This window comes from Miniopterus natalensis, chromosome 12 (genome assembly GCF_054644295.1).
Source record: "Miniopterus natalensis isolate mMinNat1 chromosome 12, mMinNat1.hap1, whole genome shotgun sequence".
In the NCBI taxonomy this organism is placed as follows: Eukaryota; Metazoa; Chordata; class Mammalia; order Chiroptera; family Miniopteridae; genus Miniopterus; species Miniopterus natalensis.
The window spans coordinates 48,518,103-48,762,865 of NC_142092.1; the positions used below are offsets into that span (position 1 = coordinate 48,518,103).

Here is a 244,763-nt window from a genome sequence, read left to right on the forward strand (position 1 = left end):
TAAAACACAGAATGCTGGGCTCCACTCTCAGAGATTCTGATTTAATGAGGTTGAGGCAGGCTCTGGAAGCTGTATTGCTAGAAATTTCCCCAGGTATTCTTCCTTCCTCCGTCCCTTCGTCCCTCCGTCCCTCCCTCCGTCCCTCCCTCCGTCCCTCCCTCCCTCCCTCCCTCCTTCCTTCCTTCCCTCCTCCCTCCGTCTGTGTTCTGTCCCCTGCCTGGAGGACCTTTACTGCGTGTCCTTCTGGTCAGATCTTGCCTGTCCTCTGCACCCCAGCTCAAGGGCTTTTTCACAGCCAGTGCCATAGCTCCTCAGCTGGGTCCCATCTTTCCTTCCCGAGGACGCTGAGGACCCCTTGCCCTTCTCCTATGCCGCTTCCCCAGTTCTGCTGGGTCTTGGCAGATTTCATTCCGCCGGGAAAACAGACACGCGCCCAGGGAACACACGGAACTTCTGGGGGCGTGGGAGCCAGTCCAGCTCCTCATCGCGAAGCCGGCGTCAGCCGGGCTCCCTGTCCGTGCAGCTGGAGGCGTCCTCACCGCTGCTGTGCGATCTCCTCTCTCCTCCTCCACGCTGGCCCCGGTCCTGTGTGTTCTCCGGGCGCGTGTCCGCTTTCCCCAGCGGAATGAAGTCTCTCCGAGGGCAGGCGCAGACTGATTCGTGTACCTGCTGCGGAGCCTGGGGCTGTTCTACGGGAGGAGGGCTCGTGACTGCTTCTTGGCATTGAAAGAAGCAGATGGATCGGAAAACCTGACCTTGCGGGAAATAATCAAATAGCTCCTGCCCGCTGAATGCAGTGCTTGCTGTCTAAGCAGATGCTGAGTGTTTTGCCTGCTCTCTCTTTTCTATTAAAAAAAAAAAAAGTGGTAAAATATACATAACATAAAATTTACCATTTTAACCATTTTTAAGTGTATAATTCAGTGGCTTACGTACACTGTCCCACGCAGAACCCTTTAGAGTAAACCAGAACTCCCTACTCCCCCTCCCTCCAGCCCCCGGGAGCCCCCATTCTTCCTGCGGGTTTGACTTCACCTATTCTAAGTACCTCACACAAATGAAATCATTCCGTATGTGTCCTTTTGCATCTCGCTTATTTGTCTGAGCACGGTGTCCTCAAGGTTCGTGCCTGTCAGACCGTCCTTCCTTCCCGAGGCCCGATGCTCTGTTGCGCGCACCTCCCACTGTGCTTCCCGACCGGCCAGGGGCGCCGGCTGCTCCGCCTTCAGGCTGCCGTGAATATCGGCGTGTGAGCACCCGGCGGAGTCTCTGCTTTCGATTCTGTGGGCACCTACCGAGGAGTGGACTTGCCGGATCGTGTGCAATGCCCTGGCGAACTTTTGGAGGAGCCACCATACTGTCCCCCAGCAGCCCGCCGCTTCGGTCCCCGCCACCCCTTCCTGTTTTACGCTGGAGCTCATCCTCTGCCACAGCCCCCGGCACCCCCATTCATCTTCACTCCCCAAACATGGCCCTGTGTACAAAGCCCATGTGCCTGTCTCACTTATTAGAGAGAAAAAAAAGTTGCATTAATAGTTAAAAGTATGGTATTCCGGCCGGGGATGGCAGTGGGTGATTGATGGCCTCCATTACACCCCATTAGATATTTTATTCTTGTTAAATGAAGAGCAGCCAACTTTGTCAAGTATTTTTAGTTCCCTCTGGTCTTATTGGTCCGAGCTATTCTTCAGGACGGCCTGTAAATGGCCACATATGGCTGAGTGTCTGCAGGACGGATGGCCGTGCAGCTGGCGTTCATTGGCCACCAATTTACCTCGGCCGCCTTCATTGTGCGCCTGACAGCGCCGGGGAGCCTTGTAGATCTAACCAAATATATCTATTTTCTAATTGTCTATTTATCACCTTCTGGGGATTTGTGGGCCTCCTATCTGACGGCAAAGGGGGGATGGCCTTGAACAATGATCCTTGTCAAGGCCCTCGCTCGCTCTAAATTAGGGCCTAGTTGCTAAATAACTAATTTAGTCCTGCTATCAAGCTGAAAAAGTGGGTATTCAGCGCAAAGTGCCAGCTGGGGAATTGATTATGTCTTCTCTCAGCGAGTGTGATAAACCTGCCGCCAAGCCACTGTGGAAGGCCGGGGACGGCTCCCCGGGGGCTGTGGCATTTCATCACGGAGAATTGGCAAAGGTGCCAGGTCCACTCCCCGCGTGGCAGCTGAAGTCTGGGGCACCGGGCCTGCCCACCATGGTGCCCACAGGGAGTCTGGCCCTCATGGTACCCTCTTGGTCTATGGCTTCTGCTTGGAACCGTGGGGACATTGCATCTGTCAGACACAGGATCAAGTTGAGAATTGGGGAGAGAAGAGGAAGGTCAGCCTGACAGCCCAATTTCCAATTAGAGCGAGATTATTAAAGGTAGCTCGGGCCGGGGGTGGGGGAGTGGGAGGAAATAAATAAATGGGAATAGGAGGTTCTTAGGAAAATGTATTAATAACAACTACCGGATTTTGAGTAGAGAAGAAGGCCAGGTAGCTGAAAATGGAGAGTTATGGTTTACTGCTTGAGAAATCTAACAACTAAAACAATGGTGGCGATCAATTATTCAGCCCCCCGCTTGCACACACCCCCTGCCCCATGACAGGAACTGGGCCAGGGGGCTTCAGATCCGAGATCTCCTTGAATCTTCTCAACATCCAGGCAGATCAGGGTTCCTACCCCCCAGTGGTACTTGGAAAAAAAGAATTTCAGAAATGTTACCTAATCAACTTGTCAAAAGCTAAATCTGCCCATAAATATCCCCCCTACCCCAATTTTTTACCATGCCTGCAATGCCTCCATCATTCCTTCATTCAACTGGTCTTTAGTGAGTATTTTTCTGGGTGCTAGGGGCTGGAGGGGGAACTCAGTCAGGCCTGACCTGCCTCCATAGAGCAGATCGCACCAGTGGTTCTCCACACAATGGGACCCAAAACCCTGTTTGTAACTCAAGTCTTCTGAATGGCTCCTTTATCTTTCTGAAATTAAATTCACAGATAATACACTATACCTGTTCACATAATTTAAACAATCAACATAGCATTTTCATTGCAATGTGATGGAGAAATAAAAAGAAAATACTTTTAATAAAATGATATGTACTTTAATATTCAAATGTTTGCTCATAAGTGCACCAGAAAGCATCATAAAATATTCAGATGCTATGCTTACTTATAATGAATATTTGTGTTTTTAAAGAAGAGATAATTACCAACTGAATGTTGATGACATTTCCTCTCTATCTTTGACAATTTGAAATAAGGGCTAAAAAGACATTGATAAGTATCTTAGAATAGCTTTGAATGTGACAACTGCAAATGCAGACTGATACAAGTAGTAATGGGGACTAAAATACCAGGAATGGTGTTGTCACTGACGACGTTATTTTCTGAAATGTGAAAACTCCACATTGAAGAAAGTAAAATAATCTCTCAATTTCCATGGTGGTTGCATTTCTGGAGAAGACAGTGTGAATCACACCAAGTATACTCTCCTTGGTAGAAGATGAAGTTCAAGTCTAGATTGAGAGGATTATAAATGTTTTTGACCCACACGATGTCTGGTTAAAATTCAGATGTTGCAGAGATTTGAGACAGAGCACGCCTTGCCTCCAATCACTGGGAGTTGGTTCTGCTCCCCGGAGAATCCCTGAACTATATAAACAACAAGTAAACAAGAATATAACAAGTCATGATAACTACAGTGATCAAAATAAAACTGGGTGATGGGCTAGAGAGCGTGTGAGGGGCTACTTTGGACTGTGAGGGTTTCTGGTTTGGGTTAAGGGGTCCCTTTAAGCCCAATGTTCCTGGGGAGAAAGATGCAGAAGAGGCACAAGCATCCTTCAGAGGGCACATTATTCTGTGAAGAAAAAAAGAAAAGAAAAATGGAGGGTCAGGGAGTTGGCCAGCCTGGAGGCCCAAAAGGCTCAGGTTGGGAGCTGCTCTACCAATCGCTGACTCTGTGCAAGCTAGTTTTTTCTTTGTGAGCCTCAATTTTCTCATCTGTCAAATGGAAAGAATGATCACATTTCTGTCTTTCCAAGTTAATGAGAAGATCCAAAGTGAGGGGAGCAAGTGCTTTACACACTGCAACATTCTAACAGGCCTTGTTTGTAATGGGAAAAATTAGAAACAGACCAAAACCTCCAAAAAGGGGTTGGTTTGGAAAAATAATGGTACAATCACTGAATAAAACGTTGCGTAATCATTCAAATGGTGGGAAATAACAGTTAATGCTACAGAAAGATGTTCACAGGCGTTAAGTGAGAAAAGCAAGTTACAAATAAAGTGGAGAGTATGATCCTATGTTTGCAATGAACAGAGCAATAGCACGCAAACAAAGGATTGGAAGGATGTATACTGAAGTGACTGATGCTATTCCTGGGGATTAGAGCTGATTGTAATTTGCCTTTGCAGCTCTGCATCACTGTTGTAATAAGAGAAGGCAGAGCTACAGTGGACCGGGCTCTGGGCTGGGTACCATTATTTTAATCCTCGTGACAGCCCTATGAGGTAGATATTATTACCCCCATTTTATAGGTAAGAAAATAAAGCCCAGAAAGATTAAATGACTCACTGCTGGACATACGCCTTTTAAGTGGAAGAACAAGAATATAAACCCACAATGTCTAACTCCAAAGCGAGCCCTGAGCCTCTAGGCATAAGTTTGTAGCTACTTGGAGCTTAATTATTGGTTGGGCTTTCATGTCTCTATAAATGAAGTTAAAAAATGCCTAGAGCTTCCATTGCTCGCAGCCTGGCTGGGAGACAGCGGGCAGTGGAGGAGAAGGCGCTGTTTGTCCCGGGGCAGCACGCGGCAAACATGACTCCCTTTCTCTGCCTTGGGCCTGGGTCAGCATTACACCCTGCATCGGCCTCTGCCAAAACTGAAACCCAGCACGCTGGTGGGCCAGTCTTTTTTTTTTTTTTTTTTTAATTAAATATATTTTTATTGATTTCAGAGAGAGGAAGAAAGAGAGAGATAGAAGCATCAACGATGAGAGAGTCATTGATCAGCTGCCTCCTGCACCCTCCTTGCTGGGGATCAAGTCCCCAACCCGGGCATGTGCCCTGATTGGGAATCAAACCGCGACCTCCTGGTTTGTAGGTCGATGCTCAACCGCTGAGCCACACCAGCTGAGGTGGTGGGTCCTGAGGGAGATTCCAAACAAGGGCCTGGAGGGCAGCCCTCCTGAAGCCCCAACCTGGGAGGGAGGGTCTAGAATTTAGCTAGACTTCAACATCCCACCAGTCGTCCGCTAGCCACTCACCCATCGTCTCTCGGAAGAGAGAGATTTACCTTCTACCCAAGTCCTTACTAAGTCTCTCATGTTATGAGGCTCACTCCCAGTCACTTAGTTTTGACCCACAAAGCACTATTTGGGGATGACACATTAGCCCCCAATAACTTCAATCAATGCTGTGCTTCAAATGCTTATAAAGGTCACTTACTGGAGCAAAAATGGAGACAAAAACACTAGGCACAGAGTTAGTCATTTTTCCTTATAATTGCAAGTGTTGGATGTTGTAAACAAGCCTTTTAAAGACCCCTTTAAAAAACAATACACTAAGTGGTTACTTTGCAGAGCTCATGAATAGAGAATGGGTGCTCGGGGCTAGGAGTATAATTTCCAGTGACAGCATCATCCACGGATGCGAAGCGTCCTGTGCCTTAAATAACTTGGACGGAAGCGAAGGTGATGAGCCCTGGAACGCCGCGTCGGGTGACTCGAGCCGTGGCTCAAGTGGTGACAAAGACACCGGTGTCAAAGATGTATGTGAAGAGAATGAATATAATTGCTTCATGAATTAAATGTGAGCATGGAGAGAAAGCAATGTCTCTAAATATACTTGGAATTCACATAAGACTATATTAATATGTTAATGGAAAAGTAATGTATTAATTCAATTAACATTCAATACAATAATTTCAATGAACATTAATTTATAATTAGTACATTGGTCTATTAATGTTTTATATATTACTTTAAATATATGTGAAACTAAATTTTTAAATGTATTGAGTAGGTAATATATTCTTAACTATATTCTTAAAACTATATTCTTAAAAGTTTGTACACGCAGGTTGGTCAAAGGCTTTGCACACAGTGAGGCAGCCTAAGGAAGAGAAGAACAAAGCGCAAGCACCCCCCAGGGCAGCCCCTCCTGGGGCAGGCTGCTGGCTCAGTGGGGTTGGCTTCAAGGGGTTAACCAGTTTTTCGCTCAGTGTTTCCTAAAATAATTTTGAAAATATATGTTCCTTCTTGAACATTTTAAAGCTGACATCTAGAATATCTTAAACAATTTTAAGTAACTGGAAAGAATGTAATGTCTGGTGTATAAATACAGAAATTGTAAGCTAAAACTCTCACATTGCTGTTTTAAATGTGTCCAATAAAATACAAATATCATAGCAATTTGATACCCACCACCATCCTTTGAAAAAATACACGAATGAGCTCTTATTTAACAGTAGGAAATTGTATTTCCAATCCACTTCCCCCACAGAATTTAATTCTAATATAATGTACTTTTATGCTTGAAAGTCTTTTATTGATTTTCCTATCATACTTCTCTGCAACAAAAAGATGTATATAAATTGAATATTTTTTATTTCCTATGACCATAAGTCTCTAAGAATTAAAAAAGAATTCTTCTGAACTGAGTTATCATTTTAACTATTAATAATATAAATTTGATAAAATAACAGGAAGGCACTGCAAATGTTGATAATTATTAGTTAAAAATTTTTGGAAATTTTAATGAGATGGATAGGGCCAGAACCACCTCATATAGCCACACAGTCTGTGCACAACAAAACTCCAGGGAGCACTGTTCACGTGACTATGATGCAAATGGCAGCCCATGGGATTCCACAGTTGTATGTGGTGGCCTTGGACTTGGGGAGTGGTGGTGATAAGGCCCTGATTAAAGGTGACATTGAGAATGCCATCTGTTGAATTGTCCCTTTATTTGATGCCCCAGAAGTTTTGACTCAACAGGACAATATACTATACTGAGATTCAGGGCCAGCTGACTTCTTTGAGAAAAGATAACAAGCTTTGGGACCACACTCCATTCCTAATTTCTTTCTGTCAGACCTCTAATTCTGTCATGATGTTTCGTTTTTCTTGTATTGCCATCAAATTATTTTTTCTTTCAGAGTAATTGTAGAATTTCAAGGCAATGAATTCTGGTCATGCCTATAACATTAGCATCATTTATCTCGTTCCTATCATATACTAAGTGATTTTCCTGGGATATTGCATTTCATCCTGCAAAGTAAGCAATGTTGGCCCCATTTTACTGATGAGGAGACTGAGGCTCACTTGCAAGGTCGCAGCTGGCAAGTGATAGAGTCAGGATTTGAACCCAGGTCTCTCTGACCCTAGAAAGTAATTTCTATGCATGGAGACTCTTGAGCTAGCTCCTGTAGGCCTGTCCCCTACCTGTTAGTACCCTCTAAAGTGTAGTATCTGTCACTAAACACAGCTTGGAGTAGATGGAAGCACAACTTTCCTAGATCCACATGTGGCATTAATGCAGAGTAAAGACTGGAACCCACTTTGCTGTGTGGCTTGGAGCAAGTCACTTACCCTCTCTGGACCTGAGGTTCCTCATCTTTAGAAAAAGAGCATGGAGTGGGTGATTTCTTGGGGACTTTGTACTTCCAAAGTCTTGTGCTTCAAATGCCAGAGTAAATTTAGGGGCTTTGTGGAGCTGCAGCCCATCAGATATTCTCCCCAACTTGACCTTTTCTTAAATTCATTTCATTAATTCTCTTATTCATAAGAATGCATTTTCATTTCATGGTTCCTATGTTTAGTGCTTTCTCCTGATGATGCTTCTCTTCCCCGGTATAATTTTTTGTTCCATTAATTTCCAAGGACCATTTTGCCAGATCAGAGTGTTAAGAATCATTCACACCTCTTCCATTTGTCTAACCAACCGCTCATCCATTTCTCTCCAGAAATAATTGTATATGGTTCAATAAGTTTATTGTTCAAATCTGTTTACACTTTAGGATGCATCTCATCAGGATTTGCTATAAAGGGTAGAAGCCAGTTTCCAATTATCATTATTATGTCTATTTCTCCAAGTTTTCCAAATAATTCTTTTTCTTCATCTTTAGGAACTGTTTTTTGTTTTGTTTTGTTTTTTTTTTAATTTATTTTTCCTTCATATTGAAGATAGACTTTACAAGAAAAAAAGCACTAATTCTTTTCAATATTTATTCACCCGTTTTCCCAACTCACCTAGGCTAGTGAATCACCTGGGCATGATGCTGGCGTCTTTCCATCTCCAGCACAGCTCAGCCTTTATTCTGAGAAGTTCCCGTAAGGGCTCCCTGGTGTCCGTGACTCTATCAAGCTGCGGGCACAAGGGGCAGGGGAGATCTGAGGAGGAGCGAGGGGAGGCCAGAAAGAGAGGGAAGCAGAAACGGAAGTCTAGGAAAAAGAGCAGGAGAGAATTTACAAATGAAGACACTGCTGGTCTCAGGACAGAGGCAAACCGGCTGCCAGACCAGACCCAGGCCTGCCTGCTCCCGAGCCCTCCCAGAGGGGGCCAGCACAGCAGAGCGCGGGGCCTGGGACCCGCAGAGTGGGCTCCAGTCCCGTCCTGCCTGCTGCTAGCTGGGGGTGTCACGCCCCCCCCCACCTGCCCTTAGCTGTGAAAGCGGGGATAACAATAGCTCTTGTTTCATAGGGTCATGTGGGCACTTCTTTACCCACCCCTGTATTTATGGAGTGTGGTCAGGGTGGGGTCTCCTGGAAAATTTGTTAGGACTACCGGACAGCCCTCGGGGCCCTTGAGGGAGCCTGGGAGCCCACCAGGCGAGGAGAGGGGCGAGGGTGGGAGCCAGAGGCAGGTGTAGCGCGGCAGGGAGGACTAGGGCTCAGTCCCCCAGGAGCTGGGGGGGGCACCCAAGGTGCCTGCGCGTGATGAGTGAAGTAGCGCCTGCTCTGCTGTGCGTAGCTGCTCCCCGAGTTCTTGACCTGTGGCTGCAGGCTTCCCGGAGGCCCTGGGGAGGGAGGCTGGGGCCCAGGTCCCGGTGGTTGGGGCACCAGGAGCCTGGACTCACCTGAGTGGGGGCCAGCTGCACGAGGGTCTGGAGTGAAAGGACATGAGGCAGGGGGCTCGAGATTTTTCTGAAACTGTCTCCAGCTGTGTTTAATAACTTTTAGCAAGTATCAGGATCAGGGGGATGAAGGAGGGTAGTTTATTTCAGACTCAGGTATCTGGGCTCCATACCTGGAGTTGATGAATCAGTTTGGGTGAGAGACCAGGAATGTGCATGGTAATAAGAGCCTACATTTGGGGTTCCCCCAAGGAGAAGCACCGCCCAACGGCACCTTGGCCTTCTGAACAAACTTGGGCTTTGGCAGGACTCCTGCAGCCTCAGCTGGGGGAGCTGCAAGGCTTCTCACAGGAAAGGAGCCTTCCTCTTTGGGTCCGAATGTGCTGATATTAGTAGCTTCCCAGGACCTGAAAACTTTGCGCTTCTTGTCGAATCCGTGTAGCAGCATGGACCGGGTTTAAGGAGCCGTAGCCTGGTACATAATTTCAATGAAGCTTTGAGACTCCGGCCAAATGTGCCCTCAGCTGTTGGAACAGTCCAGCAGGGCCAGTGGACATATGCATCCAGTGTTTGTTGGTGGCGGACACTCAGGGAAGGCAGGGCATCGACAGCTTCCTGGCACTGAGAGCGGAGGGACCCCTGATCCAGAGGGGACTTAGCCCTGGGAGTCCTGACAGGCTTAGGGGTCCGTACAGGGGCAGGCCCTGGAGGAGGTGGAGGCCGTGTGGGGGGGCAGACAGAGGGGAGTAGGGGGGATGGGGGACTCTCGAACTTGGAAGTAGGGTGATCACTCATCCTGGTTTGTCAGGAACCTTCCAAAGCAGGGAATTGTATTCTCCTGGGAATGCTGGGTGCTCAGTGGTTACCACAGAGGCTCTTCCCATCCAGGATTGGATGTCAATTCTGGTGCCACCATTACTGTGTGATCTTGGGAGAGGCTTAATTGCTCTAGGTTTTAATTTTCTGATCTGTCAAATGGGAATAATATTGCTTCCTTCCTAGGAGGGTTTTAGGGAGGAGTATATGACATGATGCATGCAGGTAGGACCTTAGTATAGTGCTTGGCACGTTTATTCACTTGACAAATATGTTTTGGCCACTATTGCCATATTTCACTGTATTTCATTGAATCTGAGATGCATCAATTATATGATGCACAGTGACTGATCTATTAAGGGAAAAAATGCTGCCAATTAAAGTTGGACCTGTGGCTGACTGCAAATTGTAGTCTACTTTCAGAGATGCGAAACTGTGAGAAAATGCCCACCTTAGAACCAGTGAACCGGCGGCTTGCTGGGAGCTGCTGAGGCTACAGTGGTGAGTCAGGCACTGCGGCTCTGCCTTCGCTCAGTGTGCAGCTCAGGGCAAGGCTCTGGGGGTGATGATTTTCTAAATACCCTGAAGCGTAAGTATGTCTTCTTGAAGAATGTGACAGGTAGCCTGTGTTCAGTATAACATGTGAGGATGAGAGGGACAGTTTCAGGCTCTGCGGTGTGCTGGAGGAGAAATTCTTGGGTTCCCATCTGGATGTGACTGCTTTGGGACCCAGTGCCAGTCATCAGTGGAACTCTCTCAGCCTCAGGTGTAAAAAGAGGGGTTGATTCAGCCCTGAGGCCCTTCAGGGACCCCATAGTTTACAAGGCAGCAAAGGTCTCTTCCCTCAGTTCAAGGAAACCTTTTTACAGTCAGGTGGCCTGACAAGGGAATGCAGCCTTCGCTCACGGGAGGGGGGGGGGCTGCAGGGGTCCGAGAGGCCCACTGGGATTAAACGGGAGCTAGTGAGAATATCCTGCCTTCCTCTCTGTTTCCACCGCCGTTTTGTCTGGAGGAGCACAGGGCTTTCCCTCCATTGTCTGTTCCCTCTTTGGGGAAATCCCTTTGCAGGCTCAGGAATTGATCAATAAACCATAACAGCACCTGCCCCACCCCCAGCTTGATCAGCTTCCAGAGGAGGCTTCTGGAAGGCCGGGTGTGGGGGAGATGGGTCCTCCTACACCCAGGGGTGGGGTGGGGGTGCCAGCTTCTCCCTGTGCCCAGAAGCGGCTCTGAGAGCAGGGGAAGTGCAGCCTGAGGAGGCTGCTCCAGGAGGCGACCCACGGGGTGTTAAGGGTTAAGGGGCAGCTTGACTGGGCCCTTAACCAACGCTGAGGCCGCAAAGGGGAAGCACTCAGTGGGGGCCCCCTGCTGGAAACCTGGGGTGCTTGTGGGAGCAGAGGGTCAGGGTCAGAAACCTGCCCCCGCCTGGTTGGGATGCGATTGGAGAGCTCACCCGGCAAAGATGCAACACTTGAAAATAAACATTTAACTGTGCTGTTTTGTTCTGACTAGATATTGTTTTCATTGTAGAAAATCTGAGAAAATTCAAAGGAAGAAGAAAAAAATAAAAATTTTTAAAAAGTCATGGCAATTTTGCAATCTAGTTAACCTTCCTTAAAATTCTGGTGTATTTTCTCTCAGAATCTTTTTCTAAACACAGGCCTAACCCTTTCACTTGAGAGGCCCAGGGCCAGAGTTCGATTGGAGTCTCACAGACCATATGTTTAAATATTTAATATTGAAATAATTTTCCTAAAAGTTATTTTCTTCTAAAATATTCAAAATTATTAAGATAAAAGGCAAAATTCAAATTACGATTAGTAAATATTAAAAACTTAGATTAAAATTATTCCAATAAAGCTGAAATTTTTAATTTAATTTTTAAACACTTGATTAAGTTCAATTAAATATTTAAAATAGTAAAACTCTATGCTACTTTCATGGCTAATCTACATCCAGTTATCAGGTAGTATTATGCTTCTAGATCTACACACATACAAATCTAAGAATAAAATAAATTATTGGCTACTGTGAGATACTCCTCAGCTGTATGTGCAGCTGTTGCAAATATTGTGCTAATTAGTGAGTACCTGTGAAACCACGAGTTAGAACAGGAAGAAAAGCAAGGACATGGGCACTTGGCACTACTGGGAGTTGGTATTTTGTTATGCAAGAAAAGATTGCATTTCATGCTATCTGAGAGGAAGCATTTGACAAATTAATTTGTCTTTTCTCTTAAGCACGTCCACTGCTCAAAGCTTCCCTGTCCTCTGAAGCAGTATCTGTCTCTGATGGCAGCACAGGACAGCCCACAAAGTGCTGTGGCGTCGGGATTCAGTCCTTTGTCTTACAGACAGAGGGCAAGAGATGAGACACATTTCCTGGGACTTGAATGATGTTAGTCGCAAAGTGATGTTTAGGGTTATGCTGGGCAGCACCGATCACCAGATCTCAAGTAATAGAAGTGCCCATGTGTTCTGTAATAATTGTGTGTGTGTGTGTTTACGAAATGCAGACCACCCTACATCGTGGGATTCAAGGCCGGGATCACCTTGCCCAAGCATAAGGTCTAAGGAGATTTTATATATATGTATATATTAATTTTATAATTTAGAAACATACTATATTATTTCTCCAGTTTTCTATCATGAACATTTTCTTCATAAATATTCTGCTAAAAACTTATTTTTAATGATTGTACAATATTCCATAAAAGAGATGGGTCATCATTTATTAAACCAGCCCCCTGCCGTTGAAATTTGTATTGTTTCCAATTTTTCTCTCTTATAAACAACACCACGATGAACATCCTTGCGCTCTTCTGAGGTCCACTTCTGGAAGTGGCATCACTAGGTCAAAGGAGATATACATTGTGTGCATAGAATTAAATCAGGGAAGGGTCCCTTTAAAAGCCTTATGTTGAATTTATAAACTCTTGTATCCTCATTTGTTAAGGTTTGGTTCCAGGGAGACTCATGCAGGCAGCTCTAGAATTGGTCCAGGAAGTGGAGCCTGGAGTCCTGGATCTCAAGTTTCTCTGTAAACTTCGGCAAACCTCTTGCTTGGATCTCAGTTTCTCTATTGTACAAAGAGGAGTTGGACTAGATGTTTTCTCAGAGTATTTGTAATCAGCAGCACTGTGATTCTGGGAGCCCACTGGCTGGTTGAATGGAGCCAAGCTCAACCCTCTGTGGCTCCATCCATTAGACCACCCTGCCCCCTGCTGGCCAGTTGCTAGATACCAGTCCTGTTGCTGAACTGCCAGGAGACACCCTGGACATTTGCTGGACTCACAGCAACCAATTGCCCACCGTGAAACCAGCAAGCTGGGAGAGGGTGGAACAGTGGCTGCTGTTTCATTTCTGGAAATTGTATTCTTCAGGCTATGCTTTCAAATATCCCATTTCATTCATTTATTCAGCAAATGTTCCCAAATTCCTCCTTTGTGCCAGGGTTGTGTAAGGGGGCTGGGAACTTGTGTTTTGCTTTTGAGGAACGCACTCTAGAAAGGACAGAATTGGTCACATATTACTACCATACAGAACAGAAAGACAGGTACAGAGGAAATGCTTCAGACATTTAATTATGCCATTTATGTAAGTTGGTTTGTTGGTCTATGCAGGAAGGATTGGACTAGGCCAGTGGTTTTTACAATTCATTCTGCTGCAGCTTCATTTCCTACAATTATATCCTTTGGGATTGTGCCAGTTTCTTTCTTTCTTTCTTTCTTTCTTTCTTTCTTTCTTTCTTTCTTTCTTTCTTTCTTTCTTTCTTTCTTTCTTTCTTTCTTTCTTTCTTTCTTTCTTTCTTTCTTTCTTCTTCCTTCCTTCCTTCCTTCCTTCCTTCCTTCCTTCCTTCCTTCCTTCTTTCTTTCTTTCTTTCTTTCTTTCTTTCTTTCTTTCTTTCTTTCTTTCTTTCTTTCTTTCTTTCTTTCTTTCTTTCTTTCTTTCTTTCTTTCTTTATCAAATCTTTTTCTCAAACAAAAATAAACATAGAGAGCCTTATAATATGTATGGCACATATGTGACATAGAGTCCTGTTTTTGGTGAAGGGTGGAGACAGAGGCAATGTCTGCCATCAGCCTCCTGCTGAGCTCAGGGCACATGGTAGACAGGTCACATTCCGGAGGAGAAGCTCAGAGGCAGGCCCACCTGGACAGCCACGCCTGGAGGCAGCCCTTTGTCAGAGGTTCATCTGAATAGGAAGGAAACTGGAATACACTGAGCTAGATCCTGTGCAAGGAGCTTCCTTCTCTGATATAATCCCCTCAACAACCCTCTGACACAGAGATTATTAGGACTATTTCACAGATGAGAAAACTGAGGCTCTGAGAGGGGACCACTGAGAGGCCCAAGACTACATAGTTAGTGAAAGGTAGTGTGGGGACCTAGATTCACCAGTCTGAAGGCTTCATCCAAAGGCTTCATCAGTCTGAATGTCCACTTGGGCCTGGGTTTCTACTACCTTGAGCCAAGGGGCATGCCCTGAGCATGGGGTCAGGACACTGGACTCACGTCTGGGAACATAAGCTCCCCTTATAAGTAATTCTACGGGCAATTCTGATTTTAATTCTCAAGAGCCTCTGTTTTCTTATCTGCAAAATGGGGCTGAAAGCCCCAGACCTACTCGCTGGGTAAGTCTTGTACCCCCCATTGCACATAGAAAAGGGGTTGTTGGTAAGGTTTCACTGGCCCAGCAAGCTGTGGGCAGCCTTCCAGGAAGAATGGTGGTGACAATAGGGCTTGCACATGGGGCTTTTCAGGGCCTGTCACAGACAAGGGCAACTCATCCCTCTGGAAGGTGCCCAGCAGGCAGGGTGGTGCATCAGGGCAATCTAGCTCTAGCTGATGGCCATTTAGTTTAATTCAGTAGGTGTTCACTGGGCAATGGTCCTAGGACAAGCCCTGAGCAGGTGATGATGGCAAGGCATGGTGGCCCCGTTTCAGTGACCTCACGGGCCACGAGGAGAGATGAGTATGTAAATAACATAAGAGAAGGCAGCTCGTAGTCGGGACCAGGAGAGAGACATAAACATGTGAGTGGGGACACTGATAAGGGAGTGATGGGCCCTGGAGAGGACCGTGGACTCATAGTCCTCTATGTGGTCCACTTTCCTTAGCATTTCCAGTTTGATTCTTACTCCCATGGGGGGGCGGGGGAAGCAAGAATATTAGTACCATAAATAACTTTTTCTCTTTTAAAATTGAGAATGGAATGGCCACTGTAAACATGCAGAAGATGCAAGCAAGCGAAAGGAAGAAAATAAACGTCTTATGAGCCCACTGTCCAGTGACTCCCTATTGTCAATATTTTGGTGTATTTCCTTCTAGTATTTTTTTCTCTAAGACTTCACTCGGCATCCTGTTTTGTAGCCTGCTTTTAAAACAAACTTAAAGCTGAATAATTTTGTGAATGGTTTTGGAGAGCTAAATGTTAACTTGGATACATAGTATTTGTTAGATGGTTGTATCATACTTTAACCAGTCCCTAGAATAAAATTCTTAAAATTCTTACATCTTTGTTCACGCAGTTAATTATTTCCTCGGGATGAATGCCTGGGTTTGGAGCTGCAGTGTCAGAGGGTAAGCTCATTTGAACAGCCAAATTTGCCCTCCTCGAAGGTCATTCTGATTTATATTCTCAGCAACAGTATATGAAAGTGTCTGTATCTCCCCACATTCACCAATGCTGGCTTTTATCATCTTATAATTTTTGTCAGTTTGATAATCAAAAATGATCTCTAACTGGTTTAACCTGTGTTTCTAAGATGATTTAGGGATTTTGAGCATTTTTCTTGTGTTTACAGGCCATGTGTGTGTGTCTTTCCTGGTAAAATGTCAGCTTTGTGTTTCCCTGACGTATTTATAAGATCATCTGATGTACCAGGCCAGAAGATGGGGACCCCCGCTTTATTGATGAGGCTTAGTGAGGGTAAGTGACTTGCCCAAGGTCACTTGGGCAAATAAGTGCTGGAACCGAGACCTCTGCTCTGGGCTTTGCAGTCACTCTCGAGTACTTTGCCCACTGCGTCATGCTGATAGATGACCCTCTCCTATGGTTCTGGGGGGAAAAAAATCAAGCCTGCCTTGTTTCAATTTAGTCTTGATTCTTAAAATAATCTATCCTGTAACATACAGTAGTGTTAGCAGAGAAAATATGTTCCGCCACTTACTGCTAAAGGAGCTGGAGATCTGCGTGGGCTATGACCCTTTAAGAGTGTGCCCTCCATTCTGATAAATCAGGTCCTGGAAGACCGTGTGGGAGATTAGTGCTGACGTGTGTCGGGGACAGTTAACACAGTTATTAGCAGGACACCGTTGTTGCAGACAGCTGGCTTAGCGTGCATACAAGCTCCTAGTGACCCCAAGTCACAACTGGACTCTGACAGCAGTTTGGACTGGGGGATTGTCCACCCACCCAGCCATACCCCCAGGGACAGCTCTTCAGTGCCCACCCATCCACCCTACTCTGCTTGTTGGTCTTGTGGTCACTTGCAGTGCTGGGGGTTAGAAAGAGTGTATTCCAAACCTGGCTCTGCCATGAGCTTACCTGTGACCTAAGCACCTCCCTGCTCCTCTCTGCCTCAGTTTCCCCACCTATCCAGCTAGGGTGTTGTTAACAATAGCTTCCAAGGGCTCTTCTGAGTCTAGGTCAGCCTCCCCTCCCCATCTGTCCACCCCTGTCCAGCCCCGACCTTTTCTGACTCTTGGCTGCCCGAACTCTGAGAAGATGCAGACCCTCCTAATGTACTCAGTGAGACCTTATCGACCTCTTGTCTAATCTCAGGCCACACACTTGAGTTTGCAAGAAAGAAGACTATCTTTCTCTCCAGGGCTTGCTTTGTCTTTTGACCTGTCATTCAGTGAATTCCAAGTGATCTCGTTACTTTAGGGTGTCTCTCCCTACTCTTCATCTGCCAGATTGTGTCTAAATTGTGAGTTGGAGCTCACTTAGTGCCTTGGCAAAATGAGTTGGAGGCTGGCTTTGTTCTGGGAGACACTCACCCTGCCTGCCAGCCCTTAAGACACCTCAACCCTGGGGGTCCCTCCCTCCCAAGGCAAACCTCTCTGGAAGTGGTGCAGTCGCAGCTACAGAGGCTACTAAAGGACACGGGACAATCCAGCTCCTCTCTCCTGTGGCAGGAAGCTACATGAGACTTAGGAACGTCACACACAGCCATTCCTCCCCTTCCCCTCCTGCCCACACTCGAACTTGGGAACTCTCCCAGGCTTGTGCCTCTCTGCCCTGGCACTCACCCCCCGAAGAGGCCCAGGTATCCCCTACTTTCAGATCTCTCCAAATCTAACTGAGACTTGTATTTTCCCTATGACTCCAGGCTTAGCCTGAGGAAGGGCAGGGTTCCAGGCCCTTCCCAAGGACCCCTCCACAATCTCACCTCTGACCCTCTTCTCTCTCCCAGCCCAGAAAGTTTTTAATGTCCTTTAGGATAGAAAACAATGACTTTGACAAATGATGCATTATTCCCAATCCTTTTGTCTTATACCTTTCCCCTTATTCTTTTTTCTTTTTAATCCTCACTGAGGATATGTTTATTGATTTTAGAGAAAGAGAGAGAGAGAAATTGATGTGAGAGAAACATTGATTGGTTGCTTTTTTTTTTTTTTACATTTTATTATTATTATTTTTTAATTATTTTTAAAAATTTATCTTTATTGTTGAGAGTATTACAGGTGTCCCATTTTTCCCCCCCAATTGACCCCCTCCACTTTGCTCCCACCCCCTCCCCAGGCCTTCACCCTGTTATTGACTGTGTGTGTCCATGGATTATGCATATATGCATATAACTTCTTTGGTTAACCTCTTCCCACCTTCCACTCCCCTTACCTCTTTCCTCTGAAATATGATTGTCTGCTGCATGCGTCAGTGTCTCTGGATCTATTTAGTTCGTCAGATTCTTTTGTTCATTAGCTTCTTCTTAAAGAAGACCCTTCAACTTTCCCTGTAGTGCTGGTCTAGTGGTGATGGACTCCTTTAGCTTTTTCTTACCTGTGAAGCTCTTTATCTGACCTTCAATTCTAAATGATAGCTTTGCTGGGTAGAGTAATCTTGGTTGTAGTTCTATGTTTTTCATCACTTTGAATATTTCTTGCCACTCCCTTCTGGCCTGCAAAGTTTCTGTTGAGAAACTAGCTGACAGTTGTATGGGTGCTTCGTTGTAGATAACTAGCTGCTTTTCTCTTTATGCTTTTAAGATTCTTTGTCTTTAACCTTTGGCATTTTAATTATGATGTGTCTTGGTGTGGGCTTCTTTGGGTTCCTCTTGTTTGGGACCTTCTGTGCTTCCTGAACTTGTAAGTCTATTTCTTTCCCCATGTAGGGCAAGTTTTCTGTAATTATTTTTTCAAATAGGTTTTCAATTTCTTGCTCTCTTTCTTCCCCTTCTGGCATCACAATAATACAAATATTGGGCCTCTTGTAGTTGTCCCGGAGACTCCTTACACTCTCTTCATATTTCTGGATTCTCTTTTCTTTTTGCTCTCTGGTTGGATGTTTTTTGTTTCCTCATGTTCCAAATTGTTGATTTGATTCTCAGCGTCCTCTACTCTACTGTTGATTCCCTGTAAATTATTCTTCATTTCAGTTCATATAGCCTTCATTCAAATTGTTACTTTATTATGTTATCGATTTTCTCAGTTATTTCCCTAATAGTCTGCTTAAACATCCTCATAAACAAAATTCTGAACTCTGTATCTGTTAGCTTGCTTGGATCTATTTTATTTAGTTCCTCTCCTAGAGATTTCTTGTTCTTTCCTTTGTGACATGTTTCTTTGCCTCCACATTTTGACTGCTTCCAGGTGTTTGTTTCTATGTATTAGGTAGAGCTGCTATGTCTCCTGGAATTTGTAGAGTGGCTTTGTGTAGTAGGTGTCCTGTAGGGTCCAGTGGCTCAGCCTCCCCAGTCACCTGAGCTGGGCCTTCTAGGTGCTCCCCTGTATGGCCTGTGTGCACTGTCCTGTTGTAGTTGAGTCTTGGTTGCTCTTGGTGTCACTGGGAGGAACTGTGTCAATCAGCTGTGAGGACCAGCTGCAACTACAGCCAAAGAGCTGCTGTGCTGGAGACACCCCTATGGATCAGGATTTACTTCAGTGGGCCTTTGGTGTTCACCAAGTGCGCCCCTTGAGTGTGTCACTCGTGGCTGTGGTAGGGTTGTAATCCAGCGTGGTCGAGTCTGACCACCAGGTGCACTGTCTCTGGGGCCTCCTGGGAGGTGCAAAGTCAGCCTGTGCCAGTGTTTTGCCCAGGGCCACCCAGCATGAGCTTCACAGCAAACCGTAGTTAGCTGCTACTTTTGCTGGGCTTGGCGTTGTCCAGGAGAGGCCAAGCTATGAGCCAATGCAGGTTGCCGCTAGTGCCTGGCCTGGGGCCACTTATCAAGCCGTATGGGGCACGCTGCTGCTTGTTTGAGAGATTTTAGGAAAGTCTTAAGCATGAGGCCCGAGAGGCCACTTGCACAGAAAAGCCCCTGGAAATGGCCTGGATGAGCTGCAGGTGGGGAGGGGCGGGGCCTCCTGGAATCACGGGGCGGGGCCAAAAGTGCGAGTCAGGTGCTGGGGATTCAAATATGCCGCCTGCCCGCTGGCTGTGTGCGGGGAGGACTCGCCAAAGGAGCCATGGCCTCTGCCAGCCCTTCTGCCTGGGAGGAAGCCGCCCCTCCGCCTCTCGCCCCGATTCCAGGCAGGTTAGTTCCCCCCGAGTGTCCCAGGTCCTTTCAGGCTGCTGCCCGGCGCTGGGCTCAGAGGGAGCGCGTCGGAGTGAGTCCGTGCGCGGGCCCTTTAAAGGACCTGCCTCCTTGTCAGTCAGTGACAGTCCCCGCTGGTTTCACAGCCCAAAGTTCTGGGGACTTATTTTCCTGGCCCTGGAGCCCTGGGCTGGGACCTTGATGTGGGGCTGGGACCCCTCGCTCCTCTGGGAAACCCCCACCAATGAGATTCCCTCCCGGGTTTACTCTGCGGCACCGGGTGTGGGCCCGCGGCCGTGTCTCCGGGATTCAGTCCCGATCCGCCCGCGTCCCCACCCCTCCTACCGCTCTCGGTGCTTCTTTGGTTCCCTGGTTGTGGGGCTTCTGTGCAGCCAGATCTCAGGGGCTCTGAGTGACAGTGGTTCTGTATTTTGTTGTGATTTTGATGTGGTTGCGGGAGGCAGCGGGTGCAGCTATTCCCTACGCCGCCCTCTTGTTTCTCCCCTTGGTTGCCTGTCTTACACACCCCAGCCTGGGATCGAACCTGCATCCTAGGTATGTGCCCTGAGGGGAGTCGAACCCGAGACCTTTCAGTGTACAGGATGACGCTCCAACCAACTGGGCCACATGGACCAGGCCCCCATCCCCCGTTCTTTTTCATTGCTCTCTGCTTCTGCTGAAATAGCCTTGTTGCCTGTGGTGCGGTGTGAGTGAGGCAAGAGCAGAGTTGTAAGGAAACACGGAATCAGACACCCCAGGAAAGGGATCGAACATTATCTGGCCACACGGAGACAGAGCACTGGGGCAGTCTGCAGTGCATCTGTGACTGACCTCAGCTAACCCACTCTCCCTTTCTTGGAGAGACGTTCAGATACTAGAAGTCCAGCTTTTTGGGGAGGGCGAAGGGTATCCACAATTTACTCTCCAATAGTCAGCACCAGCAGGTAGAGTAATGACAGGGTTTTCTCCATAGATCATACATTCACAAGGCACCATTAGCTTAACAGTGAGGAAGCCTCTGGTGTGTTCTCTGGAGCAATACCCACTTCACAGTGTAAACAGGTACTTGTAATTCTGGAAGGAAAGGCACAACTTGGCAAAAAAAAAAATTTATTTTGGATCCTAAAGTCAGGTGCAATAACTCAGAGACACACTTTTGATATGTCTTAATCTACATTTCCACGATGAAGGGGAAAGACTCTTTCACCTGGACTTTAGGGTCTTTCCTTCTTCGTCGTTAAACCATTAGAGCAACATTTCATCGTCTGCTTAATATTACATATACAAAAGAGGAGATTTAAAAAATCACAAAAACATCTTGAACAGCCATCTGCTCCCACCAATGCACCAACTCTTAGGTTTAAGAAGGGACTCGGAACACTTCAGTGGCCATAAAAGAGGAAAAGAGAGAGAAAGTCAACAAAAATAAAAAATTGATGTGGTAGATAAATTAAAGCTCTCACACCCGGGACTTGCCTGTTCCAGCTTCGCAGCCTTCATGCGATGCTCAGGGGAAAAAAATCTTCATAATTAGCTGGCATAAGTCACATCAAGGAAACTTTCTGGAGAAGGCCAGGGCTGCAGGTCGTTGGCCAATTGGGTCGTTGGCCCATTAGGTCATTGGGGTTAGTCTTCCAAGAGAGATTCTGAGGTAGCTCTACATTGGGAGTCCCTGTGAACAGTACAGGTTTGCTGTCTAAAGAGACTTGATTCATCTGTGAGGACAGGCACAGAGAGTGCGTAGGGAAGGCCATTGCCTGCTGCCATTTTATTGTGGAGTTAGGCAGACAGCTGGGGGTTTGCTTTCGCCTGGGGATGTTGATGGAAGTACCCCTTGAGGTTGCCCTTGGTGGTGAACTGGTGGCCACAGACAGAGTACACGAAGGGTCTCTCTCCAGCATGGGACCGGAGGTGTATCTGCAATGAGCTATCGGTCCCCCAAACCTTGCTACAGTACTTACATTTGTGCCTGTAGAGGGCGGCCTCGTCTTTGGGTTTGACATCCACTGGGGACACATTGGGTGGCTTCTCTTTCCCTTTCTTGGATGGATCTAACGCCACAGTGGAGAAAGGACTGTGGAAGAGCACAGAGCCTAGGGCCTGAGATATCAAAGCACCTGGGAGGCATCCGGCCTCAGGGCAAAGGACAGCAGCCCCAGGGACACAGAGCTTGTGGTAGAAGGGATGTTTGCCCGAGGTAGCCTGGCTTGTTTCAAGGTATCCAGAGACAGAGCCTGGCTTCCAGCTTTCTGGCTGAGCAAAGCCATGGCCACAGAAACCTGCTGGGACAAGTGGCTGCCCAAGGTCTTCAGGTGTCGGCTCCTGCTGTGCCTGAGTGGAGGACATGGGCAGCCCACATGTTCACCTGGCCAGGGATCTGCTTGGCGAGCTAGATCTGCTGTAGCTGCTGCTGCTGCTGCTGCAGACACAAGATCTGCTCCAGGACCCACGGGATGCTGTTGGCACCAGGCAAGGGGGTGGAAAGCACGTCCACACCCCCCGATTCACCGCCACCGTGGTGCCCCGTAGTGCTTCAAGAGTGACGCTAGTGTTGGCCACCTTGCCTTTGGGTAAAAAGCTTAAGTGCTGGAGTGTGGGTGGTAGGGTGGTCTTCACCTTTACGTACAGAACAGACTCCGCCCCAGCTTCTCTTTATGTCCCCTGAGCTGCCACCATCCTCCCTGTGACTGTCCTTACTGCTTGGACGCTGTGGCTGGTGGCTAAGCACAGCCCAGAGAAATCTTCTGAAGGTACCCACCCCTCACTGTGGTTCACGAGGAGGACAGGTGGATGTTTAGTGTAATTTTTCTTATGTTCCAAGAACTCAGAGAAGCTGAAGAACTCTCCACAGCATTTCTCACAGATGTGAATCTCCTCCTGAGGAGGCCTTTTCACTGTGGCTTGGTCCCCATTCCTGTCATCGCCAGCCCCTGGGTGGTTCATTGGAGCACCCGGCCCCCCCGGGGCCACACCTGCAAGCTCCAGGCTGGCTGCTGGGGCTGCTGCTCGCCCTGCCCTGTCCTCCGCGGAATTGACCTGTCGGGTTTCACCTGCTTGCACCTCGGCATGGCATCGGGAGAGCCTCTGTTGTTTCCCCACTCCTAGAAGTCCAGCATTTCCTCAAGTAAAAACCATCCTTATACATGTGCTTCCTGCTCCTCTTGCTCCTGGTCTAAGGCCGAGACCAGAGTAGCCAGGGGGCTTCCAGGGTGCTGGCAGTTGCCTGGATCACGTGGCCCAAGAGGGTACTCCTGCACCACCCCAGTCCACTTCCCCTTCTCTGCGCATCTGGTCACACTTCCTCAGCCTGCTTCTGGCCACCACAAAGGGTGGAAGTGGTGTTCAGGTGGGACTGCGGCAGGACAGTATCCTCTCTTCAGCTCTGGTTAGCAGCTCAGATTCAGCTTTGGGCCCCACACTTTATTTTATTCTAGTTTTTAAATCCTCACCTGAAGATATGTTTTTATTGATTTTTAGAGGCAGAAAGGAAGGGGGGAGAGAGAATGGGGGAGAGAGAGAAACATCCATCAGTTGCCTCCCAACCTAGGTATGTGCCCTGACCAGGAATCGAACCCACAACCTTTTAGTGTATGGCAATATGCTCCAACCAACTGAGTCACCTGGCCAAGGCCACACTTTATTTTATTGTGTTTTTTTTTTTAACCCTTTATTGCTTGCTTTTATTATTATACAAGCAATGCATATTTGTTAATAAAAGTCATAAAACACAGATAAACAAAAGAAGAAAATAAAAATCTAGCAAACCCTATTTTGACTTTTTGGGATCTACCCTTATTTTTCATTTTCACAGAAAAGGGATCTGACGATATACATTAGTTTTCATTTAAAATAGTTCTGAAACCTTTACGTTGTGCCAAATATACTTCTGGGACATCATTTGTAGCAGCTACGTAGTATTCCAGTAGGCACTGAAATGCAACCAACCATCCCTATTAATGGGCATTAGGGGTTTCTAATTTTTTTATATTATTAAACTGAACAACATGAAATTTCTGACATTTGGCTATTCTTGACCTAAGAAATGGCAGTGTCATATGGTTTGACCTAATGTAAGTAACACCATGACGAATGTCATTAAGACTAGTCTTTGCACAATTTTTTAATGACTTGCTTGCATTCCTAGACATCCCTAGGAATCCATTTGCTGACTCAAAAAGAATGCATGCTTTTAAGCAGACCTCCACTTGAAAACACTGGCCTCAGGTGTATGACATCCAAAGCAGGCCCAGAGAACCAAGGGACAGGGGTGAAGAACAGGTTTAGGCTGTTGGGTACCTTGTCAAGAGGCCTGGGCTTGCCCTCAGATGATGGGGCGGAAGTCCCAGCTGCTTCCCTCACTAAGGTGTCACCCCGGCCCGCACAGAGGTGGGACTCACTCTGGAGAGCCATCAGCAGGGTTTTCATAATGGGATGACTGGTGCTTTGTTTCAGAGATATTGGTGGCTTGGGCATTCTGAACCCTGTCCAACTTCCAGCACCCTTTGAAACTGCCTGATCTTAGGATCCTCTGAGAAACCCCCTTCTCCTGGGAAAGGTGACTCAGAGATGAAGGCTTTTTAAATGACTCACAATTGCCTTGGTGGTTTTGAACGGTTAAGAATGCGACTTAGCATTGAGGATGGACCCAGGCCTGGCTGTGGAGGGAGGTTCTGACGGATTCTGTGGCAGCAGACCTCTGGAACCACTGAAGCGTGCAGGCTGAATTTTAAAAATAATTGTCCTTTTTAATGATGTAAAACATGTCATCTAGATTAAAAAATAAACACACTTTATTACTTTCCCAGTCCCTTCTTCCTCCCTCCCAGGGCCAGATGGGGATTGCGTGAATATTTCTGGCGTATTTCACATATTTAATAACGCCCTTGGAGGTTCTTCCAGATCTTATGAAAATGCGGGATTGAACTCTGCCCATAGACTGTTCACAGAAAAGAAAGCCGGCGGTGAGTGTGCGCGTGAGCGCGCGCTGGGGGCGGGCACGCATCCTATTTGGGAAGCAGCTGGGTCTACAAGTCAAAGGGCCTGTACTTTTCCTCTTGAGCAACAAAGGACATTGTTTCTCCGTCTCCCACCCCTGTCCCTGCCTTTTGGGGGTGGAGGAAAGAAAGGAAAAAGAGAAATCACCGCAGCTAAGCAACCCAGGGCAGCTTCTGGAGAGGGCGAGGCCTCCCCGAGACAGCTTTCGGCCAGCTCTCTGGAGTTGCAGCGACTCCAAGAAAATAATTAGGGCTCTAATGTATCTGTACATCTGCTCTGTGGCTAGTGCAGCCCCCAAAATCGCCGCCTCTCGGTTCCCGCACGCGGAGCCCTGCTGGAGCCCGGGCAGCTTGAAGTGGCCAAGCGCGGGCCGCCTGGAGGAAGGAAAAAGAGAAGCGCCCGCACCGCAAGGTCCCTGTCGGAGTGGGGACCCCGCCGGGCTGTCAGCCCCGCGGCGGCAGAACAATGGCTGGTGTGCGCGCCTCTGCGCCCCGCAGCCCCGCAGCCTGGAGCCCCGGGGGCGCACGCGGGTGATGGGCACCTCCCGAGCCGCCCGGGCCCGCGGGCCTGACAGGCGCGCGGCTCCTTAATGGACTGCGCGAGGGTTGTGCGGGAGAGGTGCGCGGTCCCCGAGGAGAGATCATCAGGCAGAGTGGTCCCCGGAGCGGGATTTATTAGCAGACAGGATGGGGAAGTTGATTAGCCTCCGCGCTGCACGGACAGCCTGTCAGACGCGCCTCTTAATCCAATCACTTACCTGTCGAGAGCGCCCTCCCGCCGCCTGCCTCCCCGCACGGCCCTGGCCTGTCCCGCCGCCCGCCTCCCCGCACCGCCCGGCCGGCCCGGCCTCTCCCGCCGCCTGCCCCGGAGCCCGAGGCTGCGGGCCTGCGCCCACCCCGCGCAGCCCAGCTCGCTCGCGCCCGGGACCAGGCGACTAGAGAGCGAGTCTCTGCATCGCTCCTCGCCAGGTCAGCTCCCTGAATCTGTCCTGCTATGGAGACAACCTCCAGGTTGCTCTTCGGGACTCACAGGGCTGGTGGTGACTCTCTCCTGCGGGGCAACCTTACCGTCGGGGGCCCTCTACTCCCCACTTAGGAAAATACCTGCTCTTGGGTCTTGTCTCATTTGGCCCTGATCCCCCTTTCCAGTGGCATCCCTGCTGGTCCCTCTCCTTGGGGCCTCTACTTCATGCAAACCCACCTACTCTCCCCATTTCTCTAACCACTCCTGCCTGCCTCCTGAGCCCTTGCTCCAGTAGTAGGGTCTGGCTAGAATGCTCTCTTTCCTCCCCTACCCCCCCACCCCCCAAATCCAACTGTCCTTGGATGTCTTGCTCACAAGCCTAATCTTCCCTGCTTACTGCCTTCCTCCTTACACACCCAGGTAATCTCTCCCTTCTGTGAAACTTTATCTGTGCCAGGGTGAGGACTCCGGTCCCCAATCCCTTCACTGCTTCCTAGCTCTGTGACTTTGGCTGAATGACCTCACCTGGGCCTCCCCCTGCTGGGATGGTAACAATAAGATTGTTGTAGGTTGTTGTGGAACCAAATGAGGGGGTGCGCGTAGAGAGCTGGGGGTGATGCCTGGTGCATAGCAGAGCTCAGTGCTCAGCATTTGTCTGACACTACAACAGGCAGTGTGGTTGTACCTCCTTCACTGTGCCAAATGCCATCATCACCCTCACCTCTGCTGTCTCTGCCCCCTTTCAACACCAAGTACACAGAATCTTTTACAGATGAGCTGGCTAAATGTTTGTTGAGTGAATGAAGGAACTGCAGCCACACTGCAGACCAAGTATGATGTACCATCTCTCTGGGTGATGACCCCACGAGGCCCCATTTCTAGTTGATCTGACGCTGGGAGAAGCAGGAAGGTGAGGGACAGGGCCCTCATCGGCTTTTGTGTGGCAGGCATTGAGATGTGTGGTCTCTCCAGCTCTTGTCAAGAGTTTAGGAATTCAGACTCTATTGATCCGCTGCATCTTCAAAGCCATCAATCATCATTAAGAAACAGGACCTGAGCCCCTGGATGGGGCGGCTGGTACTGGGTAATTTACAGGATTTTACACACACACACACACACACACACACACACACACACACAGAGATGTGGCTAAGAGAAGTCATCTAAGACAAGCACTGAACATTTAGCAGGTAGGCAGGGAAAGAACCTAGGAAACTTAGAGACCGAAGGTAAGTGACCAGGAAATACATCAAATCCCACTTCCTGGTGGAATCACAGATTTTCTTGTGGCTGATTGCAACTATCTAATGAGCATTTCATTTTGGAAAATGTGGAGGCTGAGGTCTTATCCAGGCCTGCCACCACCTACTAATGCCTGTCTCTTCTGGCTGCTTACAACCTGTCCTTTTTCCCTGGGTCCGTGTCAAGGTCACTGGTCTTTGGTTTGAGCCACCTTTCTTATTTCCCTTTAAAAAAACACACAGAATAGCATTTACGGGCCACAGTCATCAGGTAAGGCTCCCATGCTTCAGTGTTTTTCAAACATTTCTAACCATGCCTGGGTAATCTTGGTGTGGCAGAACACACCATTGGCCTGGGCTTCAGAGCATTTGGAGCCTAGTCAAGCCCTGCTACTGATTAATTGTGTGATCTTGGGGGGCTGGAGGCAGAGAAGGGCATTTAACCTCACTGAACTTCAGTTTCTTTATCCATCAAATTGGAATAATGTTTAGCCTATTATAACAGGAGGAAAAATGTAAGGGTAAAATGAGGTAACTGATAGGAATGTGCTTTTAAAAGTCAGTACTATACAAAATTAAGGCAGAATTCCTATAATGAAATTATCCCTAAATACTGATTGTCTTCAGTGCTGGGTGCTGGGAAGTAGAGGTGGCTAAGCATCAGCCTTTCGCCAGTAGGTTCAAAAAAGGGAGAGAGACAGATATGGGGACACTGGCTAAGGCACTAGGCAGGAGGAAGTCAGTGCTGGGAAAAGGAGATGGCAATGAAACCTCCCCTCCCCCAGCCCTGGGGCTGGCAAGGCTTCAAGGAGGAAGGGATTGGCATAGTTGGGGAAGAGGGTGACAGGTGGAGGGAACGGCAAGGATAAAGGCCCAGGGGAGGGAAGGTAGATTGTGTGGTGGGCCTCACGGCTGATGAGCGCAGCCCACGTGGAAGGGTTCTTGGCAGGGAAGTGACAAAGTCAGGCACATTCTGGAACTTTGGGAAGATGGCAGGCTGTGTGTGAAGCATGGCTGGAAGGGAGGCAAGAGGCGGGGAGGAAGCTACTGCAAATTCCAGGGGAGATGGTGAGGCCTGAGGACCTAGGAGCTGGGGCACCTAAGGAGGAGGACAAGAGGGAGCAGAGGCAGGAGTGAGGTGATTGGGGGACCCCCATGGAACAGAGTTGAAGAAACCCTAGTCTGCATTATAATCCAAACAGGTAACAGCCTGTTTGCAGAGAGGCCTCTGTCTATTCAGAAGCCATGGACACTACTCTGGTGCCAAGGCGAACATTCACAAATGCCTGTGGCCTGGAAAGAGGACTTTTTATAGCACAAATGTCTCAGCCCTCTCTCATCAAACCAGGATACAAGAAAGAACCTGTATCCTGAGAACCATGAGGAAAGCCTAGAGGGTGGGCTTGGAGTCAGATCTGGCTCCTCCTCTTCCAGCTATGGAACCCCAGACAAGGGATGTAACTTTCAGAGGCCCTATTTTTACAATGGGGAGAACAGTAATAACCAACAATGTATTAAGTACTTACATGAGTCAGGCACTGTGGGGTTCTCACTGAGGCTAGGGGGTGGGAAGGGGACTGCTTGTCCAAGCCCCTCCCACGCTGAGCCTCCCTCTGCCCAGATTGTGGGCACCTCCCTGGGTAGGCAGGAATAGGTAGGATGTGACACTAGTGAGGAGAATAAATTTGCTCAGGTAAAAACCCCATTATTGTGGAAACCCTACAAGTTTCTAAGATGATTATGGCTTTGAACTCATTCTAGAGCCCCAGTAGTAGCCTTCCAGGAGATATTCTGGCTGCACTTGAATGCCTCTGGAGTCAGGGAGCTCATTCTTCCACTGACATTCCTTTGTATCTTAGAGCATCTCTGACCTTAAAAAATAAAAGGAATGTTTTAAGCCAAGTGGGCACAGATTCTTTTAGTCTAAACTAAGCTCTGATTCTTTTAGTGGCCTCTACTGCTCCTCAAACTGCCTGCTTCTTTGATGCAACATTGCCAAGGGCCTTGAGTTCCAGGCCAAGGAGTTTTGTCTTTATTCTGCATGCAGAGGGAGCCCTGGAATGCCCCTGGGCAGGAGGACTATGATCAGGCAGAGCTCTGCTCAGGAAGATGACTCCACTGGCTGGGCTGGGGCTGGGGTCCTTGATTGAGGTAGGGCAACCTGACATCTGTCTCTCTGTATTCATTAATGAACTTGAGGGCAGATAACCCAAGGCCAGTGGCCATGGGTATGGACTGAGAGGAGGAACATGTAAAAGTTCTATCTTAGGGTCATCCCAAGTCTGGGTACCATGGAAACCAGAACCTCCCAAACCCTGTTGGCCCTGTGGAGTGTGTCTTTCTGCAGAACCAAAGATTATAGGCAGATGCAGGAACCTGGGGCCTTGGGTGAAGGAAGTCTCCAGTTCTCCTCTGGACCTGAGGCATCTGGGGGCTGTAGCAGATGGCCATGGTGAGCACTGGTGTTCAGTGGGAGAGACGGTCAGCTCTCTACCCTGAGATCAGGGCTTCACTGGCCCCAAGTTCCCTTCTGACCTTTGCGTTCTCCAAAAAAAAGTCAAGGTGATGACAAGACACATCTATTGCATCTCAGCCATCATTGCAGTTGAAAGATGGGCCCGGAGCAGGTGGACTGCTTCAATTATGATGGATGAGGACAGTGACAGCTCTCGGGAGAGCCGCGGGAACCTGGCAAGTGCTCACTCAGCTATGACTCCTCTGGTAGCAATTTGACAAGATCAGAGCACTTTATGGAAGTGGAAAGTTTGGGGACCTCGGGGTTTGTTTGGCTCAGGGACTCTGTCTGATGAAACCCTCTGCCAGCAATGGCAGGTGGGCAGCTCTCTGAGGAGGCCCAATGTGGGGGGGCAGGAGCAGCCTTAGGGAGGGCCTCTGCCTCATGGGGCCTCCTGACCCTGAGCTCCAGGCCTGGAACTTGCCTGCTTCAGTCTCCTCTAGCTGCTGACCAGGGGACATCAACACGGCTATCGCCACAACCTCATGGCCAACTGGGCATCTCCTCTGAGCCAGGCCTTGTGCTGGGCACAGGGAGACAACAGTGGAGAAGAGTCACATCTTGTCTCATGGATGTGAGTCCTGCCTCATCCTTCTGTGCAGACTGAGTGAAGAGAGGGCCTGGGACCGACAGCCCCCTCTGTTGTTGGCTGTGAAGCTCCTCTTTGAGTTTTGGTTTTATCATCTCTTTTTGTGCTTGGTGGCTGGGGGTTAAGTCAGGTAACCTATGAGGAGCACCCAGCTTGTCACAGGTGTTCCATCGATGCTGGTTTTCCTCCCTCACCAATTCTGTTGTCCTTTGGTGCATTTCTTTATTCATTCAGCAAACTTGGTGGAGCACTTCCTGTGTGCTAGGCACCAGGCTTGGCCCCCAGAAATTAGATATTGCTCAGTAGATGAGGGGCTCACAGCTTTATATACTTGGAGAATGAGGATGTGGTTGGGTCAGGCAGCCTCTTGGCCTCACTGCCCTCGGTGGTTGCTGGGTGGAGGTGTCCACCTTGCAGAATGATAGCTGGCACGGTTCTGGCCATAGTGCTCCTGGACCCCTGTGCCGTCCAGCCATGAAGCCTCCAGCAGGCACAGGGAGCTCAGCAGGGAGAAGTACTGCTCATCACAGACCAGATCCCCATTGAGCTCAGAGGAGCCCACAGAATCAAGCCCAGAAGCTTACTTGGGCTCTTGCCTCTTTCTTCTTTTTTTGCCTGATCTCCTCCCTAACAATTATTTCAGGGCAAATAAAGCAGATCCAATCCAGATGCTGCAGGCCAGGCTTGTGAACTGAGGACTCTGGTCTCACCTCCCCCCATGCCCATCCTGTCATCACCATTTCTTCTAGTCAAATCACCTCCAATCCTTCTAAGACTAAGAAGGTTTTATGAAGTCTCTTTGAACTTGCCAGGTTCATGTTTGTTGAGTGGAGGTAAAGAGCATGGGCTTTGGGGTCCAGATGGCCTGGATCTGATCCCTGGCTTTTCCACTTTCTAGCCGGGTAACTTTGGACAAATCATTTAATCTTCCTGGGTCTCAGTTTCCTCACCTGCAAAGTAGGGATTATTATAATGAGGAAAAATGAGATAATGTATTTGATGTTTGAAGAATTTTTATGGTGTTTCTGTCCAGTCGAGCATCTGTTTTCTCTGGGAAGTGCTCCCTGTTGCTTGCAGGGGTGCAAGTCAGAGGATTGCACTTCTGTAGCTAGAGCAGGTGGCCAAGTGTAGCTAATCAGAGTCTGTCCTTGGGATGTTAGACTCTAGGTGGGGAAGGAAGGCCTCTTTCCTCTCTGCTGTAAAGATACAAGATGTAAGCTTAAAGTTGCTGGCAGATATGGTTCTGGCCTTGGGGGACAGCTGAACCATCAGAAAAACTCAAGCATAGAAGTGGGGGGAGAGAGAGCCCCAATGGCACTTGAATCCTTAGTCCAGTGTCGTCCCTGTCCTTACTGTGTTTTCACTATTTGAGTGAAAGCCCATAACACTTACTTTTTGGATTAAGCCAGTTGGAGCTGGGTTCTGACACTTGGAACCAAAGGATTCCAACTCATATAAATATATTTAGCACAGTTCCTGACTCACTAAGAGGTTGCTTTCAGAATTAAGTCAGGCTCTATGCAGCTTGGCACTGGTGCTGCATTTCTAACTCCGTTTACCTCTGGCCACCTTGTCATGAGGACTTGTGTATCCTCCCTGCCACCCAGCCCAGAGTCTTGGGCTGCCTGCATGAGGTTCGAGGCCCGGGGGTGGCTTGAGGCCTGAGCCTGTCAGGCGATGAAGGCAGCAGAGCTGGCCCACGGACTGCGGCAGCCCAGCCTGCAAATACCTGCCACAGGATGCGCCACAGCCAGGCTGCCAACATCCCTCACCCATGTCGGGGCTTGATAATGAACAAGTAATTTATGTCGAGGAGTCAGTGGAGCCTGTCGCAGGCTGGGGCTGAAATGTTACTACGAGAGATTCCTATGAAGGTCATTGCCCTGTTCTTGTCGCTGTTCAGGGTTGACTGTAAATGGCGTCCTCTTAGAGACGGCCCCCTGTTCTCCTGGCTTCTTTTGGGGGAGAGGGGCACACCTTTGAGAAGCTGGGCAGAGACTAGCACTGGGATTCTTCTGAGCCATGCCTTTGAAGTGGCCCTGGGATCTTTGCAAAGCCTGGCCTCAGGTTGCTCATGGATGAGAAGGGGAGACTCGGAGTGGATGGTGCTTGAATGGCTGTGCAGGATCTGTGAGCGGGCCGGGCGGGATTGGGCATCCCTCTCTGAGGATAAAAAATGACTCCAAAAGCCTTGTGTGAATTTATTTGACTCAAAAGCCAGGTGTGATAGGAGTAATGTTCTGGAGAGAAAGTAACAGAGTATTTCTTTCAAGTGCATGAAAAGAGAAGAGATAAAGGAGAAGGTTCTGGGTTAGTGAGTAGGTGAACCATTCAAACTCTTCTTATGGGACTTAGTTTCCATACCTCTTAGTGGGCTAGAAAGCCTTTGCCATTCTGGATATAGACAGAGCATGTTTTAATAGTCCCATTTCATAGATGAGGAAACTAAGGCTCACAGGTTAAGTCATACAGCTTCTCTGTTGCTCCATCCATTGCCCAGCTTTTCTAGCTGTTCATAGAAACTATGGGGCAAGCAGTCTCATGGGGTCCTCCCCTGCAGAAGCCCAGAGGCCCCTCTCTGCTCCTCCATCATTTCAAGTGTTCCTTGGAAAATTGTCAGGTTGACTTCTGCTGGAAGGGGGAAGGCACCCCTTGAGAAAGGGTCTGTCTCCCAGAGGAGGTCTGTCTGCTTGTGTGTACATTGCTTCAGCTCAGTTGGTCCAGGATCCATGGGGGGTGTGCAAATGGGATCATCGCCCACTCCATGCACCACGAGGTCCCTTGTCAATAGCCTCCTTTCAGCTCCATTTCCCCTCTCCACACTGGATGCTGGGTTTTCTGGCCTGAAACATGATTAATACACCCTGAGCTAAGTGCCACGGCTTTCTTTTCCTCCCCGGAGAGGACTGCATTTAAATATACTTGAAGGTCCTATGAGGGGGATGAAAAATAAAGAATAGAGCAGGAATCTTGATACTAAAGAGAGAACATGCCAACACAAGCCAATGAGTCCTGCTTGCTGCTCACCTCACAGCTGTGAGCCAAGCCTGCTCTGGGCAAGGGGGTTCTGGGTGACCATATCACAGGAGCTGGGCAGTGCCCACTGGGTAGAGGAATGATGACAGCTTGGTTGGCCCCTATTGCCTGGGCTTCTAGAAAATATCCCTAAACCCAGATTTCCCCCTCAGGTACTGTTGGTAAAACTCTGGGGGGGCAGGTAGGACCTGGATTATCACACCCATTTCACAGATGAGGAGATGTGGCTCAGAGGGAGAGTGGAGGGGACCAGAAGCTGGGCTGCAGGGCTCTCATGCAGGCCGTTTATGCTGCATCTCTGCCCACCCAGCTCCCAGCAGCAGGTGCAAAGAGGGCTGCCCAGATGCACAGGGCTTTGGGGCACCTGGTCAGATGCTCCCTCAGCAGGGCAGGGGGAGGCAGTGTCTTTCTAATGAGCATCCTTGTCTCTAAGAGCATCCCCATTACCAACTGGGCATATTTTTACGGGGAGATCTGTAAAATATTTACGTTTACTTTAAGGGTTTGGGAAAATAAAGCCGAAAGGGGAGCGATCTGACCCCTGCCTCCCTTGTCTGGCTGGTGGTCCTTTCCCTGCCTGTTTCTCATGACTGGGCCCGTCCCTGTTGCTCACTAACTACCTGCACACCCCGGAGTCAGGCAGACCAGGTCCAACTCTCGGCCCCACCACATTCTAGCTGTGGCCCTGGGGGAAGTCAGCTAACTTCTCTTAGCCTCCACACCTTCTATAAAAGGGGAGTAATAATTAAGGTGACTGTTGAGGTGACTCAGACCGGGACACTGTGTTGGGACAGCAGGCACAACCCAGGGCTGCCCTGGCAAACCAGGTCATGCGGGCCCTCAGTGGTAAGGGGAGTGCCTATTCTGGGCTGTGGCAAGGATGAGATGACAAAATGCGGAGTAACCAGCATGGAGCCGAGAGTGCAGGTTCTCAACACGACAGCTTTACTCTTACTACTGCACATTCTTGTCATCTCAGGACACTCTGCGGCCTTATTGTTAGGCTGAGGGAGAACGAAATAGCCTGAGCTGAGATCTCTTACCTTGTGCACATGTATCATCCCACACAGTGCTGGTGTTCGGCTTCTCCTCTAAGGCAGGGCTTCGGGAGCGATCCTGAAGGCTCCGAAATGTCCGTGCCCAAGGCCTCTGACTGTGATGGAGTGAGGTCATGTTGGTTACACAAGGTCACTGGCCATGACCCTGGCAGACAAACATCTCTAAATTGGGGACGAAAGTCACATTTGTAGGTTTATTTCTCCGGTGTCTTCTGCTAATACTTTCCATTGCTTCCTATAGGTTGTAGGTTGTTAGGGTGATGGGTGGGGAGCAGGAAAGATGGTTCTGCTCAGAGAGGGTTGAGCCTAGACAACCCTTCTCAAAAACTCACTCCTAGGAAGTGGTCCTGATGTCATACCCTGGAAAATTCCTGAGAAGCTCTCGAGGGGTCCCAGTAATTAGAGAAACCATAGAAGAATATCGAAAAAAGTAGGAATTCTGCCCTCCCTGGGTGCTGTTAACCATGGTGGCCACTTAGGCCAGGCCTCCCAGTCTGGTGCGAGTGCGCATGTGGGCTCTGCGGGAAGGCATTTCATAGGTAGATGCACCCAGATGTAAATTTATTTTTCTTATAAGTGGGCTTTTCTTCTATCCTGTGTCCCTGTTCTGCCTAATGCAGAAAAATCAATCTAGTGATTTCTTACTCAAGTCGTTATTTTTCAGGGACTTCTCAGTGACTCTGTCATACTCAGGATTGCTCCCCTGCCAGGGTTTTCTCTCTGGGTGAACTCTAAGTGGTGGGGAAGGAGCTGTTACTGTGCCTTAATCTCCCTGCTTTGATCCCCTTTATCCCTTCTGGCCCGCATGGGTGGGCATCTTTGTGTACACTGAGTGTAGCTGCACCCGCCCTGGGAGCCATCCTGGCCATGGAACTCTGATTGGCCCATGGCCTTCTCTTCCAGCTAACTTCCCTGTCCCATTGGGGAGCCATGAGAATTTTCTGAATGTCCTGCCATGCGGTCTGGGGCTGCAGGACACTACGTGGGGTTGGGGGCAGCACTGGCCCTGTCATGTCTGGGCACACCACGTCTCCCACTCTGTTCTCTAGCAGCCACCTCCTTGACAACACTGGGTGTTGGCACAGAGGCCTCTGCTCTGGGGTCTCCACACTTACCTGGGGGCTTCTAGCATCTCCTCCCCTCCCATGAAATTTGGCCCAAAGAGCAGAGTTCAGGGTTCTCCCACACCAGCAACTGATCTAGAACCTCATCTGCAAACTCCCTCTCCCCACTCCAGGCCCAAGTGTCTCTTCTCTCATCTCTGTGAACTGGGGTAACTGGTGGATTGCCCAGCTTTTCTATGCTATACCTGGGCCATGGCTTCGGAACTTAAAACCTAAGAACTTGGGGCTTTTATTTTTGGTCCTATTCTGACAACTACCCTCTGGTAATAATGGGAGTGGAGTGGGGCATGACATGCTCTAATGGGAGGTGATGATCATGGGGGAAAGGGATGTAGGGGAAACAATAAGCATAAACCAATTTGTATCTCAAATTCATGTCCTATCACAGAGATTTACAAAAAAGGAGCGGTATTGTATATAGTGATTTATATGTCAGGACTATTTACCAGTGTCATTACATACTCTTTTAATAATACCATTCTAATGACTGTACCGCATTTTATTGTATTACAAACTTCCTAATCAAACCATTTCCCTATCGTTGGATGTTCAGGTTGTTTGCATTTTTTCACTCTCAGAGAAAAATTCTGGGATGAGTGTCCTTGGACAAAATCCTTGTGCAGATCTCTGTTTCCTCAGAATACACACGTTTACTTTAGATAAACATTTGAGGATATCCCCACCTCATCCTGACACAAGCTCTTGGGCATGTTTCCACAGACACAGGCATGCACACACAAACACACACACGCAGAAATACACATAGCCACACAGACTTGAGACTGTCTGGCACAAAGCTTGGCACAGAGCAGTTGCTCTAATGAAAGTGTTCAGTGTCCTAGGAGAGTGGCAGACACCAGGCAGTGGAAGGGCAGAGGAATCAGTTGTCTGGGAAGCTTGGCATGCTTAGGATAAGGTGGCCTGGGAACTCAGCTTTGAAGGAATAGGAAAGTAGGAACTAAACAGAGACAGAAGAAAGGATAATCCAGGCAGTGGAAGTGGTGTGGGCATAGGCCTGGAGGTGGGGAAAAGTAGGAGTCTTGCTGGGGAAAGGTAGGGTGGGTGCAGGTGTCAGAGACAGGTCCGAATCTGCTCAAGGAAGGAGGTGCCCCATATCTCCAGTTCTTGCCTGACTTTGAAAACTCTAGTTGGGCATGACCCAGCTGCACCAGGAGACTGGTGGGTTGAATTGTCAGATAAAATACAGAGTATCCTGTTGAACTTGCATTTCAGATAAAAGTGAATAATTATTTTAGTATAAATCTGTCCCAAATAAGCATGGGACATACTTATACTAAAAAAATTATTCATTATTTATCTGTAATTCAAACTTACCTGGGAGACCTGTGTTTTATTTGCTAGATCGGGCAGCCCTGTATGTAAAGATGCAGTAATGCTGCAGCGTCAGAGGCCTCATTACCATTTTTTGGGCCATTGCTTCATGAGCAAAGACAGATCGAAGTGTGTGAATCCCCACCGCACCAAAGTGCAGATAAACATGACGAACGGTAATGGCTCCAGAGGAGCCTACGGGAGCATTTCCAGGCGCAGGTGAGTGATGGGCGTGCTGGAAATGAGCATCTGGGCCCTGAAGCTCAGGCCTCACCTGCCATTCCTGGAATGCGAGGCTCACAGGGCGTCTCTTCTGCAGGAGTGAGGCTCAGTCTGGAGAAGCAAGGCTGGAAGCAGTGGTTGGGTTCCCAGGCTAGCCCACTCAAAGTCCATCCTGCTAATAAGAGGCAGAGTTGTAGCAATATTACGAGAGAGGCTGGTGTGGGGGGCTGGTCTGGAGCCTTCAGCCCTGGCTGCAGTGGTGTTTGGACCATGGTCTCATGGGCCATGGGGGGTAGGGGGAAGGAAGCAGGGGGGTGGACATGCATATTAATGGAAACTGGGGCATGATTAAGAAGGCGAGCTCCCCCTCACCTCTTCTTTCCATTGACACAACTTTAGGGGAGGAAGTATCATTTGCTATGCACCAACTAGGAGCTTTGGGTATATTATCTCAGAGATGTAAATTGAGGATCAGAGAGGTAAAATAACCTGCCTAAGGTTACATAATTCAAAAACAGCAAAGCCAGGACTTGACCTATGTCTATGTAGCTCCAAAACCTTGGTTCTTTTTTTCTGGGCCATATTGGAAATAACTCCCTGGGAGCTCTCAACATGGGCTCCAGGATCTGACTTCAAGATTCCACATTCCTGACCCTCTGAGCTGCACACAGCTCCCAGTCCAGACAGTCCCAGCATGGACTAACCACAAAGGCACTTGCTTAGTCGGTGCTAGAGCTGGTGGCTATCTTCATTTTCCCAGGAGGGGCTCAGTGTTGCTTCTACTTTCCCCCAAAGCCTTCCTGCACCACTTTCACCCCTGAGCTACTTTGTCTCTGGGTTCTTGATTTGCACCTGTGGAGAGCTCCTGAGTGAGGAGGGGTCAGTTCTCTCTTCCACCCTAGTGTTCCGAATGTGTCCACGGAAGGGAAAGAGATGGAAGCTCCACAGGCTTTACCAAGCTACAACAGTCCCAACAAGGAGCGCTGGTGACAAGACATCCACTTGCAGAAATGCTTATTAGTCTAGACTGAGTCCATCTGCCTCAATTGTTTAATACTTGATGCCTCAAGAGAGGGATGGTGTATTAGTCAAGGTAATATTAGCTGCTATAACAAACTTCAAAATATATAATGGCTCAAACACAACAGATGTTTATGTCACTCCTGTAAAGTATCAGACAGATGTTCTGAAAGGTGTAGGGTTGCCAGAAAAAAAATATAGGACACCTAGTTAAATTTGAATGTCAGATAAGCAATTTTTTCTTGTGTAAGTCAGACCCAAATGATAACTGTCTTCCCAGTGATCCCAAGGGCCCAGAGCTGATCCAGAAAGGTAACTGGGTTTGCCTCTGTCCCCAATTTGTCCCCTAACAAATTACACTAACCAGGGACATGCCATACCCAACTGCAAGGAATACTGGGAAATGTAGTCTATCTAGCTCAGAGCTCAGGAGAAGTGGAAAGAGGTTTCATGAACAGCTGGCCAGTCTCTACCATTTTTTAAAAAATAGGCTTTTAAAAAAGACATGATGCCTTTTCTGGAGTCATCTTTTTAAGACTAGAGTTTACTTCAGCAAACATGCACTCTAGGAGGGAACCTGTGCCTGTGTTTGCTAAAGATAGTCCTTTTTCTGCTTCCCTTGCAACAAACAAACAAACAAAATTTATTTATTCTGTGTTGAGGATAGTTTTTTCTAGACACAGGATTGGCTAGAAATGGGTTGTCAAGTTTTATGTTCTCAAACAAGGAGCAGGAGGGAGAGTCATAACTTTGAGTCTTGGCATTTAACAGACCTTGACAGATCTTGGTATAGCCTGGTACCACCTATTAGCTGTAGGACTTTGGACAAATTACTTAACCTCTCTGAGCTGCATTATCTGTGAAATGAGCTAATGGCATTTACCTAATGGGTTTCTGTGAGGACATAGCCTGATCCAACACTTGGCATGTAACTGGAGCTCAATAAACAGGAGTGACCTCTTTGTACCTGTCCTCTCTATGTTTCTGTACCAGGGACCCAACTTAATCCTGAGCTGAGCCTCTGTGGGAGACTGACTGGAGGGTCCTCCAGGAATCTGCCTTGGGCACAGAGGAGAGCCAGACCCTCGTCCTCAGCTTGGCAACAAGCCTGGGGTCATCAGCAAGGAGGTGTATTTGCCTGACAACGTTTCTCTTGGTCCAAGTTCATCATAGATTCATGTCTTGGGCGTGTGGGGAGGGGGTTGCAATGGGTAAACACGGAAAGGCCTGCCCTAATCAAACCTCTGCAAATCATGGGAACATAAGCCTCCCTGCAACACCAGGGTGAGGGAGAGGTAGTCCCCACAGGGACGAAGGCTGCTATGGACCACTTGAAGCTCTGGAACATTCAAGGTAGAGATGACGCTGCCTGTCGGAAGGTGGCCTAAAGGTGGCCCCGAGGCAGTGGTGGGGTGTTCTCCCATGACTTGGCAGGAGCTGATAGGACTTGCTGGGAAAAATACACGAGTTCACCAGAACTAATTAAGGAGGTGCTGGAAGCCCCTGGGTGGAGCGGGGCGCAATGAAAGTGAAACATTGATTACCAGTAATGATGTGACTCTGTTTTAAATCCAGAGTTGGTGTGACTGGGGTGACCCAGGTTAAATCATCTGCTTCAAAGAATAGTTCCCCCAACTACACCTGATTGCTTTTTGCATGGTGCGTCTCCCGGCTCCCACCCTCCCTTGACTTGCCTTCCCCTGGGGGGTCTGTGCCTTTCAGGAGAAAATGGTTTACCATCCTTGACTCGGACTCAACCTCTTGGTTCTTTTTCTGCCTGCGCTCCACACCCTTCCGATTAGGGAAAGATTGTCTTCTGGTCTGGGAATCATTAATTTTGGTTGTGTGGCTCTTGCCTGGCAGAGGTTTTTCTGCTCTGAAAAACTCCGATTATAAATAGTTCAATAATGGATGTCCTCCTGAGTTTAAGACTCGGGCTTATGTAATTGGAAATCTGGATGTGAAGCAAGTTAAAGTTGATGCCATAAAGACAGTAAAATAATTAATCACTTTGCTCTGTTTAATAGATTCAAGGGCAGGAGAACAGCCTTGCGGCCAGGGTGAGTCCTCAGGAGTGGCACTTGCTGTCATGGTGATCTTGGCAGGCACTGGGGGAAGGGCTCCAGAAATCAGCATCAGGGGTCAGAGGACGGGGCTTCCCCAGGGTGCGCCCCCAAAGCTCACCGAAGCCCCGCTTGTAAAGGTGTCAGGCGTCTGTCACTGGCTGCTTGTCATCCCCACTCCCCCCCGCCAGTGGCTCCGGGTCCCGGATTCTGTTGCAGTGAGTGTGTCCGCACGAGCACGCACACGCACACGCGAGCCTGGGCCAGCCCACGCAGCTGCCCCCGAGCGCAGTGCTCTGGTTAGAATATCCCTCTGCAGCCGCCGAGGGCCTTCGCGCGCCCCGTCTTGTTTTATCCACAGCGCTCCGGGAGCGGGCGGAGCAGTCATTCTCTCCCTCTCTGCTTGTCCTCAGGGAAGGGGGGCTCGGCCGGGCTCTGGGGAAATGGCCCATCTCACGTGTCTGTCCCAGTGACACAGCTGGCTGGGGGAGCCCACCTGGGCCACTCCCCAGCCTGGGCGCCCTGGCTCTGCCTCCCTGGGTCCCTGAGGGTGGTGCCTTCCCCCGAGGGAGGCTGCCCGGAGCCAAGGCCCAGCAGGGAGCTGGGAGAGCTAACACGATTTGCTCATTTATCGTGTGCCAGGTAGCACTCTAACCACTGTCACACATGACTCTGTTTATTCTTCAAATCACTCTCTGAGGTAGCTGCTGCTATTGTCCCGCTTTAAAAATAAAGAGACTGAGGCACAGAGAGAACAGGAACCTTGTGCGAGGTCGCACCGCTAGTAAGCGGTGGAGATGGGGTTTGAACCTCTGCTCCTAACCGCTGTACCCCGTGGGCTCCTTGGAAGCCTGTGAGCAACCCTGAGGCTGAGCTGTTCTCATACTGGGCTTGATGCCTCCGTGTCGAGCTCAGGGTCTGGCATGAGAGGGGCTCCGGGAGCGGTTTGATGAAGGGCTGGAAAGCCCAGCCGGCGGGGTCAGCTCCTAACCGGCTTCAGGCACCGATTCCTGTCACAGGTGTTTCCTGGCCTGGATCAGGCCCCGTCCCAGCCCTGAGGGCACAGCGGTGGGGTGTGGTGGGGCAGATAACAATAAAGGGTCTACTCTCACTTGGCGTGTAGAACGGATTGGGGAAGAGCAAGGAGGCTTTTATTGAGGTGGCCTAATTTTCCTCTTCACGGTAACTGGTAACTAAAGGGGGTTTGAGACAAAGCAACGTTCACAACTTCAAGCCGAAGGGCAGTGCATCAGAGGATACTTAGCTGAGCCCTAATCTTCTCCAGGAATATATGGCTTTGTGGCCTTGAGCAAGCGACTTTCAAGACAGCCCAGGAGTGGAGGGAGGAGAGAATGTACATGGAGTGTGTCACAGGCCTTCTGCCCAGGTGCCCCCCACATCCCAATGCATTTCTTCACTCCTGTCTGAGGCCAGTTTCCCTTTCCTATTATAATCCTGCCACCCCATTTTCCCAGCTGGGTTATTTTCCAGTCCTGGGTGCCTGTGAGACAGAACTCAAATTCCTGGATTCCTCCATTCCCTTGCTGTAAGCCCCAGCCTCTGGCTTTGATGCTCTGGTTTCTGAGAGGCATTTGCCTGCCAGCAATCTGGTTACCTGAACCCACAGTTGAAACAGGATCCAAACAGTCCACAGCTGGTCAGCCGTGATGGGACAGGAGACTGAATTGACTGTGATACTCCAGATGGTGGAGACCACAAGAACAGGGACTGGTCAGTTTCTACTCATCACTGCAGTCCCAGCACCTTGCCTGGAATGTAGTAGGTGCTCAATAAATTTTTGTAGTATGGATGATGCTCTTACCATGTTTTCTCAAATCTAAGGTACCATCACCTGTAAGAAACACTGTCAATTTGTAACTTTTCAGAAAAGACAAAAGGTAGACATGACATTAAATATGCACATCAACTGTAAGATACATCCTGATGATAGGAATACTAAAATGTGAACAAAAATGCATGCCTTTGAGAACCTAGGACTTGTGTGAAAACAATCACAATAACAATCACACAAGTGATTCCAGACACTGGTCAGTTTGCAAACCGACTAGTGTGGCCAATTTGGCCGTGAGGGGCCCATTGTTTTTCCTTCTCCTGCCGGTGCTGTTTTTATGTAGACACATCCCCAGGCCTGTGGATCTCTCAAGCCCAGTTTTTCTTTCCTCCAGAAAGTAGCCAGAGGCCCCCGTCAGCAGCTGTGCACGGCAGAGCTCCCTGTGCCTTCTCGCCATGACTTTGTAAATGACCAGCTCCACAACATATTTTCTTTGGAGTTTATAGGAACAATGGAAGTGACATAAAACTATGCAGCCAGATTCAAATGAAAGGACAAATGTAGTTGGCCAAAATGAACAATTATAGGAAACAAAGGGAAAGTAACGATTAAAGATCTTTCATTACAGCCGGCTAATTATCATGAGTTCTGGACTTAACTGTTCAGGCATAGAATTAAAAACCTTAATTATATTGTCACCTTTGTCTCTCAGCTCCCATTGCCACAAATGAATCCATTTACTGTAAGTGCCGCTGATGAGCAGAAATTGATGGCAGTCCCAGTGAGGTGGGAGAGGGGGCCTGGGAGTGGGGGTGGGGGTGCACCAGGCAGAACTACCAGGCCCGCACAGCTGGGCGGCATCTTCATTCCAGGGCATTATAAATTAGAAACACTTTTAATGAGACAAATACAGGTTTGATGGATTTTATGATTTCTTCTCCCCTTCAAACCTCTAACAATGCTCCTCCTCTTTCTCCCTCTCTATTAGAGCTGCCCTCTTGTTAAGTGATTGTGTTAATGGTCTTCAGAGACAGGCTGAGTGTGGGAGGACAAGGGGACTTCCCTAGTGAGGGCACTGGAAAGCTCTTCTCGCCGAAGGAAGACAATTCCTGGCTGTTGTTCCAAATGGGAGCCTTTTAAAGCCCAGAGCAATGAGTGGAAATGCGAGATTACTTTGAGAGAGGGAAATTGGAAAAGAAAGCTGCAGGATGGTTTGAGAGATAAAATCCTCAAAACCAGCCAGTTGCTCTGCTTGGGAGGCCAGCCAGTTCAGTGAGAGAAGCCAGGCGTGGCTATTGGAGGTGGTCAAGTGGTCAGTTTCTTGACTTCAGGGTGGGGTGGGGTGCCGCCAGGAGTGAGGAGCCCTAGAATTATCATCAAACACAGCAGTGGTTATGGGCACCAACTCATGAGCCAGACTGCCTGGGCTTAAATCCAGGCTCCATCTCTTTCTGTATGACTCTGGGCCAATTACCTAACTTCTCTGTGCTTTGATATCCTCATCTGTGAGGTGGAGCTATTGAGAATACCTACCCCATCGGGTTGTTATGGGGATTAAAAGAGTTAAGACTCATAAAGCACAGAATAGTGCCTGTATTGTAAGAAATACATAAGTGTCAAATATATCAGGTTAGAAAATAGCCCTGAATTCAAATATTGTCTCCCACTTAATGGCAGTGTGACCTTGGGCATGTTACTTAACCTCTCTGAGCTTTAATTTTTCTTTTTTTTTTATAAAGCGGGATGAACCACCATATATACTGCAGAGGTTTACACTGGGGAGTCGATGAGAGAATAGGAGTGTGCAACTACTGTGTACTGTTACTGTGTCAGCCCCAGCTCTGCTGCGAGCCAGCTTGGATTTCAGTGCTGTGGGGAGAAAAGGCAGGTACACAGTCATGGAGAAACTTAACCTAAAATAAGGCAACCACCATCTGCTAACATACTCAGTGGCTGTGGGTGTCCTGGGTTGGGGGCATTCTAAAGGCAAGTGCTGGGCACATAGTAGGAGCTCAGGCACTGTGGCTATTCTGTTTGGCCCTCCTGCGTGTCTGAGGAGGGGGTTCAGGCACCCTTGGTGTCGGTACTCCTATCTCCTATCTTTGGGAGAGTCGGGAGCCTGTGTTGCCATGGTGATGTGTAGGAGTTAATGGGATGGAACTCCTCAGAGGGCCAGCGGTGGGATGGCAGAAGCCACCGCGCAGTGCTAAGATGCCCAACACAATAGGGTAAGCACCTTGGCTGCACCGGTTCACCGCCCAACCCAGCTCGTGGGGCTTTCTGGCTCTGCTGCCCAGAGAGCAGGAATGAGAGTTGATGCCAACGGCCTTCCCCCTGTATGTGTCTACCTCTGTCCCCCAGGACAAGGACAAGAACGGGATGAGCAGAGAGGGGAAAGGGGGTACCGATTAGAGGTAGGAAACAAGGGACAAGAGAGAAAAATGCCCACCCTTAGTGTGTGGAGGATCCTCCCTCCCCCTCCCCATTCCTCAAGTGAGGACTCTAGGCAGATGGGTCTCATGGCTGACCAGGGGCTTTAATATCCTTTATTCCATTTGTTTTTTCAAAAGCCCTGGGGGCAACCCAGGCAAGGCTGATTATCCTCATTTTACTGATGAATAAGCTGAGACTCAGTGAGGTGATGAGCCTTCCCCAGGGTCAGTGACAGAGCTGGGATCAGACTGGAATCAGATCCTATGTCTTTTTCCCTTAACACCATGAGAAATGGTGGGACTTTGCAGTGGGGGACAGGCTGAGCCCCATGTTGCCCTCACTCTGGGCCTTTCTGTCTTTCTGGCCCTAGCTTTTTGTGCAGAAGCCCAGGATCCTTATCAGCTCTCAAATTAGGTCTCTGATGACCAGGTGACAACAGCAGCTTGCAGTTGCTTCATCAGCAGGTCCAGCCACACGCCCTGAGTAGAACTGATGGGGCAGTTCCCCGCTGAACTCCCTATGAGACCTTGGGTCAGATTCCCGCCTCTGAGCCTCAGCTTCCTCATCTACAAAATGGGCACAAATATGACTTGCTTCCCATTTCACAGGTTGGCTGTGGATGTTGTGTGATCAATGGAAGGATGAGAAGAGTAGGCCCTTGGCCAAGTCTCCAGAAATGATACTGCAGAACCAGCCTGCCAGTCAGGAGGGCGGGGAGACACGGAAGCAGCTACCAGCTAGACCCCCAGGAGTAAGCCCCTGCCTCACCTTCACCTGCCACAGGCACTTACACAGTGCATCTGATCGGCTGAACCTGTCATATCTGGACCCTTAGCTGCAAGGGAATCTGGGAAATGTTGCTTTGGGCCTTCTTGCCTCTATAGCGCAGGAAGGCCAGCTGGAAGTGGGGGGGGGGGGGATGTTGAGCACTAAGCCACCACATCCACCATGTAGCCATGAGGCCAAGGGTCCAGGACCAAATTGGACCAGGAGGCTTGTTTACCCAGGGAGAACCTGCCCTTGGCCAAGGATCCTGCAGTGACCCTGTTTTAAGAAAAGGAGCACTGTACTTAGAGTCCAGCGTCCTGAGATTCTGAACTCCATCAGTGACTGGTGGGTGATCTTGGACAGCTCATTCATGTATATACACGTATACACCCTCACGCCACTTTCAGTAGGGCTTGCTTGAAGGACTGATGGGGAAGAAACTCTGCAGCTGAAGCTGGGGCTGAACCCGCGTATTTCAATACATAAGATCTTGGTCTCTGGGGTCAGGTCCTTTGCCATTTGGGTCACCATTTTGTGAGCTCGCCTCATTCTGCTACTGTCACTGAAAGTCAGGGCCCAGGCATGGTTTAAAGCATGGTGGGAATCCACACCAGACAGGCAGCCACTCATGCGCTCTTCACACTACTCTAGAGCTACTTCAGAGCTGGAGCTGGTTACCCTCTTAGGGGTTGCGGTTACCCTGGGCCCCTCCTTACCCAAGACAAGGAATTTGCATGCAGAGAGGCAAGGTAATGAATGTGCCCCAGTCATGGGGCTGAAGGTGACATCCTCTTCTGCCACATATGACCTGGAAGGCTACTGGCCCCTCTAAGCTTCTGTGCTCTCATCAGTAAAGCTGCCTTCCTAACAGTGCCACCTCAAGGGTCATGATGACCACACTAAGCACTCACCACAGTGCCCAGCACTCAGTACAGGCTCAATAAACACCTGCTCCACTGTCATCAATGTTTGTGCTTCAAGTCAGTGTCCCTATAGATGTGCCATAACCAGTGTGCCATCATTCCTTTGCCTCTCCTTGGGAGGGCTGCCCCTGAGCTTACTGAGCCAACCATATGTTAATCATTTAGAGCCTGACCAGGAGCTGCCCTGGGGGCTGAGGAAAGGAATGGGCAAGTGAGCAAACTGGACCAGAGCTTCTCAGCCTTGGCTCACATTAAGAAATACTGATGCCAGCTCCATGAACAGGGATGGGGTATAATTAATCCACTCTGGGGCCCCAGGCATCATGTTTTATTTATTATTTATTTTATGGCTCCTCAGTGATGCCAACACGTGATGGGGGATGGCACATGCTGGGCCAGGTGTTCTGCTGCAATCTGATTGGTTAGAACAGAGTGATGGCCCTTACATGTTATCAGAGCCAATATGTGGCTTCTCTGAATCCTTGCAGGATGGAAATTAAGATCCCCTATTTCTGGATGAGGAAACAGAGGCTTATGGGTCTGGGCAATCCTGACCCATGGGTCTGGATGGGCAATGAGGGTGTGAAAGAGAATAGTTTTCGTGGTCTTGCCTTGTCAAATCCCCAGGAGGAATTTCTAGCAAGAGGTGCATTTAGCTCTTGCAGGAGCTGAGGGTTTGGACTGCCTGGCAGGGCCAGGCTGCCGGTCCTGCATTGCTCGGATCCCAGCGAGCCCTTGTCTCTTGCTGCAGGGGGCAGTCTCTTCTCTGAGGCAGCCTTCAGCTCATGCAGCCCAGGCAGACAGGCCTGGCGTGAAGAGGAAAGAATTCCTACCTGGAAACGAGTGTAGGCCCTTCCAGGGGACCCATCCGTGTGGTTGCTTCTTGAACACGGCATGTCCCCAGAGCAGGTTGTCACATGCGCTTGGCCTAAGATGGGCCACTCGGTCCTCCCAGTGAGGATTTCACCGCTCGCCCCTTAACTGGGACACATTCATCACACTGAGTGTCTCAAACATTGAAAGAGATGGGATTATAGACGGCGCCAGGAGAAAAATGGAGATCAAGCTCCCGAGTAAATGAATTTATCCATTCCCAGACCCAGGTCGGACAACGACGGCTGGGGGAAGTCATTTATCTCTTTGAGAGATGATTTTAGAAATACAGTCATGGATGTGTCAGATCTGTGCTTTGCAGCTTCGGGGCGGGATGGGAAGCATCCCCGCCAGTGGACGACAGCAGGGGGCCCCACAGTGGCCGCTGCTCTGCCTGACAGCGGGGTCCAGGCATCGGGTGCTAATTACCGCACCCTCCCCTGAACTGGAGTCTGTGTTGTTCCTCTTCGCTTCCTTTTGATTATCTCAGGGTAATTTTGAGAGAGCCAGGGACGAATTTAAGCAGAGCTAGCGCACACATTATTACGGCTTCTCTCTGGGCTTAAATGGCTCTCTCGAAATAGGCCTTTTTATTTATCTTCTCCTCTCCTCTCCTTAAATTGTGGCCCAGCCCTAAAGGCGTGGATTGATTGTGCATTTCCTTTGCCTCGGAAAGAGCCTGTTCATCACTTCTGTGGGGCTGGAAGTAGAGGAGGAGGTGGGGATGCTGGGGACTTGGCTCCTCTCACTGACCTCCCCTGCTCGCTCAGACCAGAGGCAGCGCTGCCTCCAGCTCTGATCTGGAAAAAAGCCATTTCCAGTTTGCCTAAGGGGCTGGTAGTGGTGGGAGTTTTTGTATATTTCCTTACCAGAGGATGGAAATATCCTCAGTTTAGAGGAGGGAAGCTGCATTAGCCTCCTGGCCACCAGCTGATGGCTCAGTCAGAACAAACAGGTCCTGGGTCCAGGAGAGGAGGCTGTGCCTGGGGCACTATCATCAGTCGGGAATCTAGGAATTTTGTTCCAGAGCAGTGATTTCGCCCCTGACTTCTGATCTGGGCATTAATGGCAAAGCTGGGAAGACAGGCTGGGTAACTATACTTTCTAGAACATCCTTTTAGTCTTTTCTTGATCTTGACTTTGTCAACATTTTCACTCTTCGACAACTTTGGGGAAGGTTGTCAGAGAGACAGAGCCCACACTGTTCCTTGGCCTGTGTCCCTTGCTGATACAGGTGGTCTTGCAGACAACATGCCTGGCTCAGGGCACTGTGGGTGGACTTAGAGTCGGGGGGAATAATGCCAACTGGCTCTTGGGGGATGTTTCCTGGATGGCCCCACTGCCATTGCCCTGGGCTTGGCCAACCTATTTCTCATTTGGCCACATTCCGGCCTTCCTACCGGATACCATGCCTATAATGTGATCCATCCAACCCCATTCCTTTCACAGGTCTAACCAACAAACAGAAGAATTCACCCTCTTTTCCATACATGTTTTCCTTCCTCCAAGCCTTTATCTGAGCCATTCCTCCTGCCTCTAATTCCTGTTCTCTTCCCCCATCTAGCTCTCTCCTTCATCGCACCTTCTTAGGCTCCGAACATGGCAGGTGCTCACTCACTGGGGGGGGTGTGTGTGTGTGTGTGAATGTTGCTTTCTTTGTAAAGAAAATTATTGTGTTTTTTTAAATGTTAAAATGAATTAAAGTTCATTTTGGAAAAATTGGGAAATACAGACAACCTCTCAGAACAAAATAAATTATAACCTGGAATCCTACATCCACTGTGAATATTTTGATGTATATCTTTTCCACCTTTTTTCTTTCATTATTTTTTTTATTTCATACACAGACACAAGAGAGAATAAATTCAACATTCCCCTATGTACCCATCCTCTCTTTTATCAATCCAGTAGTTTTTCTATCTGTTTTTGAAAATTTAGATTTAAATACTTTGGGATGATATTGTACAAATTGTCCACACCGTTTTTAAAGCTGCTCCCTCTTACCCCCCACTTAATAAATCACAAGTCCTTTTCTATGGCTGAAGAATATTCTTTGAAATAATGTACAATAGCTTATTCAGCTAACCAATCTCCTATTCTTGGACATTTATAATTATTATAAACAGTAGTACACATCCATGAGTATTTACAAAGAATAAATTCAGAGAAGTAGAATTATAAGGTCAGAGAATATGGACATTGATAAATCCTGTCAAATTGGCTTTTCAAATGATTATCCTCATTTCCATTTCCATAGCAGCACATGACAACATCAATTTTAATGCATCTTAGGGATCATTGAGTATTTTCATTTTTATAAGACATTGTTAGTTATGACGGAATGAATGGTAAGAGCCCTTTTAGGGGAGTGATAAGGTCTCTTTGAGATGCTGCCATCATATTGCCACTCTTTGTGGCCAGTTCAGATCCCACTTCCTCTGTGAATGTGTGTGGTAGAGGGTGGGTGTAGGGGCAGAGGGCTCACTTCCAGACCATCTCAGTGTGGCTTTTACACTTCAGCCAAGCCTGCCAAGTGACCATGCAGCCAAAGTAATCACCCTTCCGTGGGCCAGGCTAATGTGCTCCTCCCTTGCTGCTTGGATCAATACCGTACTTACTACAGATTCGCTAAATGAGCCAGCGCAGCTGGGAATGAGCTTCCAGAGACAATTACTTTGGAAAATGCAGCCATATTTTAGTGGGCACCACATGCATGAAGCTCTTTGCAAATATCAATATATATTTGCTTGCCTGACAAAAACAGATCAAACCCAAGTCAAGAGATTAATCCAAATGATTGGACGGTAAATGATTCTTGTTGTGCAAAGTGGGGTGAAGCCTTGACCTTTTCCATGGTTGCTATTGTTCAGACTGTCTGGATATAACCAGCCTGGCAAAATCGGCTGCTTGTTGGCTCGTGCTGTCTTCTGCAGATTTATCGCAAGTAGAAATAGTTGATTCTGTTGCTGATAACCATTCATATTTGCATAGCGTTAGCTCACTTGTGATCTTTACCACAACCTTGGAACAGTCAATAAATGCTTATTTAATCAATCAATTCATTCATTTAACAAATAAGTATTGAGTAGCCTTTATGTACTGGCATTGGTCTAGAACTTGCAGCCTGGTGGAGCAAGACTGATAGTAAACAAGAAAACAATCGAATGGCTAAGTAATCATGCAGGCAGGGAAGTGCTACGAAGGGGAGGAAAGATGGTGCTGTGAAAAGAAACTATGTGGCTTGGTGATGCTTTATTTCGGTGGGTGGGTGGAAAAGGCTTCTCTGAGGAGGTGACATTTAAGCTGAAATTTGGAGGTTGACAAGTGAGCTGGAGCGAGTCGGGATCGAGCCAGGGCAAGAGCAGCCAGGAGTTCTAGGCTGAGGGACCAGCTCGTGCAAACGGTCTGAGCTGGGAATGCGATCAGCGGTTCCAAGGACAGGACAGGCTGCCATGTAGGGCTGGAGGGTGGTGAGAAAGGGAAGAATAGCACAGTCTCAGATGGAAGAAGCAGCCAGCAGGCAGACCACACAGGGCCATGTGGAGCATGGTAAGGCATTTGGATTTTATTTTATGGGAGGCCACGAGCCATCAAAAGATTTTATAAAGGGAAGGACATGATCCAATTTACATATTTAAAAGATCATTCTAGATCCTGGGTAGGGAATTAAAAATATTCTATTCATTTTGATAGCTGGTTCCAGAAGGATAACAGATGTGAGGAGATAGGCTGGCAAAGTAAGTGAGCCTTGGGTAGGTCCTCTGAAGCGCTTTCTGGGATGTGAGGGCCTGCCTAGGCTGCAGGCCCTGGTTCTGAATTTTTTTTGACTTCACATTTCACCTCCCAGTTTCTGTTTCCCTTGGGAGGGTTTGTTATGGGTATGATTCTTGGCCCATTAAAATGGAAGGCAGCCCAGGCTGGTGTGGCTCAGTGATTAGAGTGTCAGCCAGCGCACCAAAGGGTCACGGGTTTGATTCCCGGTCAAGGGCATGTACCTGGGTTATAGGTTCAATCCCCGGCCCTGGTAGGGCGCATCGATGCCTCTCGCTCACGTTGATGTTTCTCTCTCTCTGTCTTTCTCTCACTCTCTCCCGCTTCCTCCCTCCCTTCCACTCCCTCTGAAAATTGATGGAAAAATATCCTTTGGTGAAGATTAACAAGAAAGGAAGGCAAAGAGTGGCAGGAAAGAGAGGGAGCCAGGAGCCTTTGAGTGGGTGTAACAGGGACCTCAATCATGTTATCCCGGCCCGGGTGCTCAGCGTGCTAGCTCTCAGCCTAAAGAACAGCGTGGGAGCCCTTCCTCACTATGTGCCTGGGCCCCTGGGGCACGGTAGGGAGGTGCCCTCTGAGGGGAGCCTCGCAGGGAGTGGGGCAAAGGCTGTCCGTCCCTCAGCCCCTGGGCTGCTGGTGGGCAGAGCTCATGGAGCAGGTGTCCTGGAGTTAATCCCCCCCCCCATTCTTCCTCTTGGTACTTTTGTCTTTTAGTTAGTAACTTTGCTTGAAATAAACCTTTTATCTGAAAGGCATCGTGAATTTCCCTTGGGAGTGTAAGAAATTTGAGGGCTTCTATTAAATTCTCCCTGGCCCCAGAGCATGGGGAACCATGTGAGGCCTGCGCCATCCCCGAGCTCTGGTGACAATGGTAATGCCCATCGCTCTCAGGAGCCTTTAGCTGAGGCATCACCGAGACGGCTCACACCACACGGGTGACCTCCAACCGAGACACACCAGCAAGACGAGATGGGGCCGGGCAGCAGGATCACATCCTGGGCTGGAAAGTGCGTCTGCTCATTACCCGACCTTTGCTAAGTACACCAACTAATGGAGCGAGAGACATGAAGGATCTCCACAGGCCACGTGGAAATGTAATTCACACCCAGCTCGCGGAGGTCACAGTAAGTTAGATTAATTTCCAGCCTGTCTTTCCGTCTAACGCTAACCTTTGCCTTACAAAAAAGTTCTCTAAAAGAGGTAAGTCAGTGTTTATTCAGCATTTGAAGGAGTATTAATCCAGCAACCCTGTTGGAAGTGTCCTGATTTCCTTGGGATTCGGCCCAGGAGACTGTTTATTGATCTTTTACATCAGAAAGGATTGTTCTGGGTTTGAGATCTATCAAGTATTAGAAATTCAAACAAAGCTATTTGGGAAGTTCTGTTTGATGAGGGTTATCAACAGAAAGAGTCGTTGGTTCGTCGGCCTCCTTGCCCCCCTCCGCCACCTCTCCGGGGGACTGCGCCCCCTCCGTGGGCCCTGAGAAGCAGCTGGGCGGACCCTTGCTTTCGCCTGGGCAGCTTTGTCCTCATGCATGGCGGTGCATGCCAGTCCCCCACCTGCTCTCTTTCCACGCCGCCCTCCCGGCCTAACCCTTCCCTTTCATTTTCCATGGTCGCTCCTGTCCTCTCTCCCTCCCGTCCCCCCTCGTCTGTCTGCTCCTTTCCTCCCAGTCTCCTGCCTCTTTCTGGCTTTGGCTCGTGTGCTCCCTTGTCCACCATCAGTGTTGGGAGCAGCGACACTACCAAACGGTGTCCCGTCAGAGGCTCTGACACTCTCCGAGCCTGTCTTCAGCTGCTCTTGGACAGCGCGAGATCCTCAGTTCTTCAAGTTTACCAACCATTTTTTATTCATAGCCCCCCCCCCTTTTTTTTTTGGCCTGAAACTGCTCCCCCCCCCCTGCTGTGGGCTGCCTCCTAGGTGGTGGGAGTCGACGGTGAGTCCTGTGTCTCTTCTCTGGCTTTCAGGGTTTTCTAGAATGTGACCCAGTGTTCTCTCAGCCTGTGGCGCTCCAGACTGGAAAGCTCTACGATTCTTCTGGAAGCTTCCCTCCCTTCTGAGCACTTTAGCAGATTCCCTGTGGGGCTTGAGGGAAACGGAGGGAGAGAGGGGGGCTCTGAGGGTTTTTGCAGGAGCTCCTCGAAGGGCAGAGCTTCAGGGACCTGAGATGACGACTCGGAGGCGTCAGAGGCGCGGGGGAAAGATCGGGGGCTCAGCTCTGTCCGAGTTAAGCTTGAGGCCCCCTTAGCCCTCCGAGCAGGCAGTGTCCCCTGACTTGGACCCCAGGCCTGGAGGGCAGTGCAGGAGCAGGCTGTGGGCAGGTCAGTTTGGGGGTTGGCGTCCTGAGGGGCTGTTGCAGGGGCTGCCCGCACCCCCTAGAATGCCATAGTGGCCTGACTAGGATGAGCCCCTGTCCCTGAGGCGGGGGGCTGAGGAGTGGGGGCTGGAGAAGGGGGGCTGGACTAGTTGCCTCTAAGGCCCCCTCTCACTGTGATTTGGGGACTTTACGCAGCACAGGGCTCCTCTCCCCTCACTCCTCTGGGTTCACACACCTCGTCCTTGCCCGCTTCGTGCCAGTTTGTTCTAATCCTGAGATGCCCCTGGCACTTCTCTCACTGTATTCTCAGTCTCCTCAAACTTTTGAAAGATCTTAGTAGCGTGCCACCTGAAGAGGAGAGGGGCATTGACAGATGAATTCTGACAAAGATAATTGCGTAAGTCCTTTGTAGCTGGGCCCTGAATGTGGCTTCACACTGTCAGTTTTTATTTCATTCAAGCCTTGGAGCCGAACGTCCACCTGGAGGTGAGGGAGTGGTGGGCGATGAGAATGGGAGAGGGGTTGCAGGTCAAAAGCCAGATCCTACCCCCTGCACTGGGAGTCTTCCAGGAATAGGGACACGGGGCGGTGTCCCAGGGCTTCCTTTGGTCTGGGGACCGAGACAGTCTCTGGTATGGGTGGAGAGACAGACATGTGAGAGGCTTAGGGGACCACCACATTGGCACTGCCTGCCAGGCTGGGAATCGCAGCCTTAATGAACATTGAGTTTCTTGATGAGGCAGACACAGGCTTGTCCCCTGGGTTAGAAGAGGGAGCCACTGGCAGGAGGGGGGAGTCACAGTGACCTTGCAGAATTGCACTGCAGCCGGCTCTCCTCAGGATTCCTTGCCATCATAGCTGACAGGGGTCTCTGGGCCACCATTGCCTTTAAAACATGCCTCTCATGTCCAAGTGCTCTCACTCTCAATTTTCTCAGCGGTTGTTTATTGGACTCCCAGGGCTATTGGTGTGGATGTTCCCATGGATGGGCCATGTGACTGAGCCTTTGCCTGTCCTGGCCCCTTTGCCTGGGACTCACCTTCCTCAATGTCCCAACTTTCACTCTGTGAAATCCAAGTCATTCATCGGCACTTACTCTGGACCTCAGAATCCTTCTCAACACAGGCTCTAAGCAACTACCACCAAACAATGAGCGTTGGCAGGTGAGATGAAAGTTATTTACCATCTGTGATCTAGAAAGTGGGACCAAAACTTAATCAGCATTAGTGTTTTAGTGATATTGGAATTTAGTTAACATGTAGCCCAATGCCATAGGTATCGGAAGCTGGTCTGGCCCCTGTGATGACAAAGTTTTTCATAATTGTTTGGTATTGAACGTTTGATCGTGTGCCATGTTCTTAATTAGGTCAGCTTAGACTTAAATCGCCGACAGGGACCCCATCCTCTTGGAGGTCATGCTGAATCACCCCTTAGCTGGTTAACACCATGAGAAAATGCATATGGACAAATATCTGAATTCCTCACACCAGTGGCCCAAACATGTAGGTAATTATGTCCTGTCAATCGCTTCAATGAGCAAATCAGTCAAACCAGTGACACTGGCCAAACTGGCATCCTGAGGCCATCTCCATGGAGCCTGCCCCCCAGGGCTAACTGGGGCTGCTCCTCACTTCTGTTTGGGATGATTCCTGTACCCCACCCACCCCAGCCACCATTGCTCGGGATAAAGTCTCAAAGAGCAAGGGGTGCGTTGGAATGGGGGGGGGATGTTTATTATAGCTGAGGGCCCCTGAGGTGGCTTTCTGGAGAAGTAAGAGGAGTCAGGCTGGGAAGGCAGAGAGTGAAGGTGCATCCGTCAGTTACTTCTCCCGGCCACCCTGTCCTCTTCTGTAAAATCAGGAATTGTGCCCTATTGCACTCCAGAGCATTCTGAAGGCCTGGGTTTTTTGTGTTTTTTTTTAAATTTATCTTTATTGTTGAAAGTATTACAGATCTCCCCCCCCCCCATTGACCCCCTCCACTCTGTATCTCCCCCTGCTCCAGGCTAAAGGCCTGGGTTTTTATTCTATAGCTTTGGATGAGCAGACTTGAGAAGTCAGAGATGTTGAAAACCAAAAATATGGTCTAAAGGTTTATCTAGTAATCCAGCCCAAACTAGTTATCACTTGCTGGGCGCAGGGCACTGGTCAGGTGAGTTAAGTGAGCAAGAGCCAGTTTCTGCCTCCAGGGACCTCACATTTTAGTAAGGGACAAGCCTAGGATGTGTAGAACTGTAATATAGGAGGAAAGCAGGACTGCCCAAACAGAGGTGCAGAGGCTATCCCATAGGAGTCTGGGAGAGGGAGTGAGTATGTGTGTGAGTGTGTGTGTGTGTGTGTGTAGATCTGGGAAGGCTTCAAGGAAGTGGTGGCACTCAGCAGAGCCCTGATAGGATTTGGAAATGGAAAGGGAAGGACACTTCTCTGTCCTTTACTCAGGGCTTGGCACATCAGAGAAACCCAGGAAATGCTTGCTAACCCACTGCTGAGTCTCTGCCCATCTAGTTTCCTCCTTTGGGTCCCTCAGGCCATCATGCACTGTTTACAAAAATTAATCCTGGGAGCAGAATGGCAAAGACAAACACAATTCATCACTTTGTCAGAGATCTGTTTCCAGACACTGAGAGCCTAGCTAGGAATCATTTTGGGGCAAGGGACAGAAATCCACTTGGCGCTCATGTAGAACAAGGGAGTCATGAGGATAGTGAAGACTCAAAGTGCAGATGGGCCCCACGGAACTGGAAAGACCTCAGGCATCTATTTTGCACTTTGCCACCCACCCCTCACCCCTCACCACAGAGTGCTTGATTTCTCATGGTATGTCTTTAGGACTTCTATTTCCTTCTATTGGCTCTGCGGACTGACTTTTCTGCACATTCACCTGCTCGCAGATGACCGACCCATCAGGCCTCCACAACATGGTAGCTTCAGCCCTCAAGGCTCCAAGGCCTTCTTACTCCATTCACCGTGGCTATTGGCCAGTGTCAGAGTGTCCCAATTCCAAAGTGTCAAGGAGGAGAATCTGCTGGGTCAGCTTACCTGAGGCCTGCCCCAGCCCGGGAGCTGGGAGCCAGGGCAGGGTGGGCCCTCGCACACTGTAACTGCCCCCTTCCCAGCTGCTTTTCTAAGGAAAAAGGCAGAGAGGAAGAGATGGGCTTCTCCAGCAAGAAGAGCAGCACCTGCTGGGCTGTCACACACAGTGTGGGCACCTACACCAGCCTTTTGAGGACTTGAACTACACAGAGGATGGATTCTATTCCTGCCACTATCGGTGTGATTAATATAACATGCCATGAATAGTTTAACAAGCTGAGTAACAGTCACTTTTGTCTTACAAAGGGTACCTGGTCCCCTTTCTCTCTAGAGTTGGTCAGGTAATTTTAAAAGAACATTTTATGATGACGCTGAAAGAAGGCATGATGGCAGGTTTTATTCACACCCCCTTCGCTGCCAGGCCAAGCCCTTAATCGTCATTAGCAGCTCTCCTAGGTTCCTGGGGCTAGAGCTGGTCTCTAGGTACTGACCACCCAAGGGAGACACAGCCAGAGTTTGGACCTTAGAGGTCAGCTTCCTGTAGAAATAGATATTAAATGGTCATTTGCTCCCAGGTCAGCCCACAAAAGCTGTGTAATCAACCCTTTGTGGACCTTAATGGCCATTAAATACCAATGTCTCTACATTCATGTGATGGAAAAACAAATCTAGAAGCAAAAAGTTTTCTTACAGCTGGAAGGAGACACTTAGTAATCCTCTGTGGTCCTGCCTTATATGGGAGGCCCGGGAGAGTAAGGAATGTATTCAAAGTTACACAGCTCCTCAGTGGCGGGATTGCAGCTGCACTAACAACATAGCAGCTCCACTGGTAAGGAAACAAAATTCCAAGGGTGCAGAACTATGTAAGAAATAGGTTACTGTTAATCTTGAATATTGGTGCTTGAGAAAAAAGCAGGTTAAGTTAGATTAATAGGTGACTGTCAGATACCTTCATCAAGTTCCAAAGGGCCTCCGAATACCAAATACCTTTAAAGGGATTCAAGATTATAATGCATGAACCTATCCAAATAAATATGAAATAAAAAATATATAAAAATACAGATAGATGGGTAACTGTATCTAACTATGGATGTGTATATGTATGTGTATGTGTATGTGTATGTGTATATGTATATGTATATGTATATGTATATGTATATGTATATGTATATGTATATGTATATGTATATGTACAATTGACCCTTGAACAATACAGGAGTTAGGGGTACTGACCCTCATCACAGTCAAAAATTCACATAAAACTTTTGACTCCACAAAAACTTAACTACTACTAATAGCATACTGTTGACCAGAACCTTACCAATAACACAAACAGTTGATTATGACACATATTTTGTATGTTATATGTATTAAATGCTGGATTGTTACAATAAAGTAAGCTAGAGAAAAAATTTTATTAAGGAGATACATTTACAGTATTTATTGAAAAAAATCTGCATATGAGCGGACCTGCGCAGTTCAAACTCACGTTGGTCAAGAGTACACTGTATATATATCTAACATATATATATACTCACACATATATATACAGATAAGGATACAACTAGTTCTTTACTATGTCTGTCCTTTTCAGAAGTTGAAATTACGCTTCTTATTTAGAGGAATGTAGAGCAGTGCTGTATAATAGAACTTTTTGCAAATGAAGGAAATGGTCTATATCCAATATAGTAACCACTAGCCACATTTAGCTATTGAACACTTGAAGCGTGGGTAGTGCAACAGAGGACCTGAATTTTTAATGTTATTTGAGTTTCACGAAATTAAATTTAAATGTAAATAGCTGCTCGTGGTTGGTGGCTAGCATATTGGACAGTGCAGCATAGTATTATTATTAAGCTTATCAGCCAAAACACACTTGGGTGGGGCTCTCAGGTGGAACAAAATGGGGTAGGACAGGGATAAAAAAAAAAAAAAAGATAATAGAGACAAAGGAAGAAGTTTAATTAAAGGCAACTGAACAAAAGTTAGAGGGAGCATCTGAGGTGGTGTAAACGGAGTTGTGAACAGTACAAGGCAAAGAGAAGGGGCTGCTTGATATAGTCAATATTCTCACCTGGGCCCTCCTCTCTGTCTGTTTAATAAACGCAAAAGGCGGGGTGAAACAGCAATGTTCAGACAGTTCCATGTCTCAGCCACCAGGGGTCCTCATGGCCCAGCACAGCTTGGTTGCTGAGGTGAGAGGTGAGGTGTAGGTGGTGGGAGAGGAAAGACGAAGCTAAGAAAAGCCAGCCCCTGAGTGGGTCAAAGAAGAATGCAGGTAATGGCTCATTGCACCATGCTAAGCCCCACTTTAAGTACCTTACAGTAACAATCCCATGAGGTATGTAAGTACTATTTTATCATCATTTTACAGATGGGCAACGAAGGCACAGAGAAGGTAGATAGATAACTTGGCCAAAGACCAGAGCTGTTAAGTTCAGGGCTAGGAAATAACCTAAACAGTCCGGCTCCAGAGCCTGGGTTAACCATGAGCTCTGCTGCTCCCATGGGGAGCCTGCCTCTTCCTGGCTCCAGATCCCTGCCTAGAAAATGTAAGCGTATTGGCACTAAACTCAGTTATCTTCATTCCTCTCTTAGGAGTGAGCTGCTGGGAGGGTTTTCATGAGCTGCTGTATTCTTTTTGCCTTTTCTTTCCCTACGGCCCTTTTCATTCATTTGCACGTTCACGTGGTCAACAAGGAAACACGGAGCATACTGTGCGCGGAGGCTGGGAATACAAAGAACCAAAGGAGCCCACACTCGGGGACTTAACACTCAGTAGGAAAGATATGAAATGGATGGAAATACTGCTTTATAGGGTATGAAGGGCTGGCTGTTTGGGGACAGGAGAGAAACAGAGGACAGAGAGGACCCTGACCAGTTGGGATGTCCCAGGAGGCTTTTTGGAGGAGGGCCCTGGAGCTAACCCTTGAGACCAGGCAGCATTAGAACATGCCCATGCTTCCATTTTGGGTTTCAGCGCCCTCCTGCCATATGCTGACAAGATTCATTGCTACTAGGAGGATGACCCTCTACAGGAAATTCAGAACGTGAATTGTCCATTTGGTGCTGAGTCCCTCGGTGGTCGCAGCCTGGTGAGCTGGTGAGAAGCAGGCTGTTCAGGCTCCTCCTGCCTCCTCCACACCCTGACCTCCTTCAGACTTGCACAAACAGAGAGAATGTCCCTCCGAGGCCCAGCCTTCAGCACAGGCCTTGCCCACACTCCGGGTGCCTGGATTCCAGGGAAGCCCGCTCCCGGGGCCTGTCCAGCAAGGCTTGGAAGCCCAGGTCCCCACAGACCTGTTAGTTAATGAGTTCTGCAAAAACTAGGTCTGTCTGTAATCGAAATGGGAGTACAAGTCTCGCAAGGTCCCCTGAATTAATTCAGCCTTGATAGAAAAAGAGCAAGACAGGGTGTCCGTTCCTGCGAGCAGGATTCACGGAGAGGTTCTGTGCGCCATTGCTTCCATTTTGGGCCCCGTTGTTTTCCATCACTTCGGCACGGTCTGGAAAACATTCTCCAAGTGTGTTATTCCTGTCTCCTGCTGCCACACTGAGGCAGATGTTGACAACGCCCTCTGCCCACCCCACACCCCTCCTCTATTTAAATACCAGTCTGATGAGCAAAGAGAGCATTTAGTGACTGCTCCAGACTAAAAAGCTCGTATTATTTTATTCCCTTCTTAATCTCACGCAGTTTCCTTCCAGATGGGGACAGGTGGGTATAAAATAAATAAAGCTTGAATTACAATTGCAAGAAGACAGCTCTGGATATAGCGGGGAAATTGGATGTGGCTGGAAAATTTGTCCAGGTCCTGGTGTGTGTGTCCCCTGAGAATTCTCAGGCCACCACTACTACCACCCCCAGCTCAGCGGTCCTCCCAGTGGTCTGGGAATGGGGAATTAGAGTGACCAAAACTTCCCGTCTCAATGGAGAGGTCTGAGTACCCTGACTCAGCAAGGAGAAATTCATCACGGGGATCTTACCATGGCAGCCTTCAAGAGGCGCAGGCAATGCCAGCCTCAGGTTACCTTGCCCACCATACCTTGGACTCCCTGTATAATAGCCCATAGCCTTTGTACCATTCATCTGGGAGTTTTTTCTCTCTCCTGTTTTTATGTAAATGCCATCTCCTCTGGGAAGCCTTCCTTGATTATCCCGCCTCTGTGCTCTCCCCCAACTCTGCTTATGTCCTCATTAAATGTGTTATTGGTACCCTTCTGCACAACTGGCCTGTTTCCACTTTCCATGGCTAGTGACTTCCTGTACAGAGGAGGCCTTGGTGACATGCATGCTCGAGAATGACTCTTCTCCCCCTTACTTGTATGCTGTGTGATCTTGCACACATTTCTTACATCTCTGATCCTCAGCAAGTCCATCTGCAACATGGGACAATAAGACCTACCTTCCAAGGCTGTCATGAGGAGAGAATGGGATCCTGGCCCTTTTTTCTCTGTCTCACAACCCTTCACATCCACTTACTATCAGGGCACTGGCCCTCTGGAGCCGGAGAGACCTGGAGTTGAACCCTGGCTCCACCATTTTCTAGCTGTGTCTTCAGTCCTGTTACACTCTTTCCATGCCTTAGTTTCCATCTGTAAAATAATGGTGATAACCTTAGCCCCCCATCTCACACCCATGGGGAGGGTAAAATGGAATGACACACGTAAAGTATTAGCATGGGCCTGGCACAGAATAAATATTCCAAAGGTCAGCTAGTTTCACTGCTGTCGTTACTAAAATTGCCAGTTGGTGGGGACAGCAATATCAGCCTAGTGTAGGGTCAGTGAGTGTTGAGTATAGAAAGAAAAGGGAAACATTTTCATTCTGAACCGGGGAGCACTGGACGAATGTAACCCTCGATAATGTTACCTTCTGTCAATCAGGAATGATTAGAACACGATGTGGGTGATCAGAGAATGTGCCCAAGGGTGCCTGCCCCTTCCTGGCTGTCACAGTCCCCCTCAGCCTCCCAGCTCTCCTGAGTTCTGCCAGATGCAGGTGAGCTGGGGGTGACAGGCACTCACCCACTGATAGCCAGAAACTTAACCCAGAAGGAAAGAAAATCCATGGCTGCCAGCTCACAGGCATCCAGGAACAATTGCTAGTGAGTCAAGGTCGATGGCCAGACAGATAGGAAGAACCAAGGGAAGGGTTGGCATTTGCTGAGGTTGCTAATTTCTAAGCTCTGGCCTGTGGTGGAGCAGCACAAATGTGCTTGTGGAGACCTGGGCCTTCCAGCTAGGCTGTGATGGTGCAGGGCTTCCCTGAGCCGTACCCTAGAAAGGCTTACTAGCCCAGAGCCGTGTCCATGTTCATACCTATGCCTATGTCCGTATGTCTCTAATAAGGGCTTATTATGTGCCAGTTTACATGGGCCAGCCTATGCGATATTCAGTCTTACCCATGACATAGATACTATAGTTTCCTTACTATGAAATGAGGACAATAGCAGGCCCCATGGGCTTCAGTCAGGATCAGCTAAGTTATGCTGCAGTAATGAGCACCTCCCAGATCTCAGTGGCCTAAAGTGGCTTCAATCATATTGCAAAGTCTCTGTTGGATCAGCCAAGGGCACTGGTCTGTACTGTTGTCATTGTCACTCTGGAACTCAGATTGACAGGACAACCATTATGTGGAACACTCTGGTCTCTTAACAGAGGAAGAGAGAGAATGGCAAATAGTGCACTGACTCCTGGAAGTGACAGACTAGCATAGCTGCTCACATTTCATCAGCCAAAGCGGGTCATGTGGCCACATCTAACTCCAACTGGGTGGGAAATTGTAATTTGACTACACGCCTGAAGGGGTAACTGGAAATATTTGGTTCAACAGCAAAAGGCTCCAATGTCTCCTACTGGTGTGGTTTTAGGGATTGAATGAGTTCATGTATATTACGCACTTAAAACAGTGCCTGGCACCCAGGAAGCCCTGCATGGATATTAGCTAGGACCAGCACTACTATTTTTATTATTTGTTTTAAAGATGAGTAAACAGAGCACAGAGAGGCCAAGTAACCCACTCAAGGTCACACAGGTCCCTGGGAGTGGGAATTCCTTAGAGGTTGCACTCCTAACCGGTGCACTATATGACCCCACCCATGGAGCTGAGGCTGGGTCAAGTTGGACACACTGTGCCACCGAGGAATACCCAGTATATTGGGGGAAGAAAAAGGAAGCTATCATTTAGTGAGTGCCACATCCATGGTCTTACTGAGTTCTCACAGGAGCCCTGAAGTAGGATTATTATTATGGCTAGGATGGCTGGAACGGAAGTGCAGGGACAGAGCAGGGGCAGCCTGGTGGGGTCGGCTGCTCCTTGTTTTCAAGACCCCTGGCACTAGCAGCATCTCTGTGGGTGTGCTGTGCTGAGATGAGCTGAATTCTGTGCTGGGGCAGAAGCAAGGGCTCAGGACAGTGGTAACGGTGACCTGCAGGTGCTTGTCCCTCACTGCTCTCACCTGCAGGTCCCCCCTTAGATAATGATTAGACCATGTGTCCCTCAAAGGCAAGCTGGGCCTGTCACATCTCTGTCTCTGCCAGGGTAGCCGGTGAGAGTGGACAGGAAGAGGCTGGTGGAATGATCCGAGCTGAGCTGAGCTGAGCTGGCTTGAGTTGACCTGAAAACCTCGTTTTGGGTGGACCCCTGGTTTCTACCAGAAGGGGCACCTGCCCATATTACCGGGAAGTCTGACTTAAAAGGATTGTAGAAACACTATTTTATTCTTTTAAAAAATGTACAGCAAGTCATCAAGAACATTCCTCCGGAGTCCAGGGCTATTTCCTCTCCAGTTCACTGCCCCTCAAGCCAAATCCCAAGCCTGGTTTAATGAATATAGAAAACTCACTTGTCATTAGTTGGACAAAAGCTAATGGACTGGAATCCTTGAGGACAGTGGGTCTCTTGAGCAAATTAAACACTCCCCTTGCAATCTTGAAGTCTATGTTAAATTGTTTATCAAACGCTTCCTTCTTAGCTAGCATTAGGTGAAATTTCTCAAATTCTGGCCACTAGGTCAGAAAATCTTACTGAGCTGGAGACAGGAAGGTCATTTCAAAAATGGTTTTGTTTTGAAGAGGAAAAGGTGTATTAGTGAGGGTCTGGGGAAGGATCTATAAATACACTTCCCCTCTGGTGTCACTCTTGCCTTCTCTCATGGCAGACATTACTAATCAATCACATACTCTTTCCTATTAACTCAAAACAAAACCCACTTGCAAACCAGGGCCCAGGATAAGTGTGTCTCCACGACTTCGGTCATCAGAAAAGAAGATGTGTTGTGGGGCAGAGGAATGAGAACAGGGCCGGACATCATGAAACCTGGCCCTGATTCTGCATGACCTCCCACTTTGAGTCTGGTCCCCCTTTGCTCAACGGGGACTCCTCCCTAGCCGGCCAGCTGAGGCTCTCCTGAGTATGGTCAAGGTCACGGCTTGAGGAGCTTGCCAGGGCTGCAGAGCGCTGCCATTCCAGCTGGACTGTCACAGTAGTCCTGGGCACTGCTATTCAGCACACTCAGAAATGAGCTCTCCAGGGAGTTGAGGTAGTTCTTTAGAGGTTTCCTCCTCGTGGGGAAGTTGACGTTTGGGCCCTGTGTGCTTCATAAACACATGTGCTGTGGGGTAAGGGATGTGACTTGGGAGGATGTCTTGGGTCTAGGGCTCCCATAGCTGAGTCAGAGAAGCAGAATGATGGAGCATGGAAGAGAGACTATGGGAACCTTGTCGGGAGTGGCAGGGGTTCACGCAATTGTTCATTCATTCATTCATTCATGAACGTTTTCTGCCAGGACTCAACATCAGCTCAAGTTGGAGCTGGCTAACACCCTTATATCACCTTGCAATCTCATGGGTGACAGGGGCGATAGAAGAGGGCATTGCTTTGGAAGCAGGTCCTCCATTGACTAGCTGTGTGTCCTTGGGCAAGCCATTTCACCTCTCTGAGTCTCAGTTTCCTCATCTGTGAAGTAGGGGTAATACCTCCCTCAGAGATATATCACAGGGAGTAATTGAGATGTAAATGTAACGATGCCTGGGAAACAGTAAGCACTCAAGGAATGTTAGCCAGCTGCTGGGTATCAGGACCAATAACCTCAGCAAACGCTTACAGAAATGGAATTCAGTGCAAACACCCGAAAGAGGGGCGTTTGGCGTGCCGGAAGGATTGTTATATTTGTTCAGGGAGAAAGCAAATATTGGCCCTAAAACTGTAAGGAGCCTGCTAAAGGCTCAGAATGAGGCTTGAAAATTGAATAACTTCACTTGCAGGCGTTGCGTCAATTTCATTCAATTTGTAAGCACTCGTCTCTGTATTGAGCAGGAAAAGTGGATTCAGCTCCGTCAACCAGCCTGTTCCTGGCGGGTTGGGGGAAGCCACCCTCTCTCAAAGGCCCAGGGGGCTCAGCGCCTCCAGAGCGGAGTAACTGGAACTTTGGGTGTTTTTGTGATGAGTTGGGAATATCACAGGCTTAATCAGTGCCTTGCTCTGCTGTACTCGCAAATCAGGCCCCTGGAAAGGAGCGGCTTTGAGGAGGTGCCTCAGTCCCATGTTTGGGTGAGTGGGGCATTTATAGAGGGTGAATGAGGGCGTCCAAAGGCTACTCCCGGGGGCACAGCTCAGTGGCTTGGGAATCACACCCAAGCCTGATGGGGGCATGCCCACTCAAAAAAAGGCAGAGGGGAGGCGGAGGGGGTTCCAGAAGCAGCCACTGTTTCTCTTGGTCCTTCCTTCTTACCTGTTTGCAACACTTAACCTTTGCCCCTGAACATGCCCCTGGCCATGGTCAAGTACAATTTCTTTGGACACGGACATCACCGTAGAGGAATCTAGAACTGGATCTCCAATTGTTATTCCTGCCCTGGCCCATAAGTAAAGGTTTGAAACCAGAAACTTGAAAGGAAAGGAGATTCTAAACATATACGCCGTTGCAAATGACCTTATATATCTTTTTTTGGATCTTCTTTCTCCTTTCTCGCCCCTTTTCCAAACGTGCCAGTCCACCCGAAGTTCCACCAGGAGGCCTTGGTCAGGATTCCCCACCATGAGCCGCACATCTATAAATGGAGTGTTCAGGTCCAACAGTTGCTACCAAAGGCAGGAAGGAGTGTAAGTGACCTATATTCCTGTCCCTGGCCGCTGACTGCTGCGCGGTGACAGGGAGGTAAGAACACAAACGAGGCCCAGGCGTATGGGCAGGGCAGGAGAGGGGAGCGCTCGGATGGGCCAAGGTTTGCACTTGTCCTGCCCACCTCCTGGTAAAGGAGAGTGGGAAAGTGGGGAGGGGGAGGAGGGTCTCAGGAGAGAGTACCTCCCATCTGCAGGCGTTTGTGCTCAGTGAGAAGACAAGTGCTCAGCCCCGCCAGCCTCCCCCCCCCCCCCCGCCCCCACAATGGAACAAGCTCTGATTGTGTTAAATGTTGACTATTCTCGTGCCACAGCCCCGTGGGGACAGATTCCAGTGAAGATGATAGATAGACCTTGGAGGGGAGAGCAGATGATGTTTGAAAGCACAGCGCCAGGGGAGAGCCAGTCTGGGGCTGAGAGGAAAGAACACGTTCGTTTGTTTTTGTTTGCTTTAGCTGGATCTTGTTCAAGGGAAGTGGAGGGGATGTTGCAAAATGCCCTTTTTTGGGTCTGCTGTGGAAGCTCAGGCCTAAGGTAACTACCCTTTAGCATCCTGTGTCACAATGTCAGAAGCCCCCTCTCCCCGGCAGGCCTTGTGGGGTCTCTAGGGATGCAGGAAAAAAAATCAGATGTGGTGTCTGCCCTGAGCACCTCAGTCAGGGTGGAGACAGAGCACATAAAAAGGAGAGGATGCAGCGGGACTCAGGCTGTGATGAAGGGGGGCCGAGGGGTCATGGAGGGGAGGGGGTGACTGATGTATGTGTGTGCATGTCTGCATGTGTGTGTGTGCACGTATGTATGTGTGTGACTGGCAGAAGAAGATGGAAAAGATCAGGGAGGAGGGGATTCCTATATGCTTGTGCCTGGGAGGTCTGGCCAATAGGTGTTTCTTATGGGTGGTGGCCAGGACAAGGGTCCCATGCAGAGGAAAGACAGGAATAAAAACTGGAAAGGAAGCAGGCACCGGTTCATGGTGAACCCTGAGTGCCAGACCTCTCTTCTAAGGGCAGTGCGGAGACATGAAATGGTTTTATTAAAGTGAGCCACCCAGTGACATGGGAGTTCTAGGGAAATGGTCCCTTGGGATGGGTGGGAGGGTGATGGGTACAGAGGATGGTCAGAGAACTGTGTAAGAGGGGCTACAATCCCTCCCTCCCCTGCCCTTGGGGCCCAGGCTAACTTTGTAAAAAAAACAACAACATAGAAATAAACAAAATAAAACCATGGGGAGCTCAGGAGAATTTCCAGGGATCAAGGAAGTACTTTCTGCTAGGCAGAGTGGAGCGGCACAGCCTTATCCTTGGAGCACCATTATTCATTCGGCAGGCCAGGGTGGGGAAGACAGCGAGGCAAAGGAACAGGAAATAGGAAGAAAGGAGGCGCTGTAATCGTGTAGTGGTTGGAGCACAAGCTCTGAAATCAGAAAAAACTGGTTTCCAATTCCAACTCCACAGCTGTGTAACTTTAAGCATGTTATTTAACATTTCTTTATCAGTCAGGATAGTCTAGGTTACGCTGCAGAAACAAACAGCTCCAAAAATCACAGTGGCTTTAAATGACAGAAACTTTTCTCTTATTCACACTGCATGTTCTTAAAGGTTTGCTGGAGGCCCTACGCATAATAGTAATTTCAGAACCCAGGTGTATGGAAGCTTCTTTTCATCACTGCTCTGCAATGACTAAGGCAATGTGGAGAGAACATGGAGACTCCCTGGTTCTTAAAATGAGCCACCTCTCTTCCACCCACTTCACTGGCTGAAGCTTGCCTGGCTGTGCCTATCTTCACAGGGTGCGGGGAACAGTTTACACACACACACACACACACACACACACACACACACACACCCACACACACACACACACACACACACACACCCCCAATTTCCTTCCCTCTGAAATGGGAATAAAACCATCAACCTCAGGTGGGCATTGTGAGTCTAATGAGAGAATGAGAGAATGCATGTAAAGGTCTAGGTCAAACTCAAACAATAACAGCGGGGCAGGGAGGGGAAAGGTATGGGTAAAAAGGGCACTAAAAGGGGAATAAAACTAGTATTTACTGGTTTTGGAGTTTTCTAGAGAGCGTGTTTGATTTGCCCAGAAAAAGCCGCTGTGCCTGGCACAGCTGTACCTGGAGCTCTTGCTCTGCTTGTGACCCCAGGAGTCCCTGGTGCTCCTGGAAGTCCCGCTTGTGAGAGGCTTTCTGCCCTCCGTGAGTCTCAGGGCTGAGCTGGGTGTTCTCCAAGGCAGCCTCAGGCCTCCTCTCCAAGACTGTGCATTTCAAACACCGACCGAACGCCTTCCCACCGCCGCAGAGGCCCCACGCAAACAGCATTTCTATGCCAAGAATCAGTTCCCATTCATCACCGTGAAGCGCGACACCTGGGGGGGACTGGTAACTGAGACTGTGAGAGTCTCCAAAGACGGAATGTGTCTGCTAGAGCTGAGTAATTAGAGCAGTTTTCTGCACACATGCCTAATCTTTATTTAAGACATTTCACTTAGGTACACAGCGAAGTTATTCCAAAGTCTGTTAGATCTGAGGCATTGTATCATCCAACCATCTCTCTTCTCTGTTTTAGAATAGTGACTAAGCGCCCACAACCATAATTGCAAATATTTATTGAGACTACGTGCTAAGCCACTGTGCTCTGCACTTTACTTGATATAACTCATTTCATTTTCATAACAACTCTGTTATTCTTTCTTGTACCTGATCTGAGAAACTCATAGGATTCCCACGTTGTTTCCACAGGAAGGAGACATAAGTAATCTTTAAGGGGAAAGTAGTGAAAAATTGGAGAGTGTTTGGTCTGTGAGACTAAAAAAATAAATAACTATAGCTAATGTGTATATAGAGCTAACCATGTGCCAGGCATTGTCCTAATGCCTCTCGTGTATTAACTCATTAATCCTCTCAATAGGCCTATGAGAGAGCTACTATTATCCCCATTTTACAGTTGAGGTAACTGAAGTATTGAGAGATTATGTAACTCTCTCAATGTAACACCAATAGCCAATAGGCAGTAGAAAGAGTACTTTAACCCAAATAGTTAGGATCTGGACCACAATATCCTATCGCCTCTGGGGCCTAGCAATCTCAGTGTCTTAAACTATTGGAGGGGCTGTCATGTGGAAGATGGTGACAGGGAAGTTAACTAATTTCTAGATCAACAGAACCAGGACTATGGGTATAAACCATAGAGAGGTAGATTTGGACTCCACCTAAAAAAGGACTTTCCTCAACTAGTGTTGCTCAAAGATCAAACAGAGTCCCTTGCAGGTAATAAGCTCCCCATCACCAGAAGTCCTCAAGAACAGACTGGATGACCTCTCCCTGAGAGGCATGGCTGGGTTCCTTCCTTGGACTCAAGGTTGGCTTAGATGGCCTCTGTAATCCTTCGGCATGATGATTTTATGAACCTAACTGTCACGACATCTGAATATGGCAAAAAGTTTTTAAGCTATATCCTCTCCCTACTTAAAATTGAGAGCAGATGACATAGCTACATGAGTGGCTAACATGAAGGCCAGGACGCTTCCAGAGCTCAGTGGCATCGTCAAATCAAACTCATAGCAACACTATTCTGACACCTGACGATGATGCCAATAATTGTTGTTCCCTGGTTGAGCAATTAACCTAGGTTCACTTCATTGACTGTAAGTAGTATAATTTTCATTAGTCAAACCTGATTTTTATGCTTTTCTTTTCTAGCTTTATTAATTTACCTGACTTTTAGAGCAGTGCTGAATGTGGTCATTTTCTTTCTTTTTCTTTTTTTAAGTTATGATCTTATTGATTTCAGAGAGAGGAAGGGAGAGGGAGAGAGAGATGGAAACATCAATGATGAGAGAGTCATTGATCGGCTGCCTCCTGCACGCCCCCTGCTGGGGATGGAGCCCGCAACCCCGGCATGTGCCCTGACTGGAACTGAACTGTGATCTCCTGGATCCTAGGTCGATGCTCCACCGCTGAGCCATGCCGGCTGGGTGTGGTAGTTTTTCTTGATGTTCTGCAGGGTTTCCTCTTTCTTGGTGCAGCCACTAGAGAATGAGAAGCTGGGGGTGGGAGGTGGTCACTCATTCATTGGGCCCGGAAAGCCAGGCAAGGATGGGGGACACTTGACAGGAACATAGGCTAGATGAGCTTGGGCATCTGGAGGGAGCAGGCACCTGGCTGAAGAAACTGCAGTGATCCCACAAAAGGACCCCAGCGCCTTGGGGCCGAAGCCCAGGGCCAGGGGAAAGAATTGGCCAGAGACTTTAGTAGAGGGAAATGCAGGAGGCACAGTACGGACGAGATGAGGCCCATCCCTCAAATTCTGAGCTTTTTGTCTGGGTCCTCTGGGGCAGGAAGCAGCTTTAGGGGGTGGTCATAGGTTCTGGGTGCAAGGACAAGAAATTGGTGGTAATTGATGGGGAAAATGACCCAGCCCAGGGATCTCAGGAGCTCCTGTTAGCAAGTTCAGACCCATGTTCACAGACAAACCTCCCTCCCCACTTCCTACCCCCAGGGGAGTGGGGGGCACAAGGCTGGGACTCCACTCCCAGCATTGCCCCTGACTCAGCATGTGGCCTCGACAGCATCCCTTCCTTCTCAGGCTGGCTCTACAGTGGGAGAACTGGTCTAGATAGTCCCTAATGACCTTCCAGTTATAAAACATGGTGGGGGCAGCTCTCAGACATCTTCCCCTTCAAAAAGACTGTCAGGGAGCTGAAACCAACTGTGAGTCCCTCCCTCCTCCGCTCCAGAGTTGAGGATTTCTATGAACTGGACTTTTTGATTTACAGTCCCGAGGGCAAAGTGGTGCAGGAGGGAATAATAAGCTCTTTAGACTTGGAAGCTCCTGCAAGAAATGATAGATGTCCCCAAGGGAAGGTACATCCAGGAAGGTGTCCCCAGCCCCCAAGCAGGAATCAATCTCCCTGTCCCCTGAATGCCCAACACCTCCCTCATGGCGTTTTCTACCTGGTATTTCCAGCAGCTGCTTTTGTGTCTTATATTCCCCAAGTAGGTCCAAAGGCCCCTGAAGTCAGTGACCGTGTACCTAGCAGGCTCTCAAGTGAGATCCTTGGTATGGCTGCTGGCTGGCTGGAAGACAAGACTTCTCTGATTTTCAAACAAGTGTTCCGCCCCATCTTGCTGGGGAGATACACTAGGATGTGTGCTGCTTAAATGCACAGACGCATTGCTACTTTGGAGTGTTTGCAAACAGAGAAAAGGCGATGGCAGGGTTGGTAGATACTGCTCAGTCATCCCCTGCAATGCAGGCCCCTCGGCGCTGTTTCTGCACCTACAGCCCTGACTCGTTGACACCACAGAGCAGACCCCTGGGGGAAGGGACCTGTGCTGGCCCTCGGGCCTCCAGTTTCTGACTGCCAGCGTGTGGCAGGGCGTCCAAGAGCCCAGGAGGAACTGACCCACCACACTGTCGCCTGTCTGGCTCTGCGGGGGCTGCACAGACTGAGCCCCGGAGGCCCCAGTACCCAGGTCTAACCAGGGAGGACGGCTGATGGCTCCAGGGACCTTTGGCTGTGCGTTGAAGCACAAGCCTTGCAGATGCTCCCTCCTGCAGGGGAAGGCAGGAGAGAGACAAAAAGAAGAGAATAAAGGCCAATTGCTCGCTGTGCTTCTCTTTAACAAACTAAATGCTTATTGAAATCGAGATAAGCTTGACAGACTTTTGTTAGCAGGTTTGGGGCCTAGCTGAGAATATCTTGCCTTGAGAGACTTCCATTAGAACGACTCCACAACTAATAATGTGGTCTCTGTCACTTAACTCAAAAGTCCCTCTTGGACCCACACAGCGAAGCGTTAAGGAAATGAAATCCTTTTTTTTTTTTTTCCAAACATATACAGCTAAGTTTGATTTGTTGAGAACATTTCTTCAACTGACAAGTTACAAGCCATGTCTGAGAGGCCCACTGGGAACTTTCAAAATCTGAGCAGCAGTTTCTAATCACTGATGATCATTAGCATTTTAGTGAATAGATTTTTGATAAGAAAAATCTTTGCTCTGTGGGAAGAAAAAAAACCCTGACATTTGATAATGCAAACAGAGGAGCAATTTTAATTAGGCCTCCAGTCCTCCTTGGCATGGCAAACATTGCACAGGATCCAGATGTTTTCCTTCTTATAGGATGTGAACTTAAGGCGGTGTCAGGCATCGGTGCTGGGTACTATGCCACTGGTTGGATCTCCAGGGTGAACAATACTAACCACTGTTTATTGGGCACTTACTATGTGCCAGATGTTGTGCTGTTTTCACGCATCATCTCAATTAGTCCTCAAATCAGTGTGATGAGATAGCTATTATTATTATCATTCCCATTTTACAGATGAGAAAACTATAAAGTGCAGAAAAGTTCAAAGACTAGCCCAAAGTGAGCCAGCTTGGTAGTAGCGGAGACAGTAACCCAGATCTGAGTGAGCCCAGAGTCTCCATGCTTATCCACTGAGCAGTACTGCCTCCCAGGGGCCATTCAAATGGGGACAGATGGAGTGGACAGCGAAGAGCATTGGGCTCTCACTCTGGCTCTGCCACTGAGTGTGTGATGAGTTATGTGACCTCTCCTGGCCTCAGACTCCCAGTACATGGAATGGGGATGTGATCAGCCATACCTCCTTCGCTGGACTGTGGAGGGGCTCTGAGGAAGGGGTGGCTGTGCTTAGGAGAACATTTTTTCCTCTCATGGAACTAGACCCTGACACTTTGTACCTTCTTTCTGTTGATCTTAGCCTCTCACCCTTTGTGGTTACCCGGAAAAACTCTCATCTGCTTTCCCTGATGCTCAGAAATTTGTAATCAGCTCTTGGGTTTTCTCAATTTTATATTCTCCAGACTAAACACCCCTGATTCTTTCACCTAGTCTCCATAAGCCATGACACTGAGTTTCAATACTGTCTGTAGAAGAGATCTGTCATTTTCAAAATGGGGATAATCACGGTCATTGTGAGGATTAAATGAGCTAATGTATGAGATCAAGTCTGGCACATGGTGTGTGTGTGTACATTTGTGTGTGTGTGTGTGTGTGTATTGTCACCTGCCCAATTTCCATTATTCCCCTTTACTCAGCGACAGAGCCATGGCTTCACTTGGAACACCAGGGGACAACATTTCTCAACTTCCCTTCCAGATAGGGATTGACCCATAAAGTATAATTTGCTCTGATCCTGTGTGCCTTGCCATCAGTTTTCATGAGTGCATTTCAAGACAGAACATTTCCAGCAACCTCCACTCTCATTCCCAAAGCAACACTAATCTCAGTTTATTATAGGTCAGTTTGGTCTATTCTAGAATGAATGGAATATGTTATACGCTTTTGTGTCTGGCTTCTTCCATTTACCATAATCTTTTTGAGGTTCATCCATGTCACTGCACGTGTCTACAGTTCGTTCTTCCCTATTGCTGAGTGGTATTCCGGGCGACTATACCACAGCTCACTTACACATTTTCACGTCGATCGACATCTAGGTTGTCTCTATTATGGATAAAATTTCTATGACAATTCTTGTATCAGCCTTTTTGTAGACAGGACTTCATTTCTCTTGGATGAATACCTAGAAGTGAAATTGCTCGGTCATTGGGTCAATTTGAGCTTTTCAAGAAATTGCTAAACAGTTTTCATAAATGGTTGTACCATAGTACACTCCAAACTGCAATCCGTGCGAGTTACAGCTGCTCTGTGTCCTCGCCAGCCTCTGGTGTGGTCAGCCTTTATCATTTTAGCCATTCTAGGTGGGGTGGAGTGATATCTCATTGTGGTTTTGATTTGCATTTGACTAATGCTGTTAAAAGACTTTTCATGTGCCTGTTAGCCATTTATATGTCTTGTTTTGTGAAGTGTTCATTAGTCCGTTGTCTTTTTTTAAAGTTGTGCTGCTTAGCTTTAGTACTGAGTTGTAGGAGTGTATATATTCTGGATACAAGTCCTTTGTCAGATAAATGTGTTGCGAACATCTTCCCTCATTCTATGGCTTAACTATTATTTTCTCAATGGCATTTTTTTTTTTTTTTTGATGAGCAGATGTTTTAATTTTGATCAAGTCCATTTTCTCATCCCCCCACTTTGTGATTTATATTTTCTGTATTCTTTCTAAAAGATCTTTAGGTCACAAAGATATTTTTTTCTGTTTTCTTGTTTTCACTTTTACTTTTAGGTCTATAATTTATCTATCTTGAATTTATTTTTGTAGTCTGACACAGGGTCAAGATTCTTTGTTTTTCATATGGATATCCACTTGTTCCAACGCCATATGTCTAAGACATTTTTCCTTTCCCTCACTTAATGGCTTTGGCATCTTTGTTAAAAATCAAGTAACAATATGTGTGGGCCTCTCTCTGGACCTTCTATTTTGTTCCATGGATTTACCTGCCTATCCGTTCACCAAAACCATACTTTTTAAATTTTTATAGCTTTATAGTAAATCTTAAAATCTGGTAAGTTAAGTCTTCTCATTTTGTAATTCATTTTCAAGATTGTTTTGGCCACTATTACTCCTTTGCTGTCCCAAATAAATTTTAAAATTATCTTGATTGAGATTACAATGGATCTTTCGATCAATTTGGGGAAAATTGACATTATGATAATATTGAGCCTTTTGATCCAGGATTTTTTTCATTCAATTTTTAATTTACCCAACTTATTCAGGTATTTTTAATTCCTCTTGGCATTGTTTTACCATTTCAGCATAGAATTTGACATCTTTTGTTAAATTTATCCTTAAGCATCTGATGCTTTTGAATGCTATTATAAATGGTATTTATTTTTAATATTACTTTCTAATTGTTCACTCCTAATATACATAGACATGCAATTGATTTTTATATATTGTGATGTTTTAAATTCATTCATTAGTTCTAGCAGTAGTTTTTCTAACATTCCTTAGGATCTCTTATGTCATGTCATGTCATCTGTTAATAGAGAAAATTTTACTTCTTCCTTTGCAGTTTGTATGCCTTTTATTTATTTTTCTTGTCTTATTGCACTGTGTAGGCTTTTTCCCTTTATTGTACCCCAAAAAACTCATGACTTTGGTAAAAGTCAGGTTTTCTGCCTTTATTAAGAATTACAAATAATCAGTTGCAAAAATCCCTTCTACCCACAGGGTTGGTATTTTCCCAGACTTAAGAACAAGCTCAGTAATTTGGCTTTACTTTTCCTTCTTGACATGGGATAAAATTTAACTTGCATAGTAGTTATTAGTGCTGATTGCCATGTATTTCTAGTCCTCCTATCTTCTGGACACAAGGTAGCATTGCACTTCCTTGATACCTCATGGATAGGTGGGGCTGTGTGATGGGTTTCAGCCCATAAGTGAGTACTGAAATGACATGTGTTACTTCTGCACCAGGACATTGAATTACTATTAAAAGAGAGTCTCCAGAACTCTTTTTCCTCTAGTACATTAACCAAAGATGTTTGAGATGAAAGCTATCCCAATTGCCTGGATCTCTGAGTGTCTAAAATGAGCAGAGTCCCTTCTGCTGACCCACAGTGTACATGTGGCTTGAAGGAGAAATAATATTTTGTTGTTTTAAGACACTGAGATTTTGGGATTGTTTGTTATAGCGGCATTACCTAGCCTATCTTGACTGATACAACTTGCATGAAGTTTTAAAAGAGAGATGGCTAAGCAAAACGATAGATGGGGGCAATGTAAGAAAACACATTGTTTTCTTCTCTGAGTGAGACAAAGGACATATCTCCCCAGAGAAACCAGCAGTGAGCCAGAGCCCAGAGTCTTATGCAGGTCTTGTATACAAATAGATTCCCAGTGCACAGCACATAATAGAAATTTTTTATTTATTTTTTGTTAATTTTTTTAAACATATCTTTATTGATTCCAGAGAGAGGAAGGGAGAGGGAGAGAGATAGAAACATCAATGATGAGAGAGTCATTGATCGGCTGCCTCCTTCTCTCCTCCACTAGGGACTGAGTCCGCAACCCGGGCATGTGCCCTGACCGGGAATCAAACCCCGATCGCCTGGATCCTAGGTTGACGCTCAACCGCTGAGCCATGCCTGGCCGGGCAATAGAAATTTTTTAAAGGAGTGCTTGCTTACATTCAATTAAGCCAGAGTTCTCTTTCAGCTTGTGCTTTGCAAAGTGGAAAAACAGCATTTCCCTTCACTTTTCCCCACTACCTTCTCATTGCCTGCAAATGGGGATGACAAAAACAACTTGTCCTCGAGAATTGTTGGGAGAATTTGTGCTGATTACAAAACGCTTTGCAAAATGTAAAATACTATCAAAGTGGTAATTTTCTCCATTGCTCTGTGAATTGTAATAAATAAATATTGTTTTTAAAGCTGGCTCCTGGCTTGCTTTCCTGTGGCCATCCCATCAAACACTCTGATATGCCCGGGGTTATTGTCCACTCTGGATTTGCATGTGTGTGCATGGAGCTTGTGTAATGTTGTTTACTGAGGAGTTGATTAAGCCCATCTTGTAGCAATAAAACTTGAGAACGATGTCATACTCCATTGGAGAGGTGATGGGTCAGAACAACTCACTCAGGACAACTGCACTCTGTGCTCCTCAAGGGTAGGGAGGCTTGTTTCAGTCATTTCTGCAGCCCTAGTGTGTTTGGATTAGGGAACGTTCTCTGTGGTTATTAAATTTTTTCAATTCTTGGCCCAGCTTGGATTGAGGTCCTGGGTTCCTGTCTCACATTATCACCAGGAGTCCATGTACCTGCTGATGGTGAAATTCATGTTCTCTGACCACTTACTGTTGACCACATGCTGGGAACTATAAGGAATGTAAAAATGACTGACATAGTTCCTAACCCTAGCAAGCTCCCAGTTAGTAAAGAGCTAAGGAAGACATTCATTCATTCATTCATTCATTCATTCATTCATTCATTCATCCATTCACTCAATCACTTATTCAATCATTGATTCTATTAATACAAATTCCACTAATATTGATTGATGTTTCATTTACCATTCTAGCTACAAAACAAAGTCTCAGCTCTCATAGGAGCATATGTTTTAATAGGGGGATATAGGCATTAATTAAATAACTACAGTAATAAAATTTTTATTATAAACTGTGATATGCACTAAAGAAGTGTCTAGAGTGCTGTGAGCACAAGAAGACAAAGAAACAGATTTTGTCACAGGGAAGCAGCCAAGGAAGGCTTCTTTGAGCAAGTGACCTTCAAGTTGAGACTTAAAGGATGAATTAAGAGTTACTCAGCCTGGGGGTGGGTAGGGTGGAGGGGAACAAATCAGGGGGAAGAAACAATACACTTACAGGCTATATGATGGCCACAGAGGCGGGGTATATAACATGCTAGAGGAGGCCCAGAACAAGTTCCGATATTACTAGGGGAACGAGAAAGGCTGCCTCTAAGAGGTGGTGCTTGGGCTGGGCCTAGAAGGACAGGAAAGGCTTTCCAGAGAAAAGAGGAGGAACAGCACAGGCAAAGGCCTAGAGGTGGGAAGGAAGCCAGGGCAGGCTGTGAGGACTCTTGAATGCCAGGCTAAGGAGTCTGGACTTCGCCCACCGGTGAAGGGGAGTCGCTGAAGGTTTAGGAACATGACAGTGAAGTGATCAGAGCATGTGAGTGAGAGAGGCTCCTTCATTCACCCCAGGAGTCAGCCTTGTATGTAACCCAAAAGGATATTAAACCTCTGGCATTCCTGGAGCTCTTCTCTGCCCACAAGGAGAAGCCCTAAGGTTTTGAGGAGACAGTGCAGGAGAAGAGGGAGGGTGAGAGGTGAGGGACACAGGTCCCTAGTGGCAAGAGAATGTATGTGTGAGCACTGTACCCCAAGTGGCTCAGAGCAGAGGGCTGTGTGCGTGCCAACAGTTATGTGAATCAGGCTGACAAGAGAAAGGGCCTTGTATTAGTTTTAGACCTCTTTAAGGCACAGGGAAGATAATCCCAACTCAATCTAAAGTAAAGACTAGAGAGAATTAATTGAGCCATGGGACTGGGTACCTTCAGAGAATAGCTGAATCCAAGATATAAGGATTCTCTTTCTCCATTTCTTGGGTTTGCTTCCATCTATATATTGACCTCATTATCTCCCACTGCAGTTGGGCTTCCTCTAAACAAGTGAAGAAAAGGGCTGTTGAAAGCTCCAGCCTTACATTGCAGTAGAAAGAGGGAGTTTCTGTGTGTTAGTATATAAATCCCACGGAAGCACTCTGATTGGCCCTGATGTGTCACATGCCCATATCTTGGACCAATCACTGTTGCCAGGGGGAAGACACTCTATGGTTGGTCAGGCCTGTCCGGAGACTGACTGGCAGCCCCAGGCAAATCACACATAGCTGATGAGAACAGAGCTCCAATAGAAGCAAAGCTGAACTAACATAAATAACCGAGAGCCAACGTGGTCCTTTTCTCAGACTGTCTACTGTAAGGCAAATGACCCATGAAGACTGTATGTATTCATCCTAGTAATCTGGGGGGCTGGGTCATTTAAGGAGAGAATAATAATAATATACAACTTTTAAATGAGCTTTTGAAAACAGACATGGTCAATAATTTCCATACGACAAGATAAATTAAGCTGTGGAGTTCTGCTTTCAGTGGGAATCTGGCTGCTCCTCCAAGGGATTTTGATGCAGAAGAGTCAGTGGCTATGTTATTTTAAGGGAAGAGCTTTGGAGGAGGTCACGTGACCTGAGCTCTGGCTCTCAGCTCACTCTGTGATCTTAGATAAGTCTTCTCTCTGGACCTCAGTTTACCCATCTTTACAATGGGAGAGATGATGTCTGCTAGGTGGAAAGGCTGACAGAGTGGTATTTGGTGATCAGCAGATGTGGGATTACATTCCAGCCAGATGACAGAGGCAGCAGATGCCCTTGGCTGGGATGGGACCTTGGGGAGGCAGCTTTAGAGAAGGAGCTTGGTTCATTAGTAGAAGCAGAACATGTGAAATTCGGGGGAGCCATCCGGAGATTTCAGGGATAGTAGTGGAGGTGGGAGGTACCAACCAGTGCCCCAGATTCATGTCAGCCTTTGGAGGCCTCCTACTCTGGGCCTCTGAAAGAGCCAGGCCACCTCCAGGTGAAGCCACCTCTCCTGGACAGGCATTCTGCTTAGAAAAAGTTTTCACTGATTTTATTCCTTTGGGAGAACTCTTGGTCACTGGTTCTTGAAGGGTCCCTGACTCTCTGGGGACAGGGAGATGCCCCTGCGGTTCCTCTTTCTGCCGGCAGCTCCAGGCCAGCTTGGAGGTGTGTGGGCGTTGGGAGGAGGGGGAGGGGGACCCCCGGCAGGTGCACAGGAGCGCAGAGGGGCAGGGCTCGCATTAACACCCAGTGAGTGTGTGTTCCTGTTTCACTAAACATTCCTGGGGAAGCATTTCTCATCAGCAGGGGGCCACACAAGAGGACATTAGCGCTCACCTCTGCTTAAACAGGGAGACTAGCTCCTTGGGCCTGAATTTAAAGAAACTTAGGGTCAAAGCCTTTTTAAGAGGCTTGGGAACTGCTGAGAGGGGAAAAGAATGGGTCAGAAGGCTATAAAAATGAGTTTAAATTAAAGGAAAAAATGACGCAAAATTATCATGCAAGCGATCCACGGTCACGGTCCTACTTGTGAAATAGAAAGTGCAGGAGTGTCCTTCCAGGCCTCGCCCTTTCCTTGAGGGCTGGGGGCTGGAAGCACGGGGCTGGCCCCTGAGACTGGCTTCCCCACCCTTGGTCTTGATGTCCTGCCCAGCGGGGATGTGGGGATGTTGGGGGGTAAGTAGGGTTGGGGAGGGGACCTTGACGGTAGTGGAGCCCCGATGCGGAGCCTGCTCAGCGCCAGGCCCTGGCCTTGGCGGCCTCCTCTGGAAAGTGGGGCGAGGCGCTCGTGGGGGGCCTCCAGCCAGGGGGCCGAGCTGATGATGGGCACGAGGCAGGGGACGGAGGGAGCCGGCTGGAAGCTGGTAATTAATAAATGAACCGCCCTGGGACTGCCGCTGAGCAGCCTCAGATGACATATCTGTCGCGGGCTCGGCAAACCATTAAATGACCATTTTCTGACAGAACGACTTCCCCGCTGCCTCTGCCGAGCCGCCTTGACTTTCGGGGACATATTTTCTCATCTCACCCTCGTTTCTCCTCTGTCCCTTCCCCCACCTAGGACTCTGCCCTCCCTGCTGCGAGGCTGTCCCGGGTTTCCTTCTCTGCCCACAGCCTCTTGGCCTCCCTCTCACTCTGTCTGTGTGTCTCTGTCCGTCCCGCCTTCCCCCCACCCTGGCATCTCCTGGCGGCCCCCTCTGTCTTTTCCCAGTCCCTGGTCTTCTCATCCCCCTGGCTGCCCTCCCTCCCTCTCCGTCTCCCTCCCTCTCTCTCTCCCTCCCTCTCTCTCTCTTTCTCCGTATAAGATTTAGCTGCCCCCCCTTGTCTGGCTCAGCCTCCCCCCTCCCGCCTCCCCCCTCCCGCCGCCTGACGGCTCCAGTTCATTTCTGCCTGTTTAATTGGGCCCCGGATGAGTTTGGTCGACAGGGCCATTCATCATGTGGCCGCGGCTGGCGGCGGAGCCCGGGGGAGCGGGGCTGACAGCTCCGCCAGGCTGGGATGCGGCCTGCGTCGGGAAGTTCACATATTTGGGCATTAGTGCAGCTATTAGTTTAACAAGCTTCGTTTATCCTTGTCACTACCACTTCAGCTTCCCATGTAATCATTTGAAATGTAGATTACAGCCAGACAAATGGGACAGCGCGAGACGCGGGGTGGAGGCAGTGACACACGCTGCTCGTTAGGGCCGCCTTCCCAGCCCCAGGAAAAGCTTTGATTAGCTTAATATTCCGATGATTTTGGTGGGAAGCGCCAGTCGCCTGGGCCGAGCCCCTGGCTCTGGGCAGAGGTGCTCAGGGTGCCCCCAGATGAGGATCCAGGTCCTTCCAGGGTGGAGTTCCTCTGATCCAAAGACCACCCAGCCCTTGGAGGAAATATGTGGGTGACCAGGGCCTCAGACTTGCCCCTGAAGGCCGTCCCAAAGGAGTCTTCCTCCCAGGATGTGGCGGCTTCCAGACTCTGGATGCTCCCTCCAGCTCTGATTCTGGCAGCCTGGACCCATCTCCCGTGTGACCTGAGCAAGGCCTTCCCTGGGCCTCCTGTTCCCATCTGGAAAGTGGGGGGCTCAGATTAGGTCATGTGAACCCACTTTTCTCCATTCCCCTGCCAAGACCCCCCTCACCTTGGCTCCTCTGATGGAGTCACCCAGCTTCCAGCCATTTCTACCTTCACCTGGTAGATTGAGGTCTCTTTTCAAGATGTAAACTTGGCTGTGTCTATGTCCCGCCGGCTGTGTCTATGTCCCGCCTAAAGGCCCTCGTGGCCTCAGAATAAAGTCAGGACCCTGGCGCCGGAACAAGAGGGACAGGCAGTGGGCTCTGCCACGGCCCACCCTCTGGCTGTGCCCCTGGCCGCCCTTCCTTTGTTTGTGCTCTGCAGCCCCTTGCACCCCTGGCAGTTGTCAAATGCCCAGCTCTCTCGTGCCTGCTGTTTTCTCCCTGTGCCCCCTCCTCCAGCTCCTCCCCTCAGGCCTTGTTCTCGCCCGTCGGGGGCTCAGTTTAGATGTTCCTTCCTCCAGGAAACCTTCCCTCCCCTCCTTCTGCCCAGTGCCTCCCCTGTGTGAGTCCCAGAGCCCTGAGCCCCCAGCAGCCGCACAAACACACGGGATCAAATGGTTTGTTTGCGTCTCCCACGGAACTGTAAACGGTTTCCCACGAGGGGAGGGTCCCCTAGCGCAGAGCCTGGGCCCTGGGAGCTTCCCAGCCACTGTTTTTGGAGAGGAGGTGGAGAGGCCTCGGATGGAGAGGCCGCCCTGCACCTCTGCTCCCCCCGAACACCCGCGTTATGCCGGGGCTCCTTCTTCCTGGCTCCCTTCTCCCCTACCCTGCTGACTCTCCCTCCCCCCCCCCCCCCCCAGCTCCAGAAGGGTCAGAGGCTGGCTCTCACTGGGAAGTCAGTCCCTGTGAAAGTCAGGCCTCAGGAGAGAATGGCCGGCCACTCACATGGATCACCCGAGGAGTTTAATGATGAGGCTGTTGGAAGAGGCGTGAGTGGCGCTAGGAAGACCCCCCCCTTCCGGTGATGAGGTGTCAGGGGGGAGCTCTTACACCCCTAGGCTGAGGGGCGAAGGGGAGGGAATGAGGCAGCCAGGCCTGGAGAGAGGGCAGGAGCCTGGGAAGAGGGGCTGCAAGATGCTGCGCCCTCTAGAAGGCAGCCCTGCAGAACTGGGGGGAGGGGGAGGGAGTGGGGATGGGGCCTCCGACCTCTTGCTCCGCCCGCCCTCCTGTCTCTGGCTGGTGTCTCCAGAGGACCAGGGGGTCTGAGTGATGAGGTCCACAGAGGTCAACCTCCTGGGATACAGAGCAGGGCAGAGAAAGGGGGTGCTCTGGTGGCTGTAGGGGACAAGTGGAGAATAGCTCACATACACCCCCCCCACCTACTTTGCCTCAGGCCGACCCCGCTGCAGGGGGGCCCAGACCACCCCAGAAAAACCATCCCAGGACCAAGTGGATATCCCCTGTAGAGGGCTCTGGCAGTTGCCTTATACATCATCTTTTCACTGTCACGTCTCCCTGCCCAGCCCAGCTGGGCCCCAGCCCCCCTAAACTCTGTCTCTCTCCACCTCTCCCCCGCCGAGGAGCTTGTCTGCGCTTTCTCCCTGACACCTTCTGAATAATGGCACCGGACCTCGAAGCCAACGAGTCGTGAATCACAGTGGCTTCTCGATATCATAAAAGAGATGTTCTAAACCCCAAACATAAAGATCGTTTTATCTTTATTAATAGTTTAATGCATCTGAGAAAGCTATTTGACATTTTTTACACCTCCAACTCTTTCCTTCATGCATTGCTGGTCAGATTACACCAGGGTTCAGCCACTTAAATCCACTTAATAACTGACTAAATTCTACACCGAATTTACATTGAGCTACGAGCTGATTCTAGGATACAGATGAATTTTCTAGTGGGGGAAAAAAAATCCCACACCAATGCCCTGACTCCAAAGTTGTAAATCTGCTTTAATAATGAAAAAGAAATTAGTAAAAGGACTGGGACTGATGTCATGTTTAACAGTGCAGCTCAGACCGAAGGGATGTACCTTGATTAATAATCAGAAGTATTTTCTTCACATATTTAATTAAAGTGCCACACCTGCAGACACACATGTGAAACTAATTGAAAACACATGAAATTTGGAACATGGAAAGCAATGCAATTCTTCCTAACTATGGGCAAGCCGCGTACACATCAATGCACAATATTGTCAGGAGAAAGGTTGGTCATTAGTGACATCTGAATTGGAATAACATCTAATTATAGCTATTGCAGATACACACACACCACCATCACCATCATATCACAAAAACATAGCCAAACACATATGACTACATTTAACATACACACTTAGACACACTGGGTGCCTAGCATAATACACACACACATACACACACACACACACACACACACACTCTGGGCATATTCATGCAAAAATTCTCTCAACAACAGACACACATGCATAGGTCCATAAATTGCACACAGATACTCCCAAGCTAGGCTTAGTGGAGAAAGGAGAAAACCTGTTCTCTGCCTCTCCCTAACTTCCCAGAAAGAAAAAAAATAATGTAACTGTCAGAAATGTGATAGGACCGTCGAAGACATATGGAAAAAACTCAAACAAACCATGTAAGTTGTACAACATAAATCCCATTTCTATTTGTTCTGCGACAGTGTGTAAACCACACATTTTTCATCAAGATAGAAAATTAAAACCCTCACCAGGTTTAGAATTGCTGGGGAAGCTGGATAGCAACCCCAGAGTCCTGGCAGGAGAAGCAACTGTTGGCTGGCCTAGGACTGAAGGATACTTCGGGACTTCCCCGCCTCTACCTTCTGGACTGTCCACACACCAGGACTGTGACGGGCCAAACTTTCCATAGGCATATTCTTCATTTAAAATATTCCTTAAGCACATAACTAAAAACTAGTTCATCCCAGTCCCTAAAGAATTAAGTGATGTTACTATATTCCATTCACAGAATTGTCTATTTGTCCTGATTTCCCCCCCTAAGCCTGTTTGTTAATCCTAAGGAAATGTCTCAGGAAGTCTTGAAATGCTCAGTGTTTTTGGTGGGTTTGCTGTGGAATGTTATTATTTGAAGACTGAATAATAACATCCTTTGGTTCACTCTCATCCAAACATCACTGTTCCTCAAAAAAGCCTCCTAGATCAGGCAGGCAGGCAGGGAGGCTTCTCTTTGCCAAAGCCTCCCTCCTCTGTCCCCATGGTTTGTCCCTCATGGACCCCTAAGCCACCGTGTTTTGTGTTTATTTTTAAAAAAATGTTTTTATTGATTTTAGAAAGAGAGGAAGGGAGAGGGAGAGACGTGTCTATGTGAGAAACACCTATTGGCCGCCTCCCGCACCCCAACCGGGGATCGAGCCCTCAGCCTGGGCATGTGCCCTGACTGGGAATTGAACCAGCGACCTTTTGGTGCATGGGACGATGCTCAGCCAGCTGAGCCACACTGGCCAGGGCCAACCCACCATTTTTAATAGTTCCTTCCAGACACCCTCTTTTGACAGGCAGTCTACTGCCAAGGGCAGCCTGACACTTCTTTGACTTGGGTGTAATTTCCAATGACAGGTGCCTCGTTGTGGCCAGAGTTCTGCAGTTTCATTCTCCGCTTTCTTCTCAGCACTTGGGTGGAAGCCAGTGTTGATTGAGATCCAGCTCACTGGTCAACCAGGATCAAGCCTAGGGGTTCCAGAGAGTTCCTCTGAGAGATGAAGGAAGATCACTGCAGGGAAGGCCACGTCCAAGGAGCTCTTAGTATCTTTGATCTCTCCTCTTTGACCCTGAGTTCTCATGGTCACTGGTCTCTTGCTTTGATTCATTTAAAACCACAGACTCACTGAGCGTTTGAGACGGAAGAACTGGAGAGCATGCGGTTCAACCTTATGTCTGTCTTCTCTCCCACTGTGCAGATGGAGAGACTGAGGCCCAGGTGAAGGTCATCTGAATGGGAGAGAGAGGAATCAGGCAGGAAGATGACATTCTTTCTGGAAGGCGGGGGGGCCTCAGCTGGTGCCTCTTGAGTTTTTGAAGCAGAAACTCTGGGTCCTCTGCCATCTTCACAGAATCTGTGCCCCATCTCCCCCCTCCTTTCAGCTGAATTCAACAAGCATTTATTCAATAACAATTGGCTGAGTAAATAATGGATGAGTCTCTACTCTGAACCAGGGGTGTGCTATAGGCACTGGAGACAAGGCGTTGTGGCAGGAAGTGTTGCCCATGTTCCAATATCCACTCTCTCCTCTTCCCATAGTAACAGAATTTGCAGCTGAACAAATAGGGCCACTTTACATAAATGTCACATTCCTCAGCCTCCCTCGCTGCGCGCTGCTCGGTGTGACCATGCGCTTCAGTTCTGGCCAGTGGGATATAAGCAGGAGTGCCAAGCAGCAGCTTCCTGGGACCTTACTCCAGAGACAGCTGCTTGTCTGCCTCCCCCGACCTGCTGCTTAAAATCCTGATGCTGCTATCTTAGACCTTGAGCCCGAGGGACACAGCTCTGGGAGGCCAAGGACAACTAAAACAATCTGGTCCCCGTGGGCCTCCTGCAGCTAAGTTTCCATTTCAACCCCGATCACCGACCTCCAGACTCCATCTGGGAGAGAGGGTTCTGTCTTGTTTAAGCCATTGTTATTCTGGATTTTTGTTTTTCAGTCATTCATGGTTGATCTGTTATAGGCAGTAAAAGAAATACTTGACAAGGGTTTGAAAAAATGTTCTATTCTTTCTAGCTTTGCCAAGAAAATATTGGGATTTTCAGGAGGAAATTTTATTAAGGAACTAGATTCTTTGGCTGCAAATGTTTTAAATAAAGAGCTGTGCGCATATATACATACACACAATCTCTCTCTACATATATGCTATATAATACATGCATACCTTATCTTTGGAAGACTAAGAAGAGAAAGTCATGGGAAAGAGAACTGGGAGCTTTGGGGTGGGGTGGGAATGAGACTCACTACTTTTTGGTTGTGTTTGAATTTTTTAAACTGTGTATGTGTTATCTTTTTTTAATGTCAAAATTTTTAAATGAATGAAAATTCATTTTACATCCTAGAGGCCCCCAGTCCAGTCACTGTCATATGAGCCTTTTCAATGCTGCCAAATGGACGCCCAGTTCTCTGTGGAAATGAAGAAAAGTGACAGACCTCTCTGAAATGCTCTTCATCTGAGGAAGACACAGACCTTCCTCACAGGGCTATGGCGACTGCACTTGGCGAGTTGGCACATCCTAACTGCTCTGCAAAGGGGCTGGTTACTGTTATCACACCCCTGGGCCTGCCTGTTCTTCCTGCCCATCCCATAGCACCTCCGAAGTGCTGCTTGCTGACTCGCTCACATAGTAAGTTCTCACTTAATGTCCTCTTTGGTAGGTTCTGTGACTTTAAGCAAAATGACATTTTAGGAAACCCATTTTACCATAAACAAGAGTTAAGTTCTTGAGGCATCTCAACCTTATAATGAGACAGTGATATTCAAGGACCTGCTGAATAACTATTATCATGATGGACTTACCTCCCCAACAGCAAATGGGGGGCACCCTGAGGGCAGGGACCACACTCAATTCACCTAGGTACCCCCTAGCCCCCAGGGCCCAGCCGAGATCCTGGCATGGAGCACAGATCAAGGACCACTGACTGGCTGAAGAAAGGAGAAAACAACTGGCTTAATTTTAAAATGCAGATCCTGACAGCAGTGCCCAGTTGACTGATGATTTTTATTGGAATTTTAGTTTTTCCTGGTTTCAACTTTCAGCTGCATCAAGGAGTGCTAAGGTGAGGCACAAGAGGAGAAGGGCCCTGGGAACTCTGTCTGAAGGGATCACCCTTCAGCAAGTGCTTTCCTTATGAAGAGTAAGGAAATCCCCTTGGCATCTCCATCAGAAGGTCACTACCTGCTGCTGGGCGAGGAACTGAGCACAGAGCCAGGGTGCAGTGACACTTGGGGACTCCGCTCTGGAATCACACAGCCTGGCTTCATGTCTTGGTCCCACTGCTCATCAGCTGTGTGAGCTGGGGCAAGATATCAGAGCTCTCCAGGCTTAGTTTCATCTGTAAACATGAGGATAATAATAATCATACCTATTCCACTGGATTGGTGTAAGGATTAAATGAGATAATGCATTTGAAATCAATTTATTAAGGAGTCACAACTCTATGAGGTAGAAACATGACATGATTTAATTTTCCCACAGCTTCTCCAGCTGCACTATGTAGAACCATCCCCTCCTCTTCTGGTAGAGAGGCAGGACTTTCATTGACATCCTGGTTTTGTCTAGAACTTTCTAATAAGTTTCAATTACAGGAACACCCATATTTAACAGTCGTGTGAGAGAAAAAACAGACTCGTATTGTGTTAAGACAGTGAAGTTACAGGTTATGTTTGTTACATCAGCTGGCATCGCCTTAACCAATACACAAGTTCGGAATAAATGAGGAAATGAGTCTGCACCCACGTTGGCCATGCTTTAAGAACTTCTAGGACTTTCGGGAGTTCATCTGCCATGCTCTATAAAGTGTGCACAATGTTTTAACTCCACTTTACAGAAAGGTTTGCTTCTCAATCCCTCTTCAGGGGCCTTCCCTATTAAAAAGGCCCACTTACAGAAACCACGACTTAGCATTTTTGGAACTTGTTATCCTTGCCGGCAGAGTCTAAGTCAGGAGGCTCTGCACTCGGACAATTACTGCTCTTGATTAACAACGAGAACTGATGAGTTGGCCTTTCCAGCGCGCTAAGCAAACCCAGCCAAGCAGAAAATATCACTGAAGGGGAAACAACGGGAAGTGATTTTCTTGGTTACATTACGCGCCGTCGCGATATGTACACATGTTTGCGGATAACGTGGGCACCTCTGCTGCTCGCGTGCCCTTCCGGATGACACGGTTGAGCTGGAAATGCCATGTTTCCCACCTGACCTGGGCTGTAAGTGTCATTCTGTGACTGCAGGCAGCTGCCTAGTGGAAAAAACCCAATCCCAGGGGCGGGCAGGCATGGGTGCAGCGTCCCTGCGCTGCTCCTTTGGAGTACCGACTCCTCCAGGTGTCCCTGGGGCCAGCTCCCAGGCCCAGGGACACCTGGGCAGCCTTGGCCTTCTATCGTCTGACCGTTCAGCAGCTACGGAGAGGAGTCCCTGTGTCCTCACACCCTCGCCAGAACTGGGTAGGTTCAAAAAAGATCTTGGTGAAGTTGATTTAAATCTTGTTGTTTTAAATCTTGGAAAGAAGTAATTAAGTTAAAATGAGATCATTAGGGTGGGCCCTAGTCCAATATGACTGGTGTCCTGATAAGTAAAGGAGACTAGGCAAGTACAGGAGCAAGTCCATGTGAAGACACGGGGAGAAGATGGCCATGTATAAGCCAAGCAGAGAGGCCTGAGAAGAAACCAATTCTGCCAACACCTTGATCTTGGACACTGAGTTTTCAGAATTGTGAGAAAGTAGATTTCTGTTGTTGAAGCCACCCATCTGTGGTATGTTGTTATGGCAGCCCTAGCAAATAGAAGTGGGCTCTCAGGTAAATGCCCCCAGAGCTGTGGGGGCCTGCAAAGGCTCCCATCACAGTCTGCTGCTGAGACAAGTCAAGAAAACAACGTTAATTTTTTAAAATTATTTTTAAGTTCTGTCTAATGCATGTTCATTGAAGGAAAATTGGGACGTACGGGTCAGCCAAAGAAATAAGATCACCTCGGGTGCTAATGCCGTCAATGGCCCAAGCTCACAGTGGCTGTGTCCTGCAGAGGGGGCGCCTTCTTGGTTGGCTCCCTGTGATGGCCACCTCCTTCTCCCTGGGGTGTGCAGGCCACATGTCTCTCCCAGAGACAGCTGTTGTGGCATGTGTTGGGGCAGCTAGAACTGACTCCCTACCCCATCCCCACACAGCTAGCCAGGAGGCCCAGAAGCTGCTGGATCTGTGGGGCTGGAAATCCACATACTCCCACCCCCTCTGCAGCTCCCAAGGAGGGTCTTCAGCCTCTGCTTCTTTGCTACCGCCCCCTACTCCTTGAGCCCCACTTGCTAGGATATGACTTGAGCCCAGGCTAGCCCTCACTTTTGACCCAGAGCCCAGGCTAGCCCTTACCTTTGATCCAGTGGCACCCACAGAACCTCAGAAGGCAGGCTTAAGGAAAAGGCCACAGTGTGTAGTTATCTCAGAAGTAAACTGTCTACTGTCTCCTCCCGACACAACCCTTTCCCCACCCTACCTCTGCCTGGGATGTCTTTCCTTCCTACTTTCTCTAAAATTTCTTGACAGAATCCTGACCAGCCTTCATGGCTCGGCTCAAAAGCCACCTCTTCCAGGAAGCCTTCCTGAATCATTCCTCCCCCATCTGAATGGAATCCCCTCTGTGAGTCCACACCTCTCTCTCTGTCCCACCCATAGGTGTTGTGGTCATGTGTTGCCTGGAATTAAAATATGCACTTCATCTGCCCCAGATGTAAGCTCCTTGTTGGTTCATTTCTGCATTCCAGCCTTGTCTTGGTCTGTCTGTGTTGCTATAACAAAAATACCATAAACTGGAGAACTTAAACAACAAACATTTGTCTCTCACAGGTCTGGAGGCTGAAAAGTCCAAGATCAAGGCACCCACAAATTCAGTGTCTGGAGAGATCCTGTTTCCTATTTCCGCACCTGGTGGAAGGCGCAAGGGCGCTCTCTGGTCTCTTTAATCAGGGCACTAATCCCACTCATGAGGGCTCCACCCTCATGACCTAAGCACCTCCCAAGGCTCCACCTGAAAATATCATATTAGGGATTCAGTTTTAATATATGAATTCTGGGGACACAAACGTTCAATCTACAGCAATCCTCCTCCCGTATCTAGCACTGAGCTTAGTTCAGAAGAGGGCCTGATTAGAGTTCGACTTTCGGATGTAAAATTTTGACTCCTTACAGCAGGGGAAATATCTTGGCAAAACTCACATTTGTCATTTGGAAAAACTTTCACACAATGCATAACATTCGTTCTTCATAACACCTTCTAAGTAAATGTTATGCAGTTTATACCCATGGTACAGATGAAGGAACCGAGGCTCCTGGTAGTTGACTGCTTACACCTGCAAACTGACCAGCAAGAGCTGGAGCTGAGACTCCCAGCCAAGGCTCTTAGGAGCCTTTATTCCTCTCCTTTTTCACAGCCCGGTACAGTCCACCCCCTTACCTCCATGGGTCACCTCTGCACCCATCGCCTAGCACGGGACCTGGCTCCAGCAGAGTGTGAGGGCTGATGGGCCTGAAGCTAAAGCCTCCCATGGCAGACCTCAGGCACCCCCCTCTGCCCTCTTCGCGATGGTCACCGAGGGCAGAGGTGCTGCTGGAGGCTGCCTGAACATCTCCAGGGTTGGCATTTCCACCCTCGACGGGAGGTCTTGCCATGGACTCTATTCTGCTGTTGTGTGGGGGCTGCACACACCCCGGTTATTGGTCCCTCATATCTGAGGAGGGCAAGCTTGAGGCCTCTGCCCCAGGAGACCCAGGGACAAGAGGTACCTGCTCTGTCTCACCAGTTCCAAAACGCTGCCACTTCTCTTTAAAGCGTGTACCTCGAAGTCATGAGCATTGGAAAGAAAAGAGCTGGGCCAGGGCTCTACCGCGGCAGCATCTCTCTCTCTTTCCCTCAGGAATCACCTTCGTCACCATCCATTGCCGAAATGAATGGAGGCTGTGCAGCCAGCTTTATTAAATATGAATGAGTCGCAGCCCAGGGCCCCTCCGCGGTCACTCGCCTACTCCATCTCTGGCAATTACTGCGACACACACACTGTGCCAAGGGGCGCAGCGGTCCCTGCCTGCCCTTGCAGGCTGACACCGCCCAGCAGGGGCAGGGCTCGGGTCTGCAGCTGCCCTGGTCCTGCTGGAAAACCACCTCCGGGCTCCCATGCAGCCAGAAGGCTCAGCTCTAAAAGCATAGGGACAGGGAACCTCCTGCAAAAGACTGTGGGTCGTTGAGCTCTAAGCTCTGGCCAGATATGGGCTGCAGCTTTGGAGCCCAAAGACAAGGTCTCCAGGCTTTTGGACGCAACCAGTTTTAAGATCCAACCCAGGTCAATGTTAAGAGCATGTGTGCGTGCATGCACTATTACTGAACACAGATTTGGTGTGTGTGAACTTACACCTCACAAGAAGCCCCTAGATTGTAAGTTTCATGTCAGCAGAGTCCTTGTTAGCCCTGTTCACGTCTGTCTCCAGCGCTGGGGACAGAGTAGATGTTCAACCACTATTTGTTGAATGAATGAATGAATGAATGAATGAATGAATGAATGAATGAATGAATGAGGTGGATGTTACTGACCATTTTAGAGCTAACGAAATTAAGGTTACAGAACTCAACCAAGGTTCTCTAGCCAGGGAGTAGCAAAGCCAGGAGTCAAATCCAGGGTGGGAGCTCAACCATTGCTCCCCTTGGCCAAGTCAGCTGGTAACTTGCCTGAAGTTTCTCCAGGCAAGACTCTGTCTCTCCAGCCCCTGCCCAGACCACAGTCCACCATTCTAGTTGTTCGGTTTTGTTTTGACCCCGGTTTCATCAGGAGAGCCAATAAAATTCCCCACAACTCCATGTGGCTTTGTCAGTTGCCAAAGACCATCTATGAAGTGGTAAAAACAGATGAGATCAAACTCTTATTTTGAACTTAAAAAATTACTTTTATTTTAGGAACCAATAAAATTATGGCAAATATTTACAAATAATTATCTCACATAAAGGTTACATAAAATCAATTATTCACAAGTAACAATCACTCATGAAAAGACACACAGATATTGAAACTACCCCAATCTTATTGCAAATTTCTCCAACTAATCTAAAATAAAAATTTTGCAGTCAACCATTTAACTTAGAATAAAATCACAAATTCCAGGTTTGACCAGAAAAAAAAAAAAGTTAAAAAATTAAACCAAAATCCCACCCCTGTTTTCTCCCAAATCCCACCCCCAGCCCCTGCCCTCCTCCCAGCAAAAGAAAAATATGTCCAACATCTTTGGCAAATTGGCACTGCTGCAATTACATTCAAATATTATTACACACGAAAGCAACACACATCACTAAGAAAAAAACACGCCAATACTTCCATCAGTTATTTTCTACTAGAAAAAAAGAATACAAAACATACACATTTTTAAGAAGCATTTTTTTTCAACCTGTTGGAGACAGAATATCTCCCACTTTCAAAGGCAATTCAATTGTGTTTTTTTTGTTGGTTTTTATTGTACTTTTTTTTTTTTTTTACAAGTAAGCGTCTATGCAGGCATCACAAACTTTGGTGGATATGTATTTCTTTGATGCTGGAAGGTCAGTTCCTAAGACAGAGTCAACTGTCAAAGAATGAAAAGCAAAATCCATATGTCTTCCTGGCAGAGAGTTCCATTTGCAATGTAATCAGCATTTCTACAAATACTCAATGTCCAAAGGCCACTAGAGGGTGAAAAACCAGGGCAGCATCTTCCAGTAAGATACAGGGCAAAACCTGATTCGGATTTCCACCCTCAGCCTGAACTTGGAGGCCCAGCAGCTGGGGACAAAAAATGGGCCCTCAGTATCCATTACCCACCACTGTGCTGGCGGCTTGGGGCCGGGCGCTGGGCCTGTCTGTTCCCGAGCCCCAGGACAGGCTGCTGCCAGTCTGCTCACCTCTCTAACCCAAGGCAGGCCAGCAGGCAAGAACTGGCCTGAGGAGACTCAGTGCTTTCTCTAAGTTTCGAATATAGCCGAGATGTGGGTGTGCGCGCGTGCACATGTACACACGTGTACACGCCCTCATGAGCACGTATGGAGGGTAAGGCCAGATTTGGAGGCTCAGAGCTTTGCAGGGAAATTCAAATAGATTCTGGGCTTATTTATTTTCTTTTTAGTTTTATAGCAATTAATTGGCTATTGATTGGTTGGAATGTTCAACTCTCCATTTCCTCAAATACAATAAAATAATTTCATTAAAATGTATTCACGCTTGAAAATAAGGGAGCCATTAAATGGTTTCCTTTCTGTTCCACTCCAAGGGAAATGCACCGTGTGTAAATCAAAAATCCATCATCCAAATCACTTATTCTTAATGGTGCTTTTGGAGAAAATGAGGGACATGGTGACAAGCGTCGTGATTTGGGGGGTAAGGGCGGCCCAATACAGCTGCGGAGAGAGTGGGCCTGGGATTGGGATGGGGGAGGCTGCAGCTTGGCCTCCGCCAGCCAGGCTCTAGAGTCAGGAAGGGGCACAAAACTCCCCTGCTGTTCCCCAAGCTTCCCTCCCTGGGCCTTGCTCAGAGCTGTCCCAAATTGAAGGGCAGATTCCTGCCCCCCGTCTCCTGCCCACAGGCTACACACACTACCTGAGACCCACTCCATTCTAGACTTCAAGACTCCCTCAGTAAATGGGGAAATAGCTGCATTTTCTCCTTGAGCCTCTCAGGGGCCTAAGATACCGGAACAATAATGTCTAGACTCACTGAATGGTGGTGATATTTGCCTCCAACTTGAGATGGGCTAAACGGGACCCTTGGGAACACATGGGCTGAAGCTCCAGAACCCTGAGGTCCCCTGTGATTCTGGGGGTCTAGGAACAGGACCCCAATACGGAGAAATTATAGCAATGGAAGGAAGACTGGTGCCTGCCTGCTCCAGCAAGCAGCCAAGTCAGGGAAGCATGCCCCTCAAGGAGAGCAGGAGGGCAAGGGCTTTGCTTCCAGTCCTCTTCTGCGCCCCCTGGGGACCTGGTCACCACTCCAGAGGCCTGAGCTGACAGTGGGGAAGTGCGGATCAACACTGGGGCTCCACCATGAATATGCAAGAGGGAATCCTGAGGTTTGGGGACATAAGGGGACAAGGGTCTGAAAGGGCTGCGGGAGGTGGGGCAGACTGCCACCTAGGAGTCATGGCCTGACTGTCCAGCTTTCCAATCATGTATTTTGTTACCTTTCAAGAAAAGCATTTGCTTTGGACCTCTCCAAGGCCAAAAGAACTAAAGGAGTAACTTCTCCAGGAGCACTAGTGTGCATGTCTGGAAACCATCAGAGGCTCCTGGATGGGTGATAAGTGCAGGACTGTGGGGCCCGCCTCTTAGTAGGGCCACCAGGGAGCTGGTCCAGCTCAGAGTGCGGTGGGATCCGCCCACTCCAGCCTAGGCCTGGCCTAGCCAGGAGCTGGATTTTCCTCTACTCTCGGGGCAGCTGTGTCTCAGGCATATCTTGTTTCCAGATACAGTCAAGCCTCGGTTCTCAAGTGTCTCCCATCTTAAACTATTTGTTTCTCTACCAAGTTGTTCATGGAAAAGATGTCTCGGTTGTTGAACAAAACTTCAGTTCTCAACCCAACAACGCTTTCATGCTGATACCTGGATGATCGGTCACACATCTCTCAGGCAACAAAGGAGAGAATGCATGAGTATGAGTCAGTTTATTGCTAAACCTCCCACTGTAACATCTCAGGAAATTGTGCTGTGAATATTTTTGTGGGTTTTTTTTTTTTTTACTTGTGTTGCTGTTCACTGTTATTAAATACATACAGCAAGTCACCATGGGTCCTAAGAAGGTAGTGATAGGAGCAAAGTGAAAAGGAAAGTTGTGAAGACAACAATAGAGCTTAAAAAAGATATAACCATGAACTATGATAGAGGTGTTTGCATGTCTGATCTGGCTACCAACGATTCTGATCTGGCAAAATCAATGATTAGCACAATTTAAAAACACCTCTGAAACACCATTTAAAATGCAAACAAACAAACAGGTTAAAATAGGGAGTCATTTGGGGGTGCAGAATGGATTAATTCAATTTACATTATTTCTAATGGGAAAAAATAATTCGGTTTTCGAACAAATCACTCTCAAACAATCTTCGGGAATGAATTTAAGTTCGAGAACTGAGGTTCCACTGTATTTGTCAGGAGTGCTTGGTTTGTTTTTCAGATTTGCTCCCCATGGCTAGGAGCTAAATTCTAGCTGAAATGTCATCCAGAAGGGGGTAGCTGGTCCAGGGGCTGCCAAAGGCACAGTGGTCGCTCTGGGATGTGACTTCTCATAAAAGGATTTCACTCCTCAGTGCCCTGTGGGTCACACCTAGGGCTCTTCCCTGCACATGTGAAAGGCCCAGCAGCACTGACCTACCCTCAAAGCTGACAATGCCCTCATCCCACCACCTCCAGTGTTCAACCTCCCCTACCTTCAAAGCCCAAACGTTCTGCAAGAGCCCAGGGGGAGGATGGTGGGGAGCAGAGGCCAGGGGCTGGACAGCCTGAAGGTCATCAACCTGGGCTCCCATCTCCCCCAAATTTGCAATGAAGGGCAAGGAGGCAAAGGAAAAAGGGAGCATTGGACCAAGATTGAGGGTCACAAGCTGGTGGCCAGTGGCCCATGGGCATATTTTTGGTTGACAGAGAATTTTAAAAGCTTTCATACTTGAATGTCATTGGAAGGGGCGAGCACTCTTTGGGCCTTGGGTCCCACCACCCAGGCTGCCTTGTGCCCTGCCCAAGTTACAAGGGTACTCCACCTGCCTGGCCTGGGAAGTAGTTAGTTCAGCGCCCTTGAGATTGTGATCTGTGTTTCCCAGGCCTGTGGGCACCCTGATGGCCCCAATGACTCTGCTTGGGGACTCCTGAATATTGAGCCAGGCCTGGAGTCTGATCCACAGTAGAAAGAATAAAGAAAAGAGTGAGAGGACATTGCATGACACTGGAGCCCTGGGCATCAGAGCTGGACCCGTGTCCAGGCCCTGTCATGCCTTGTGTGGCCTTGGACAAGCTCTAGTCAATCCCCTTGGAGCCTCAAGGCACAGCAGAAAAGGAGTCTGGATAAGTCAGAAAGGTTGGTGTGATTCTGGAAAGACTTTGCAGGGTGGTTTCAGTGTTAAAGAATCAAGTTGGATCAGCAACACCATCAACACCCAGGCTTCTCTGTCAGGCCAGCCTCTGGCTCCCTGTTCTTTCTTTCCTCACTGTGGGGCTGGGGGATTTCTGGGAGGTTGAAGGGTGTCTCTAAGCCATACTTTCCCATGACGGGAGCACGATTCTGTTGAGAGAGAATAAGGCCTGGGAGATCTAAGCACTCACTTCAGCTCATTCTTGCCCATGAGCCCCAAATCTCAAATTTGCCACCTGTAAAATAAGCACTGTGATTGTCCCAGGGGATGATCAAAGATCACAAAGCACCATGTGGACATCAGTTATGAAAGGGTCAACCCTAACTAGGGTGCCTTGGGAAAGGGATGCTGGGTTTGATATGTCATTGAATTTTCTAGGGTGGAGCTAGACTAAGATCTGAAAAATTTTCATGAAATCTACAATGTCCATTTCAAAAAGTCAGAGCTAGAACATGCGGCTGAAGGCCCATGGAAGAGCTCCCCAGGTCTCTTGCTACAATGCTAGTGAAAGCCCTGGCCTTGTGTTTTCCATTCAGAATTCTCTGGCATCAATGACTGTGTCCTTTGGCACCTCCTCTCCAAGCTCCCAGGCAGCTCCACCGAGCAGCGTGGGAACTCAGTGGGTGAGGGCAGCTCTGAGAGTAGGAACATGCCTGTGCACTGTGTGCTCTTGTGCTTCTGCCTAGCAGCCCAGTGATCAAGTGGCTGTCCAATAAATGCAAACGCAATCTGAGGTCCAGTGGAGCCTCAAGGGAGAGAGGAAAGGCATGGAGAGAGCTCATCATAGGGATGAACAGGATGGGCACTCCTGGGGCCAGGTGGGCTTTGCCGGGGAAGGATGGATGTGCCTTAGGCAACCAGTTCAGGGAAGGCTGAACCACCTACCAATTGCCTGAGACCATGGAAGGGACCAGGGTTTAAGGAGGCAAGAGGCCAAGAGGTCTGTGCAGCAGACCCCTGACCCCACCACTTCCTGCAGAAAGGAGGAAGGGGGCCCAGGTAACACACTTTCTTCTACCTCACCTGGCAGGTGGAGGCTGGAGCTGTTTCATCCAGCAAGTTCCAGGGCAGTGAGTGTGCCTGCAGTGAGCTCATGGGCTCTGCCTCCACTCTGGGAGACTAGGCTTCCTCAGCAGTTCTAACAGCCCCAGGACACCCCATGTGGGACAATGGGCTGAGAACCCTCTACTGGCCTCACCATCAACTTTCCTCCCCAGGGATGAGAGGATCGCCATGTGCCAGAGGTTAGGGGTCATGTCCCAGCCCTACCTCTGCCAGACACTGCCTGGGAACTCCACTTTGCTGAGCCTCAGTTTCCTCTCTGTCCTACCACCTTGCAGGGGTATTGGGGGTAAAACACTTGGTGGTGGCCAGAGGAGGCCTTCTCTGTCTCCCTGCATAGTCCTGGGCTTCCCCCAGCTGAGCCTCAGTTTCTCCTGAGGGGAGCTGGATTAGGTCTTCCTCAAGACTAATTTCCACCCCTCTGGGTGTTCTTATTTCCCACTTGGTCTGAATATTAGCAGCACTCAGGTGCCTACTTCTGTATGCCTGCTCAGCAGTGGAGGGCCTGTCTCAACTCCCTATGAGAGAAGAAGGAAGGAGAGAACTGTCAGATGACCCTACAGGCAACCCTGCTGTACCAAGGCAACCAAGGCTCAGAGAGGTGAAGGGTCTTGTCTGAGGTCCCACAGCGAGGCAGAGGTGCAGCCAGGACAAGACTTCTCAGGGCCAATAACCGCAAGTGCGGGCTTTCTCTGCCTCAGCTTTCTACCAACGTGGTGACATGCAGACATCAGGGACACTGTTGCATGAAATGACAAAGTCCACTGTCACTGCTATAATTCAGCCCAGATTTGGAGAGCCTCTACCCGGCTGTTCTGAGTTGGCAGGAGACTGTGCAAGGAATTGAGGCCTTAGGCAAAGAGATGACGGTTCCTGGCACCCCCATCTCAAAACCATTCCCAGTTCGTCCACCAGTTTCTTAGTGCCTATCCCGTTCCTCCCCCAAGAGGCCTTCCTCTGTCCCCCAGACCCTCCCAGCTGGCTTTTTCTGACCACTCCGGCCCACAGTGGGTTCTACAACTCCCTCTCCAAGCCTCCTTGTATCTCAGCCATGGCCCTGAACATGATGGTCCCTTGTATCAACAGGCAGATGCCCACTATTGGTAGGTAGGCATCTGCCCCACCTGGCACCTCGATTCCCAGCTGCGTGCTAGGCTCCACGGGGAAGAGCTGCTTAGGAAGTTCTGGCGACTGCTGCAGGTGTGTGTGGTTTTCAGTGCAGGCAAAGTCCTTTTTGTTAACCACTGTCTACATGGCAGAACAGGCTTGCCCAGAATCCACTCACCGGGGTCCTGGAGGGTGAGGGCAGTGTCCATGGTGGGTGTCCAAAGCGATCGGAGCCCAGGAACACCTCAGAAAGTACATCCCAGCTCAGGTCATCGGTTCTAGGGGCTGGGGAGTCAGGAGGACCTTAGGCCCGCCTTGGACCATGATCTCCTGGGTCCCATCCAGCCCTAATGTTCAAAGTCCACAATGCAATCAGCACCTGGGACATCTTACTTTAATTAAGACAGTAGTTGAGGGATTTCCCAGACAGCTCTTTGAGTCATTTGAGATATGGAAAAGAGCTGTCCGCACTGCATTGGGCCTGGGGAAATGAAGCCGGGGTATCTCCCCAAAATGTGTTTCTTTTGGGGAAAGAGTCTCAGTGGGAGGCTTGGAGCATAAGCAGTTCAGTGAGACTCCTAGTCAAGATGTTAAAGAAGTAGCAATGAGCAGGAGGCTGGGGTCCCGAGCTGGGCATCCTCAGTCTCATGGATAGCTCCATGCCCACTCTGTGGGGGCACCCAGGGCAAAGGCGATGCTCTGCGCACGGGTCTGACATCCTGTGATGCACTGGGATGTGCTGAATGCGTAACAGTGGGCAGTCTGCTCAGCTGGATCCTCGGGCCCACGAAAAAAGCAAGAAGGTATTTACACAGGTGCTGTTGAAATGACAAAAGCAAGCTCTCCTTCCCAGGCCTGGGGCCTGAAGATGGCAGATAGATGGCTGGGGGACTGGCAGGCTGGGCTGGGGCTGCAGTTATATGCGGAACAGTCTGCTGGTTTGTGGAGACCCCGTCACCGTTGGCTCATCGATTGACTCTAAGAAATGGAGAGGTGTCCAGAAGTCCAGCAGCCGTACCATAGAACCCCAGAGTCCCTGGCAGGAAAGGGGGGGCAGAGTTTCAGGTGCATGGGTGGTCCTGGGGACCGTCTCATTGGGCCCCTCTGGCTGTCTTTGGAGGGGGCTGGGAGGCTATTGCCCTCAGTGATATGTGTCATAAGTGCTGGCGTCTGCCTGGCTCCGAGGGTCAGTGACGGTCGTAGGCAGTGGCGGCTGCTGGGGGGGCAGCTCCGCGAGCAGCAGCGCTGTAATAGTACGGGGAGCCTGGAAGAGAGAGAAGGCGGCACGGAGGTTGGAGGGCAACGCTGTGCCTGCAGCCCCCCACCTGAGGCGAATGTTCAGAGGGAGGAAGGGGACCGGAGCTCCGAGAAAAGAGCTCTGGGAATGTAGATTGTTCTGGCAGGTTCAGGCTTCCTGGGGGAAGTGGGTCAGGCTGGGCTTGGAGGACGAGAAGATTCGGACACGGGGAGCCCGTGGCATGTGAGTATGTGGAGCAGAGCGGGTCGCAGCCTGCCTCCTGTGACCTGCAGACAGGGCCAGGGTGAGGCCCTGTACCCAAGCTGGGCTCCTCGCACTGTCTCTGGGCTGCTTTATTTGACTACACGCTTTGGATGCGGCCTCCAGGAGCCCCGCTCTGTGTTAAACTCCTCCCCAGGGATGAACGAACATGAGGGGCTCTGGGAGACCAGCAGATTCTTAGAACCACAGGGCTTAGAGATGCTAGGCCATCTCTTTCTTCTACAGGTAGGGAAACTGAGGCTCAACAAACAAAGTCATGTGCCCAAAGCCACAGAGCTTCTCAGTGCTGGAGCCTGGCCTGGAATTCAGGTGTCTGCCCCGGGCTCAGGACTCTTTCCACCACAGTGCAGTTCGTGGCCTGTTCCTCTGTGCTGGAGGACTGTGCTTATCCAAGTGGACAGCAGCTGGGGCTCTGTGAGCCATCCTGGACCACATGTCTGCTGGGGTGGGGACAGTAAGATTCTTAATTCCCCAGGGGAGGTGGCATGCAGTGATTCTGAAATCTCACCCAAATCCATGCCAATCCTGGCAGTTCCCCTAGAGGGCATGACTGAGCACCAGTGCCTGGAGACTGCCAGTCAGGCTCTGCCATTCTTGACTGAGTGACCTTGAACGAGTGGCTTCCCTCCCCTGAGCCTCAGTTGTCTCATCTGTAAAAAGGGGTCACAGTAGTGCTAGATGAGGGCCCCATGAGAGAAGGATATGAAAGTGCTTTTCTAAGCACTCTTTTAATTTCCGCAGTAATTCTATGAGGTAGGAGCTAGGATTGTCCCCATTTAGCAGAGGAGGAAAGTGAGGCACAGAGAGAGTGAGTAGCTTGCCCAAGGTCATACAGCTGGCGGCAGTTTAGCACGTGCCACCGCACCTCCAAACCCAGCCGCGATGAGCAGCTACACTGGTCCCTCCCCGGGAAGGCAGCAATGCCAGGGGAGGAGCGGCAGAGCCTCGCTGTGCTGTTCCAAACGCGTGGCCACCAGCCCCATGCCTAAGTATTCCCAGAGATGGAGTTTTTTGCTGCTTCCTCTGTCACCAACCTAGTCAGATCCCTGACTCAGAGATACCTGTCAGCCTCCCCTGCTCTCTCATCTTTTCTGTGGGATGGGGACAGTGTGCCATCCCTACAGGCCTGAGCATGGCACAAATGCAGGAAAACCACAGGGGCTGCCCCACAAACAGGTCCCTGGAGACAGGAAATGGAAGTAAGTGTGCTCAGAGGACCCCGACTCTTGCCTCGGCTCTGACTCCTCCCCTCTCAAAGCTTAATCTCCTGGCCAGGCTGTCCAGTGGCCTCAGCACGAAGGTTCCACGGCAGAATCAAAATCACTTGCATTTACCGTGAGAAATGAAAACATCACCTCACAAAGCACTCTGTCTTCCTGGTGCCCATTAGACCGTCATCTAGAATAAACTTGTCCTTTCTTCTGTCATTTTTCCTCTCTAATTCACATTATCATCAATTTACTTCTTGACACAGTCATTCCCGGCTCCCACTCACTCTCTAATCCCTTTAAAGCGGCCACCAGCACTCCCATTCTAATCCTAATAGAGCGCTGCTGCCTTTCTTTCCACCTCCTGGCCTGCCTGCCCCCACCCCCGCTGGCCTAGCCAGCCTGGGGGCCCCCACGGTGCTGGGTCAAGAGGCTGGGTCACACTGCCCTGGCTGGGCAGGTGGCTCCAGGGGAGGAAGCTCCTCGGGGAGGGAAGCTCTCCCGAGAAGCAAGGGTGCGGCTTCATTAGGTGGCATTTCGCATCTTTACTTTGGTGGTGTTTCTATGAAGGAGGCTTCACCCAGGCCGGGCAAGGAGTGGTCAGTGGGCGTGAGCACATGGGTGCGTGTATGTGGAGGGTCTCACCTGCTTCCACAGCTCCCACTGATCTAGCAGGAGCACCCAGGAGCCCCAGAGCAGGTTTGCATACCCTGGCACCCTCCCCAGACAGCAGAAATCAGTCTACTTCCCCTGCTCCATGCGACTCTTCCAGATAAAGCCTGGAGACACCCTGTGGGAAAGGCAGGCTGGTGGATGTGAACGGGCCTGGGACTTATTTGCAAGACTCTGGTAGAGTGAGCCTGGCATCTCGCTCATCTTCAGGAAAGTGAGCCTCCAGAGAGCAGCGTGTTCAGCTCCTCCTTGAATACAGCTGCCGGTGGCGATTATCCTCATTTTACACCCGAGGCCCTGACTGGCTGATGGCCTGGCCATGATTCCCCGGTTATAGGCTTGGGCCCCACAGGGGCCATTTCTCATGTTTGTAACTGCCCAGCACTGTTTAAACTTTTTGTTTTTCCTGTGGTATGAGGCCCGCCTCTTTGAGCTAGAAGTCAGAAGTCATTCTCCCAGCTTCCCTTGCTGCTAGGGCGCAGGTGTGTCACCTGGGCTCTGCCAATTAAACTCCCTTGCATATGACCTCGATGGGAAGGGAGCCACTTGAGGAAATGGGCTGAGAGACTCCGTCCGCTGGGAGTGGGTGCCAGAGGCACCGGCTCTGGGCAGTGGCAGGGCAGAGCTCTCCGGCACCCTGGCTGACGCAGCAGCGCACAGCAGGCAGCTTGGGGGTGCCAGCTGGCAACGGCAGGAGTGTTGACACCAGAGCAGCCCCGGTGGTGTGGCTGGGTGTTGTTCCTGGCTGTGTGTCTCACGCCTGTCTCTTCGGACCTCTCAGAGATTCTGGGAGCCCCCAATACCCCTTAATAGATTTGTTTTTACCTTAAACCAGCGAAAGTGGATCCTGAGCTTCAGAGTCCTCATCAAGATAGGTAGCCACTATCAGTCATTTTCAATTGGCCTTTTTGCTGCCCCTCGTTTAGAGATTTCTCATCTGACTACTCAATGATTCTTTAGACCGCGTACTTTCCCCACTTTCCTCTCTGCCTCAATGCCCTTTATGTCTTTGTTCTCCTTTCGTGCCATTTCCCCTCATCCAGCAAAACACTGGGGGAGGGATCAGGGCCCAGGCAGGCCTGGAGTGGCATTTACTGTCCTAAGGCCCCAGCACAACTTCCATATTCCCTTCCTGGGCAAGCTACCCACCCCACCTCAGTGACCAGGCCTCAGGATGTTGAGGGACCTTGGCCCACCTGGGGGACTCCACAGGACAGCCGATGGCTCAGGGACCTCGCAGGGCCTCCGCCAGTACTCACCGAGCAGCCCCGGGTTGGGGAACCTCCAGGAGTCGTTGTAGGAGGGATACTGAGGGTGGCTGTAGGGGCTCCCAGAAAACTCACTCCCTGCATGTGGTGGGTGGGAGAGAAACAAGAACCAAATGTCAAAGCAAGTTTGGAAAATGCCAATGGCATTTGCCTCTTACATAAATTGCAGGTACTTTTGTAACCAACAAAGGCAAGTCCAGTGCACACCCTGAAGTGGACATTGGCATTGTCTAGGTTTCCCCTATAGCTTTTTTCTACTAGTGGAAGTGAACACCAGCCTCTCACAATGTGTACCATGAAACTACCATGTGCCAGGTATTCCCTGGGGTATTGGCCCATTTTGCAGGTGAGGAGACTGATGCCCAGGTTCTCTCACAAAATGGCCTCGATACACCCACCTAATTCCTAGGCACCAGTCTGCCTGGTTCTCAGCTCCGACTGAGGCCACTCCAGGACCCCAGTGTGGATTTATCTCCACTCCCCACATGTTTCCTGAGTGGCCCTGGACTGAGAAGGCAAAGGTAACCTCAACTCTGGTCTGGCCTTCTGTGCTGAGAATCCAGGGGCCTCAGCCAATAAGGAAGATGAGACATAAAGTCAGGCCCTCTGCCTGCATAAATTGCAGGAGGAGGCAGATGGCATTTTGCTGAGATGTAGGGACAAGTCAAAGTCTAGGGGAGCACAGAAGAGGGAATACATGGGGGCCTCTGGGCACTGGGTAAGGGACAGCTGTTAGCTGCTCTGGGCATGCTCAGGCAGGAATTGCAGCTGTGCCAGGGTAGGGACAAGAAGGCATGGTGGGACTTGAGGATGTTCCGTCTTGCCCAGCTGCTTACGGAGCAGTGAGGCTGTGTCTGGCACTCCCTCGTGCCTCGCTTCCAGCCCCAGGAGAGCCTCCTTACCACCAGCCAGTCACGAGGAGGGGAATTCAAAATTCCTTCCCTTACAACCATGCTGCCCATCTACTCCCTGCGGTTGGGGCTCCCAGAGGACAGGGTTTGGGCCTGACTCATTGCAGAGTCCCCAGTGCCTGGCCCACGTTGTGTCAAGTTGGCTGCTCAGTGGCTTTTTATGCCATGGTTACAGAGCATGTGGGCCCTTCCCTGGCGGTGGTGACAGGAGTTACACGGCCCATGGGACCGCCCTCATTCCAAACAAGCTTCCGCGGATTCTTCTTAAGGACGCCAAAGGGCCAAAGGGCAGGAGCCCCCAGAAGAGACCAGCCAGACGTCAGAATGGGAGCACTGCTCTTCCCCTGGCGGCCTACGCCGAAATGCAAGGCCCAAGGGACTTGGCCAGGTGTGGCCGGAACAATAAAGCAGGCCTGAGGGGCCAGCTGCTCCCACCCCACCTCCCCACTTCCCCAGGCAACCGCAGGCAGAGAGCACGCGCGCGCACACACACACACACGCATGCACACACGCACATACGCACACACGCACTCCTCTCCAGGACTCTCTGGGGGCCACTCCCAGCCTGACAGGCTGAGCCTTCCAATTCTCTGTTTTTTATGCCTCAGTGGTCAGGGTGTCAGGTTCCGGCATACAGAGGGAGAGCCTGGTGACAGTGCTGGGCTGCAGCAGCCCAGCCCCGGCATATCCATCAGCGCCACAGCGCCGCCGCCTCCTCCTCAGGGGCCGGGTGGGGGAGCAGAGTGACGGAGCAGCCTGGAGAAGGGGGACAACCGCCCTCTCATCCAGGCTCCAGGCGCCTGTGAAGCTGCCCCATCAGAGGCACTTCCTGACAGCGCTGCACCTGGGCCCAGGGCATCGGGCCACATGGCAAAGGCCTCTCTCTATCTTCATCTAACAGCATTGTGCCCGTCTGCCAGGCCCAGCTCCAGGGCCACCTCTTCTAGGAAGCCTCCCTGATCTCCAGCTTCGTTTCCCCTGCTGAATTTGCCACCATTGTGGCACCCAAGGAGCAGTCACCTTCTTTCCTTCAAACCCCATGACATTAGTTTAGAAAAGTAAGTCTTGTCCAGCCAAGAGAAGGTCTGGGGAAAGCACTGGAGACACTTGCTGGAGTTGGGGGGATGTGCGCATGTGAACCAGGATCGACAGCACTTTGATAAGCAGAAGGAGGCCAGGCATCCCAGGCATAAACGAAGGTCTGGGAGTGGACTGGTCACAGCATGACCCCTACATGGCCAGGTCTTCACAAGGCCCCAGCAGAGGCAAGCCACTGAGCAGAGTGATGTGGGGCAGGAACAGTGCTTTTCTCCCATTAAGGTTGAGACCAGGGAAGCCTTCAGAGTAGGGAGTTCCAGAATCTAGGACAAGCCAGAGGAGATGAGCCTACAGTCAAGTCAGGGAGACCAGCCAGGGGGCTGCCGCCACTGTGCAAGCGAGAAGGAACCTGAGCCCAGCAGACAACACAACTGCAACATCCAAAGACACAAAATGATGCTCCTCAAATACAGGAATGATCTTCTCAGGGCAAAAATTAAAGTCCCTACTTCTGGCTCATTGTCAAAGCCCCTAGAGGTACAGTCAACTGATCCAATACAAAGGTCACACAATAAACACCTTCTCTATGACTGCTCAGCTCAAAGAACACCATCTGCCTCTTTCCACTAAGTCACCTGTCTCGGGGACTATGACCCTCCTCCCCTCCTCTCTCATACATTTAGTAATGCCGGCTATATACTCAAACACCTTGTACAACTGGGTTGGTGTTTCCTCCCCACATGGAAACCGAGGGGAGTGGCTGAGTGCCATGTTTGGGTGTCAGCAGGGCTGAGATGAAAGAATGTGCTCCAAGAGCAGCATAGATCACAGTCCAAGAGTTCAGTGATGTCAGGCCGCCTGAGACAGGTGAGTGAGCTCATGTGAACGTGCCCTGGAAATATCCCAGAAATCGTGGGGAGGACAAGGGACTCTTTCCTGAGGCGGGGAATGAACGTTTTCGTCAAGCTCGTCTCGATGTCAAGGTGCCAGGAGAAGGCAGCCAAGAGTTGCTGGTATTCTTTGCCCTGGGTAAAGGTAGGGACAGAGCAGGGCCATAACGCCCAGCTGTATTCCCGGGTCCTGGGCCTTCACCAGCCCAAGGATCACTTCATTGGGCTGAGCCAGCAGGGAAAGAGGAAGTCCTCCCCTCCCACCCCTCCCACTTCTTCCACCCCTGTAGGCTGGCAAATTTTCAAACACAGCAAAGTTGAAAGAATCTATAGCGAATACTTGTATACTCGCTACCTAATTCCACCATCAATATTTTCTTGTATTTGCTAATCGTATATCTCTCCATCTTTCTAGCTTTCTACTCATCTTATTTTTTATGCATTTCAAAGTAAATTGCCAACATCAGTACATTTTCCCCTAAGTACTTCAGCATGTATATCATTAACTGAAATTCATTATTTGTTTACAAGTCTGTTCTTTGGATGTAAAGTGTACACAAAAGGAAATGTGCAAATCGTAAATGTACTATTGCTGTGTTTTGACCAATGTGCACACTTGCATGACCCAAACCTCTGTCAAGATATTGACTGAACATTATCATCATCCCAGAGAAAGTTCTCTCAGGCTGGTGAAGGAGGGCTTCGATCCACTGAGAACCCAGTTATCTGGGGATCTGACTGGGTTATCCCACATGAACATAGAGCTCTAAGATTAGCACTAACAACCCAAACCCTGGCTGTGGAAAGAGGCCCCTGACCTGCAGATCAAAAACGCTTCCAAAGCCATCAGACAGAATAAAGCCGAGGAATGTGTGTTTTTTTCCTTGAAGATACAAAAAGAAAGCAGAGGCTTAAGAAATTTAGGATGCATGGTGGCTTTCCCCCAGACAGTACTGTCTTCCAAATATAGAAGAGCTAGTTGTAAAAACCATGCCCTGGCCAGTGCGGCTCAGTTGGTTGAGAGTTGTCCCGTGCACAAAAAAGGTCACCGGTTCAGTTCCCTGTCAGGGCACACACTCAGGTTTTGGGTTCAGTTCCCAGTCGGGGTGGGTGCAGGAGGCAACTGATCAGGAAACTGATCAATGTTTCTCTCTCTCCCTTCCTCTCTCTCTAAAATCAATAAAAACATATTTTAAAAAAACACCCATGAGGTAACTAGAAAGGACTGATTAAAATAAAAGTTTAGCCCTGGCCCATTTGGCTCAGTGGTTAGAGTGCTGGCCTGTGTACTAAAAGGTCCTGGGTTTGATTCTGGCCAAGGGCACATACTTCAGTTGCAGGCTCAGTCCCTGCCGGTCGGGGGCAACCAATCTATGTGTCTCTCTCAACTGATGTTTCTCTTTCCCGCTCTCTCTCCCTTCCACTTCTCCCTTCCACTCACCAGCAATAGAAAAAATATCTTTAGGTGAGGGTTAAAAATAAATAAAAATAAATAAAAATAAAAGTTTATAGGGGGCCACAAATAAATGCACTTAATGTAGCTGTCCTGAAGAACCCAGGAAAATCATCAGAATCAGAGATGTTTCCAGTTTCCCCTTCACTAAGAGCTCAGAGACGGCAAGAAAGTCGAGTTTCCTAAAATTCTCAGAAGTGACAGGTAAACCGGCTCAGCGTAGCTCTTAATTAACCCAAAACGACACCTGCCAGATGATGGGGATTTGCAGAGCGCGCTGGGGGCCGACCCCATCTGCAGATGGTGGGCTCCCACCTCTGCTCGAGACCTTGGCCGGCTGTAATTAACATACAGAAAGTCTTTCAAAGTCACTTCGCAGCCAAGTTCTCTTTCTGAAGGGTTGAAACTAGGCTCTGAGAGAAACTCTGCGGAGAGAGGAGGAAGAAAGGGTTTGAAAAGGGCCATGAGGTTTCTCCAGCTCCTCCCCGGGGTTTTGCAGAACCTGGCTCTGGGTCCGCGGGTGCCCGGGGCACTGCCGTCTGTGGCTACAGTGACCATAGTAGCCCCACGCCGGCAGAGTCAGTCTTTCAAACATGTATGTCATATGTACATTGTATGTTGTAGTGTATATATTACATTACTACATTAATAACATACATAATAGACCATATATGTTACATACACATATATACACATGCATATATACATGTGTGTGTATAATAACTTGTATCATACATACACATACATATATACTCATGTGTACAGGGTGGAGCAAAGTAGGTTTGTGGGTACGTGAAACACAGAGTTTATTCTTGTATTATTATTTATTAATGTGTTATTTTCCATATGAACAATTGTGAACCTATTTTTGTCCCACCCTGTATATATATATATGTGTATACACACACACACACACACACACACACACACACACTGGGACTGGGTTCTGGGGCTCTGTCAAAGCTCTCTCTGAGTGACCTTGATCAAGTCCCTTCTCCTCACCAAGCCTCAGTTTTCCCATCTATAGAAGTGGTATATATGGGAGAGATTTAAAAAACTGACCTCAAAGGGCTTTCAGCACTAAGATTCTCCCTGGTTCTATTTTCTCTGCACCCAGCCCCAGCCCAGCCCCTTGGAGGCCAAGGCTTCTCAACCTCCCTCTCTCTAGAGCAAGACCTTCCCAGGCTCCCAACAGGGAAAGGAAAACCAGAGTGGACTCGGTAAAGGTCAGCCCTGTCAGCCTGGGCTGCCCACACACAGAGCATCGATCCAGTCCTGTGAAAAACCTCTTCTCCCACCAGCTCAGGCCAGCCACGAAGGCCTTCAGAAAAACCGAGAGGGGAGAAAAACCGAGAGAGAGGGCGAGAGCGAGGGAGAGAATGCGGGATGTGTCTCATTTCCATTTCTCCCAGAGAACTGTTGACTTTGCAGTTGGATGGCGGTGCTGGGTGGGCCCCAGGGAGATGGGGTTGGAGACCAGGGCTGAGCCCCAGCTCTGCCACTGACCAGCCATGAGGCGGTTGGCTGGTGGTTCTGGGCCTCGATTTGGTCCTCTGGAGAGACGAGGCTGTTGTGCCTTTAGCCCACTTCCTATTATCTACACTACAAAGACCTGAATGTAAGGACCCTTCAGGAAATCAAGGGAAACAACCACACCGTCATAGTATAGCATCCCCGCCACACACCAGGCCTGAGGACCAGGTCTGTTCGTAATGCCCAGAAGCCCCGGGGTGGCATTCAAGGTCTTGCAGCGTCTGGTTCCTGGGAAGTTTCTTAGCCACGCCACCCATTGCCCTCCTGCCTGAAAACCGAGTTCCAGGCCAGCTGCCATTCCTCTCATGCTCCATGGGCCCATCTCCATCCGCTCATGCTGTTTCCTTCATCTGAAATCCCACCTCCCTCCTCCTCCTTATGTCTAATCTCCCCACTTGTCAAGACCCAGCTCCAATACCGCCTCCTCTAGGAAGCCTTTCTGGATGGACTGTTTCGGCTGAGAAAGAGCATTCCCCTACTTTCCCCTGAGCCCCCAGCCCTGGGTTCCTCCCTGCGCAGACTCAGGGAGGGTGTGACCCTGTCTCCCTTTCCCTTTTGGTGAGCCTGTGGCAGGAACCGGTTCTGATCACGTGTGACTGACAGACTCCAGCAGCCCCTTTGGCCCCAGCACAGGGCCCTGCCCACGGTACAGATGCTGGTTGAGTGAGCACTGCCTGTGCTGACAGATGTTCCCTGAACCAGCCCCTTTCATCGTCAGACAGAAACAGGTGCTAGAAAGCATTCGTGAAACCCTGGTCCTTGATCTTTGAGAGAAGCACGAGACAGAGAGACAGAGAAAGGCAGCAAAACACACAGGAAAGAGAAAAGGGCTGTGTTCGCTGCAGAGGCCAGGGTGCAGGCCCCACAGGTAGAAAGGGACCCTGAACGGGTGCTCTCCTGAGGGACTGGGACCCTGACCAGGCCTCTCTGGGCCTCCCTGTCACATAATGACAGCAACAAGGAGAGCTCACTCCAAAAGAGCAAAAAGGGTGTTTTTTTTAAAAAAAAAAGCAAAACCACTGATAGTTATAGCTCAAAGAGTAGTATCAGACTGCATTCCCTGGGGCTGCAGCTGGGCTGAAAAACTGGAAAGGTTTCTTTTTAGTTTTCATTTGGCCATTGGAAGATGCTTGGTTCAGAAACCTGAAGACTTTCTTTGGGTGACCAGAATGTTGCCAGAAGCCACCATCCTGCAGTCTAAGCTGCCAGGCGGCAGGTTCCAAGAGTTCCACGGGAATAACACTGAACTGTATTTCCAGGAACACTTCTATGATGGATGTATATCTAATAAACTCACGAGGATTTTGCTCAGTTTATTCAATTCAGCATTCACAGTGGCCCTACTCCATTCAGAGCTCTGTGCTAGTCCCTCAAGTCCTCAGGAAACTCCCTGCAGCTAAGGGGATTCTTAGACCCAGAACTGGACATCTGGGTAAGAGCAAAGAGCAAGGCAGCTTTATGAATAGAGCCGAAGTTATCATTTGTTCTGGCTGCAGTATCCAGGAAGGCTTCTTGTAGGAAGCGGCTGTGATCTGGGCCTTGAAGGACATTGAAGCTGTATCATTTAATGGGTCACCAAAATATGTCCCTATGCATCTTTCACCAGTCGTGGCTGTATTCTGAGAAGTCAAAGCGTACTGTCCCTGTCCCCATGGAAAGGAGCCTGGGGCAAGGCCAGCATCCAGCTCCTTAAGAATGGGAGGCAATTCAACAGGACACAATGTGTCCTACAGCAGAACAAGCCCCCGAGGCCCGACTCTCCTCTCTTTTAACTCCCCGACAAGGCAACTGTTAATGTAGGACACTGGCTAATAAACCCAGAAACCCTTAAACAGCTCTGAGCCACATCATGATTTTTATAAATAATTATAAAAAGGCAGGCACTTATATTCTGCCGAGGTACTGAGAGCAGCAGTGGCTGCCACTCTGTGTTGATAACTGAGGTGATATGTAGGCTTGGATTCAGCCAGTCCTAATTTTAGCTGAGTGGCCTTGGAGACATCACTTAACCTCTCTGCACCTGAGTTACTTTTTGCAATGTGGCAGGACAGCACTCACAGGACTAAGTAACATCGACATATTTCAAAGTCTTTTGTGAATCAAATTTTTCCACCAGACTGCCTATAATGCTGAAGTAAGTCCCCAGACCCTATTACCAGCTCCCAGACTCAAAAAATGGCTCTAGCCCCCTCCAGCTCTGAGGCCCTCCAACCTCCTGGCACACTCCCAGAGACTTCAGGGACTCCTCTCAGCCCGATGTCAGCCCAAACCTAAGTTACTTTTCTGCGGTCTAGACCTTGGCCTGTCCCTCAGAGCAGCCAGGGGTCCTTCTCTGAAGAAATCACCTCCCCCTGGCTGGGCCTGGCTCAGCAAGGAGTCCGGAGCGTCCCCACCGCTGACGAATGAAAGGGAGGTGATGGTGTCATACCTTGCTGGGAAGTCACAGTGCTAGTCCCGACCTGTGCCGCCTGCCATCAAATTTTAATGCTGCCGCTGACATATTTATGGAAAGCCTCACCAAGTGTTTGTGAGAAGACCAGACAAGATTTACCTCCACAATTACCACCACGATATGCGGGCTTTGCTGTGCACTGGGAGCTCAGCAGCACAGAGGCCCTGAGTCCCAGTGAGCCCCAAGGAACGCACTCAATTCCACACACCTTTCCTGCCCCAGCGCACAGGGCTGGGGGGAGGCGGAGATGAATCAGACACGGTCCCTGCCCACCAAGAGCCCACAGTCTGCAGGAGGGGACAACACACACATAAATTACTGGGATCCTGGGTGGCTGGGGACCAGCGCATGGATACAGGTATGGCAGGCAGGCTGGGCAGAGGAGGGGATGGGGAAGTTATTTCTCTATCAAAGTCAGGGTCAAGAGCAAGGCCTAAGAGGGGGCTTTGCAGGGCCATCCAGCAGCTTTAGTTCTGATGGCTGCTCCTCTGCTTGGGAGGGCTCCTAGGGCTCTCCCCCCCTGCTGCTGGCCTCAGGGTCTCAGCAGTGCCCTCTCCTTCAGGACCTGCACCCCATTCTGTCCTTGGAGTGGATGCAGCCTCCGCTCCTCAGCTTTCTTCACCAGGTCAACAAACCCCTTTCTCTTTAAGCCGTCTTGTTCCCCCACAGTGGAGCTGCCCCAGAGGGCAGGAATAATACGCACTGACCCAGGCCGGTGGTTCTCAAACCTTGTTGCCCATTGGAATCATCTGAGGAGCTTAAAAAAGTCTAGAACACCAGGCCACACCCCAGATGAGTTAAATTAGAATCTCTGGCTGGGGTCAGGTATCAGTATTTGTCCAAACTTCCGAGGTGCAGTGAGTTTGAGAGCCAGCAGCACTGAAGAGCTTGTTAGGACAGCAGCCCCCTGGGCCCCACTCTCGGTTTACCGAAGCTCCAAAAGATGATCCGCAGGTGGCCTGTGTGCAGTAAAGTCCAAGAAGCACTGACCCCTGTTCAGGCGTTTCCCAGTGTCCTAGGAGGCACATTGGTGTCTAGTCTCCAGGCCCTCTGAAAAGGGGCCCTTAAGAAGGCCAACCTGTAAGAGGGCTGACTGCCAAGAGGGGCCAGCTGGTGTGGGCGGGCTCCACGCAGGTCACTGGGCAGCTGCCACCATTACCCAGCAAGCTTGATAAGACATATGTTCTGTGGAGGGAGCTGAGTCAGGACCACTCCTCAGACAGGTTCTGACAACTGCCAAGGCTGAACCAGGAGCCAGGAGCCCCGATGAAGCCCCATCTGTACCACAAAGTCACGAGAGCAAGGCCCTTCCCCAGCCAGGCCTCAGTTTCCCCATGATTGCAGTGAGTAAGTCAGCCCTGAAGTTGGCTATGCTGATGGATATCTCATCTCTCCTTTCTTAAACTAAACTGACACTTTCATCCATGTCTTCTGGGACCAGCCCACAGACCTGGCTGAGAGGTGGCTTTGGAGGGAGAGACCTGAGAGGAGAGGAGCGAAGCTATCTTTGGGGGCCAAAGAAGGAAGAGTGGAGAAGCCTCCTAAGGGAGCAAACGCAGGGCTAGGTGTGCTAGGGAGACCCGGAGTGTGACTGCCGTGATGCAAGGCTCACAGTCAATATTTCATCCACCTATTCATTCCCCAGGTACTGACTGAATACCAGGCATTGTTCTAGACACTGAGGATACAGCTATGCACAAAACACACAAAGTCCTTGCCCTCACAGAGCTTATTTTAATAGTGCAGACAACAAACAAGACAAGTAAATAAAAATAAAGCATACAGTATGTGCTAAGGAGAACACAAAAAGCAGTAAAATTTTAGATAGAGTGACTAGGGATGGCTTCATTGAACAGCTGACTTTTGAATACAGAGCTGAAGGAAGTGAGAGTTAGTCGTGTGAATATCTGTAAGAAGAACACTCTAAACAGTGCAAAGGCCCCGAGGCAGGAGTGTGGGTGCTGTGTTGGAAGAGTGAGGAGGTCTGTGCTGTTGGAGAGAAGTGAGGGGTGAGGAGGTAGAAGATGAGGTCAAGGAGAGAAGTAGGAAGGGGGAGATCATGTAAGGACTTTGGCCTCTACTCTGAGTGAGCAAAAGAAGGACCTGACCTGACTCCGATTTTAACAGGCTCACTATGGCTGCTATGTTGAGAATGTACTAAAAGGGGCAAGGGTGGCAGTGGGGAGACCAGTAAGGAAGCTACTGCAAATATATTGAAAGATTGACCTCCTACCCACAGACTGGGCACCTCTGGCCATTGGAGACTAGTGCCTCAAGGCTGGGAAGGGCCAGGCCATGTGGCCATGAAACAGATGGTTTGCTGGCCAAAGCCAAGGACATTCATGGCCCAGCCAGCGTGGCTCAGCTGTTGAGCATCGACCTTATGATCCAGGAGATAGTGTTCGATTCCCAGTGAGGGCCCGTGCCCGGGTTGCAGGCTCAATCCCCAGCAGGGGGCATGCAGGGGGCAGCCGATCAATGACTCTCTCATTGATGTTTCTATCTCTCTCTCCCTCTCCTTTCCTCTCTCTGAAATCAATAAAAATATATTAAAAAAAAAAAAAAAGGATATTCATGGAGTGAGGCCAGATGGGGGCTGTTGGATGAAGGGAGAGGTACCTTGGCTTCTAGTCCTGGCTTTGCATGACCTTGGGACATCCCCTTCCTCTCACTGAGCCTATAACAAGAGTGAAAACCAAGGGTGCCTACTAGGTTGTGGTGAGGATTCCATGACAGCATGGATGTACCAACTGAGAAGGGGTGTGGCAGGAGGCGGTCCTGTCCTGTCCTGCCACGGAGCAGACGCTGCATCCCAACTCTCCACTAGGGGAAGCCTGGGCAAAACTTCCTCGAGGAGAAATGCAGTTTGCAGGCACCAATCCGGTCTCATCCAGGGAATTTCAGAAGTCCCTGCTCAGCCCTCTGGGGTGGGATTAAATGTGTCCCTGAGCTGTCCTCAGTGTGCCTGCCTGAATCCTATGGTTGGCAGGACTTATTCTCCAAGCAACTCCCAGAACAGTCCAACAGCAGCTATTGAGAGGCTGGTACATGGAGACCTAAAGTTTCATTGGGTTCATGCCATGGGCCCCAAATAAACAAACCAAAGAGTAGATGGCAAGGAAAAGCCACATGGAAATTAAAAGTTACCCCTGGCTCAAGGCATTTGGTCTGAGGTACGCAGGTTGGATGGTGATTAGTTCATTCTTGTGTGTGTGTGTGTGTGTGTGTTTACTTTCTCTCGGTCCACATGTTATTCAGTGTGGTTTCCCCAACCTTCACTGAGCATCTGCTCTGTGCCAGGCTCTGTGCTGGGTGGTGGGTGGTGCTGTGACACAGCAGAGAGACTCAGGCTCATAAGCCCCCATCTGCTCCCCAGGCAGCCAGGAGCCAGCAAGGCTTTGAATTTCACAGGGTCTTTCTCATCTCCCCATTTCTCTGAAAGCCACAAAGACCCAGGAAGATTCCCTTAAACCAGGCAAAGGGGGCAGGGCAGTCATGTATTGATGAGAGGGTTGTTCACTGCACAAGAACCACCAGCTGGTTGGGCCTGAGGGGACTGAGACCCAGCCTGCTCTCCGCTCACCAAACCCTGAAAGCTGGCATGGGGCTGCACCGCCTCTCGGGAGGAGGGAACAAGGTCCCGAGAAACAGCCCGAGGCCAGCCCGGAGGGCACTTCGAGTTCATTCCGGTGGCTTTACCCCTTTCTCCTGCAGTAGTTTCTGCACTTTGCTGTCACACACATTAGGGGGGAAAGTAAGGATGGAGACAGTGGGTCCCCAAAGGCAGTCATATCTGGGCCCACCTGGGTTCTCTTCCATCAGCTCATTTGTTTAGTACTGAGGATGTGCTGAGCTGGAAGGAGGCATAGGCTGCCGGCAAGGTGGCCTCATCACGCCTGTCACAGAACGGAAGCACGATCTGGCTCTCGGTCCTGCGTTTTCTCTTGTTAAAAGGGCTCTGGAGCAAGCAAGACTGGACTTCGCCGTGGTCCTGCTGCTTGGACTAGTTACTCAGTGTGAGCTGAGGCCTCAGCCTCCTCCTCTGTGAAATGGGATAACATCAGCACTGGCTTCATGGGGTTACTGTGAAGAGCGAGCAGCTTGGAAAATGAGAGTCAGCACAGGGCCTGGCATATAGAAGTTCTCCCTGGATTGTCAGCTACGAGGGCCTCTTCCTCCCTCTTATCCTGAATAGCTCTGGGAGGAAGACCATAAAGATGGTTTCACCATAAAAATTCAGAGACTGAAGTCCAGAGTGGGGAGATGACTTCCCCCGAAGGCAAGTAAACCTGGAGGCAGGACTGAGACCCAAAGGTACTGAGGCCTGGTCCAAGGTGTCCAGCCTACACCACACCCCTCCTCCCCCTCCCCCAATTCTCCTTACAGCCAGAGGAATTCCGGGCATAGATTTGGCAGCGATGTGCCAGGCAGGGGGGAAGAAAGGCAGGGATAGGTTAAGGCCAGCCCTGGAATACAAAGAAGGGAGGGCAAGGCAGGACTTGAACTTGCTCCTTATGGATGTGCTGGTGGGAGAAGGTGCCCCAGAGTTCCCACGGGGACTCTCTCAGAACCCACCAGCCACAAGGATCCATGTGCCCCAACAGGGCTCTGCGTCAGAGGCCACACTTCCACGCTCCCTGCCCCACTGCCCCAATCTAGCTGAAGCTGGTGGGCCTGAGCCCCGGCTACTCTCCCCCACCAGTCCACCTGCCTGCCTGCCTCAGCCTGGCCAGCATGGTGGCAGGCCCTGCCTGCTCCCCAGGGAGGCTGCCGCCAGGCCTGATGGCGCTGACGGAGGGAGGGAGGCCGCCAAGCTGTCAGTCTAGAGGTGCCCCTCGGAGCCCCTCCTGGCTGAAGCGAGGAGGGTGGGCTGGTGCTGGAGCTGGGCTGTCAGGGCCTTCACAGAGACAAGGCCAGAGAGGCGCTGCCTGACAGCTCGCCCACCGAATTAGGACCATTTGCATGCTAATTTCCAGCGCTCTAACGGGCTGGCAGGCTGGCTGGGGTGTGTAGAGAGTACAGAGAGAGGCACAGTGGCCTCCCCACCCGCGATGGAACAATGCTTGACTGATCTAGCTGCGTTAACGAGCAAATTATGGTAATTTTGTTATTACAAATGCATAGAAATTTCCAAAGCGGGCAGCCATTCAGGGCAGCTCCCTGCTCCTCCCCGCTCCTAAAAACTGAGCCCCCTGTTTGTACACATGGACCTGGCACCCGTTTCAGGGACAGAGTTATGCAGGGGCCAGGCTTCTCTTGGAGCCCTCCCAGGGAGACCCAGGGTGAGCTGGCCATGGGCCAGAGCATCCCTTCCTGTCAGTAGTCGAGCCCTCAGCTCCTGCATCCCACAAACCTCACCCTCTGTTATCCCCCAGGAGTCCCTGTCTGGTCCCTGGGCCTAGCAATCCCACAAAACTACCGCATTCAAACTGGTTTCTTTCCATTCTGAGCAGGTAACATGGGTGATTCTCCTCATAGATACTCGTGGGTCTTGAGAAATTCAATTATTTCTGTGTCTGCTCTAAACTGGGCTCAGCACTCAGGAGGAGTTCAGGGATTGTTTGATGACTGACTGACTGACTGACTGAATGAACGAGTGAGTGAAGGAAGGAGGAAGAGAGGAGGGAAGAGAGATGTGAATAAGGGAGGGAGGAGGAGAGCATTGGAGAGGAAGAGAGAAAAGGAAGGAAGGAAGGAAGGAAGGAAGGAAGGAAGGAAGGAAGGAAGGAAGGAAGGAAGGAAGGAAGGAAGGAAGGAAGGAAGGAAGGAAAGGAGGGAGGGAGGGAGGGAGGGAGGGAGGGAGGGAGGGAGGGAGGGAGGGAGGGAGGGAGGGAAAAAGAAAGATCAGAATTTATCCCACAAATGAGGACAGTTAGGAGAGACACCACCCAGTCAGCTCACTGGTGGTGTAATTAATCTAAGACCTAACAGAGAAGTTTATTTGCCACCTGGCAACCCCCTCTGGAGTCTGTAATTGTCCACTGTCAAAATCACAATTCGTCCCAGTTTTTCTAATGATCTCCTTTTTTATTAAAAGTATGTTTTTGGAAGCATGTTCCAGAATGTATCCAGGTAGAAACTATTTCCAAGAATGTGAGCTCCCTGCTCCTAGCAGTGAAGCGTGGGTGGCTCCAGGCACTCCGGAGGAGCTCAGGGATTGTCTGATGACTGACTGACTGACTGACTGAATGAATGAATGAGTGAAGTAAGGAAGGAGGAGGAGAGGGCTGTCTCAGAGCCTGGGCTCCATGGTGAGAACCTGTTCAAAACCATTCAACTTGTGGATGGGGCCAGCAGGTCACCCCTGGACTTCTCCATGTGACCCTTCGGCAGGTTTCCTATTTTTTTTTTTTTAAATTTTATTTTTGTTTAAAATATTACAGATGTCCCTTTTTCTCCCCAATGATGACAGGGATTTCAAGTTCAGGCTGATGTTACTGAAAGGTCAAGAAGCTGTCTCACACAGTTTTGGAAGCCAGTGGGGAGTAAACCATCAATGATGGGGAAGCACAACACCAGGGAAGGTCTGTTCCAGGTGGCGGAGGAAACCGGAGCCAGCCGGGCTCAGACAGGTGTGGGAAGCAGGGACCTAAACGCCAGCCGACACTGTATAACCTCAGCCAGGTCGCGGCCAGATTTTTCTATTTGTCTGATTTTCTAATTGGGTCACAACTTCCAGAGGGAAACTGAACCCAGGGAAAGAAAACAATCATTCCTTTTTGTCTAGCTGCCTGGCTCTGGGAAGAAAGCCGAGAGCAGAGGAACTGGGGCCTTGGCATGGCCTGCAGATCCTGGACAGCACCTCTGGCAGGCACTGGGGTGGACAATGCCTGCGTCCCGGGAGACGGTTTCCCCCGGCCAGGTCCCAGAGCCTGGGGGAAAGATGTGCGCTCAGGAAGAACAGGACAAAGTTGGGGTAGGTGGGGTGTGAGTCCTGCTTTGAGTAGATCTAGAAGCCAGGTCACCCAGGGACCACCCCAGGGACACTAGGCCTGCATGAGGTCGGGAGACAAAATGCTTCCTTTCCAAGTGTGTTTGTGTGTGTGTTGGGGTGTGTGTGTGTGTGTGATATTTCCCACTAGCCCATTGGGGACAACAGGGCAGACATGCCATGTGACCTTGAACAAGTCCTCTCCTTGACCTCATCTGCACACTCCGAGCTGAGTTCTAAACTACGGTGGTGTCCAGCCCTGTCCATCCATGACGGAAGGAGTGGCTGTGGAATGGACAAGGGCCATCTCCAGCCCCCGGCGAAGTGCGTGTTAGTACAGACCCCTCCGCACACCACACACACGCACCCAATTTAGGCCTTCGGTTTTCCTCCTTCCGGCAGGTTCCCCCAAAGCCAAGGGGAGGGCCCTCAGCCTGGACCTCCGCTGAATCAATGCCTTTTCTGTGGTCCCCAGTTACCTGCTCTACATTCCCCACAAATGTCCTGGGTGCGAGGGGGGCAGATGTCTGGAGCCCAGTTTCAATTCCCTTGCAGCCATTTCTCCAAGTGTCTCTGACTCCTTTTTGGGGAGTCCTCTTTCCAGGAATTTTCCACCCAAAATGTTCCCAGAAAGTCTGCACGTTCACAAAGCCCAAATGGAAGAAAGTTCTAGGGGCCGCGGGGATTTGCTTCAATTCCAGACTCCTCGGTACAGGGCAGATGCCTCCCGTGGCCTCAGAGCTGCTTGTGCTGCCCCATCTCCTCTGTCACACGGAGAAAGCAATTTCTAGATTTTAGCACAGTGTTTCTGAGAGTCAGACTCCAAAATGGCAAAGTCCTTCCCTTGTCAGCTGGACTCGGCCACTCTCCAGCTGTGTGACCTTCAGCAAATCACTTTTCCTAAGCCTCAGTTTTCATTTCTGTGAAATGGGGCTAATAGCCATGCCCCAACGCTGCAGTGGGGATCCTCGGAGATCACGCACAAAAGAGGCTTGTACATCGGAAAGATCTGTCCAGACGGTGGTTCCTATTCTTCGCATTGTTGCGACAAGACCTTAGAATGGCCACCACTGTCGCGATCCTGCTCTGGCAGGACAACGCCCAAGGCACTTGCGACTTGAAATCACTCTTTAGACAAAAGGACATGACAACACAGTTGTCATTTTAAAATTTCCTTTCCGCCCTCTTTTATCTCTCTTGCTCTCCTTTCCTCTCCTTCCCTCTTTCTTTCTCTCTCCCTTCCGCCCTGGATCTAAGTCTCCCTGACTCGGGTCCTTTATTTGTGCCATTGCACATAGACTCCTTATAAAGAAAATTCATTTGTTCAGGGTCACCGCGTGGTTTTTCATTAAAAACAAATTACCCGCATTCAGGGAGGACATCTGGGCTTCGCGGGTCCCATTAATGACTATATTTCCAGCCTCCCCAGCCCGGTTGGGCTCCCCTTGCCTGTCACCCTGCGTTCCTGGCCCCGGGAGGACAATGAGAGTGACAGTCAAGTGAAAGGGAAAACATGAGGGATGAGGGCGAGAGGCAGGTCCCCCGAGAGGGGAAGGAGGGAAAAGTGAAAAAAAAATAGATAACTCAAACACAGGGTAACAAGGGCCATTGTCTCAGCGCCTTCCAGAGGGGGCCGGAGCAAATACTGGAGGAGCGAGCGGGTGTGGAAGCCGAGCGAAGCCTGTTTGTTGCAGTCGGGCTCTGCGCCCTGGGCTCTGCACTGGACAAGATGGGATGGGCATGTTCACGTTCAGATAAACTCCACCTACGTGCATCCAGGGCCTGCTGTGTGCGGGGCTGGCAGGCGAGGGGCTGATGGGGCCTTGGTCGCCGCAGCGCTGACAGAGGCTGGCCGTGGGCAGTGCCCTGGGGTACGCTTAAGGAGAGATGAGGCCCCTGTGGGTAGGGTAGGCGCCCTGCAAGACACAGCATTTGACTTGGGCCTGGCAGGACAGGTCAAACACGGACAGGTGAAGATGGGGAGTAGAGGGAATATACTAGAATCTGAAGTGTGGTTCCCTGGTGTCCCAGCTGGGAAGGGCTTCTCCTGGGCCATAAAAGGTCTCTGGGTCAGGAGGGCCATCAGCAGCCCTTAGGGAGCCCCAAGGAAAACAAGACCTGCCCCTGAACCCAGAGACAATTCCCTCCCACTCTTGTGGGCACCAGGGGCTGGGTGAACTGTGCCTGATTGGCTGTGTCCCCTGGTGAGGCATGGCACCTCTCTGAACTCAGCTGGCATGCTTCTGAAATGGGCAAACACTCACAAGGAGCTTTCACACTGCACTTGGGAATACGTGATGCAGCTCCCTGTATAGACTACAAAGCCCCGGGCAGGTTGGGGGAGGCCTGTTGGTGGAATTAGCTCATGGGCAGAGGTGGTTTAGCTTCATTGGAAAGCTTTCTCCGGCCCCCGAAGGCTCCGGGCACCACCAGAAGTTCTCTGGAGAGAAGTGTCCCAGGTGAGTGGCCCACAGGCTTAGAGGTGGGGGAGGGTCCAGCTGAGGGCTGACAGCTGATAAGGTCTTGGAGATGAGGGCTGCAGATTCCAGCAAATCAGAGGGAAGAAAAACAGACAACCCCAGTAGATTCAATCTGGTTTTTGGAAGGAATCCAGTATGTACAGAAGGAAAGCAGGTCTCAGAACCTTTGTGTTCACTCCCTCTGCCTGCCGGAATCCCTCCTTTTCTCCCTCCTCACTCCCCCCCACCCCGGGCTAACATATGCTGCTCCCTGAAGCCAGAGGCTCATCTCCTCCTACATTCCTTCCCTGGCCCAGGGCAGCACCATGGGTGACTTAGGACATGTAGCTATGCCCCTAATTTGCCCCATTCTTTGATGTATACAGTGTTACTCATTTTTAGCAAAACTCTCTGCAAAAGCAGCTTCAGACATGCCCTTTCCTGTCCCAACTTTCCTACAGAGAAATTCTGGAGCCTTCTATGCCTGACACCCCCAGTCTAGGCTGGACCCCCTTCTCTGTGCTCCCAGAGTCCCTGAGCTTACCTATTACCACATCCGTCCCCCCTAGGCCCTTACTGACTGGTCGCCTGCACTATAGACTGAGAGTTTTCCATAGTCACCTTTCCATAGTTTTTCACCTTTGCATCCCTAGGCTTATGCCTGGCACATGTAGATGGAAGCAAGGAAGGGAGAAGAATTGGAGAGAAAAAGGAGGAAAGAAAAGAAGGAATAATGGCTGGAGGGGTACATGAATGAACGACTGGCTGGATGAATGAATGGATGGACGGATGGTTACTGCAACCTGATCATCTCAAGACCCCACCATTATTTTTTATGTTCAATACATTTCATCAGGAAATCAGGGTCTCTCCCAAGTGCCTCCTTTCCAGACCCCCAGCATCTTCCCTTAGAGGCTCCTCTCCACCCCACCTTATAGCACATCACACGTTAAATGCACCACATAATACCTTTCCCTCTAAAAACATGAAAGGCTTATTTTTATAATTTTGCTTTTGAAATTATTTGGCCACAGGGAATTTAGTTAATTTATGGGCTATGATTTCTCAGCAATCAAGACACAGACTAGGGAATTCTTACAAAGGGAGAAAATCTAACCTGAAGATTGTTTTTAAATATAATGAAATGTTTATGAGCGCTAAATTTAATAGTCAACGAAGTTAACATAATGTTACAATTTGTAGGCATTTAATTTAACATTTATTAATGCTAAGGAAGCTTTCCAGCTTTCTTTTGAATTTCAGAGGTAATCAGGCCCCAGGCTGTTGTAAATTCCTGAAAAACTCTTAGGTCCTTAGCCCAGGGCCTCTCCAGCACTCAGGATCCCTATTCTCTGTCCTGTGGAAGTCCTGGCTGGGATGCCAACCCCTCCTTCAGGAGCTCAAGTCCGATAGGGATGAAGACATTAGCCACAGATAATGTGACATCAGGGATGTGATATTAGCCACAGATAATGGCATAAAAAGTAAAAGATGACTGGAGGGGTGAGTCGGGTCTTGAGCCACACATGGGCAGGTGCCTGCTCTCCAGTGGCTAAGGGGCTAGTCTGAGCCCTGGGCCCTGCAGGGCGCTGGCTCTTCCCAGGGCCCCTAACCAAGACTCAATCATATAACCAGATGGAACTGCCACCCAGCAATCTTGGAAGGCCTTCTGGCAAGAAGTGGTACTAGGAAGCAATGCAGAGAGTGCCTCAGAATCCCGGGGGGAGCTGCACGGCCAGGCGCTGAGGGCCGCTCCCCCGCGGCTGCCCTGAAGGGTTAGCTCCTGGGAACTGACTTGGTCATCGGGACTTAGGAGGATGAGGCCCACCGCCCAGCAAGGTCACCCCTTCTCCTCAGGACACCCACACTCTGCGCCTGCACGCTCCTCTCTACCCCAAGCCGACCCACCCCCACTTCACTGCACCCGATGCTCAGATGCCCTCCAAATACTTGTTTCTTCTAAAGCAGATCCTGACTGTATTCTCCCTGATGTCTTAAAAAGGCACCACAGTCCAGTTTGGGGGTTTTATTTAAAGAAACACCACTTGCAGAGACACTTCCAGAAGAAACTGGAAGTCAGGAGCCTAGACATGTGGCATCCCGTACTCATGACTGGGCCCGCCAACTGCCATCAGCAGGAGCGGAGACTGGGGAAAGCAAGTGCGCTGGACACAGAGCAGCCTGGAGGAGGTGAAGGTGTCCTCGGCCCCCGCTCCCCACTCCCCAGAGCTGGGCACCTCAGGCAGCCAGCGAGCTCCTGGCCGCAGGCAGAGCGCTCTTCCCGGCTGGACTCTGCTCCACACCTGCCCTTGCCATGGGGGCCTGACGTGTGTGAGAAAGTCCAAACCTGCGATGCCCTCCCTCCACCGCCGTGCTCCCCAAAGCGACACTGCAGAGATGGTGGAACAAACCATGGTGTTCTTTGCTACCTCTCTTGCCCTAAGGTTCTAGATTCCAGTCTGTAAGAGCCATCCTAGGTGTGGGGCCCCTGACGGCCAGTCCCTGTCTGCCACAGCAGGGACCTTCCATATGGAGGCATGGCAATGGGTATGGAGGAATAGTACATCCAGAGACCCCCTTTCTTCAGCTCTACCCCGAGAGGTTATTACCAAATTACACATGCTAGCCCAGGGCCATTGCCATATCTCATCACAGCCCAGACTTGAAGTGAACTTGAAAACATTTGCTGCCCACTTAGAACAGAGGTGGCAGGGTACAGGAAGCCCGCCAGTCCAGCTAGGAGGTGACACCTGCAGGCAGGGAAGTCACAGACTTACAAGCCCTTGAATGGCAGGACCAGAAAGCCCCCTATGAAGCATCTAATCCAATCTCCCAGAGCCCTGCCTCCTGTTTTAAGAGCAAGCAGGAAGCCCCAAGACCGTGTCCCATGGTAATACAGCTGGAATCAGAACCCAGATCTCCTAAACTCCAGGGGAAACTTCATGCTTCCAGCACGCTTTCCACCTCTAAGTCTTTGCTTTTGCAATTGTTTTCTTCCTGAGTGCAGCAAAGATCTCATCAATCCCCCACTGGGTGTCAGATTCTCTCCAGTCCCAGACACTTCAACACAGGGCTCCCCAGAGCTGGTTACATAGTCCATCTGGATTAGACCACTCCAGACCCTTGTGTTCCATCCTGGGACGGCACAGCAGCCTCGCCTCTCACCCACATCCAGATCTGCCTGGACAGAGCCTGCCACCTGTCAAGGCTGCTGTTTGCACCACCGCAGGCCCCGGAGGTTTCCAGCGGTTGAGGCTTTGGTGCTGAAGGAGGCCCAGCCTGCCCTTCCTACTCATCCCTATCAGTACCCCAAGGCCTCAGTCACACCCAGATCCTGCCTCATGCCAGTGCTCTCTGGTCCTAGGGTCTTCTCACACTCTAGTCCTTCACCCAACAATGATCCTCCAACTTCTCAGACTGGCAAACTCATCCTTCAAGGCCCAGCTCAAATGGCCTCCTCTTGGAAGTCTTCCTTGATTTTCCCCACTGTACCCACTGCCCCAGCAGACTCAGCAGCCCCCTCCCCTACATTTCCTCAGTACATACCTAGATTTTAGTTCTTCAACAGCATGCAAAGTATATGTTTCCCCAACTAGACTGTGAGTTCCCTGAGGGCAGGGACTGTGTCTGCCACACCACACCTAGCTCAGAACTAGCACCCTGTGTCTTAGGAAATGTTTGAAGAATGAATGAATGAACAAATGAATAGCCACCTGCCATTTATTTCATCCTAGCCCTGGGGTGAATTCCTTGTTCCTAGTATGGCAGAGCGGCTAGAGGCCACCAGAGGGCAGCAAAGAGTCAGAAACGATCAACAGGTGGGCGACCTAGTACTATGAACGGTGCACAGGAGCTTTGAAAGTACCCAGGCCACGGACCGCCAGGAGCTTTGGTGAGCCAGCGTGCTTTCCATCTCTAATAACAAAGGCCATTAATCCCCCGAACAAACACTCCCAGAGCCTATGCTTGGGCTAGGAAGGCTCTTGGGGAGCAGTGATCCAATCTCCCACCTGACGCTCTGGTCTCTCATCTCACTGGCTTCTGCTGGCTCTCCCAGGCCTGCCCATTCCCTTACCTTCAGCTCTAATTATGAGGAAGGGGCTTTATACAGGGCTGAAAAAGGTGTCCCTGTGACTCCCATTCACTGGTCCTGACCATGCCTACGGAACTGTGCAGGTGCCAACCCCAGGTGCCTCTCAGTATATTTTACCCCTGGTCCATTTGCCGAAGGAGGCCTAGAGAGTGGGAATGGCAAGTCAGGTGACACAGTGAGTTCCTGGCTGTGCTCAGCCACAATCCAGGCTTTCACCTCCCCACCTGGTGCTGAGTCCCCCAGCCCCCAAGCCTGCACGCTCCAAGTCAGAAGGGGCTTAAGGTAGACAAAAGAAACCCACAAATCCTCCCTCCAGACCTCAGTACCCTTCCTGCCTCACACGGCTAGGGCCTCAGTAACTGCAGGCAAGGCAGGCTCAGAGAGGTCTTGGAACTTGTGCACAGTCACACAGTTAAGCAGTAGTGAAGCCACACGCCTTCCATGGTACCTGTCACTTATCTTGGGCAATTCCACAGCTCTCTCTCTCTGGGCCAGATCCTACCCCTGTACTCTTGACCTGCTTTGCCACCTGTCTGCAGAGGGACCTCGCCTGGATGTCTGCTTGGCCTCCAAAAGTTGACAAGTCCAAAACCTAACTGTGCTGGCCACAGGGCTCCTACTCAATCAGCTCCCCTTCCGGCCAATCCCATTTACCCAGACTGGGCTGGGGGGCCATGCCCCTGTCCAAGTGAACCCACTCCTGCCCTGGGGCTCAGATGGACAAAGATATACATGTCACAGCCTACCTTAAGGTCCCTCTCCTCTGAGACCTTTCTCAACTGAACAACCCCAGGTGCCTCTCAGTTTTCTCCAGACCTGCAGCATTCAGGGTCTGCCCCACTCCTGCCTGGAAACACTCTTAATTGTGACTGGATTCTCTAATTGCTGCTCCCATTGATCCATGGGGCACGAGCTCCGCTGGCCAGCTCTGGATTTCATGCCAGCTCAGCCAGGCTGTCTTTCTGCATGCCAGCCAGACTTCTCTTCTCCCCACCCCACCCAGCTCAGCCCCCTGTATAAACAATCAGCAGCAGTGGCTGAAGCATTATAATGAACACTCACATGGCATTTAGTGTGTGCCAGGCGAAGTTCTGAGGCTTTTTACATATATTACATCATTTCATGCTCACTCATTATTATCATCACCCCATTTTATAGATGAGGAGGAAACGAGGGCACAGAGAAGTTATATAACTTGCCCCAAGTCACACAGCTAGTGCGAGGCAGGCTGGCGATTCAGAGCCAGTCAGAGTCCACGCTACTAACCACGCAGCCTCCCTGCCTCACCACGCAGCTGCCCAGCGTCCCTGCCGCGCTGTGCCACCACTGGGCGAGCTTGCACTGCTTTCAGCCTGAAGTCCCCCTTCTCATGTCAACTAATATCTCCTGAGTGCCACTCTGGGCCAGGCACGCTGTGCGACCCTGAGTCCTGACCGCGCAGACCTGAGGGGAAGCAGCCAAGGAGGGAGTCAAGCGCCGACACATTCCTCGCACTGGGCTCAGCATCACGAGTGAAGGGGGGCCACATAAGAGAGTAACGGCCCCCCACAGATGTCTCCGTCCTAACTCTGGACCCTGTGAGCATGGTAGGTTATGTGGCAAAAGGGAATCAAGGCTGCTAATTAGCTGACCTGGAGAAAAAGAGATTATCCTGGATTATCCGGGTGGGTCCAATAAAATCCCAAGGATCCTTCTAAGTGGAAGAGGGGTGCGGAGGAGAGAACCAGAGAGGTGGTATCACAATAAAGACTCGGCCCAGTGTTGCCAGCTTTGAAGATGATGGTGAAGGGATGGGGCGAGGAAGCAAGGAACCTGGGCGGCATCTACTCCCTGGAGAAGGCAAGGAAACGATTCTCCCCGGAGCCTCCAGAAGGAGCGGAGCCCTACCCTCGCCTGGGCGTTAGCCCTGGGAGACCCATTTGGGGCTGTGACCTCAAGAACTGTAAGATGGTAAATTTCTCTTGTTTTAAGTCACTTGTTTGAGGTAACTCACTACAGCAGCAATAGAAAACTACTACATTTTGAGTCAAAGGGAAGACCCCTCTGAGGAGGTGAACCCCACAGGGATGAGAGGGGGCAGGACAGGCTGGGCCAGCCAGGTGGGCACAGGGGGAAGGGCTGAGCCCTTGAAGCAAAGGAAATCACAGGACCTCCAGACCCTGCCACCACCTTGATTCTGGCCCAGTGATACTGATTTCAGACTTCTGGGCTCCAGGACTATGAAAGAACACATTTCTATTGATTTCAGGCACTAAGTTTGTGGTAATTTTTAATAGCAGCCACAGGAAACTGATACATGGATCAATATTAATTTTCCCTTCTTCCCACAAAAGGACTTACTATGTGCTAGGGTCCATGAAGAGTGGAGAGGTCACCTCCCAATGGCATAGCTAACTGGGCCACAAACACACTGGGCCAAGTGGTGTAAAAAAGTCAAGTGTAAAGCTCTATCCCCAGAGGAAACCACACCAGAAGGCTTCGTGGGGCAGGTGATCTGTGTGTTCAGCCCTGAAGGGTGACCCTGGATCCTAACAGGCCAAGGAAGGAAGTGGTCTAAGCTGAGGCACAGAATCAAGAGGGGCACTGACTGGGAAGAATGAGTGGTGCTGGGAACCAGTGAGTGGTCAGGGTTGGGGAACAGGCTAGGAGAGGAGGCCAGAAAGGCAAGTTAAGGCCAGACTATGATAGATTTCTGAATGGCAGGCCAAGGGCCTGCTCTGCTGAAAGGTGGGCCATCTCTGCTGTGGGCCAACCCTGGGGGCAGTTCCAGCAAAGACCATGCATACAAGCCAGCACTGTGCATGAAGCCATCCAAGAAACACTTGGAAATCATGTTGGAAACAGTCCCAAAGACATAACAGTGATTTGGACACACTGAGGAACAGGATCTAAGGACTGTGCCCACCAAGTATGGATTCCCAGCCCTAAAATGCACCTGGCACTGACTAAGTGCTGGGGGCATGTGATGAGAGGAAAGAAGGGAGAAAGGGAAGGGGAGTCATGCACAGGAGGACACTGTGTACCCTCCCTCTACTTGGGGACAGAATCTCAGGGGAACCACGCTGCTGGGCCAACCCTGTGGCAGCCCCTGCCCAGCTGCTGCCAGCAGGTTTGGTCAGGCTCAGCTTGTGATTCCTGCTGCCACCACAAATGGGCAAAGAGCTGCCATCAGTTCCCACTGGGGGCTCTGCCAGGTCCATGGCCATTTGTACTTTGGCCTGGTAATTAGGGATGGAGGAACGATGAAGGCCGGAGGGCAGGCCCTGTTTGGATAAACCTGGGAAAGTTCGGATGCCTCTCTGAACTTGGCCTCTTTGGAGTTTGCAGTGGGCAGGCAGCAGGGCCAGCTGGGTGGCCTCAGCCTTCATCTGCCAATATGCTGCCACCAACCCTCTGACATCACTGAGAAGATGGCACTGATAAACTCAGAGCACACAGAGCAGCACAGAACAAAGGAAGGAGCGCCGAATTGGAGATGCAAGCTGTACACCCTTGGGAAATCCCTGACTGCTCTGAGTCTCGGCTTCTTTGGAAAACAGGGACTACATTCCAGACTGTCCCACCTCACAGGGTTTGTAACATCAGAGGGCTCCTAGGAAAGCACTTTGCATTCTTTAAAATGTTACATAAATTCAAGTGGCCATTAATGGCTATGCCTTGGGCTCCATCTCTTGAAGCAGCCCTAACTTGCTAATAGTTGGGAAATGAGTGTGTGTGGGGGGGTGTCCCACCACCTGCTTGCCTTACTCCTGATAGTTCCCTGTGCTCTGCACAGGCCCAGCCTCGCAGCAGAAAAGGCAAAGGTTTGCAGGAGTGACCTTGGCAGGCCTCTCCGGCATTGGCAAGGCCCAGGGCAAGAGTACACACGAAGGCCACTTCCCATATGTCTCATATTTAAAAGTCATAAATCAAGCTAACAAACCGTTAAATGAAACATGCTCTGTCCTCCTACCTTGTTAAACACATCTCCGTAATAACCTGGAAAGCGAGGAGTGAATTTAGAATTCTGGGCTCCTTGGCGTCTGTGCCAGGACCTGGCTGCGTGGGGAGAGCCCACCTGAGCTACGATCTGCCCTGCTTCCCTTCCCGCCCCAGCTCCACTCACATCCAAGCTCTTCCACACCCCACAAAGAGCCAGTCCTCGGCCCCGGGTGACAGAGGTGGGGGAAGAGGCTGGAAGAGGCTTGGGCTGCTTGGGCAGGACCCCTAGGGTGGGCTAGAAGGAGGGGCTCCGGTACCAGATGGACAGATCCCCTTGGCCCTGCAGACTCCCCATGGTCCATCGGGGGAGGGGCCTACAGGGCTAGAGTAGGTTCCTCCTGCCTGGGTTTAAGGGTGGTTCATGCTGTGTCAGGGCGCTTACTTGCTGGGTGACTTAGGCACATCCTAACCCCTTTCTGGGCTCAATTTCCCTACCAAGAAAGCTGGGTGAATGATCCTCCCGCCTACTTCTCAGAACTGTTGAGGTGTCAAAGAGAAATCCATCAGGTGGGAAAGGGGTGAAATTACCAGCCTGGCTTTTTCACATCCCCCAAGAGTCAACAGTGTGTGCAGGCAGGGGAGTGGCCTGTAGAGGCCCCAGCACCGAATAAGTGGTGTGGCCCCTGTAAATGACTCAAAACAAGGAACAACACGAACCCCTTGTTTTGTGTGACAACACTTCAGCCTGATTTACCCAATTTTTAAAAAAACATTTTTCCAAAAAATGATACTTAGGGTATCCCCGCTGTGCGCATGCCCTTAGTACACACACAGCCAGTACCATATGCTGTGTTGTCCATGGAAGGACACGTGATGGCCTCCTTTCCAAATGTCTTGAAAGAAATTGACACACTGCTGTCCTCAGGGGACCAGGTTTCAATGGCCACAGGGTGTTCAGTTTAGAATCAAGTGACAAACCCATCAGACAGCATCCTGTCTGTCCTGAGCACATGGTCCTCGATTCCTAAGAGTAAGGCCATGGAGAGCACCTCAGCGGGTGCTCCCTTGTGTTCATGTCACACAGATCCGGTGGGGAAGGGAGTATGGGAGGAGAGAGGATGGGGGAAGGCCTCCACTCCCCACTGGCTGAGCAACCTTTGACCAGGTCCTGCACCCCTCTGTGTTCAGACTTCCCATGTGGTCAATGAGGGACTGTGTGAGTGACAGCCAGTAGCCCCCCTCTCTCTGATGTCCTCCCGGGTGCCGCCACTGGCTGGTCCCAGCCCCACTGCAGACCCAGCTGCAGAGAAGGAGGCCACGAGTGCAGACCTCCGCCTGATTTATTCAGGTCCACTTCTCAGAAGCATAGAGGTCACCAGGGCTGTTCAGGGAGGTGCCCCCCCCCGAAACCCCATCCGCTGCCTGCTGCGGAGACGCCAACAATGCAAACTCACCAGGCACCATCCCTGTCAGCGTCGGTGCTGAGTAGCTGCCCTGTCCGGCGGGGGGGACGTGCGGAGGGTACCCGGGGAGGGTTGTGCTTGCCAAGTCTCGGCCTGAGGAATCAAAGCAACAAATCACAGGGTGAGCATCTCCACAGCCAGCTGCTCATGTCCACAGCTTCCTGGACATCTACACATTTGTCATGTCTGGACGCTGAACACCAGCATGCCCCCGGCTCCTCACATCACTTGCATGGACACACACACGCACGCACCCCTCCAGCCGCCCCAGCTCCACTCAGCAGGAACAGGGATGGCTCTGCTGTGTGCTGGGAAACTGGAGCTCCAGCCAGCTCACCTTGCTCGCTACTCCTCGAGTAGGACCCAGGCTTCTGCACCAGCACACCGATGCTCCTGCTGTGCCCTGAAGCACCCTCTCCTGCTGCACGTGGCCCGACACCACCCGCCTTCAAAGACCAGCTCAGACCCTCCCTCTGCCTCAAACCCCTACAGCTCTTGTCTTCACTGAATTCTTCGTCCTGGCCTAGAGCCAGTCACTTATTCAGTGAAGGCACAGGAAGCACCTCCTGACACCAAACACTGTGCTGGGCACTGGGATCTGGAGATTGAGGCCTCAGCCCTCAGAGGCAGACACTCTGGCGAGTGTGCGTCCACCTCTGCACTCTGTGAGCTCCTGGAGAGCAGGGTGACTCCTCATTTATCACCCACACAACCTGCCTCCACCCTGCTGATGACAATGACAAACCAAAAATGCTAACATAGAAATTACAAAACACCAGGCTCGATTCTTAGTATTTTAAATTATTAACTCATTTAACCCTCAAAAACTCTATGAGATAAGGTACTAATAATATCCCCATTTTACAGGATATGAGGCATAGAAAGGTCTAATAATTTGTCCAAAGTTGCCCAGTAAGAGCCAGGATTCCAATCCAAGCAATCCCATGTCAAAGTCCACATGTTTAGCCACGCCGCTCCATTGCCTTGCTCGTATGCCTGGTCGTGCTTCTGACCCCGAGTCCAGAGGCTCCGCGTGTCTCAGCTGGGACACCCAGGCTGCGCCTTGCCTTCAGGCCACACCAGATGGCTCTATCACGCAGAATGAAGTTCAACTACCCAGTTTTTGTGGATATGTGTGTGTGGGATGAGAGCCAGGAGCACATCGGGAGGAAGCCATTATCAGCCTCCTGGAAGACTGGACGGTGTTATCCTGGTAAGAGGCGGCCTGGTGCAGGGGAGCCCGCCTGGCTGCTGGGATGCAGGAGAGGGTCCCAGGACAGGGAGGGGCCCCCCTACAGGCACTCAGCTGATTTGAGGCCAGGCTGGTGCCAAAATCCATCTCTCTGGCTCCTGGGATTGGGTTCTTTCTTTAACGGGGGCTGAACCCCAATAGTTTGTACCACTGTTACATATGCTTTAAAACCTTGATCCCAAAAGCAAGAGATTGAAAAATCAGTGCCTCACCAAAGCCTCACTCAACTCAAGCAGCCAGATAAAAAAGCAATAAAACAAACCCAAGGAAAGGGGGAGGAAGGAACCGATCAAGAAAAAGCGGAAAATAACAAATTTTCTTAGTTTGAAAAGCAGGCACAACAATAAATACAACCAAGAACTGCTATTTGAAAAGACCACTAAGTTAGACAGACCTATGGAAATATTCAAAAAAGAGGAGACAAATATCAAGATAAGGAAGCAGGAGAAGATGCAATAAGAGCTATGGAAGAGATGATGTTAAAAAAAACACATTTAAAAACCCATGGCCATTCTACACTAATAAATGTGGAGGTCTCAACAGAGGTAGAATTTTCTAGAAAAACTTGAACTACTAAAATTAACTCCAGAAGAGGTAGAAAATATGAAGAGCCCAATAACCTTAGAAGAAATATAAAAGTTGTTTTTAAAATTATTTTTAAAAATAAGGTGCCTCAACCATTTAGCTCCCTGAACAAGTTTTTTGTTTTTGTTTTGGGTAAACTTTCAAGGGACACATCTTTCTGTTATTAATCTGTTTCAGGTTATGTAAAAACTAAAAAAACAAAACAAAACAAAAAAACCTTTCCAACTTATTTCTAGCATAATCCTTATGTAAAAACTTAACAAAGGTCCACCAAAAAGAAAATTAAAGGCTAGTCTCACAATTTATTAATATACCTGCAAAAAATCAATCTCACTGATCAAGCAACATTAGAAAAAGAATAATATACCATAACTAAAAAAAGGCTCATTTGGGGTGTGCAAGGTGATCAATATTAAAGCATTGGTCGCGAAAGCATATTAATGTGTCAAAGGAGGCAAAACAGAGCTATGGGAAAGGCATTGGCTAAAACTCAATACTAATTCCTTACAATGCCTCTTAGTAAATAAGAACCAGAGTATACTTCTTTCATCTGATATTGATCTCAAATCTAGAGTCAACATCATCACACCTAATTGGTGAAATACTTGCAGCATTCTTTAATATTAACATCAACAATGAGTCAGGGAAACCTGTTATTACTGAAAATTGTTCTGAAAGTTTTAAGCAGTACGAAAAGACAAGATAGAGACATAAACATTGCGGGGGGGGGACATAAAAATTACGATTAGTTGGCTATATCTTGAATCTGGAAAATGACAAGCAACTCAACTCATCTACAAGAACCAATAAAAATGTTTGGGGAGACAGCCAGGTGATGGATATCTAAGATCAACACCTTTCTATATTTAATAGCTCCCCGCTGCTTGTTCAATTAAGTATAGATTTTTCAGTTTGGCTTCCCAGGCCCTCCTCGATCTGTGTCCCCATCAGCTCTGACTTCCCCAGCCATTCCCCACTGTCCTGTGCTTCTTTCCTGGCCCCACACCCTGCTCACACTGTTCCCTTTCCAGCTGCTTTTCTTTCATTCCCATCGATTAACCCTTTCATCCAGGCTCCAAATGCCACCCTCAAGAGCCTGCTCCTCTGTGAAGTTTTTCAAGGCCCTTCAAGTATTGGCCTCTTCTGAAGACCCCTCTGCTCCCCACCCCAGCCCTCCCAGGGCAAAGGGATCATCATCACTGACAGGATGGAGGTGATGATGTCAGTGGCAAGACTTGTGCCACAGTCTTGCTCTTTTCCACACATTAACTCACTTTATCATCCTAACAACTCTATGAGGTTCAAACAATGATCACGCCCACTTTATAAAGGAAGGAACTGAGGAAGGAAGACGTTAAGTAACTTGCCTGAGGTCACACGCTAGTAGGAAATAGAGCAGAGATTTGACTCCAGGTGGCGGGGCTCCAGCCTGAGCTTCTTGGGTGGGGATAAGGGATGGGGGCGGGGGGGGGGAATAAGTAAAGCAGGAGGGCTGAGAAGTAGAAGTTCCATTACTCAGGCAAGCAGCTAGCTGAAGGGGTGTGCAGGAAAGGGAGGGTGTGGCCAAAGAGGGCTGGCAGAAGCCAGAACAGAAGGTGGGTGGGTGTCAATGCTTGTTTGGGAATAAACTCTTCAATATTAGTCTGCTCCAGGGGGACAGGGCTGCACGGCACCGGGCACACAGCAAGTGATCATAACGATTCGTGGGAGAGCCAGGTCGAGAAGGCCATCCAGCCTGATCCGAGCCCCAGCTTCACTGATCCGAGCCCCAGCTTTGCTATTGAACTGCTGTGGGACTCTGGGCAAGACATTTACCCTGAGCATCAGTCTTTCCCAGTTTTTAAAAAAAGCTCTTAGCTCAGTGATATACAAGAGCCTGTACTGGCCGGTGTGTGCATTTACACAAAGGATAATTGAGCTGTGAGTAGATTTTTCTACCTTAAAGTTCAACTGCACCTGCAGCTCCGGAGCCTCCACAATCAATCCTGTAATGCGAGCTGCTGCCTAGAGGGCTCTATGTCTTCCTTGGACGATGTCAGGCTTGTGTCAGCTGGGGCTTGTGTCAGCTCCAGCAAGGGTTCAGGACTTGGCCACCACGCTGGGAACTCATTCCATCCTCAGTCCCTCCTCCCTGTGCACAGTGAGGAGCTGACGAATGGCCACATATAGCCTACAAATAACTCTGCCTCCAAGTACCTGTCACTGGGGAACTCCTTTGCATTGCCCATGGCTCCAATTTCATCCAGCAAATGTCCTTAGATCCAGAGGCTACAGCCTGAGGCTGCATGTACCTTCCTTGGACTGGCCACAACAGCAAAGAGTCTGAGTTATCACTGTGTAGTGGGCAAAGGAGGGAGAGACTGACAGCATCTGTCATCTCCAGGTACCCGAACCCCTCCTGACTCTGTGCCAGGCACTGGGGTAGCTGTTCACAAACATTATTCCATTTAATCCTCAAAGCTTATAAAATTCCCAAAAAACTTCAGGAGACCATGTGGAGAAGTTGCAGAGAGGCTGACCACAGCTCAGCAACTAAGAGAGTCCACTCTCCCAGGCTCAACTCCTTGCTTTACCACTTACTGGTTTGTGTGGCCCCAAGAGAGTTCCTTAATCATTCTGAGCCTCAGTTTCCTCATCTGTAAAGTGAGGCTAGTAATAGCCAACATTTATCTAGAGCAAACAGTGGCTAGCGCTTATAGAGAGGAAACTATGACCCATTTATTCCTGCAATAACCCTGTCAGAGAGCTACTATTATCCCTACTTTACTGTGGGGAAACTAAGGCACAGAAAGTTTAGGTGACTTGCTCACAGTCCCACAGCTGGTAAGTAAGAAAGCCAGGTTTCGAACCCAGTCAGTCTGGCTGGCAAGTCCGCACTCTGCACCCCATGCTGTGCCACCTCGGCAGCGATAACAAACCCGTCCCTTTCATGGGGCATGGGGGGGGGGGTCAGTGGGAAGAAGCATGCAATCACATGGCACAGCGCCAGCCGGGGCCTCAGGGAAGGCTCCCTTGGTAGCCGCAGCCCTTAGCCCACCCTGATAGCCATCATCTTGAAAAAGAAGGGGTAATCTGACACCAAAAATGTGGGGGAACCATAATATTAAACTTTTAAAAACTTAATAAATTAAAAATACTAGCTAAAAAGTCAGTAAAGCCAAAGAAATTTTGTTTTATGGAAAACTAGAAAGAAACCCTTCGCAGCTCCTCCTACTGGAGCGCTGTGATTTTCAGCCCCTTCAGTTTGGGCTCGGCCGTGAGCCCTGCTTTGGCCAGTGGGATGTGAGCAGGCCGTCGGCAAGAGGGAGCTTGTCACACGCTTGTGCGGCTGGGTGTGTCCCTCTGTACTTCTGTCATCGCCGTGACAGCAGGCCCTGCTAGCCTGGTTCAAGGAGAAAGGGGAAACGTGGAGCAGAGATGGACCCAACGTACAGCTGGAATCAAGGCCAGCCCAGATCAGCCCACCCCCAGGAACATGAGTGAGAAGAGATGATCGATGTTTTAAGCCCTGAGCTTCGGGGTGCTTCGCTAAGGATTCGTGTTGTGGCAATAGCTGATTGATGCGAGACTTCATAAATGTTACCTTTTCTTGTTTTCATAATGCTGCCTGGGGCTTTCTAAGGACAGTTGTCCAAATCTGAGCAGGGGCTGGACAACACCTGGTGGGAAAGCCCAGAGTGGACTGAAGCCTCCAGTTTGCTTTGATCGCCTGTAAGGACTCTCCCGGCACTGAGCTGGGGATTCTATTACCTTCGAGTATATGGGCACTTTCACCTTCTCAGTTCCTTCTCTAACATGTCTCAGGCATGTCCCCAAGGCTGGGGGTGTTTAACAATCAGTCAGCACAAGGCCCCTGCACTGGCTGGCACACAGTAGGTGCTCAGAAATATCTGCCAAGATGAAGTTAGATGAGATCAGGCATGTTCAGGGTGGTATGGCTGTAAACTGTCGAGATGAAATTAGCTAGACATTGGTTCTAATATCTGAAAGGAACTTCGGTTCCTGTCCCACCAACATCTCAGAAAGCCCTTTATCACAAACTCCACAAAATAAGTAGGCCTGATTTATCTGTTTTTTTGCTTAGATGCAACTTTTCCTTTTTCATACAGCCATTTCTAGGTAGGCTCTCTCTATGTGCACTAATGGGGGGAAATGTGAATCCAATTAACTTCAAATTTAGCTCATAATGAACTTATCTCATTTTGCTACCAGCTCGGTTCTCATCGTGTGGCAGTAATTAACCACTGGGGGTTGTCACTCCCAGACACATGACATGGAGATCCTCCCAGCCCCTCTCTTCAAACCCTTACAGAATTCATTACCCCGACAGTGTGAAAACCTTCTCTTTGAATACCACAGGGCACCAACCCAACTCCCCCGCTATCTACCTGACTGGGTGCGAGCGAGGGGAAAAGAAGGCCACTGAGAAGCCGTGAGCTACTGTGGACAGGACGGGAGCGGGGGCAGGATGCCGGCGGTGGCTCGATGGCCAGAGAGGGCCTGCCGGCCTTGACAGCCCTGGGCTGGAGGTTCCGCCCGGAGGAGGGCCATCCCCACAGACAAGGCCCAGGCTCTGAGGGAATATGGCAGGACGGGCTGGCAGAGGCACAGGCTTTCACAAAATGGCAATCGTATCCACTGGGGACTTTTAATGCCCAGGAAGCCTGCACATTGTGGGAAGGGGCATCGGTAACTTGCTGTGTGACTTCAGGTAAGTTCCACCTCTCTAGGCCTTGGTTTTACCACCCGAATGCGCAGGCAGTGAGAATAGATGGCCCCTCAGGGTGTTTTCTGCTCCAATAGTCCCTAAGTCAGAGGCAGCATTTTCCTGCCGGGTCGATGGAACGGGAGGCTGGTGCTGGCTGCTACAGAGATGGGTGCGGCCGTGCCTGCCCACCTTGCCTCGGCACTAATGCCCACAGCGTCAGACTCCCTGGAGCCCCTGCATTAAATCCCAGCGAAAGGAGGGTAAGCTTCAGTCTTCTCTTCCTGTCTCCAGGAAAGGACCTTACAGAGCAAATGTCTACCTGGGTGACCAGGCCCCTGGCCTGGGAGAGCAGCACCTACTCAGCTCTGGCTAGTTTGCAAAGGAAGCTAGAACTCTGGTTTCACTTCACTTGGGAATCTCCTGTCTGTGTGAATGTTCACACTAACCCAGTTTTTGAAATATATACTGACGGCCAAAGAAAACTTGTACAAAGGCCATGTTTAGCCCTCAGGCTGCCAATTTTCAACCTTTACCCACCCCTCAAAGCCCTCAAGTTCTGCCATCTGCCTTGTTTTTGTGGGTGACAGCCCCAGTCTCCCAGCCAAGCCAGCTTCATGACACCACCCTCCCTCCTGTCCAGTCAGTCCCCAAGCCCCTCCTGACTGGCCCGCCCCCGGTGCCTTCTCCATGGTCCTGATCTGCCCAGGTCGGGCTGTTCTTTTTCCAGTTTCCTCGGAACCTCCCCAGGCTCCCCGGCCACCCTCTGCTCTGGATTGCCTGTGGGGCTCCCCTCCAGGGTCCAGCCATGGAACCACTCAGCTCACCCCGAAAGACAACCTGGAACCACGCAGGATCTCAGTGGGGGCTCCAAAGCCAAGGCTCTGATTCTGTCTCAGTGCAATCATTTCACCAGAGCCGGCAGGCATTTCTAGAACATTTCCCAAAAAACCCTTCCTCAGAGTCACAGAACCATGAGAAACCTTTTTTGAGTGTAAAGAAACATTATTAAAACTTTTAAAAACAGGTCATAAAGGTGGGAAGCATAGCCTTTCAGTGTAACAGGCACTATTTAACAAGCATACCCAAGAACCATACCTCTAAGAGAATATACCTGTGTTTGACAATCTGATTAGAGCCCTGACACGGGGGGGTGGGTTGGGGGGGGTGTTACAAGTTAATGTGCAGATTTCTATCAGGTAGAAAAGATAACCCCAAAAGTCTGGATGTATTGCACCACAGGACATTAACCAATTTTGTATCTAATCTAGCAATTTTATTCAACATTTTTTAAAAATGCCTTTCCCAATGAACAATATAAACCCCTAGTTTCTGAAATACTCTTGGAACCACTTTTATCTCATTAATTTATGAGTTGAATAAAACCTTCACAGGTGTTCCTTCTATATTTGTACATGGATTGTGTTCTTAACTTTTAAAAAACTATACTTTGATGCTTATTATAGAAAAAGGTCAACTAAGTAACATGAGCTGAAGATTTTCAACCAACACCAAAGCAGATGACCTGTCACCTGAGGGGAGGGGAAAGAAACATCCCAACATGTGGGATACAGGAAGGGGTTGATCCTGCTACACAAACCCCGGTGTGTATGCCACCGGCTCCTTCCTTCCAGCTGGCACTTGCAACATGTGATCATTTGAACAGGGGCTGCTCCGAAGTCCCTGTTCAGACCTGCCACGAGCACAGAGTGTGCTGAGCCGGGAGGTGCACAGGGAGTGTTACGCACAGGGCGGAAAGGCTGCAGTGATGCAACAGCCCAGCTCGCCTGACACAATGGACGTGCTAATTGCTGACAAGTTGCATCTTGTCATTATAGCAGACCTGGCCTGCTCCTAATGACAGGTTTATTAACCATTAGTTCAGGTGGTATTATTTACTTAGAAATAATAACTCTAAATTTCTTTTCTCAAAATTACTTACTCCCCACTTTTAACTAATTCTGATTGGCCTCCCTTTAATTGTGCTGGCTAAAGATCTAATCTGGAATTGCAGAGCGGGGAAGACAACTCCTGACAACTCATTAATCAGGGCACTGTTTGCTTTGCAGTCTCAATGCTCCCCATCTCGTCATTGGAACCAACCTCATCTATTTCCCTGGAACTGCTGGGAACCTCCAGACTCCAATCCCAGTGTTTCAGTTTTGAGAGAGTGCTTGAATTTCATTTTAGAGCAGACACTGGGGCTCAGTCAATATTTCCATGCACATTTATCACATGATCTTCCTTGAACTAGCAACTGTTGGTCCGACGTAATAAACCGACCAAGGCAGGGTTCTAATGAGCAAGGCTGCAGAGAGCTCTCCACACTCCTGGCCCTGGGCCTCCCTGCCAGGGCAGGCACTGCTCCAGAGACACAGGGAAGCCAGTATTTACAGCGGGAATGCCGAGGGCAACTGTGAGCTAGCTCAAGTCTTCATTCATTCATTCATGCATACCTACTAAATTCTAAGCACCTTCCTGAGTGCTCCAGAGGACCTGGGAGATGATAATAATAGTAATAATAATAATAATGCCCACAACAGTAACAATTAGCATTTGTTCAGCCCTTACCATGTGCCAGGCACCATTCTAAATGTTTTGTATGTATTATCTCATTTAAGTATCATAGCCACCCTGGGAGATATAAATCTTTATAATCCCCAATTTGCAGATAAGATACCCAGCTAGAAAGAGGCGAAGCTGGATGCAAACTAAGGCCATCTGATGCCACAGTCCTGCCTTTACCAACCATCTCCCTGCACTATTCTGCTTCAATAGCTGAGCTGCAAAACACAGAACACACCTCCCCTTTCACCAGCAATTCTACTTCTAGGACTTTACCTATGGAAATACACAGAAAAGGACACCAAGATTTGCATTTCGTGGAAGGTAGGGAAGAAAGGGAGAAAGGAGGGGGGAGGAAGGAGACAATCCAAGTTTCTATCATAATGGCTGGGTTAAATAAATTATGATACTTCCCTATGGTGGAATATTACACAGTTTGGAAAAACGGTGAGTTAGATTTGAATGTGTGGATTGTGGAAAGAGCGCCAAGATACATTATTGAGTGAACAAAACAAAATGCAGAAGAACACTACGTACAGGATGATTCCATTTGTGCTAATAAAACATAGATAAAATCTGTATGCGGATAGATGTGTAAAAGGTAACTGAAAGTGTACACAAAACATTGTTAATTTTGGGGTGAGGAAACTATGGATGGGAGGGCTGAGGTTGGGGGAAGGAGAGTTACTTTCCATTTTATATTTTTCTGTATGGTTAGAATATTTAACTACATGCATGTATTACTTTTTATTTCAAATTAACTTTTTGATTTAAAATTGACTTTATCTTAAGAACCAGACACTGTCTGTGCCCCAAGGGGCTCGCTCACAGTCTCAGAGGGGAGATAATAATGAATCCAAGATGCTCGGAGTGCGCGGCTCCTCGCTGCCCCCTGCTCCCACCTTTGCAGCTCTCGGCCAGAGCTGTCACAGCAGGGACTTCTTACTTTCAAGGACAGCATCGTGATGCCAGGAGCACCTTGGCCAAGTCACATATTCACAGCTCATGGTCCCACCAGGCCTCCCCAAGCCAGCATCCTGTCCTGACAAGGGCAGTAAATACCGTGACGTCCTGCCGATCCACAACGCACCATCACGCCATCTCAGCCCCGATAATCTGGCTGCGAGCAGCCAAAAGGTGGGCCTGAAGCCTGTCCCTGGAGTCCCTTTGGGCACCAGCTCTGGCAGGCCCAGTCATCATTTGCACACAGTTCCAAAGAGCTCAGGGGCTTGACTTTCCAGCCCCCAGCAGACTGAAAACAGCAAAATAAGAAGGAGGACAGAGACTTCTAAAGCCAGGCAAACTGACATTAGGAGAAGTGACAGGTGACAGGTGAGCAGCATGGAGGGAGACGGGGAAACAACGTTATCAGATCTAAGACAGCCAAGCCTCAGAAGTCTGGGGTGCTTGGTGGGAGGGCAAGCCGCTTGCCTACAGACCTCTGCATCGGGCCGGGTTTAATAACGCCACAGAGACGACCCTGGGTGCTGTCATTGGAGGAGGGGAGCTTATGTCACTGCAGCGTAACAATGTATCTCTTAGGCGAGAAACTGATGTGACAAACCAGTGTTTTGAAAGTTGGCTTGGGACCTATATAATCATAAGTAGCAGATGGAAAAAAGCTCAATTGCCCGTCTCCGTCCAGGATGGGTCCCCGGGGAACCCTCGTACAGGGACAGCAACGGCAAAGACCGCCAGGAGATCAGACTGCTGACAGGCACCCACCGGGCCGCCACTCTTGTGACGGCGCGTCCGCCCAAGCTGGCTGCGGAATATGGAAAGTCTCTTTGCCCCACTATGTCTCAGAATCATGGAGGCCCCAGCCGGGCAGAAACGTGGAGGTAAGCCAGCTCCCCGCCCCCAACTCCGGGCCAACAGTATTTCACCGCATCGCCCGCCTCCAGGTGCTAATGCAGAACACACTTCCCAGGCCTGGTTGCAAAGTCCTTCCCGAGACTTGGAGGCTACGGAAACTAGGTGATTCCTAAGTGGAAAACGGAAGGGATACACGAACATGCAGAAAGCACCGAGTTCCCCTGAAGAGCTTCCAGGTTGGGGGACATCATCCCTTTGTAAGAGGGGGCAGTGTGGCAAGACAATTAGAGATAAGGGCCACAAGGCTGGCAGTCTCCATCCGGCCCCTGGCTCCACACTCACTGGCTGTGTGATCTTGAGTGAGTGTCTTAGCCTCTCTGTGTCTCACTTTTCTCATCTATAATGAAAGATAATCCTATCTGCCTTACAGAATTGTTGCATGGATTAAATTAATGAATGCATGTAAAGCTCCTAGCACAAGGCTGGGTACGGAGGGGACACCCAATAATGCCACCCGCCCCTGTGTGTGCCCACAGTATCATTGAATAGGCATACAATGTAGTTGATAGTAACTAGCTCTGTTGAGCAATTTCTATTTGCCGGGCGCTCTTCTATGTGCTTTGTGCACATTGTCTCATTTAGTCATCAAAACAATCCTACAGGGCAGAAATTATTGTTGTTGCTGCTATCTGAATAAAAGTTTTCTTGACAAAAAAAGTTTTAAAATTTAACAATTGTTGAAAAATTACTAGCTGCCCATACTGCTGGTGAGTGAAGAAGCCCCTTCGAGGGCCAAGGCTTGCCCAGAGCATGTGCCACAGAACACCTCTCAAGTTCAAGAAACTGAATCTCAGTGTGCTTTTTTCCCTGTAGTTTAGGGCACAAATGTCCCTGATTAAGCAAAAAGAATAGTTTCCTCTGTGAGCAGATCTAAGGGTGCAGGAGTCCTCTTGGGCTCCGCAGGCCTGGCTGACGTCAGCAGTGGCTCTGGGGCTGGAAGAGGGCCAAGCCCACGTGGCGGAGCAGGTGCCCAGGGTAACCTGGGGCCAGGCACTGGAGGCACTGATGAAACCAGCTGGGTTCCTGCCCAGAGACGGTTCTAAACTTGCCGCGTGTGTGTGTAAGAGAGAGAGAGAGATTGATTTTGTCACATCTTTGTATTTATTGACCCTGCTGGCCCAGGAAGGTAAGGGACCATACACAGGAATCAGATTTCCCACAGTTTGCTGCTGGCTTCCACACTCCATGCTACCAACAAATGACTGTACCTACTGAACCTCACTTTCCAAATCTGCGAAATGGGAATAAACTCCTTGCGCTACCTCCCAGAGTTCCTGGGCTTTGGAAAGGGAGGAAGGAGAGAGGGAGGGAAGGAGAAGGAGAGGGAAGAAGGCAGAGCCTTCTGGTGAAAAGGTGAAAACCTTCCGCTGTGCATCAGCTTGAGCTTTAAAGCCTGACAGGCCAGCGCTTCACACCCCAGCCAACCGTGTCCTATTTATGTGACCTTGACAGGGTACTGCGTGATTTCTGCCCTCAGTTTCCTTGTCTACAAAATGGGAACAATAACACCCTCATCACAGGGCTGTTTGAGGTCTGAACCAGGTCACTTGGGAGAAGGAGCCACATGGAGCCTGGACTCATGGCCATTGCACAGTAAAGGCCTCTCCTCTCCCCTGGGGCTGGCCCCAGGTCCCTAGCATCCCCCTCCCATTACCTTCTGCTCCAGCCATCCCCACCAAAATGAACCTACTGGGCATTTTGGAGACTCAGAGAATTAAAACACGCAATCAAACAGCTTCTTGACAGGAAATGCTTTGGAAATTTTCGGCTCCATTTACTTCTCAATCTAATTTTGTCCTCGGATGCACATTACGCGCGAGATGGGATCTCATGTGGTTTGCCCAGCACTCCACACACCAGCAGGAGGCAGCCAGCGTCTCGATTGCTGCTCTCACCTCTCGCTGCCCATGAGCTACATAATGGGGCACCCAGCAGGCTCCAGTGCCCCCCTGAGTAAGAAGGCCCACCTGGACACCCTGGCACCCACAGGCCCAATCTCTCCCACCAACATCCCTGGAATGGAGGCTGGGGGCATCACCAAGTTAACAGCCCCTTTATATCCACAGCCACCTCTGGCTACAGTTCTCATTGCCACTCACCAGCTATCCCTGGCTGGCCCAAGCCTCCTCCAATATGCCAGTCTCTCTACAGAAGGACCCTGTACACCTCAGCTCCCACCCTGAATGGCTCCCCACCCCCGCTGGATCAAGTCCAAACCTCTCGCTGCCCCCCATTCCTACTGGAGTAGTGTAGGCTCCAGCCCCCACCCCCACCGCTCCCCTCTGGCCCTAACCTTGCCTCTAAGCCTTGGCAAATGTGGCCACCGTGCCCTGAAAGCACCCAGCGAACACCATCTATGCCACCTGTGGAAAACCTTCCCAGATGCCCCACCCTGCCCTGCCCACCCATATAGCTATACCTTCCCTCCTCAGTGCTCTCAGAGCCCCTGTGCCCAGCTCCATGGCACAGCACTTGTCGGCTGTTGGTAGAAGACACTAAACTGAATCCTTCTGTGGCAGGGATGGTGTCCCACTGATCTGTTTCCCAGTGGTGCTGGCACAATGCTTGGCATAGAGCTGAGGCAAAACACATGCTCACTGGTTCGTTCATTCATTCATTTGCTCAGAAAACCTTTCCCAAGCCACTCTCTGGGCACATCCTGTGTCCAGTGTTGGGGATTTCATGCTTTTAAGAACAGGAGTCTCTCTCTCTGAGCCCGACAGGCGACACTGCCCATCCTCCCACTGGAGAAAAGCCACCAGCTGAAGCTCAGCAGCTACCCAAGTTCTAGCAAAGGGGAAAAGCTCCCAGCCACCCCCAGAACCCCCCAAGGATGGGATGTGCCATTAATCCTTGCTTCCTCTCCCAGGGCAGTCACTCACTAAAAGTCATTCAAATCCTGAAAAAATAGCCCAACCGCACCAGCTTCGGGCCAGCTGCCTCCCCCCACTAAGGCTTTCCTGGAACCCAGTGCAGTCATTTCCCCCTTTCTTTCAGTGGTGTCCGGCTTGTGCAGATGTCCTTAGGTTTGAATTTAAATGACGCTTCAATCCCTATGGGAAGGGGCTGACTCTAGTCGGTGACTCGAAGAGCAAGGCCCTCCTAACTGCCAAAGCCAACCGGAGCTTCAGCCCTTGTTATCTTGGATCTCTTGGCTGACTCCTTTATTCTTCAAACATTTTTGGCCACCTGACACCGCTGAACACCTTTCTTTTGTTTTGGAAAATTTCTACCTTAAGAATTTAGGATCCTCAAGGCAAAATTTCTGCTATATCTGCTCCCTGGGTCCAGGTCCTCACTCTTTCTCTCCTGAACTTTTACAGCCACCTTCGATACATTAGGTCTTCTTGCTGAGTCTCTTCCCGCCCTCGGTCAAGACCCCAGAGAGACTGCTTTGAAGATGCCACTCCCTACTTAAAGTCCTCTGAGTCTCCCCAGCATCCAGAGACTATGATCCCAGGTCCTCGGGAGCCTCCATGGTCTGACCCCCAATCACCTCCTGCAGGACGCTTTCCTCGGCCACCTCCGCCACAACCTTGGGAAGGCATGGTGACTCTCCTCTTGCTCCTGTGACATCTGCCACATGCTTCTCTAGTTGTAGTTCCACCTTTTAAAAACATTTATCAAGCACTCTGGATGGGGCAAGAACCTTGCTAAGAAATTTACGTGCATTATCTCATTTAATCCTCATAGCAACCCTGAGAGGAGAGTGTTAGTCTCATTCCTGGGTGAGAAAAATTGAGGGTCAGAAAATTGCAGTGAGGCTCCCAAAATCCACAGCTGGACAAGGATGAGTCTCATATGGGAACCCAGAGCTGCCTGACTCCACACCCCAAACTCCTAATGGTGAGGCTCTGTCACTTCATCCGGGAAGTCATCCTCTGCACGTGCCCTGTGTGGCATGACTGTGGCCAAGTCACTTTGCCAAGTTTCCTCTTCTGTAAAAGGGGGGACCAAGTCTCTCCCCGCCACCCTCCCCCACAAGAATGAAAGGAAGATCTGGAAAATAACATATAAAATCACTTGGTAGACTGTAAAGGGTGGTACACATGCAAGAAGGTATTAGCATACTTTTAGGATTTGGTTTCACTGAACACCTTAGAATCAGAGGCCTGCCATCTGCTCCTTCCTTAGAGTGAGGAGGGCTCCCACTTTCTTTCCTGGCCCAGATTGCCTCTGGGATTTTGAAAGTCACCATCCAGCTGTTTCATCCCCCCTCCCAAAACACAATTGTGACAGTCAAGCCACGAAAGAAGGGGGGAAAATCCATAATGGTTGGGCAAAGCGGCGGCTGGTGGAATTCTCCAGCTCCTGGCCACCAGTTAGTGACGTCAGGATTTATAACTGTATTAAATGGTGTGACAGGCAGCCTTGATATATCAGTTCCCCCTTCTTCCCAAATCACAGACAATAAAAGCTTTGTCAGTGAAAGTCATTCATCATCATAAAGACCTGAGACATCCCAGTCATCAATTTCACTCACATCCTTAATACACTGGAGAGAGTGTAGGAGTTGAGCACCTCGCAAGGGGGGGGGGGGGGCGGGGGAGAGAAAACACGAAAGAAGATTGAACAGGAATAATTACAAAGGTCAAAGAAGGGATTCCTCCGGGGGCGCCACGGGCAGGGCCGGTTTGCTGGAGGTGTACTCAGCCCACAGAGAAACTGGGGGGTTGCTGGACATGCTCCAGGCAGCAGCCCAGCACAGACCCTGTGAGCCTGGGGCAGGAGCCAGCTGAGATGGGCTGCAGGACCAGAGGAGGGAGTGTTAGGGGGACAGAGGGCCCTACCATTGGCTCTGTCGCCCGAGACTGGGTTCTATAGGAGTCTTTTACTGTATCAGCTTCATTAGTACAAGAGAGACTTAAAGATAATAAGAAAACTGCAGGTATCTTTTTGGAACATACCCTTATATTGCTAGAGATGGCTATTTGTGCCAGCTGTGGTCTTCCTATGGGCAACACCTTTTGAGCAACTATCCAGACAGACACTACTGGTTGTGCAGAACACCTAAGACAACCAGGCCAGCCGGGAAAGAGTCATTGCCCAGAGCCAGTAAGTACACCCTCTGCCACCCCTGCCCCTCCCCTGGGCCCTCTGGATGCCCTCCCCAAATCCAGCCACCTTGACCCTAATGGAAGCCAGGGATCCAAGAGAGGAGGAGACACACCACGAAGACCCATTTGATTAGGCGTGTCCTCCCGCCCCAGCCCGCTCCCACCCCAGCGTCCTCTCTGACACCCCACTGTGGGTCCCTGCCAGGCTGCCCAAGAGCTTGTGCCAAGGCCCCCACCCTTCTCCACCTGAGCTGTTACTTGGGTTCCTTTGCGCCTCTCGGGGGGGCAGGGCATGCAGGGTCAGAAAGCAGGAGCTGACTGGGTGTGGTGTGAAGAGTGGGGACCCGAACTGGCTTGTTCCTGCAGAGAACCAGGACTTAGATGGCACGACCCTTCCCCTGGGCTTGACCAGAGAAAGAGGAAGAAAGTCGATTTACAATGACAGTGACAATTTTTTCCTTTTGCTTCCTTTCCTGGACACAAAATAGAGGAGAGCTTTGGCCTCAGTGGGAAAGTGCTGGAAGTGTTGCCCCCACCCCTGACATTTGACAGGGAATGGCCTGAGGAGGGGGTGCCACAGGGGCTGAGAGCTTTAGGGTTGCCAGGGAGTTGCCAGGTAGCCTGGCCCAGGCAGGAATATGCCAGAAGGTACAATGTATTAAGTTTCCCAAGAAAGAAAGAGCAATGATACCTATTTGTGTCTGCCCTTCCACTCAACCAACCTTCCCTGAGGGCCTACTGGGTGCTGAAGTCCAGCTAGGCTGGGCAGGCCTGTCTGGGCACGGAACGGCTTACGGGGCGCCAGCTGTTGGAGAGTGATTCAACCCAACGCCCTTCAACCAGATGCCACCCAAGATGAAGACAAGCCTCGTTGGGCAGACCCCCCCCCACAGGAGGCCCCAATTCACCTATCAGCTTTGCTTGTGATCTGTTCATATCACACTACGCCCAACTCAGACCTCCTCTGGTCAGGTCTCCTGCCTGCTGCTGACAGACCAGGTAGGTAACAGGCAGTTCCACACGGTGGGCGAGTGTGTGGTCTCTAGAATTTGACCGCATCTGAAACCTGGCCTCACCAATTAGGAGCTACATGACCTCGAGCAAGTTTCTGTGCTCTTCTGTGCCTCAGTTTCTGCATCTGTAAAATGGGGATAATAAGACTAACTCCCTCCTATGGTTGTTATGCAGATTAGACAAATTAACATATGTAAAGTCTTAGAACAGTGCCTGATTCCCAGTGAGTGGGAGGCAAGTATCAGTTATCACTTCTGCTAATGAATGGGCTTACAGATCCCATTCAGGATTGAGATCAGCTCTGCAGGAAGAGCCCTTACCCTAGATGCCAACCCTCTAGAGAGGCTGCTTGCCACCCTCGCCTTGAGGTGTGGATGTGACACCATCCTGGATCTGTTTTAACAGAGGCTTACAAGAGAAACTAGTGGGTCTGGAAAGAAACACTTCTCTGGATGGACAAGTCCAGACAGCACAGGGGCCCCTAAGGATTCATGCTGAAACCAGCCTTATCAAAGATTTACAGAAGATCAAGGGATGGAAGAAGTTCTATAGCCTCTCAGGTAATGAAAATAAAAGCTAATAGAGACAAACTAGAAAGAGGCTCATTTCCTAGGCTGTGAGCATTGAGAGAAAAAACGCAGCAGACCATGCATTTGGAGAGAAAATAATTGTGATAATATCTTGCATTCAAATGTCCTTTATGCTCATCAAAGATGTATATGTGAGTGTGTGAATCAAGTCAGTAACCTTGACAATAGCCTAGGAGGGTAGGGTTTGGGGAAATTAGTACCAATCAATCATAGTGGGCAGCTCGTTTGTTCATCCATCCATCCATCCATCCATCCATCCATCCATCCATCCAACAAACACTTCCCAAGTACCTACTAAGTTCCAAGTCCCTTGTTAGGCTGTGCAGGGGAAGGCAGAGATCAAAGCCTCATGGTCTAAAGGCAAAGTTAAGTTGGACAAAAATAATCATAAATCAAGGTACAATGAGATAATAGGCAGGCTGATCCAGAACACAGATAAGGCGACCATCACTCTGAATATGGGGTAATTAGGGAAGGTTTCCTAGAAGAGGTGGCACCTGGGACTGCTCCCTGGATACATGCCCTAAAGGCACATGGCAGAGACTGGCAGCCTGCTGGTTCCTCAGTCCCTCAGCAGGTGCTGGAGAGCTTTTTACAGGCAAAGCCCTGCACCAGCTCACTTTCACCTTCCTGCTGGGGACACAGGACCTGAGCACCTGGCACTGTTAAGGTGGCAAGGGCTCCAAGAGCTCAGAAGAAAAGACACAGCTCCTTCTAGCTTCCAGCTCATGTGCACTTCACCATGACCCTGCAAAGAGAGAATCAGCCAGGATTATAACTCCCATTGGGCAGATGTGAAAACTGAGGCTCAGAGAGGGAAAGGTGTTCCCAACGTCACCAGGGAGTTATGGCAGAGCTGGGATGAAGATCTGTGATCCTGACATCAAGTCGGCTCAATGTCCTTCCCTTCACAGCAGACTGCCACCACCTCTGGGCAAACGACAGAAGCCTTCTAAACAGAGGAACCAGAAGAGACAAAGGCTTGGAGTCAGGACCGGGCATGGCTGAGCTGGGAGGTGGTAAAAACGCAGGTCTGAATCAGCTTCCACAGACCCCAGTCACCATCGGTCTAGCTGTGCTGCAGGGGAATGTGAGAGAGCTCTGCTTGGATACCTCTGATGACTTGAAGCTTACTACCAACAAAAGTAATATAATACGAGGGTTAGGAGAAAGCCAGCTCCGCTACTCCTTGCTGTGTGAACTCAGGCAATCTCTTTATGTGTTCATTGGAACAAAAATAGCACCTATGTTTCATAGAGTAAAGGATTAAATGAACCAAAGCACATAACAAATGCTCAATAAACATTAGCTATCATTGTTATTATCTCCTGAGGCAGCCTATTCCAGTTTCCAGGAGCTCAAACTGTTAAAAAGTTCTTTGTGCTCAACTAAAGCTTGCCTCCCTGTGGCTTCCCCTGCTGCTCCCCTCCTTCCCCCACAGCCCTGAACACAGGAGGAAGCAGCCAGGCCCCAGGTCAGCTGTCTTTAGGCCAACAGCCCTGGGCCTGTGGATGCCAAGGTTCCCTGTGCTCTCCCCTCCCTGGACATGGCCCTTCTCTATCTACAGCCCTGGGTGTGAAATACTGAGAGGGATTCACCTTTTAGCCCTGAGGGTATGAATTCTCTAGCCCATATTGCTCAAGGAAAGTTCATGATGGTCCATCCAGAACATTGGAGAGGATGGGAATTCTGCACCTACCGACATGTTGAGTGTCCATAAAACAGGCAATGAACATTTAAAAACTGAACAACAGTGTGAAGAGCTGGAAGGACATAATATCAAACCATCAACTCTGACAATATCAGCAGAATGGGTTCGGAATGCGATGAGGAGCCATAGTCACAGGGTTGCTATAGTGCACATACTTCCCAAACATTTCAGTTTATTTCACAATGAGCCTGTATTACTCTGTGATTGAAAAGGAATTATAAAAGGCAGGTTGAGAGAGACTAAAGCCAGCTTCAGAGGAGAGAAGCCAAGAGAGTGTGTCTGCCCCAGAGCAGCTGAGACATCGCATCCTCCACAAAATGTACCCCAAACCCTACAGTCTAAGAGAAGCAATCCTTCCCTCCTCCATGCCTTCAAAACCACTTGGCTGCTCCCATGATTTTTCTCTCTCTTTTTCTTGTTTGTTTTATTTTGTTTTGTTTTGTACATTTACCCACATTTGCCTCCCCCATTAGACTATGAGTATGTTGAGGGCAGAACCTTAAAACCTTCAAGATTCAGGCTAGGCTACAGTCTGACATGAAGGAGGAGTTGGATTTTGATGGAGAGATGAATGAATGAATGAATGAATGAATGAATGAATGAATGAATGAATGGTGAACGGCGGCAGCTCTGCTAACTGCCAGCACTACAGTTTGGTGTATTTTCTCTTCCTGATAATGGCAAGGCGGTGGAGATCTCTGACCAGGGGAACAAGCAATTTCCAAATAATGAAATCGCTATTTTAGGAAGATGGATCACAGCACGGTGGGCTGGGAAGCTGGAGGCCCAGAAACCTGCTCGAAGGCTATTTGGAAAGGTCGGCTTCAGAGCTGCCGCAAGTGTAAAAATCTATGAGTGCATTACCAGGACGGCCATCCAGCTTTGTTTATTTTTATCCTACAAAACACAAGGTCAGAAGCAACCAGAGTACTTTCTGCTGAAATTATTTTTTTAATTGATACTGCACTTTACACAAATATTAATTCATTTATTCAACAAATAGTTCTTGGGAACACTGTGCTAACCGAAAGCAAATCATATTTTCCTTTGATGTGCATTTTAGTTACAAAGATGCTTGAATTTCATTTTGGCTTTAAAATGACCAGATCTCTAGTTTCTCTAAACCTCTGAGTATCCTTCCAAACACTAAGATTCCAAAATTCTAGGTTTCTATAGAATCTATAATTGTGAGTCTATTTAATGATCCAAAACAAAATACTTCAAACCCCAATCAGATTCACGTGGAATCTTTCTGGAACACAAATAGCCTTCTCTCTCTGGGAAAGTTCCAATCTCAGATCTTAAGTTTTCTCTCTGGGTTGTGGTCCCCTGAAGCAGGCCCACAACATTTAGTTTGGAGAGGGTGTGACATCACTGCATGGGGATAAAATGCTGTGCTCTTCTGAACTTTGCGCTCAGCACTCCAGGCACTCCCTGCTGCACAGGCACACACTGAGCTGATATTTGGGGAAAGTGGTTCCAGGCAGGCTGAACAGCCTGAGCTAAGGCCTGGAGTCAGGGACAGGCAAGGCCAGTTGGGCAGCCTGTAGGCAACCCTTCCTGAATCGACAAGGGGCTTTTCTATTGGGCAGGCGTAGAAATAAGAGGACCCAGGGAGGATGGGGCTGGAACAGGGTCAAAAACTCAAAAGCCCACAGGGGCCACCAGGCCAGGTAAGAGTCAAGCTGGCCAGGTGCAATCTTGGGGGAACAGGAGAGCACGGCTCATCTAGGGAGGGTGACTACTTCTCAGCTCTATCTGAGTGAGGCCACATGGGCACGTGGACCCAAAGTGGACAAGTGTTCCAATTTCTCAAGAGAAGTTAGACATTTTAACCTTTATGTTAAACCTCCTGATTTTTAAGGCACTTTTAAATTTAATTTTTGATAGTGATATATTGACAAGGTTCAAAGAATTAAAAATGAAAATGGCCTGGCTGGAGTGGCTCAGCGATTGAGCATTGACCTATGATCCAGACTGAGGTTCAATTCCTGGTCAGGGCACATGCCCGAGTTTAGGCTCATCCCCTGGGGGGGGGGGGGGGGGCGGGGATTCAGGAGGCAGCCGATCAATGACTCTCATCATTGATGTTTTTCTCTCTCTCCCTCTCCTTCCTCTCTCTGAAATCAATAAAATTAAAAAGAAAATGATATTCAGTAAAAAGTCCATCTTCTTCCCATACTCAGTTCACATAGTTGCTGAGTTCCTGGTGTCCTTCCAGAGTTCCCTTATACATGTGCGCACAAATACAGATGTGCATTCCCACTGTCCCTTTCCTTTCCACAAAAGGTGGCATCTGCACACACTATTCTGGCTTTTTTATGAATAATGTATCTCAAAGATCCTTCCTTATCAGGACATAGAGAGCTTCACCATTCCTCCCTACATTGTACAGTACTCCAGTGCATGGGTGAGCTATCCTTTAACCAGTCCCCTACTGATGGATGTTTGGGTTGTTCTTCTCTGATCTTTAAAATGTTAGGGCTATTTTTTTTAAGTTTCAAAACCACTAAGCAGACAAAACAACCTTTGGGCTGGATCATGGGGACACTGAATGCTAGTGGAGGCAAGTGTTGGGCAGCACCTAGGCCTGAGTTCACAGCACGAATGCTGGCCTGCACTTTGCAGAAACCTTGGCTTCTGGGATGCCAGTGGGAAAGGAAATCACTTGGAGAACAGCTTCAGGTAAGTCCTGTTTAAAGCTTCTTTGCCTCTGAGGTAGTGAAATCCCCATCACCAAAAGTGACCAAGCCCTGATGTAGAATAGATGCCAGGGCTGGGTGAAGGGGGGGGCTGCCTAATCTCAGAAGTTAGTTTCCACTAACTTTGAGAGTCCCCCAGGCCTGAATGTGGGCTGGACCCAACTGGCAGTGGAGAGAAAACTGAGGAATGGTCCCACCCTCTTGTCATCTCATTTGCTCAGTCATCTACACATTTAGAAGGCATTTTCTGAGGCTGCATCTTCTTTTAGAAATGCCTTTCCCCCAAACCTTCAGAGGCTTCTCACGGTTGGGATCGGAGACCAAATGCCACCTTTCTAGAGAGGTTCTGCTTCACACCCCCCATCCCACTCACCACTGCCCCTCAGTCCCGGTCTCTCTCTACTTTCTCCCCCAGTTTGTTTTCTTCAGAGCACAAGCCGTTATAAAATTACAGCACCCACTGTTTCTGCGTTTGCTGTGAATTGTCTGGCTCTCCCCGGCAGGGAAGCCCCGTGAGGGCAGAGACTGTCCACCACAGCCACCGTCGCACTCCCAGCCGCGCAGAGCGACAGTCCACTAAGCAATAACTACTGACATTGTGCTTCCTTCTCAATACACACAGCACCCTCCACGGGATTTCTAGGAAAGCTCCCTGAGTGTGGTTAGGAGGTATTATGCTGATTATAGTTTTTATTGTCATTTTTCCTGCACTTTTTGGCTGCCTGGATACATAAGGCATTTCTTGTCTTTTTGTTTTTATTATCCATTGTGAATTCACTCTGGGGGAAGAGTTATTTAGCTGGGTCTGACTGAACCTCAAAAAGGGTCACAACAAACAGGTCAGAGGAACTGTTTCCCAGGGAGAGGTGAACAAACGGCCGACCAGGGCAGCCTGGCATCTGGCCAGACTTTTTGGTACAAGAGCTCAGGAACATATTACTAATTCTATTTTTTTTACATTTATCTTCATTGTTGAAAGTATTACAGATATCCCCCCCTTCCCTCCCACTGACCCCCTCCACCCTTCACCCCCCCCTCCCCCAGGCCTTCACCACACTACTGTCTGTGTCCATGGGTTATGCATATAAGTTCTTTGATTACTCTCTCCCCACCCACTCCCCCACCCTGGCCTTCCCACTGAGATTCATCAGTCTGTTCCATGCTTCTGTGTCTCTGGATCTATTTTGTTCCTCAGTCTATTTTGTTTCTTAGATTCCATATGTGAGTGAGATCATGTAAAACTGAATCAGGAAGAATCAGAAAACCAGAATAAGCTAATAACAACGGATGAAATTGAAGCAGTAATAAAAAAACTCCCAGCAAACAAAAGCCCTGGTCCAGATGGCCTCATAGGGGAGCTTTCAAAGTCTTTAAGTTGTAGGGTTAGATCATTTATTAAAAAATTTTCTTGCTTTTTGAGGCAGGCCTATAGTGTTATGAACTTCCCTCTTAGGACTGCTTTTGTTGTGTCCCATAGGCTTTTGGTTGTTGTGTGTTTATTTTCATGAAGTTTCTGATTTCTTTCTTGATCTTATTGGTAACCCATTCATTGTTTAATAACATGCTATTTAGCCTCCATGTGTTTGAATGTTTTTGAGTGTTTTTACTGTAGTTGGTTTCTAGTTTCATGCCATTGTGATCCGAGATGCTTGATATGATTTCAATCTTCTTGAACTTGTAGAGTCTTGTTTTGTGTCCTAACATGTGGTCTGTCTTTGAGAATGACCCATGTGCACTTGAGAGGAATGTATATTCTGTAGCTTTGGGGTGAAATGTTCTGTAAATGTCAAATAAATCCATTTGATCTAGTTTGCCATTTAGAGCCACTGTTGCTGTGTTGACTTTTTGTCCAGAAGATCTATCCAGTGATGTCAGTGGGGTGTTAAAGTCCCCAACCATGACTGTATTGCTGTTGATCTCTCCCTTAGAGTCCTTAAGGTTATTATTGATAGGTCCTCAGTTATTGCGCCTCTGCACTTCCTACCAGTCTCTATGTGGTCTCCTCTTTTCGTCCTTGGTTATGAGGGTGCTCTCTTGCTCATCTTTAGTTGCAGTTGATTATTCAGGATGGTTTTTCTGTATTTTATTTGTAATTCCAGTTTGGTCCTGGGAGAGGATCAGTGTAGCTTCCACTCAATCTGTCGCCATCTTGGAATCTCCCTAACTACCATTTATTGAGGGTTTACCATGTGCCAGGTTCTGTACTCAGATCCTGCATGGACCACGCCTGTAATCTTCGAAGGAAGCCTGGGAGGAAGTTTGACTGGGAGCCCCATTCTGCAAATGGGGGTCTTGGGCATGGAGGCTAGAGTTGCGCAAGGTCACCCAGCTGGGCTTCCAACTAGACAGCCTGGATCTCCTGTGGACAGTCTCAATTATGTGCTAGAAGAAATGTCTTTTGGAAATTTAAACTGGAATTCCTTAGTCCATCCGACCACATAACAGCAGCAGGCTGTGGGGGCCAGGGCCCTGGGTGAGCTCCAGTTCCAGCTCTAACTCACTGGAGATAGCCTTGAGTTCACCTGCCCTCTTTGGACCTGGCTCTCTACAGCTGTGAAATGAGCAGTTAGACCACATGATCCTCCCATCCTGCCTGTCTGTGATCAGGACGTGCCAACACTGGGGTCCCAGACCCCTCTAGATCTTGTCCCACAACTGCCCACACATACTCAGATGCCCCCTTGGTGGCTCTCAAACCCTATAACCCTACTGTCCCATTATATCCTAGAAACAGCCAAAGGAGTCAGGTGGGGTAGAAATTGCCATGCCCATTTTGTAGTTAGGAAAACTGAGGCTCAGAGAGGACAATCTATTTGCCGAACAGGACAGTTTAGGTGGCAGAGAGAGACTTAAACACGTTCCTCTGATCCTGGTCTAGAGCCCTTTCCTCCAGCCCTCAGCTATTGCTTAGAAGAAAAAGGCAGAAGAGAATGGACTTTCTTGAGCATCCAAGTTTGGGGTCCTGAGGCTCCAAACATCCAAAGGGGGACTTGGGCATGGAGGCTAGTGCCAATCAGATACAGCAAATCAGAGCTGGTGGTCTTAGAGACTTGGCAGTCAATCTGTCTGTCTTTGTGGGTGTTCATCTGCTGCCCATGTGTGGTCTCTCTTACTTAGGGGGGACAGTGCCCAGGGGGAGCCTCAGACCCCAGGGCCTGGGTCATCCACCAGTACTTCCCAAGCTTTTCGACCAGAGGAAGCCTCCCTCAGTCTCTCCCTGCCATTCCAATCAGCTGATGCAGAGAGGTGGTCTTCAGGGGAAGGAGCCAGCAAGGACACGGGCTGCCCCGTTCCTTTGTTCTCTCAGATAAAGGGTTGGGTGGGCCCAGCTGGGGGCAAGATTGCCCTGCCCTTTACTGCCCTCCCTGGGAGGCAGGGCACGCCCGCAGATAATTAGCCCCAATCGGGATGGGCCCAAACTGCTGACGGTTCAGGAATCCGCTGGCCATGTCACTGGTTTGCAAATGGTGAGCAGTTTCTGAACCGTGGCCCTGGCTGGTAGAGCAGGGGTTTCACTTAATATTTAATGCGGCATATAAATGACTGAGTGAAATCGACTCGCTCTCTAATGAGATCCTCCTTAGTCAGCTCAGAGTGTGAGCTCTGGGAAGGAGCAGCGCGGAGGTCACCTGCCCAACCCTCTCCCCCAGACCCAGGCTGGCGCGCCCCAGCTAGGGCCCTGGGTTGGGCTCATAGTCCAGCTGCGGGCGACGGTAAGGCCTGGGGCTGGGCGATTCAAGCTCTCCCCTGAAGAGTTCAGAACTGTGCCAGCACCTCCACTACCACAGGTGGGATTCAATGAAGGCCGCGTGATGACAGGAGGCCCACGCTACCCTGGCAGCTCTTGGGAGCGTTCCTTCAAGGCGTTCTCACACTTCACAGTGGGGTCAGCAACTGCCGCCTAGAAGCTGTTTTAAAAATTTGTGGGGGCTTTTACATGATTGAGGGGCATTATTGGTTACAGTGGAACAGTCCCGAGCAATAGTTTTCCTTCCTTCTACACTATTGTCATGTCTTGGTACGTGAAAAATCTGTTTGTAATTATTTGAATCCAGAACTGAACTTCGTTTACATACAAATGTGAACTTGACGTTTCCATGGTCTTACTATACACTGAATTTCCTAGGAGTGCAACTACCGTGTAAGCTGGCCAAAGCGTGTACCTTGTTTTACCTGGAGCTTTGCCAAGAGTTGCTCGCCTACTGGCAAAGTCAGGTTCCCGGTGAGTCAGTATGAGTCCCACGTCCCCACTCCTGCCTAAGTCTGTGCTCAGGGCTGTTGCATTCACGGCGATTCTGGGCATGGAGCAAGCCCCGGGCTACTTCCTTAGGTCTCGCAGTCAGACACATGGAGTGTTTACTTTTCAAAGCACACAGCATTTAACTATAAGCAATTTCACTTTCTTTCTCCTTCCTCTCATAGTTAAGGTATTATTTGTATTTTATTTTAAATCAGATCTGAAAATAAGCTCTATTGTTATGAACTTAATTACAGGAGAGTAAAGAGGCACCGTTAGTATCTGCTGCCCCGGGGGACCCTGGGTGGGACTCGGCAGAGAAGCCCCCCTGAGCGCAGCACCACGGGCCCATGAAGCAGGGGGGGACCGGGATCTGTGAATCCTCACATACAAGCCTCTGACCTGCACGTGTGTGTCTGTGCCTCTGGGATCATACTTAAAACATTATCCTACAAACTGTTTCTCTGCTTAAAAATATCTCTTGAACATTTATTCATGTCAGCACAGATAGCTCCACCTAGTTCTTTTCACTGGTGTCATAGCATTTTGCTGTGTGAAGAAGCCATTAGTTATTTAATCAGTTCTTATTCATAGACACTGTTGTTTGCCATTATAAATAATTCTGTAGTTAATATACGGATGTATATCACTGTACATCTGTGTGAATAAACCTGTGAGATAAAGTTGTAAATGTACATATAAAAGTTCTAGGTTAGAGGGTACGTATGTGCATTAAAATTTTGATAGATACTGCCAAATTTCCCTCCAAAAAAAAAATTGCCCTGATTTATACACTTGTAACAGAATATGAAAATATCTATTCCTTATACCCTCTCTAACACTGGACCTCAAGAAACATTTCAATTTTAGATAAGCTAATAGGTTTTTTTAAAGTGTCTCATGATTGTCTTAATTTACAACTTTAAAATTATGAGTCAGGTGCATATCTTTTCATATGCTGTTGGACAGTCACATTTTTCAATGAATTTCATATTTATATTCATTATATATTTTTCCACTGATTTTTTTTCTTATTCATATCTAAAAGCTCTTTAGATATTAAGGGAATTAGCCTTTTGCCATCTGTGTTCTACTTTTTTCCTCCAATTTGGTTCTTTGTCTTTTTCCATACATACAAAAGATTTACATGTAAACAGTCATAACATAAATGACTTTCTTTGTCTTTTGTATTTGGAACAGGTTTTAAAAGGCCTTCTCCACTCTAAGATTATAAAAAATGTCCCTCCTTTTTTTCTAGTTTTATTATGGTTTTATTTTTTTACATTTAAAGTTTGATCAACTTGGAATTTATTTTGATATAGAAAGTGAGGTATGGATCCAATAGGCCCAAACATCCCAGTGATTTATTTTTTTCTCAGCTGTCTCTGTCACCAATCACTGAGTCCTGCCTACCAGCCTACAGGGACATCCTGCTACCTCAGGCTGGACCTAAAAGCTCTGGCCCAAGTGCCACCGGCAGTCCCCACTGTCTGTCTGTCTGTACAGTATCTGAGACTGCCTCCTGCCTGCCAGGTTGGACAACCTCCCAGAGCTGGCAGCTGAGTCCATCCCAGGGCTACGGGAGCAGGGAGGGGTATCTGTCTGGGTACCCTCCTGTCCAGCCCCTTCTGCAGCAGCAATCCCAGCAGTCACCAGCCACCACGAGAGGCCTCTGAGAAATAATAGCAACATGTATTGGGTACTGCATATGCTAGACAAAAGTCTAAGCACCTTGTCTGCATTAATGCATTAATCCTTACAAAACTATGATGTAGGTGCTATCACCATTCTCATTTTAGAGACAAAAAAACAAAAACACAGTCCATAATTCTTATATAACTTACTCAAGATTACACAGCTAGTGAATGACAAGTTCAAACCCAGCAGTGGGCCTCCAGGGCCCAAGCTCTTCATCTTTACACTGACAGCTAAAGGGGCCAGCCCTGGGCCTTCCAGAAAGGCAGCTGCTTTGCATACACCAAGCACCTTCAGCCTAAACCTCCTGCCCTTCTTGACTCGACCTCTGCCTGGAAATCTGAAATGCCAACAACGATCTGCCAGGAGGCTGGAACCGACCAGGGCTGCCCATCTCATGAGGGGAATAAATCCCAGGCCTTTGAACACTCGGACCCCGACACAGGGGATCCTGAAATCACCAGGCCCCCTTGAGACGAGGCTTCCCTGCCACCTCTCCCAGCCCACAGTCCATGTGGCATTTGCTCTCCTTCGGCTTCATCAGAGCAATCTACAGCAGCGCAGCCACAACCCCTGGCCCCAGCAGCCTGCTGCCTGACCTGATCCAGGACCTCATAACCTCACCAAAACAAAAATGACCAGTCAGGTCCAAAAGCACCAAGAAGCCATTCTTTCCACCACAGGCATCCTCAATCTCTCCCGTCCCTCCTTCTCTTTCTCTTTCTCTCCCCACCTTTCCCCCCCACACCCCAAGTGCCCTCACCTGTCACAATGGGATAGGTCTGCGGCCCAGGCACGCTGCTCCCGATATCGGCAGGGGTGGGGCTGGTCAGGTTGGCCTTCATGTCGTCCAGCCCTCCAGCCAGCGAGGCCATGGCTGAATACTCAGGGGTCTAAAAGAGAAAACAAAACAGAGACGTCTCAGCATCGAAACTCCAAAGCACCCAAGCCAAATGCCACTGCCACATCCTGGGCTCAGCCACCTAGCTGGGCTGCCATGCCAGTGCCAAGGCTTCCAGGGGGCTCACGAATGCCCAGGTGTTGAGAGGGCAGAGTCAGCTCAACAGAACAAGACCATGTCCAGGAGAAGAGGTGGGTAGTTCAGGGCAGCTCCACAAGAGCTCAAACCCAGCTTCTCTGTGGCCTGCAGGCTCCCCTCGCCCAGCCCCAGCCACCAGAGACAACCATCATCTTCAATGCGGGAGGGAGACATCAGCAACCAAAACAAGGCAGAAGTAAGAGTCTTGTTGCCAAGAGGCTGTAAGGAAAGGCTTCTGATTCTGTGCTCTTAAACCACGGGCGCAGAGTTGCAGAGACAAGGTTAAGGGAAACTTGGGATATCATCCAATCCAAACCCTCATTTCACAGATGAGTAAACTGAGGCCCAAGGGGAGGAGGGCTTTACCCAAGGCCAAGCCCAGTGTGTCCCAGTGCAGGGGATGGTTCCCCATAACCTGTTACCCTAAATCCAATACATCAAACCAACAGTTCAGCGAGTGTTTGGGAATTCTGGGAGCATATAAACACCTGTATGTTAAAAACTTCAAGGCGCATTCGTCTGATTTACCAAGTCCACGCCAACCATGTGTATCTGGCCCTCGAGTCACGCTCCTGCCTTTAAGCTGTGTCAGGAAAGCAGAGCTCGCCATGAGTCATTTCCTTGGCATCCAAGCTATCGTCAGAATGGTCTCCAGAGAAGGCGACAAAGATGCCACCTGGGTCTTCCCATTCAAGAACAGACTAAATTATAAGCATGAGTGACAGGTTTCTTTCTCCCACCCAACCCCCAGCCTGTTTTCAGGGAAAGCAAATATTTGCGAACACCTAAGCCAAAGAGTTTAGCTGTGCATGCCAAACTCTGGTGCAGGACTTCCCTCCAGGACCCTGGCATTGTCGATGGAAGACATGTCCCTGTTTGTCCAGAATTATGTTCTTGGCAGATAGGGACAGGGAAGCAAGCAGTCTTCTGAAAGGACTCTGGGTAGGATATCGAGGACTGAGCCGCAGGGAGGGAAACTGGGGGACTCCAGCAGAGTCCGCTCAGGCACGTTCCTGGTGCTTTTCTCTGCAAATGAATTGGAAAGTGCTTCCTGGGCAGCTCAAATGCCAACCAGGGAGGGTGGCAGCTGTGAGTCCAGGAGGTGCTGTAGGAACAGCACCTGAGCTGGAGTCTCACTGAGGACAGCTTGTCCAGCGCTCCCAGGGTCCTTCAATCGTCTCCAGCAAAGGCTGCTTCTGAAATGCAGGGAGGAGCACAGGCCTGAAGCCAGCCCAGGCGCTTCCAAGGGAGAAGCACAAGTTAGGGACATGCCTCCCACACATCAGGAACCAGTATCAAGCTCAGGAATTAAGACAGCGGGGGGCTGCACAGGGACAGCAGGAGAGACCAAGGAAACAGAAGCGAGCCCGGACACTGACCCGTGCACACGTGGAACCCTGATGTATGAGAGGTGAGGTACAAATCCGCGAAGGGTGGCTCTAATAAACACAGCAGGGCAACCCTTTATCCATTCAGAAACAAGGTGGGGAAAAGAAATTGGATCTTTACTTTACACCAGACACAAAAATCAATTCCGGGTGCATTAGAGACCTAAATGTGAAAGGCAAAAGCGTCTAATGTGGTGGGCTCTAGGCCTGGCCAAAAACCTTGGGAACAAGTCTGTCCTTCACGGAAAAGGGAACAAGTGGCCCTGGTATGCTCTCACAGGGCTCTCGGTCACCATGAGGACAGCAGCGGGTCCCCATCACCCTGCCGCCCTGCTCTAATACCGCCCCCACTGGGAAGTCCTTCCTGACTGCCACTCCCCAAGAGTCCTGCCTTGGCGCTGTTGACTCCAACAAGTGGTGCCAGGGCATAATATTCACAACCACGTCAAAAGCTCACATTTATCAATCACTCTGTGGAGGAGCTTGACCTGTATCGTCCCATTTATTCCTCACTGTCCCTCCATGCAGGAATTTCTATGTCATTGCCATTTTACAAATGAAGAAACTGAGCCTTCTACTAGAGAGGGGAAGTGGCTTCCCTAAAGTCGCACAGCTTCTGGGTGCCAGAGCCAGTATTCAAACCGGGTCCATCTGACTCCACAGTCTTGACAATTGCCCTAATTATTTTCATACCAAGTATGCCCTGACCCTTTAAGAGATAGGAAATCAATTTTCTAAGACCAACATTTTAAAAAATGAAATTAGCATGGACTGGAACAGGAAATATCCAAGGGTCTCAAACATAGATTCTGTTTGTGAATCTTCGTTTCACAGATAAGTGGATATGCATGTACTAGGTGAAGATGAAAATATATTTCTTGCTATAGGTCACAACCAGCAAAGTCTTCATTCCATGCAGCAGGGAACTGTAGGGAAAAGGTCACTGTCTAGACTTCATCCCGCAAACATAGAATGCAACTTGGTCTTGGCGATAGCCTCCTCATTTGCTAAGATAAATCTTGGAAGGAAAGCTCGCCAGGAATAGCTCTTTCAGTTCATTGCTATGTGCAAAGACTGGAGATCAAAATGCCTCGGATAATGGTCTTTTCCTAGACGGAGTCTTTGGAGGGCGAGACCGCATCTCAGCCAAGAGCCGGCACCCCTACACCCTCCCCACCCACTGCCGACCTTTCCCCTTCCTAGACTCCAGGCCGGACATCTGGGTCTGCAAGAGAAAGCCGCTATTTCCCCAAGAAAAGCAGAGCTATCCCGGGGTTAAGAAAATTACAAGAGTGTGGCCAGTGGAGACATCCTGCCTTTTAATTTCTTTAATGTCCACATAGAAGGGCCTTTTTTCTATTTGATTTTGTTTTTGTCAACAAATTCACTATCAGAGTTTGTCCAATCACTTCAACAGTTGGGTCTGGATCATCATTTCAAGATACAAAATCTTCAACTTGTGTTACACATGCGGTGGAAGGCCCCAAAATCCAGTTGCCCGACCACCACTGGCTGCCAGGAGGTAAAGCGAACTTCCCGAAAGAGCTGGGGCGCAGGGCCGGCAGGACTTGGAAGTCGGCCCTCCCCGCCCTTTCCTATCTGGGGCTCCCACCACTGTCACCTCACAGGGCTGCGCGGGGCCCATTCTCTCGTCTTTGGTGGGACCCCCAAGCTCTTACTCTGCTCCTGCCTGAGTCCGGGGCTGCTGTCATTTCGTTGTGGTGTGTGACTATTCCCTGAGTCTCATCACTGGCTGTCCCTCTGAACCGCCTGTGATTTTTAAAGGCAACTGCATTCTCGCCAGTATCCTGGGCTCCCTGGAACTTCGCCACATGGGCAGCTCCGCAGCTGCTCCAGGCACAGTCTTCCTCTGCCTGGAGGGCCCATCGCACTCATACACTTAGTGAACTCCTACAAGACCCAGCTCAAATGCCACCTCCTCCGTGAAGCCATCCCTGGGCCCCACACTCCTACAAAGAAGTCCTAACTCCCTTATCTGTGCTTCCATACTTGATTGTGTTTCGCACAGGCCTCCATTATCCCATCAGATAAAATGTTTGTCTGTCTCCCTCTAGGTTGCCTTGAAAGCATGGAACTTGAAACATCCCTACGGCCCCCTAAATGTTTATTGAATGAATGTGTGGTCCATTAGCATGACATTTGCCACAACATTCAAAGATTAACTAGGGAGTACTTCCACCACAGTTCCAAGCAATACGCTAGCTTTCTGCCTCTACTTCTCATTGATGACCAGAAAATAATGTCCCTTGTATAGCATTATAAGCCCCAGGAGAAGTGCTTTACTGCTCTGTGATGGAATAATATCAGGCATCAACATTGGTGAGAGACAATGAAAGGGAAGCCATATAAAGAACTTTTTTTTAACACCCCTCCAGACATGTTCACTAGAATATTCAAATTCCATGTCAACCTGTCTTATAGTTCATTACCAGTTTCTCCTAATTAATGGTTAGTTGTCTCTGATTAAACAACAGGAACACTGGAAACTGCTACATATCCCTCTTTGCTTTGGCTGCCAGGAAGCTCAGTCAAATTCAGTGCTCAACTGCTACAACTACATCATTGTTGGCACCTGGTGCAATGATCTTCCCCTTTCCTCTACATAATTTCTTAACTTTTTTTCATCCTTAACTTAACTTAGATACCTGTAATTGTTTATTTTGCAAGACACCTCAAGTTCTTTGTGAAAGTGGAGGCTGGGAGAGGTAGAAAGGGTAACAGAAAAAGAAAGATGGGAAGAAAGATCAGGAGAGAGAAAGAGAAGAGAGGAGAGAAGGCATTATTATAGGTGCCTCTTTCCTGATTACTGGAAGCTAAGGGCTGAACAGCAGGGTGCAGAAACCCTGGGGCTGCACACGGGCACTCATGCATGTGTTGGTGCACCCATGCACTTGTGAACAAATCGCCCCCCTCTCCCCACCCTCCGGCCATTGACAGTCGCAGGCAGTAGCTGTGTTCCACATTCCTACTTCTCTGAGTTTTTGGTGTTCTGTCTTAGGATGTCATTTTGGGTTTCTGCTCCCTTTCCATCAGGGCCCCCTGTTGCTGTCTTTGACTATGACCCAGGAAGAGAAATAAACTGAGGCCAGCAGTTCACAGACTGTCCACTCCAATGCAACCAATTGGGATAAAACTTCTCTGCCTACTGCCACAGACTCCTGTGGGACCTCAAGGTTAAGACCACCAGGGATGCACACCCTCCTCACAGACACTGTGCTCCAGATGCCTGAGCTAGAAGGATACTCAGGGTTATCCTTCCCAACCAGAAAAAACAGAGATATGGGGAAGGAATAGGCTTCCTTAGCTCATTTTTATCTGTAGCATTTCAATCTTTTGACCCCTTGGTAGAAAGAACAGTAAACCAGGAGCCATCAGATGGGGTTCTTGCCTCAGCTCTACCTCTTCGTGACCTGTGTGACCTTAAGCAGGCCAGGTGAGCTCTCTGAGCCTCATTTTCCTCATTAATAAAATGGGATTTAAGACTAACCCCTTGCAGCCTGCTTGCCAGGGCGATGGTGAGATCTGAGGGAGGAAGAGAAGGGCAGCGCTTTGGAAACTAAGCACCAGTAAGGGTTAAGGATCCCAGAAGGGACTCAAGGAGGCACGTGCCCCAGGAAAGTGTATGCTGGGTGTCATTTGGGTCCCTAGGAAATTACCTGGAAAAGGACTGCCTGGGGCTGCACCAAGTATTGTCTCATCAGCACGGGGCACCACTGCCATAGCATGGAGGAGAGAAGAAACACAGACACGTGAGAAGGAGGGCGGCACGCAGGAGGGCAGCGCAGGGGGCAAGGCTGCAGGGCTGGCTGCCTCAGCTGGCCGCCTTGGGCCACGAGGCTTCCCCATCACCTGCTGAGCTCCTCTGGCTCACTGAGGGGCCGCAGGTGACCCTTGGGAGCTGGGCCAGAGCCAGGCCAACCACTCCCATCCGGAGGGACCAGACACCTGCCTACCTACACGCCTACCCAGAGGAGGAGGAATGCTGGAGTAGGAGAGGCATGTCCCCGGGGCCTGGCCTGGTGACCTGAGATTGAGAAGGCAGGACCCCGAGGCCTCCAGACCCCTCTGCGGCAGGCCTCTCCCTTCACTGGCCTCTGCCTCCCCGTCTGTCTGAGGACTTGCACTTGCTCTCTGAGTCTCCTGTCACCGCTGGTGCTCTCTGCCTCTACAGCTGGCCACATGACAAAGCAGAGATGCCCTCTTAAGCAGATGGAAACCAAGGCAAGAAAGGAGAGGGGGAGGAGGTCCTGTAGGCTGGAGAAAACTTGGAGACGCATCAGTCAATCACAACGTGGACCGCGATTCCAACAAACAAACTGTAACAAATACAACCGTAAAAAATATTATGGCATAATGAAACACTCGGAAATGTACACATCGCTTGGAAATGTAATCTCTGATGACATTATAGAATTTTCTAACTTGTGAGGTGTAATAATGGTATCATGGTTATGCTTTGTAAGGCCTCATCTTTTACAGAGTCATTGTGAAATATTTACAGATGAAGAGTTGCGATGTCTGGATTTGACTTCACACTAAAGTGGGGTTAACAAAATGGTATATCACCCTGGCCAGTGTGGCTCAGTTGGCTTGGCATCATCTCATGCATGGAAAGGTTTCAGGTTTAATTCACAGTCAGAGCACATACCTAGGTCAAGGGTTCAATCCCAGGTCAGGGTACATACAGATGGATGTTTCTCTCTCACATCCATGTTTTTCTCTCTCCCCTCCACTTGCTTCCTGTCTCTCTAAAATCAATTTTTAAAAGTGGCATATTTATGCAATAGAATACTAGACAACAATAAAAGGGAACAAGGTACTGAGGCATGTTATATACTGGATTAACCTCAAAAGCACGCTAAGTGAAAGAAGCCAGATATAAACAGAATGCCCAGAAGTGGTAAATCGACAGACACAGAAAGCAGAGCAGGGGTGAGCTGGAGCTGGGTGGAAGCTGGATCACTATAAACCCACATGAGGGATCTTTGGGGAGGGATGGAACTGTTCTAAAACTAGACTGTGGTGTTGGTGGCACAACCCTGTAAGTCACCAATCACTGACTTGCATGCTTTAAATGAGTCAATTTTATGGTATAAAAATTTTACTTCAATAAAGCTATTAAAAAATAAGGCAGAGTGTGGGGAGTGTAAGAGTATCAATGAAACAAGACTAGCATGATGAGTCAATACCGTTGAATCTGGGTAAGGGTGCTTAGACTATTCCATCTACTTTTGAAATTCTCCATAATTAAAGTCAAAAAATCCAAACAGCATGTATTTGACTCGTGGCACCACTTGCCAGCATCCATCAGCTATCCAACAAATACCTGTGGAATAATGAGAGGACCCAGGAGACCGAGGACAGCCAGGCATTTGCTCTTTTCAAGGCCATTATCCCTCCATCTCAGGGATTCCATGGATCCAAACACAAGAGGCCTAAGTTGTCTCGTGTGCCCAGCACTTTCCAGTCTGCAAACCCCTTGCAGGTCCATCATGACCTTGGGAACCCTGGGGCGGAGGCAGCCGCAGAGACAGAGCTCAGAGGGGGAGCCAAGGTGTGCCAGCTGCACGCTCAGTGCTGGGCCATCGTCTCAGAAGTGAATCTGGAGAAGTCTTCACTGCCAACCCTGAGGTAAAGCTCAGCCTCTTACAGAGGGCCGGTGGTGGCGCGTCCTCTCCGTGAAGCTCTCAGGCCACAGAGCAAACTCTACTCCTCCAGCTCAGAGAGGGCTCTGAATCGGAAGCAAGGAGGAGGAAGGGCCCACACTTTTTAAAGCTGGGGACACAAAAACTGCACCTGCTGAGTGTACGTTAGGAAATGGTTCTGTCTCGATTACGATGGATTATGATGGTTGATGGGGAGCCTGGAGACCTGGGCAGATCCCACTCCTCTCTCGGCCTCAGTGACTCCATCTGTCAAATGAGGGAGATGGACTAGAACTGTCAGGGCCTCTCTGGTTCTGAGGCTTCATCGGGGTCTGTGCCCCACCCAGGTGGGGTCCCCAGCATGCAGAATGGTTTCTGCCTCATATGGCTGAGGCCAGGCTTAGGCTACACTCTGTGGGTTGGTGAAGATTTTGCCCATTTTACCCAGGCCCTGAATCCAGGCGCCTGCAGCCATCAGGGGAGGAGGGTGGCTGAGGAAGCCCACCAGCCCTGGGGCCAGGAGGACAGGGTTCAAGTCTGACACGGCCAAGTTCACGCTCTGTGGAACTAGGCCAGGCACTTCATACATCCCTGTAGCGAGGGATGTATGACCTACCTCACGAGTTTGTGAGAAGGCACAAAAGGGTGATAAGAATGCCAAGTCCTCATTTTTTTAGTTCTTGGGGCCAGACATATAAAAACACTTTAAAAATGCTGAAAAACGCAATCGGATGGATCCTGCGGTGATGGAGCTGCGGTACATCTTGAGTCTATCAACGCCAGTATCCCAGTGATATTGTACTATCATTTTGCAAGATGCTATCACTCGGGGAAACTGAATAAGGGCATATGGGACCCCTCTGTATTATTTGTTACAACTGCATACGAATCTACAATTACCTCAAAATAAAAAATTTAATTTTTAAAAAGAGTAAAAAAAACAAAAACAAAAAATAAGGTTTTAGCATTCCATCCTTACTAAATTTAATAAAGATGAATTAAACTTGAAAAAAAATGTTTGCCAAATGAAAACTATGAATGATGCTTGCAAAAGTACTCCATAATCTACAGGGTGCTGCTGTTAATATTAACGGGGGGGGGGGGGGGGGGAGAATTGCCAAGGATTCTGAATGGCCTCCTACTTCCAGGAAGCCTTCTCTGATTTCCTCTCCTCTGTGTTCCTAGGACATCTAAGTGGGCGTATCTCTCTCATTGCACTTAGCACTTTCATTGTGCACTTAATTGTTCAAGGCTCTTATCCCGTAACTAGAGTGTGAACTTCATGACGATGGGGCTGTGTCTTCCTCATCTTTGCGACAGCAGTTCCTGGCCCAGTGCGCAGCTCTGAACAGATGTGATATACATGCCTGTGGAACCAAGTGAACTGGGACAGGTACGACGGCCTGGTTCTGCCAATAGCACCAGAGGTGTTTCCCAGGGTCACTGAGAGGATAGGTGATCTCAGGGTGCTTTTATTCATCAGAAAGTACCATAAGCATGAAAGACATACCCTTTATTCATTTGGCTCTCCAGAATTGTGCCCATGCCTGAGTCAAATGGTTTGCAGTGGAAGCATGGGGCTTCCAAGAAGAGATTTGCAAACTTTAACTGACTCATCTCTCCCTATTCTGTTTCTAGCTTGCCAGGCATCCCTCCAGCACAGCCCCAAACACACTCCCAGGTGGTGAGGAATAGCAGGGGAAGCCCAGGGGAGGAGACTAAAACCAGATATTGTGGTTTCTGTCTGGGAGAAACTTTTCCAGCAATGACTAAATAGGAGACCCCCCCACTTCCCTACCCCACCCTCAGCCACTTAGAGAATCTCGATGAGCCCAGATCTCAGGGCTCAAAGGAGCTCAGGGGTTATGGGGGTTGATCTTTATATGATGCTTGAAACTCACCAGTGATGGGGAACTCACTACTTCCTGAGGCAGCCACTCCACGGCCATACAGCTCTGGCCGTGAGAAAGTGCTCAATCTGCCTTTTAGGCCTCTGCATGTTTGTCTTGGGTGTGCCCTCTGGGATCCAGTTCCAACAAATGTCCTCCCAAGCCACAGGTGTCAGCACTGTCCCCACCGGCATTCAGTGCAAGGGCTCCAGTCCTGCCCTCCTCGTTCTGTGTCCCCTAGCTGGGGGCATGACAAGCTCGCTTCTGCCTTCACTGAGGTTTCATCACCTGGCTGACTCATGCTGTTCTCACGGTCCATGCAGAGCTCACTACAAGTTCATTAGAAACGGAAAGTGATTTTGCATGCGATTTTTTTTACGCTTTCTCTCACCCCTAACCAGTGTGCTATTCGCAAACCAGAATGCTCTGTGCTTATAAACCCTCCCTGGTTCCTCGCTGCCACGCAGGCCCCAATCCAAATCCCAACCTATTTTTCCCACTCGGATCTACCCACTTCCAAACACTGCCCTCTACTGTAACCACACCACACACACAGCACTCGAGTGCCCAGGTCCCTCCACCCAAAGCCTTTGCTCACGCTGTTTTCCCAGCCTCACCCAGTCTAAACCCTTGTCCTCTAAGGCCCAGTTCAAATACCATCTCTTCCTGGCTGCTTTCCTAAGTCTCTTTGGTTGAAATAAATCATTTCCTCCTCTGAATTCCCGTGGCATTTTCCTCACACTCTGTTTAGGGCATTTGTCCCATGCTACTTTATTCTGGTCATTTGGTACCATGTCGGCTCTCCCTTTGAGATGAGGAGTCTCCTATGGGCAGCATCCCTTCCTGTTTGAAGCCGGGTCCCACCAGCAGGCCTGGGCAGGACCTATCTGCCTGGGGCTTGGTGAGGGACAGAGAAGGAGCGAAGGACTCCAGGGCCGCCCTGAACCTTGAGAAATCTGCAACAAGAGCAGGACTAGAAGGCAGCCCTGGGCTCAGAGCATTCCGGCTCTTGTACTTGTCTTCCCAAACACAGGAGAGGAAATGACCAGGCTTGGAGCACGAGAGCCAAGGCTCCTGAATGATAAGAAGATGCAGTGGGGGGAAGCCACGAGGGGGAGAGGGAGAGGACGGCCTGTGTGGGAGCTCAGGGTCCGCTCAGGCTCTGCCCGTGTGTGTGAAGAGCAGCTGCAGATCCTGATGTGGAGAAGAGGAGGGGGAGTTTCAAAACAAAGCAAGCTCTGTCTCAGGCACCAAATGCCACAGGTTTCTTCCAGAAGGTCCATGGTGTGGCCTGGTTGCCCCATCCTGTTACAGGGCTAGGAAGGGAGAAGGGCAGGGAGTCCCATTACCCCCAAAGGAATGCAGGCCTCTTGGCTACCAAGGGAGGCCCCTCTATCCTAACCTGGTGTAGGAGTGCAAGGGGCACCCCAGGATGCTCAGAATTTACTTTCTTTTGAACAGACTCCCCAGCTTTGGGGGGACAGAAAGGTTACGTGGGGCCATGCATGCAAAGACCTCCCTCTGTACTGTAAGATAATAGGGTGGGGGCAGAGAGGTGGGCCTGACCACCCCTCCTCACCTCCACCATCTCCACCCTGCTGCTTCTGAGTGGTGACACACATGTGTCCTCTCTTGCCCCCCGCCACCTCAGGTCAAAGGCCACCTCCCTGCCCCTTCAGCTCCCCATGAGAAAGAACTTGCTAATAGGCAATATTCTGCAAAGGCAAACAAGCATCCTTGGGAGGGAGTACCCACTTTGTCACCAAAGTTTGCTGGGGCAAACAGAAACTGTGCCAGGGGAGCACAGAAAAGGAAGGCTGAGAAGGCCAGGCCTCCTGTAGCTACTTCTGACTCCTGGGTTTGCAATTTGGGAGACTCCACCAGCTCTCACCTTAAAGCTCACATAACAGAGTAACAGTCAGAATCCCTTGCCCTTCCTGGATGCTTACCCCACACCACCCACACCAGTTCTAGGTGTTAAAACACATTAATTCATTTAATCCTTACAACCACCCTATAAGTATTATGATTCCCCTTTTACAGATGATAAAAACGAGACACAAGGGGCCAAAATAATGTCTGATCACCCCCGGCACTGTGACTCCAAGTCCGAGGTCTTCCACACCACTCTGCACCAGCTCTCTGCCAGAGTCACTGACCCCTCCCAGTGCAGATGAGCATACCGAGGGCAGAGCAGCTGAAGAAGCTGTGGAGAGGGATGCTACTAGATTCAGGCGCCGTCTGATCCCAAAGGCTGTGTTCCTTACTGTGATTCTGAAGTCCCCTGTGATGAGGCACCGGGGCCCAGAGAGAGGAATGCCCACTGCCAGGCCAGGCGCACTTTCATATGCTTTGTGATGTCTACAGACACCTACTGCTCTGACCCGTGGCAGGGCCGTTCCTCCACTCTGAGGGCCCTTTCCCTTCCTTGCCACCTGCCCCTGGCTCAGGAGCAACTTCCTGTAGGAAATGTTTACAGACGGGTTTAGTCAGAGATGTCAACTTTATCCCTTATTTTCCCCACTTAGACTCAGGTCACAGCCTCTATGATTAACTCAGAGGACAGTCATGCTCAGATTCTTGTCAACATTAGCAATTAATCTTAACATTCCTGGGAAATAACAGAAAAGTAAATGAAAACATGTGACATCATTAAGGACTGTTGGCTTGGTCCAGGCACCGTGTTCTTTACTGAAGGAAACATTCTGGCTTTTCGAAAGATCAGAAATTAAAGAAAGGTGACAGTAGGCTTAGGTTTTAGGGTTTTAGTTATTCTTTGTAAGCCCAAATTTTAGCTAATGTAAATAACAGAGGAAAAACTGGCACAGTAACAACAGTGTTTCTGTTTAACCACTTTTTTATCCAGGTTAACTTGACTTAAGAGCCCTTGCTTTTAAATTCTGAAAACATATTTGCATTTTGCAATTAGGTGTCAATTCCATGAATCTTGCATTTCGTACCTGGAAACAATCCATAATAATCATTCTTTGTGCTAACACCTATAATTTACTTAAACAAGCAAGCCACTGATCTTGAGATTGGACATGTAAACAAACACACTTGTGACAGTTTGGTTTGGGTTTGATTTTTAACAATCCCTTTTTCTCTCTCATACACACACACACAGACATACACACGTTAAATTTAGCCTCCTGGTTTTATTTCCTTCACCTCTCTCCCACAAATCAAACCTCAAATAATATAAACCTGCTGGCTAGAAAGAGACTTCACACAAATAAACAAAAGCTTTCGAGTCAAAGGCAGAGAAGTCCTATCTCCCCATCCAACCATCTCCACCTCCTCTGCCTGCTCCAACAAAACAGCCTCTTTCTGCCCAGCTGTCCAGGAAAATCCTGAAATATCTCATTTTCATTTCCAGGAGAGGAAGAGATTTGATCCCCAAATAAAAGAAAAGTTCAGTAATAATAGTAAGCTGGAAAAACCCAAGCAGACTTCTCCTTGCTACTGGTATCAAGCTCACAAAGAGAAAAAATCGTACCATCCGACATGGTTGGGAGAGTTTAATCCAAAGCAGTGCTAATTAATATCCCTGCTTTCCAGAAGCCAGTGCCACATACAGCTGCAAGGGCAACAAGGCTGTTCTCCCTTCAATTTTATGGGAAGAACATTTTCATTACAAAGCCTCCTCCCAGACCCTCCTCTCTCAGCCAGATTAGCCTGGTAAAGGAGGCGAATGATCCGTATATCAGAATTCCTTCTTCCCCTATTGATTTTATTATTTACATCCCGTTTTAAAAGTTTACTGATGCAACTCGCTGTGCACCTGGCCAGAGCCCTTCTGACAAGCCCCACATCCTCTCCTCGGGGGCAGTTTATTGGTCCTCAGAATGTGTCAACTTTTTGATATTTGCTTTGGAGAGCTGACTCCAGTCGCGTTTTCTGCCTCCCTGACACACATACACCATTTAAAAAAAATTTTTTAAATGAAGGTTCTAAACTTACTCATTGGTGAAATATGTGTGGACTTAATGGTTTAGCATGAGCTCTGGGCGATCCCCAGAGACCCCTAAGCCCTGGAGGATGCCCTACATGCCCCCACCCAAATCAAGCATCGCCCAGCTGTTCCAGCAGAGCTGACCCTTTTTTAACCCAAACTGCCAGCCCATGGGCAGGCCTGGTGGGACCACGTGCCTAACATTCTATTCTGAAACCCCACGCGCTCAAGGCTGTCTCTTTCCAGCCTCCTAAAGGGACCCCAAATCCAATCTAAATGTTTCGAATCTACCTGTTTGTCTTTTATACATATAAATAGCTGCATTTCCATTCTCTCTTTGTTTCTCATTTTCATTTGCTTCTAATATCTGCATGTAAATGTCGGAAAATAGCATCTGTAATTGGAGATTATGAAGTATGGCCAGCTCCTGACAGGCCGCTAAGGAAGATGGATTATCCTCATTTTTCTGTAAATTTTGTCAATTTTGGAATTCATAAGCTATCAACACTGATCAAAATGGGACTTCACAGCTGTGTCAAAAAAAAGAGAGAGCAAAGGAGAGAGAGATCCGGGGCGAGAGTGAGCGCGCGGGCCGGCGGGTGGCCGTGGGGCTGGCACAGCAGATTGGACGCCCAGAGTCCTCAGCGGCCACCTCAGCCCTGCACCTTGCCCTCCAGGCTGGCAGCTCCCTCAGCACGCACATCCTGGAACTCAGGGTGGGGCTGCCCAGTCCCCAGACTAAATCAGACAGCTAAATCACACCACTGGAAGGCCGCAAATCCTCCAAGGCACCCACTCAAACCGGAGCCTTAATTTACTGCCGGGCGCTGCCTCGCTTATTTATCCAGAGGGGCCTGCAGGCTCCCTCCGCGCGGCCCCCGAGATGTCCTAGTCCTTCCAGACCCTCACGGCCCACTTGAGGCAATTGTGTTGGTCTCTCTCTCTCAATTTTCCCATTACTGGGAGTAAGTACTGTTGGGACTCTGTAATAGCCCAACTGCAGCCCATATCAATAACAGATGAGGTTTAATCGTCCAACACAAAAATTATTTAGGCGCAGTAAGGACATTCAATGTCATTTGCATAATGGCATTTCTATCGCACGCACCTCACCCGTCTTGCATAAACAAGGCCTTGGGACCATAAATAATAATAAATCATGACGTCTGCACGCCTCTCGCGGTAATAGGAGCCACTCTTTGTGGAAATTATTTCAGCAGGAAATGGGCACTGTAATTTTAAAGACATGTGGCACGGCGAGGCGTGGTAAATCACGCAGGCCGAGGTTCCCCGGGGACGGCCAGGGACCTGCCCTGAGCCCACAGCATCCCTGGGCCGCTGGAGGAGGAGGGCAGGTCTTCACAGGGAAACATGAACAGACACCAGAATGCGTCACTGGCAAGCAAACGACAAGAGGGCAGGAGGGTCAGAGCCCAGCACAGGGAGGGTCAGAACTGGACCTGGAGAAGCACCCAGGCCTCAGATCAGAAACCATCTTTGTTCCAGGAGATTGGAAGCTCCCAAAGGAGAGCTATTTTCTATTTTTATCTGCTCTGTACCTTGCTATACCCAGAGCAGTGCCTCCCAGCAGAAATCTCCTAAAAGCTCAAGTAATATCCTGAAAGAAACGCAATGAGAAGAACCTGGGCCCAGGTAGTGAGTGCATGAGAAGAGCCTGAAAAAAGGTTAAGGTGAGCCAGACACAGGCCCAGGCCCAGGCCCAGGCCCAGGCCCAGGGGGAATTAAGGCAAGAACTGGCACAGAAGCGCTAGTATCGCCGATCTGTGAGTGATAAGAGTGAAAATGCCCAGTAAACTCTAAATCTGGCTGCACCCTGAAAAGTTTGTGCTTCCCAGAAAATGGTCTGGCAGGACATACACCAAAGCAGCCACAGTGCTGGCCCTGGGAGGGAGAAAAGAGACTGATGTAAGTTGATAAAGTTTCATACCACTGTGTCTTGGCAAGTGCTATTCCCTCTATTGGAAAACCAAAAGCTAAGAAAATGCCGATGGATCAGCAATAAAGGGCCTATAAGTGATTAAACAACAGCAGCATTTCTCTCCCAAGAGAAAGAGCAGTCACTTCTCCATCGAGGCTGTGCTGCCCTGGGAACGATGTAAATCACGGGCCTGCACAGCCTCGTGGGAGGCTGTGGCACCTGCAAGGCCTCCTTCAGTTTATACATGACCTCACCTTCACCAAAATGTGAAAGCTTTACTCAAAAGCCAAATAAAATCTACAGTTTAGCTATTAGTATTATACCAATGTCGGTTTCTGAGTTTCTTTCTTAGTTTCTTAGTCAAAACTGTCCATTTGTTACATAAGATGTTAACAATGGGGGAAACTGGGTGAGCGGTGTGTAGGAACTCTCTGTATTATCTTTGCAGTTTTTCTGTAAATTTAAAATTATTCCCAAATAAAAAGTGTATGTTAAAAAAAAAAAAGCAGACCTCACTCCTATAAGAGAAAAGCAAATTAAAATCACCATGTATAAATTTTTATCTTTCAAATCAGCAATGAGTCAAGAGACTGATAATACATTGTGTGGGCAGACTGGGGAACTATGTTTTCCCACTTCCTGAGATGAACCTCTTTGGAGAGCAGGGGTCTATCTTTCAAAATTCACAATGCCTATACACTGACCCAGCCATTCCACTTCTGGGAATTTATCCTGCAGGTATAACCCCACATGTGCACAAATAAAGATGCTCACTGCAGCCTTTTTTGAAAAAGAAAAAGATTGGCCCAGCCAGGCACAGCTCAGCCTAGGATCCAGGAGATCATGGTTCGATTCCCCGTCAGGGCACATGCCCAGGTTGCGGGCTCGATCCCCAGTCGGGGGCGTGCAGGAGGCAGCAGATCAATGACTCTCTCATCACTGATGTTTCTATTTCTCTCTCTCCCTCTTCCTTCCTCTCTCTGAAATCAATAAAGATATATTTTTTAAAAAGAAAAGAAAAAGATTGGAAGCAACTAATGTAATGGAATACTATGTAGCTGTTAAAAGGGGGAGATATACATACACATACACATATATATACACATACATATATATATTGAAGTACACTTATACACACGATACCTTACCCTCACTGAAGTATTGTATGTAAATCTCTAAAGAATACAGAAGAAACTGGTAATGGTCGCTGCCTCCCCAGAGGAGAACTGGGAAGCTGAGAGAAAGGCGTAAGAGGAAGACTTACTTTTCACTGTATACATTTGGTATTGTCTAAAATTTTTACCATTCACATGTACTACCTATTATAATTTTTTGAATAAAACTAAGAGTGTTGCTCAGTTAAGCAGCAATGAGCACATGCTGCCTGGACTTGACAAGGGCTAAAGCTGTGCCCCTGGGCCCCACAGGACCCTGTGTACCTCTGCGTCACCCAGCATGTCGGGCACAAGTCTCCCAGGCAGCGTGCTCAGCGGCTGGCAGCCGGATACACGAATTCATGTAATCACCTGCCTAGGACGCTGCCCCACTCCTCAGCTCAGGGGAAGGACTGAGACCGTCCTACGCCAGGCCCATAGCTCCAGGCAGAGCTCAGGTCTCTGGAAAAGTGACACCTGGCAGTTGAAAGGAGGAAAGGGACAGGCTCCATTTCTCTGGCTCTCAGCTGCTTCATGGCTTTGCACTGCACAGGAACCCTCACTTAAATCTCACACAACCCTGTAAGGCAAGCACTCATTACTCCATCCTGTAGATGAAGAAACTGAGGCTTACTTAGCTGGGCCCAGTAACCTGCCAAAGACCACGCAGCTGGTAGGCAATGGAGTTGGGACCGAGCCCAGGCAGTCTGGCTCCAGAGCCCACAGTCTCAAACACTGTGCTCTCCGCACCCTCAGGGCCAAGATCGGGGCTAGAGGCTTATGAACTTCTACAGAAGAGACCACATCTGGCCCTCTTTGGGGCAAGCTGGAGAAGAGAAACCTGGTGCGTTACTTCACAAAGTCCATAAGTTGCAGACTGTCCCTCACTCACAGGTTCTCCTGCTGACTCTTGGACCAGGCAGGGTACTCTCAGGCCCTCCCTAAAGAGCAAGCAGAGAAACCGTGACTGTCCTTCAGACCTAGGGATGACTGCCACACGTTGTTCCTTAGGGTGTCCCTCATGCAGGTTCAGGCATCACCCTCAAAGTACAACTCAGTAAAAGTAACTCTAAGGGGACTATATGGGTGGTTACCCCATTAAATGACTTTATTTGGGAATAATTTTAGGATAAATAGAAGACTCGCAGATTATATGTTCTCCAAGCAATCCTCCCTAAATATCACTTCTCTGAGCCAAACTTATAACAACGGGAAGCATTTTGATGCCTAACAAGTGGCAAGAGGGAAGCTACTCTGTGCCCACAGTTAAGCGCAGACCCAGCCGGGAGGGGCGCTGACACCCTCTTGCGAACACTGAGGATGTCTGACAGGGATGGAGCGTGAAGCCTCACAGAGGTGAGTGGAGCAACTACCTGCCAGCAGGGACAGAATCTCCTTAGAAAATTGTTTTGGACCCACGCCAACATACAGATCTCTAGATGATGGAGACTCAGATTTCTCCTCCATTTAGCACTGTCACAAGGGTTATGTCCCAGAAGATGCCTGGGGCAGGTGTAGCCACACTCCCATCTCTGTCATTAGAAAACAAAGGAAATAAAACTCCCTTTGGACAACTAGTTCTGATCAGTGCTACTTCCGGTACCTTCTAAGATGAAACCTATGTCAAGATAACCAAATCAAGTAGCTTGTTAAAATGGATTGCTATTTATAAATCTGTTCAAACCTGGGAAACAGGTCCTAAAAATAGGAACTTTCTTTTAGATTTTTCAAGTTTTAGAATACTTGGCCCACAGTCATTCTTTCTGGCAAATTGGATCAGCTGGCTATCCCTTGAATGAGGTAAAAGAGCTGGTCTTCAAATCTCAGCACCACCACTCACCAGCTGTGGGGCCTTGGAAAAGTTACTTAGGCATTTTGTTCCTCAGTTTCCTCATCTGTAAAATTAAAATAATAAATGTCCCCACCTCACAAGGCTGTTGAGGGATAAATGAGTTAATACACAGTGTTGGCAGAGCGTAAACACTCTATTATTATAAAACGGCATGGTCATGAACTGGAGAGTATCCAACTTCGAGTTATTTATGCCAGGATGCAACACACATATCATTCCCCAAAAGAATCAAGTTTTTTTAAAAAAGTGTGACGGAAACGTGTGCTGCTCTATCAGAAGGCTCGCAGAGGAGGCCCACCCAACCTCCCCTGAGCTTTGGGAGCTCTGCAGTGATGAGCAGAGCTGCCCTCAGCATTCCTGTGTGTGTCTCTTGGCACACAGGTGGCCAGCCTGAGTTGTTAAATCAGGTAACTGTTACTGGGAACCAATTCAAGACCTAGAGAAATCCAAGCAGTTGAGCTCAGTTCATAGAGCTTGGAAAATAAACTTTCCCAGAACCAGCCAGAACGTGGGCCCACATACGCCAGGTTGAAACAGCTAGAGATTATTACCCCAAATCTGCCATATTATGGGATCTAATAGCCAATGTCAGGCCCTCCCATAAGGTTTTTCCTGTAGCTGAGCTGCTCCAAGGCACTGAAGGTTCATCTTTCATCGTTGTATGTAAACATTTTCAGGTTGTTCTGCCTTCCCCCCACACACCCCAGCACAGATGCAGGTTTCTTCTGACTCCAGGGTAATGGAAGAGAAAACCAGGTGCTGGTGATAGGCCACAGGCTCACCTGGGCCCTTAACGTCCATTGTAGGATATTAGGATTCAATGGTAGCTGTGAGGCGTCCCCGGGAGACACTTGAGGCAACTTATTTACTGACAGGCAGGTCCCCAACAGAATTTGAAAGCCCTGTGGCCCACTTTCTGCTTCTTAGCTCCTGACTTTTCAAACCACAAGGAATAAATGAGGAATCAGCCATGACCAGGGCCAAAACAGGAAGGAAATGGTTACTTTTTTACAAATCCCAAATATCTATTCTGAAGAGGATCAGAGGCCAAGAAAGGTTAGTAGCAAGAGAATCTGCAGTGCAGCCCCCAGGTCACAGATAGCAGAGGATGCTCCAGACTTATTCCATATGCTGTAATTTTTTTTTAATCCTCGCCTGAGGATAGTTTTTCCATTGCTTTTTCAGAGAGAGTAGAAGGGAGGGAAGGAGAGGGAGAGAGAGAAACATCAATGTGAGAGAGACACATCTACTGATTGCCTCCCGCACTCGCCCCAACCGGGGTCAGGGAGTGAACCTGCAACCCAAGTACATGCTCTTGACTAGGAATTGAACCCATGACCCTTCGGTGCTCAGGGTGATGCTCTAACCACTGAGAACACCGGCCAGGGCCATACGCTATCATTTGACACCCAAATTCTATTCATAAATGAATTTGTAAGAACAATCTGTATAAATTATTACACCTGTTCCTAAGAGCGTCCCATAGGGAAGCAATGCTCCCTTCCCAAAAGCTCCAGACGCAATCCTCACACTCCAGCAACCAAAAGTAATGAGCACTGAGGTTTAAAAGACGATGAAGATCACACTGGATAACCAAACCTACTGCATGAGTCTTGCCAGCCAAATGTAATGTAAAAAATTTTAAACCTGGCTAGGTAGCTCGGCTGGTTAGAGTGTCATCCCAATATGCCAAGGTCGTGGGTTCAACCCCTAGTCAGGGCACATGCAGGACTCACCCAAACGAATGCATAGATAAGTGAAACAACAAATCGATGTTGGGTATCAAGTATCGTCCCCTCAGTTTCCTCATCTTCTTTTATGTTAATCCGCACCCACGGATATTTTCTCCATTGAATTTTAGAGAGTGTGGAAGGGAGGGGGAGGGGGGAAGAGAGAGAGAAGCATTGATGAGAGAGACACATCGATTGGTTGCCTCCCACACACAACCTGACTGGGGCTGGGGATCGAACCTGCAACCCAGGTGTGTGCCCTTGACCAGGAACTGAATCCACAATCCTTCCATGTCTGGGCTGACACTCTAACCACTGAGCCACACTGACCACACTGGCTAGAGCCAGTTTCCTCAACACCAACCTGGAAGTGTTTGTTATCGCATCAATGTTATGAATAATACGAATAAAATATTTACCAGTATGCACTGTCTAGATATGATATTGTTACATTACGTGTTGCTATATTACATTGCATCATCCTGCACCGTGTGTGTGTGTGTGTGTGTGTGTGTGTGTGTGTGTGGTGTGTGTATTTTTTCTTTTTTTTTAAATCCTCACCCATGGCTATGTCTTCCATTGCTTTTCAGAGAGAAGTGGAAGGGAGAGAGAGACAAAAACATCAGTGTGAGAGAAATACATCGATTGGTTGCGTCCAGCCTGCAACCGAGGTACGTGCCCTTGGCTGGAATCGAACCCGGGACCCTTCAGTCCTGGGGCGGATGTTCTCACCACTGAGCCAGACCGGCCGGTGTGTGTGTGTGTGTGTGTGTGTGTGTGTGTGTGTGTGTGTGTGTGTGTGTGTGTGTGTGTGTAAACAGGCTTTCCAGAGCCATCAACCCTCACACTCCGACCACCCGAAACTCCTCCTCCCCCCCAGGTCATACATGCACAGGCCTCCAGGCTTCTGCTCTTGGTCTTCTCCACCTGGCACCCCCTTATTCATCCACCTCCCTACCCACTTCCCGTTCAGCCCCAGAGCCTAAGCTCCGTGGGCAGGAGCTTGTCTGCACCATTCAGGCATTCTCTGAGGGTGGAAAGAGTGACAAATACCATCTACTGAGTGTTCCCCTGCGCCAAGAGCTTACACACATGACCCTCCCCTTCGACCTTTACACCAGCTCTGAGAGGGGCACGCTAGCACCCCCATCTTGCTCTTGTGGATGGGGAAACTGAGGCATAGTGAGGCTGGGTGACTTGATTAGATCAGAAAGCCAACAGGTGCAGGCACCATGTTCCAGCCCTTACTCTGAACCACCTTACCCTATGGCCAACGTAGTGCTGCCTGAGTCCCCAGACAGGCTGAGTGTGAGGGGGAGTGGCAGGCGTCCCTGAGAGCACAGTCACAGGCACTGGCAGTCCCAGCCCTTCCTCCCAGGAGGCCCCTTCACAAGCTCAGCAGTATGGGAGTCTAGGCTTGAATACCCCCTTCTTCCTTCGAGACAAATCTAGGAGATCCGAGAATCCTATCCTCTCCGACCACCCGAAACCCTTCCTCCCCCCCAGGTCATACATGCACAGGCCTCCAGCCTTCTGCACCAACACGGAAATATTAACTTGCTTGTTGATAGGGGGAAATCATTACAATACCACCCTGAATTAATAATTTATTACAAAGACTTCTTAGCTCCTCAGGCACAAGTTCTAAAAGTGGTACAAATTGCTGTTTTGATTTTTTTAATGGGGTTTTCCCCTCCGAGCCTGAGCTCATCTGCCTGTATACTCTGTAGCCAGGCAAACAGTAAATATAGAGAAAGCCTGGGCAGGAGAAAGTTCCCAGAAACTCCACAGCTCCAATGACCCGCCACTGCAGGCCAGACAGCACCTCTGGTCCGTCTCTCGTCACTCCCTCCCAACAATACCAGCGCCTGTGCCTCCCCTCCAACCCCCTTCCTGCCCAACCAGCTGACCCCTTTTCCACCCGACCTCTCCTCCCCGCTCCGTGGAACCTCTGCTGTGGCAAAATGCTCCCTGCTGATCATGATAACAACAATAATAGAAGTAACACTTACCAATTGTCTGCTGTGGGCTGGACCCCTGCTAAGCCCTTTTTATGTTCACCTCATTTAATCTGTACCACCAAAATGACACAACTGTCACTCTCCCATTTCACAGAGGAGAAAACTGAGGCGAAAGCAGTGGGAAAGCCGAGTAGGTTTAAAATAATAACTCTGCACGCAAAGGAAGGAAAGCTAACGTTTGTTTGGGAAATGGTGGTGACTAGCCTGCTCAAACGCAGCAACACGGGAGCGCCGCACAGGCTCTGAAGCGAGCCCGCAGTCGCTCTTGACCACACTCTCCCGAGAGGCTCAAAGCAGCATAACAGGGATGGAAGTCACAGGCCGCTGCTTGGGAAGCCTGTGCTCCTAACCTCGGGGGCTGTTCTGCCTCCAGGAGTCCTTCAGGCACTGGTTCCTGGTGACCTCTCCAGTGAAAAGCATGCCTTCCTCTCCTCCCTGCGACTTTGCGGGACACTCACTGTTTCCCTGCACCAATTCCAGGCACTGCTCCCTCATGCCACCCTGTTGCAACGTCTCCTCCTAAGAATTCTGTACGTAATTGCCTAAGTCCCTTCTGGCAGATGCCCCCTTCCTGGGGATCTCCCACTGTCATCTTCACTTGCCCCGGACCTCACTGAGCACATTTCTTTGCCTCCATTGGTCTTGATCTCCATGCCCCAGCCCCAGCCCCAGCCCCATGGATGGCCACAGGTAGGACCTTATCCTGTCATTTAGAACTGGTCCACCTCCAAGACCTCAAATCCCTATGTTCCTTCTGAGCACAGCCTCTCATCATCTTCCTTTCATACCCTCATCCTGATGAGTCAGCTCTTGCGGGGAACCCCTATAAGTTACAGCAGTTGGATAAAGTTATCTGCCCTCTTGGTTGCCTGAAAAAATGACATCACCAATTCCATTACCCCGACACTAGAATTGTCTGTATCCTCTAAAATGGTTAGATAGGACAAGGGTCTCAAGGTCTCGGCCATTCTTGCTAAACATTAAATTGTAGCACAGTATTTTTGCAGACCAGCTGCAAACAGGATGAGCTTGACAGGAACCCAACCCAGATAAGTGTAGCCAACTGAATTCAATGTGCAATTGACCAAACACTGGGTATAAGCAATGGCTAAGCCTCCCTTGGCAGAGGCAGAGCTTTGGATATGAATCCACTATCTTGCAACAACCACGTCTCCTGCCTCTTCTTGCCCCTTGTGACATTGCTGTCATTCATTTCACTTACCCATATGTTATAATCACCCATGCATTGTTACTATTATAACTTTAAACAAACGGTTACCTTTTAGATCAGTTAAGGATAAGAAAAATCAAAGAATTTATTTTACTTTCATTTATTCTTTCTCTGATTACCCTCCTTTCTTTTTGTAAATCTGTTTCTGACATATTATTTTTCTTCTCCCTAAAGAACTATACTTTTAAACATTTCTTGCAAGACAAGTCTTCTGGTCATGAATTCGCTCCATTTTTGTTTGACAGAGAAAGTCTTTTATTTCTCCTTCACTTTTAGAGAATAATTTCTCAAGATGTAGAATTCTAGGTTGGTACTTTTCTTTCAATGCTTTAGGAATTTCACTTCGCTCTCTTCTTGTTTGCATGGTTTCTGACATGAAATCCACTGTAATCTTATCCTTCTTCCTCTGTAAGTAAGGTGGATTTTCCCCCTCTGGCTTTTTTCAAGATTTTCTCTGTCTTTGGTTTTCTGATGTTTGAATAGCACAGGTGTAGATATCAAAACATCTTGATATTCTCTGACTTGCTGCATTTGTGACATTCTCTGGGTTTCCTGCATTTGTGGTTTGGTATCTATCATTAATTTTGAAAAGTTCTCAACTATTTCAAATCTTTTTTCTTCATTCTGTCTTGTTCTTCTGGTATTCTAATTATGCGTATGTTACTCCTTTTAAAATTATTCCACAATTCTTGAATATTCTGTTCTAGTGGTTTTGTTTTTGTTTTGTTTTGTTTTTAATTCTTTTTTTCTCTTTACATTTTAGTTTGGGAACTTCCTATTGACACACCTTCAAGCTCACTGATTCTTTACTTGACTATATTCAATCTACTGGTGAATACATCAAAAGCAATTTATTTGTTACTGTGCTTTTTACTTCTAGCATTTCCTTTTGATTTTCTTAGAGTTTCCATCTCTCTGCTTACATTACCCATCTGTTCTCTCATGCCACCTACTTTTTCCTTTAGAACTCTTAATATATCAATCATAGTTATTTTAAATTCCCTGTCTAATAATTCTAAAATCCGGGTCAAAACTGAGTCTGGTTCTGATGCTTACTTTGTCTTTTTAGACTGTGTTTTTCTGTTCTAACTTTTTGTTGGAAGCTGGACGTGATGTATTGGATAAAGGAACTAAGGTAAATAGGCCTTTAGTATGAGGTTTTATATCATCTGACAGATCTCAGCTGCTACTCCCTTTCCTCTCCTATCTCTCCAGATTTTGCAGTAGTTGTTTGTCCTACAAACTCACTTCCCTGAAGGGTCAAGAAAAGTTACTGGTTTTCAGTTTGCTCGGCTTTATTTCCTCTTGTAAATATGTGAGTGACAACGTCCAACCTCTTTATATGTCAGAACTGAAGCTGGCAGTCTCTCAGGCTTCTTACTGGAGTGCATTATTTAGCTGCTCAGCACAAATCTGTGAGTAGCAAGCTTTCTCCATTTTTGTCTGAAAATGTCTTTATTTTACTTCACTATTACATGATCATTTACCTGAGTATAGGTTAACTGTTGTTATCTCTTAACATGTGAAGATATTTTTTATTGTCTTCTAACTTCTGTTGATGCTTTAAAAAGTGCCCTGTTAATCTAAAAGTTATAATTTCTCTCTGATTGCTTTTATAATTTTCTTTGTCTCTGATGTTCAATTTCACTGCAGTTTTGCCTAGACATGCATTTATTTTTATTTAACTTGCTTGGGATTTAGAATGCTTGTTTAATGTAATGGTACATGTCTTATAACAATTATGTTCTACAAATTCCTTAGCTATCATTTCTTCAAATATTGCTTCACCTCTATTTCATCTATTTATTTTCCCAGAGCAACTATGAAATGTATGTTGGACCTTCTCATGAAATTTTGTTTTATCTCTTAACCTCTCTTTCATATTTCCCAGCTCTAGATATCTGTGCTGCATTCCTGGCAATTTCCTCAGTTCTGTCTCTCAAATCACTGATTTTCTATTCAGCTGTGTCTTACCTGGTATTTAAAAAAATAAATTGAATTTTTAATTTGGATGACTAAAACCTTTATTTCTAGAAATTTTATGTTTTATTCTAATCTGATTATTCTCTTATTTTTTTCATGATGTTTAATTCTTTTGCAACATTTCTAGTCCTTTTTTCAAGTCTTTAGTCATTTGATAGTCTCTTTCAGATTGCTAGTTTAGGTTCTTGGAGTACTAATTTTCCTGGTTATGTCTCCTGACTTGCCCTCATTTCCCTGTGTGGTTTGTAATTTTTTAGTTGTAAGCTCACCTCCAGGAGTTATTTACTCTCTAGGCACGTTGTACGTACTAGATTGTAGAAGGAGCCAGATGAGAGTTTTTCATGGGCTTCTGCTAGGCACCCCAATAATTTCACTGATAGGAGCCTAATTTTTATATTAATTTCTCTTCTTGTTTTTTTGTGTGAATGATATAAAGTGAGAAATGCCTGTATATGGCACAAGCTTGGGATTTCAGCTTCCCATGGGAAACTTTTATTTCATTCTGAGTCCTATGCAAAATAAAGCTTCCTTACTGCTTTCCTCAGCCTGTAGGTAAAATTTGCCTAGCACTCATTCCATGGAAAGTTTAGTCCTTTGCCAGTTTCATGCTTTTTGCAGAAGTTCATGTTCTAACTCCCATATCACATAAGTCTAAGGCCGTATCTTTTGTCTCAATACCAGCATCAAACCTCAAGCCCTATTCACTAGGAACTATATCCAGGGCCAGTACCCTGGATACAATGGTTCACACACTTAAAATTCTGACTCTGGGCTCCTTCTTAATTTCTAGCTTCTGAGGACTTCCCTCTCTTTATTTAAACTTCAAATATATATCAAAAATAATGTATTGATACCTTTGATCCAGTATTCTATTGTTCGAGATGGGAGGGAAGTCTGCAATAGTTCAAATCTTGTTATCAAAACCTGAAATCCATGTTCTTTCTTTTGGTAATTTACAATATAATAAAGATTTGGGATTTTAAAAGAGCTTTGTGAATAGCCGACGTTCTTAAGCCAAACTTCCAGTGCACTTTCAGAACAAACAAGCTGTAGGACTGAAATTACCTGTTCTTTTGTCTTTTGTTTATTGCAAAAATTGGTTATCCTTGTTTAGGGGGAAATAGCTCTGCTCAAAAGTCAAATTTCACACAGTACCTTTGGCTGCATCTATTGCTCTTACTTTATGCCACATGGCACAGCACAGGTGGTCAATGTCACTGACATGACATATCTGTAAAAATTTCTTGGATGAACGAATGAATAAATGAATAAAAGAACATCCCAGCAAGGCACAGACAGCTCTTTGACAATTCACTTGTAATCTTTAAATCCCACATACACAGAATTTGCCTGTCATTTAAAAGAGTGGAACAGACAGGAGGAAAAACTGTAAACAAATCAAAATAAAAACAAGAGATGGAGTTCCAATTTGTTTTATCTCTTACAGAATGTTTGAGCTGGAATGGATCTCAAGACTGACCCAGTCTAATCCCCCCACCCCAAAAGCAGAAACCATGACCCGGAGAAAAATAGCTATCCCAAGGGCCAACCCAAAGGCCCAGGGGTCCATCCCATGCTTTTACACTATGATAACTTGCTCAGTGTCCCCTCAAATATTCCCCAGTCTTGCAATTCCGGCACAGTGATTTTTTGCGGGGTAGACACCCTTCCCTTTGATCCACAGGAAGACAAAAGTACTCAGAATACTCAGCTGTTTAGAAAATATTTTAAAAGCTCTTTAGGAAGAAATAGGCATCCCCAGATAAGACTCTGGTGAGCAGAGCAAGTGAAGAGGCTGAGACCCCACAGAGCCCATGTAATTTTCACCCTCGGGTCACTTTGAGATGATGACGGTAGAAGAATAAGGGAGAGCGTGGGTAGTCTGGAGACACCCAGTTCCTCTCGAGATCCAAGGAGCAAGAATTCCAGCAGAAGCCTTGTCATTATCCCATTCCGAAGGCAAGATGACATCCAAGTTAAATGCTGCATGAGCACCTCAGCTCAGCTCAGAACTCCTACCCTTCTCCCTGCCACTACTACCCTCTTGTGGCTCCTTCCATGGGAGAAGTCACTCATCTGACTGGTCAGAGCCCAGGACATTCACTGGGCTGTTTACCCCTGGGCAGCGTCACTGTGCCTTGGGGTCAGAAGTCCTCTGGTTTATCAGGCTTCCACGTGGCAACTAAAAGGAAGACTCAGCCATGACCTCTCTCAGTTCCGTTTTCTCCATCTGTAACTGGGTGGGTGAGCCATCTGCTTCTTTAATCTCTAAAACATATGACTCTTCCTTCCTTCAATACCCACCAATTTCCTACACACCAAGCCCTCATGAGAGACGTCAAATGCAAACCACTAAATTCTCCTTCTCATCAAGAGTTGTGTTGATGGAACAGGGTTGATGTTGAGGTACATTCCTATAGATAGAAGCTTCTCCAACGGGGGTGTGTGTGTGTGAATTTTCCCACAGGTACCTTGGGTGGCAGGAGGTCACAAAGCCCCTAAGTAGTAGCACACCTTCCTGGAGCATCAAATCTCGGAATGGCTAACCCAGAGTGTCTGGGATGTTCCTTAGTTTAAGCTGGGCTACTAGAAAGGCCGCATTCTTGAACTGTGTGTTCACAGCAGCCCTGCCCCTGCAGAAATGCACCTATTAGCATGTGGTCATTACATTTACCCCTAGGGCAGAACCCTATAAAACCTGCTGCAGCATCTCTATGAGTGTGTGGAAGACTGTGCCCACTGCCTCCACGGAGGCCCCCACTGGAACCCCATATGACTATTTCCTTTCCACTTACGTGTCAGGAAAACATGGCTTCCTTTGGGGAACTGGCTTATTTTCTCCTGGTGGACAATGAGAAGCACACAACTCCCTGTGTTTCCCATTTCGCTTTGACCACCAGAAAGCTCAGAATCAAATCTGAGCTCAACTCTAGTAATCCTGGGAACCTGGCTAGAGAATTGGGGGACCTGGGGGAAGACGAAGGAGAGCAGAGGAGAGAAGCAGTGGCCACAATTCCTGGTCAGTGGCACAGGCTGCAGAGATGGTCATCCCCAGACAGGGAAGGCAACCATCTCCAGGGGCACAGTGACATCCAGGGGACAGTGACATCATCTGTACCTTGGCAACAGTCTCCTAGTCCCCAACCCTCCAACTCTCCCCACAGCAGCCAGAATAATCTTCTAATCTGTATTGGACTGAATCCTGATAATCTCTGGTTTAAATTCTTGCAGAGGTTTCTCCTTGCAAGGGGCAAGAAGAGTTCTCCTTAGAACACAGCAGGCACATGCTAAGCAAAGAATACACAGTCACTACAATTACTACGGGAATGTGAGAACCTGATGCATTTATGAGCTCCAATAAAAGGCAAGTCAGTACGGGCTGGTGTGGCTCAGGAAGGGCCTCCCAGGGCGGGCACGAGTCCTGCTGGACCTAGACAGGGTAGATTTAGAAATAGACTGAAAGAATGTTCCATGCAGGGAAACCCTGAGCAGGAGGATGGTGTGAGAACACCACCACTGAGAAAGTAATAATAACCGTAGTGTCTGCCACCTTGCCTGCTCAGAGCCATTGCTGGTGTTCCCCTGCTCATGCATGCACACGCACACACGCACACACATGCCAGCTCATAGTCTGTGGCTCCCTCAGACAGAGGAGAAGCCCAGCCCATATGGGCAGTGAGGGGTCAAGCCTGGCCAGTCAGAGTATCTCATGGGACACAGGGGTGAAGGGTCATGGTGGGGATAAAGGGCTGAGGTTGGGTCATGGGTGGTAGGAAACCATGAGGGGCTCTTATGTGGGGAACAGAGATCCAACAGTAGCAGCAGAGACAGGACAGAGGCGGGAGGCCCCAGTGAAGGTTGCTTCCTGGTGAGCAGACTAGTCCAGACCGGAGACTCAGGGCTCTTTGGGGCACACTGTTCCCAGAGCAAAGCCGAACCTCCTCACCAGCGCATTCCATCCCTCTGGGATTTAAGTCGCCTCCTGCTTCTGCAGCCCCCAGTCCCTGACTTCCTTTCACTCACCCTGCATTCTAACCTCCTGGACCAGCTTGCAGTTCCCTGCACACCTGCATTTCTTCATAACTTGGCCTACGCTGTTCCTTCTGCCTAGAATGCCTTCTCCAGCCAACTCTACAGTCTCCACAGCTCTGGATTCTACCCATCTCTCAAGGCACAGCACTAATGACACCTCCTCCAGTAAGCCTTCCCCCTTTCTCAGCCTGCACACCTGTCTCCTCACTGCCTCCTCTCCTGGTGGGCACAGACCCACTGCACAGGAACATGAACTCCCTAAAGAAAAAAAACAAGCATATCCGGCACCTCCTTTTTCTCCACAGTCCCAGTCCTTTTTCTGACTCAGGTAGGTAGGTAGGTGTTCAAGGCCATCCCCAATGGCCAAACTCATCATGTTCAAAAACACAAACCAGCCCCTTCCCAGGACTAGGAAGCCCACAGGAATAGGCAGTGCTCGGCCCCAGACCTACCAGCCTGGAGAAATGCCACCGTTCAGAGGGCAAAGCAGCAAATGAGAGCAGGAGGCATTTCTGGTGGCTTTCTCTGTTAGACAAGGGACAGGCCATCTCCCGATTTAACCCCCTGTGACCTTTGAACTTCCCAGGAGGTCAGCAGCATGTCCCCCTTCCCCAGCTGTCTTTCTGTCTCTGGCCCAATGGGAGGGAGGGCCCTGGGCCCGTTCCATTTTGTGCCCGTATTGATCTGTTGGCAGCAATGGGCTGGATAATTAGCCAGGAATTAGGGTTTCTATTACAGCCAGGAGGCTGCTCCAGCTGATTTATCACCTGAATAATTTACTGTGATTGAAAGGAAATTAAAATGAACTCCATTTGACAACTGTGAGCTTTTATGGGCTTTAGTGAAGGCTCAAAAGCCAGATTAATAGCCTGGTGTTGGTTAATAGTCTGCTGAGAGTAAATACGGCAGGCTGTGCTCGGTGGCAGCCTTCCTGCAGAGGCCAGAGGAGGGACCAGCTCCCGCCAGGAGCACAGCGCCCGCGACAGCGTCAACTCGACTTTTACTGAAACAGGTTTCACTGTTCCGAACAGAAACGCGCCTGCGCGTGCGCACACACGCCACCAGCAGCTACTTTTTCCCCCCTCTTCTCCTCCAGGGTGATTTTTACTCACTCCACATGTAAGAAAAACAGAATTGCTTTTTCGATAACCATTTTGAAAAGGAAGTGTTTCATTGTCCCAGGAGTGTGTGCACATTAACCCCTTCCACCCAGGGCCAAGGGTTTAGTAAGATTCCCTGTAAAAGTGAGAAGCCTGGGCCCACCCACCCCCCACCCCTGCTTAGATCTTGGCGGGGAAAGCAGCAAGGTGAGGGTGGGCCCTGAGCTCATGACAGGACCCCAGCCTGGCCGTGAAGAAGGTTCTTCCCTTGGGCATTTGGGTGGGCGACTTAGGAGGATTTGACCACCTGAGCCTATGGCAAGTCTCTCAGGGTCCTGGAGTAACAGGCAGACTCTGGCTGCAAAAGGCCGATTCTAAAAATCAGCCAGTCAGAAAACTGGCTTCTCGAATCTTTCGGGGACATGAAGGCAAGAGACAGGATGTCTTGTACAATAAGAAAACAGAAGATCCTGAGGTCAAATTCTAGCTCTGTGGCCTTGACAAGTCCCAGAAGCCCCCTGGGCCTGAACATGGGATAACGGTCTGAAAAGAATGTTCCAATCTGTAAAATGGGGCTCACGGATCTCGCCCAGCCTGCTTTACCAGGCATTTACATTGAGAGACCAGTGAGAGAATGGATGTGAAAGGTCTTTGAAAACTGTACAATATCGTGCGTAGGTGAGGAAGATTGCTGTTGTTATTGTTATTGCAGCTACTTTGGTTGTCAAAATCACAATTACCACTGCTGCAAATATGGAAACTGAGTTCCAGAGAAAAAGCAACTTGCTCAGCAGGGCAGAGCCAAGACTCAAGTCAAACTCCCCCAACTCCAAGGTCAGCAAATGCTCTTTCTTCTCCACCAGGCTGCTCCATGAAACTGACAGCAAGGCTCTCACCTAGGCCACTAGTCCCTGGAGTCACAGATCCGCTCACAACTAAAGGAGCCAACTTCAGTAGCCAGAGCTCCAGGCCCCCTTCCCGGCGCCACCATCATGCCCACTCTGGGGCTCACAAGGCATGGCGAAAGCAAGCATGAGGCGGCTCAAGGAACCTGTACCCTTGACATACCTGCCTTCCCAGCCTGCAGGTCCTTGCTCAGACCATCATTTGTCCAAAGTGATTGGGAATCAGAAGTGAGGGTATGTCATTCATAGTCCAGTGCCTGTGTGTGTGCCCGGCAGCCCCGCAGCCTCACCTTCCATCTCTCCTCATTATTGCACATTACAGGGAGGTGAAGCAGATTAACCAGAAAGCCCTGAGTCAGTCATTACCCCACCACAAGGTTCGCCTGCAGGCCCCGCCTCAGCCCACACAGTCGGAGACAGGCCTGCAGCCGTGTCCGCGTCATTCTGAAGGACACTGCACAGCGAGACTGCTAAAAACGGAGCCCTCACAGAGTTTGTAATTCAGGTCTCCTTTCCATCAGGCCCCATCTCCACCTGGGCTTATCGACCTGTCCCCCAACATCACCTCCTCCGTGACATCCCCTCTGATGCTCCTAGCTGAGGCAGCGTCTCCATTCATCAGGGCTACAGCACCTTCTCCCTTGCCTTGCAGAGTCTGAATCCATCGTATGGCGCCTGGGAGCTGGTGCCTGGTTCATCCCTCCCTCCCCTGGGTGCCTGACACTGTGCTATGCTCACAGCCAGCATGCAAGAAATATGTTGGCTAAATGAGCATATAAGTATCTGAGCAAGTGAGTGAATGGACACATGAGTGGACTCCTCCCAGTTATGAAGCCCTGTAGACTCTGCACTCTTTCTGGACATTCTAAACTAAATGAACTATGATTCGAAGTCTGAGTTTCTGCAAGGATCATGTGAAACACAAAGAGAAACATAGTCATCAGTGCTGAATGCCTTCACTGAGTAAATAAGGGCTTATTAGAAATGCTAGAAGCTTTGTGCCTGGGCCCTCGCTCTCTACCACTCACTCACTGATGACCTCACACAAACCCTGTCCCCTCTCTAGACCTCTTAAAGATGGAGGGTGAAAACTTGCAAGTGCTAAACTATGTGATCTTATCAACGGCTAGAAGATAAATTTTCTCCCAGATTCTGGAGGGACAGGTTGGCCTCATCTAAGGAAATTTTCCTGACTGATTCCTTTTCATTCTCCTCTTGTGTCAGAGGAAATGTGGCTTTGGCCATATATCAGAAGGGCTCTGAGCAGTGGGAGAGGCTATCTGTGATGGAAACAGACTCTTCTCCCTAAAGCCCCGACCCTAGAGTGTGTGGGATCAGGACTGTCACAACTATGTCATTCCCAGGGGGAAAGGAGAAGACTTCACTCCACTTGGAGGAGAAAGACCAAATTCCTGACCACAGTCTACGTGACCAGACCCATCTCTCCATCTCCCCTCCCACCCCTTTTGGCAGCCTGCTCCTGAAGCACAGCCACTGCCTCTCTTTCTGTTCTCAGTCCTGCCACTCGCCCTCTTACCTCAGGGCCTTTGCACTTGCTCTTCCTTCTGCCAGGCACATTTCCTACACCTATGTCCCTTCTGATTCAGACCCCTTCAGGGCTCCGCATAAATGCATTTCCCCTTCAAGCTGGCAGTTTCTGCCTTATGCTTTTGGAGAATCTCAGACATCCCCTCTTCAGCACCTAGCACGTCTGTAATCCACAACCCTTTGGGTTATTCTTATTTATTGTGATTCTTCCAAACATCTGTAGACTCCCTGAGGGCAGGCCTGGGTCTGTCTTGTTCATGAATGTACCTCTAGTATATGGCACTGTGCCGTGCACACAGTAGACACTCGTCAATGTTTATTAAGTGAATATGCTACTTGCTGTGTGGCCATGCTACTTGCTGTGTGGCCTTAGGCAAGTCTCTTTCCCTCTCTGGGCTTTGGTTTCCCCATCTGAAAACAAAGTGATGGTCTGTGAAAGCCCTCATAGGAAATGCTGAGAAGTGGCCAGACTGCCACAGGATAGTGGCCCCGAGGCTTTGCACACTCCTCACCACTGAAGGTCCCCTCTGGCACCTTTCCTCTCCACAGAAGCTTGTGCACACAGGATGTGTGGTTTTAAATGGCTCTTTCAGAAAATTTCAGAAGCATCATCTAATTAGCATGTAGAAGAAGCTCAGCACAGCCAGTCCTCACCACCAGTACCAGATAGAAAAGTTCTGGGAAGTCATTGCTCATAGGTCTCTCTGACTCACCCCCAGATGCCCTTGGCAGGCAGGAACCATGTCTGAACTGATCGTGCCAGCAAGAAAACCAGCCCAGGGCCTGGCACAGCCTGGGCATCAAGAGCTAGTCTCCTGAATTGAATCTGGACCTTTTCCAGGCCCCAAAAGCATCTCCCTGGGCAGACCCTTTCTGGTCCCATCTCTGTGACCGTAGGCAGTGACTGCTTCTCTCTCCAGAGCAGAGCAGGGGGCGGCTCAGCAAGGGGTCCTCCTCCTGCTTCCTTCCTTCTCTTGCAAATGACTCAGCTGGGTGTTTGTCCAGTGAGACACTTCTTCATTTCCAGACTCTTGGACCCAGTCTCTAAAAGCATGACAGGGGCAACGCTGACGAGAGGGCTGGCAGTGGGGTGCACACCAGGCTCATCGGAACACAGCTACAGCCACAGGGTGCTTGCGTATGTCCACCTTCACCCTGGCAGGATAATGACCTAAGACCACCTCAAGCGCCCCAAAAGATCTTTACACCCCCTGCGCAAAGAGCCCTGGGAAAGGCCACCATTCAGCAATGGCAGAGCAGCCAGACAAGCCATGTCCCCTCCTGGCTGACAGGAGAGAAAGAGGCACCAGGGCAAGAAGTCGCCAGAGCCCCCAAACAGGTGCTCCTGACCTCGTGGGACACTGCAACCAGCCAATCTGGCCGAGAACAAGGAGAGGACGCCTCTGAGGAGAGCGTGGCGCAGCCTGACGCCTTGGGAGGACCCCAGCCTGCGCCTGGGCAGAGGTGCGCAGGCAGTGAGTCACGGAGCATACCTGCTCGGGTTTGATGGGCTCCGTGGTGGTGAAGATGTCCGAGTAGTGCTGCCTCTCGAACACACGGTCCAGCACCTCCAGCTGCTGCTGCGTGAACAGGTCTCCCCGCATCTGCTTCCGGAGGAAATCTCTGCCCGGCAGTGAGTGACCGTTCGGCACCGGAGACTCCTGAATACCTTTGATGAGCATGAGAGAGGAAGGATGAGTGCAGCGCACACAGTTGCTGAAGAAGGACGTGTCAGATCCTGAGACTGGGAAGAAGGCCTGAGACACCCACAGCCCAGAAGCAGACAAAAGGGTCCTGGCCACTCACCCTGCTGGTTAGTGCAGAGCCAGCCTTCCATAGCCACATGCCAGGCACTACAAGAAGCCCTTTTTTACATGCATCGTCTCATCTAATCCTCACAATGACCCCAATGAAGATGATATTATTTCCCCATTTTTCAGATGAGAAAATTGAGGCTGAGAGATCCATTGATATGCCTGAGGACTGGAGCTCAGGTTGACTCAGAGGCTTAATCAGCAGGTGCCACTGCCTCTCTTGCGCTGACAATCCCCTTGGAGGTAGAGTTTTGTCCCAGAGTTCATGCCCTCAAGCGGGTCATTTGCCACCACAGCATGTGGGACCAGTCAATAAAACACTGTTAGGAAGGCTGTAGGGAAACAAACTCTCATACCACTCTGGTAGAAGCTTATTGGTCACACACCTATGATAGACAGTTTGACAAAATCTACCAAGATCACAAATGCACATTCCTTTTGATAGAGCAACTGCACCTCTGGGAATTTATTTTATAGCTGGACTTACACATATGGGAAGTGATAGGTTCAGGTTCTAGTGGCAAAAGATTGGAAACAACCCAAGAGTTATACTGTAGAAGCTGGTTAAAAAAATTATGGTACACCCACACCGTGGAATACTGTGTGGCTACAAAGAGGAAAGAAGTTGCCCTATTTTGAATTGATATGGAAAGAGCTTCAAGATACATTATATGAAAAATAAATAAGCACAGTAAAGCACAGCATTTATAATTACAACCCTTTATGTAAAAAGGAAGAAATAGGGCTTTATATTTTATATAATGCATTATACATTTACATATAATATACATATATTAATATAATATATATTACATATCTAGTAATATACTGTAATTATGTAATATACTAATATAATGTACATATATGTTAAATGTAATGAATATACCTATCTAATGCATCTACATGTGTTACATATAATGCACATGCATATTAAAATGCATTTCATATAAAATGCACACACACACACACAAAGGCTCAGCTTGTTCCTCCTCAGCTATTACTCTGGCTAATCATCCTGGCCCCAGCCACTCCTGCCAAAGCCTGACCTTGGCCTTGGTCCAGCAGTGTTCTCACCAAGTTTCCCCATGTCAGAGAGACCACATCCACTCTTAGAGACTCCTCTCCATGCACCAACTTCACTTATACACCTCTCTTCCCATTCCCCATCCTGGCACCATGAATTTTGCATTTGTGAGAGTTTGAAGGTGATGCCTGGAGTCAGCCTGTCAGGCATAGGTAATCCACCATGCCCACAGGAAAGGTAAACCATTCCTCATTGACCTGCACAGTGTCACCCCACAGACAGAGCCTGCAAGCACACGTCACCTCCCCCAGGAAGCCTCCCTTCCTGTCCCAGCCTTTTTTCCTTCTAACCACTTTCTCTCTGGACCCTTCATTTTCACTCTGCACTATTAGCTACCATGGTGGGGGGATTAGGGGACCCACAGTTAATTCATCTCTGGGATTAGTTATATTTCTGGAATAAATTAACAAATTAGTAATATGCGTGACAGCCACCTTCACTCACAGGTCCAATCTGCAAATGTCAGGATCCCTCTTTCTGACCTCACTCATTCATTCCTTCTTCCCTCAACCAATCCTAGTGAGCAGGCACGGTGCTAACACTGGGAATAAGGTGATGGGACCAGGGGGCCCCACCCTGGTCCCCATGGAGTTAGATCCAATAGAAGGGGGAAATGTTCATTGAAAAAGAATCAGACCAGTAAAGGTAAAAGTGTCAACCAATATAAATAGTGCGACAAAAAGGCTCATGATTCTCAGGCCAGGGACACAGCTGATCTGCCTCTGGGGTGCTACACACAGTGGGTGCTGCACACAGTGGGTGCACAAACAGATTATATGCTCAGAGACCACTACAAAAATGAAGACCAGAAAGTCATCCGCAGCACAAGGGCAGGTCTGAACCTCCAGGCCTCTAGTGCTTCTCATCTGTGCCGCAGAGACGCCGTCTGAGTTCACCAGGGAGTGTGGTCTGGAGGCAGCTGCAGAGATGCTCGGACCCATTTTATTCCAGGGAGAAAAATCTGAACTCGCAATGTGAACGGTGTGCTTGAATATATGGACAGACATAGGCAAAAGTACAAAGGTATATAGGGGGCATGGTATCTTTAAATCTTTTTTTTCTACTCCAAATCAAATAATATGTAATAGACCCAGTGCTGGGCTTAGTCAACCATGGCTGTCAGAATTAACATTCTGGAAGCTAGCTTCGGGGGAGCAAGGGGCAGGAAAACCCGTCTCGGGGAGCAAAGAAATGCTGGCTTTAAATTTCAGGTTAAACCAATGTTATTCACAACCTGGCTTTGAAGCTAAAAGCTTTACACAATCGGGTCTGGTCACGAAAAGGGGGAGGAAACAAAACAGCCTCAGATTCCCATCTGTCAAGAGAAAGCTGTCTCTTGTGTGTCTTAAAAGATCATAAACCCATTGCGTTTTCTTCAGAGCACAGCAGATTCAGGGGTTTTGCATTTTTCTTGGAGGGTTCTGGTTTGTTTCTTTAAAAATCATCATGTACTTTATGTCTGCAGATGCTCACTGGGAGGAAAAAAATAAAAACAAACAGGAATCTCCATAATCCCTTCTGGCATCCTGGTCACTGGGATGCAACCCCTGCCAGAGGCCTTGGAGCCCCAGGAAAGGAGGCTGGAGCCACTGGGCAGCCCCCCACCCCTCCTGGAGTCCCATTTCTTTGCAGAGCCCAGCCGAAGCCTGAGCCCTGTCAGAGCCTCCTTCATCCTCACAGTCGCTCCTCAGCATGGCAGGGCAGTGGCAGGGCCCAGTGGGAAAAGGGTTGGGAACCAGTAGACCTGGGTTCTAGCCCCAGCTCTGCTCTTACTGGCTCTGTGAGCCCAAGCAAGTTTCTCTCCCTCTCCAGGCCTCAGGGGCCCCATCAATAAACTAAAGAAGCTGAGTTAGTCACTTTTAACTATTTTCTTCTCCAAAATCCACCTAGCTTTTGTCTGCTAAATAGTATTCAATAGGCATTAACTTACTTTCCCATTTTGGTTGTTTGTGCAGTCTTTGCAGGGGTCCCCCCTCCCAACATTCATTCCACCCTTAAACGACTGCCCAAGCCTACCTTTGTTAATATTTGGTTTAGGAATGGACATGTGAAGAGAGTGGGGCTGTTGGGGGGCTTCTGGGAAGAAGTCAGAGACAGGAAGAAATCTCTTTTCTTCACTGAGATACACTTAATCTTTTTGAAATTGTGAAACTACCACAGGACATGGTGCAAGCTTTCCGGGCCTCCGTGATCTGCCCTTCCAGTCAGGGGCACCCCGCCAGTCACCCCACAACACCATCCCAGCGGGCTACTCCTCATTACCCAAATGTCCCTTCATATCACTCCCCGATGCCACCACTCATTTCGTTCCCGCTGCTGGCTCACCCTTCACCTCTACCCATCAAGGCTCAGCCTAAACCCCACCTCCTCTCTGAAGCCTGCTTCCAAGCCCAAAGGCTGAATGAACTGTCCTGTCTCCTGAGTTTCCTCAGCAAGCTGCACAGGCCAGCACTATGGCCTGGATGTTACTTCTCACAACCCATCCTGGGAAGTCGGTCTTCTCAGAATCCCCATTTATAGCTGAGGAAACTGACAGAAATAATAAGTAACTTGCTTGAGGTCACAGCAAATACATGGTAGATACTTGCACACCTCTTAACATGTTTTAGAGTAAAGCCGAGCACTGTGATGGACATGGTACAGCACACTAGGGAAGCCTGGGCATCCCAAACTCAGGCCCTGGTTCAAATCCTCGCTTTGTTTCTTAGAAGCTTATGATATTTGAGAAACTTCCTTAACCTCTCTAATCCTCAGTTTTTCCCTCTATAAAGTGGGGCAATAATGATACCTGCGACTGATGAAATAACTGGATGAAGATAATGTAAAATGCTTAGCATAGTACCGGGCACACAGTAAGTGCTCAGTAAACATGAGTTGTTTCTAGCAGTATTATTCCTTTCTTTCCCTGCTAACAGTATGAGCTCTCGGAGGACAGAGCACATGGCTGACTCACCTCAAGCATAAGAGATGCTCATCAATGTTTGTTGACTGAATGAGCGACCTCAAGGGGCTGCAGGCCTGAGTGGTTCAAAAGAACTCAGCAGTAAGATGGTCTCTGGCATCATCAGAGAACTTGGTAAAAAACCTTGAGAAGGGGGGGTGACCTCCATTATATCAGTGATCCCGGAGGAGGAAACAACTAAGGATTTACGTTTTATCTACTTCTAAGAAAGATTTGAGGCAGTTCATAAAATTTTAAACAAGATGATGATAAACTACAAAACTCTAAGTTTCCTGGCAACATGCACCAAAAGGCAAACACAGCAAGTCATCATTGCTCAGAGTCCAGCAAGAACAACAAAATGCCATTAATTCTTCTACTCAAAATAATTCACGGAGCTTCTATTCTCTGCACGGTGTTTGGATGCTTGGGGTGGCCTAGAGATGACTAACAACGGGGGAAGGGCAGGGACTCCTGGAGGAGGAATCATCTGAGCCCAGTGCTGAGATAAGGGGATAGGATTCCAGGCACAGGCAATGAGAGTCAGTTGGCAACATTTCCAGAGCATCTGCCATGAGCCAGGCCCTGTGCTGAGAACCAGGGCGGCAGGGCTAGCAATGGCCCGTGGCAGCCCAGAACCAAAGTCAACGTCCCGGGTGATTTTATAAATCCCATCCTGAACTGAGACCACAGACTGAGAAAAATCAAAGTGGCATGGAGGAAAATTCCATTGGAACTACCATTATTCAGCCATTAGTTTCACTCAATCTTTCTTCTCGGAGAAGGAAAATGCGAAATTGTAAAATTGCCAAATACGTTCAGGTTCGACCAGAGTGAATCTGATTGTGACGTGTGTTACCCAATGAGTTGCAGGCTGTCAGGGAGAGAAGGGCCCCATGGGACCTATGACAGCACACTCAGGGATGGCAAAGGGATCTGTCTGGGGCTGGAAGGGAGGTCCAAGGCAAGGCGGATCTAGGAAACCACCAGGCCCCCATTCCTGTTCCAAGCCTCCTGGGTCCATTCATTCCTGAGCAACAAGCACCGAACTACTGGGCATCTGGCCCTGCCCTTGGCACCTGAGCTACAGAGGGGCTTAAGTTCTAGCCCCTGCCCTCGAGTGGAAGACATGGACCAGTGCATAATCCAGCATAGGAAAGTAAGTGCTGGGAGGAGTGTGAGAAGCTGGTACAGCCCGGGGAGCCAGACTGTGGCAGCCGACCCTTATCTGTGCTTTCTCTGTGCCAGGCTCTATTCTAAGCACCTTATCTATTTAATCCTCACAGCAACCCAGTGATGTCAAGTCTGTTATTGTCCCTTCCACTATCCATTATCCATTTTGCAGATGAAGAAACTGAGGTTAAATGACTTGCCCAAGGTCACATAACTAAGAGATGAAGGAGCTGGAATCCAAACCCAAGCAGTCTGGTTCCAGAGTCTGCTCCTAACCCTAAACTAAACCACTCCACTAAATCCAGACGGGGGGGGGGGGGGGGGGTGATCCAGAAAGGTCCCCTGGAAAAGATGAAGCTCCAGTTTTAAGGATGAGTAGGAAGGAGTTAGCCAAAGGAAGGGGCAGAGAAGAGGAAGTGCATTTCAACCAGAGGGAATAGCATATGCAAAGGCCTAGAAGCAGAAGAAAGCATGGTGTGTGGGAAAGGGCTATAATTCAGGAGTAGAATGCAGGAGTTGGGTTAGTGGGAAGGTAGTAACATGTGCAAGGCTTTTTCCTCTCTGTCTGGCTATTCAGCACCACTATCCATTGTCCAGAGCCTAATAATATATGTCCAGAGCTCTGATGTACAAACAGTGCAAGTGCGTTATTGAAGCTCTCATGGTGCTGGTATGAAGAGATGGGATTTCTTTGTGCTTAAAGGAACCAAGATGACCTCAAAGAACAGGCAGGAAGGAAGTTACACCTTGCGCACTGCCACGGGACAAGTGTGTTGTCTCTAATCCATGCTGTACCTAATTACTCCACCTTACAGAGAGATATGCACACTAATTAGGAAGGATGTTAACCACCACAGTGAAAATATTCCAAAGCAAATGAAATATTACTAGGAGCAAAAGGGTGATTTGTTTCTGTGAATTGTGCTTTTAAATGAGATCAAAGAACGCTAAAGGCTTCGTTTTAATTATACCTGGAAGGACTTCTCATGTATGCACCCCTTTTTCGGCTTTCACACACACAGCAGTCTGTCTCTCACCCCCACTATGCAGAAATAAATAAATAAATGGGTTTAAAAATAATACTCTGATATCTTTGCATTACCCCCATTTGAGTTTTTAAATTACTCTTTATTTTTTTCCAAGGACAATATAAAAAAAAAAAAAAGGTTCATATTTTGAAGTGTATCTATCTGATCATTGCACAAATGTTTTCAGGAGAAATCACTATATTTCTCCAAGATGGGTATGGGTTTTGTCATAGATCAAAGTGAGTGGGAAGAAAAAAAAGATAAATCATCAGAGATCCAAAAATACTTTTCATTTGGAGAAGATATCAGGCCATTTCGATGGGACTGATGGAGTCCCTGTTCTGTCTCCATTACCCTAGGCAGGCTGCCCCAGTCAGGAGCCAGCCACCAAGATTATATTCCCCATATGATGGTCCCCAATATATATATATATATGATCTTCAACCTCTATTGATTGACCAATTTCACAAGCAAAGACTGGTGAAATGAAGCTGAAATGAACATCATGCTTTAACTCATTGAACCTATCAGGCCTGAGTTAATCTCACTGTCCACTGTCTCTGATAGAATTCAATTGATCAATCATGTTTCGGTGATAGTACCATTTCACTGGCTTATTGCTTCTTCATTTCAGAGCTTGACCTGTTAGATATACTCGGACTGGCTCGTCTCCTCTTAGATACACAGAGATCAGCCTCTGTCTGCCAACGTGTGTCATCTCCTGTCCCAGTTGAAAAGAACTGGAGAGGCTTTTGTGTATATCTGTGGTGTGTTTTTCCACCAAACACGTGGATGGTGGATTTATGGTGGCATGGAATGGATCCAGCACAAATTAAGAGGGGCTCTTCATTCTGTATAGAGGCACCACCATTCCCTTTTACACAGCTCAACTGACTTGTTAGGGTTCAGTACTCAGGAGGGGAATATTCTTGTATAATACTGGCTAGTGTGTGTGCCTAGACAGGGTAAGGCACATGTGAAAACGGTAACAACAACAGTAATAATAACAGCTATTCCCACCACTCCTCAAGTATATATTCATGCTGACCTTTCTCATTCATCAGCTAATCTGATTCTCATGCAACCTCAGGAAGTGTGCATTTAATTGTCATTTCCACTTAACAGATGAGAAAATGGGCTCAGAGAGGTAAAGTGTCTTGCCCAAAGTCACACAGCAGAATTATGAGGCCAGATGAGACTGAGAGCCCTGGTGTATTGGCTCCTGAGTGCTTCTTACTCCGCTGAGGCTCACCTCCAGGCAATTTTGGAATTTTAGAGCCATTCTGGGCACACTATTCTGACTACTGGGTGAAGAAAGCATTCTCAAAATTCTGGATGAAGAAAGCATTCTCAAAATTCTGGATGAAGAAAGCATTCTCAAAATTCTATTCAGAAAATTTCATAGCTTCGGATGGATTCTAAGACTGACTGCAACTTCTTGTTCAGCTGAGAAACTGAGGCCCAGAGGACAGTAAGCAGTTGTCCAAAGTCACCAAGACACTTAGCAGCCCAACCAGGACTCAAAAGTGTATCCCAGGCCCAGGACTTTTTGGGCTTCCTCTCAACACCTCCCCTAATTTATGCCAAGCCATTGAGCTCCTGTCAATAGAAAGAACTTCAGTCTCCACTGTCAACGTGGCCCAATGCGCTGCTATGGTTCCTTCATGGCATTTAATTTAATTTTCCCAACTGCAAGCCAAGACGCTACGCTTTGGGAAATCAGGGGACAGGCTCCATCCGGTTGTCTGCCTGGGGGAGGTGGCTCTTGGAGCCACAAGGCTGAGCCCAGCATGCAGGTCTCTGGAGGAAGCCAGGGCAATGACAGTTTGCAAATAAGCCTTGCATCTGCTCAGCGCTGGCTGTCTGCAAACACACTAATGGGCTTTCCTCTCCCCTCTGCCCGCAGGGAGCTGGGGAGAAGCAATAAATAAAGCAGGCGCCTCTGGGAGGAGCCATCGCTGAGGCCAGAGCCTGGCTATGGTTAGGGTCTAAGCTTGTTGAGGGTCTGAGGAAGGGCTTCTGGACCTCCCACTACAACATGCTATCTCCCTTACCCACACAATGAGCCCACCTTCCAGGTACCCCAGTCTCCACATCCCAGATCCCCCAGTAGGGTCCTTGTCTGGTCATATTGATACATTTTTAATTCACTCCAGACATGGAAAGGATGTGGGATGTGGGGTGGAGAGACTCATATGGTCTGCTCTGGCCGCAGCGTAGAGACCCTACTGGGAGGAGATGAGACAGAGGCCCCTGGGCCAGACAGAGGCCCTCGCCCAGGAGAGAGCTGACGACAGGAATGGCTACTCAGGTTTAGGAGATGATTAGGAGGGAGAGTCTTCTGGAGGTAGTGACTCGCTGGCAGTTGGAGACAGAACACGCCTCTGAAGTTCCCTGTTAGACATTCTGGGCTGCCACCCACTGGTACCCCGTCTCACCCTGAGCAAAATCCCTAGTGGATCTAGGCTTCCACGGCCCAAGTGCCTCTGGGTGCTCTGCCCTGCAGCACCCCCTTCCCGGCCTCTCTCCTCCGCTGTGCTGCTCCAGTCACACTGGCCCCTTGCTGTCCCTCAACTATGCCAAGCACACCCCTGCCTCAGGCCTCTGCATGTGCTCTTCCTTCTCTCTGGAACATTCCTCCTCAGATATGTGTTTGGCTCACTCCTCCCTCCCTCAAGTCCCTCTCTGCTCAAATGTGTCATCCCTATGACGCCCTCCACAAGCCAGCACATGCCCATAAACTTCTGCCCCTGCTTCACTCCCATCTCCTCACCAGCTTTGTCAACCTCCGGCCCACTTAACATGCTGTTTACTTCCCTTATTTCTCTATTCTCTCTTCCCTCATTAGAATGTCACTCATGAAGGTAGATTTTTGTCTTTCTTGCTCATTGCTGTGTCCCCAGCACCTAGAACAACACCTGGCACATAGCAAGCACATAATAAATACTGTGGGATGAAGCGATAAAAGTGCACATTTCATTCAAAGTGCAAAAAACAGTTATACAGGAGACAGGCACTCCTTGGTGACCTCCTCTTGGGAAAAAGTGGTCACCCCTTTCCTGATGGCATCTGATTCTCCCCTTCTATGTCTGGGCTGGGGCTTTGGAGACAGAATTTCCTAGGGAGCCACCAGGCCTTACCCACCACAGGCCACAGCGCCTAACACTGAGTCAGGAGCCAGTAAATGAATGAATGACTTCCCAGAGGACCGACATTGCCTTGGAAGTATTTAAATGACAAAGATGGTAGCACACAGAGTGCCAGCTCTGGCTCTGTGACTTGCCAACTGTGTGATCTTACTTAGCTCATCTGTGAATGGGGTCAATACATCCTGCCAGACCCTATAGCACTGGGTCAGAGCAAGCCAGCCGGTGGACCCCACATGAGATAGCACTGTCTGCACAGCAAGCGTCTCATGCCAGCCAATGAGGACAGGGGGGAAGGACAGGAACAGGGAAACCACTTGCTTAATTAAAAAGAACAAAATGTGTACCGAGTGGGTGACCTGGCTGAGTTACATCCCTTCGTTCAAGGATTCATTCATCTTTTGCTGGTGCTTGGACCCCAAGCCTAGCCCTGTAAGAGGACCCAATCTCGGCCCTCAGGGGTGCCTATTCTGTCAGGGAGACAAGGCCTGGAGATGGAGTTGCCATTCAAGCATGGGAAAGCACCCTAAGGGAGCCCCAAAGAGCAGGCAATGGGGGCCCAGAGACAGAGAGAACCTATCTCTCTGTTAGAGGTGAAAGAGAGGGGTCAGGGAAGGCTTCCAGGAGGAAGGTGGTGGTATTTGAGCCGAGATTAGTACTTTGGGGTATTAGGAAAGAGACAGAGGGTATCCTAGACAGGAGATAAGATGTGGATGGGGCTATGCTCACCAACTGAGGCACCTGGGAGCTTGGCACTCATGGACTAGGGTCAGGTAGCTTTCATAGCCCCAGATACAAATCAGGTCACACTTCTCCGCCTGCCCAGCACCAGGTCTTGCACACAATAGGTACACAATATATACAGGCTTTGCTTTTTAACAGAGGCACAAAACTTCCCAAAGGAAGGAATCCCAGAGATAAACTCATTTGTTCCCATGGATCTCAACAAGGGTGATCAGATCAGAGGAAGTTTTAGAAATATGTGAGGTATTGTTATTGGGGAAGGGTTACGGCCTTTTGTGGATGAAGGTAGGGGTGCTACCCATTCCCATCCTGGGAGCAGAGTGAAGGATCAACCTGCAGCTCACACATCCTTGGAATGCCCAGTCATACATTCAGGTTGGTGAAAACTCTTTTTATAAATCTTTAAGCCATGAACTTAACTCTATTTTACTTATACACACAAACTCAGTATTTTAACTTACACTGACTTTTCCAAGAATACAACCATCACATAAACTGAGGGAAGATTATGCTTAGCTTTGGTTGGAATTTTATCAAGACATGTTCACAATTTCAGGAAATCAGTTTGCTGATGGCAACACCACCAGAGGTATTTGTATTGCCAAGAAACACAGCTGTCCACATTTGTAGCTGCTGCATTCATGGCAATTCTACGCATAAGCGCAAGCAACTGACTATTTTATTATGTCTTCTGGTGTAGTCATGCCTGAGCATTTACATAATGAAATATATCATTTTATTATAATTTTACTTCTCTGTCCTTTTTGTTACAATTGGGGCATTGTATTGACTCTTTAAATTATGTATGTGGGTAAGTTATATTTTTGCTAAATTTCACTTTAAGATGGCAAATGAAGCACTACAAAGGATTTGTTTTAAAGAGGAGACAAGACATTACGTTGACAGAATTAAAATCACTGTGTATGATTTCCCAAGCCCCTTCAGTTTTGCTAGTTAGGACCATCCCATGTGCAAGACTATCTTCCTAACCTAGCTTCCTGAAAAAGGGATATCGCCCTGGAGAGAGAGTTCTCCAGACCCATTTTGAGAGGCAGGAAGATAGATGTCCAAAATGACTCTAAAATGAATGTACTTTCCTCAAGCTGTGAACAGCTTGGGTTTAAATCCCAACCCCGCATCTTACTAGCTGTGTGACCCTGGACTGGTTATTTAACCTCTCATCTTTTCTATCTGCAAAAGGGAAATAGTGATAGTTCTACACTTCTTAAGGCTGCTGTGAGCACAGTACCTATCACATAGTGAGTGCTTCAGCCTTACTGTCAGCCTCCTAAAGCTGAAAAAAGAGTATCCACCCCAACACTAGTCACACTGCAAAACCAGGGAGCACTGGGCTGGGAGCAGAGACCCAGGTCCTGGCTCCATCTCCCCTGTGGACCACTCACACTCAACTAGCCATCAGCGATTATAAATTCCAGCTCTCCCATTTTACAGATGGGGGATACTGAGGCCCGGAGAGGGGAAGAAAATGGACAGAGCTCACACAGTAAACAAGTGTTCCATTCCCAGTCTAGACTCCTTCCACAGCATCACGCTGCTTCAAACACTCTGAGCATCCGTTTGTACATCTGGGAATGAAGGTAATTGTCAAAGGGTGGTATCACGGATCACTGAATGCAACGACAGAAGGAAAAGCCCTCATTAAGCCTTTGCCAACTCAAGAAACGTTGGTCATTCATCAGCACACAGTAGTTGCCTGACATATTTACCACATGCATTGCATTATCATTTCTCAATAGTAAGTTCCCCAAGGGCAGGGCCTGTTATATCAGAGTAGCTGACACGGTTGGTTCTCAGGAAATGTTTGTTGAATGAATGCATGACAGCAAGCCTGAAAACAGAACTGAAAAAGACAAATAAAAGGAAAAGGAACTCTGGTGTCTATAAACAGAGAGAAAGTGAGAGATAGCAAAGAACACTCCTCCCACATCTGCGCCCTTGGTCAGGCCCCATGCTGGCTACAGAGGGAGTGACGGGAGGCATCAGAGGTGGGCCCTGCCTTTGGAACGCAGGGTCTGATGGAGGAAAGCAGGCGGCTCCCAGGCTCTGAGGGAGTCCTGTGGCTGATAGCATTCTCTGCGGGAGCAAGGAGGGCTTCCTGTGGGAGGTGCCAGGCCAAAAAGCATGGGGAAGCAGACAGGTGACCGAGATGGAAGGAAGGCCCTCTCCAGGGCGGAGGGAGGGCACAGAGGCAATGCCCACACACCTGGTGGAGGGGGCAGGCTGAAATGCAGCCCTGAATTTGCCAAACCATGGCACACCAAGCAGGGGTGCCTTTTTCTACGTTTCCACTGAGGCACGATACAAAAAGTTGATGTCAGGACATCACTCAGCAAGGCCAGAGCCCCCCCCCCCCCCGTCCTCCCCAGGCCTGGGGGCAGGCGACAGAGGAGCCTGCAGGGACCCGCAGGAGGACTGGCCAGCCCAGTAAGCAAGCAAGGGCTTTATGAAGCCCATCCCAGTTCTGCGCCGTGGTCCAGGGGACAGCGGCGCGCCCCAGCCGCCCCTACACGTGGGTCCCGGGCGGCTCGGGGCGCACACGCCCGGGCCCCCACCCCCGGCGGCCGCCCCGCCGCCGGCGCCCTCGCCTGGGCGCGCATCGCCCGCTCCGCCGCGCAGCTCCCCGGGGCCGGAAAGCTGGCATCCGTTGTTACCATAACAAACTCAATTGTTCTCAGCAGGGCCCCGGCAAATAAAGTCATTCATTAGGGCTCTCCGGGCGCCCGGGCTGCGCGGCGACCAGCGGGCCGGGGCCGCCCCTCGCGGGCCGAGCCGCGCGGGCCATTACCTGCCGGCGCCGCGGCCGCCACGCTGAGCCCGCGGGGGCAGCGCCGGCCCGCGAGTCGTTTTATCTCCGAACGTCAATTGACTTATACTGATTGGCTTCCTGCCGCCAAATGTCAATTAAATTGCAAATGCTTGGCGGAGGCCGGGCGGGAGGGCCGCCTCTTCCCGCGGGCGCCGCGCGCCCTCGTTTTTGCGCCGCGTTCCGACTCCGTGGAATTTATTTCCCCTTCCCGATCTCACGGGGAAAGCCTGATGCCCTCCTGGAAGCCGTGTGCCCTCCCTGCCGGGCCTAGAGGGAGGCCCGGGGAGCGGGGCCGAAGTGGAGGGTCAGCCTCTTGGAGGGACTTGGCCAGCGAGGCCGCACAGCGGAATCCCTGGAAGTTCCTCTTGGCACAGGAGTCCTGGTGCCACCCTGGGCAAATCCCGCTCCTCTCTGCTCAGGCTGGCTTTCTTCCCTGGCCCAGGGGCGTGGAGGAGATGGCCGCTGGGGTCCTGGGTCGGGGGTGTGGAGGGACCGAGGTCCGGCAGAATCACTAGCATTCGCCTGGCCCTGACGCTGGCCCCCAGTCATCCATGGGCATGGTCTGACCTGCTCCACAACCCTCTGAAGCAGGTATTGCTCTCCTTCTTTAAGGAGAGAATGAGAGCACTGGTTAGGGAAGTTGCCTCAGATCCCCCAGGCAAGAAGTGGCCCATTGCGTTTCAGGCTGGGTAGCCAGACTTCAGGAGCCTGTGGATTAATTAACCTGCTCTGTACTCACAGGCGGAGGTAGTGAAGAAATAAGAGAGAAAGGGACAACACTAACCTAGACCTGGGCACCTGCTAGTGCCAAGAACTGTGCCAGGTGTTCTCCATTCACTATGAAATTCTCACAGTCATTGTATGACCTAAGGATTATAGTCCCCATTTTACAGATGGGAAAACTGACCCTTGGAGAAGTTAAGGAATTTGTCCAAGGTCACAGAGCAGGCACGTGAAATGAACTACAAGGACACTCATGCCTCCATAGAGCTTTACAGTTTACAAAGCACTTTCTCACACGTTGCTCCTCACTGAATTTGCACAAGACTTTGAGGAAGGCTTTCTGCTCTCTTTTGCCAATAAGAAACTGAGGCCCAGATCACCAGCACGGGAGTGCAAAGCCATCACTGATACCCAGGGACCTGTGACTCCAAGTCCAGTGTGCCAAGCCCTACTTCAAAGGGGTCTTGAGACAAGGATGACTCAGGCGTAGGCTCTGCTCTTGCCTCCTCCCCATTCCGTGGGGGGCTAAGAGGGACACAAATCATAACTGGAGTCAGGCTGGAAAATGCTTAGGGTCATGGGAAGAGCAGGAAAGGGGGCTCCCACAAAAGAAGACATTTGCCGGAGGGATCATACGTCCTCAGGTCCCCAAAGAGATTTTGTAGCTTTTCCTCCACTGTGTCCCATAAGCCTTCCGCTTTGCTGCTTCTGTCTCCTTAAGGCTATGTCTTGAGGGAGAGAGGTATGCAGGTTCTTAACTGATCAAATGTGCTGGCATTTAAAAGATACAAACCTGACTGATCCTTCTTTTCAGAAAAGAGATGTTAGCAGGACAAAAGTACCATTCAAAAGTGCTGGTGGCATTTGTGTCTCCGACAGAAAGGGAAGGAAGAGAGAGAACATGGAGGAGGGAGGGGGAACAGCAGAGCTCAGGAAGGGGGGGGGGGGGGTCAGGAGCTGGAAGGGTTGTCTGGGCTCATTGCATCCAAATCAAGAACCCAAAGGGCTGGGGCCTGACTGAGATCACACAGCAAGATAGTGGCTGAACTGGGACCAGGAGCCCAGGCCTTGCCACCTGGTGTCCAGTTTGTCCTGCCTCTGCAAGCTGCCCTCATCTACAACTTAAATTATTAGCTTCTGAAACATGAAGTTAAAATTCTGCCAGTCTAAATTCTTATGGCTCTTTACCATAGCCTGAGTAATCCTATCGTTAGGCCTAGCAGTATAAAGAAAACTATCATTAAAAAATAAAGGAGAAAACAAAAAAGCTGGGAATTTAGAAAGTTCTTAACAAGGTCATCTTGAGGAATCCAGACTTGGTAAAAACTCTGCCCTGATGGTAGAAATCATAGTAGCTGATATTTTTAAAATTTGTCATGTACCCGTCCTAAAATCAAAACATTTTAGGTAACATTTTTTAATTACCAGGAAAAGAGGGAATTATTATTATCCCCTTTTGACAGATGAGGGAATTGAAGCTCAAAGAAGCTAAGGTCATTGTCAGAGCTCGCACAGCTAGTCACTGGGAGGGCTGGGCTCAAACTCCAGTCCACTACCCTGCTGAGGTTTAAAGTCCACATGTGATCAGCCAACTGCTCCTGAAGCTGACCAACTTGAAGGTGTGACAGAAAAGTGTGCACAGCAGTTGGGGGAAGCCACAGAAATGGGGTACCTGAGTAAGAAAGTGGGGTCTAAGCCAAGGTCCCCCAAAGCTTTGCGTGGCAAGGTGATGGGAGACCAGGCAGAACTGGAAGAAAAAAAAAAGGTGGAACAGAAGCCCCATATTAGAGGTGAGGACATTCCCACCGATGTTGTCCTATTGTGACACTCTGTAAGAGGTAGACCAAGGTGGCAGGTAAGGTTACTCTGTAGCCAACCACTGGAGGCCAGTCCCAATACTGCCACTGTGGAGCTATGTGACCAGGGACAATATCCTTGATCTATAGGAAATGGAGATAATAAGAGTATTCACTGGGTACAGTGGTGGTAAGTATTAAATGGGTAATAACTTAAAATAGGTATACTAAACACTCAATAAGTGCTGGCCATTATAGTTACAGTTCTTGTTTGGGACCATGATCTATATGCACCTGAAACATGCTCAGGTAAGGCAGGCAGAAGGAGGGCCCCAGGCCCCAGCATGCATATCTGCGCATGGATGTGTGTGTGTTTAGACCATCGGAGATCTCCCTCTCTCTCTAGAATAGTTGTCATGAGATCCTTTCTGTGGGACATGACTCGGCCAGAGAATGGACACTCTAAGGTCAGGCAGGAGTGGGAGAGTTTGATGTGCAAGGCTCTGAGTTCCACTCAGGAGTCTGCGCCCACAAGATGGGCTCCGGGCTTCTATGACATTCAGAGTCCTAATCAGTACATATTTGCTACCATGAGCCAGGCCCTGTGCTGGGCACCAGGAGACAATGGTGACCACTACAGACACTGTTCCAGCTCCCATGGGGCTCACAGACTCACAGAAAATACAGACAAGTGACAAATAAGATATTTTTGTCAATACACAGGTTCTGTATGCTGCAGATATGGCCAGGGGAGCTAACAATGGAGCGTCAAGGAAGCCTTCACTTAGGCGGTGACATTTAAGCTGGAACCTGCAGTTTGGGTGTGTCAGCTGGGTTGGGGTGGGGAGGACAGTTTTTTGGGAAGTAGGAACAACATTATACTAAAAAGCACCCTTTATTCAGCACATATCACACATACTGGGCACTTATATGCATTACCTCATTCAGTCCACATAACCCAATCATAGACACAATTGGTGCCCTCGTTTTACACTTAGGAAAACTGAGGCTCAGAGAAGTCAAATAACTTGCCCAAAGTCACACAAGCAGGCATTGGTGGAATTAGCACCAAAACCTGACCCTACAACCCATGCAAGTAACCCTTAGGCTACAAGCAGGAAAGGACAAGTGATACTCAAGGCATGGGAAGGAGTTTGGTATGAGTGGAGTGAACATGAAAAGAGGAGGGTGAGGGGGGATGTTGCTTGTGAGATGGACAGGGGTGTGACCACAGAAGGCCCTGCAGCCTTGTGAAAAAGTTTGGCTTCTGAGAAAACGGACAGATTTGAATGCTGAAAACCCTTCAGGCAAGTCACTGTTCAGAATTGGATTTCAAAAGTGCCACTGGGGCTGCTATGTGGAAGGTGGACTGTTTGGAGAAGTCAGGGGCACTGGAGGTGGGGAGCCACCAGGAAGCCACAGCAATAGTCTAAAGGAGAGGAGAGAGTGCTTGGACCAAGGCAATAGCAGTGGGGATGGAGAAAATGAGCAGATTCAAAAGATATTTAGGGCAGAGATGCAGTGATCTTGAGCAAACTCCTGCCATAAAGCCTTTTGTTGTGGCCACAGGCAGAGACACAAACTTTCTGAGCCTTGAGGACAGCAGAATGCCTGCTTCTGGCTGACTTAAATTCCAGGGAAAATGATAAATAGCACCCCCACACCCCCGCCCTACAGCACCAGAAGATATTTCAAAGCATTTCCCAACCTGCTATTTTATACAAAAGTCCGTGAGGGAGGAGTTACTATAATCCCAACAGATGGGAAGTGAGCTGTCCAAGGTCACACAGCTGAGAGAGAAAGATCCTGAAACGAAATCCAGCTCCAGGGCTCTCTCTGGCACACCACAAATGTCAGAGCCCAAAGACCCTTAAAATCACCTGTGTAATTCTCCACATTTTAACATGAGGAAAACAAGGCAGAGAGGAGTGACTTGCCCAAGGTCACACAGCAAGTAAAGGCTTAGAACAGAACCAAAGACTCGAGTCCCAGGACATCTGCACCACTGAAGTGAGGAAGGGCCAGATTGATCCCCAGTGGCGATGGTCCCACCTCCCCCTACCTTGACTAAATGCTGGCAGAGAAGTGAGACTCTGACAAATGGTCAGCCTGTCTGGCCCTGCTGCCTGCTCCCCACCGAGTCACAAACATACCACAAATGGCCCGGACACACTGCCCTGCTACCCCTCTTGTCCCTAACCCTGGATGGCAACTAAGCTGTCTTGGGTCAATGGTGCCACCTGGTGGCTGGTGCTGGGAAGTGTCTGGCCCCTTTGTTTCTCACCCTTTCTGATTCCTCTAACCTAGTCTGGTCTCTCCAGCCACCCCTTTCTCTGTTTCCTCTCGTAGCTCACTTTATTTCACTACAAGTGACCTCATTCTCACGCATCTTCTCTGGCACCTGTTAGTCTCCCTCTCCCCATGCTTCTCAAACTACCTTAAGACATTGTCTTTTTTTCTCCCTCACCTCCATTTTAGTCCATTAGGCCTAGGAAGGACTAATGCGAATGATAAACTTGTACCAATGAAAATGAAAACTGGACATTTCAAAGTGAGACCACACACACACACACACACACACACACACACACACACACAAGTGACCACCCACCAGCATTCCAGAAAAACCCAGAAGCCCCTATGGAATCAGAACAAAAATCCCCTTTCTCAACTGCCTTTCAGACCTGGCTTTTCCTCAAATGCCAGGAGTCAAGATAAATACCAAACCCACTTCTTTATTTTGTTTTATTCCTAATCAATATCACTTGCTGGTTTTTTCCCACCCAAACTAAGCCCAGGGTGGGGTCTCAAGGGTCTGCAGGCTAACGCAGAGCTAAGCTAAGAAGGGGAGACATGATTGGGTCCCAAACATCCACTCCCCATGCTCTTAGGGAGCACTAGGTGGCTGCTGTTGGCCCCCAAAGGAAGCCCTCTGGAGACAGATCAAACCTACAGATATTCCACTGGAACAGAAAGGAACCTCAGTAGCTGTGCTTTTCTTGTGTAAGCTCAAGCTTGGGAAAGGGTTTAGAAGCACTACAGCCCTGGCCAGCTGGTTAGAGAGTCGATCCCATACGCCAAGGTTGTGGGTTCAGTCCCCGGTCAGGGCACCAAGAATCGACCAATGAATGCATAAACAAGCGGAACAGCAAATCGATGTTTCTCTCTCCCTTCCTCTCTTTCTCTCCCTTCCTCTCTCTCAAATCAATTTTTAAAAAGAAACAAAAACACATTGCTATTGTTTAAAAAAAGAAGAAGCACTGCATACCTCAACCTGCTATAAGACAAGCCCAGCGTGTCTTGTCACTCCCCCTTCCCCAGCTCAAAGACCTACCATGGCTCTCGCTGCCTTCGGGAGCTAAGAACAGGACAAATTGATGGCACCTTTTTAAAAACTAAGGCCACTTAACTGCTCTTCTTATCTGTATAAGTAATAACCTCAGAGTTTGCAGCAGCTTAAAGCAGAAATTCTCAAGGTCTAGCCCAGGGACCCCTGGGGGACTCCCCAAGAACCCTTTAAAGGGTCTGTGAGGTGAAAACTATTTTTATAATAATACCAAGATGTCATTGGGCTTCTTTACTCTCACTCTCTCACAAGTACACAGTGGAGTTTCCCAGGGGCTCTAAAATGTGTGATGTCAAAACAACTCAGATACAGAAGATATGAGAAGCCAGCTGTCATTTATTAAGTTAAACACTAAAGAGATTTGCAAAATCCTAAAGCAGTGTCACTCTAAACATTTTGGTTTGGAAAATAGAGTTCTCTTTTATTTCAAAAATGTTATTTATATTTCTTACTTATTACTTTTATTTTTAATGAATTAATAAGTAAAACTTTAAAATTTTGTCCGTTTTAATTAACCCACATATACTAAAAAGGTCCTTGCAGTCCTTTATCATTTTTAATCGTTTAAATGGGCCCCAACACAAAATGTTTGTGAACCACTGATCTAAAATAAAGCCAAAGGACTTGACATGGGATGAGGAGAAGCTCAGAATCTTGGTACCAAAAAGAGCCTTAGCAATGTATTAATCCTATATTGTAGATGAGAAAACTGGGGCCCAGAAAGAGAAAGGGGTTTCCCTAAGGTCACTAGCAAGTCTGCCACAGAATCAGGACAGGAACCCAGAACCCCTGGCTCCCCGCTCCCAGGCTTCTTCCCCTGCCTCAAAGGGCTCTATTAGTTTGGAGCACTGCAAAGTCCCTGAACCACGGAACTTTGCCAAAGTCTGAGAGAAAGGACCACAGGACCCTCTGCCCCACAAGGCAGCAGGGCACAGGGTGGGAAGAAAGCAGCTCTATTCCACCTTGAATTCCTTCCAGACTGCCCTGGCAGTGGTCGGCTCACCTCAGATGGGACTCTATCCCCTCTTGTTCTGGGCAACCCCAGACCCAACTCTCTGAACTGAGATCAGCACAGTGTGCCACCCTACCCTTCACATCCCCGGGGCTCTCCAGACATCAGTGCACAGTCCCATGGGAAAAGGAGCTGGTGGGGGAGGGGAAGAAGGGCCTTGGGCAAAGCAGGTGGGCAAACAGGTGGGGTTGGGGTAGAGGGGGTGTTCAGTGGTGTTGGCTCTCATGCAAGCTCTCACTTAGTGAATCAAAGTGAAACTCAGAGACCCAGGGGCTGGGAGGAACAGAAACCTGACCCACCACCCAAGGGACAGGCCCTTGGCACTAGGGAAAAGCCCAAGGAGCCCCTCTGATTGACCTCCTGGCCTCAGGTCCCCTGCTTTACCAAGGAAGCCTCTGAAACCTGTCTGCCTGGGGCTCAGTTGCGGGGCCAGTGACTGCAAGGCTGGAAGGAGTGGCCAGCCAAGCTGGGAGATGAAAGCCTGGTCTGTATCATCTCTGCCACTAACTACCCCCTGCACTCCCTGGGCGAGCCTGCTTCCACTGTGCCTGGACTGCCCTGTCTAGAGGGTGTGGACTGAATGACCTCAGTCTCACTGTTCTGGGCTGTCAAGAGGGACGGGTCCTTGGCCTGGCCCTACTGCCTCTCCTACCCCACCCACATCTGGCCCAAGAGCCAGACTGCCCACTTCCCTGACCACACACACGCACGCACACACATGCACATGCACGCACACACACGCACGCACGCACGCACAGCTGCATCAGCTCAGGGCCCTGCCTCCATAGGCTTCGGGTGCCACAGACTGACTCAATGAAACGTGTCCTTCAGAGTCCACACTAAGACTCCAGAAACTCAAAGGAGTTTGGGTAGAGAAAAATAGGGCACCCACGCCATGAGCAAGCTGAGCAAGGGAGCAGTCTGAAGACTGCAGTCCCAGCAGCCCCAGACGATTGCTGTCATGTAAGGAAGCCCGCCAAGTATTGCCAGAGCTGATGGGTTTTTCCCAAGAAAAGCCAGACATCAGAAATCTTCTGATTTTTAAATGTCAGTAACTAACTCAAGTCATTTTAAATACAAGGCAAACCAAGTAAAGCATGACTGCCAGGCCGGCAACTGCCACCTGGGTTCTAAGTGATGCCCTCCTGGCAAGTACCGTGATCCTGGTCCCTGTAACTGGCCCATGGACCTGCATGGCCAGCCTGAGGGGACATCCAGGCAACAGCTAATGGAGGACCAAGGGGTGAGGGGGGCTGCCCTGGTGAAACCTCAGGAGAGACCAAGACAAAGTTGTGGCCATTTCCTTCCCTCTCCGCAGAGGGTCTCCAAAGCTCCACGCTGGCCCCTGGGGAATCGGAGGGCGCTGGGCAGCAGTGAAGGACCCAGCACTGCCTCTCCCCCAGGGAGTGGGCTGGCTCTGGAAACCAGCCTCAAGGACAGCATTCCAGGTAGAGGGCCCTGCATGGACGATGGCCCAGGGACAGGAAGGCTCAGAGACTACACAGGGACAGCAAGCACAGGAGGGGCGAGGAGGAGGAATGAGAGGCCGAGGTAGGAAGGTCAGGGCTCTCTGTCAAGAACTGAAGTTAATCCTAGGGGATTAGCGGGTCAGCTGCCTCCCCCCAGGGTCTGGTCAGGGTAGGGTCAGGTTAAGGGTCCCTGGTAGCTTTCAACAGGGGACAGAAGATGACCTAGGAGAATGGAAGAAATTAGGGGAGAGGGGGAAAAGTGAGATGTGTCATATCAGTGGCAGCAGGATACCAAGGATGTTCTGAGGGGTCCATTGTCTCCCTCTAGTTTTTCTGGGTTTTTACTGTGACCTGGTGAGACCCTTTCCCTTCTCCACGCCTGTTTTCCCGCCTGAATAATGACTGGGTGACGTGTCCTAGATGCTCTCCAAGGCCCTTCCAGCTCCGACGGGGAGTCTAGAGTCCAAGCTGGCGACCCTAACTCCCAGATGCCCAGCCCTCCCGGGCCCAGGAGTCTGCCTTCTGCCCTCTGTCCAGGAGGCCTTCACCTCCTCGAGGGCCCAGGGCCACTTTTCATGGGAAACTGAGGCAGACCCTTTAATTCTTCCATCTAGGGACTGGAAAACCAGGGAGGCCAGTGGCCCTTTGATTTGCGGCTGACACCTGGGGGCACTGTTGTTCAGTCTCGATGCCCAGAGCAGTAGCTGCCACAAACAGGAAGCCGGGGGTGGGCAGCTCGCTAATTTCAGCTGCCAAATAGAACTGTGGCTGCAGCCTGCTTGCCCTCAGCCTGTGCCTGGCCTCACAGCCTCAGCCCCAGTGTCCCTCCGTGGCCATTTATTAAGTGCTTACCACCTACCACCAGGCCCTGGGGCTAAACCCTTCGCGAACGTGACTTTATTTTATCCTCATAGTAACCTATAAAACTTCAACTTCCCAGAAGACAAAAGGGAGGCTCAGAGAGATTAAGTAACTTGCCAAAGGTGTCATCACAGAAAGTCCTCAAACATGTTCATCCCTGCCCCATGAGCCTGTGCCCTTGCCTCAATACCGCAACACCTTATTTTGGGCTCCCCAGAAATCAGACGTCTGTAGAATCCGGGTGCCACAAGGGCTGCTTACGATTCCTGACTGAGACTCGGGTGGCAGGAGGGAAAGACAAGTCGGCAGAACCACTTCCAGCTAGAAGGCAGTTATGAAGCACAGACTGCCCAGATTGTAACAGCCTCAGAAGTCACGGAATCCCAACCAGAATGCCTCCCCTGGTTCTCTGCCCCTCCTCTGTCCGGCCCATGCTCACACCTCCAATGATGGGGAGCTTTCCCACACACCCCATTCCCTTCTAGGAAACTGGGAAGGGTCTCTGCACCTTCTGCTCTAACTTTCTGCCTTCTGTCCAGAGCCCAGAAGCACCAGACAAGGTCTGAGTGTCCAGCAGAGGAAGATGGTCTTAAGAGAGGAAGGCTGGGGCCTGCCCAGGATCAGTTCACCTGATTGGTTGGTGAACTTCTGAAACCCCTTTGCTCCCCAGGATGGCTCCGTAGAGGTCTTCAGGGCAGGGCTGAGGGGGGCTCCCAGCCTGGAAAAGGGCAGTTGGTGAGAGAGAGCAAGAGTGAATACAAGAAGAGAGTAAATGAGTGTGTGTGTGTGTGTGTGTGTGTGTGTGTGTGTGTGAGAGAGAGAGAGAGAGAAAGAGAGAGAGAGAGAGAAAGAGAGAGGAGGAGAGAATGTGAGAGAGAGCTAGACCAGGAGACAGAAGCAGACAGAGGAAATCTAAATAAACAGAGGCAGATAACACTGGATGAGATGCACCCCCAAACAAAAGACATGAGAAGAGACAGAAAGAAGACAGATACCCCCACAAAGAGGGATGAACACTCACGACAGGAGCCCCTGTTAACTGCCTCCAAACTTCCCCATGAAGGTCTTGCTGGACTTGACATCTCTTGTAAAGGACGGGCCACCCCTGGGGTTTGGCTGCCCTTCCCGTGCCTCTTCAGACGGAGGGCAGTCCAGGGCCCAGAGGCGGGAAATTCCACCTGCAATGCACCCTCCACAGCCTAAAAAGAAGCTCTGGTCCCCAGAGTCCACACTGCTGCTGGACTGGCGGCTTTCTGAGCTAGTGAAAGGGATTCTCACTCCGCTGACCTCGGTGTGTTCAGGGCCTTTCAAACTCTCGGGGGATGAGAGGAGGGGGAGGTCGAGGGGACCTGAATGGGGGCCCTGGAGACAGGCGGAAGGAGGCCCCCAGAGATCAAAGGCCCAGGAAGGAACAGAGGGTTTGGGGCTGCCCTTTCACCCATGGCCGCTATTCACAACCCTGCCTGACCTGCCACATCCAGCCCCGCCACCGCCTCCTCTGGGCCTTCCGGGGCGGGAGGCACCATCTCAGGCTCTGTCCCCATAGCCTGGCTGGATCCTGAGGCCCACCCCACAGCCTTCTCCATGAAAGCTCTCAGATCAGCCCTACTAAGAGATAAGAGACTGCAAGCCACACCTGGGCAGCACCCTAACCTAGCTCTCAGTGCCACCCACAAGCCTCCTGAGCATGTCTGCACTCTGATTCTATGCCAAGGGGTCAGGCTCGGGGTAGAAACACCCCTGTGTGATATGGCCCCTGCCCAGACAAGTCCATGGGAATGGCAGACTCAGAGTCAGGCACCCAGAGGGAAAACAAGCAGGCAGGACCACTTCCTGACAGAGGGCAGTTACTGAAGCACGTGCTCCCCAGGTTGTTACAGCCCTCAGAAGCCATAGGGTCCGAACCAGAATGCCTTCTTTGGTCCTTCTGCCCCTCCTTTGTCCAGCCCCTGCTCACACCTCCAATATAAGGAGCTCACTACCTTTCCAAGATAATGCTTCCATCCTTGGCACAGCCTGGCTGTTGCCTGAAAGCTGTTTCATGCACTGAGCCATACTCTGCCTCCCTGTAGCTGCCTTTAACTTGCTCCAGCTCTGCCCACAGAGGCCCCAGGGACCTTATCTGCTGTCTCAACCACAGAACAGTTCATCTGAGATTTGCAAACAGTGGCTACATCCCCAAGGCTTGTCTTGGGGAGAATCCTAGAGTTTCTAGACTGAAAGAGCACTTGGCAACCCTGTGGTCTAACAATGTTCTAACTTGTTTGTTTTTGCTACAGAACTCCTTACTCAAGCAGAGTTTTCTGTGGAAGCCCAAAATATCAAAGAGAAGCAGTCCTAGTCAAAAACCCCCTACACGCACACCTTCCTCAGTAATTGTGAGCCCTCTAAAGACATGTAACTGATCCATTGCACCAAGGAACATTTATTGAGCTTCTACTATGTGCCACACACTTGTATTCAAGCCATGTTAAACAATACAGTAGCCACTAGCCACAGTGACTACTGAGCACTTAAAATGTGGCTAGTGCCACTGAGAAACTAAATTTCTAGTTTTATTTTATTTTAATTAATTTAAATTTAGTAACAGAAGCAGTGGAAAACATTTGTTTCTCAACAAAGTGCCACTTCCTCTAAGGAGCATTCCCAGATCCTTTTGGTCAAAATTGGCCCCTCCCTACCTTGCTCTCTCTTCTGGTGTCATCCCCCCATCACACAACACCTCACACACTGCCCGCTGAAGGGACTTCGGGCTTGCCAGTCTGGCATGCCAGCCTGTAAGCTCTAGAGGGCAAGCCTTCTGTGACTAGACTTTATTACCACCCACCCCTGCCCTGCAGCCTGGGCAGAAGTGACACCAGGAAATACCCACAGGACAAAACCCAAGTCCAGTTGGAGATGCCTGTGACCAGAGCTGAACAAGTGACTCTAACGTGTGAAGCCCCAGTCACCTCATCTGAGAAATGAGGACAAGGACCCTCAGTAGTCTTCCCCTTGCCCCCTAATGCTTCTTTTGCCCTCTGGCCTTTCCCTCAGGCTGCTGAGGTCTCCTGAGAAAAATGGTGCCATGGTCTGCTGTCCCAATGGGCCGGCCAGCCAGTGCACCTGGCAATTCCCCTGTGTTTCCCCGGTGGCTGGTTCTTACTTTCTCACCACACTCTGACCATGCCCTTCTGCTAGAAACTCTTCCTCACACTGACCCCAGGCTCTGCTCAGCCCCAGGCTGCCTCACCTCCCAAGCACCTCTTTGGGGGAGGGCTGAGGGGCAGCAGGTAGCCAGACAATACTAGGGGCCTGAGGCCTCAGGTTCTCTCCAGCTCCTCCTGACCCCCCAGGGCATTCCAGCCCTGTGGCTTTGCCAACTTCAAGGAATTCCCTGGGCCTCAGTTTGCTCTCCCATAAAATGGGGGCAGCCATCTCTGCCTCTTCAACTCTCCCTGAAGCCAATGCAAGGATCCAAGGAGATATAGAGGGAGTTGGGGAAAGAGCAGTAGGGAGCACTAGGCAGTAACTCCTTCCAGACGGCTTGCTGCAGTGAGCAAGAGCATTTCTGCGCCCCCTCTCTGCTTAACCATAAACACTCTCTGTGATGCAGGGTGGGGTAGGGGCCTCTCGTTGCTGGTTGGCTTTCCTATTTTTCCGTCCTATAAGCTTCTGAGACCATTAAATCATTCTCCCTTAGTCACAGACCACAGACTGGATCACTTCCCAAGGCTTTCTGGGGATCAGGGCTCAATCATAAATTTCAAAACTGGGAGGATCTCAAAGATCATCCAATCCTGCACCTAATTCCTAATCCTGTTATACAGCAGCCTAGCAAGTGGCCACCTAGGTTCTACTTACATAACTCTAGCGACGGGGAGCTCACTACCTCCCAAGGCAGCCCCTTCTTGCCCTAAACCATTCTCATATTTACAAAGTTCTTTTTTTATACTAAACTGAAATCTCCTCTGCATCTGCCACACGCTGGCCTTTGAGGCCATGCAGCAAGGTCTCCTTACTCTTGCCTTCCGTGTCAGCCCTCCAAATATTTGAAGGAAACATCCAGTTCAATCCAATCTGCTCATTCTTCTCTTCTTTGTGCCCAAACATCCCTAGAGCTCTGAGGTGTTCTCCAATTCCCCCTCCATCCAGGTTACACCCCTCTGGACACATCCTAGTTTGCCACTGTCCCCATTAAAGGTCAGTACCCCAAATGAGCCAAAGTCCTCAAGAATGACCTGACCAGCACAAAGCAGCCTAAACTAACCACACCCACAAGCTGGCCATTCTATACCTTTGAAAGCAGCTTGTGAGGCTAAACAGTGATAGCTGATCAAGGACTGGAAGCCAATACAACACTCCACAAACACAGTAAGACAATCCCCCCAAATCAGGGCCTGTCTCTTTGGCAGTAAACATCAAACTAGATTTTTTTCCTTCCTCCGAAAATCTCTGCCCGGCTCCCTCAGCCTGAGGGAGCTGCACCCAGCTGGCCCCTCCGCCATGATCAAACACAACCCTGCCCCAGCTTGGGTGCATCTGCTTCAAGTCCAGATGACAATAGGAGAAAAGATGACACCTTCAACCCTATAAACCAAAAGAGATGGCAGGCCCAGGGCCTCCTATAGTAACACAGCACAGCCACCCACTGAGTTAAAGACGTGATATGGTGACATGGTGACATGGTGACATAGGCTCCAGCTCCGCATGTCAGGAACGGGGGAAAGCGGTGAGGCAGGTTCCCAAAGCTGTGAATCATCCCCATGCACCCCACAGCTCCAAACAGCGGCCACAGGCTCAGCTTCTATAATGCCTGGAACACGCAGACCACAGGCCAATCCACTGCTGGGCCGACTCAATTTTCTAGTTACAGATCTTAAGTACTTAGGCATGTGCTCGCCAGAACATACATCCCTTACAGGGAGCTGCGAAAGGGAATTGTGCCTGGGAACAGAATAATTGAATCAAGATTTCTGTCACGCTGCTCTCAGGCCCTAGACCAAGGCAGGTTTTTTTTTTCCCTTTCCTGACTAAGGTTTTATAGACTCCCAGGGGGTCGCTTTTCGTCTCAAACCCATTAATGTCAGCGGCTGCTGACAACCCATCCAGGGGAAAGGAGAGCTGGGTTAAGGTGGGCCACTGCCCAGGACAGGGCAGCCAGCTCTAGAAGCCCCAGGTGGTACCACTGAGGGGTTGAGAAAAACCATCTTTGTAACCTTGGGGAGGCCCTTGCACTCTTTCCTTCCAGGCCCAGGGCAGAGATGAGATGATTATTAACATCTTCGGCCCATACCATCACCGCCCCTGGAGGCCTTCCCCTGAGCCAAGTGTGCACAGCCCACCCCCTGACCCACCCCCTGACCCCTCCACCCCATGTGTGTCCCTCTCACTGCAAGACGCCTAGCCCCCCTTCTCCTCCAGGGCTCCCTCACAAAGGGGACGACGCCGATGCTGTGCCCACACCCTGCATCGTATCTGTACACACAAGGTCTTCCTAAAGGCACAAACTCAGGTCACAGGGCTCTGCCAATCTCGCCTTTCTCCACTCAAGGGGTAAAGATTGGGGGAGGCCAGCGAGAACTCTACAGCCCCAGCCAGCTCCCTGTCTGCCCTTCCCCCGTCTCCATGTTCAGGGAAGGGAAGGGGCCTGCGTGGGGGGACTCGGCTGCTCCCTAGGTTAGGGGGTGCTCAGTGGGCATTTTTGCTCCCACCGCCGACTGAGCTCCCTGAAGCAGATCCCGCTGGGTCCATCCCAGGCAGGCCTGTGCCCACATCTCTTACCTTCGTCTCTCTTACGTTTGTTGGTGTCAGCGCTGGGGGACGTGATGCCCAGGATGCCGCTGATGGAGTAGGAAGAGCCAGCGGAGTCGGTGCTCACCGAGGACACCTGCGTCACGGAGCCCGTGGACACTGCGCAGAGGGAGAGGGTGGTCAGGGCGGCAGGAAGGGGAGCGGAGGCGGAGGCCCAGACGAAGGCACTCCCCCTGCGCTGGCTGGAGGAGCAGGGACAGGGAGGAGAGCGTGTGCAGGGGACATTCTCTAGGGCAGGGGCCACACTGGGAGGAGAGGGCTGATCTCGGGCCATTGGCCCAGGCTCTGTGCTGCTGGGGAGGGTGGCAGGGTGAGGATGGGCAGTCAGGGAGGCTGACAGTGCGGAGGAACAAGGGGCGCTGCGTGAAGGGCACCAGCTCAGGTCCCAGCCTGCCCGAGGACACAGGAAGCAGGCAGATGGAGAAGGGAAAGAGGGCAGCTGGGGCCACCACTGGCCAGTGCTAAAAAAGACCCGGATTTGCCCACCAGGCAGGCTGGCTCCCTGCTTACACACCCACCAGTCCATGCAGACATGAACACCTGCACACTCACACACACGGCCAACAGAGCTCCAAGGGGCAGACTGTCCCTTCTTTTTATAGTTCCTCCCTGTGTTTTCTCCTTCCAGTTTTCCTAGATTTTAATATTAATTACATATTGATATAGTACTATATAAAACATAATTACATTGATATATATAAACAATAACTAACACTTTCTGAGAACTTATTCTGTGTCAGGCACTGAGGCATTATCTCATTTAATTCTGAGAAAAAAATCTTATAAGAGAGCTCATATTATTCTATTGAAAAGATAAAGAAACCAAGGCTTAAAGAAAGTAAGCAACCTGCCCAAGGTCACACAGCTAATCAGAGGCAGAGTGGTGACTGGAACCCAGAAACTAGTCTTAACCCCTGTAGTAATCTGCTCTTGACTAATTAGTAATGAAAACCAATAATACGCTTCACATAACACAGTGCTTTGCATGTGATGCTGGCTATTATTTATCCCCATTTATCAAATGAAGAAACTGAGACTTACAAAGGAGAAGTGATTTGTTCCAAGTCATCTAGCCAATAGCAGTAGCACCAGAACAAAGCCGCGGGCCTTCTGACTTAAAGTCTAGATCTCCCCTGCCCAGAAATGTAGGCAGAGGCCAGTGACTTGTTGTCACTGAAGCCAGATCTCTGAGTTCTTAAGGATAAGAATGGGGGAGGGGAGGTTTTGTGCAAGTTTTGAAGTAACTCCCAGCCCCAGAGTTCAAGGGAGAGGCCGGCCAGTCAGTCTCAGGGTCCTCTCAAGCTGTATAGCTGAATTTCCATTTCTGGGCTGTGGGAATTCTTTCTTGGTTCATTAAAACCTACAAACCAATCTCAGACACATTTCCTTGGGCTATAACTAGCTGGAGGCAGGTAGAGCCGCCTTTGACTGGACCGTGAAGGAAATTACTAGAAATGGTGGTGATTGCGTGAGAAGCTGTTTGCTGCTTTCCTTGGAGCACATCCAGCCCTTGCTCCTACAGACCTAGGGGGAACAGTGCCTTTCTTCTCATGCTTGAGTTTGATTTTAGATCTTCCTTAGGAGACACAGAAGTAGAAATCGTTAACTTCTCTTTTTTTTTTCACCAGAAGAAGCTACTCAAAATAGATTTATGCAAATCTCACAACCTTTTCTGTATTAAGGTGCAAAGAACACAGGAAGAAAGAAGATCACAAGTCATTTGGTCCTTTAATCAACAACAGCCATTTGTAACCAAGGCTCACCATGTTGCTAACAGAGCCAACGAGATTAGTTCCAATATTTTGTTATTACACTAGACTCAAAAGATTCAGGTTCCAATTCTTGCTCTACCCCTTACTGGCAACGTGACCTTGGGCTAGTTATTTAATCTCTCTAAGCCTCCTTTTCTTCACTCCTCGTTAAGTTTATAAACTGTAAGGGGCTGTACATACATAAGATATGGTTTTTATAAAAATTTCTGACATAAAACAAAGCATTCTGCTACCTATGAGTAGAATTGTTCCTCTAACACAACTGAAAGAATATTATCAGTTACTCTTCATTTGAGATTCATTGCTCAGTGACCTGAAATAGTTAAAAAGCTGCCCAAGTGAAATCTCAGCCTCGAACATTTCCCCAGGAGTCTTCTTCAACTCCCTTGGCCCCAGCTCAACAGCACCCTGAACTTTCTTCTTGAGCCTTATCTCAGTGTTTTGCAAACTTCTCTTTGTTACATTCCCCCATTAATACTGAGAAGCCCTTGAGAATGGGGATTTTGTCCTGCCTCCTAATTAAAACACTAGTCTCCAATGCCAAGGTCTGCATAGCAGGGGCTTAGCAAACATTTTTTGAATTGATTAGTAAATGAAGAATGATTTTATGGCAGGGGAGAATTCTGTCTTACCTTCATCGAAAAAGGCAACCACGGACGATCAGAGACCTCAGAGAGCACCTGGTTTGTGCCCATAGGTCCACAAATGGGGAAACTGAGGCTCTGGAAGGTGAAGGGACTTACACAGCTTACTAGGTGAGTTCATGACAGAGCTAGAACTATAAGCCAGGCCTCTGCCTGTCCACATTACCACGGGGAATTCGAGTTTTCAAGTAAAGGAGTGGCAAAGGTGTGGAAACCGTACGGAATCTAAAGGAGGATTAAGTGGAATTGGTAGGGACTGTGGCAACCAGAACTGTCAGAGTCTTGCTGAATGGTTGCCCGCTTCCTTACAGTAGAATAACTTTTCCCCAGCTAACCAGAGGGGTGTCCTTTATCCCAAGTGGAGAAATAATATGCCTTAAATAGATGCATGTCTTTGCAGAGAAGGGAAGGGCAAGGGAAACTTCTGAACTCTTGAGTATAGTTAGCTGACCTTTGAACAGCATGGGTTTGAAATGCGCAGGTCCACTTAAAAGTGGTTTTGTGTGTTTTTTTCAATAAATATACGGACAGGCCTCTGTATCCCCTGGTTTCGCATCCACAGGTTCAACCAACTAACCGCAGATCAAAAATACTGTTTTTAATCCGCAGTTGGGAATCTGCGGATGCAGAGGGCCTACTGTATGCATTGTTCTGTGCCATTTGATATAAGGGGCTTGAGCATCACAGATTTTAGTATTGTGGGGGGTCCTGGAACCAATCCATTGCAGATATTGAGGGCCACTGAAGTTTGGGGGCAATCAAACGTTATACTCAGATTTTTTACTGCGGGAAGGGGATGGGAGAGCGGTACAGAGGAGGCGGTGTGCCTCCCTTAACCCCCACGTTGTTCAAAGGTCAGCTAGTAGGAAATATGACTCCCATTCATACGGGTCATGGTCACTCTCAGACTTCAGCCGTGAGTGTCAGAAACTTCACTGGCAGCCTTTGACAGCTCACAGAGCACATGAGATTGAAGCAAGAGAGAGAGAAAGTTTGAGAAGTTCTGCCACATCTTCACTCAAGACGGCAAGTGCACAAAGACTTGTAGAAGGGCTGGTTGATAGAAGAAAAAACACATTCAAAACTACTTACTGACTAATGATGCAGAAAATGTTATGAATAAGTACCCCTTTCTTGATTTATTACTTTAATTATCTGACATTCTATAGACCCCCATTAGTGCCTTTTTTTTTTTTTTGGCTTAGATTTCAATTTTCTGTCTCATGCTGAAAGCTATTTATCATAATAATCAGTAAAATTCAAAACCTTTTAGCAGTATTTATAAAATTCATTTACCGGGTTCAGCCCTTGGAGAATGACAAAGAAGGCGCTTTAGTACGTGTCCCGAAGTGTTTTATGCAGAATTATCTGTCCATAAGAATGATTAAAAGTTCTTTAGAATATTCGGAGCCCACTCAATTTTTAAAAATTTTTTTGAAGTTCTTACCAATGCTGTGACTAGAAGCTGGGACCGGCTGGTTGGGTGGCTGCTGTACTTTTGTCCGGATGATCCTGTGGGCAGTGGGGAAAAAAATTAATGGCTATTTACCACGATAGAAAAGAGATCTCAACTAGCTATGCACAGACTACCAGAAAACCCACATCAAGCTGGGTCACAGGGGAGGGGAGATTCTGAACCCAGGTCAGGAGTTAGGGGGTTAAAAGAATGATGGACGAGTCCCAACTTAGTCCCTACCTCCCTGGGTGTCTTTGGGTAACTTGCACCCTTCTCTGGGCCTCAAGTGCCTCTTGTATAGAAAACTATGATTTGTTAATATTATAAAGACATCTATGTCTCGGAAGCAGCTCCAGCTCCATCAATTCGCTGAGTGACATTAGGGAGTTCCTTCCCTTCCCTGGACCTCTGCCCCGACCCCTACTATCTGTGGAATGAAGGGACTGGCCAAGGTGACCTCTCTGTCCCCTGGGAACCCTCAAGCTCTTGTTTCTCTGCCTTAGGGAGCCACGGGAGGAGTAACATTCCCACCCAAAGGAAGGGGAGGCATGAGTTGCTCTGAAACTAGAAAGGGTTAAAGTGCTGCCAAGAGAGGCTTGGCTTTGCTTTGCTAAAAGAAGTTTGCAAAAACCTTGTGGGAAAGCTTCATGGGGCTGGGAGCCAGGGGTATCCTGGTTTGTCCTTCCAGAGACCTTGCTTCAGTTCTAATAGGAACCCAATTGCAACCCTGAGCAAGTCTGTTCCGTTGCGGGCCTCAGTACAGTGAAAGAGTTAGAAGAGAGCACTCTTTGCCTACTTGAAGTAATTGAATCCTTTACACACACACACACACAGACTCTTACGGAAAAGCCCAGTGTATAAAAGGGACAATAGCGGTGCTGTCTTCCCTTTGCCACCCGGCAGCTCTGATGTCCTGCAGAACGTTGGGTTCTGAGAAGCTTACTTTGTAAATTTCCAGCTGGGACACATCATGGGGCTTCCACAAAACCCTAAGCTCTGTGTGTCAACCAGGGCCAAGCCAAAAGTCCCTTAGGAGTCTGCAAGAAATTTCCTTCTCTGGGTTTTGGGAGAAGGGTGGGTGGTAATAAAATGTTCAGCTTCTTTGGGAAAGTTCTAGTCCAGCCTCTAACTATTCTCTATTAAAAGAGCATTTAGTAGAGTTTTTCCTAATCATAAAAGTACTTTGTGCTCACTGTAGACTGTCTGGACAAGAGCTTTCAGGAAGGCATCTAAAACCACATTTCAGTGTACAGTAGAACCTTAAACAACATGGGTTTGAACTGCAGATGTCCACTTACAAGTGAATTTTTTCAGTAAATATACAGTTGTCCCTTGGTTATCCCCAGGTTTCGCATCCACAAATTCAACCAACAGTGGATAAAATACGGTATTTTCAACTTGAGGCTGGGAATCCGCGGATGCAGAGGGCAACTGTGTGCACTGTTCTACACCATTTCACCTTTCAGGATCCTGCTGTCCATGGAGGTCCTGGAACCAATCTCCAGCGGATACTCAAGGACAACTATAGTTACGTTTTTAGAGAGTCAAAAGTTACATGTGGCTTTTCAACTGCTCAGGGGTCATCACCCATAATTCCTGCATTGTTCAAGTGTCAACTATGTTTCCTCTATGCTAGCAGGCCTGTGCGTTTTTTGGAGATATCCATTTTTTTCTTAACAGAATTAAGATTAAACCATGCATACAGTTTTGTATCCTGCTCTTTTCACTGAGTGTTATAGCAAGTCCTTTTTCACACATCAGACCGTCACTTCTGGAAGTTCGTTTCAAGCTGCACTGGGTCTCCGGCTTGTGCAAATGGAGAGAAAGGGCAGACGTGGCAGGTGCCTCCACTTAACCTCCTCGGGCTGTCGCCCTCTGTGATCTCACGGCTCAGCACTGGCGCCCAGGGCACCCGGCGTTCTCGGCTGGTCGCCTGGACTGAACGCTTCTGTTCACACCGCAGCCCAACCACAGGCCCTCTGGAGCCCAAGCCACGCGAGCCTCCATAGCCTTTTGCCCTTTTTTGACAAGTCAGCATGACTTGTAAATACACTCAGAGTGTTTGTTTCTTTTGTTTTCTTCAACATTTAAAACACTTATTTCCACTAAGCAAACATGGAGCATCCTGACAAAGAACGTAGCGAGGCAGTCTTTTTGATTCTCCAGAATGAAGCTACCATTTGACCTAACCTCTGTATTTTTTTCTGTCACCTTCTCCATATGTGTGTGTGTATGTGTGTGTGTGTGTGTAAAGGGATATACCTATGTGAACATATAAATATACCAGATAACATAGTTTATCTATATACAAATATATGGTGAAACGTATCGTAACTATTTCCCATTGAAATTCAGCATAAAGTCCTAACTCTTCAAAGTATTGTCTGGACATTAAATTTGTACATAAGCAAAGCAAAGAAAAACTATGGTTTTCTTATTTTTCTTTTAAATATTTCTAAATCATTGGTAAAACATTATCAGTTGTTATAAATCACTGAGAGGCAGCTGCATCTCAGTGATTAAGTGTACAGGTTCTGGAACCAGACTGGAGTTTGAATCCTAGTCTTGCCATTTGCCGGCTGCATGACTTTGGGTAAATTACTTAACCTCTCTATACCTCAGTTTCTTCCTCTAAAAAATGGGACCAAAATTCATTCCTACCTCATAAGGTTATTATGAGGATTAAGTTAATAATTAAGTACTTAGACCAGAGGCTGCTGCATAGTAAGTGCTCAATAAATGTTAGATGTTATTGTCAGTGGTATCTTCATAAAGGTTAATGACCAGCTTCAACCTTAAAAGGCTCATATTTTCCACAAATGCCTTAAAAACACATGGGATCCTTGTGGGAGCTGGGAAGGAGAAGGTAGCCATCCCCATCCCCAGTTTTAAGGCTGCAATGGGGCTGTGCTCTACAGGAGAGACCTGAATTGTAGGGAACCCTCCAAAGCTGTCCCCAGGGATAGAAATTTTGCCCATCTGCTTGCAGCAGCTGCCAAAAAGGGAACCAAGAGCACCATCTCCACTGAGAAGAAATAACGGGAAGAACAAAACTGATTGAATCATAACAATTCTAAAAAAGTAAAGAATAAAAAAATAACAAGCAACATCAAGACTTGTCACACTCAGGATTTTTCTAACAAGACCGTGAGGGCTAATTGGCAGCTCACACTGAGAGGCACGGCCTTTGCTTTGCTGAGCATGAGCATGACCCTGGGTGCCATATAAACATCTTAGATGGTCCAACAGAGAAAGGAACTCAGCAATCAACTAGTTTCTATGAGTGAGGAAACTAAAATCCAGAGGGCTCAAGTGACTTGCCCAAGATCACAAAGCAAGTCAGCTCCCAAGCCTGAACCTTTTTTTTTTTTTTTGAGTCACATTCAAAGGAAGTGGTCCCTCTGCTAGATACTCACTGTATGAGGCATAGAGCCTATCTGGAGTCAGAATCCATGTAGAATCTGAGGATTCAAAGCCTGAGGAACTTTGGCTATTACAGGTGCTTGTAAGGATACCATTTCAACATCACCCCCACTCTTTTGAAAGGCTAGGTCCTATCAACACCACCACTGCCGCCGCCTCCCCCCCAAAATTACACTGAAAGAGAAATCATGATGCCTTAAGAAAGGAAATGGGGAGATATAGCTGAATAAATACCCACGTTGACAGCACTGATCAAACTGCCATCGGTACAGTAAAAATACTGGGCCATCAGCTATGCTAAGAAGCCAAAAGCCAAGCATCGCTGAGCCAAGTTGGGAGAGGGCCCACAAGTGACACCCAGGCCTGTGACTGATGTGGAAGAGAAAGGGGGAGTGGGGAGCCCTGGCCAGGTCGCTCAGTTGGTTGGAGCATCATTGAGTACACTAAAAGGTTGCAGTTTTGATTCCCGGTCAGGGCACATATACCTAGGTCGGGGTGCGTACAGGAGACAACCAATCGATATTTCTCTCTCACATCAATGTTTCTCTCTCTCTTTCCCCCTTCCTCTCTCTCTCCAAAAATCAATAAAAACATATTCTCAGTTGAGGATTTTTAAAAAAGAGGAAGTAGGTAGACAGTCTTACAATGCCTGCTACCCAGGTTAGGGTTAAGAGCAGACTTTACAAACTGTCATCCTCAAGCCACATCCTTCATTGGACAATCTGTGTTTGGCCTGCACAGTATATTTATTTGTATTTGAATTAGTTGCTAATATTTGTAAGTTACCAGCTCTTACTAAATACATGGATTTCTAGCTTCTCTTGAAAAAAACAGAACACCTGGCAAGTCTAGCCCCACATTCTCACAAGGAAACAACCAGTTGTTGCTCACGGAGCTGCCCCTCTAAGCTGGGAATGCCACTCAATGTTCCTCACCACTTGGCCCCTGACTAGAGCCACAGGACAGGAATAAAAGAGGGAAGACTCCATTTCTCCCATTTGGGCCAGCTCTGGGACAGTCACCTCCACCTGACACTCAGGCTGGATTCGAAGACTCCACCGTCATGCATGTGCAGCAGCCCAGCATGTATTCGTCCTGAAGAAGCCACATCAACATGATGGTTTGTGTCCCAGGAAATCTCCCACAAGCCTAGAAGAACTGGTTCAGTGCTATTTAATTCCATGCCACTCATAGTTTCCCAGGCTGGTCGCCCAGAAGACAGAGGGAAAGCAACACTTCTAGGGGTGGACAGTGAAGATGACCCTGTGGCCACCAGATAGCTACCAATCCAGCCACCACTCCCTCCCTAGCTGTTGAAGTATGGGAACAGTGAGAAGTTGCCTCCAAGGGAGGCAGGGGCTGGGAGACGGTGCTGTGGACCCTTTTACACAATGACTTTTGCAAGACAGCTATTTAGAAGCTGCATCCATTTGAATGCAGTGGGAGCTTTGCCTTCATATAGAAAATAAAACTATGCCCGGACGGCTCAGCTTTCTCGGGGGAGGGGAACAGAATGTAGTGACATGAGACTGTCCCACACTTAGTTTGTTTGCATTGCAGGATTGGTTGTTAAAGACACCAAAGAGCTCTCACTGAAGAATGTAGTGGGGAGTCCAAGAGTGCTCCAGGAGAGCAGCTCTCATGGAGGAGCACAGGAGAGGGCCATGGACAGCAGAGGAAGCCTCAGAAAGGCAGAAGGAACGACAGTTTTTCTCCTTTGCCTCTCTTCTCACCAATCCTCAATTCTGTCACTGGCAGAGTCCTATAGGGCAGTGGTGGAAAGAGACCAACCTTCCTCTTACCATCAGAGGACCCAGGCCCTACTCCCTTTTCTATCTCAAAATCATTGTTCCTCTGTACTCCCTATCTGGACCTCTGTTTCTACACTTGTCACAGGATAAAGTTAGGTTTTGAGGGCTATAGGATACTGCAGATGTGAAAGAACCTTAGAGGCACAGCCAGGCGGTTCACTGGTATGGGTTAGGACACCCAGGAGGCCCCTGAGACTAGCCATGGCCCAAGCAACCAGCAGTCAGAGCCTCATCCCCCAACCCTGCAGAGCACAGCTCTAGGCCCAAGCATCAGCTGATCCACAATTCCCCAAGGCACTTATTCAAGTACCCCCTTCGACAGCTTCTGCCACATCTGTAATCACTGTTCTCTATTTTATGTTTCTTTCAAATAACTTACTTTCTTACTTTAATAGGCAATATTCGTTCTTTACTATAAATGGGGCGGGGGGGAGTTCATGAAATTCACACACCCTGGTTTGGTGTGTTAGTTATACATTTCTAAAATACATTCAAACAAATTCATCGCAGAACAGTTTCATCCTTGTGTTCCAGAGGACAGAAGCTAGAGCCCTGCAAATAAGCTATGCTGGTCCTCCAAGGCATTTTTTTAATGGAAATTAGTTGCCACCTTTAAAAATAGAGAGATTGCATATATACAAGCATGCACACATACACGCACACACAAGGCCTAGTTTCCAGCTTCTCTTTAAGAATGCAAAAAGGCTGGCAAACACTGGGCTCATGTTCCTGGCAGCACTCAGCTGCAGCTGACAAGCAACTGCCCCTTCCACAGGGCTTGTCCTGTCTAGTTTGCCGTAGACCCAACCTTTCCCTGTCGTCTATGCCTGCCCTGCTTCACTTGTTACATTATCTGTCCGGCTCACACAGGTGTTAGAGTTTGGGACCCTCACAAGCAACCTAAAGTTATTTTTTGATCCACCATTTCCATGTATACCCTACACTGGAAATCTGTGGGACCCACAGCCTGACCACGGATTTGGCGGAGGTTCCTCTGCAGAGCAGGCTGACCTCTCCTTCATTGCTCTAGGTAGTATGTGCCTCGCTCCATGTTAAGGTTTTTGGAGATCCAGAAAAAAACATCATGTTGCTTGTGTCATGGAAATCCTGCAGCAAGCCAGAAGCAGGGAAATCGCAAAGCACATTGGAGCCCCTCATAATCCAGAAAAGAGCAGGAATTATTCCTCCCGAGCCCATCACAATAACTGTCATTTTTTGCATAATTTGGGCTGTCCAGACTTCTGCATGCCAGAATCCCAGCCTGGACAGGGAGCCCCTCTAGAACAGAGACTAAGAGACTGTGTGCCTGATTCCCTTCTCTCCTCTCAGCACCTTGCATGAGATCAGGGCCAAGGTAAAGGTTTACTGAGAAACAAAAAAACAGGCTAATGGTTTATGAAATAACAAGACTCAAAACGTCAGCCCATATTCACACGGTGATTCTGTGCATTTGAGTCACTGTAGAAGGAATGACTGTCAGGACCAGAGGGAATCTCAGAGACATTCTAGTATGACCACTCCTTCTGGTGGGTGTGATGGGTTCCTTAGCCCAGACAGGCTCTGCACTGACAAGGGTAGAGCATGACTTTGAAGAAATGGGAATTGCTCAAGTTTTCAGCTTGCTGGTTTCTCTTTTCTTTGTGGAGTTTATAGAATAGTCATTTCTGTTCATCTCACAACTTCATCCCTGACTCTGTGGGCTTAAGTGGAGTTAAGACTGCACCATCTACAGTGGAAAACTTTCTTTCAGGAATTTATTTTTAAAGCTCTGAGAGCTCTGTTAGATGTATCCTGGATCAGGCTGGAGAGAAGAAGGAGCCACTGTGGCTCCTAAAAACATCCTGAGCCTGGCACTCATGGTATTTCTCTGGTTCTTTCTGTCCATGGTTAAGATTTGGGGCAGCCAGGGAGAGGGCCACTCCCTAACTCCACAGCATCTTAGCATCCGAACATTACTCTTGGAGATCACAGACCCACATTGGAACCACCAGAGCCCTGGGCTCAGGGAGAGGAAGAGCTCTCTGTCAAAGTCACACTTTGCATTTGTGGCAGACTTGAGACAAGGAACTAAATCTCCCAACCCCAAGGCAGGGCTCTGTTCCCCACTCTCAGTGGCTCAACCTCGGTCTCAACTGGTGACAGGGATTTTCTTCCTGGGAAGTTCTGAAATGGGCCAGTGCTAAGACCTGGAGCGTGGCCTTGCAAGGAAGTGACATTTAAAGGCCTCATCAGGACAATTCACTGTTAAGTGCTCCACACACAGAGAGTGGGATAAAGAGAGTGATGGAAATCACTCTAGACTCAGAAGACTCTCAAGCAGCCAGGGTGTTGGCATGGCCTCTCCCTGGGGCTAGAACTCCTGCCCACTTTGGAGAGAAGAGAAGGGCAATAGAGAGACCCATCTGGCCCCACAGGCATCCCTTCTGTTAGATGGCCCCTAAGGGACCTTGGTGAACGGGGAGACCAGATCTTCAGAAAAGCCACACGCAGGGCCTCCAGGATCCCCCGCCCCGCCCCGATCCCTCGCCCCCACGGCAGCAGCCTCTCACCTGTTGATGGAACTAACGCTGGGCACGGTGTCATTATCACACACTCGTTCTGCCAGCAGCCGGTCCCTGATCTCCCAGGCAAACATGGTGGGATTTTGGCGTTTGTACTCGGCGATTTTTTCCACCACTTTGGGCGTGGCGACCTTTGGTTTGGATCCTCCAATTACCCCAGGCTTGATGCTCCCCGTCTCATAATACCTAGGACCAAGGAGAAAGAAGCTTAGCCATGAGGAACCAGCAAAATGAATTTTGGTAACAAAATAACAGGCTATACTCTGTCCAGGAAATGTCCAGATCTGAGCCACTAGCCATTTCAAATGGCTTCTGAACATTTGAAATGTGGCTCATTGGAACTGGTCCATGTTGTAAGCTGAACACACAGGAGACTTTGAAAATTTAGAACAAAAACAAAATGTAAAATGTCTCATTAATAATTTTTATATTGGTTATATGTTGAAAAGATAGTATTTTTATATATTGGATTAAATAAAATATATAATTAAACTTAATTGTACCTATTTATTTTTCTTTTTTTAAAGTGTTACTAAAAAATTATAAATTTCATATGTGACTCACATTATATTTCTACTGAACAGTGTTGGTCAGTATACTATGCATTCATTTATTCCTTTATATTTATCTACCATTTTACAGCTTAGAATACTTTCAAATCAGTTTTCCCATTTGATCCACACAACAGTTCTAAAGCACATAAATGTTTTGAATGAGTGAATGAATAAATGAATGGGTCCCCATCTACAGGTATAAAACAGAGATCCACAGAGATTAAAAGGTTTGCTTCTGGTCACACAAGACCCACTGGCCAAACCAGAGCTGGGGCCCAGCCTCCTGAGCTACAATTTCCCCAGAAAGTTGGCTTGTACCTTTAATTTGCCGGCTCTCCCATCCCCTCGCACATTCATCTGCCTTCTGTAAAACTGTCCCCTAAAATGCAACTTATTTTTCCATAAGAAAAAAAACAATAATCCTGGTGTAAAATTAAAGGGAATGGAGGATTCCAGCATTAACTGAAAATATAAGTCAAAATCCAAGCAATCAAAAAAACCAGCCAACAGTCACAGCAGCTCTTCCAGGGACCTCCCCTGAAGTAAATCGCTGTTTCTAAGGGCATTTCCATGCTATCAGCTCTTCCTCGTTAACGCAAATAGGATGTCAGGGTTTTACAGTAAAACCGAGACCAGGGAGAAGAGTGCCATGAAAGATCACTTCGGGGGGAAAAAATGACTTGATTCCTTTTCTGAAGCTGAGCCTTCACTGGATGTCTCTCTCAGCATTTACAGAGGAATTCTCAACTTCCCTTTGCAGAGGAGATTACCTTGCAGTTGAAATTCTTGTTAACCAGAAAGACATTTTAGAAATGACTGGTAATTTTCAAACCTAACAAGAGTTTATAACTGGTAAGGGAAAGAGGTGATCCTATCATGGGATGGGTAGGAAAGGTTACCCAGAACAACAACTGGTTACATTTAAAGAGATGTTGAAACTCTCAGCCTGGGTAAGTCTGGTTAGGGCCAGATTAGTGAATATTCTAGAAACAGGTGAGTTAATGTGGGAGCAGTGATGTGGAAGTGGAAATTCTGTTTTTCATTGAGTAGAGTGACTCATATACAAATTTGGACCATAAGGCAAAACTCAACCTATTCTCCCTCTTTCTGTAGTTGCTAAGAAATTGTTATTAGTCACAAACATGTTTTTAGATATATCTAAGAAAATACTTTTTTGCCGGAAATCTAGAAAAGTACCTAAATCACAGCACACAGCCATCTCTGCAGCCTCCAATTATCCTTTTAATTTTACAATAGAAAATCATTTGTTAATATCAACACAACGACTTATTATTTAGGCACAGTGCTCTAAGGTTTGCAGAGCTCTTTCCTGAATTATCTTAAGCCTCACACCAATCCTGAGAGGCCAGCAGAGTTTTATAGAAAAGAAAACCAATGATCAGAAGACTAAGGGACTTGCAAAACTCCCTTCTGGAAGTTAAGGGCAGCCCCAGTTTTCAAACCTGACTCTGAATCCGGAGTTCCCCCCACTAGAGCAAACTGCTGCTTTGGTTGTAAAATTTTAAATAATAATAATAATAATCCCTTGCAATTGTAGAAAGCTTTACTGTTTACCAGGGATTTTAGAGTGCATTTTTTTTCTTTCATTCACTCACTCAATCAGTAGTTCCTGAGTGCCTGTTAGGACAGGCACTATCGTGGGGCAAGGGATACAGGCACACAGACAACCCTATGCTGGGTACTCAACATATGTTAGTTGAATGGAACTAACTCTCAGGCAGCAACTCTGAAAAGGTGGCAGGGTGAAGCTCCCTGCACCCCCAGCACTTGTCCAGCTTGCATGGCTGAGGTGGCAGTGCTCAGTCTCTCCACCCATCCCGCCTGAGCAGTGCCAAACATAGGAGGCTGAGCTGTTGACATGAGAAGTCTCTGTCTTCCTTTTGACTGACACATGGGCCAGGCACTTAGAAGGCAACCCTGACACTCAAGGCATCTCCAACTAGTAACTGTGTCAAGTGAGAATTCAAAAAAAATACCGCCCTTTCATCTCAGCAAAATAATCATGCATCCCTTTGGCTTACACACAACAGGCGAACAGCAACCAACAACACACAGTGCTGTCCAGTGCAAAGAGCGTTAGTTTGGAAGCAAAGGAGTGTAGATGCTAGTCAGTGGCTCTAACACTAACTTGCTGTGTGACCTTGGCCAACTCACTAAGACTCTCTGGGCCTCAGTTATCCCATTTGTATAATAATGGGAGGATGTTTGCCTTGCTGCCTTGCAGGGCTGTTGTGAAGACAGAAATGCAGAACAGTTAAGAAAAAACTTTGCAAAACATAAAGAACACGTGTTGCAGATTAAAATCCTTTGAGTGTTTATTACTATGTAATATACCACCCAATTCCAAATGACCTGAACCTCCTCAGACAGGCTCTAGTGAAAGAAGACAACAGCCAGGCTTTCTGGGTGGATTTAAAAGGGCCTCACATGCCACCAGGCTGTGCCTCTCAAGCCCCTCTGGAGCCCTGAGCTCTGTGGACTGAATGCCCACACTCCTGGCAAACCGCCACCTTCCCGAGATGATGGGGGTCTCTGTAAGCCCCAGGGACTCTGCCTGTCTTGCCATGCAGCCTCTGAAAACCACAGCCACCACATACCACACGCTCTCTACAATCTGTCACCCCGTGTGCGCCCATCAAATTCTTTAGTGACCAAAAAAAAAAAAAAAAAATCAGTGGATGGAACAGCCCCAGTTCAGAAATTCCCAGTCACACTGTTTTAGGGCTGAACTTGTTTCTTAAAAGGCAGTTCTAATTAGAGTGACATTTTGTCCACTGTGGTTCTTAGTTATGAAAATAATGAGCTATGAAATTCCAATTTATTGTTGACAACTTAAACGGCCAGGCACCGGAGCGGCGCGTAACTTCCGAGTGCCACTCTACCTAGTGACAAGTCTATTCTGGGTTGTGAAAAGCTGCCTGTCTGCTGGGCCCGGGAGGGTCCCTGTCCCCTTCAGTCTCCAAGGGAGATCTGGAGAGCTCCTGGGCACCAGAATATGAGGACTTGGCATCTAGATGTCCCTTCGGAGAAGGGCTCAGCATCTTGTCCTGAGATTTCGAACAGCAGGCAAAATGTCGGATCAGCAAAGATGTCTCAGCAAAAACAAAGGAAGGGCCTTCTTTTTTCTGTCTCTCCCCCTCTCCGTACAGTGAAGAGGCTTCCCAAGGAGATAGCTGGGATCCATTCGGCTCTCGGAGCCTGATGCTGAGACAGTCTAAAATATTTCCCGTCTTCCTGTTTTTGCCTTTATTTCTTTCTGTTTCTCTTTTTTAAATCAATGGTTCTTTTCGCTCTTCTCTCTCCTTTCTCTATCTCCTCTCCTCTATTTTTCTACTCTCACTCTTATCCTCCATTCAAGAAAAGCGCAGTCTAACAAGAACACCTCGGTTGACGCCCTGCCTTTCTCCTTGAGCTCTGCCTGGGCCTAGTTGGCTGCTGAGCGCTGAGCTGAGCAGGAGTGAAGCCCGCAGCCTCCGCCTGAGCTCAGGGGGCCAGAGATGCAGGCGAATCGGGGAGGAACACAGGGATCAAGGTGCCAAAAGGGGCCGCCAGACCTCTGGCCCTGAAACTTCTTCCTTGGCCTCCAGCAAGGCCCCCAAGGTTAGAAACTGTCGTTCCCCTCCATCTGAAAGAATTTCTTAAATTCCAGCAGATGGAAGGGAAAGAACAAGCAGAAAGTCACGATGTCACTGACATACTTCAAAATATTTATTTCCTATTCAGGCATCTGTTCTCAAACCATAATGCAAGCTACAGGACAAAGGTTGTTCTCCGACCCCGAGAGAGAAATCCTGAGAGAGCACTGAACGGCTAAAACCTGAGACTGTTCCTGGCTGCCAGGCAAACCTCTAACAATTTCACAGGCCTGGAAACAAACCTGTGGCTTTGGTTTTGGGGTACGGTGAGGTGCGCGTGGTCTGGAATCCTTACACCCTCTCCCCAGTCAGGGCACTGACTGGCTGGCTAGACCTGGGCCGGTCACTTTGCCTCTCTAGGTTTGTTTTTTCATCTCAAAACTGCTTCTCTGGATTGTGCTGAGCCTCACCAGAGAAAATCAACGGGAATGCTAAAGGCTGTACAGTCCCCTGGGAGAATCAGCATTGTTAGTATTTTGCTTGAAGCAAATCGCTGGGTCAAGTGGCAACTTTCAAATGTCAGACATAAGAGTTAGTGTTTGTTTGGGTTTTTCCTCCCTCTAATTTAATATATACTTAGGATGCCTGTCACTACGAAGGAAACAAAACATAGAAGGAAAATACTGCAGCCCCACATGAGGTTAATGATAACCTCAAACTGAAAATGACAGCTGACTTTATAAAATGGAATGTGCTTTCTGAAAACATTAAAATGAAACATTGAACTCTGGTCATTTTGGTGATTTTAACTTGTGGATTTTCCACCCAGCCTTGCTCAGGCTCTGAGCTCACCTAAGATATGCAAGGAAAATTCCCAAGAACCTCTTACTCTTAGACTCTCTGAAATAATTCACCAGGTTTTCAGAAAACATGTCATCTCTCCTGACTGAGTCCCCAATCTACATGTCACTGGGGTTTTCCTTTAAATTACTTTGAATTGAATAGCCTCGAAGGGGCTTTGCAAACTTTAAAGTGCGGTGCATATGGGCGAAGTGCCATGATGATTTTCACTGGGACACTGGCACACTGGACAGTGGCTGGGTCATGTTTTAGGTCGTTATCTGAAAATCAAAGGAAGCCTGGAGCTCCTGCCTTTACCTGCCAAGGATTTTGCTGACACAACCATGGCTGACCCGAAGCTGCCTGGAGATGTCGCAGGGCCTGACACCTTGATGAGCAAGTTCCACTATCCTTTGTCGGACTACATCCGGGAGTGGCCGTCCGTTCACAAAAACCCCCCCGAGCTGATTCACTCCTCCATGTCCTGAAACAGATCAGAAACAGAAAGCAAGGGAAAGGGTGGTTAGAACCAGTCACACAGAAGGCGAAGCGCCGTAGGGACCACCCGAGCCCCTCGGATCAGAAATGGCTGCAGGCTGGTCGTCTTGAGCCTACAGTCTGATTGTGCAGACTACATAACCACCTCAGATGGCTTTGTAAAATCAACCTTAGCCTTTGTCAACCTTCAGCCAGTCAATTGCGCTATTGAGAGCAAGCGTCTCCATATTCTGTCTCCTTTAGATACTAGCATTTTCCTTGCAATTCTTTTTTAACAATGAAATCTGTGAAGACCTCAGTCTATACTAGGGACACAACTTATTACATACACGATGCTGAGGTCTAAGAAAGAGCCTCGGGAGAAAATACATTTTAAAATACATCAAATTTTAAAAGATTTAAAAAATAAAACTCTTCCTTTTAACAAATATCTTCAAAAGTGACAAAGCCTACCCCAATAAACCTAGATCTCAGGGGGGAAAAATGTGTTGTTGTTTTTTTAAATCAGCAATCTGATTAAGGGCTACATACTTTTTAAAATTTTTTAATAGTATCTGCATGGTACCCAACCACTGCCTTGATAAAAACACTTTCTTTAAGAAGGCACGTCCCATACCCAATAAAGTGGGGAGGGAGGGATAAACAAACCAAAAAAGTGAGGCTCATGTACAGATTTGACCACTGTCTCCTCTCAGAGCACACAAAAGAAATGGATGGGTAGATCACATTTCACTCTATTGCACTAAGATTTGCTATAAAGGAGTTTCCGTAAAATTTTTCGAGTGTTTTGCAATTGACAAGCAGCTATAAGTTGGTTCAGGGGAAATAAAGAAGCCAAAGAAGGCTTCAGAGTCCCAGGTTTTACAAAGGCTCTGGGACAAATTTTAAGTAAAAAGCGTCTGGGAAAGAATCTCTTCCACCCAATAAGCTTCCTTCTTTTACATCCAGGTCCATCTGGGGATACAAGTAACTGAAGAGCCAATCCGGTAAACACAGGGAGTAGCAACATTATTGACCTTGTAGCTATTCATCAGCCACTGACATTGCTGAAGACTGTCAAAAGCCAAAAGCCAAGTTCATGGATTTACCAATGCTGCTGGCAGCTCAGAGGCCAGGAGGGAGAATAATTTAAACTGAGACTTGCCTGGGATTGGGCTGTACCAGGGAAGCCAGGACATCTCAGAGGTCACACACACACACACACACACACACACACACACACACACACACAACAACAACAACAACTCTAAAGCATAAAACAGCCACCCTCAGTTCTCCCTCCTCTCCCCAGCATTCAACTACTATTCAAATTCATGAACATCTGAAATGGGGGGGCACCCATACCATAACCTATTTCCTAAAAACTGCCAAACCAGTTCACTGAAGTTTCCCGGGAGAGTCCAAAGTGAATATTTCCCCACATTTCCAACTTCAGGCTCACTTCAAGAAAAAACACAATTTTATAGTTAATGACAGTACTTAATTCTAGTTCTAAGCTGAATTTCTCTCTGATTTTCAAAATGAGTTTTAATTGGTTTTGATTGTTCTAAAACACTCCAGACACAAGAAAAAAAACCCATCCTGAACAGGATTTTACAGTCAAGAACATGACTGCTTAGTTCACCTAAAACCGAAAGATTGCAGCCACCCCTGGTCAAGAGCCTTAAGAAAGCTTCATTCTAGGGTTGGGAGCACCTAATAAAAAGAGGTTGTATGGCTCTTTCAAGAACAGGCTGGATTTAAGAAGCAAGTAAATTCAAAATCGGTACAAGCTCATCTGTAACGACAATAAAAGAAGCTAAAAGCACGCAGCACACTTTTGAGATAACCTATTAGTCCAGGCATTGTAGCCCATCTGCAATAGCCTGCTCCCTATAACACTGGCAATTTAAACTTTCTGCCCAAAACAGGGTGCCAACCTTCAGAGGACTCAAATTTCAAGAGCAGTCCAGTAGGACATTTGTGAGCTTTTGGGACCATTTATATCATGGACACTCTAGGTGACAGCAAGCCCCTAAACCTTATACTCCTGGCCACAAAGACTAGGCTACCAATACTTTTCCAGAGTCTGATCCACATGTCCACAGTTGACACCAGACCCAGGGGGACCTGGGAGCCCCCTGGAAAAGCCCCCAACCACACTTGGCTCTCTCTGCCTCTGGCAGAGTCCTATCCAACAAAGCATTTCACGGTGGTAGGGAGGTGATTTACAACTGTGACCTGAGAAGGCAATGTCTCCCACTTACCCTGAGATTAGAAAGAAGTAAAACTAGATGCCTGAGAGAGGGGAGGCAGGACGGGGAAGAAAACAGGAACAGTGACGTGTAAAGGGAGGGGTACAAAGAGCGGGAACTAATTGAGACAGGCAGCAAGAAAAGAGAGACTGGAAAGGAAGTCTCAAGTTAGGAAGGCAGAGGAGAGAAAAAGGAATGGATTAGTCAGAACAGGTGAAGAAAAGAAAGGTGAGTATGGTACACAGAGGGAGGCAAGGAGACCAGAAGAGAAAATGGAGGAAGCCCCGTAAGGGGGAATCTGGAAGACAGGGGGCCTTTGTTTTCTGGAATCCCAGTTCCAGCCCTGCTTCTCTCAGACAACAAGTCCAGCCTCTACTTCCTGAGGACTCCAGCTGGGTAAGGGTTCGTCCTGTAGGGAGTGCTGGGAGCAGACACAGACACAGCCACACTTTTCAGGGCCAAGTAGAATTTACAGAGAGACTGACACAAGGATAGATGGAAACAAATCAAGGCAAAGACCAAGAAACACACACACAAATGCAAGGGAAACAGCCCTGCCCCCACAGGACTGACAGAAAAGGGTTAGAAAGGGGGGTGGAGAGAAGAAGAGTTGAATTGCAGATGCCCCTTGTGGCTCTGGTCTGGAAGGGCCAGCCTCCACAGATGCTTTTCAGGCCATGATAAGAACATGCTGCCCACCTGGGGCCCTGTCCACACCCATGGCTGGGCATAGGGTCTTAGAGTCTCCGCTGACTCAGTCACAGATTGAACTCCAGGACTTACAGGGTCATTGAAATTTCTCTTAGTGGCACCGGAGAAGATGAATGAAGGGACACAGAAACATGCCAATAGGAGCACAGGGAAGAGCAGCGATGAAATTTCATTAGTGGACTCTCTAAATGACAGACAGGTGCTGACACACATCCACAGTCGGGCCATAGATAAAATATAGTTAAACCAGACACCACCCCTTGCACATGTGTGTACCCACCCAGGCAGTCCACTCTCCTCTTTCTGGAACCTAAGCCCCTCAACCTCCTCTTTTGTGAATCCTTGAAGACCCAAGAACCAGCCCCAGGTTTGCCCATGTGAACTTCCTATCAGTCCTTTTGTCTCTCTAGCCTCAATATCATACTCCATAAAATGGGTGTACTAAATGTTTAGACAAATCTCAGGGAGGAGACCGATTATAAAAGAGCTTTATAACTGGTAACCATAGGTAACCATACCTGAGGGAGGGAAACATCTGGGGAGGGTTGTAGGAGACATTGTGCTGATGAAAGTGATGAATCTGGAATAGGGGGTGGGGCAGGGGAACTCAGAAGCCCATTTCCAAGCAGCGCCTGCCTGGGGCCCCCACACCACCTCCCCACAGAAGGCTGTCCTGTTCCAATGGGAGGGGGAAGTAGGGTCGTGAAACTGATCAGGGCCAAGGAAGGGAGATGAGGTGAGAGTTGGTCTGAACCCCTACTAACCCAGCGACTTCTAAGGATCTAATGCGTACCCCACTCCCCGCCTCCAATCACCAACAAATTGAGGCCCCAGAGTGGGCCTTCAGTGTGCAAGCAAGTAGCTTTGGACATCAGAGCCAAGGGCACTTCCAGGGAAGCCAGCTCTGGAAGCTAGGCTGGCTGGGGCCCAGCCCCCACCGTGCTGCGGCAGAGTTGAAACCGGGAGGAGGCGGCCGGCAGGTGAAGGCAGAGGCGAGGAGGGACGGAGGGACAGAGACACAGGCATTAGGTGTTGGCTAACAGCACCGGAAAGTAGCTGCCTTCTCCCCCTTCGAGCACAGCTGGGATACCGCTGGGTCTGACGCTATCTACTCAAAGGCTTGTGCAAGATCTCTGGGGCACTGCTCCGCGCAGGAGGCGGTGAGGGTCGGTTGATTTCCCCCAGCAAGGAAAGAAGTGCAGGGGCCAGCCCTCCCCGTTTTGTCCCCCAGCCGCTTTTTGGACAAGAGCTTGACCCCAACTCGTTTGTTTTCTGGCTCACTCGGTGAGATCAGAGCCTCTCCCGAGCCCAGCTCAAGTGTGCGCAGGAGACGGCTGCAGGGGGGTTGCTGGGGTCACCACCGACTGGAAACTGTTTTGGCACAGGCCCCAAACGGTGAAGAATCGTTTGGGCTGGGACCGGAGCAAGCGGCTTCTCTGCGCAAACGTCCGCAGGGCTTTGGTGGATTACCTCGGATTCGGGAAATTGACACAAAGAGAAACTGACCTGCCGGCAGTCAGCCCCGGCCTCCTAGATCAGCATTTCTCTGCCTGCCAGGCCACTCGGCCCTCCGGGTAAAAAGGGACAAATTCGCCCGGGGAAGCTCGCCTTCTCTCCAGCCGGGTCTCTGCTGCCTTTGTTAAATAGGGGACCCACGGCTGGTAAGCAGGATTTGGGGCTATCTAAACAGAAGCTGGCTTAGGGAGGGCTTCCAGCCAGGGAGCAACCCTACGACCTGCGGTCCATTGGGACCCAAGCTGGGTACCCGGCTGGATGCGGCCAAAGCCTGGCGCCTTGCTCGGGGCCAGCTCTGCAGCGCGCAGAAGGTAAACGCGATTCGTTCCACTTAGTATTTCCTTGAAATCTCCGAATCTAATCCGGCGCTAACTCACCGTGAGAGGAGCGCTCATCTCACAGGAGGCTGTGCTATCGGGTGAACTGGAAGATCCGAGTGGGTCAGGCAACCGGCCACCGGCCTCGCCGGCTCCCAAAATGCCTCTTCCCGTCTCCTACACACACGGCGTCTTTCAGAAAGCTGGGGCGCCTGTATGGTGATTAATTGGCTGCTGCTTCTTGATTTTGATTTTTTTTTTTGAAGGGGGTGGGAGTCCTCATAAGGCAAGAGTCTTGCAGAAAAGGACTTGATGGTGTCTTTAAGGGTCTGTGTATGAACTGGAAGCTTCTATGCAGAAGCTCAGTTCAGGGACCCCTATTGGATTGATTTTCCAAGTCCCACTCCTCAACTCCAGAACGCCTTTGAACCTCTGGACCTGGTGTCCTCGCTTCTCTCTCAGCCTCTTCCTTCACACACAGAAGCCCGCAGGCACTGGCTGGGGCCCCACTTTCCCTCCAAGCCCTTGTCTGCATCAGCCCCACCGTTGAAAAAGGCGCTAATCAGGGTCTGGGTGTGGGGCGCTGTCGGAGACTCAGACTGACATTTCGCTACAACTTCGTGCCGTCCAACCAGTGCAGCCGGAGCCCTCTCCAGGTCCCAGCCAGGATTCCCCCAGCACTCTGAGAAGCCGCTGCCGGAGCCCCCACTCCCACCCCACCCCCAAAGGCTGCAGGAAAGGCTGCAGCTCGCTGCCTACCTTACATGTTGGTGGAGGCGGGATTCCCGGTGCCAGGTGCTCCGGGCCCAGGCGACCAGGCACTCTGTTCCTCATCCCCTGCCTGGAAGCCCTGCACTTTGCAAACTTGACTGCGCGGCTACTGAAGTCCTGGGTCCTACCGGCCTTAGTACCTGCCCCGTAGTCCGGCACCCCCAACCCCGTCCCGGCCGGAGAGTGAGAGAAGCGAGCTCGCCGCCTACTTACTATGCATGGATGCAAACGGGTCGTGCTTACAGTGTATTTCCATCGGGGCGCTCCAGGCTGCAGGCCGGCCCACGCCGCCGCCTCCCGGCGCCAAGGGGCTGCCCAGAGCGGCTAAGGAGCCGCGCCGCCAGGCCAGGCACTGTACGAGAGGGGCTCGGAAAACACTGCTGGAGCCTCGGGGCCTCTCTCAGGGCCGCCCTGCCGGGGATCGCCCAGGGCTGCGCCTCGAGGAGGGACGCCGAGCTAGCGCAGTCCGGCTGGAAGTGGGGCGCGCAACTCCTGCTGGCTTCCTTCCTGGGCTCGCTCAGGCAGCGGCTCCGGGCTCTGCTCGGGCTAGCTGCTGCCAAGGCGCCCGCAGCCTCGGGGGCATAGCGTAGGGGGCCCGCCTCCGGGACGGCTAGGCGCCCCCGGCCTCGGGTAGGAGCGGCTTTGTGGAGGCCTGCGGGGCGCACGGCCCTCGGTTTTACTCGGGGGGCGGCGAGGCCCGCGGGCTGCCAGGCTGGTTCCGCGGCCTCGCTGCTCTGGAGTCTCTGCCCGACCCCTCGGTCTTCACCGGGTCCTTTATCTCTTCTCTCAGTCTCTGGGACTCGTCCTCGCCGCCCCAGCCTCTGCCTACCCGGCTCTCCGACGTCTCTGACGAAGTTGCGAAGAACTTCCTCTCTGGCGGTGCTGGGACCCAGTCGGGTTTGCAGACGCTTCCGCCGCTGACGTTGGGGCCGAGACTCCGGAGTCCCCGAGAGCTTGCAGCCCTGATGCCCTGGGACCCGCTGCCTTCAAAGTTCCCGCGGCCCCCGCCTTTTCCTCATCTCTGGGACCAGGAAAGGGGACAACAGCGACAGTCTCCTCCACGCCCGAGTGTCTGCCTCACGCCCACCAACTCTTCGAGCCCCGCCGCCCTCTCTCGGAGGTCCGGTTCTACAGTCTTTCAGTTGCCTCTTCCGGGACGGCCGCCGCTCCTGCCTCAGGCGTTGGAGAGAAGGACGGAGGAGAGAGCGGAAGGTCCCCTCCACCCAGGCCGCCCGGACTACTGGTGCTGAGATGGAGCCGCTGACGGGTTTGCCCGCGCTGCCGCCGCCGCCGCCGCCGCCGGCGCTAGCCCTCCGCCTGCTCGGCGCGCACAGTGCGCCACCGCGCCGCCCCGAAGCCGCTTTCAGGACCCGCTGCGTGTGGACAGCGCCGCCCGGGGCTCAGCCTCCCTCCGGGAGGGGCGGGGGAGGGGGCGGGGGCGGGGCGGGCACCAACATGCCAATCACGCTTCATCAAGCCAATCAGAGCGATGGCAGCCGGCCCTGGCCCAAGACAGCGCTCCATTGGTTGAGCAACCGGCGGGCTCCGCCTAATTAGCGGATACCTGGGCAATGGGAGAGAATGGGAGGCGGGGCCCAGGAGCCGGCGCCACGTTCATTGACAAACGCGCGGCGCGAAGGCCTGGTGGAGCGCGGAGGGAAGGAGGGAGGGGGGAGGGGATCCACCCAGTGCCTGGAGAGTCCCGCGGCACATCCGCGGGAAGCCGGGCCTCCACGCTGCGGCTTTGCGGCCCTGAGATGCCCTGAAGAATTGGGAGCAGCCAAGGCGTAGGTGGGGAGTGAAGGTGGGGGAATAGTCTCCAGAAAACACACACGCGCGCGCGCACAACGGATGTTTGGAGAAAGACAAGGAGGGCAGTAGAGAAGAGGCTTTCAATCTAAGCACCATCAGACTCGCGACGGACTCGTAGTGTGCACACATCTGCCCCGTTCTCAGTTTCTTCATCTGTAAAATGGGCAGAGTTGGCTTACTTAGTCCTTAATGAAGGCTCCTCCCAGTGGAAACATTTCCTAATTGTATCAAGTGCCTACTAAGCCGCTGCCTCCTCGTCCACTCCGCTCCCTCATTTTTACCCCGAGGACCCCAATTCTGAGATAACCGAAAGGCAGGGACATTGAAGTGAAAGAAATCTCGCATTCCTTTAAAGTTGGTAACCAGGGTGCTCCTGGAGGAAGAGGCTCTCTGAGGCTTTGGATCGGATTGCCCAAGCC

The 244,763-nt window shown here is 49.1% G+C and overlaps 1 protein-coding gene and 1 pseudogene across 2 annotated transcripts; both read right to left on the reverse strand.

Moving 5' to 3' along the window:
* Positions 1-21,137: 21,137 nt before the first annotated feature.
* On the reverse strand, positions 21,138-22,661 carry LOC107544852 (sal-like protein 4 pseudogene; annotated as a pseudogene).
* Positions 22,662-98,028: 75,367 nt separating this feature from the next.
* Positions 98,029-242,595, reverse strand: PAX5 (paired box 5). Of its 2 annotated transcripts, XM_087823209.1 has the most exons (12): positions 242,495-242,595; positions 242,366-242,454; positions 236,805-236,970; positions 231,485-231,682; positions 223,693-223,757; positions 219,800-219,928; positions 191,566-191,741; positions 162,745-162,801; positions 157,404-157,533; positions 128,644-128,745; positions 101,500-101,586; positions 98,029-98,105 (listed from the first exon to the last, which is right to left on the reverse strand). In XM_087823209.1, the coding sequence occupies exons 4-12, from the start codon at positions 231,568-231,570 to the stop codon at positions 98,029-98,031; spliced, it is 909 nt and encodes a 302-aa protein (XP_087679335.1). In that variant the 5' UTR covers positions 231,571-231,682; positions 236,805-236,970; positions 242,366-242,454; positions 242,495-242,595. The 2 variants fall into 2 exon arrangements, with proteins under 2 accessions (XP_087679335.1, XP_087679336.1); XM_087823210.1 differs by lacking the exon at positions 162,745-162,801 and having other exon boundaries at positions 242,366-242,595.
* Between the last annotated feature and the right edge of the window lie 2,168 nt (positions 242,596-244,763).

Coding starts and splice junctions, on each gene's coding strand:
- PAX5 (XM_087823209.1), bottom strand. CDS start 231,570: ATGTTTGCCTGGGAGATCAGGGACCGGCTGCTGGCAGAACGAGTGTGT. Junction 157,534..162,744: donor CCCAGGCAGTCCTTTTCCAG/GTAATTTCCTAG, acceptor TTTCTCTTTTAG/ACCCCTGAGTATTCAGCCAT. Junction 101,587..128,643: donor GCTGACAGGGATGGTGCCTG/GTGAGTTTGCAT, acceptor CACCACATGCAG/GGAGTGAGTTTTCTGGGAGC.